This window comes from Terrapene carolina, unplaced genomic scaffold (assembly GCF_002925995.2).
Source record: "Terrapene carolina triunguis isolate 2854851 unplaced genomic scaffold, T_m_triunguis-2.0 Scaffold790, whole genome shotgun sequence".
Lineage (NCBI taxonomy): Eukaryota > Metazoa > Chordata > Testudines > Emydidae > Terrapene > Terrapene triunguis.
The window spans coordinates 1881084-2160827 of record NW_020665141.1 but is presented as its reverse complement, the minus strand read 5'-3'; the positions used below and the strand labels follow the sequence as shown (position 1 = coordinate 2160827).

The following is a 279744-nucleotide window of genomic DNA, read 5'->3' as shown; positions in this document are numbered from 1 at the left end:
TGAAAAAACAGATTGACAGAGCCAGACGAGTACCCAGAAGTCACCTCCTACAAGACAGGCCCAACAAAGAAAATAACAGAACACCACTAGCTGTCACCTTCAGCCCCCAACTAAAACCTCTCCAGCGCATCATCAGAGATCTACAACCTATCCTGAAAGATGATCCTTTACTCTCACAGATCTTGGGAGACAGACCTGTCCTCGCTTACAGACAACCCCCCAACCTAAAGCAAATACTCACCAGCAACCACACATCACTGAACAAAAACACTGACCCAGGAACCTATCCTTGTAACAAAGCCCGATGCCAACTCTGTCCACATATCTATTCAAGTGACACCATCATAGGGCCTAATCACATCAGCCATACCATCAGGGGCTCGTTCACCTGCACATCTACCAATGTGATATATGCCATCATGTGCCAGCAATGCCCCTCTGCCATGCACATTGGCCAAACCGGACAGTCTCTACGCAAAAGAATTAATGGACACAAATCTGACATCAGGAATCATAATACTCAAAAACCAGTGGGAGAACACTTTAACCTGTCTGGCCATTCTATGACAGACCTGCGGGTGGCTATCTTAAAACAGAAAAACTTCAAAAACAGACTCCAACGAGAGACTGCTGAGCTGGAATTGATATGCAAACTAGACACAATCAACTCAGGGTTAAATAGGGATTGGGAATGGCTGAGCCATTACAAACATTGAATCTATCTCCCCTTGTAAGTATTCTCACACTTGCTTCTTATCAAACTGTCTGTACTTGGCTATCTTGATTATCACTTCAAAAGTTTTTTTTCTCTTACTTAATTGGCCTCTTAGAGTTGGTAAGACAACTCCCACCTATTCATGCTCTCTGTATGTGTGTATATATATCTCCTCTATATATGTTTCACTCTATATGCATCCGAAGAAGTGGGTTGTAGCCCACGAAAGCTTATGCTCTAATAAATTTGTTAGTCTCTAAGGTGCCACAAGTACTCAATTTCACCTTGTTCCTTCTGCATCCATGTGAATTGGAATGAAAGCAGTTTTCCATGTTGAGGCAAAATCTGGTTCTCCCCTTGGTGTATGCACATTCCAATCTTATCTCTACTAGCTGGAATTCCCCAGTGGAAGCTTAGCACAAATTAACTTAAACTTCCAGGAAGTGTGTTAAGGTAGTGCTTGTGTGAGGGATAACACTGATGGCTCTGAGTCTATCTGCAAGGTGACTGTAGTAGCTTCCTTCCCAACGACTTGGGAAGATTATCTTTAGGAGGTGAGAGTATTTGTCTCCATAGTCTCAGGGCTGGTTTACACTGAAAAGTTAGGTCGACTGATTACACTGCTCAGGAGTGTGTAAAAAGCCATACCTCTGAGCGACACAGTTAACATGACTTAACTCTTGATGTACACAGCACTAGACTGACAGTTACTCTGTCAACCTAGCTGTCGCCTCTCCACTAGGTGGATTAATTATGGTGATGGGAGAACCCTTCCTGTTGCCATAATGAGTGGGTACACTGAAGCGCTATAGCGGTGCCGCTGCAGTTGTGCCCCTGTAGTGTGTTAAGTGTAGATTAGCCTTCTGTCTTTGGCCCCTCTGTTGCCAAGGGAGTCAGTCAATGCCAATAGTGCTAGAGACATACCTGCTGTGAATTGGACTAAAATTGCAAGTACATAAGAACAGCCAGACTGAGTCAGACCAAAGGTCCATCTAGCCCAGTATCCTGTCTGCCGATAGTGGCCAATGCCAGTGTTTCAGAGGGAAAGAACAATGTGGTAATGATTAAGTGATCCATCCCCTGTTGCCCATTCCCAGCTTCTGGCAAACAGAGGCTAGGGAAACCAAGTAGATCAGGGGTTGGCAACCTTTCAGAAGTGGAGTGCCGAGTCTTCATTTATTCACTCTAATTTAAGGTTTCGCGTGCCAGTAATACATTTTAACATTTTTAGAAGGTCTTTCTATAAGTCTATAATATATAACTAAACTATTGTATGTAAATTACATAAGATTTTTAAAATGTTTAAGAAGCTTCATTTAAAATTAAATTAAAATGCAGAGCCCCCGGACCAGTGGCCAGGACCCTGGCAGTGTGAGTGCCACTGAAAATCAGCTCGCGTGCCGCCTTTGGCACGTGTGCCATAGGTTGCCTACCCCTGAAATAGATGATAGTTTTGGTCACTACCAGCCTGGATAAGATTTTATCCCATTACTAATGCTGAGGTCGCCCAATGCCTGCCTCACGGATCTTAATGAAAATATCATGTTAGCAAAGCTGTTGCTACTCTAAATGATTCCAGGTATTCTCTTAATCTGTCTAGTGCTGTGCATGATCATGTGGATGGCTAGTCTTGCTTCTCAGGTTGAGGGCTGAATGTGTACTGCCCTGGGCACCAGGGAGTGTTCAGCATGCATTTTTCAGGAACACCACCACCTGCACAGGCCTCCTAGCTCAATGAAAGTCACATGATGCAAACTGAGGAAAGGGGGAAGGAACATTTAAAAGAAAAAATTTTCTACTCCAGTGCATCTGCTGAGAATATAACAGTAATGTGCTTAAGGAGCAGCACAAGGAGCCTGCAGATTTGGATTTGATTTAGTATTTTTGCTGCAGATTTTCCTTTTCAGCAAATTGTTCAGTCTCTGTGCCTATTTCTTCATCTGTAAAATGAGGCTGATTATATTTGTCTGCTTGCTTGCTTCACGTGGATTTTAAGGCTAAATTTATGTCTGAAGTGCATTGAAACCCTTGGCTGGAAGATGCTCTAGAAGTACCAAATCTTTCCTTGGGGTCAGTTATCAGCATGAGGAAGGAGAGAGAATACCTGCAGCATCCACCACTTTATGTGAATAAACATTGAGCTTAAAAGGGTAAATGTCTTGCGAAGCTCATTCTTCAAAGGATAATGTATTACGCAAAAAAATCAGGAGCAGAATTCCTGCTCAGTACAGAGTTCCTTCTGCATGTGGTGAATTTTAAAGACTGTGGCTGGAGGAAACTAACTCTTACTGGGGCCGTCCATGATGAACTGTTGTTAGCCATGTCCCTTTGTCATCTTCTAGGTGCTCTGAATGTCAGGACCCGCTCACTAACTGGTACTATGAAAAGGATGGGAAGCTCTATTGTCACAAAGACTACTGGGGGAAATTTGGGGAATCTTGCCATGGCTGCTCTTTGCTGATGACTGGACCTGTGATGGTAAGGACTCTGCTATGCCTCTTTCTGCCCAGGTACCTGGTAATTGCAGCAGACTGGGGGTTTTAGTCTTAGAATTCAACTGTTGATATGAAGTGTTAAAAGTATGCACAATCTGCATCTTTTGGGATGTAGATGACCTTAAATAGGCCAACTTGTGAAGGAGGGGTGTGAGGACCAGGAGCATTTTGGGGAAGATGGCAAGGAGCTGAAATGCATAGAACTGAACAAGATGAGGCAACACACTTCCCATCCTGCCCCCAAGCTGTGCATCAATGAAAGTGATGTTCAGGGAACTGAGACTCTGTCGCCTGATACTCAAGTTCCTCTAGAGCAGTTAGCCTCATATCCAGTGAGGGGCTGCACTTTTCCTTGCCTTACAAAAGGCTGCAATTGTCAATTTGCAGTCTTATGCTATGTCTACACTACAAATTACTTCAGTATAACTTATGTCGCTCAGGGGTGTGAATAATCCATTCCCCGAGCGACGTAAGTTATAACGACCTAACACCAGTGTGGACAGCGCTGTCGGCAGGAGAGCTTCTCCTGTCGACATAGACACTGCCGCTCATGGAGGCAGGAGTTATTAAGCCAATGGAAGAACTCTCTCCCATCAGCTGAGAGCAGCAGTCTCACCTAAGGGCCCGGGGCCCTCTGGGGAGCTGTGAGCTGATTTCAGGGAAGCCAAGCAGGGTCAGTGTTAAACTCTCTGGGGCCCAGAGCAGAAAGCTGAAGCCCCATCGTGCGGGGCTGAAGCCCAGGACCCTGAATCCCACCACCCACGGCTCAAGCCGAAGCCTGAGCAATTTAGCTTGGTGGGGCCCTGGGCAATTGCCCTGCTTGCTACCCCCTAATGCTGGCCCTGTTTTTATATGCAGAAAAACAGTTGTTGTGGCAGTGGTGGGCCATGGAGTTTTTATGGCATGTTGCGGGGGGGGGGCTCGGCAAGAAAAAAGGTTGAGAACCCCTGCCTTATAGCATCTTCACCAGAAGTGCCACAGTGCTGTAGTGTAGATGTAGGCTTAGACTGAAGCATTTCTGAAGCTACATGATAAAATAGGACCATGTCTAAAAATGGCTTTCCAAGCCCTCTAGTGGCTGGCTGCAGAGCCACAGGCCCTCAAGCATTTCTAAATGATTGAGCACCTCTCGCATGCTCGAGTGTAACAAAATATTGTCCTGCCCCAAATATCCCACCAAAAAGGAAATCCTAACCCTCTTAAATCAATCTTTGCCAAGAATGAAAAGTATCCAATATTTAGGTAGGCTAAATAAAAGCAGTATATTGTGTACCAGCTAGCTAACGCTACTCTGGAGGCAGTACCGACATCTGCTAGTGAAAATAGTGCAGATGAATTCTCACTATTAATGGAATGTTTTCCAAAATTCCATCAGTAGGGAAGGGTCTCATGTAAGAACTATTGCAAACTATGGAATATGAACAAGCCAATTTTTTTTACTCATCTCTGCTTTCTGGTAGCTGGTGGAAGTAGCTGAATCTTGTGCATTAATACTAGTCTTGCAAAATCATCTCTCAGATTTATCAATTAAGGCTTAACATCTACTCTCACCTGTATCATAACTAGTGGGAAGTCTAATATTCGCTCAAATACTACTTTGCTCCAGGCTAATAAAAATTTAGCAAGACTACCAAATATATGGGGAGGAGGGGTACCTGGGCCACATTCAGTGTCTTATGTTGATGCCCTTGTTTCAGAACAGTGTATTGTAACCAAGGCACTGAGGGAGGGGGTTTAGGAAAGGCAGGATGGATTTGCATTGCTCTATCCGGTATTTAACGTTGCTTAGTCTTGGAGTCCATGTAGACTTACTGTTAGTAGGTGCAGTTATTGCTTCCCCAAGCCCCTTTTTAACAGTGTTCCCTCCGTGATCAGAACTTCCTCTGCCTGTCTGTGTAGGTGGCTGGAGAATACAAGTACCATCCTGAATGCTTTGCTTGTATGAGTTGCAAAGTAATCATTGAAGATGGAGACACGTATGCGCTAGTACAACACTCCACACTCTACTGGTAAGATGGGGCACAACACTCCATTGCTGTCCTGCTAAAATGATCCTGTGGTACTGTGCGCTCCATTGCCTGCTGTACGTGCAAATCACTTCCCCATTCTGTCTAGTGGGTCTGTGTGGTTTAAACACAAATGGATGTTGAAAAATTGGAGAGGGTTCAGAGAAGAGCCATGAGAATGATTAAAGGATCATAAAACATGCCTTATAGTGATGGACTCAAGGATCTAAATCTCTTTATCTTAATAGAGAAAAGGTTAAGGAGTGACTTGATTAGTCTATAAGTATCTGCATGAGGATCACATTGAATAATGGACTGTTCAATCTAACAGAGAAAGGTACAATGTGATCCAATGGCTGGAAGCTGAAGCTAGACAAATTCAGACTGGAAATAAGGTGTAAATAGTGAGAGTAATTAACCATTGGAACAATTTACCAACAATCGTGGTGGATTCTTCATTCCTGACTATTTTTAAATCGAGATAAAGTTTAGAAAAACATCCTATGTGTTCTAGGAATTATTTTGGGGAAGTTCTATCATCTTGGTTTTACAGGGGATCAGATTAGATGAACACAGTGGTCACTTCTGGCCATGGAATCTATGAATCTGTAAACACCAGAATGGAATGATCAAGTGCATTTCTAGGGGTCAGGGAGCACTGCTTGAAGCCTTGATAGCTGATGATGATAGCATTGTTCCAACCTTTTAGGACAACAGGATCCGGCTACATAGGTTTGCAAGAAGGGATGGGAAATGGCCAGTGACTCTCTTCTGTTCTTTCTGTAGTGGAAAATGCCATAACCAGATTGTGCTGACGCCAATGATAGAAACTCTCTCCACGGAATCTCTGCGTGAACAGCTACCATACACACTGACCCTCATCTCTATGCCTGCAGCCACTGATGGCAAGAGAGGGATCTCTGTGGCTGTCGAAGGTGGCTGCTCCAGCTACGCCACCAGTGTCCAGGTGAAAGAGTGAGTATGAAGAGGCCGTAATAGCTGCATTAGCTGTTCACAATTCAGTAATTGTGCAGAGGTATCTGGGCAAAGGAAAGTGGGAGCTTCTGACTAACTTTTATTTCTATGAGATTCTCTCCAGTTGCTGAAATGGAATTTCTCATTCAGTGACCACATGTGGTAGGAATGAGATGCAAATGAAACCACGAGTGTTTCTTGGCTGGGCAGTCTTTTGTTCTCCTACATTGTTATGGCTAACTTAAACTGAGATTCAGGGCAGGGATTCTCCACTGCCCAGAAATCACTTATGGGATTATAGCAGTAACAAATAAAGAAACTAGTTACCTTTCCCTATGGCTTGGCTACTGTTTGTGTCCTTTTCCTGTGGGTATATGAGAAGGTCCTTTATTCGCCAAGCTTTCTGAGGTCTTGGCACCTCAGAGAATGCTTGCCATCACAGCTTAGTGTTATCTCACATTAGCAGACTGAGAACACTTCACTTATTTCTGGATCCTAAAAGTGAAGAACACTTGCTGGGAAGTAGCGATCCATTGAACTTCTGATAATCTGTGTTTAGGCGGATTCTCCAGCATGACTCTTTCCTTTCATTTAGAGTCAACAGAAGACATATTAGCCCAGATGTCCAAAATGCCATCCACTCTGGAGACCGGATCCTGGAAATCAATGGAGTCCCTATTCGCACATTACAAGTGGAGGAAGTAGGTATAGTTTTATCTTGAGTAATCCTGCAGTCTATACTCCAGACTGATTTCCCCCCTTTCTCCCCCCCCCATGTCCCTTCTACCTTGGGACTTTTTTACAATCTTCTCCCATAGCAGTGCCTATTGCGTGGGGCTGTAATGCTGTCATTGATTTGTACTACAGAACAATCCACTGGCTGTGAATGCAAGAATAAGCTTTTGCTGCCTCTTAGTTTGGAGTCAGCATCTAAGTTCCATTGGGGAGGGGAAGGTGGCAGCCGGGAGAGGGCAAATTAGGAAGCAGTTTAGAATAGGGGAGGTGTACATCAACAATTGGTAGGTGGTTAAGGAAGCCTGGAGTGCAGGTTGTCTCAAAGGGAAGGAGTTGGACCAAGTGACTGAGTTGAAGGCAGAGTACATGTATCATCAGGCAGACCTGTTTTGAGAGAGGACAGCTGCCAGGCATGGTCAAGTGAGACTGTATCTAGAAGCTGTGTACGGTGTAGCAAGCGACAGATTTGTCTGCATTTACTATATTAAATGCTTTATACAGTTAATCACATTCAAGGTAACTCGGTGCACAATATTAGGCTACCCTTTCGGTCGCTAGACAAACACTTTTTGTCTGCTGTTGGTGTTAGCTAATATCTTGAGCCTTCTCTTCTAAAGCAGAATAATTAGATCTGGGTTTAGACAACTGGGTAGCTTTACATTTCCCTTATGAAAGTGTATTGATCAGCGTTAGGCATGATCTACATACACTGAAGAAAGCAAGTCCAAGAATAATGTGGCCTCATTCCAGAAAAATAGTGATCTGGGTCTCTTGTTGCTGATCAGAGCAGAAGAGTATCTAGCTAGAATGAAGAGCTACATGTTACTAGATTGTGAGTGGTGTGGTGGATAGTTAGATTGTGTGCAGCTAAACCACAGCCACAGTGACCCGATTGAGGCACTGTAGATTCTAGCCTGAAGGACATTCAGGTGGCTTCATGTTTTTACAATGGTCCCCTTCAAAGGCTCTTACCCTGCCCTTGGATTTGTGTTCAGGTGGAGGACCTGATTCGCAGGACAAGCCAGACACTTCAGCTGCTCATAGAACATGACCCTGTCTCTCAGCGACTGGACAGACTGCGTCTGGACTCCAGGCTCCCCACCCATGTAAACACCACCACCACCTCACGCTCCATTTCCTCATTGGACATTAAGGGGAATCTGGAAGGAACACTGAACCGGCGCTCCCTCAGGTACCAAACCCTAGGAAAACTGCACTGCGGCTAGTGCTTCTACAGCAGCAGCTGCAAATCTTCTGAGAAACTACTGTTTTTTCCTAGACTATGAGAATACCACCACGGCCTGTCACCTCTCATCCAGCTGTGCGTGTTTTAGCGTGCCCTAGAGCCTCGGCTGTACAATGCACAGTCTTGCAATTGCAAATGACTGAGTCATGGCCAAGCCAAGCCTGGAATGAAGCATTGCCCAGGAGATGAAGTTGCAGATCCCTTCAGTCATTCTCTATGGACTCCCCTTCGGGCTGGCTTGTTTAATAGTGTTTAGACTGATAAATAAAGACTGAATTGTGGGCTCTAAATCTGCTAACCACTTGAAATAAATTGAAAAGTCAAAGATTTCTGCCAGACTCAGATGGCTGTAGTGAGAGCTTACCCCTCAGGGACTGACCCCTGCTAAGTGAGGCTTGGGTCTTCAGTGTTAGAAAACCTGCCCTCCCCATACTGGGGTCCTCTGTGCCCCACCAACTTCCTTCATCTTACAAAAATTGCAGATCATCCAGTATCACTTCCCTGACACCTGAATCCGTTGCTCAGAATGATCAGGAGTTCCTTGTAAGGTGGAAGTCGGAATCCAAATGGATAGAGATGTGCTGCTGTGGAGGCTGGCCAGCATTGACATTGCTGTTGGCTCACTCAGGAATTTAACACCGGAAGTGACTCTGCAGCATTGGGTACATGCTGCAGCACCTTCCACATCTGCAGAATTGTGGGAAGCTAGTGAGCTAGATGGTTACTAGCATGCACTCATTTAGGGTAATAGACCTTCCTTGCAGCTGACCTAATCTTCCAGTCACTTTCACTCTCCAGGCGAAGTAACAGTATTTCCAAGTCTCCTGGACCCAGCTCCCCAAAGGAACCGCTCATTCTGAGCCGTGACATCAGTCGCTCTGAATCTCTGCGCTCCTCCTCCAGCTATTCCCAGCAGATCTTCCGGCCCTGTGATCTGACACATGGTGAAGTACTCGGGAAAGGATTCTTTGGACAAGCTATCAAGGTGAGTGGGCAAAACCATGACCCATGAACTTACTGCCAAATTCCCAAGTTACAGGATATACCTTCTACAGAAACTTCCAAACATCACAACAAATCAAGTGACTTTTATTTCCTTCCCAGTAGCGTGCTGGGCCTGGGAGCTTGACTGTCTGTTTTATCATATTCACAGTTCTCTCTTCTCTTGTACTCACTCAGCTTGAGTGTAGCTGGTATCCTGGAGAGATGGCTTACATTCTGCTGAAGAGTTTCTTTCCTGTTTAAATTGCAGCCTGTCTAACAAGCATCTTGTGTGCTGAGGTGTTTGTATATAACCAGAGCTGCAGAGTGAATGGGTCACACCTCTGTCAAGGGGACAGGGGGAGGACTCACTGTTACATGAAATGTCTTCCTGAAGGTGCCCACTCAATCTCCCAATTCAGTATTGTGAAGTTCCCTCAGTGCAAGAGTCTGTGCTAGACAGACTGGGACTTATAAGGGATCCAGTGACAGTTACTGTGGTAAACTGTTTAACAGTCAAACTCTACTCCCCCGAGTATTGACCACATCTGTGCAGAGGTCCCTTTGAGAACAAAAAGCTCCTGCAATAGTAACTCTACTTTTCCCTGTATTAACTGTCTGATCTTAACCATAGAGTGTGGACCCTTCAGGTGCTCCCTCCCTGGCATTCTGCATCAACAGATTTCCTCCCGACCCCCATAATTGGAGTTTCTGCAGTCTGCTCAGATGTCTGGTATTACTATAGCTGACCCTTGAGTCAGTTTCCTGAACACTATCTACCTTCCAAGGACCAGTGTGAGCTCTTCAGTACCCTGATCTCCATCCCACTATGCTGTGGGAATCAGTTTCTCCTTAACCACTGTTGTATCAATCCTCCTCCTGTGCTTCCTTGGGAATATGACAGTGTGCTCTGGGATTCATAGCGCTAAGTGTTCAATCTTTGATATGGTACTATACTAATTGGCATATTTCTTTTCTCTGCTCATAGACAAATAGCATGTCCAGGTAAGAAGAACCTTTTCCTCTGCCGCATGTCTTGCCATCTGCATCCCCGTGGGGTTAACAGCACAGAGGCATTTCCTCTCGTGTTGGTGCATGCACTGGGAGATAAAATCTCCTCAGTGAGTTCCATAACGGCATTGTTCTTAAGTTTGTTTGATCTACCAGCCTAAAGAGTCCATTTATTTGTCTTCATTACTTCCCTTCACTTCCCTTGCCTTTGTCACTGTGCTTTAGACACTTACACCTCTTTGCGAGAGGTGATGGCATACTGCTCCTCAGCACTCGGCTAATGTTTGGATAGGAGCAAGAGAAGGGATGCTGTATTGCTGCCTGGTCCTGTTATCCATGCCAGGTTTTCACACTCCACCTAGATCAGAGTAGCGCTGAATTCTACTGCTCACCTTTAGTGTGCACTGGTGTCAAGGCTGAATCCGGTCTTTCCAGTAGAGCGGTTTCCCAGATTCTCCGAGCTTGTGGTCCCTTTCCAGCCTAATTTTCTTTACAACACTTGTCCCCCAAGACCTTGAACTCTAAACATGAGCAGGTGACACTTTGTAGCCACAACATACCAGAAATTATTTAGTAAGCTTCACAAACAGAGGTGCAAAAAGGACCCCATCATTGTGAGACTGAGCCTGTTTTACTGATAGTTACTTTTGATCAGCAGTCAGTTGTTATGCTTTCTTTATAATTGTAATTTAAGTGAAGCTGGACTCTACATTTCATCCTCTTATCTATGAGAACTTCCATGGCTTCTGCAACTACAGCAGAATTACTCCTTCACAAACCCCCCAAATCTGAGCTCCTGGCTAATGTAAGTTTCAGGGTCTCCCAAAAAAGGCTTGTCTTTTAATAGCCAAGTCCGCACTGCTGAGTCTGTTTTTTGCATGATGGGACTTGGTTGATCCACTGCTTTTCTCTTTGGGTCACCAGGAGAATAGTCCTGCAGATGGATCTCCTGTTCCTCAATGCTGAGTTGAGGGCCTGAGGGTTTCTGCTGGGCTCTTCAGTTCCCACAAAGTGTGAAACAGGAAAGCTCTTCCAGTTTCTTCTCTGAGATTAAGACCAGTTTCCAAATGTTCTGTTGAAAGCTTCTACCCTGTTCTCTATGGACTGAACCTTTATCTTCTCTCTTTTGAGAGAAGAGGAGATCAGCTTGTTTAGGTGCCCAGAAATTTAAGCAAGGTAGACTCTCCCACCCAAGCTGAATTACTGAAGGAGTCAGGAGGAGAAGTTCTTCCAGAAAACCTGCAGTCATGCTCTAAATCCAGAGTCAGGCTGATTTCAGTGTGAAAGGAGTTGCTGATTAAAAGGCACCCAGATCCTCGCAGAGCAATGCAAAAAAAGTCAAGAATCATTGGATAAGACTTCAACAGCTTTCATGAACGACCTGGCACCGTTTTCAGGCATTTCAGAGCATGGTGGTGTGTGTGACACAGTGAAGCCATGAGGCTTTAGGTACTGTCTCGCATGTCGTCACCTTGGTGCCACCCTTGGAGATTGCAGTACACTTTTCACACCGAATGTGGAACCTTGACTGCTAGCTGTCACAACTAAACAGTCCCCAGTTGTTCATCTCCACCCAGCATTGCAAAGGAACAAGTTTTCAATAAGCCCATCAGAAACCTAGCTCTTGCTGAAAGCTACATGACAGCAGGGATATCTGTTGACTTGGTGTGAATTGCTTAGTTGTTCTTCTTAACCCATGAAAAAGGGAACCATCCTCAGTAATTTCACTAATACAGGCTGAAGTGGTTGGTTAAGGTCTGTGTGCATGGGGACCTGCTTTTCATGTTTAATTGTGCTTGTATGGTTTAAGGTAATTCCAGGCACACACAGGTGCAGGGTTAATACAGTTAGCAGAGGCTCTAGTAGCCTGCAGCACACACTCAGATCCTGCACTGCTTAAAATTGAACCACTAATGGGGGTTCTTGGGATACAATAATATTGTGGACTCAAAGGCCCACACCACAATGGGCCTTTTGTGAGTTTATTTCAACTTAAGAATCTTATGGGAATTTTTTTTTTGTGGCAGTTTCCTGCAACTCCCTGAACCTGGTCTGTCTGAATTTTCTCTCCTCTCCCTGGTCAGCGGTGGAGGGAGATGTGACCCACAGTTTGGGAAACCCTGCTCTAAAGCATCTATAGGTTTTATAGGGCTTTCTTTCCTACTGTGACAGTGTCTGTGTCCAACAGGTAACGCACAAAGCAACAGGGAAGGTGATGGTGATGAAGGAGCTGATTCGCTGTGATGAGGAAACACAGAAGACTTTCTTGACAGAGGTAGGAGCAAGATCTCAAGTAAGGCCAGGGAGCTAGTTGTGTGGGGGTTAGAGCTCCTCTCTGCCCCTTGGTAGTAATGCATACCAGTGATCTTAGCAGGGAAGCAGCATGTTGGGGGAAGAACGGACCTGGTTGAAAATGTATGTCACAATTAAACATGACTGACTTATTCAGAAAACGAAGATGACTTATTGAAAATTAATGAATAGGAAGTCTAAGAGGCACTCTGAGCCTAAGAGGCTATTTGGTTGAACTGTGCTTAGTGAATATAAGTGTAAAACGTAGGATGCATCCTGTACAGCGAGCTTTCAGTATAAAACATTAATAGGAAACAGCTGACTCCGAGACCAACATCTGGAAGATGTTCCACTTAGTTACAACAGAGAAGGGAATTTTTAAATCAACCTATTGAATGGCTGCCTTCCTCGTTCCCCAAAGTCAGGCTTCTCTGAAAAGCAGCTTCCTAAATACCCGAATGCGTCTCTTCTGGCCCTAAGTATGTCATACAGCACACTAGCTGCAGTGTGGAAGTCTTGTCAACTAAACCATAACCAGCCTAGGGGCTCTCCAGCCTGATCACTATCTTTCAAGAATCAAATAATAATGTAAACAAAGGAGGCAACAATGATCATTGAATTGTCTTAAAGTTGGGCTTTGAATGGACTTTCTTCTGATACCTCTGGGAGGTGCAGTGGGGCTCCACGGATGGTATGTGCCCCTTCTCTCCCAGTGCGGGGACCAGTAAGTAAAGCTCCTGAGAATCTCAGGAAGGCCTATACCAATCTTTCATGGGGGTGGGGGGGTGTTTCTGCCTCCACAGGTGAAAGTGATGCGCAGTTTGGATCACCCCAATGTGCTGAAGTTCATTGGTGTACTGTACAAGGACAAGAAGCTGAACCTTCTCACGGAGTACATTGAAGGGGGGACTCTAAAGGACTTCCTCCGCAATGCGGTGAGTAAATGCCTCCTGGAGCATGTATGGGCATCCTGATGGCTCTCTGGCCAGTGTGAAACAGATGCTCTGGCTACACAACACTGTCTTTCTGCTGCTGAGTGTCCACAAGGAGCCCAAAGAGCTGGATTATCATCTCTCCTTTGAAGCTGGTTCCTCCAGGTGAAGGGAAGCGTCCCCTGCTTTTGCCCATGCTGTAGCTGGCCTGTGGATAGAGCATTGTGCTCTCCAGGACTATATCATCTTTCTCCAATTCTAGCAGGAGGTGGCTGGCTAGTGAGATGAGACCTGATCACTCAGGAGTTGTCATTGTTTTGCAGGACCCTTTTCCTTGGCAGCAGAAGGTCAGCTTTGCCAAAGGAGTTGCTTCAGGAATGGTGAGTCAATCTTCTGTTGAGACTGCTCCTCCGGGATTCTGGGTTGAAGCATGGCGGGCTGATGTAATAGTATGTTCTATAATGGCCTGCAGAAGCTACGTGGTAGTTAGGGAAATACTGAGTGCTTATCCCAATGTTTTGAGGGGGTTAACTCCAAAGGATGTATTCACGAGACTTGCTCTAACGCTGCTTTCTGTCCCTCTGTTTCAGGCCTATTTGCACTCCATGTGTATCATCCACAGAGACCTGAATTCGCATAACTGTCTGATCAAATTGGTGAGCTCTGGAATATGGTCCTTCCTTTCTTTTCTCCTCTCCTCCCTTTACTTTACTTTTCTCCATGTAATGTTAGCTTCCATGGACACACTAGGCCTTCTGGTTACTCTCCCTGGCAGCGTGGAGACGACCCCTTCTTGTAAGCCTTCTAGCATGTATCCAGTTTTCATTTCAATGTCCCCATAAATGAAAGTTCCACAGCCTAATTTTTTACTTTCACCCCATTAATCCTGGTCACATCCTTGAGTCCTCTCCCATTTTTAAACCCTTTATACTCTGTTGTAGCCTCTTCCCCACTAGTTGTTGCCGAATTGAGCTATATACTTGGCTCTCCTAACCTTTGTCCATAAATTGCACCCACTGTCCCTTTTTGTTTCTTCTCTGATCATTCATTTTGTGTCTCTCCCTCTCTCTCTCTTTTAATATGCTATGAGATCTCAGCTGTGGGCTTCATTCCCTCAGCCCTGACTCTCAATGTCCCCTTAGTCTGAATAACGCGTCTACCTCTGGGCTGCAAACCCCAAGGTCAAATCTGAGCAGAGAGTTTGCTAGGAAAGACTTCTGGGTAGAATTAGATAAGCTGGATAGAGCCAAATGCATTATAGCAACTGTAAGAAAGTAAATGGAGTTAAAACTCCTCCTTCACTGCATGAGGACTCATAGGGTGAGTAAGGAGAGAAGACAGCCCATCTGGTCTTGTCTCCCTCTACCTCTTCCCCCTACTCCCTGGGAGACTGCTGGGCTCCCATGTTCGCTGCATTCTTCTAGCTAGCTGTAGGAGGCTTCCTTATTGCCTGCCTGCACAGCTGCTGCTATTGTTACATTGAATGTGCAGTTTATAAGTGACAGGAAATATAGCCACTCTGTGCTAATGAGTTACCTCTGGGAGGAGCTGAGGGGGAATCAGTTGTTTGTGATTAAATCCCTTGGCTAGGATAACACTGTGGTGGTTGCCGATTTTGGACTGTCTCGGCTGATTGTGGAAGAGAGAAAGAAACCCACCCTGGAAAAGCCATCTGTCAAGAAGCGAACTCTACGCAAGAGCGATAGGAAGAAGCGCTATACTGTGGTCGGGAACCCGTACTGGATGGCGCCCGAGATGTTAAATGGTAAGATGCTCATAGTGTGGCAGGTGAGGAGCCACCTCAGGGCACAGATGATGGAAACTCTGGCCGTTGGCAGCAATCAAATCTATTAGCTGCCTAAGGCTTTAGACCTTCTAATACACGAGCTTCTTTCTTGTCAACAAATCTGGTGGACGTGCTTTCCCTTGCACATCACCCCTGCTAAATTTCCCTGTGGCCAGTAACGTAAGCAGCAAGAAATGGGGAGCCCATTCCCGGGAGTGGCCAAGACTCTTTGGGAGGGGTAATGGGCCTATACTTGATATCATCCAGATGTTGGAGGCAACAAAACGAGGCTTGAAACAATGCGACTGGCTTTGAAATTAACTTGATTCTTATGTCTCTAACGTCCTTAGGGATGCAGTGAATGGGCTGTGCTTCATAGAAATGAAGTACAATAGAACTGTGGGGCAAACTTGTAATGTTGAGTGTTGGACAGACTAGAGGGGAATCCGGCTGTTGCATGGTTCCCCCCACCCTCGGAGTGGGGAGGGCAGTGGCTATATGTCTTGAGGGGCAGATCTTCCCTGGCACTGGGTTAAGGGCAAACACATGTCCCCAATGGGACCTGCTGCCTGTGTTAGACCCGAGTGAGGGGAGAATGCAAACTCAACTGCTTCTGGTGAATTGGGCCTCCATGTGACCAGGGCATGGCTGCAAGGCAAACACATGAACAACTAGAACTGCCACTAAATCCTCCAGGAAGAGCAAACAGGGTCATGGTTGCAGTATAATGTATTGCCCAGCTGACTTCAACATCAGGCTGTTCTTAGGAATCTCTTGGGAAAGGGAAGACTCTGATTTTATGGTCTCCCCATCCTCACCCCTATCCTGCTGCTCTCTGCTACCACTTTCGATGCTACCTTCATCTTCCTTTGAGCTCTGTGCTGTCGGGCCCTTCGGAGTCTGGCAAAGGGTTATCCTGCTTTTCCGAGGCATTAGAGTAGTGTTGCAGGAATGTTAACGTATAGCATGCCTGGCACCTGCCAAGAGAACTGCCAGCTGTGCCCCCACGATAGTCTGCTCTGACGTCATATCCTGGGGTACCAGGGCTCTTCCCAGATCCAGCACTCACTTGGCCCTGCTACAATTCCATTCCTGGCTGTGGAGGGAGGCCTCTATCTCTGCCTAGCAAGACCAGCCCTGTGGATCCTGTCTCCTCACAGAGGCCTGCTTTCCCTGTCTCAGCCCTTCGCTGTCTGATATTGTTAGCACTTAATTTATTACCTCTGCAGTCACTGCAGCAGAAACTGGGCATCCAGCTTCCTGGGCAGCCAGCACTGGCTTAGTGTACCATGGAAATGCATTGAAAGGACTATCAGTGTGAATGGCAAAGGCTCTCTGGATTTGACATCAGCAGTCACTTGAACCCTGGGGACCCGTTTAGGACTCTGCAATAGAACCCTTTCTCCTCCCTTGAGCACCCTTTTTCTTCTCTTGAAACTGGGCTGTATTATAGGCCTTATGGAAATGGTGTGTGTGTGTGTGTGTGTGTGTGTGTGTATGTAATGGCCGTGAAAGAGAGCTGATTTTGATGATGGACATTTTTTGTCTAGCCACAGACTGAATACAGCAGTGGCAGTTTCCACCCCTGCCTCTCCACTGTGCTGCTTGTTCTCTGAACTAACCTCCTTCTAAGCAGTCCTTCAGCTCCATGGCCCATTCCCTTCTCTGCAATCTGTGGATAATGCCAGTTATGGTGGAGGCTCCTGTGATAACTGAAGCCAACAAACTGTTGTTGGATGGTGTCTACTCTAGGTCATTATCCAGCTAAGATACTATCCCCATTTCCCAGGCTCTGGCAGGAATATGGTTGGTGCACAAACTTCCTTGTGGTGGTCTGTCAAGAAAAGTTGCCCTGGAAACTTTACAGCTTTATTCTGCTGCCTGGAATCCTGTTTGTGCCTCACTCTTGCAGTAACATGCTTCCATTACTGCAGTGGGGAATACACCTGACCTTTCCAGGCTGCGTCCAGTAAGTTTGGAGCCAGCAAGTGAATTTATTCACTGCTACTTTAAGCCAGCACCACAACAGTTAGTTAATCAGAAATGCTCAACAAAGGCTGGTGGTGCGAAAACCAGAGAGCTCTGCCCTCACTGAGCAATCCCTTCAGAAACGTGGAATGCGAGAGGGCTGTTGGCTACTCCAGCCTGTACCTGCATGATAAAGAACAGCTAAGGTGGGCATTGAACATAAGACATAATTGGTTTTTATTCCACTCATTTCCTTGCAAAATAGCCATGGGGGGGAGCAGCCACCGGGCTCTGAAACTAGATGCAGCTGCTCTAGGTGTACATGCTAATTGCTACTTTGCCATGCTAGAAACCCTCTTGCTCCCCCACATCAGTGACTAACCCCAGCTCTGCCTGGGAAACAAATCTAACCTTGTAAAATGGTCATGAGTGCAGGCAGGGACACCTCTTCCCCCACCCTTACCACGATGCTGCCGAGAAAAAAGTCACATTTTACTTGGCTGAGCACGACTGTGCTTGACTCCACTTCGGAGCACTCACTGGCCCGCTAGGCTGCCTGGGCCTGGATTGTGAATCTTTCCTGGTGCTGGCTTAGAGGCTGCTGCACAATGGGATGCTATTCGGCCTGACTGCACTAGGAACACCCCTAGTTCACAAAGTCGCCTGTCTTGTATTTCCTGCAGGGCAGAGTTATGACGAGACTGTGGACATCTTCTCGTTTGGGATTGTTCTCTGTGAGGTAAGTCCAGGCCACACTGGGGTGTCTAGGGGTCTGAGCAAGAGGGCTTCCAAACATCACCGAGGTCCTGTCCTACCTCTTCCTCTCCATACACAACAGAAGGCAGCTCTGTGTAGCTGAGTCTGGAGTTCCTGACTCAAATGTACTGTGGCTAGGACTAGTCTGGAGAGTTGCACCTTGCATGCCCATCTCACTCCCCTGAGTGTGGGGGTGGGAGGGAAGAGGGCACTTACTGCTCTGTTGGTGCAGTTCCCGCCTTAAACTTAGAACTGGTGCTGGGAAAGAGACAATCTGTCTCTAGCGCAAAAATCTTGGGATTTAGGTGGCATCTTCCAGCAACATGGAAGCTTAGAGCTGAGATTCCTTCTCCCTCCTCCTGAACCCTGGGTCTTCAGCCTATAATTAGCCATGGTAATTCAGGGCCTTTGTAAGGTTGAGATTTGACACTAGAGAGGTGGTCAAAATCTGTCTGAAGGTGAAAAGTGGGGCTTAATTCGCTGATCCTGCTTCTAGAAGGAATATGTCTGATCTGGCTGCACAGCGACTTCTCTGCCCCACGCCTGCTGTGTGTAGAAAATAGGCCATCTCTTTTCTTCATGATATGAATGTCTGATACAAATCCGAGAACCAATATCCTGTGTGCCTAAAACTTCTCCCCACCTCCTTCCCTTGCATCACCAGCCAGATGTGCGTTACATACAGATTGTTCCCAAAGGAAAGCACAGCCTTTTAAAGTACCCAATGTGTATAGAAGTGAGAGCAATCGGGGGTGGCAGGGAGACCCGAATTGGAGTTTTCCTCTTAATGCCTGGATGGAGAATATGGAAAAAATGTCTCATGCATGAATGGTACGGCCTCATCTAGAATACTGTGCTGGTAACCAATGTTCCCTCTAATTTTTTCCATCCAAGTGCAGAATTAATTTTATGTGCACCAATATCGAGGTGATATGCACCACAAGTAGAAACAAAAAACCTAGGTATGATAGATATTTATTTGTTAAAAGTTACCATTGGGATAATTACTCCAGCCAGGACAGGTTAGGTATTTTAGAACTCACTACTCAATTAAATTTAAGCCTGAGAGAGAAATAAAATTATGAAATGCATAGACCAGTCAAAAAACTAAAATAACAGCACTTTGAAAGAATAAAGTTACAGAGAACTTATATGTGCATTGCAGGAAGTACCAAGAAATAACACAAGTATGTGTTGGGATGTGTCAGAGACAGTGCGGGTGTGCTGGCTGCTGGGGAAGTCTGAGACACTGTGCTCTGTCTCTTTAAGGCGCTCACCAGAAGGCTCAGACCACAGCAGCTGAGCTCTCCTGCTCCTGAGACAAGTCCCTCCTCCCCTGCTCTGCAGAGATGGGGTACATGGGCTGGAAGGAGGGGGACACCCTGACATCAGTGCTTCCCTATGCCCTCCCATCCGCTCTGCACAGCAAGCAGGAGGATCCCAAGAGCAGCTGGCCAGGGGCTTCAAGAGAGAGGGCAGGAGCAATGTGGCTGCAGAGCAATGCGGGGAGGGGCACCTGAACACACTGCTGTGTGTGCATGGCACTTGATTCGCTCCTGGGTGGCCGTGCGACTGTGCAGCTTAGAGGGAACACAGCTGGTAACCCATCTTCAAGGTTAGTGCAAATTTGCAGGTGGGGTTCAGAGAACAGTAGCAAGAATGAGTAGGGGCCTAGAAATTCTTATAAAGAGGGATTGAAAAGAGTTGGTTTGTTTACCTTACAAAGGAGACACATAAGAGGAAACATGATAGATAGAATATATATGAGAGAGAGGTTCTCTTCCTCCCATCTCATAACTAACACAAACACACACACACATACAATGAAATTGAAAGTTAGAAAACTCAGAAGTGATAAAAATAATTTTCTATAAAATGCACGATTAGACTGTGGAACTACTTGCCACATGATGTGGTTGTGGTCAACAACTTGGTAATATTCAAAGCGGGACTGTATTTATATGGGTAACAAGAACATCCAGTTAGCATAAAGTATTGTAACAGAGTATTGGAAGAGAAATAAAACCTCATATTTCAGGTCTTAAATCAATCTAGGTGTTGGGGATTAGGCTGAGACCTTTGTGGGGGGCAGATTATCACACATCTGCCTGTTCTGGGGTTTGTTGCACATTTCTCTGAACCATCTGTTGGCCACTGTCAGAGATGGGATTCTAGACCCTATTGTCCACAGGTGTGACCCAGTCAGGCAATTACAGTCCCAGGCTTTGATTGGTGGCCTTCTGTATCCAAGGTGACTGGTAGAATTCAGTGCAAAATGTGTTCAGTGTTAGAGGCAGAGAACCTAAGTAGTGTCCTGTGTATTCTACAGTCTTCTTCCCCATTTCTTTCCTCTGCTTGGGTTTCCCTTCTGAGATTTTTGATTGGTCCTCATAATAATGTGTTTGATGCACCATTTCTTTCCCTCCCTCCTTTGTCACCCTCCTGTTGCTCCTGCAATGTACTTGCCTTCCCCCAGCTCCCTGGCATGTGAGCTGTGTTGGGGGAGGAGGGTTTTGATAGCATAATGACATCATGGAGGGCTGTGTGCATGCTATAAGATGTTAATACCCTGGGAGCAGAGGAATTGCTTCCTACTTCAGTGCATGGACTGATAGTGGCTAGGACACTGCACAGTCTGCACTGAAAGCTAAGGTTGTATTGTACCCCTTGCAGCAATACCCTAGGGAGGCAGGAATTGACCTTGGGCTTGGTTTTCCTCTGCCATAGCAGGGAGAGACTTCTAGGGTCAGCCCCTGTACTGCCTGTGAGGTTTGCCTGTATTAAATGGTGTTGCCTTGATCCTCCTTCATGCAACAAGCCCTTCTGTAGCTGGGGACTGGTCCAATTCTAGCTCTGCTCCCCCTGCCCTGTAATCAGACACGAATTGTAATGTTTCCAGTGAGCCAGCCTAGCTCTAGAGACTGAGCAACCCCCACCGGCTAGCCCTCAGCTGCTGTCCCTGCTGCTACAGTTGCTGTTCCTGAGCAGTTCTTTCCCCTCTAGATCATCGGGCAGGTGTATGCTGACCCTGACTGCCTCCCTCGCACACTGGATTTTGGCCTCAATGTAAAGCTGTTCTGGGAGAAGTTTGTTCCTGCCGATTGCCCTCCAGCCTTCTTCCCTCTGGCTGCCATTTGCTGCAGGCTGGAACCAGAGAGCAGGTAAGGGGTGTGAAATGCCGGCTAACCCCTAATCTCTGGTTCTCTTCTGTGTCCAGTTTGTATCTTTGCTTCTCTCGGGCTGGAGAATGCCCTCTCCTTCTGCCCCCACTGGGAAGGTGTTGCTCTGCAGAGTGGGTCAGACTGGGATGGCAGGTATGCGCTAATATCCAGGGCACTTCGGTTGCTGTGTCCTCACTTCATGGAGGAGTTTTTTGCTGCTGTCTTCCTTTCCCCATCACTGTCCCAGGAGCTAGTCCGCTGCTGTCCTATTGACCCTGTCTTATCACTTCTTTCTAGGCCCCCATTTTCAAAGCTGGAGGATTCCTTTGAAGCCCTTTCTCTCTACCTGGGAGAACTGGGCATCCCCCTCCCTTCCGAGCTGGAGGAGCTGGACCACAATGTGAGCATTCAGTATGGGCTGAGCCGTGACAAGCTACCTGAAAACACAACCTAGGCGGCCCATCCTGTGATCTGTGCTACTTTTCATTGGATCCTATACGAGTGGTGTGGAGGGGAGATGTACTTCGGCCACCTGCAGGGCATTCAGAGGGCACCAACTGCATACTTGGTGCATCACCTCTCCCTCCCCCATGAAACTAAACCGCCATGTCTGTTTGATCTCCTGGTTTCACTGTGGATTTATGGCACATTTTGCAAGTGAAAAGGGCTATTTCCTGCCTGCTGCACCAAGGAGAGCTGCTCAACACAACACAATTCTTTGGGGCCTGTCTGGCTTTGTATCACTGTGGTGCCTTAGAACTTGACATGTGACTGTAAGCTGTGAAATAGTCCTGGCCTATCTGCCAGGAAGGGAATCACTATAGGAAGTCTCCTTTGTTAGGAACTGCTTTTCTGGAATCACTTGTCCCAGACTTTTAGTGACTGTGCTCTCCTTGGAAGACCTGGAATACACTAGAACTAGGAAAACCAGGCACCTGGCAAAGGGCTTAGTCAGGGACTCCATTGCTTTTCTACATGTCAGGGTGGGAGTTCCCGAGCTGCCTAGGGATTAGGAGAAGCTCTAGGAATTGAGGGGAGCTTGAACGAAATGGTTGTGGTATCATGTCTGTGGGTAGAATTTGTCTCAGTTAGTGTAGTTCACCCTCCAAGGCCCTGTTCAGAAACACTACAGCCAGTGAAAACTGGGCTTTGCTCACCCTCCTGATGTGAATGAGGCTGTGCTCTGAGTCCAGAGGGTAAGAAGGGGGAGACTGAGTGGTTCTCAGGTATGCTTTTAACTCTACCAACACCTTCAGCTACTGACTCCACACAACCAGTCCCCCAGGCTGGGACCTCAGAGCAGGCAAAAGGACACAAGTCTGAATGCCCAGAACTGCAGCAGCACTCTGATCCTGATGTGCTGTATAAATGGGAGACTTGTCCCCAAAGAGCTTGTGCCTGTTTCTGGGCATTTGGCCTGGTGCAGTGAGATACATGCCTCATAATGGTGGCAGAATATACCTGGTGGAGAGCTGAATAGCTCTATGCTGAGGCATTTGGCTTGGACTAGGTGAGTGTTTGACATGGATAACCCTCATGAGCAGAAGGAATTTGAGGGCATGCTGAAAAGGTTACTCAAGGACAGATGCTAGTGAATTGGAGTCTCATGTCTTCCGTCCTCTCCGTGTACTAGTTGGAGGATTCGTAATTCAGTAGCTATTACTGCCCTTCTCCAGCAAGACCTGCAGTGGAGGGGAGTCCCATAAGTGTGTCTGCCACTCAGTTATCTGTTCTGGAGCCCCTGACACAGAACTTGGTCTCATTCTCCAAACAGAATCCTTCTCCAGAGACATGCCATGCATGGAGGGAAGAGAGCCTGGGGAGGGAAGGAGGCAGCATATTCACTGAGGCTTTGAACTGGGGCATTAGAGGGAAATGTAGGAGGAAGGAAACCGCTTCCCCAGTAATATGTGGCTGGTGCTACCTAGTAAAAGGCTGGCTGCTGAGTCCACTTGAGTTCCATGCCCTCTTGGTAAAACTGGATTCAGTCTCTGCTCTCCTTTGCAACCCCATAATCTACTAGTGAGGAATGTGTGTTAATGTTTGTTCCTCTATTCCCTAAGGCGTTGGGAATATGTGAAAACCTGGCCATAGAAATTACATGGGATCAGCCCTCATGTCTGTCTTAAGTTGGTTGTGTTTAATTTGTATGGTGGTGGTTTTAGAAACAGGAAAGTCCTGTGCTGTGAGCCAGTGGGGGAGTTGTCAATTGGGTCCGGTGGATTCAGGCATTCTGATTGTTACAGGACTTTCTTCCTACTACTTAGTAGGATGGGGAAACTCAAGGGAGGGCGTCCTGGGTGATGTGTGGGTGGGGAGACTTAACTCCATGTGATTGCACAGCACAATGTTTGTTGACTAAATTAAAAGCAATAAATATACCCTAGGGACATAAGGCTGTTTGTCTGCTTTTGGAGCTTATAAAGAACATGAGGCTGCCATACAATGGGACCCCTCACTCAGCTGTTGCAGGACTGCAGCAGTGCATCACCAGGGACATCCGACTGGTAGCTGCAGACTGACTTGACTGAGCAAGGGCTTTGTAGAAGGTTAGGCTCTGATGCCTGACCTATGTGCAAATCCTCTACAGAACTGCCTTTAGCTAGGGTAATGGAACAGGTGGCAGTGACAGTAGCTACTGTCAGGCCTAGACTTAAAAATAAAAAGCATTTGTCATTGCCAGTTTTGAAATCACTGAACTCTAGCTGTGCTACCTGCTCTTAATCCATGCCAGCCAGTGTAACCTCCTGCTTGTGTTTACGCCAGCCTTTCCAAAGCAAGAGCCAGAGGACCTGAGCTGCCTCTGAGCAGGAAGTAAAACAGAATCCACTTGCATCAGAGCAGAAAAGGAATAATTAGATCCTCTCTCCACAGGCCCAGCCTGCTTAGTCACAGTAGCTTGTTCTGGGCTAGTGAATAGACAGCTGCTTTTTTAAGAATGCTCTGCTCCATTCTAATGCTGGACTTTGCCAGTCTGTCTACAGAGTCAACATCCCATGGTGTTAGCTCTAGGTGAAGGCATGTTCTTCTCTGAAGTGCGGAGGTGATTGTGGTTGTCTCTCTCTCTCTTATGCAGGCTGGGGTTGTAGCTCTCAATAGAGCAAAGGGTGAACTACAATGGCCTTAATTATTCTTTCCTCTCACTGCTTTGCAGTTTGGGGTAGGGGGCCTTGCCTGGGTTTGAATAATGCTGTTAGCCTGCTCGTGCAGCTACATGCCCTGAAGGAGCTGAAACGTGTTCAGAAAGGCATGCTGAGCTGGTCCCATTTCCTAGGTGTGAGCTGCTACTTCAATTGAAGCCCACACAGGTTTCCAGAGAACCTTTTTATTTTCCTTTTTAAGCTTTAATACAAGGTAGCATGATCTGCATCTTTATTTTATGAGGTATTTAAAATATTTACAAAGAAATGGTATTCAAAGGCTTTTAAAAAACCATTTTTCCTTTTCTGAACCATATAACCATCAACACTTAATCTCTGCTCAGTAAGTCCCCCTTAAAGTAGATGGGTAGAAAACCTTATTTGGATGGCTTGAACCCTGCTGCAGAGATGAGGATGTGCATTTCTCTGAATTAGTCCTACACAGATTATAAACCACCCCACTCTGAGAAACAAGTGCTTCTTGCTCATACATGTGCCCTAAAATCTTTATCTAAATGGGCCAGTTTGGATAAGCAGCCCCTGCAGTGTGACCTCTCCTGGAGCCTGCACAAGGGACACAGAACAGCATGCACAAGGCCTTGATGTGCCTGCAATAGGGCAGCTGTCTTGTCTTTCCAGTTGCATTCACCCTAGGACTGGCTTAAACTCTTGTTTGCTGGAAATACACCTCCCTGGGGAAAGTCTGAAAGGAATTCAGAAATGGCTACTATCCCTTTAAGCAGCAAAGAGTACTTGGCCACTCTCCCTGAAGCTGATTGAGGGGTTGTCTACCTTCCCTCCACTTTTGAAATACTTCTGCTCCTCTCCTGCCCTAGGAGACAGCCCAGGCTCCTGTTGTACCAGCCCAGGAGAGTGGGAATGTGTCCTGGGCACTGGAAGACTTTGCTTTATGAGCATCTTGAGAGAGATCTCTTAAGCAATGCATTGGCGCTAACTATCTCCCTCCCCGTTAACCAAAACCTTCTGTCTCCCAGCTGAAACCGAGCTCGGCCGTTGACTCTTCCCCTTCTCTAAAAGAAATTTGCACAGGACAGCTTTTCTCCTATTAAAGTAAAATGTAAAACTACATTCATAGTCTACATAACCCTGCTGTAAAGCTCCCACCTGTCTCTGATACTGCTGTGTCAGATTACAGGCTGAAATGCATGTAACACTCGTCAAAAGGGAAGGGAACAGAACAAGAGGATGTTGAGAGTTCCCATTCTTAAGTATGGGAGGTGGGGCCACAGTGGCACATTGCTAGCTTGGGAAACCACTCCCCCTCCCCTGCTGTAGTAATCCCTGGAGATGAAAGGGATTGCACCAGTCCCCAGGAGAAACAAGTCCTGCTAGCCCCACAATGAACAGCCCCATTTCAGTGCATCTCCAAGTCCTGTCATTTGCTGGAATTCATCAACAAAAAAATACAAATGAACCCCCCACTCCCAAAACGAGACTGGGGTCTTCGCCTCCATCATTTCACCCTGTGCCTCTCCTGCCCCTCGCTGCTCAGGCACCAGGAGTACCTGCCTGGCCCATGAGAGGTGCATTGCCATCGTGTGCCTCCTCCACGGGGGTCCGGTTGGTGTGCACCTCTATTGTGTTCTCATCCACAAGCTCACAGGCCTGGTTCGTGAAGGCAGAAAGTGGAAGGGTGATGCGCTGCATTTCCCGCTCATAAACCTTCTGCTCGTGCTGCTCCTTCAAGTCTTTGGTCCTAGAAAGAAAACCAGAACAGATGCTCTGAGTGCTGACTGCAGTAAGGTCAGTCCCTGCAAGTGGGCACTGGCCCAAAGGAGCTGCAGCAGAAGGGAAGAGGCTACTGCTCCAACAAAAGACCAGCCCCTCAACATGAATGTGAGATGCTGGGTTTTTCCCCAAACTTCCAACTACAGTGGTGAAAGCACCCAGGCAAACAGAGCCAGGTGGGGTGTTGGGGGAGGTTTGTATTCATCCAGTAATACAATATCATGGAGGAATCAGGGAGGTTAAAGCCAGTCCGCTCCCACCTGTCACTGGACTCAAGGCCCCGACAGTAGCTATGGAAACAACATGTGGCAGCTATCTGGATTTTAGTTTATGGCTCTGTCTTGAGTCCCTGTAACATGCAGGACTGCTGAGTCAAAGCAGGAGCTACCAATGTTTAGAGAAGCCATTAACTGTGAATGGTAGGAAAGGATGCAAGAGCTCTGGGTGGTGGCTGGCACTTGCACAGGTGAGGCGGGATAAACACACACTTTAGGCAACAAGTATCTTCCAGAAAGCAAACTGAGTTAATGGCTCTGCTCAGAGTAGGTGTGTAATGATCTTACGTGCCTGCTGTGTTCCAAAGAGACTTGCTTCTCCAAACTACCTGACCCCTCACATGACAGCAAGGAAGGTGACACGTCTTCAGTGTCTGGTGCCAAGAAGTGGCTTTTTTTTTAAATGAGTGACAGTTATTGAACTCTATAGCGAAGGTAATTAATGAGAAACCAACCAGTTTTGTTTTTTATTTTTAAGACAAGTGCCACATGCAAAATTTAACTTTAACTGGGAAGCCAATTCACCTGAACATGGCTAGCTGAAAAGGGAAAAAACTGAAGCATCCAGTGCTGACCCTGCCTGAAGCTTGAACTTGGGCTATTTTGAATTAAGGGAGGGGCTACTAAGAGTCAAGCCTCCCCAAAATCCAAATCTGCTCACAGCAAAGACAGTCCTGGCAGAGCCAGGCCCCAATTCAATGGAAGTCTGGTGGATCAGAAATTACATTTCAGACTATACTCTGCTTGAGCCCTGGAGTAGCCAGCTCCCACTCAAGGGGCTAGAACAGCTTCCAGGGTTTATTGCCAGACAGTTCTAGTGCAGTCTAACATTCTTTCTTCCCTCCACCCCCTGCCAGTCGTATCTATCTACCTTCACTAGAACGTGAATCATGCTCATTAGCAAGTGCTAGATTCGTGCTCTAACCTTATGTAACACTGTTGGAGTCTCTGCTGTCCAAGCTTGCTGATACATCTTATGTAAGGACTTGGCTCAGCCTGGGAGGGACTCATTCTGCTTCACTAGGAGAGGTTGGCAGCTAGCTACAAGAGTTAAGCCCTAAAGCAGGGATGTGATAATCGCTCTGTGGCTGTCTGTCTGGAATGCTATAGACAAACTGCAGGCCCGATCAGCCGGTCAGGTGCACATGTAACTCTGACTGAACTGAAGGGGAGTTGAGTATGTGCAGCTGTCAGGCTAACTGGGCCATGCAATTCAAAGGACACATTTAGGAAAGGGAAAGAATTATGATTCTACCCTGTTTTCACTCAAATAGATGAAGGCATAAACACGAAAGGGAGAGATGGCTTAGACTGCCATGAGTAGGAAGGGGAAGAGTGGGCTCAGCCCGGGGAAGACACCGAACAAAGGGCAGGTTACTGTGGTTTGGGTGTTTGTTTTTAAATACAGCTGTTATTACGGTCTCACTGTGTTAGGGCCTAATCCTATGAGGTACTTAACTCCCACTGATTTAACAGAGTAGCCAGTGCTTATGACTCGCAGATGTGCTGGCAGGTCCATATTGGGGAATCATAGGCAGATTGGCCAGTGTGTCTACATAACTGCAGCCCTGCCAAGGGCCTCTGACTTGCAATAATGGAATGAAATTCCAGAGCTTAATAAATCTTGTTTCTGAAAAGTTTCACAGAGCAAGTGGTGAAAGCTCCGTCAATCAAGACATAAAAAAACTATATGGTGCAGTATCCTGGAGGCTATACTTCAAGGGGAGTGGGCTCCTCCACTGGCCCTGGGGGAGGGAGGGTTATTATGGGACCTAATACCTCTGTGTTTAAATGAGTTCCATCGAGGCTATGACAAGACCAGATCTCACAGCAGCACCACCAATGTATAAGAGCCTACCCTTCTCAGAGTCCTGCATGAACTGGGACTTAGGTGTTATCTATAGTAGCTCAGAATTTCCTGACTTTTATAGGCCTGTATCACAGCCACAATGCAAACTCTTGATCCAGAGACTACTTACCTTTTGTAGATGTAGCCCACAACAATGCCAGCTCCAATGGCAATGATTATCACCATCATGATGAAGGCCATCACATAGCCTGTGGAGAAGAAGCAGAAGCAACAAAGTTAGGAACAATGCAGCACCTCAGCCTCTATGTACAGCAGTGGCTTTAGGGTTCAGAAAAGAAACATCCTGTTGTAGTCCCACTGAGGAATCTAGAGAGTGTTCCTGGAGGTCATACCTAATGTCCCCAAGTCCTTCTTTTCCTTGGAGTTCATCCGGACTCTCTGACTGATCCCAATGACGGGCTGCACAGCAGCTGCCTCGCTCCGGGCTGGTAAAGTATCAGCTGGTTCAAATACCTGGTCTATCCCCTGAGAAACCTCAGCCGCAACTGTAGGGACCAGAGTCTCTGTGGAGGAGGTAACACCTGTTGGGCAAAAAAAATACATTAAAATATTAAAGTGTGTCACCAAAGTTTCATAGCAACAGCTATCTTGTGAATGGGGCACAAACCCATCTCAGACCCAGAACCCTGGGACCTTCCTCATCTTAGACTGACAAATACTCCCACTCCCCCTTAGATGTTACAATGCCTCCCTACAGATGGGAGAAAACACACACACTTTTCAGTTCAACTGCTGCTAAAGGTCAAGAGCAATCTAGGCAACTGGCAGAGCAAAGTACCAAAACAGGAGTAAGAGAACAGAGGTGAGAACTGAACCCAGAGCATTAATCAAAGGGCCACCAGGTAAATCCATTTATAGCTCAATATACAGAGAAAAAAAAAATCACACTGAATCTTTTCTGTGGGTCTCAGAATCCCCATCCCACACATATGATGGCAACGTTCCTTCCTTTAGGCATTTTTCCTTGGAGCATTTTGGTTCAATACCTCCAGAGTCTGTGATCATCCAGACTGACTTCCCGTACAACACAGACCATAGGACTTCCTTGAATTAATTTCTCTTTGAACTATAGCATATCTTTTAGAAAAAAACTATTATGTGATTCGGGGGGGAGGGGGTGTTGGGTTAGTAACAGGCAGGAGACCACCAGGAAATAAGGGTCCCTCTGCAGAGGGATGTTACTTCACACAGTGTCTTTCAGAAAAGAAGAGCACAGAATCTGGCAGGGGCTATCCCTAGGGAAGAGAAAGCAATGGGACAGCTCCTTCCCCGGGCAGACATACAACAGCAGGGAAGGTGGGTTTAATCTGACAAAATGGCTGAATCCCTGGCAACTGCACCAATTGCTCAGCATATTGGCTCCCAATCCCAGGCAGTTCCCCAGTCCTAGGACTTTTAAATAAAGAGCCGTAAACAGGGAACATCTGCTCTGCTTTGTCCTTAATGAGAAGCAGTCCCAGGATAGGAGGATTGAGAAGACTGAGGGAGGCAAGAATTCTGAATCCTGCCTGGGGTGGGGGACTACATGCAAGGAGGGACATGCTCTCCTTTAGAACAAAAGGGTGGGTAGAAAGACATGCATGGGGTCTCCTGGAAATCCTCCCAGCTTGGTATTGTCTGCAAACTTTATAAGTGTAGCCTCTATGCTATTATCTAAATAATGTATGAAGATATTGAACAGGACCGGACCCAGAACTGATCCCTGCAGGACCCCATTCGTTATGCCCTTCCAGCTTGACTGTGAACCACAGATGACTACTCTCTGGGAACATTTTTTTAACCAAAACAAATTTTGAAATGAAAGATGGGGATGTCTGGGGAAGGTTTGGGGGGCACAGACTCTCAGACAGTACAGAGGAGAGCAAACAAGCAGATAGTTCAGACAGGATCAGTGCAGATGTGTTCTGTATTGTGCATGTTCTAACATTTTCCCTGGAATAGTCCTAAACAGATTATTCACCACTGGAATACCTCTATCAGGAAGATTTTCCTGGTATGCCAGTTCCTCCCTTTCTTAATTCCTTCCTGTTGACCCTAATTATTCCCCCATCAGACAACTCCTCTCCATACCTGTAGGTGGTTAGCCCGTCCCCCTATCAATCCCACTGTGTCCAGTCTGGATAGCTTTACTTGTTTAATCTTTGCCTCCAGCCCCCTGTGGTTTCACGGGTGCCCCAGCTGTTTGGGAAGCTCCCCACAAGCTGGTGCCTGAGCCTTACAGTCCCTGACATTCTGCTGCTCTTCGCTCCCTCCAGTTTGTCAACATCTGGGCTACCCACCCTGACATGGCCTTTCCCTGCAGTGACCTAGGGGGACTAGGGGCTGGTGGGGAGGGGGCTGCGCAGATTCTCTCTCCGGGGCGCGAGACACAGCCCAAGGGGCAGACCCACACGTGGGTAGGGCCGGGATGACGTCACGGAGGGGGCCCTGGAAAGGGATGGGGGACGGCGGCGCTGGGAGGGGGAGGCCGGCTCACTCCACGTGCAGGGGGCGGGGACAGCTCCGCCCTGGGGGCGGGGTCAAATTGTTTACACGCCGAGCTCTCGCCGCTGGGATGACATCATCCCCAAACGGGAGACCAATCGGAAGCCCCTAGAAGCTTGGCAACAGGGCAGCCAATCCCGCTGCAGCAGGGGTGGGGACTGGGAATTGCACCCCCTGGTTTTTCACCCGATGCGCTCCCCCTGCGCACGTGCCCGGGCCCCGCTGACCCCACGCGGGGACAGCCGCGGGCACGTGGCCCTGCCGCGGGTGGGGGTCCCCGACTGGGGGCGGGGGGCTCGCGCCAGCCCGGGGGAGCGCGCGGGGAGCCCAGCGCCGGGCGGAATCCCGCTCACCTGGGCAGGGGGCGATGTCGCAGGGGCTCCGCTCCGGGATGCCGGCCTCGCCGCTCACGTAGCACCAGGGGGCCGCAGCGCCGTCGGGGTTCCGGCAGCTGCTGTGATCCTCGGAGACTGGGGGCCGGGAAAGATGGTTAATGCGCGGCAGGGGCAGGGGCAGGGGCTGGGCTTTCACCCCCACCCAGCCCGGGAGACACACACAGGAGCGGGGAGCTGGGGGGGGGACGGACAATAACACAACGGAGGAGCCGTTTGGAGCCACCCCCCTGCACTAAAACCCACCCACCGCCGGGCAGCAGCCGGGGGAGCCGAGCGCACCCACCTTCGAGGAGAGCGGAGCTGTAGTTTCTCCCCACCGCCAGCCAGTTCAAGCACGGGTCACCGCTGGAGGTGATCTGTTGGCTGCCCCGGTAGGACACTCCATTGCCACGGACACATTCTGGAGAGAACGAGAGAGCCCCACAGGCACTGAAACGGCGCCCGCTTTGTAACCCACAGCAGCCCCCCCCGGTACCGGCCCCCCACGCTGCCCCCGTCTCCTCGCCTCTTCCTTCATCGCACCGTTCAAGCCTCAAAGCACCAAACACCCTCCCCTGACGCCATGACATTTCCGATGTAAACGGGGACAGCGAGTCTGTCAGCACAGCCAAGCAACTCTGCCGGGCTGCTGCTTCGCCTGGGTTTGACTCCTCAGACTGCCCCGCAGGGCAACCAGCTCCTCTGATCTGCAAACCGGCACATAAGATAAGCCCAGTCCCCTTGAGTGCAGGGACGGGGCCACAGGACCTCCCCGGGTCCCTACCAGGTCTATGATTCTATCACAGGGTAAAGAGGACGTGACCGATCTCCAGACGCAGGGACAGTGGGGGTGCGGAAAGTGGGAACCATGCCTTGGGTTGTTATTACCACTTCAAGCCAGGGGGAGCCGCCGCACCCCTAGTTCTAGCGCCCCTCCGAAGGGGTGGCACAGGGAAAGGGGGGGGGAATGCTTCCCTACCAATCTCAGCCCCTGGCAGAGACAGAAGGGTTTTCAGGAGGCTGAGCTTTGCCTTTGTTCCTGGTAACAAAGATGGAGCTCGGAGTCCCTCTCTCCGAAATCATACGGACTAAGACACCCCTACCCCATAGCAGGGCAATGCAGGCTCCATCGCCTGCCCCCCAGCTCGGGGAGCTCTCGGGAGCAGGGTCCGAGTGAGTGGTATGGGGGGGTTCAGCTCTCACCTTCGGTGGCAGACGCTGCTGTTAGCAGCGCGGCGCTGAGAAGCAAAGCTTGCACCCAGCCCAGCATCCTGGATCCAACCGGGCACCAGCAAAGGCTGAAGAAGTAGCCGGGGAAGTCTCAGCGATCTGGGAACGCTGCTCCCTGTCTCGCTCCGCTTTGGCCTCGGCCCCTGCTTTGCAGTTGGCAGATGTCTTGTTATTTTCTCCTTTGGTAAACAGGCTGGGCTCAAGCTCACTGCAGCGAAGGCTCCTCCTCTCCAGATTCACTCTGGGTCCTAAACATGCAGCGAGAGAAAAACAGCTGCAGCAGAGAGAGTGGCGGAGCAGGCACCCCCGGGTCTGTGTGCCCGACCCCTGGCTCTGAGAGTTTCGAGGAGTCCGTAATATAAACGGTGAAATAGAAGCTCTAGGGCAAACCCCGGCAACCGGGGCTTTCACGTCCCCTGACCTCCGAAGGTTTTGCACGATTCTGGGATCGGCGAGGGGCGCCCAGGAACCAGTTATAGCCGGAGTTAAATCACATTTAACCCCTCCGTGTCTGTTGTGTGCACACAGGGCGTAGTGGAGCCTGTTCAACTCCTTCGGCCTACTGCCTATGGGGAGGCGGTGTGCTTCTGCTCTGCGGCACCACTCTCACCCTCTGCTGCAATCTCTTCGGGGATAATAATCCCCAGGCCCACACCCACAGACACACCAAGGAATATACACACCATTCAGAGATGGAGGGAGAGAGGCAGGGCCTGAAAAAACTTGCCCCCCTTTAAGGTAGTCTCGTTTCAACCCCTCCATCCAAACTTTGTATATTATGCTAGATTCATGTTCCAACAGGGTTCTTGGGAGTCCAGCAATGCTGCTCCTTGATCTGTCTGCAAGAGACACTAGTGAGACACAACTTTCCCCTTACTACCTTCAGCAATGAATCCCTCTGTGCCACTAGTCACCCACGGAGGGAGTTAGGTAAACTTGATTTCCTGTATGACAATGCATGTTATGAAACAACGCCATTAGATGTTTTTTTGCTGGTCTAATGGATTGATTGGTAACAGTGTGATGATAGCCACAGAAGGGCCATGCTTGCTGTCCCACAGGAATAGTGCCATGGAAGTGAGGGTTTGAAGAAAAATATGATTCTAGAGTGAAGAAAGATGGATGTTATTCTATTCAGGTTCTTATACTGCAGCACTATGGTATCTGAGGGAAGGTATTTGCAAAGTAGAAATAAAAATATGTTTGCATAACAGTTGGCAGGAAACCTGGTAGGGTTCATCTATACTATTGAAACTGGGGTGCATGTGTTTGCCTGTCTCAGCTTCTTCCTACAGCCTTGAAATCAGTGACAGAACATGTCTGCACGATGTGGGAGAGATAGACCCAGGTTGGCACCTTTTAGACAAGATCCTGAGCTTAATCATGTGCAATTAATAATAGTATATTGGAAGCAAACCTGAGCTGCTGGAGTTAATGAAGGTGTTTATAGCTATAATTGCTTGTTATTACCAAAAATATTTCCCTTACTCCAACAGCTTAATAGAGGGAGAAAAAAATAATTTGTCTCACAAGTGTAGCTTCCTGATTTTCAGCTACAGGATGGGTCACAGGCCCCATTTTACATATTAATGTGTGATTCCTTCCAACCTCTACCAATCTGGATCCTTGGCCTCCATATTCATGACAGATTTGGTTTTCCCAAGGATCCTAATCCTGCCCTCTTTAGTCTGGATATGAGGAGGAATTTCTCTCTTTTAGAAATTTACACAGGGGGAGATGGCCAATGAAGGGCTCCCTATTCACCTGTAACTACCAAGGTACACCCTTATTTCCTAATTTGGGTTCCTCTGAGTTTGCCATAGTAAGCAGGAGATCCCAAACAATGTCACTAAACCTGGTGGCAATCACTAACACACAGGCTATGCTTTCACCTCAAGGACATCAATTCCTAGAGCTTCTCTGCTTTTCATCTGTTTTTCTTTATTTAATCCCACATAATTTAGAATCTGTGGCTCTGGTCCTAGCTTTCTGGAGAAATGTTCACGGCAGAGAATGAGAGGTGAAAACTCCCTGAAAAGTACTTAGTGTTGGTTCCATTGTAGGCATTCTATCAAAATAATGCAACCTTTTTGTAGCAATTCCAAACAATAGGTTTAAAATAGTTATTTCTATTTTTAAATATGTAGGAGGCACTCAGATACTGTGATGAGGGTAACCATATGAGTACCTATATTGACAGACTGTTGTTTCCTGTTTTAGACAAATTAAAAACAATCCGCTAAAATATTCAGCCCTTCTGGATGGGAGAAAGTCTCTAAAAAGGTCTAGGGAGGAAGGATGGGCTTGTGGTTAAGGCATAAGACTGTGAATACAAGGTTCTATTTCTGGCTGTGCCACAGAGCTTGTGTGTGACCTTGGGCACTCCATTCTCTCCTCTGTGCTTCATTTTCACTTTCTATAAAATAGGGGTAGTTAATCATGATTTCCTACCTTAGAGGGATGTTGAGAAGATCAGTGCTTATAAAATGCTTTGGAATCATCACATGGAAGCTGCTAAAAGAGTGAAAAGTATTTTTATACCAGAAGGCTACAAGGTCTAATGGCTAATGGATGACTGGGCATCCAGCAAGTGTATATTCTACTGGTTCTCCACATGATCTTGGTGAAGTTAAGCTTCCTGGGGCTTGTTTCACCACCTGTAAAATGGGTATATTAGTACTCACCCACCTTTAAAGGACTTTGACATCATTGGTGAAGGAAGCTGCATAAGTACTGGTTCCCACTAGCTGAAATGTCTGCTCTGTTTAAATGCTTTATGTTTTACTGTGGGGACAGACTCTTGCTAGGCCAGATTCCAAGGTCTTATTTCTGGCAGCACTTTCACTGAAGTCTGTGGAAGTTTTGACTAAGGCTGTAGGATCAGGCCCTCTGAATTCTGCCTAGATTGAAGCTGATGGAAAGTACACCTAGGCATCCAAGGGCAGAATTTAGCCTTAGCTGTTTGCAGTGTGAGAAACCATTGTTAAATCAAATTGATTTATTTTAGCTCATCCCATGAGACAAATTAAAGCTTCATAGCCATCTACACAAGAGACACCTCCTTACCCTCAAACTGATCCAGAAACTGCAGGGCTGGGGAGGATCTGTGGAAACAACACTCAAATTTTCCCAATCCTCCCTCCTGTTATATCAGGGTATGAGCTGTGCTTCTTATCCCACACAACTAAGTTCACTCAAAGCTTTATGAACTTCCAGTCGAATCAGGGAGTCTAGGAGGGACTCAAAAGCTCTCACATTACCAGGAAAGCACAACAGCCTTTTCCACCTGTCTGACTTGTACACATTTCTTTTTTTCCTTTTATCTCCAGTTTTTCTGGGGTGCCAGGGCAGATTTAGGCCCTGCAGTTTGACAGAGCAAAGTCTAATGAGATGCCATGGAACTCCAGAGAGCGGGGAACTCCAGAATTAAAGGGTGTGCCTGCTCATTAGGAATGGGTTGAATCTATTTGCTCTGTTCTTACAGCTGAGAGCTTCTGTTATTTTCTAGAGACTTTATTTGAAAAGGATCTGTTCCACTGATTATTGGATGGATACCTCTGTGCTACATCCATGGCACTTCTCAGTCAAGGATCTTAAAGCACTTCACAGAAGTACATCGGTATGCCATTTTACAGCTAGGGAAATGGAGACAGAGAGGTTATGTGATTTTCTCAAGTCTGCATTGTGAATCCCTGATCTAGGTTCTGTTCACAGCTCTGTCTTGTGCTCAGTTTGGTGCTTTAACCACTACACAATACTGCCTTCCATTGATATATCTGTATCCCCAAATGCAGACCGTGTCTGTACAGGCTGGTATTATGGCATTTACCTTATAATAGCAGACCAAACTGTCACAGATGTTTTATTCTTCCAGACTGTCCCTTTGGTTTTCTTTGTTCTACTTCTTCACCTGTGGAAAAACTTAATAAAGTTTAAAGAAATAAATATTCCAGGGTAGTTAAGCACTGGAATAAGTGGCCTAGGAAGGTTGTGGAATCTGTCATTAGAGATTTTTAAGAGCAAGTTAGACAAAGATATGTCACAGATGGTCTAGATAATACTTAGTCTTCCCTTGAGTGCAGGGGACTGGACTAGAAGACCTCTTGACGTCCCTTCCAGTCCTATAATTCTATGAAAATAACAGTGGAGCTTACCTGCCACACAGAATGCTGTGAGAATGAGGCAATGTTTGTAAAGGGGCCCGAAGAAAGAAGGCAACAAGTATACTAAGTGTTCTAAGTACTTACAACTCCAATAAAATGCAGATAATTCTGCAAACCATTCCTACTCCCAGCTCGATCATAAAACAATGTCAGGGTTTCTCACCTAACAAAGCCATCCTTACAAGATGCTTCAGGGGACAGAAACAAATTCCAACACGTTATTTCTGGCTTACAAAAATGAGGAGGAGGAGTCAGTCACAAGGACTGGGACAAAGGGACTCCGACTACACATGGAGTTTATGAAGTTGTGGGCCAACATGCAGCAGCAGAATTACAAGGCCGAGAGAGAAATCATGCATTACGGGTCAGAGGGGGGAGAGGGAGGGAAAGTTCTGACTCCATTGCTGGATCTCCCTGCTGGCATGTTAAAGAAAAGGCTCTCCCCTCCCCACTCCAATCCAAGACCAGGAGCTACTGCCAAGTAAGTGCCAGCCAGAGCCTCCAGGACGAACAAGGAAGTCACGTCAGCAGGAGCAAAACAACCTGGTCTGATATTTGAACTGGTCTGGACAGGTTCAGAGAGTTTGCTCTACTTACTCGGAGTGCTTTCGCTGATGAGTTTTCTGCATGGTATATAATGAAAGGATAGAGGCTCTAGCAGTGTAATCTGGGTCCTGTGGTTCAGAGGAGGGCAAAGTGGCCCCTGTGGGTGACTGCAGGGCTTGAAGGGAGAGTTATATTTTTCCATCACAAAGGGGTCGGTGCTGAATGCCTTCCGCTCTTGCTGGCTACATTTGGAGTCAGGACACAACCCCCAGCATGATCGAACCCTTCAGACAGCTACATCTTTCTATTGTGGCCTCTTTTGTGATAATCTGTACAGCATTTTACCATGATGGTAATCAGTACCACTCATCACCAAAGCAAGCAAGCAACCCAGAGTTATTTGTATTCATGCTGGTCTATTTTGTAACAGACTCAATTTAGATCACTGTTGTCCTTGTCAGAACTCCCCCTTCCTGGTTTCTGGGCCAGGAACACAAATAACAAAACTGCTTGGATTACATAACCTGTTGTTTTTACTTGGTATGTATCACGGCAGGATATCACCAAACCCTAGCTGTATTATTAGGCACAAGGCACAGCTGTCTGAGAGGAGGGGGTGATTTCCCAATCTGGGCTACGCCTCACACTTATCCTGTCTCTCTGCAGTTAAAGTGTGCTACTGCTGGAAAAACAGAGCCTGTCTCTTTAAGGGTGGAGGAGAAATGCCTTTGTGAGGAAGGCAGCATGGTTTTAGTTGGGAGGCACCATGATCTAAGGGGTGAACGCATGGGCCTTGAAGTCAAGAGCTCAAGATTTATGAATGTTAATTTTTTAGATCCAGTTTTCCCTACATCCCACATACACCCCAGTTAGCTCGCCACTTAGGCTTGCCACTTAGGGATCTCCAGAAAAATGAAACTGAAGGTTAGAAATGCTTTTAACATTTTTTTTTTCTTTTAAAGGAATTGTTCTCGTATTTCCTCCTCCTCGTCTGCTGTTTAGTGTCTTCTTATATCGGAGATACTTGCCTCTAGGGTGATCAGACAGCAAGTGTGAAAAATCGGGACGGGAGTGGGAGGTAATAGGAGCCTATGTAAGAAAAAGCCCCAAATATCAGGATTGTCCCTATAAAATCGGGACATCTGGTCACCCTACTTGCCTCACATTTTAAAGGCTGGTGCTGTGTGTCTGGGCCCTGGGGAGTGCTTAGGCCTCCCCTGGTGCCATCTTTCTGATTAACCAACCCAAATGTAACACTAACAGTTTCACTTCTCTAATGACACCTGGTTCATTGTGAGCCTAGTAGTCAGCCAAATTTTTTTTCCTTCAACTTCAGAGTTGGATCTCTTCTGCAGCCTTCTTTACATGCCAAGTGATTCTGCTAATTCTCAAGCAGGTACAGATACAAAATTGTAATCTGAACAATAGTTTCGCAAGGAATGTTGTAGAATTGCTAGTTGTTTGATTACTTGATGCAGGTAAAATTCTACCGCTTATAAAGTCTTCCTTGCTATGTTAACTTCAGACAATATACAATGCCACACCACTAAGCTGCACAGAAATTTGAAAGTAAGCATTTGTCCAGCAATGGATCATGCTTCTGCATGAGATTTTGGCTCCAGAGGTACCAACCAGTGTTGCATTATCAGTTACGGATAGCTATGCATCATACACTTCTCCAGCTTAGTACTTCATGGCTCTTACTGCTTCAACTGCATCTTCTTTCAGGCAGTTGTTTCATTGTAATACCCAAGTGTCCAACGTGTTTCAAAACAATATCCCATTGACAAACGGATTGAAAATAAATGAAAATAGCCTGAATGACCCCCAAAAGGTTCACTCCTTCAGTACGACAGCCAGCAGCGCTGCTCAGTACCAGGCTGATAGAATGGGTGCTACAGGACACAAAAACTGTTCAAGAGAAGCTCACGCATCTGTTTCTGCACTCCACTATTCTTTCCTTTCATGTGAGCTCCGTTGTCACAGCGTTGCCCTCTCACATCTGTAAGAGGCAGTCCCATTTTATTTAACTTCTGGAGAAGAACTTCTGTCATGCCTGCACCACTTGAATCGTCCAGTTTCACAAATACTAAGAAGCATTCCTGTATTTTCACATTTACACCTTTTTTCCAGATCTTGTGGAAATAAATCTTACAATCACAGACATGTCTACCGCTTGGCTATTATCCGGTATGCAACCATGGACGATTAAGTAATATTTTGATTCCTTCACCATGGATAAGATTTTGCCTCTGATTTTTGATGCCAAAGGTCAGTTAGCTCGTTCTAAATGTTTTTTTTCCCCAATGTAAAGAAGATGGGACTATTTGACGTTATTCTTTGTAGAAATTCTTTCATAATGCCATCGGACAGGACCATCAACTCCACAAATTTTAGGAAGTTTCCATTACTTGGTTCCTACAGCCTGTCTGAATGGCCTGGAAGAGCCAAATTCTGAACTGCAAGTGTCCAAGTAAGAGTGACAAGTCTATGCAGAACATCATGCCGGTGTTCTGTTTACACACTAAGTATATACTGATTATTTTGATCAACTATTACAGTTTAATCTCTCCTGCAGTCCATTCCACATCTGAATGATTAAATGTGATCAAGAGATTTTTCATGACTGCTGAAAGTGGCAGATACATTTTTGTAGTCTCAGATGCCATTGCTTGCCAATTTGGACTTGACATTCAAAGTAAAGATCTTGCAACAAAGGCAAAATACATTATCACTGCCACCCTACCTCAGCCCTGCACCTGGATCCTTGGCCTAATCTTGCACCACACTGCTATCCCCCACCTGGCTCCTGGCCCAGTCCCCCCCCCGCACTCACCCCTCAAAATGCACCACCCCCACCTGACCCCCCCAGCAATCCCTGCACACGCCAGTCTGCCCCTCCGACCTTTCCAGAGGAGCTCCTTGCCCACACACTGGCAGCACTGCCAGAGACATGGTGGAGTTAAAGCGATGGCTGCAGTGCGAGTCCGGGGCAGCGGCCAGAGACTGCCCAGGCAGCAGGGCTGACATGAGGAGCAGTAGGCATGGACTGGGATCAACATGGAGCTGAACGGATTGCTGCACTTGTGGTGCCTAAGCTGCAGTCGCAATCGTCCCTGGCAGCCCCTCCCCCAGGCATCCCTCCCAGCTTCATCCCCCACGGCTGTTGCCTATCTGCTGCCTTAGTCTTGTCCTTGCAGAAAGGCAAATGTCTCTGGTTTTCCTCAATTGTGCACGTCACAGACATGTGGAGACAGCACATTTTATAACTCCTACAATATGTACAACCTCTCTTCAGCTACTACAAACATGCAGAAGCCAGCCCTGCAAGAATGAGAGCACCTCCCCCTGCAATTCTGGTTTTGAGTTTCATTGAATCATAGAAATGTAGGGCTGGAAGGCACCTCAGAAAGTCATGAAGTCCAGCCCCCTGTGCTGAGACAGGACTGAGTAAACCTAGACCATCCCTGACAGGTATTTGTCTAATTTGGTCTTAAAAAACTTCAGTGATGGGAATTCCACAACCTCCCATGGAAGCCTGTTCCAACACTTAACAGCCCTTCTAGTTAGGAATTTTTTTCTAATTTCTAACCTACATTTCCCTTGCTGCAGATTAAGCTCATTTGTTTTTGTCCCAGCTCCAGTGGACATGGAGAACAGTTGCTCACCATCCCTTTTTTAAACAGCGCTTCGTATATTTATTATGGCCACCCTCAAGACTAAACATGACCAGTTTTTTTTTAAACCTTTACTCATACGTGAGGTTTTCTGAACCTTTTATCATTGTTGTTGTTCTCCTCCTTTGGACTGTCTCCAATTTATCTACATCCTTCCTAAAGTGCGGCACCCAGAATTGAACACAGTACTCCAGCTGAGGCCTCACCAGCACCGAGTAGAGCCGGACTATTACTTCCCATGTCCTACATACAACATTCCTGTTAATACACCCCAGAATATTAGACTCTTTTGCAAACGCGTCACATTGTTGACTCGTTTTCAATTTGTGTTTCACTATAACCCGCAAATGCTTTTCAGCAGCACTATCACCCAGCCAGTTATTCCCCATTTTGCAGTTGTACATTTGATTTTTAACTTGTGTTTATTGAATTTCATCTTGTTGATTTGAGACCAGTTCTCCAATTCGTCACAGGAGTGTTGAATTCTTAATCCTGTCTTCCAAAGTGCTTGCAACCCCTCCCAGCTTTGTGTCATCTGCAAATTTTGTAAGTGCACTCTCCACTCTGGTATCCAAGTTATTAATGAAAATACTGAATATTGGACCCAGGACTGATCCAAGGGACCCCATTAGATATGTCCTCCCAGTTTGATAGCTAACCATTGATAATTGCTCTCTGGGTAAGGTCTTTCAACCACTTGTGCACCCACCTTATTGTAATGTAATTTAGACCACATTTCCCTACATTGCTTATGAGAATATTGCATGGGACTGTGTCAAAAGTCTTATTAAAAATCAAGACATATCACGTCTACTGCTTCCCACCCATCCACTAGGCCAGTAACCCTGTCAAAGAGTTTGCCATCTTCAACAGCAACTCTGGTTATGAAGTGAAGGTCCCAAGCTGCTGTATGAAGACCACAAGGATCCAGAAAGGCCTTTTCTCAGTGGGACAGGCAGTGTTACCATGCCTCACCATACTATTTCTTACAAAATAAAGACACTGGGGTAGGATGCAGTGCACTTGATTAGTGAGCTAACATTGACATGGGCAGGCTGCAGGGCTGTTTCTTAAATAAAAGCATATTTATTTTAAAAGTACCCTTTCATCTTCATTTTCCTCCTGGTATTCAGTGGGGATGGCCAACGGATTGCATCTGCTCTTTCACACAGACACTTGTTGCTAGGTCATCTTCTCCTGAAGGAGTTAGAGAAATCTAATCAAGCAGGCACAGAGAAAGGATTGTGTGTGTCCAAAATAAGCCCATCCAAACATGTACACTTTGCTGCTCAGGACAGCACAGCCCTCACACAACCCTGTGGTGACGGCAAGAGAAGCCCTTGTGAGGCTGGCAGGAGCTGTCCCTGCAAAGAGGGAAATTCAGAACTAGGAAACATACAGGCCGTCTCTCCCTGCACCCTGGGCTTCTATAGTCGGGCTCCAGAAAATCAACGCAAGCACCCTGCAGGGTTAATTCTCTTTTGGTTTATTACCATTTAAAATCAGTGTGTACCCCCTTGTACAAAGGCCTCAACTTCCAACAGAACCTACAAAAACTACACACAATAGAAACAAATAGGTGAGTAAAAGTAATTGTTTGATACAAATGGGTCCCTAAGACAGCTGAGGTGGCGAGTCAGGCTCAGTTTCAATAGAGGTAGACCTATAACTAGGCAAGAAATTTAATTAAAGTAGGGAGAGAGTCATCCATCCTTATGCTTCCATTGAAGATAGTGGCGAAATTCAATGGCAGCAGGATTGGGGCTATCCAGAGCCAGTGGCAAGCTTCTCTGCTTCCTCCCTTCCAAGGCACCATCTCTTCCATATGCCACTACATCAGAAGAAACATACTGTACCAGCTTTCCTGATTTACCCTCCTCACGCCATACATCAGTCATTCACTGTTTAGGACTTCTGAGAAAAGTCTTTTCATCTTAATACACCCTGTATCAGCATTAATTCCAGCAACTTTCCCCTCTCTGCCTTACCTTTGTGGTCTGACTTAAGTATCTCCCAATCCATGCCCTTGGGTTCTAACAGTTGGCAGTGTCAGCCTGACAATTCTGGGGAGAACACATAAAAGCTGCCTGGAGAAGGTACCTGTCTGTAGATAAAGCAGCCAGAAAGCAATTAGCAAGAATGAGACACCAATTTATCATACAAAGCACATACCAGAGGTGTGTGTTTACTACATGATTGCAGGTAGCTTAGACGTTTATACATCAGCCAGTGTCTTCAGGAAAGGTACCCTCCAGCCCATTCCGTGCAAGGAAGTCACTGGAATGTCAATTAGGCACCAATTATTTCCTGCAGTGAACATCTCTCAGAGCACTTCTAGGTCTGCAAAACTGCAAAGGCCACCCAGGAAAAACTACATTCAGCTGGACCCAAAGACCACATCAGTAATGCCAGACAGCTTTTAAATACTGCACGTTTACAAAATAATGCATCCCAATTTTTGTACAACTTTTGATCCATTACACCTGAGGTCCAGGGTGCTGAACAGATGGAAGAGAGCAGAATTTGGCCCATTAACTGATCAGTCTCCACAACACACCAATGAAGTATGGTTTCCATGCCTTGTTTTATAGAAGGGGAATGAAATCCAGGAACAGGGTAAAGAGTTGATCCTCCCAGGTGCTAAGGGTGGTGTTAATGGGAGTTGAAGGTGCTCGGCATTCCACAGCTTCAGAGCGTGAATTACCACAGTGCAAATGAATGACAGAGCCAGGTTTACAATTCAGGATCTCCAGCCTCCCAGTCCCATGCTTTGAATACTGATCACATTTCTTCTCTGAGGAACATGAACTAGCACAGCAGTTCTCAAACTGGGGGTCAGGACCCGAAAGTGGGTCACAACCCCCTTTGAATGGGGTCGCCAGGGCTGGCTTAGACTTGCTGGGGCCCAGGGCTGAAGCCCAAGCCCCACTGCCCAGGACCAAAGCCAAAGCTTGAGGGCTTCAGCCCTAGGTGGCAGGACTAAGGTTGCAGGTCCCAGGCCCGGGGCTGAAGCCCTTAAGCTTGGGCTCTGGCCCCCCACCTGGGTCAGTGGGGCTTGGGCTTTGGCCCCCCACCGGGGGCAGTGGGGCTTAGGTGGGCTCAGGCTTCAGTCCCTCTCCTGGGGTCGTGAAGCAATTTTTGTTGTCAGAAGGGGGTTGTGATGCAATGAAGTTTGAGAACCCCATAACTAGCAGATTACTGTGAAAACCAAGTCCTATGGATCATTCACAGGGGCCTAGTGGGGCCTTGCTTTTGAAAAGGAGGTTTGCACAAATGGAAAAAGGCAGGGCCCAGGAGAGGATGTTCAGACAACTCTAGTTTTCATCGAAGGCCTTGGCTACACTGGCGCTGTACAGCGCTGCAACTTGCTGCACTCAGGGGTGTGAAAACGCCCCCCCCCCCAGCGCAGCGCTGTAAAGCGCCAGTGTAATCAGAGCCTGCAGCGCTGCACGCTCGCTCGCAGCACGCTACTCCCCTCAAAGAGGTGGAGTACATACAGCGCTGTGAGAGTTCTCTTGCAGCGCTGGCGGCGCGACTACACTCACGCTTCACAGCGCTGCCACGGCAGCGCTGTGAATTCCCGAGTGTAGCGAAGGTCTAAGCTTTACTATCACTTCCCCTCCCATGCCACCCCTTGCTGATTTGTTCCTCCTCCTTTCTGGGATAGAACTGAGTATACAGGTTCAGAGATTCAATATTACTTCACTCAAAATCAAAATTCAGCAGTGCCTAGGCAAAAGGTAAATGGTACAGAGCCTGCTTAACTGATGTGAAGGGATTCATCATACTGCTTAACTGATGTGAAGGGATCCATCATACTGGTAAGGCCAATACACTCCACAGTATAGTTTGGCACTTCTCTCAGATTTTGTCACCCTGAACAATTGAAAACATGTAATTTTATTTTTATGGGGTAATAAAAGGAAGCCTTTTCTGTTTCATTGTTTGGGGGAGGGAAGGGGGGGAATCTGTAACTTCCCCTATTTTGGCTTGACTCATTTTATATGTAGTGAAACCCAGAGCGTTTTACTCATCCTTTCAAGGTCAGAAATTAGTTCTTTTGAAATGTACTTTGGCATCACAAGTACTTTCTCTTTTTATATTAAAGCTGCAGATTGCATCACCCTCCAGACTAAAGACAGGCAACGGCTTAAGTTCAGATATTACATTTTAAGAACTGAAGTTTAAGGAAAAACAAGACATTAAAAAGTTACGACAGACACTACAAAATCTAGGTTAGTTTTCCTGCTATTAATCCAATCAGCTGAAGAGTTAGATCATTCAGTCACATAATTCCTCTATTTCAAGTAATTCATGATTGAGGATATTCAGTTCAGGGAGTGACAACTGTAGGAAACAATGGGGAAAAAAAACATATTTCCTAAGCCATTGGCACTGAGAAGAGAGGTCCAATATTGTCACCAGGCATTTACAATGATACCAAAGACTGGTCTGAACACCAAATTCTCACCACCTTAAAATCCTATTGCTATGCTTTAAGAAAATAAAAAGTCTGTTTTGCTCTGTTTTATCCCATGTATTTTTTTCCTGTTGTTAAGGCACTGCACGGGGACTTGGAACACTCGGGTTTAATTTCTAGTTCTGCTATAGACTTCCTGTGTGACCTTGGGCAAATCACTTAGGCATAGATTCAGCAAGACTCTTATGTGCCTTGCTGAATTAGATCCTTAATCCATGCCTGTTACCCACCTATAAAATGGTGATAATGCGCCCTCTCTTCACCCTGTGTCTATCTTTGTTATATAGATCTTTGGGGCGTGGAGCATCTACTATATTTGTATGCACTCCCAATCTGTTAGGAGGCTGGAGGCACTACTGTAATACAAATATCTCACTTTGATTACCAAGATATGTATAACTGAACTTTTTCCTTTCGTTAGCCTCCTCCTCATGCCTGAATGCCATTATGATCCAGTGTTTATGGCACGTCAGTCCCTGTCTCTCGGGAAGGAATTGTGAAATCTCAAAAACAGGATTGTAGCCTCACCACATGAGGTGGGAAGGAAAGGGAAGCTCTTTCTAAAGGAGAGTTTCTGTTTACACAAATATGGGTACTCAGTGACTGGAAGGGAAATAGAAAAAGTTGGGTAAGGTTGCCCAGAGTGCAGCTATGTTCACTGCAAGATCATGCAGAAACACTCATCAGGTGATTTTTTTGTCCAGATCTTTTCAGTTCTATTAGAAGTACATACTTCCCAAGTACAACATCACACAGAATTGTTTTAAACCAGCAATGTTACACCAAAAAACCCCACATCTCATCTGAAATTAACAATTTGCCCCAGACGACGCAAGGAACCATAAAATATTCTTGGCGAGCTGCTTGGTTTCTACATTAACAAGCCCACCCCAGCCACCACGTCAGTGCAAATCTCTCCCATGCACATTGGGACCAGTTAGAACAATCATTACAGGTTTGTTAACCTTCTACCTAATAGGTTTCATGTCCACTGGCTTGGGAAGCAAGTAGCTTTCATTTAATTTCAATCTAAGAGTCCCTTTCATAAGAAGAATGCATGGTGATGCTTTTAGAATCCTCCCTTTTTAACAGAAGCTCTACACCTTTTATCACATCAAGCCCAGTTCTGCAGCACTCAAAATGAAGTTCTGCAGCACTCAAAATGAAGTTCTGACGCAACTGGGCAAAATTCATCCCAGCCGTAACTCCAGGGAAATTTGAATGAATTTGGCCCACTGTCTGAACTTCTCCCTAGGCTTATGCCTATTGTGAACAGAGTGCCCTCTTGGAGTACTCATAGAAACAATAAATGGAGACACATATGCTATGTTCACTTTTCTTAACTGCCCTTTCTCCTCCCAGCTCAAAAGTCCAGCAGCAAGCTGATTCCCAAATTGGCAACAAAGCTCTTGCCAAACACACTACTCAGTTTACATCCTTCATCAACATTTTCCTGTCTACTTCCTCCCAAGTCCTTCAATGTGGATAATCAATAAGAGTAAGGATGACTGGAGTTGCCAATCTCTGATCCTGGCTTACCCTTCTGCTGATTGGAAAGCCTGCTATATCTTGACATGCTCCTGGTGAAACCCTTGGCAGCTCACAAGAGTTGTTTGGTCAAAGCCTGGATTAGTAAGATTTTAAGATATTTTATTACCTTGCCAAAAATCTTGCTTCTCTACTGGTCAGCAAATGTAAAAATAAGGTAAACTCTAGAGATCAATCCATCAATAATAGAAACAATTCTGTCTGAGCCACTTGGATTTTAAAACTTTTTTTTTCCCCTTTCTTTAAATGAAGTCACTGATCTAGTCCGAAAGGGTTTGTTTGTTTGTTTGTGTGGGTTTTTTTGGGAGGGCAGATGGGAGGAGAGGAGAACAATCTGCCCCCAAAATTACCAGCAATTTGTCAATTTCATATTAACAGTGTGTGACACCAGCCCACCTGTTTGGGTGGGGCTTGCATTGTACAAAATGGGCCACAGAATATCTGTCTTTTGGTTTAGAATACTCAATACTGTTCACATTACAAAAAAAATAACAACTTCCTGCGTGAGTGAAGTCATGATTTTGGGGTCTTTTTGGTGGCTGGAGGAGGGCGCTCAAAATCAAGAAGAAACCCCACCCCCACCCATGAGGTTTTATGGCAATGGCACAGGTGAAAAATAGCAAGAAAATGTCTTATTTCAGCTACATAATAGCTACAGAGTTTAAATTAGGAGCAGTCAAGCACAGCACAGACAATTTTACAAACAGCTCACGGTTGTGTTCATCTTTAACACAAAGGTGCAACCTACAGAGAGTGGAGGTCCCAGCATGCAATGCTCCATCTTGATCCAGCACCGTGCTGCATTAAAGATGGAGGGAGCTATCTTCTCCACGGTATGCAAATTTGATGTGGGTCTCAGGCTCCTTAGTTTGGCAGATCTAGTAATACTTAGCACGTACATAAGCACCTGGCATTTCCAAAGCATTGTATAATCCTTCATTAGGTTAATCCTTGCAACACTATTGTGATGTAAGGAATCTTTATTTTGCAAATGGGGAGTTAAGGCAGAAGTTCAGTGACTTGTACTATAAGATCTTGAGCATTAGTAGCAGAACCATGATTAGAACTCAGGAGATTCCTGACTCCTAATGCAGCATTGAGTTCACTAAATCGTCCGGACACTCAGTTTTTGGTATATAAAAATTTCATCGAAGTTAAATGTGGGAAGGTTACAAAGAGATATTCAGCCTCTCTACATCGGCATCTGTGTTCATCTATAACACAGTGTCCAATGCTCTAGAGCTCAACTCCGTAACATTTTATATCAGCTTTTTCTTCTGAGGCGTGCTTTGATTTGGGTCCCTCCCTTTGAGGGTGGAAACATTTCTTCTCTAGAAGAAGAAAAGAAAATAGGATCGCCGTGTGAAAACCTGATTAAAGGGGAATCAGGAGCGCTGCGTTGGAACCAAGAGGTCCAGGTCATTGAGAGTACATCACAGAGAAAGACCAGTGTCCCACTTCCTGGATCTCAGCTGCACACCTTGCAGATAGGTGGCTAAATTGCTCAAAAACCAGACAAAACGAGGGGATGTAAAGTAACATACTAACTTCTTTAATACAGTCCAATCTGATTAATTCAAAAATCACTCTGTGAACCCTGGGTTTATTCACACTAAACAAGTCAGTGGTACAGACAGTTTACCCGGATGCTGACCATGTTCATCTTCTAGGTACCCACACATCAAATGAGCACCAACCAACCAGACCACACAGGTATTTTCTTCCCTTTTTTTTTTTTTATTATTTTTTTTTGATAAAACTATTTCTTCGATAGACTTAAAACAATTAACTAGCCAAGTTATTAATTATGATACATCTAAAAAAAATTAATACTAACCCTAACGTGACTGCTGCTTTAAGAGCGCTCTGTATATCGCCTTAGTCTGGCTTTTCAGTAGCAATTCACTACAACAGGTCCTAAAATAATAATAATAGAGAATTAAAAACCTGACAGCAAGTTTAATGGTTAAAAGTAACAAAAACAACCTGTTTTGAATGGTGATTTTCCTCAGCAAGTTAGTTCCTGCTGCAGCACTCAGAGCCTCACAAATGGCAGAAGGGGTCCAAATTCTTTTGCCGTCTTAAAAATCCATTTTTAAAAGGACATCTGCACCATTACCTGCTAGGTACCACAGGGTTTTGTTTATGTTATGAGCAGTCAGTAATGGGTGTGTGTAAAAAACTTACTGTGTTTTTTTTGGGGGGTGGGAGGGAAAGAGGGCAAAGGCATAAAACCTAGTTCCCCACATGTTTGGGTCACTAGGGATGTTTACAATTCTGACCACCATTGGTGGCTTTTATTTATTCTAAAAGACCACACTGGAGCTCTGGCACGCCATGTGGTGTTTTAGGTCACATCTCTCATTCAGGGTCATGCAGATTTTCTGCAGGTCGTCAGGCAAGAAGCCTTCTTTTCCCTAAAGAAGGTTTAAGGAGGGTAGACAGGGAGGGGAGCTAAAATGAATACAAATTTTTCAACTATAGAACCAAATTTCATTATTTCTTCTCTCATTCACAGCGTCTTATAGGTATAACCAGACGGCTGCTTTGTTTTGTTAAGGTTAAACTGGTCTCATTTCCCCTCTGGCCCCATTGGTTGCTGGTCGACCTCTGGATCCACCAGGGATGATGCAAATGCTGACTGGACGATCTGAAACCCAAATGACTCCAGAAGAGACATGTTCTGTTGGGGTGAAAAGGGAGACCCTAGAGCAGGACCCAGGTCCCCCAATGGGCCCCCAAGAGCTCTGACGTGAACTTTCTGTATATGTTTGTTCAGATAAGACTTGGATCTGAAAAAGCTGCCACATTCAGGGCAGGGGTACTTCTTCTCTCCCTCCGGCTCCATTTTGTTTTTGGTGACTGACATATCGCAGGAGAAGGATCCATTGGCACTCTGTTTCTCAGGAGTCTTGAGGTCACTAGCATCAGAGAGGTCGCCGTAGGAATCAGAACTCTCAATCGGGTCCGAATGTGAGCATTTCTGGCCTTCTATGGAAAAACAACAAGACAAGTTTTCAGAACTTTATCTCCCAAGAGTGCTATTCTAAAATGCTTTTAAGTAAAATGTGTAGTCACCAGCTGATTCACTATTACCCAAAATGACAGAATGCTACAGACCTAATAGATGTACTCCTCCATGTAATGAAGCACTGTGCCCCTGTGGGTCCCTCTTCTGCATAGCCTGGACATGCTCCATCCCCCAGCACCCCAAGTTTATATTATAGATTTATAGTGATAGTGGAGGCATCCATAATATCCTCTTACATTTATATAGTGCCCTTATGGTGCCCCCTTTGAGACGTAAGACATTATATAAATGTACAGTAGAACCTCAGAGTTATGAACACCAGAGTCAACCACACACCTAATTTGGAGCCGGAAGCATGGAATCAGGCAGCAGCAGCAGACCAAAAAATAAAACAAAAAACCACCACCACACAAGTACGGTATTGTATACTTCTAAAAAAATAAAGGGAAAGTTTACAAAAAGATTTGACAAGATAAGGAAACTGTCTCTGTGCTTGTTTCATTTAAATTAAGATGGTTAAAAGCAGCATTTCTCTTCTGCATAGTAAAGTTTCAAAGCTGTATTAAGTCAATGTTCAGTTGTAAACTTTTGAAACAACTATAACGTTTTGTTACGAACATTTCAGAGTTACGAACAACCTCCATTCCCAAGATGTTCGTAACTCTGAGGTTCTACTGGAGATCTTATCATGCATGTTTAGATGCTGGAGTCACTTCACCCAGCATTGAAATGAAGCAGGCACTTCTGGGTGGAATCACAGTGCACAATAGTTTAGGGCAACAGGTGAAGAAACCTGGAACTATTCCATCACCAATATCCCAGCCTGGGAGTAGGGGTTGCTCTGCTTCTGGAGATGCAGTTCTATATAGTCTCAAGAGGCTCCTTCTCAGAATAAAGTGCATTATTCTGAGTTACTTCAACACATACCCTAGCCGTGTCACTGGTATGTTTGGGGTGTTCCCATCCTATTCTGGCAGTGTACCAAGAAGGCTTTTCTATGATCCTCTCTCATGGCATATGTATGAGCATGGCAAACCCAGACGTACTCCCCAAACAACTCTCAGAATACAAACTTCATTCTACTCCTAATCCTGAAAGGCCATGTTTCATAAAACAGACTTTCTGTGGAATCAGCATTAGCAATCAAAACAGGACATGCACGAAATCAATATCCCACTAGGGAGAAACCCTTTTTAAATCGGCACACCACCCAGGACCAAGGCGCTTCTGTAGCAACTCTGTGAGGACTTCCATAGAAAGAAAGCTACACAACTGTGACATCCCATCAGCACAAGACAGAGCACAGGGTATGCTTAACTCAGCTCTGTTCTGATCTCCAGGGCAAAAGTAACCCCAATTTTTTGGGACAGCCATGGTTTCCGATATCAGAGAGAGGTTTTCTGCTGTTCCAGCTTCGACCAAGGATACAGATGGTCCAAAACTGAGAGGCAAAAAGGAAGTTACTGTACACATATTAATAACTAATTTTACAGAGGCTATTTACAAGTTAAATAATTTTAACCACTCTGAAAAAGATAACTTACTTTAAGCAAAAGCAAAACTAAATATTAGTGACATCTAAAAAGAAGCAGTCAATATCTTTATCCTTCTTCTCAACCACAGCGTAAGAGAGGCAAAAAAAAGTTGAAGTAAAAATATCTATGTGGCGCCTCACCTATTTGAGCTGAAATAAATGGACTATCATGACTCCTATCAGACAAGCACCTTCCTGACTTTCCCTCCACGGGAATCAGAAATTGGGCTATACAGAGGTTGCAATCAGTCTTGGAGCATCTCAAGAACAACTGGGAATCTTGGCAGTACCAGATTCTAGACTGAGCTATAAGCTTATCCTTCCCAACTCACAACCCCTCAGTTAAGATTCAAGCACAATCTACTCACAGGAAGAGGAGCTGGATGACCTAACAGGTCTTTTCCTCAATAAAGTGAAGGAAGCTACCAGAAGTTGAAGTATTTCTACTACTTTCCCCAATAAGGTACCCAGAGAGATCCTTGCACAAACTATAGAAATGAGCTCTATGTAACCTCTCCACTTCTTGCTAAGCTTCTCCTTAGGACTTCCCCGTCTTTCCCTCCTCCCCTTTCCCATGCCCAGCCCAGCCCCCCACAATACAGAGTCCTGTGCAAAGAAGCAAAGTGCAGAGCAGGGAGTCGCTTGCCTTTGATGCCATAGGTCCTGACGCAGTGGAACGCTGCTCCCCCATTCGGGATGGGCTCCTGGTGCCTGGAGACCTGGGGAAGGGGAACACCGTGGTGGGTTTTAACATGGACCTTTAAGTAGGAGGCAGAGGAGAAACCTAAACAAGATAAAAGGAGATGAGATCCTGCCACCAGCAAAGACACACATCTGCCTTCCCTGTTCCTTTTATCCTTCTCTCTCTCCCCTAGTCTCCCTTAAGAGACTCACACTAAGTTAGTTTCTGGCAACCCAAAACATGCTGAAGTAGGACCCTTATGTTAGATCTAACTAAAGATCAAATGTGAAATAGCTTTCCACTCATTCTGTGAGAACAAAACTTGTGCATGCGTGTGTGTAGAAAAAGCTACTGCAAAGAAGAAGACACCCTAGAATCCTTCAGCCTTGCAAAAGCAAAGTCCTGAAACTTTCTGCTTATGCCTAGTAAATTGTAAGAGAACATATTAAGAGAAATTACAAACATAACTGTTATTTAGAACCTGCCAGTAATTCCTTGCCACGTTCCTACTGTTTTAAGAAGGGCTCATGTTTTGGGGTTCACCTGCTTCACCTTTCCCTGTAACGTGATAATTCATCTCAAATATTTTTGTAAGCACTCTTTCATTAGCTTTTAGAAGTTGTGGCAATTATTCTGAGGATCATTAGGCCCATAACTGGATGATAAAGAGGCCAGACATTTGAGGAATCTTTCAACCTTATCAATAAAGACTTATTGTGGTACTTATCAATAACTGACGTCATTGTGGTACTTTCATAATAGAAACTTTTCCCTGTAAGAATCACAAAGGGGCACAAGATCCACCGGTACAGTCACATGAGCAGACTTACTCTTTTTTTTGTTTGTTAAAAAAAAAAAAAAAAAAAAAAAAAGTACAGAAAAGAGAGAGAGAGAGAGATTTACATTTTGGCCACTAACACAGGCCTGGTCTACACTTGAAAACTGTCTATGTTGGTTTGGCGAGATTTTTTTTTTTTTTTTAAACCGATATAGTTATACCAGTACAAACTCTTGTGTGGGTGCAGTTATATTGGTATAAAGGTACCTTATACAGGTACAGCTTATTCCCCTTCCCATACAGGGATAGCTATCCTGGTATAAACCACCTTTATACGCTGATATTAATGCATCCAGAGTAGGAGGGTTGTCCCGCTTTAACTATAGTGGCACAACTTTCTAGCATAAACAAGGCCTTAAGAGGCAAAACAAAGTCAGTTACTCCAGGTATTGATTTTAAACTGAACTCTGTTTCACAGTAAAAATCCCCCTACCTTTCTTACAGAATGGCTCTTACTATGCAGAGACTTTCACTAGAACCTGAAGTTCAGAATGAATAATGCATCATAAATCCTTACGATCTCAGAGGATTTAGTTACAACCCAATTACAGAATGCTCATAGCAACCCGTTGGAGAAGAAAAAGGAAGTGGACAGGCTGCTTTTATCCCTGGGGTGGAACAAGGACTGTCTCCTGAGAGCGGCTGAGCTGCAGAGAATCAGAATATGGAGACAGCATTGTGGATCCATCAAGAAAACCACAACAGTGATTGAGCAAAAATATTCACTTTTAAAAAAACAGAGCAGTTGTGTTTTGGCCAAATCAGTTGTCAAAAGCACCGAAGGGAAGGATATATTCCTCTGAAATAAGATTTCTCCAAGGACTCAAAGTGTGATTCTGAGTACATCGCATCAACAAGGAAAATATACATCCTTCCTCTGCTAAAATTCACAGCAAATGAAGAAAGAATCAAAGTTGGGTTGTGAGTAAAATGGGCATATCATACAGATGTGATGGTTACACTTCCAACTAGGCTGGAAGCTACTTAGGGACAGAAACCTTCTTCCCTTATTTCACAATGTGTGTGCCAGAAGTATGTGGATGCTGCAATATAGCAAACTCAGAACCAAACTGTGAAATAGGATTATGAAGTAGGAACTTAATTTCAGCTTGCCAGAGATTTCTGTGTTAAGTACTGTTTTAAAGTCTGTGTTTCGTGTAATGGCAGACAACTAAAAGGAGACAAGTTTTTAAAGTGCTTATATACCAATGCTAGAAGTCTAAATAATAAAATGGGTGAACTAAAGTGCCTTGTATTAAATGAGGATATTGATATAATAGGCATCACAGGAACTTGGTGGAATGAGGATAATCGATGGGATACAGTAATACCAGGGTACAAAATATATCAGAAGGACAGAACAGGTTGTGCTGGTGGGGGAGTGGCATTATATGTGAAAGAAGGCATAGAATCAAATGAAGTAAAAATCGTTAATGAATCAAACTGTACCATCGAATCTCTATGGATACAAATTCCATGTTCTAATAATAAGAATATAGCAGTAGGGATCTATTACCGACCACCTGACCAGGATAGTGATAGTGACTGTGAAATGCTAAGGAAGATTAGAGAGGCTATTAAAATAAAAAACTCAATAATAATAATGGTGGATTTCAATTATCCACATACTGACTGGGTACATGTCACCTCAGGACGGGATGCATAGATAAAGTGGCAGATGAAATTTAATGTTGATAAATGCGAAGTAATGCACATTGGAAAGGATAATCTCAACTATACATATAAAATGATGGGGTCTAAATTAGCTGTTACCACTCAAGAAAGAGATCTTGGAGTCATTGTGGATCGTTCTCTGAAAACACCCACTCAATGTGCAGCGGCAGTCAAAAAAACGAACAGAATGCTGGGAATAATTAAGAAAGGGATAGATAATACGACAGAAAATACCATGTTGCCGCTATATAAATCCATGGTACGCCCACATCTTGAATACTGTGTGCAGATGTGGTCACCCCATCTCAAAAAAGATATATTGGAATTGGAAAAGGTTCAGAAAAGGGCAACAAAAATTATTAGGGGTATGGAAAGGCTTCCGTATGAGGAGAGATTAATAAGACTGGGACTTTTCAGCTTGGAAAAGAGACGGCTAAAGGGAAATATGATTGAGGTCTATAAAATCATGACTGGTGTAAAGAAAGTAGATAAGGAAGTGTTTACACTAGGACTGGGGGGGTCACCAAATGGATTTATTACGTTTAAAACAAATAAAAGGAAGTATTTCTTCACACAATGCACAGTCAACCTGTGGAACTCCTTGCCAGAGGATGTTGTGAAGGCCAAGACCATAATAGGGTTAAAAAAAGAACTAGCTAAATTCACAGAGGATAGATCCATCAATGGCTATTAGCCAGGATGGGCAGGAATGATGTCCCTAGCCTCTGTTTGCCAGAAATTGGGAATGAGTGACAGGGGATGGATCACTTGATGATTACCTGTTCTGTTCATTCCCTCTGTGGCACCTGGCACTGGCCACTGTCAGAAGACAGGATACTGGGTTAGATGGACCTTTGGTCTGACCCAGTAGGGCCGTTCTTATGTTTCATTGCAGTTCACAAAAAAGAAAGGATCTATATTGGGAACAATCATAACATGGTAGTCTTTGGTGAGTTCTGTGATTCCACCTGCAGAAAACACTATTTTATACAATGAAAGTTTATATAGTGAAAGTTTCCTGTAAAGTGCCTGGATTTCTTCTATGCACTTGGTAGATGAAGGGGTGAACCACCAACTTCTACCAAAGCAGTACGAATAAAAGCTACTTCATAAGCAGCTAAGATAAAGTGAGATTTTTAGCATAATCAGAGCTTGAGAAAGATCACAGTCCAAGACTTACATAAGGCCAGAATTATAAATAGGTACGTGTCTATCCTAGCAAGACAGGTGGAGGATTCCCAAGGAATAATCCATCACTTCTTAAACCCTTCTTGAAAACAAACCAGAGTCTTTAAAGAGTCTTTAAAAAAAAAAGAACCCCATCTCATCTACTGCCCTATCCACATACAGGTTTCACAGCCCCAAGGAGCAGATCCTGCTTCTTACCATTTTAAGCCTTTCAAACATGCACAGGAACAGGAAGGAAGTAGACTACCTCCTACCAAACACAAGTGTTATGTCTGTAATGAACTCTTCCCAAGAACTATTGCAGGATGTGCCTTGTTCAGTCTAAACTAGATATAGCTAGATCAGCTGGCAAATGCCTCCAGCCCCTGGCCTTTACCAAGCACTTCAAGCCCAGCAGGAAGAATGGCAAGAATTCATCCTTCTATCAAAATAATTACAGCGTATTCTCAGTCTGAACACCACACCTTACATAGAAGGTGAGTCCACCAGGAGCAGAACCTGTGGCATTAGTCGACTCATGGGATGCCTGTGGCATGGAAACTGGACATGTACTTAACAGGAAGTGTCTGTCTTATGTTGCACTTTCTAATCACTATATCTTATTTAAAAAAAGCAATGCTAAGATTGTCAAAGGAGTCTAAGGGTGTTGGATGCTTATCTCCTCTAGCTTCCTTTGAGCCTAAACCCAACCTAAACCAATACATAAAATTTCTAAGGACCTTAGAATAGAATAAGAGAAAATATGTAACAATTAGACAGGAAGCAGCAGTTGACAGTTTGATGAACTAAATAAAATTAATTTGCCTTTAGAAAGAATATTTTAATAAAAAAAAATAAGTTTATGAAAATTAAGTTAAAGTTGATGTATTAACTGTTCAGTTAAACAAACCAATATTAAAAATGAACTTACAGAACTTTCCTTACAGCAACTTTTAAATCTCAGTGTCCAATACTTCCTTTTGGCAAAACCATCTGAACCCTACTCTGCATCATCAAATGGAGCCCCTGTTGACAAGTATCAGCAAAATGGCTGCCCCCTCAGAGAGAGAGAGAAGTCCCAGTCACTAAACAGAGATACTGACAGTGATGGATTTTTGAAAATGGTTTTCTAAGTACTTAGATTTCTAAGGTATTACAGTTCCTCTATTGCACAACTCCTTTACAGAAACCCCTTTCCAGAAAGTACAGCTTCCCAGAGTAAACAAGATTAATTATGGATGTTAATAATCATTCTAACCATTAACATCCTAATTATACAAATCTCCTTGAACTGACTCGGAGGTGGTGATTTCTGAAGACCATAATTTTCCACTGTAAAAGAAAATAAAAATTTTAAACCAGGAAAGATAAAGATGCCCTAGGTGTCTGTAACAGATCTGTGACTGTTCCTTCCAAATTCCAGGAAGAATCCCCTATACCTTTAGGACAGCAAGATGAACATCACTAGCTTTCCATAGAAAACCTCTCAGTCTGTCAGAATAAAGCCCGTATTTTCCCTCCTTCTTTAACACTAAAATATATTTGTACACACAAGAACCTCTTCCTCATCCGCCCAAGAGTCCTTGCTTTCGTCCTCCTCGGCTGCCCAAGCTTGGCCAGAATCTGGCCCCAGATTCATTTATTTTATTTTTTTTTACATCTTTGTTTCTTGCTCTATAGTTATCATAGTCAGCATTACTTAAGTTACCATTCCAAGGAAGCAGTGCACCAAAACGCATTTAAAGGGGAAGATCAAAATAAACTACTCTTAGCACAATCATCACCTCCAGGGAGGAAGAAAAACTTCCACAGATTCTGTGGACATGAAACTATCATGGTTTCTTAGTATGAAATTTTCCAGTGCATTTCGTTTCTCAGTGGTCTGCAGTTTATAGGACTTCTAAACAGAACAGTTCACATTGTCTACTGATTGTCATCACACATCTTGAACTAGGGCTTTCAAACTTCTTATCCATGTCACTTTTAAGCAGTACGTATCCCACTGAGTTCTTAGCATATGATGCCATACTTGCTCAACAAGTTCAGTCTGTACTTAAGAGATTAATAAGCTTATTTCCTTGAATTTTAGCTGCAGATGGCCAGTCTTTAGCAGATTAAGTATTATTTGTAGGTGCTGGTAGAAATTTAAGTTCACAACAGCCTAATCTCTCTTTCTGACAAAGCATATGAAGATAGTGAAGTGTAGAAAAAAAAGCAGCACTTTTAAAAGCTGTCTGCTATCTTGGATGCTCATCAGACCCCTCCACCTTTCCGCGCACATGTGCGCGCGCACACACCCCACACCCCGAAGCTTACATTTGATTTAGATTTCTGCTTAAAACTGTATCGTGTAAATAGCCCTTATTAATCATTTCATTGTTTGATGGCCAAACCAATGCCTTTGTTTTCCTGGTTGGATTTTTGAGGCGCAGCGGTGACATCCAGTGGCTGCTAGGGTGAATCCCAGGTTCTCAAAAAATATTCCAGTTCCAGTTAATATGAATGAATTTTCAATGTGCTATCCACCATGTTTGACTGAGGGCATAGCTGAAGAGAACTTGGATCAGGGGCTTCTGAATCTCAGTGCAAGAGTTGTCAGGATAAGTTAAATAAAAGATTTTCAGAAGTCAGGCCCTCCTTCCTTGAAGAAGGCCTATATTCATTTTAATATCCAAATCCATGGAATTTAAGAACCCTGAGGATTTCTTAGCAAACTGGTGTTTCCATGCAAAAGCTTAACTCACTTTGGACCCAAAAGGTGTTTCCACAGTGGACAATGGCTCTTTCATAATTTAACAAGTCACTCACTACGCATCTTTACCTACTCTAACCACCCAACTGTTCCTATCCTGCACACTGTCCCCAAACTTTCAGCTATGTAACAACTATATTATCTCAATAGATATCAGCTCCCTTCAATTGGAAAATGTAACTAAAATAGACCCCTTCAACAAAACCAAAAGGTAGTCCCATAACTGACAGTGGCCACCTCCAACACACGAAAAGGTGTTCCCACACATGAAACCAACCCATTCAACAACCTAACAGGTTTTACTTTATCCAACACCAAGTTCATTCCATGCAGAAACATCCCTTATCTGTAATAATTGTTATCAGTTACTAGCAGGCACACTTCAAAAATTAGTAAAGTGTTGGTCAGGGTTCTGTGCAAGCAATAAACCAGTGTATATCTAGATATGGGGGACTGGTCCTGCTTTGAGCAGGGGGTTGGGCTAGATGATCTCCTAAGGTCCCTTCCAACCCTGATATTCTATGGTTCTATGATATGTGAAGTAGGAGACAAATGTTTCTGAAGCCCAGAAAATACAGTGCTTTTGATACAATACCTGGATCAGTCCTTTCCTTGTGTGTCAGGAGTCCCTCTATATCCTACCTCTTCATTCTGGGAATCCTTTTGCTCTCTTTTACTATCTCTGAACCCTTTCCTAATCGCTAACTTTAATGCTTCCTACACAGATGGACTATCCAAGGAAATCCTCTAGTAGGTAGCTTTTCACCCTCCCTGAAAACCAGTTGTTATTCCACTGCTGCTAACAGAAGTGTGCAAAGATGCACAAGTGTCTTTTTGTTCACCTGGCACCAGCCGCATGTCTCTCTTGCAATCTACAGCATTGTTCTGAAGTAGCGTCTTTACTTCAGTGTTTTAAGAGTCTCATGATATCGGTCAGTCTGGTCTTAAGATTCCATTACCCTTTAGCTTCTTTCTTCCAAAAACTTTGTCCTGTTTATCCATAGCCTACCGTCAGGTCCCACGCTACCTAAATCTGCAGGCCTTGCTCCCCCCCAATTTGTGGAAAGTACATATGTAATGGAGAAGCTTAGCTTTGTTTGTTTTATAAATGAAAGCCTGTTTCTGGCTCTTTTTCTTACAAAGCCAACCTTGTAAATGTAAACCAGCACAAAGCAATTGCTAGGGTTCAAACGAGAGAGCAGTGAGCTCCACTTCTCGTGCAGGAGGCTAAGAGGGGATCAGGATATCACATATAATTACGTAAAATTAAACTAAAGAATCTTCTCTCAGACCCTCCCCAGGGTAATTAGCCCAGCCCTGTGACAGTGAGCAGGTGCACCATGGCAAGCAGGAACTGGTTACTTTGGAGGGATGTGGGAGGGGAATTTGGCAAAAAATTGTAGATCCATCCAAAAATGCTAGGCTCTGCATTTAATTTAAACTTCATCAGAGAAGGAATATGAAACACCTAGTCATGTCCAAAGGCCAGGCCAATACTTCCGTCAATTTCAAGATGTTTATTGTTCAATGAGGAAAACAACAAGGGAAGCTATGGTATGATCACTTCCTGCTGCAGACAGCATTACAGAGCTTAGTGCTGTCTCTGCCTTGCACTATCCCCCTGAAATAAAGAGACAGCTCATCATTACCTCGGTTACAGATAGTGCAGAAGTTGCTTGGTCCTTCGCTATGTTTCTTCAAATGATCTGCCATGTATGCTGCCCGCAAGTACTTTCCACACACCTGGCATGGAACTTTGTCTTCATGGCATGCTAAGTGTGAGCGCAGTCGGTCACGGGTGGCAAAGGAAGCATTACAGGTCTGCAGGTAGAAGGAGAACAGTGTGAGTCACCAAATCCGCTGCAAGTGTTTATCTATCCATATCTACACTAAGTGACCCCCACCGTAAGACTCTCAGACCCTGCACATGGACACAAGCAACAATCATGAGTTAATTTTCCCCAAACAGGCAATCCAGGTTACCATCACACTGCAAAGGATGCAATGTTACTGCTCAAAAAGGAGCAGGCACCAGGATTAGGACTTGACATAAAGAAAGAAGCTTTAAAACAATACAGTCTGTAAAATGTGAGTAAAAAAAAAAAAAACAGGTCTGAAATGCCTCAGCTCCTCATTGAAATCTGCGTTACTAAAACTTCACAAATCATGTTTGGTAACGTAAATAGATTTGCCATTGTTCTTCTTGAACAGTCCATTCCAATGACATCAGAGTCTATCCTAGCTCATTTTATGGTGACATCGTAGTCACGTCAATCCCTCTATTTCCTTCCTGCATTCACTTTGTGATCTCATCAATTTGACTCTAGTCTCTATGGTTTCCCCATGATGTATAAACAAAGCATCAGAGACCAGAAAGTAAGGTTGGATTGACAGGATCACAGAGGGCACTACAGAAGGAGAGTGTTGGCATCCATAGTGCAGAGAGACCTCAGAAGGGCACTGTGTAATCTGTTTACAGTGGATAACTTGACCCTGTTATGGTGTCATACTCCAGTTACTATTATGTAACAAGATGAACTTAGGGTAAAACAATAACATATCATTATAACTATACATGTCAACCTTGCAAAATTCTACTTGCCCATTCACACCAGGAGAATAATTTGATAGATGAGTGAGACATCCATCCCAACCCCCATCATTATCATAATCGCAGAGTGTAGGCAAGCAGATTTTATGTTTGGGCTCGTATGTTTTTGACAGTTTTGCAAGGCTGATCATATCATTAGCATATACATGAAACAAGTCAAATCTTTACCAACATGTTATATAAAAAAAATGCAATCTGAACACATTGCTCACAAATAGAGGACAAAGAAAACCAGAAATATCAGAGCGACCAATCCAGTTGGATGAAAGTAACAAAATTCAAGGTTGCGCCGTGATTGGCTTGTACCACAGCACCCTTTAGGTGAAATATTGAGACACATGGTTTCTACCACAGCTCCCTAGGAGATTATATAAACCCAGTAAGTGATCTAGGGAATGGTTTTTTGTCTTTTTGTCTTTTCAGAAGTAGTGGTTTACTTTTTAGGCAGCTGTTTCACTGTAAAGTAGATTTTGTTAGGATAACAATGTAACTACTGCACTGCAATTACAACACAGTAGCTTAAAATAAATGAAACTGGCAATACAGTAGAGGTTCATCTGTAGAATTTTACATAGCTGTCACTAAGTGCCTGATCCTAAGCCCACTGAAGTTATTTGAAAGGCACCTACTGACTTCAGTAAGCTTTGGATCAGGCCCTAAAGGGTCCATATTGTGAGGTGATAAGTACCATATATACTCATTCATTAGCCCGTTTGCTTATAAGCCGACCCCCCAAGATGAATAAGTAAAAATAGCAAAAATTGTATGACCCTTTCATAAGCCGACCCTATATTTCAGGGGTTGGAAAACTTTGGCTCCCAGCCTGTCAGGGTAAGCTGCTGGCGGGTCGGGACGTTTTGTTTACCTGGAGCGTTCACAGGCACGGAGCCCCTCAGCTCCCAGTGGTCACGGTTTGCCGTTCCCAGCCACTTCCTGCAGGTCCCATTGGCTGGGAACGGCGAACCGCGGCCACAGGGAGTTGAGGGGCTCCATGTCTGTGAACACTCCAGGTAAACAAAACAACAATGTATTAGATATTCAATTCAATGATTCCATAGAGTTTAAAATCATCAAATTTTGGTGTAGACCCGTTTATAAGCCGACCCCCGCTCTTTGATGCGTCACTTTTTTACCAAAAATATTCGGCTTATGAATGAGTATATACGGTACTTTATTTCAATGGAAGTTGAGGGTACTCTGCAACAAACAGGACACTCAGTACCTTGCAGGATCAGTTCCTAATATAGTTTTAAAAACAGTGATACAAACATGGATTGCTGTGATATATGGAATTTCACGGACCTCACTAGAGAAAAACTTGTAAGTCACAAATGATGAAGGGAAAAAAAGTAATTTCTTTAACATGAAAGAGAAAGAGATTTCTCCTCATATGAACTCTCAGGACACAGCGCTGAGCAAAATAGGTGTAGCTTTCATTTAGCAAAATGCTACTGGAAACAAATAAGTCTTTAAGTAAGGATTCCAACAACAAATCAACCTGTTGGAGGTAAAGTTAACGTGTGTTCCTGAGCAGCGGAGCATGAAAGTCAAAAGCTCCATCACCAATAATTCAATATCAAGTGACAGCAAGCTTGTGTACAAATGCACTCGGAATATGTGGGCATCAGTTCTATAACATAGTTTTAATTCTAACATATGAGGATTTGTGTCTATCATCTATCCTACATTGAACATATCAAGTGGAAGGATTAGGGTGGGGGTAATACAATCATATTTCTGTTTGGTAATCAGTCTTGCTGCCAATTTTTACAGAGTCCATTCCTGGATAAGCTATGTACTGATCAGACATGCAAAAAAAAAAAAAAAAAAAAGTCTAAAGAACAAAAATAAGGGTCCAGTTGAGAAAGCACGAACCAGTTTAGCTGAATCATACAAGAGAGACAGGACCAGGTTTGGAGAAAACCTCTTACAGTTAATATTAGTTAATGTTTGTAAAAGGCTTTAAAGATGTAAAGTGCTAAATGAGTGTGATTTATTATTAATTGTTATTAATAATAAAGGAAAACTCCAATGCTTTCCTATCAAACATTGCATAGGTAGATAAATAGACCAAAAAAGAATATATAAAAAAGTTTAAAATAACATTGTTTAAGAAATACCTCTTGAAGTTTCAACTTTTCTATGGCTGTGGATGTCTCTGAGCTTATTCCAGGATGGCTGCCATTTTCCTGCTAATAGGCAGGAAGTAAGAGAAATTAGGACAGGAAGAAACTCATTCTGCATTGAAATCAAGGGGAAAAGCACTGGATTTGGAATGCCAATTTTAGGTAAATTTCAATAAATAGTTTTTATTTTTATTTTTTCAAATAAATGTAGTTTGATTTTTAACAACTTGTATTTTCTCTTGTTTATTTAAATTGCCAGATGTTACCTAGGACTGTCAGCTGTGCCTTCTTCCCTGAGAAATAATGAACCTCTGATCTCTCTCCCCCATCTTTCCCTGCTATTTCAGTCCACATTACTTTCAAACCATCATTTCTCCCACCCTGCAGCCTGACGTTAGTACCAATCCCTACAAAGTAATCAACCCAGCAGCTCAAGTGCCTCAATCCCATGTCAGGCCCCCAGGGCAGCAACCTGAACTATCCCATTGTGGCCAGCAAACTGATTTACCCCTTCTCCCATGTCAAGCACTTAACTGACAGATTTAACAAATTCCAATGTTACCAGGGAGAAAAGTATCCAGAGTTCCATTTGGTGTCTGCCTTGGACACCAAAGCAACTTATTGGATCTGATTTCTCAGATTACCTGGCTCTGTAGAGGGCTTCCTTCCCCATTCGGAGTCTGTTTTAAGAGGAAGGGAAAAAGTGGAATCAGGTGCTTGTCTGCAGAGAAAAGCTCTCTTTTTAAGTGAGGTAGGTGCAGTGTTGTGTGCTGACTAATCCTAACAGTGACCTGTATAAGTAGCATTTATCACATGGACATCTCCTCACCACAGATTCATTTCAGCTGCCCTGAGGTTATGTTTGTGTTGATGGCCCAGAATCCACAGTGCTGTGATATCACCTTGGAGCCTCGCTGGTTTGCAGAGATGCATGTAGGGACTCAGGTAAGTGACAGATTGTACAGCACAGTTCTGAAGAATATCTTTAAAATAGAGGAGCCTTGAAAACATTTTTCTCTTTGCCAAAACAATACTTCTCTTTTGTAATTAAGGTGGTTCAAGGATCCTTGTCATTTGTACATAACAGAATTCTCAAAGGAGCTCTAACTGCCACTAGGGGGAGCTAAAACAGCTTCATTGATTTTCAAGAGAAATCAAGGAAAAATGGTGGTGAGGTATGGAGAAACAACATACCAATATTGAGCTATTTTGTGCCTCAGTGCCCAAACTTGGTAACTAGAAAAGATAATTCTATGGGAGGGAAAGTTATTTCTCAGGAGATAACTAGAATGAAAGGCACATTAGTATATAGTATATATTTTAGATTTGAAACAAATTTACAGCACTGTTTTCCAGAAGGATATCCCTTCTGTGGTGTGTATCATGCACACACAGAGATGTGTGTGTATGCAGAGAAACGTTATAATTCTGACAGGGTGTTTTTTTTGCAAAGATAGATAGTAGGCGTTCAACAAATCTTCTACACCTTATTTATATTAATTATTATGGCCACATTAAGTTTGAACAATTAAGCAGTCAAAAGTCAAGCACAAGCTACTGTTGAACTCGCAATCTTAATTCTGTCACTATCCTAATAACCATTAATTATACCATTTTCTTATACAATATCTTGCGACATTTTCTACAATTCTAGAGATAGGAGATTATTCTAAGAAACTGTGCTTATGTAATCTATATATGTAAAGGGCAGGGTTAAGGTTGTGTGTTGAACCTTAACTTTTGTATTTCTTGACTTTTGAGTGCTCAATGCACCCTTAGATTTGCACAAATTTAGTTGTTTACATTTAATACTCCTAAATGAAAGAAAATGTATCTGTTTCCTAACAGGTATCAGTTAGCAAAGGACAATTAGTGCTTATCAGTGTTATTAGTCAACTGCACACTTTCTGTAAGCTTCACACCAACTGGCCAAAGAATGATGAGTTTCTGCTAGCATTGTAGGCTAAGTACACACGTCCATACCTGTGTATGAATATCTATATTATATACAGATATTTATACATCCACACACTTAAGTGTGCATTTAAAAAAAATCTTTAAGGCATCCTCACTACATACAACTAGTCACCTTGTTTTTACAAAAATTGTGGTTTGGGAATTTTTCTGATTTAACCTAATCTATAGATTTATATCATCTTAAGAAACATAAGCCAATTTAAGACTTTAGATAAGTTTAAGGTGTTTAATTGGCTTGAAGGCCCTATGGCCTGATTTTCAAAGGTGCTGAGCTCCCACAACTCCCAATGAGGTCAATAGGAGCCTTTAGGTCAGGGGAGGGCAAACTACGGCCCGCAGGTAGGATCCGGCCTATCAGAGCTTTCAATCCGGCCCATGGGATTGCCAGCCCCGTGGCGCAGTGGGGCTAAGGCAGGCTCCCTGCCTGCCCTGGCCCCACGCCGCTCCCGGAAGCGGCCGGCACCACGTCCCTGTGGCCCCTGGAGAGAAGGGAGCGGGGGGGGGAGGGGAAGAGGGCTCCATGTGCTGCCCTCGCCTGCAGGCACTGCCCCCCGCAGCTCCCATTGGCCGGGAAAGGGGAACCGCAGCCAATGGGAGCTTTGGGGATGGTACCCGCAGGTGAGGGCAGCGCGAGGTGAGCCACCTACCCCACCCCACCCCCAGGAGCCACTGCCGGACATGCTGGCCGCTTCCGGGAGCAGCGCGGGGCCAGGGCAGGCAGGGAGCCTGCCTTAGCTCCACTGCGCACCGCTGCCACTCTGGAGCCGCTCAAGGTAAGTGGCTTTGGGCCGGAGCCCAAACTCCTCCAGCACCCTGCACCCCAACCCCCTGCCCTGAGCCCCCTAACCCCCTGCCTTGATCTCCCTGCCACACCCCTCCTGCATCCCAACCCCCTGCCCTGAGCCCCATAACCCTCTGCCCTGAGCCCCCTCCCGCACTCCATGCCCCTCCTGCACCCCAACCCCCTGCCCTGAGCCCCTTCCTGCACCCTGCACCCCCACACCCCAATCCCTTGCCCTGAACCCCTTCCTGCACACTGCACCCCCACCCTTTGCCCTAAACCCCTTCCTGCACACTGCACCCCCACCCTTTGCCCTGAACCCCTTCCTGCATACCACACCCCCTCCCACACCCCTTCCCATACCCCAACCCCTTGCCCTACGTTCATGGCCCTGCATACAATTTCCCCACCCAGATGGGCCCCTCGGGCCAAAAGGTTTGCCCACCCCTGCTTTAGGTGCTCTACCTCTCTGAAAATCTGCTCATTGGATTACTTTAAACTGCAAAAACATCCCACAATCCCCCCCAATTTGGAAGAAAAACAGGGGCATGTGTCAGGAGACAGAAAAATGCAGGTTAAGAGGCAACAGTCAGACAGGATGGGGTTAGAATTTTTTAGAATGGAAAAATTTCTCCCCCACCCTCACTGACCTCAAAGAAAACTGAAGGGATTTTGCTCCAACTTTCTGTAAAATTCACCTTCCTTCAGACACCAAGCATGGACAATTTTGGCCCAAGAAGCAAATATTTCAGAAATTTACCATAAAAGTGTTTGAAGACAGGGGGTCATAATGGAAACTGTTTTGCCCAGATGCCTGTTAACTACTCTCTCACCCGCCCCGCAAATGGATTATAAAAGGTCAATCTTGATTTGGTTTTAAACCTTAATGGAAGACTTATTGTTTAACTGTAAAGAACTATGAACGTTGATATTACTCTGCATTTCAAAGGATACTGTGCTGATGTCACCCATGTCCTTGCTGAAAAAAAAGCTTCCAGTTTTGCTCAGTGCAATGTTCTGAAGGCTATGTGATACAAAGAGCTTCACGGCAAGTGAAGTTAAATTATCAACTGTATTTGAAATTATATTAAAAAATTAAAGCCAGAATTTGAGCCTCTTGTTAGTGGCCACTGAACTACAGAAGAGAAAAAGGGCATCATTTGAGACAGCTAGGGACAAAGCAGCAGGGTAAGGTTTCCAGGGTGGGGACTGGGATAGAGCAGCAAGAAAGAACATCTGGTAGAGGGGGAGGGGAGGCAGGAGGACCAGAGCAGCAGGAGATGATAACAGGGAGTGGTGGGGGGAGGGTAGAGAGAGGAATGTAAAGCAGCTGTCAGTTTGTTGAACATGATTAGTTACAAACATGATTTATCTCAGTTCACACATACACGATATTTCTATCAATGTTTGATCATTTTTTGCACACATGTACATTCATTGCCTTTTTTAAAATAAAAAGATATAAACCCTCTTTTATCCCCCTGCTCCTACCTGACACTTATGAGGTCTCTCCGACGTGTGCACCTGTTTGATGTGCCCATTCAAGTGGTCTGGCCTTAAAAAAATATAGATATATGTATTTATATATGTATATAGACACACACACATTATATATATATATATATACACTTGAAAACAAACATTAAAAATAGAAGCCACTATTGCATCCACTCCAAGAAAAGTTCTCTCTGGTGTGTCTGGGCTCCAGTTCATTCAAGCAACCCATTATATTTTACTTCTCAGAAACGGTCAGAGCTCTACTCTGATAAATATCCTGCCATCCCTCTGTAAGGAAATACTGTTTTCTGATCAGAATAATCAGGAGATCTAGGTTAAAGTTTTCATACTGGGATGCCTACAGTTGGCTTTCTAAATCCATATTTGGACACCTAAATCAAAGTGACCTCAGTGTCAGAAGTGCTGAGCATTTTAAAGTCAGGCCACTTTGATTTAGGTGTCCAAATATGGATTTAGGGATCCAACTTTAGGCACCCCAGTATGAAAATTTTGGCATTAAGTTCTACTTTTGTGTCTCAATTTCCTCCGATATAACATGGAAAAAATATTGTCCTCTCTCACAACTATGCTGTGAGGCATAATTAATGTTTGTAAAGTACTTTGAGGGCCTCAACTAGAAGTGCTGTAGAAGAGCAAATTATTATTAATCCATTCCCAGTGATTGGTAAAGCTTGTTTTGAAGGAGGGAAGCCTGAATAGCTAATGATTTTCCTAGTGGGTGTTTCTCTGGGTGAGAAGAAAGTTTTTCATTGTATGAGGCCAAAGCTGCTTGGAAACTAATTCTCCAACTCTCCTCCCCCAACTTTCAAGTCTCAGCCAGTCAGAGAGAGCTGGGTGGAATTCATTTTCTGGAGACAGAAGATGAGTTAACTCCACAGTTAAGCTGTTAAAACCTGATGCCTGGGCAGGTGGGCTGGGTCTGTTTAACTGGAAAGACTAGTCAGAGGTTTGAACTCCTAGTACATACCTATGGACTTCAGGGATGCCCCTTGAATCAATCCTTGAACTAAAGGCATACTGTAAAGTTAAACATCACACTTCTGTTTGTTTACACACTTTTGTATAACACTTAAGATTACTAAAACTAGAAGACTAGAGAAAAAATATTCTCTATTTTTCAGTTTTTTATTTTATGAAGGCCTGTCAACATTTTCACTGTTCCCCCTTTTAACATTTAGGACCTGGTTTTCTGAACTCAATGGGAGCACTGAGTTTTCAGTACCTCGGAAAATCAGTCGGTTACTTTATTTTATGCATGGAAGTCTTTCATCACAGCAACAGCAAGGTAAAAGATTTTTCTTTTATTAAAGTGTGACTGGAAAATAAAAACTGGCAGGGGATCTCAGGGGCAGGTACAGGAGGTGAAAGTACTTTTATCTCCTCATGGTGATTAGATTTCAAGTAGATGCTGTTTCTGTAACAAGTTTATTGTCTTCAAACATTCCTGCACTTGCCAGTTATTGGAGAACTCCTCTTTATCATAGATTTTGTTTGTATGTATAGCAAAGAGATCCTGTCCTTATTACCAGAGCAGATTCAGTAGAGAGAAAGATTTTTAAGTTTATATTCCTGGGGTACCTTTATCCAAAGGGGAATTCCACTGCTTACTGGTTAACATCTCAGTTCCTTCTCACCAGCCAAAGCAAGTGAAAGAGCTCAGATCCATTAACTAGGGATGTTACAGAAGTAGGAAGGCTGGTGTTGACTCTTTTCCCTTATCTACCTCTCCTCAAATTGAACACTAAACTAGTGAAAGACCCAAGTCTCAAATTCATTCCTGAACTCAAACCACAAGATACACACAAGCCATATTAAGACAGTATCAAAGATCCACTTGTTTGTGGGAGTTCACTTAAGTGACAACAAATATCAGCCACATTAAATGCACAGATCTTATGTATGCTGCAGGGTAGAAACAGGATCCCCTTCAGGATGCTGTAAACACAAAGGACACTAAGGGTATGTCTACACTACAGGATTAATCCGAATTTAGATAATTCGAATTTGGGAAACAGGTTGTATAAATTCGATTGTGCGCGGCCACACTAAGCACCTTAATTCGGTTTTTAACCACATTAATTCGGTGGTGTGCGGCCACACTACCCCATTAATTTAAACACAGTAATTCGGTGGTGTGCGGCCACACTAACCCTAATTCGAATTAACAAAATCGATTTAGGCTCTACTCCGCTCGTCGAGGTGGAGTACAGAAATCGATTTTAAGTGCCCTTTAATTCGAATTAACTGGCTCTGTAGTGTGGACGGGTGAAGGGTTAATTCGGATTAACGCAGGTAAATCCGAATTAAAGTTGTAGTGTAGACCAGGCTAAAGACCATGTATTAAAGAGATAACTGTTGCTGCAGACTTTGAAATATCAACTCTTCATTCATATCTGGGTGATTACACACTAGGACAAATGGAGTGAAGTTAAGACAATGAAAATACTCTGCACTTCAATAGCAACTTGCAGTGGAGGGCTTCAAATCACTTCACAACCCATAATTAAGCCTCTGAACACCCAATTATTTCAATACCCATTTGACAGAAGAGTAACTTGCCCACCATCACACACCAAGTCTACGACAAAACTGGGAATGTTACGCAGGACTCATCCAACTCCACATTTTGTGATTTAATTACTAGTTAACTCTTCTACAGGGCTGTAAAATAGTCTCCCAAAAAAAACGATGAAAGCCCCATCCCTTGGGGTATTTAAAACTAGCAGTGTAGGGATGATTCTACACTGGTCCTCAAGAGGTGGACTAGATAACCCTCTGGGTCTTTTCCATTCCACATCAATGTCCTCTTACCTGGAGAAGCCTTTTCCACAGCTCTGGCAGATGTAGGGCTTTCCCACAGAGCCATCGTGAGACCGAACGTGATAGGACATCCTGTCTTTCCGCTTGAACCGTAGCCCACACACTGGACAAGAATATGGCTTCTCGCCGGAGTGCGACAGCTTGTGCCGGTTCAGGTGGTACACGTCCCGAAAAATCTTGCCACAGATCTCACAGGCCACCTGCTTCCTTGTCCTGCTCCTCTTTCGGGGGGCATCAGGATCATCCTGACCAGGCACCCCGTTTTCACCAAGCCTTGGCGGTGGGATGTCTATGTAACCCAACTGTAAGCTGGTCACCCCATGCTGAGCCTCATGCTGCCGCAGACGATTGGCGTCTGTAAACACTTTCCCACAGAGGCCACAAGGAAGGATGCCAGCCTCTCGCAGACCCCCTGGGGTACCAAACATCATGGAGTCCAAGACGTTTGCTTTGCGGGGACGCCCCCTGCCCCTCTTGGTGCCCAAAGTGGGGGCACTGGTCCCCACGTTCTGGAAAGGCGACGCCAGTAGGGGTGGCGACAAGGGTCCCGCCACCATGGGCAGACGGTCGACGCCTTGCAGGACGGGCAAGGAGGACTGGGCGGCGGTGAGGGCGGCCCGCGTAGCCTCGTCTTCGGGCATGCCGGCGATGCCGTTGCCATTGGGCGCCAGGCCGGCCCCGTTGGTCATGTCGAGGGGGAAGCCCAGGTCGGCGGCGCTGGGGCGGAAGAGCATGATGTCGGGGCGGGCGGGGGGCACCAGGATCTGCACGTTGGACTGCTTGATGACCTCCTGGCAGATGTCAATGACGGAGCGCATGAGCAGGAACTTGGCGGCCGTCATGAGCTCGGGGAAGCTCTCCAGCCGCACCACGATGCGCGAGGTGTAGGCGAAGTCCAGGATGTCCCCGAAGACCTTGGAGCTGATGGTGTGCATCTCCAGCTCCCGCCCGCCCGCGGCCGCCCCGCCGCCGCCGGCCCCGGCCTCCGCGGCGCCCCCTTCCGCGCCCCCGCCGGCCCCCTCGCCCAGCTGCGCGCTGAAGACCGACTCGAAGTACTCGCTGCAGGCGGCCAGCACGGCCCGGTGCGCGGGGAAGCTCTCGTCGCCCACCCGCAGCAGCACGTCGCAGAAGCGGCCGCCGTTCTTGCGCTGCTGGTTGAGGCTGTGCAGCATGTCGGCGCTGTGGCGGCTCACCTGGTAGGTGTAGCAGCCCGACGACGGGCCGCAGGCGGCGGCCTCGCTCACCCGCTCCATGGGGGCTGCGCTGCCCCCGGCGGCCTGCAGGCGGCGCTGGCTCTCAGGCTGTCCGGCGGCGCGCGCCGCTTCCTCCCCCTCCCCGCGGCTGTCCGGGCCCGACGGCGGCGGCGCGCGCTGCCTGCAAAGCGCGAGGGGATTGAGAGCTGGGGGGGGGCGAAACAAAAGGCTGAGGCGGCGGAGGGGCGCGCGCGCAGCACGGAGCTGTAGCGGCAGCAGTTGAGGCGGCGCGAGCTCCGCCCGGGCCCGGCCGCCACGAGGCGCGGAGGCCGCAGCGGGCAGGGGCGCGCGGCGCGGCTGCGGCGGGCAGGGCGGGAGGGGGCTCCGGGCTGCCGGCTCCGTCCGTCCCTGTGTGTTTGGAGCGGAGGAAAGATGGCAGCGGCTGCACTTCCTCTTGCACTTTCACCCCTGGGGGGAGGAGAAGGAGGGGGGCGATACCACCCCCCCGACAAAAATCCAGCGGGGCCCCCCCGGCTGCTGCTCCCCGACCAAGCGCCGCCGCCGCCGGTCCCGGCCCCGGCCCCGCCTGCCTTGCTGCACCCGCACCAGGAGCGTCGGAAACTTTCCTCTCTTCTGGGGTTCTAACGCCCCCCACCCTTTTCATAGAGCCCCCCCCCCCCCCTCCCCAGGGCCCCCCCCCCCCCCGCCCCTCGGGCCCCCCCCCCCCCCCCCGCTTCCTGCCCCCTCCCTCCCTGCATCCGCCAATGCAAGAGCAGCCAGAGCCAGCAGGCCAGCCCCCACCCCGCCCGCGGGGGCTGGGGGCTGCAGTCTCCCCCCTCCCCAGCACAGATCCTCCAATGCCGAGCCAGGAGCAAGGCCCCCGCCCGAAGCATATGGGGGGGAGGGGGCTGCACTCACCCCCTCCCCCGAACAACCTGGCTGCAGCTCGACCCCCCCCCACCACCCCGCCCGCAGAGGAGAGGAGGAGGGGCGGGGGGGCCAGCAGTATCACCCCCCCGCAAGCGCAAACCGTCCAATGTAAACCCTCCCTCCTGGACTTGCTGCAGAGCGGCCCCCACCTATTCTCCCCATGCCTGAGGAAAGCTGCTTCTAAAGGGGCCAGGGGCTTCAGGAAGAGCAGCCCACCCCCCCGCACTCAGACCTTCACTGCACCGCCTTCTCCGTGTGGGCAAGAAAGCTGGACACAAGGATGGGGGGGGGGGGGGGGGGGCCAGGAGTTCGCTCCCAATCCGGGGCAAACCCCCCCCTGAGACGAACAATGGGGGGGGCGCGGCTCGGGGGGGGGGGGGAGCTGCACGAGTCAGCAGATTACACAACCCCGCGTCCCTCCATGTTGGGGAAACCCGGACTGCCCGGTTTAGCTTTGTGCTGACCATTGGGATCCTGGAGCTGAACAAGCCCCAAGATCCGTCCATGCAAGGCTCCCTCCACAGTGAGGCTGGGTTCCTCAGGCCCTGAGCGAAGCATGCCAAGCACTCTCACTACTTTGATTGAATAAGGGGCTTTCTCTGGACTGGCTTCCTTGTGCCCTCAGGGTCTCTCCATCATAAAATCCTATTTTAATGGCTTCACAATAATTCAGTTCTGGATGAAATTTTACTTGTTCGGTCTTGGTGTGGGAAGCCACAGCAGTTTGTTTTTGCACATGTTCCCCCTACTTCCACCACTAAGTTCATATTTTATTCTAAGAAAGTATTTAAAAAGTCACAGGCTTCAAGTGTACTCTTCTACACTTGTGAAATTAAATTAGATATGGTATTAAAAAAAATCCCAGATCAATTCATAAATATGGTTTCTTCACTTAAAATGTTATACTAGGGAAAATACAGAATTTTGTGCACAAAAGAACATCCCAAACTTTGAGGTTTTTTCCCCAAGAGCTCAGACCAGAGCACATGTATAAAATAGTGGTGGAGCTGAAAGAGCATTCTGGGTATTGATGTGCAAATGAGCACACCAAGCTTCCAACTTCCAAAACGGAGTTATTGTAATAACACTTAAGGCCATATAGTGCCCTCAATCTGTGTGCTGTATTTCTGTTGATGTCAGTGGGAGTTGCTTGTCTACATTGAAGTCAGAGTATTGCCAGTGTAGCTTTTTACCACTGGATCAAGGTTTGTGTATATTACATATACAAACATGCAGTTAGGTGATCTATTTGGATTGCAACTGTTACACATCCACTTTAAATACTCACAAGTTGCATAGATATTACATGCTAGTAGTATTGTTCTCCAGATCTGTTTGCCTGTCACAGAAACAAGAGTACTCAATATAGTGAGGAAAAAATATTTGTATTTAAGCATACATGTCAGGCAACAATTCACAGGCTTCACACACATAGTGCAAAGAGATCATCAGGAACCCTCTTCTCTTTTCTGGTGAGTTTTAGTCAGTTCTGTGTCTTTTCCTTTGTTGGTTTATTTTGCTTTTTGCTTTATTCAGCTCCATATTCCCTGACACAGTTCTTCTCACCCGGCTTCCTATTACGGTTCCCCCCTGCCTTTTCTTTGTCTCTCCTCCTTAAGGGGGAGGGGAGCTGAATTCCTGCTGCCGACACTCCACTTTCTTCAGAAGACCTTTCTCCAACCCCCATGGAACCTTCTGGTTCCAACATTCTATCTCTTTCGGCAAAGGGGCATCACCCAAAACATGCTTCCCGCTATTTGTACGGAAAGTTAAATATTCAACTCCAAAGTGGTGTTATTTGTGGAAAGTGAAGCCAGCCATTCTTTCCATTAAATAGTGCATTGGATTAGCATTCTTCATACTCATATTCTAATTAATGTATCGTGCCTGTTAAAGATCATCACCTGCAGACTACTGCAGTCCCAAGAGCAGCACAGCAATTTAACTGGCATCTTCACCTCTTTTACATGACAGAGGTTACTCTTGCAGTGTTAAGGCTGGGATCTAATCTATTTTATTTTCATCCTATCACTCTTAATACCTTGGCCTTCATATATTTATGGTCTCTCCAGCTGTTAAAGCACCACTCATAAATACCCTAATGTAAAATGTAAAGCAGTTTATTCTTAATGCTAATATGGATTTAAAATACATACATGTTCTATCTCTAACTGTGATCACTTAATTGCTACTCAAGTCAACTTTATCCCAAGCTTGTTCTGTCCCAAACATACACAATCACAAGCCATCAACCCTCCCCTCCCTAGCTTATAGTCCCCCCCATCTGATCAACTGCCATTTCCCAACTGTCTTGGAGCTTTCTGAATCCAATATTTGATTCCCTTTATTAAAGGTGTATCACCCACAAAGCTGCTTTCTTGCTGTTTAAACCAGAATAAGCCCAGAGACTGAAGATTCATAGGGAGAAGGGGGGGGGGGGAGAGGAATATTGCTATGTATAGATGATTGATACTTAAATCAGTTAACAAATGCCCCATATATTACTTGTTTTTGTTAGCTTTGCCCTTAATATTTATTAGAGAAATATGCTTTTACTAAAAAGGATTAGCCACTCACAGTAGAATAGATACTTGACCCATTTACATTGCTTTCTATATATGTTTAATATTTATAAGAGTTAATGTGAGACTACAGTGTCTGGAGATGACAGATTTATAGTATCAACATTGGAAGGTTAAATATATTTCAGGCTACCTCATTTAAGATGTGATATGTACTATTAGATTGCTGGGTATCAAATTAGCTGTTGAATAAGGCATGTTTGATAGAATTTAACTCAATTTATTAAAATTTATATTTAAGACAAGTTGTGCACGATTGGCCTGAGACTTGGAAGACTGAGTTCTTTATTCTTTAAGTGGTGGCTGCAATCTACCTCCCCACACCACATGGTGTAAGTACCTTATTAGAAGTATTATTACCCTGTAACTTGTTTACCCTCATCAGAACCAGCAAATTACTGGCTTGGTGATAATGTACTAACCGGAGTACAAATAACTAGTTTTATATTTAAAGGGTTCACACCCACCTTCAGTGCAGGGAGTTCACTTGCTTTTCCAGGTTGATCTCTCAGTCCATTTTCTTTCTCTGTCATGTTCTCTCTAAATATCTCTCTCTCAATTATGTTATTTATTTGTGTTCAATATCTTTTTGTCAGCAGAAAAAATTCTTCTCATCCACTTTATCCAACTTTTCTCTGTTGCTCTCTTCCTGCTCCTGTGTTGTCCCCACTCCTCACATCTTTTTTGATGATTTTTTCTCTTCAGGTGCCTGGTCCCCACTCAAGCACTATATCCTCTATTTGAATAGTAGCACAGAGGAGTTTTATTAGCTTTTTAATAATAAACATAGTCTTAGTACATGGATGTACTGTACACAGCACATGTCACAATGGCCCAGTTCCTGGTCACTTTACTCACACAGGTATACCCCTTAAAATCAATGGGACCCACTAATTTAAATAAGGTGAGTAGAATTGCGTCCTGCTGGGTAACTAAGGGCTTAATCCTCTCAAAGAGTTGAACATCCTCAACTCTCATGGCTTTTGAGGATGCTCTGCACCTTGTGGGGTTGGTTCAGTTATGATAACCTTTAAACTAGTTAGTCGGACATTGTTCCACATGGATTACAACATGTTAGCGAAGTAATCCCTCACAGACAATTGAGTAATGTATAATAATGCGTAGTCATATGACTTGTTTACTTTTTAATTCTGTTTCACAGAACTATACAGTAAATATTTAATATACTATATGGTGACATATTTTCAGTTTTAGGAACTAATAATAACTTTCCTGAGTTTTCAGTGAAATGTAACTCCTGTCAAATACCACTGTTGTAATGGGCAATGAATTCAGCATTCATTACTTATTAGTAGGGCCCTACCAAATTCAGGGCCATGAAAAACACATCACAGACTGTGAAGTCTGATCTCCCCCCGTGAAATCTGGTCTTTTGTGTGCTTTTACCCTCTACTATACAGATTGAATGGGGGAGACCAGCGTTTCTCAAATTGGGGGTCCTGACCCAAAAGGGAGATGCAAGGGGGTCGCAAGGTTATTTTAGGGGGTTTGCAGTATGGCCACCCTTACTTCTGCGCTGCTGTCAGAGCTGGGCAGCCAGAGAGCGGCGGCTGTTGGCCGGATGCCCAACTCTGAAGGCAGCGCCCCACCAGCAACACCACAGAAGTAAGTGTGGCCATACCATGCCATGCCATGCCATCCTTACTTCTGCGCTGCTGCTGGCGGTGGCTCTGCTCCAGCTCCCCAGCTCTGAAGACAGCACAGCCGTCAGCAGCAGCGCAGAAGTAAGGGTAGCAGTACTGCAACCCCACCTACAATAACTTTGCCTCCCTTCCACAACTCCTTTTTGGGTCAGGACCCCTACAATTACAACACTGTGAAATTTCGGATTTAAATAGGTGAAATCATGAAATTTACGATTTTTTAAAATCCTCTGACCATGAAATTGACCAAAATGGCCCATGAATTTGGTAGGGCCCTACTTATTAGGCTGATTGTCACTTTATTTGTATTACTGTGGCACCAGGACCCCACTGCTAGGACCTGTACAATCAGAACTAAGAGAATCCTTGGCCCCTAACAGCTTAGTTTTACAAGTTACCCTGAGTTCATTATTTTTTGACAGGGAGGCATCCCATGGGAATGCTGATCCAAAGAGCAAGGGTTCTCAAATTCTGTGGTATGTGGGGAGGGATAGGTCAGTGGTTTGAGCATTGGCCTACTAAACCCAGGGTTGTGAGTTCAATCCTTGAGGGGGCCATTTAGGGAACTGGGGTAAAAATCTGTCTGGGGATTGGTCCTGCTTTGAGCAGGGGGTTGGACTAGATGATCTCCTGAGGGCCCTTCCAACCCTGATATTCTATGGTTCTTCTATGGATCACATCTGAATGGTGGTTGGTGGTACACCAGCCCTCCTATTCACAAGCATGTGAACAGCTCTTCCCATTCAAGAGGGCATAACATTTCTGAGACAACTTTAGCAATTGCTTACATGGATTACCTGTTCTGTTCATTCCCTCTAAAGCACCTGGTATTGGCCACTGTTGGAAGATGTGATACTGGGCTAGATGGACCTTTGGTCTGACCCAGTATGGCCATTATTATGGAAAAGTAACTGGGAGTATATGTAGGTATTTTAGTTGTCTTTAATGTGGTAAAAGTTCTTTTGAAAAATGTTAATTGCTTGTCTACTTTTGCTCTTTCCCATATCTTCCATTTATCCCCTGCCCTTGCTTTCACTGCACATGTTTCTTAGCTGGCTAATTTTATTCTCCTTATTAATCTCTATACACTTCTCTGCAATTTGGTTCCTTCCTTCCCTGCTTCTTGGTTGGGTCTCTAGATGCTACTGTAATACAGAAAAATTCGTTCTAATCACTAGATATACATTATCTGGATTCCAGAGAATTTGGACTATATGGAATAAAACTAATGTTTTCCATTCTTATTTTTATCAGTCCTATTATGCTTCCTAAGGTAAAGGGAAGGAATAATTGTCTGATTAGGTCTTTCTTAAAGAAGTTTGAAAAACTTGATACTTTTGTTGAAAAGAGGGTATTTGGATGTACACGATTATTCCTAGAACTTTGTTTTACTGGAGTCCTGTATTCTTAATGGTGGGTGTCTTCTTATTGTCAATCTTAATTTTACTTATTTTGTATCCAGAAATTAATGTGAATGTGTGACAGGTAGATTGCTGGGGACATGCGTTTTAGTGATGTATAGTCATGTTGGTGCTTATAGACGTTTCTTATAGCAGTGTTTCTCAAACTGGGGTCCGCGGACCCCTGGGGGTCCCCGAGGGTACTCCAGGGGGTCCGCGGGCCCCACTGATCAACTCCTCCCCCTCTCTCCCAGCACCTTCTTCACGCTGGGGAGGCGCTGATGGGGAGGAGCCGGGACCCTGGGTCCGCGCCGCTCCCAGAAGTGGCCAGCACATCCCAGCACGGGGCTGAGGGGAGCAGGGGGGTCTCTGCGCACAGTCCCCAGCCTGAGTGCTGACTTTGCAGCTCCCATTGGCCAAGGTGCCTGCGGGCAGGGGCAGCGTGTGGAGACCCCCTGGCCCCCCACCTAGGAGCCGCTGCCAGAGGGATGTGGCAGTTGCTTTTAGGAGCCGCCCGAGGCAAGCACTGCACCCCTCACCTCCTTCCATACCCCAACCCAGAGCCCGCATCCAAACTCCTTTCCGCACCCCTCATCCCCTCCTGCACTCCACCCCTCTGCCCCAGCCCTGAGCCCCCTCTCGCACCCAAACTCCCAGCCCAGAGCTCGCACCCCACTCCCTCCTGCATCCAGACTCCCAGCCCAGAGCCCACACCCCACTCCCTCCCGCACTCAAACTCCCTCCCAGAGTCTGCACCCCCTCCTGCACCTCACCCCCCTGCCCGAGCCCTGAGCCCCCTCCCGCACCCAAACTCCCTCCCAGAGCCTGCACCCCCTCCTGCACCCAAACTCCCAGCCCAGAGCCCACACCCCCTCCTGCCCCCCAACCCCCTGCCCCAGCCTGGAGAAAGTGGATGAGGGTGGGGGGATGGAGTGAGCAGGGGGGTGGCCCTCAGGGAAGGGGGTGGGTCAGGGCGGGGCCTCAGAGAAGAGGGTGGGGCAAGGGCTATGCTGGGCGGGGTTGGGGTCCCCGAAAAATTTTAAATCAAAATGGAGGCCCTCGGGTTGCTAAAGTTTGAGAACTGCTGCGCTAGAGCATTGATTGCAAAACCTTTTTACTCTCAAATGCCCAAAAAGTTAGCCACTCATGGCCATGTTGGATCATCTTAAATACAAACCCTTTCTTTCTCCCTGTGTTCCATCCTCCTTTCTTTCCTCACTTTATCCCTCCTTGCTGTGTTTCCAAACAGTCTAGAGCGGAAAGGCTCTATTTCCAGTTACCTGTGGAAGGAACCAGTTTTTAAATCTGATCACTCCATTCAGTCCAAGAGTGACCAGATTTAAAAACAGGAAACCTGTAGCAGAGATGGGAATATAATAGGCTTGCCAACTTTCTACTCCCACAAAACCGAACACCCTCGCCCCTGCTCAATCCATCCCCACCCCCACCCCATCGCTCACTCTCCCCACCTTCACTCATTTGCTCATTTTCACTGGGATGGCTGGGGTGCAGGAGGAAGTGAGGGCTGTGGCTGGGGGTGTGGGCTCCAGGGTGGGACCAGAAATGAGGAGTTCAGAGTGTGGGAGGGGGCTTCAGGCTGAGGCAGTGGGTTGGGATGCAAGAGGGGGCGAGGGCTGTGGCTGCGGGCTTTGGGGTGGGGCCAGGGATGAGGGCTGGCAGGTGGAGCCAAGGGGTTCGGAGTATGGGAGGGGACTCCAGGAAGAGGCAGGGGGTTGAGGTGTGGGAGGAGGTACAGGCTCTGGGCTGCGGGTGTGGGTTCCGGGGTGGGGCCAGAAATGAGGGGTTCAGGTAGGGTGACCAGATAGCAAGTGTGAAAAATTGGGATGGGATGGGGGGTAATAGATGCCTATATAAGAAAGAGCCCTGAATATCGGGACTGTCCCTATAAAATTGGGACGTCTGGTCACCCTAGGTTCAGGGTGCGGGAGGGGGCTCTGGGCTGGGGCAGGGGGTTGGGGTGTGGAGGGGGTGAGGGCTCCAGTTGGGGGTACGAGCTCTGATGGGCAGGGGATGAGGGATTTGGGATGCAGGAGGGGGCTCTGGGCTGGGGCTTGGGGCATGGGGGTGTGTGAGGGCTCTGGCTGTGGGTGCAGACTGGGGTGGGGCTGGAGATGAGGGGTTTGGAGTGTAGGAGGGTGCTCCGGGCTGGGACTGAGGTGTTCGGAGGGTAGGAGGGGAATCAGGGCTGGGGCCTGCTGGGGGAGTGAAGGCTCCGGCTGGGGGTTCAGGCTCTAGGGTGGGGCTGGGGATGAGGACTTTGGGATGCAGGAGGGTGCTCCGGGCTGGGATCGAGGGGTTCGGAGGGCGGGAGGGGGCTCTGGGCTGGGGCTGAGAGGTTGGGATGCAAGCAGGGTTTGAGAGCTCCGGCTGGGGGTGCAGACTCTGGGGTGGGGCTGGGGCTGAGGGGTTCAGAGGGTGGGAGGGGGATCAGGGTTGGGTGGGGGCCCGGGAGGGGAGCAGGCTGCGGGCGGCACTTACCTCAAGCAGCTCCCGGAAGCAGCAGCATGTCCCCACTTCGGCTCCTGTGCGGCCAGGTGGCTCTGCGTGTTGCCCCCTCTGCAGGCACTGCCCATGCAGCCCCCACTGGCTGCAGTTCCTGGCCAATAGGAGCTGTGAGTGCAGCGCTTGGGGCGGGAGGTAGCGTGCGGAGCCCACTGGCTGCCCCTACGCATAGGATCCGGAGAGGGGACATGCTGGCTGCATCCTGGGAACTACGCGGCGCGGAGGCTATCAGAGAGCCTGCCAGCTCCTTTACACGGTGCCGCCAACCGGACAGTCAACGGCCTGGTCACCGGGATCCCTTTTTGACTGGGTGTTCCAGTCAAAAACAAATCCAGTGTCTAACTACTGAACACACCAAGAATTGGGCATCCCTGGGCAGCCAAGCTGCCTCTAGATAGATCTTCTCCATTTCATAAAATGTGTTAGATCGTAATTTAAGTAGGCAACAGTGCTTAATGTCTGACATTTACAGATTAACTAGTCAAGACATGAAGATTATCTGCTCTTCTGAGTAGGAAAATGTATCAATAATTAACTGAGTGTAATTGGCATGAAGGATTAGATTCAATAAGAGATGTGACAGTGTGTGTAACTACAGTGGCACACCTTCATTTCTTATGGTGCTGAGCAGGCTGACAACTTTTGGCCTTGTGCCTCAGGACTTACTTAAGTTGTTAGGTTCACTACAGAACCCTGTAACACTGCACTGTGAGCTTCCAGAGTGGTCCTTGTGTTAAAGGGAGTATTTTTCAGCCCTGTGAATAAACTACTTTTTCATTAAGCGTTTGCCTTTACGGTTATAGAAAACAGTCATATACCTGAAGAAATTAGTTAACAAAAAATGCTCCTTTAAAAATAACTTTGCATTGACTATAAATAAGGCAGAGACTACAGACATCGACATGATTATTACTTTTATAATCATACAATCGTCATTGCATTTTACACCAGTCACCCCAAATCCTAAGATCCTTACTTAATTTACTCAAAAATTTCAGTTGGCTTCTGTAAAAGTTTTACCTGAGTAATGACCTTGGGCTCTGGCCTATTAAGAATAAGATTGTTTAGAATAGGAGATTTGGTAAAACTTGTGTGCATATAATACATATCACCTATCTGTGCTATCTTAATCATTGCTGTGGTATCTGAATATCTTACATCTGAGGATCTAAAGTCCCTTACAGGCATTCATGAATTAAGTCTCAATACTGCTGTAGGGCAAGTAAGCATTATTCTTGTTGTACAGCAAGTGAAACTGAGGCACAGACAGGGGAAGTGACTTGCCCAAAAATCACACAGAGAGTGAATGGTAGAGTTGAGAAGAGAAAACAGATTCCAGCTAAATTCCAGCTCTGATTTTTTTTCTTTCATGACCCGAATGGGCTGTGGTTGTGTGCCTGATCATGTGGTTATATGTCTCACAGTTCCTTATTCTAGCAGTCATGACTGAAACCACACCGTGTAATACCTGTCAGCTGTTTGATAGAGGGACATCTGTTATTTCAGATACAAATTTGCTCCCCACCTACACCATCTTGTGATATCTTGCTTTCATTATCTTATATTATTGATAAAGTTTGATTAGATAAGTTGAAATTTTACACAACGAGAGAGACAAGGTTGGCGAGGTAATATATTTTATTGGACCAACTTCTGTGTGTGGAAGAGACATTGTTAAGCATAAGGGGTTCAATCTGTCCCACCTTGTATTTAGTTTTGAACTCTGGTTACCTCTCTATAGCTGAAGAACAACTCTGTGGAGCTCAAAAGCTTTCCCTTACACCAACTGAAGCTGGTCCAGTAAAAGTTATCCCTCATCTTGTCTCTTTCGTATCCTGGGACCAACAGCGCTACAAAAACACTGCAAACAACAGTTTTGGACAGTTTATTTACACTGTCTGATTTCTACTCATCTTAAAGATACTTGTTTATGTTTTGTCTCCCATTTTGGGTCTTCATCCCTAATTGTGTCCCATGTTTAGGCACTGGGTGAGTTGAGGTTGATCATGTTACATAATTACCTCAGTAGTGGGGATATCATCCTGAACCCATTTACATTAATCAAAACTAACTGGCTTAGGGAACAGAATTTTCTCAGTTAAAAATTTTTTTGTTTTTCTGTTTAAAAAAAAAGAGGAAGAGAGGCAGGTAAAGCAGCAACTCACATCCTCAGTGCAGGGAGATAATATGGAGCTCAGTCAGACTTTCAGGTGGATTTTTCAGTGTCTTTCTGACGCTTTCTTTCCTCATTTTCTCCCAGGTTCTATTGGTTTCTTCTCTCCCTTTTTCTTTCCTCACACCCATAATATTGTGCTCCTGATACTATATCCAGCTTTCTGTTAACATTCCACCCTGCCTGTTCCCAGTCTCTCACCTTTTCAAAAGCCCCCTTCTGTTGTCTCTGTGCTCTAATAGTATCCTCTGAATTTTTGACTGCTCTGTTCCAGTTGGCCAGTTCTAGCAATCATGCTCAAGGGCCTAATACCAACTGTGCCTCCAGTTGTCCATTCCCAACTATTTACTTCTCAAACAATCACTTTCTGAGATGTCCCATCATCTAACTGCCATTCTTACACCTGTCCATTTCCACATGTCACACAGTCTTCCAGTAACTTCTTTGGATTTAATTATTCAAATATATTTCCTGTTAGGGGGGCTTCACACTAAAGAGAAAAAATATTACTCCATGTATAACCCATTATCAGTCAGGCTTTGAATAAGCCTTGCTGCACTGTAAAAGATTAAGTTGTAGGTTGGTAGTGCTTGCCTGAAACACCATGCTCTGTTACTGTTAGGAGATGTTGATCTTGTTGGGAAAGGCTTAGGAGGGTTCTGCCAGCTCAGAGGTAGGTAGCTCCTTATTTCCCCTGGACATAAGAGAGATGAGAGACTTTCTGAGGATCTGGGCTAAGCAGTTTTGAGGTAGGAACCCTAGGAGCAACTAAGCCTGAGGAACAAGCTTAAACAGAGATCTATTAGTATCTTTGTTAATTAAACCAAAACCTAGGAAGGGGTGAGTTTTTAGCCAGATACAATATGTGCACTTCAGTTTAGAACCAACTGGACAAGCACCTACGCATGTATGTTTTACACCAATAATGGAACTAGGAATTCTTTGTTCCTGAGGGTTGGTTGTTATGTTAGTCTCAGTAATTATGTTTTCAGGATGGTTATTGACTTTTTTTTTTTAAAAACAGGACAGGAAGTATCATGTGATCAGAGTTGTGGGGAGACACCCCAAGGTTTGGATTGTGTTTTTGTGTAGCACTAAGTCCTCGTGGTATATCAGAGACCCACAGGCCTCTCCACAAGAACCACAGAACATATTTATTAGGCAAGAGGTGGGTGGGAATCCTCTTCTAGGTAGTACTTTAGATTTATTTTAAGAGCTAGTATAACCCCTCTCTGTAAAGCCCTCAGTTCCTTGGACTACTTTAGAAACTAATTTTTCAATACACAATAAATTAAACAAGTATCTATAGTTAGGAGCTTCCCCTTCAAGGGCTAGTAACTTTTCCTTCCACCAAGCAGCCACTATTTACCCAACCTGATCTGTTTTATATACATATTAGCTACAGCTGCCCTGCCCTCTTACCTTGAACTCTGAAGGGGATTTCTCAGGATCCAAGCTCCCTTTCTCCATGGAGAATTTGCTTTGCTTTATTTGGCAAACTGGGGAGGGTTATACAGCCAAGAAGGCCTTTTTTTAGGGCCCAGAGAGCCTGCACTGCTCCACCTTTTTGTTTACTGGTAAGATTTACAGATCCACCAGGTCACTCATATGGAGGGAGATGTCTTCCTTTTGTAGTTTTAAAACCATTATCTTTTTATGAAGAAAGATTTTGCTGTGTGCTTCAGTGAGACATTTAAAATCTCTCTCATCCATCCTTGAAATCTCCCTCATACAAATTGTCACAGTTTTACTGCCTTGGAATTGCAGCTGGAGGAAGAACTAAGAGTGGGGTCCCGGTCTACGACTAGGGTCCCTAGGTACTCCGGTAATACAAACAACAGCCATCATAGAAATAGGAGTATGTTTTCCCACCGACTCATAATTTTCTGGCACTTGACTCCCGATAGAATGTTGTGTAACCCACTGGGCCTGTAATCTGCAGAGGACATGAGTTGTTACAGTCCCATCAGCTAGAGTTTTAGCTCAAGCTGTAGTGGCCTATGCTTTTAGTTACACTGGGAAGTCCCTGGTGCATCAGCTGCTTTGCAATGGGCAACCACGATTCCCCAGCCTCTTTCCAGCCATGCCTAGTTGGTAGGGAAGAGGAAACCCTTGAACATGTTTTATTTTCTCTTAATATCTCTGAAGCAACTAGAGCTGCTCTTTGCCTGGCTTGTTTCCATTCCCCCCTCCCCGTGCAGGTTGCCAAGCAAAGGCACCTAGTAGGAGGTTGGGGACTGAGCCAAGGCGGGAACAGGTGGGGCATCTCCGGTGTGGCCCACTCTGACTACGCTGCAGACAGCGCAGCGTGCCAGGCTACCCACATCCTATGCCTGGAGGGTTAGGTGAGGCCTCGGGACTGGGGAGGCTGCGCGGCGCAGAGGGCGGTGCTGGCTCCTAGGGGGCGCTATGGCGCTCAGGCCGCAGATCCACTAGCTCTGTGACATCGAGGCTCGTCCTCCTCGGGTTGGAGAGGCGGAGTTTTCTGAGGGGGCGGGGTTAGGGCGCAGTTTCGTGTGCGGGCGGGGCTCTCTTCTGGAGGTGGTGGCTTTGGGGAGAGGCGGAGTTACGTGCCAGAGTGGGTGGGTCTTTGGGCGTGGCCTTGGCTCGTGAGTGGGCGGGGCTATCTTGAGGAGGTGGCCGGCTCTTCGGCCTGTAGTGGGAAGCCGGTAGAATCTCGCGAGTGCTGCCAGACTCCCGCGAAGCTTTGCGGCTGCGCAGTGCTGGGTCTGAGGAGCGGGGTCGGTGTAGCTGGTCGCCGAGCGGGCGGGGATCGTCGCCAACATGAGCGGGACATTGGCCAAGATCGCGGAGATAGAGGCTGAGGTACCGCCCCCCCCCCCCGGGAGGGCCGGGCGGGAGAGCCGAGCTGCCGGCTCGGAGAGGGGCGGCTGGAGGCTGCTGGCCAGGCCAGCTGTGGGTCCCCCGGCCTGCGGGGCGCTGCGCCCGGCCCCTGCCCCTTCCCGGCCCCAGGCGGCTGTGTGGCGGCCGTGGCGCTCCCTGCGCGGCCAGGCTCCGCGCCGGGGTGACGGCCCCGCAGGCTGCTGATGGGGGATCAGGACTCGTGGGTTCTCCGGCCTACTGGGGCGCCTGGGGGCTCCCCGGGCAGAAGGTGCCGCGCGGCCGGGCCACCCGAGCCCTTGCGTGGCTGGGTCAGTAGCGTTGCGCTGTGACTTTCTGCAGATGGCCCGGACGCAGAAGAACAAGGCAACGGCGCACCACCTGGGGCTGCTGAAGGCTCGCCTGGCCAAGCTGCGACGGGAGCTCATCACCCCGAAAGGAGGCGGCGGCGGTGGCCCCGGAGAAGGTGGGTAGCCCCTCGGGAGCACTGCACTAGCGCACCTCGCCAGAGATGTCACTTCCCGTTTCCAGGGGCAGTGTGTGGCGGTAGCTGAAGGAAAGGGGTGTCTGTTGACCTTTGGATGCCCTAACTTTCTCCTAGGGCAGGGGTAGGCATCCTATGGCACGCAAGCTGATTTTCAGTGGCACTCTCACTGCCCGGGTCCTGGCCACTGGTCCGGGGGGCTCTGCATTTTAATTTAATTTTAAATAAAGCTTCTTAAACATTTTAGAAATCTTATTCACTTTACATACAACAATAGTTTAGTTTTCTATTACAGACTTATAGAAAGAGACCTTCTAAAAACGTTAAAATGTATTACTAGCACGTGAAACCTTAACTCAGAGTGAATAAATGAAGACTCGGCACAGTACTTCTGAAAGGTTGCCGACCCCTGTCCCAGGGTACGTCTACACAGCAACTGGGGGGGCTCTCCCCATTGCTAGTGGAGAGACTCACTGGATCCACTCTAGCTAGCTACTAAAATTGTAGTGTGGTGCTGCTGCAAAGTGTGTGTGGGGAGAGGATAGTCTCAGAATACAGGTTTCAGAGTAGCAGCCGTGTTAGTCTGTATCCGCAAAAAGAACAGGAGTACTTGTTGCAATTTAGAGACTAACAAATTTATTTGAGCATAAGCTTTCGTGGGCTACAGCCCACTTCATCCGATTCATAGAATGGAACACACAGAAAGAAGATATTTATACATACAGAATAGTGGTGACAGCTACAGTGAGGAACCACGCTTTTTTTTTTCTTTGTTAGATACAGAGCCTCAGAAAGAAATTACTTTAATCTCTAGGTATTTGGTATGTAGATTTATTTAGGATTTAGTGAAATGGGTGCATTAGCAGAAACCTGAGAGTGGCTATTAATGGAGCACCTTGCAGTAGCCTTAATTTTTAAATATGAAAGTGTAGTCCGTGTTAGGTACATCTCTCATAATCAATACTCCATATTCACCTGAGTAGCCTGTAGGCTGTGCCTCCATAGTAAAGCTACATGGACTACACTTCCTCTCGTTGGAAAGTATATGTCATACTAATGGGCCTCCTCTCCAAAATCAGAGGACCTTTGAACTTTCTTGTTAATTTTTTTTGTATCGTAGGTTTTGATGTTGCAAAGACTGGTGATGCCCGAATTGGGTTTGTGGGTTTCCCCTCAGTGGGGAAATCTACTCTGCTGAGTAACCTTGCTGGTGTGTATTCTGAAGTGGCAGCATATGAGTTCACCACACTGACTACTGTGCCTGGAGTCATTAGATACAAAGGAGCAAAGATACAGGTGAGAACATTTTGCTCACAAGGAGGGATATATAGCTTGGCCCTGGCTGTAGCTGAGCCATCTAGTCTGCTGTTAATAAGTTAGAGGTAAAGTAGTATGTGGGAATGTTTTGAGAAGACATGTCTAAAAACCTTTTATTGAGTTTTAACTTTAAACCGTTGTCAATACTTCTCACTGTGCTTTGGAGGGAAAGTCCTACAGCAGGGGAGTTCTTCATTTCATATAACACAAATCACCATGTTTCATTCCACCACTACAGAAAGGGAATAAAAGTTTTGGGTGTTGTCGTGGATAATCAGCTGAATACGAGCTCCCAGTGCGATGCTGTGGCCAAAAGGGCTAATGTGATCCTTGGATGAACAAATGGGAAATCTCAAGTAGGAGTATAGAGGTTCTTTTACCTCTTTGTTTGGCCCTGGTGCGACTGCTGCTACAACATTGCATCCATTTCTGGTGTCCACAATTCAACAAAGATGTTGATAAATTGTAGAGGGCTCAGAGAAGAGCTACGAGAATGAATAAAGGATTAAAAAACATTCTGTGTAGTGATAGACTCAAGGAGCTCAATCTATGTAGTTTAGCAAAGAGAAGGTTAAGGGGTGACAGTGTATAAGTATCTACTTGGGGAACAAATTTTTGATAATGGGCTCTTTATTCTATCAGAGAAAGACGTAACACGATCCAATGGCTGGAAGTTGAAGCTAGACAAATTCAGACTGGAAATAAGGTGTAAATTTTTAACAGTGAGAGTAATTAACCATTGGAACAGTTTACCAAGGGTTGTGGTGGAGTCTCCATCACTGACAATTTTTAAATCAAGACTGGATGTTTTTTTCTAAAAGCTATGCTCTAGGGATTATTATGGGGCCTGTGTTACACAGGAGGTCAGACTAGGTGATCTCAATAGTTTCTTTTGGCCTTGGAATCTATGAAAGCTATGTGTAGTAGTCAAAGGGGAAATAATTGTCTATCATCATTTATTCAGATCGCCAATAGATTCAGTAAATATTAGAAGTGGGAGGAGGTCTTTGTTCCTTTGTGGGAAGAGAGGCATTCTGTACATAATGAATTTCCTTCCTCTCTTCTAAACACACAGCTTCTTGATCTCCCAGGAATTATTGAGGGAGCTAAAGATGGGAAAGGCAGAGGCCGGCAGGTCATTGCAGGTGAGTGTTGCAGGGCTGAAGGAAGCAGTCAATTGCCAATTTAGCCATTATCTTTCGTGCTGGTGGAAAGGCCAGGTTTCAGAGTGGTTGTTGTATGGGTCTGAGATAGCTTTCTGGACCCTGGAAATCCTGATATGTGCTGTCAGTATTTCTAATGCCGTGGAAGCATTGGTTTCTTTTATGATGGAGTTATTTAATTTGTAGACAGTGGAGGTGTAGCTATTTTCCACTTGCATGACTAGATTGCCTGAAGCTTGGGCTATTCCTAGTGCTGAGATGTTCTTTGTGTCATTATGGCTTCTGCCGTGAAGTACACTAATGTTTCAGAGGCAGACACAATTTCACATTAAACAAAGCTGTTTTTAATTTCTCTCACACACTTGTTTCCTATGTGTATTATTGTGGTATCAAAACATAGACATCAGGATTATTTCAGCCACTCAGGCTCTGACCTAAATAATCTAACATCTGCATTAGGTGACATTATTTGACCAACATTTAAACTGGTAGCGAAAAACCAAATAGATTATAGGCCGAGAAAATATAGTGATGCTTTAAAAATGTGACATGACTTATTCCTTATTGGTTCCCATGGGTTTTACTGACTTCATCAGATGACACATGCCTCATCTTAATTTCAGCCATGAAATAACTTATTGCTCACCTAACATGTAAGTTTAGTGACACTGAAGATGAAGTCCTCTGTTAAACTAGAAGTACAGCTCGGATAGTGGGAGCAAATGCTCACCACATTGCTTCCCCAACTGACTTCAATTATTACTTCTAGAGGTAAAAAGATAATTTAATTCTCCAGGGCCATTCAATCATTGGCCTCTGTCTGCTATCCAGGGTATTAACTAGGTAGGTTTAAGTTCGGACTAGATGATCTAGTGGTCCCTTTTGACCTTAACCTTATAGTTCAGAGATTTTGACATTTTATGTGATGTAAACATCAGGAAATAGACTGAGACTAGAAATTTAGCTCTTGTAGACCTCTGAACAAAATTCAGATGGTAACTAAATTGCAGTTGCTACCAACATAGGTAGGGTTCAGCCCACTGATGGTATCTCATCTTGTCACCAACTTTGATGGATTTTTTTTGTTTTTCTAGCAGTATTGTGCTTTTGAAAGCGTGTGTGAATTTACCATTTGAGGAACTTTATTTTCTGATCCTCAGTTGCTCGAACCTGTAACCTAATTCTGATTGTTCTGGATGTACTGAAACCACTGGGACACAAAAAGATAATTGAGAATGAACTGGAGGGCTTTGGAATACGGCTGAACAGCAAGCCCCCCAACATTGGTTATAAGAAGAAAGATAAAGGTGGCATCAACCTCACAGCTACTGTAAGTATGGAAATTGCAACAGGCCGTTATGATGAGGAATTCAGAAAGCTGCTTGATTCTAGGAAGATGCTTTTGCCATGAACGGAGAATCTGGAAGCACTGGTTCTGTGATTAGGAAAGGGTCTTCCTTCTGCATCTGGGGTGCTGGTTCTTGCAGCAGTGACCTGGAGGCAGTACTTGTCATAACTAAGTGGATGGAAGTGCTGCTTCTGAAAACTTCTTACTACAGCCATTAGTGGGACAAGTGGGATCAATAAGATAATGCCATGAATTGAGGTTCCTCTGCACTGTCCCCAAGCCATCTATGCCAAAAGCATCCCCTCCAGTGATGTGCAATCTATTAATTATTTCTGGTCAGAAAGCAGTTTGTGCTAGGTGCTAGCATCAGTAATTGTAATAGCTGATTGAATGTAAACTCCTCCATTCCCTATCTAACATTGTGTCTATGTATACAGTGCCCCCAGAGTGAGCTAGATGCTGAAACAGTGAAGAGCATCTTAGCAGAGTACAAAATTCACAATGCTGATGTCACACTGCGCAGCGATGCTACTGCTGATGACCTAATCGACGTTGTTGAAGGAAACAGGTACTGTGTCAGGGCATGGAAATCCTGCTGTGTGATTAGCATGCCTACATTTAAATGCTATCCTACAAAGTCTATTTCCAATATAAGCCAAGATATTGATGCAGTTTCACTAGTCCTTGTTTCATACCCACTCTCAGATGGTTTTTCTTATGAGAGTAGAAGGAAGTAATTTTGGGTGTTGCTGACATCCTCATATCACCCTGTTTTTCTCTTTGTAGAGTTTATATCCCATGTATTTATGTGCTGAATAAAATTGACCAGATATCCATTGAAGAACTGGATATCATTTACAAGGTGCCACACTGTGTACCAATTTCTGCTCACCACCGCTGGAATTTTGATGATCTGTTGGAGAGAATCTGGGACTACCTGAGGCTGGTGCGAATGTGAGTTCTAATGGCTGCTGATTTTCTGCATAGTTAAGTAGAGGATTAGCTGGGAGTCCTCATTCATCCATTCTAGATATAATGGTTTCTTGCAAGCAGGTACAAAACGTTGTCATCAAAAATCTGTTTTATTCGATATGTAAATCAGAGGCCATGCAATTTTGTCTGTTATCCCAATCGTACAGCAGACAGAGAACTGTTTCCTCAGCGTTGGGATCTGTGTTGCCTTACTTCAGACATGGGCAAACTACGGCGGCCTGCAGGACCGTCCTGCCTGGCCCCTGAGCTCCTGGCCGGGGAGCCTAGTCCCCGTCCCCTCCCCCGCTGTCCCCTGTCCCCCACAGCCATGCCGCCGGGCAGGCCACACTCTGGCCCGCCGCTCCCACTGGGCAGCGTGGGGAGCGCAGTTGGCTCTGGCCAGGTGTTGTGGCTGCGAGCTCCTGCTGCTGGTAAGGGGGTGGGGAGCAGGGGGGTCGGGTAAGGGAGTGGGGGGCCCTGAGGGGCAGTGGGTTCTGGGGGGACGGTCGGGATGGGGAATGGAGGGTTGGGATTGGGAGTCCCGGGGGGCCTGTCAGGGAGTGGGGATATGGATAGGGGTCGGGAGGGCAGTCAGGGGACAGGGAGCAGGGTTGGTTGGATGGGGGTGTGGATAGGGGTTGGGGCAGTCAGGGGACAGGGGGGTTGGATAGGGGAGGGGGGGTCCCGGGAAGGGGCAGTCGGGCCAAGGAGCAAGGGGGGGTTGGATGGGTTCGGGGTTCTGAGGGGGGCAGTCAGGAGGTGGGAAGTGAGAGGGGATGGATGGGGGCAGGGGCCAGGCTGTTTGGGGAGGCACAGCCTTCCCTACCCAGCCCTCCATCCAGTTGCACAATCCCGATGTGGCCCTCAGGCCAAAAAGTTTGCCCACCCCTGCCTTACTTCCTAGTAGGAGGATAAAAGAGTTGCTGTGAAAGGATAACTTAAAACAAAACAAAACAGGACTCTCACTACAGTCTCAAGAATAATTGTTGAAGATGTGTTTTAGGGTGGTGTGGAAACAAGATCCTGTTGTGGAGACCCTGCTGTGTTAAAAGAAAGATGGGAGGGAGGTAGTGCTTGTATTGGCTGATTGCTCATTCTGTACTGCAGCTACACCAAACCTAAAGGACAGTTACCAGACTACACTTCTCCTGTGGTGCTTCCTGACTCCAGGACCACAGTGGAGGATTTTTGTATGAAGATTCACAAAAATCTCATTAAAGAATTTAAGTAGTAAGTATTGTCTGCAAAAGACGGTTACCATATGCCAGAAACGCAGTAACCCTCTTTTCTTTCTCCCCCACCCTGCCATGCAGGCACTCAGGGAACCCACCCAGCTGGAACCTGGTGCCAAATTCCCCTCTAGCTGGGACGTGCTTGATTATTTTTCCCCTCCCATCCAGGCCCCACCCTGTATCTTCCCTGCCTCCCCCCCAGCTTCCTACATGCCACAAAACAGCTGTTCGCAGTGGGCGGGAGGGAGAGGGAAGAGTTGGTCAGTGGGGCTGCTGGCAGGTGAGAGGCACGGGGGAGGCGGAAGGAGCTTGGCTGCCAGTGGGTGCTGCTGAGCAGCACTTGCTAATTTTTCTCTGTGGGTGCCTATGGGGTGACCCTTCCCCTGACCTGGACCTGCTGTGGAGGGGGGGAAGGTGCCTATCCCGCAGCCCCACCTCCAGAGCTGCTGTGGCAGGGAGAGGCACCTCTCCCCCACAGCCAAGATGCTGCTGCGGGGGGAGAGAGAGAGAGGTGGGGGAGTTCTCTCCCCTTGCTGTAGCCCTGGAGCACTCTTCTGCACCCCAAGCCCCCAGCTGGTTCCCTCACTTCCCCAATCCTCTGCCCCAGTCCTGAGACCCCACCCCATGAATTTTGTTTGTACCAATATGAAGGTGATGCATGTCACATCACCTCCATATTGGTGCACTTAACAATTCATTCTGCACACGTGTGGGAAAAATTAGAGGGAACACTAAATCTAACCATAGAATCATAGTGTTGGAAGCAATGTTTCTTTGCTATTCTGTCTCTGGCTTGCTTGTGAAATACTCTTCTGGGACTATATATGTTTAAAAGCATGAAAATAACTGTAATCCACAGCATGATAGGTACTTTACCTATCTGTACAAGGAGCTGTTTTGCTTTGCATGCTTAATAGTAGCTGTGGCTGATTCTATTCTTCAGTTGGAGTTGAGACAAAGATCATTTGAGCAGGTACTTGTATATGGGCAAAAGGTATCTTTTTATAAAGCTACCTTCTGTATATACAGAATAGCACCTGCCTGTCACAGTAAGCAGGGTATTATGTGGCACTTGCATGCCTTGTAAGTTATTAATTTTTCTCTCTTCCCTTCAGTGCACTGGTCTGGGGTTCATCTGTTAAACACAATCCGCAGAAAGTTGGCAAAGATCACACACTTGAGGATGAGGATGTCATTCAGATTGTGAAGAAATAAAATTGTTCCTGCTAACTTGCCATGGTGGCTGACTTAGTCAATGTCACTTTCTTCCCTTAAGCTCAGCTTTGAATGCTGAAGACCAGACCTTGTTGAGGAGTTAAGTGGAGGGGGAAGATTACTTGAATGGTTGCTTACTTTATAGTGATAGAGTGCCAAGGATATAGGCATGTTTGATTCTTTACCAATGGGGAACTCATAAGCCCTCCTTTCAGAGTAGGAAGCCCTGATTCTACTAGCCTTCACAAAAGGTGTTTGTTGAAATATTTAAGGCTTTATGCCTTGCAGCTCTGGTTAATAGCTGATCCCTCAGCCTTCTGTATCACTGAGCTACAGCCAGATAGGAGGAATGTTACCCAATACTATCATCTCGTTAAATATTTAATTATGCTACGTGGTAGGGCTACTGACCTACATTTCACTTTCTGTTGTCTACTTAAGAGTTTATGTTGGTGCTCTTTAGTCATCATGTAAGTTCTGCTTGGGTAGTAACAGAATGGGCTTTATGTCTAGGGTTGCTGGGGGGCATTGAATGGATAACTTTAGATTACAGGGATACTCCTGTAATGTTTCTCCATTTAGCTAAATTCTGCTACTTGACATTACAGGAGAGAATCTTCTGAAAGTCCATTTTCCTTTCAGAGGTAAAGCATGACTAGTTTCATGTTACATTAGGGAGATCTACAACTTGCTACTAAGATTAAATGTCAGAAGAAAATCACTAGGTTATGTAGTTTAGTGTAAAAAAAGTGGTTTTAGTTAATGGGATACTTGTCTGTCCTAATGCAATAAGTTCATGGGAGTTTTCCTTCTACAAAAGTATAACTGTTTGTCTGTTTCATCATCCATTTGCAATGTAGAAATATACCACTCACCTTGTCTACTGTGCCTGCTACTGTTACCTTCCTAGAAGCAAAAGGACCCTGCAATTTACCTAATGCTAAACAAACTTAATCTGGTTGAATGACCAGTGGTGTTGCATCTCTTGGCTATAGCTTTATAACCAAGGAGCACTCAGCATTGAGTTTAGATATGTTAAATTTGTATGTTAATCAGGAGATAGATAACGAATGCTGGTGGAAGCTTTAGCCTTTCTTTTGTACCTAAAAATAAGCTAATGGTTGTGGTGAAGGTAGTAGAATCCCTCAGTGACAGCCCTCTAGATGAGTCATTTGGGATAACCACTTTCCCTAGTAATTTGCCAGAGAGTTATACAAATTCCCCTCACCATAAAGACCTATGAGATGGAAGGACAGTACAGTAGCCTCTCTTCCTGGCTAAGATAAGGACTAGTAGCATGCCATAGGCAATTTGTGAGACTTTACTAGTTTGTTTATTAGGCTCTTCAATATTCATAGTCTATAGCTGAATTACATACAACAGTAGTAAATATTCTTATACCCATCTCCAGGTATAAGTGTGCCACTGCATTTAAGTTGTGTGCAGTGAATGACCACCCCTCACAACACTAAAGCCTCCTTGAAAGTGCACAGAAAGGAAGGGGGAGAGTTCCTGATAGCCCATTTGTACAATGTAAAAAACTGTACTTGCTTGAATTAATTTACTGTACTGCTCTGGAGAAGGGTTGTAGAACCTACAATCCTTTCTTTATACTTAACACTAGGCTAAGGCTTGCAAAGCAGGACAGTGGTGAAGGTTTTATTGCCCCTGATTCTTCTCTCTCTCCCCCCCCCCCAAGAAAGTATAGGTGGCTTGGTGAAACTACCCTGTACTATAGCACCAGTTCAACCATTTAAGTCAGACTAAAGGTACTTTGCAGGATTCAGGAGCCTTGTGTGTTCTATAGTAGGAGTTCTCAACCTTTCCTTTGAGTCCCCCTCCCCCTACATGCTATACGAACTCCACACCTCACCTGTCCCACAACTGTTTTTCTGCATATAAATGCCAGGGCCAACATTAGGCAGTAGCAATCAGGGCAACTGCCAGGGGCCCTATGCTACAGGAGATGCAGTAGCTCAAACTCGCTTTTTCCTTTTATAGATAATTTGCAACAGTTCAGCTTTGGAAAAATAATATTAACGGTAAGCATCTGCTAGCACAGCCTTGGCAGATAGAAAGGCTGAAGTAGGTGGTTTTTTTTGCTGGAGCTAGTTAACCAAGGAAGACTTCCTATGGGCACTTCACTTCCTGAAGCTACCATCATAGCTTGAAGTAAGCCCACTTTTATATCTGTCCCTTTACCATTGCATTATTCAGATCAGAACAAAGAATATAATCCTATTACAAGAGGACATCGTCACAGAACTTACTTTTACAGCATAACCACAAGGCAGTCAAATTCAGGATAGAAAGGAACTAGTTACTGCAGTTGGAACTCTTAAAAGTTAGGGCACTGGTTTACAGCCATTACCTACAGAGTTACTCACTTTAGAAAATATTTTTGCTTAAATACCCATGGAATAGCATGGCAAGAAGCAAGTCACAGCAACAGGGTAGCTATCACCTGAAGGGACAGTTGTGTTTAAGAGCAGTTGAGACAGAAAGCTGGTAGAATTGACTTTATTTACAGAATGCTATTGGGAAGTGTCAAGTTAAAAATTTATGAGAAGTTTTACAAAGATGGGCTGTGATTGTATGTTTTATATCACTGACCTTAAGTGAGTATGAGTAACAACCAGTGAGACTTTATACTAAATATTGGTGATCTCAATGGATTCCACATTAAAGATGCCCACCTGTTCTTTCTGCACAAAAGTCTCTACTTATCTGAAACTTCCTACAGCTTGCTGGCTGTTTATAGTACAATCAAGTGATTTTCTGCTGCTGGTTTTACACAGTCAGAGAAGAGCAAATCCTGGTGATTATTTTAAAGATGAAAGCAAACGCCAAATTAAGGGTACAACATCTGATAAGCAGGTAAGACAATAGTACTAGACTCCAAGTGAGAAAGTGAATGCAGGAACCATCCAGTAGAAGGAAGGAATACACACACTAGCTGTTCAGAAAAAATGAAGCACAAGCTTTAAAAAACCCTTTTTAAAACAAATATACACAATAGGCTCACAGAACAGCCTCACCCCTCAAAACACAAGAAAAAAAAAAAAAAGCAAAGCCAGATTTCACAGTAACTGCATCAATAGATACATACTAGATTGGGACAGGGTGCTGGGACCCCCCTCTACAAGTAGAACTGGAGACAGCTACAGTAACTTGTTCTATGCTATGGTTAATGTAAATAATTGGGTTTGAGGAAGGGTAAGAATGTTAAAGGCTCAAGTTGTTGACCTTTAACTTTGGAAGATCCATATTAAAAATAATGCAGCTAAACAAGAGGACCAGAGCCAACCCTGCTGTGAGCACTATGACAACCAATACAGGATGCATTTACCTTGACTAAATATGGAACTGTGTGCAAAGTCTTGGACTGACCCTTTTGGATCACTGCACCAGGTCTCATCTTTGAAGCAGTTTCAAGAAACTAAACTATTCCTGCCTTTGATGGAAAAACCACAAGGAATCAGACATTTGTTGACAAGAAGCAAGTTGTGGGCTTTTACTTTAACTACACTGAATCTGCACATTACATAAGACAAGGAGAAATGTGCTCGGAGAGGGAGATGTGAGAAACAGCGAGAAGAGAGAAATCAGCTTTATCTTGTTCACTCACACACTTGGCATTTGCAACTTTAATCTTAAACAAATAAGTTCCACATGTACAATGGAGCGATCCAAACCATAGGCACAACTAAAGCTCAACTTATCAGCTACTCTTATGTACAGCTGTATAGGTTCAAAAAAGCTATCCTAGGTATTTATACAAAAGATGGTTTATACACAAGTTTGTACACAAGGGTCTATACATTTAATTTTCTGCAGGAGGAACCCTTAGCTGCTCCCTCTACACCAGAGGATATCAGCACTTCATTCACATATTTTACAAAAACAAAAAATAGACATTTCCAGGATTAAACTGGCTTTGTATTGCATCTAAATGTCTTCAGGCTTCATGGTTCAAGCCATATGGATCCTTCAGTCTTGACCCAGACATGGAGACCAGGACAGGTGCCATGTGCTTTAGTCTCTTGAAAAGAAGTTCTGCACAGAGTGCTAAAAATAAAAGCCCCAAAACAAACTGGTGAAGCACACTGTATACTATCAGGACTCTTTTTCCAGTCTAAAGAAACAGCTACCCATCCTCGTAGAGGTCACTGCTCACTGCCGATATTCCAGTTCATCTACACTGATGACTTTGGATGGCATGGAAGGGAGGGGCTGCTGCAAAACATCTGAACCAAACCATTTTGCAAGGCCAATAGGAGAACCACTCCTCTGGCTGGTGCGATGGTCAAGCTGTGAGTGTACATGAGGCAGTCCAGTCCGAGATGGCACATTCTGAGGGGTGGTTTGCACACCAACAGCAGATCCCTGTGCTCCAGAGGCTGGAGAATGGAGAACTATTAGAGGTAGGAAAAGAGCAGAGTTAAGGCCAGGAAACCCTTTTTTGGTCTTAAGAGGAATTGTGAATGAACAGCTAATATGGAAACTGGACAGGGCAAATGTGAGCTACTATGGCAGGGGTCGGCAACCTTTCAGAAGTGGTGTGCCGAGTCTTCATTTATTCACTCTAATTTAAGGTTTTGCGTGCCAGTAATACATTAATGTTTTTCGAAGGTTTTTCTATAAGTCTATAATATATAACTAAACTATTGTTGTATGTAAAGTAAATAAGGTTTTTAAAATGTTTAAGACGCTTCATTTAAAATTAAAATGCAGAGCCCCCCTGGACCTGGTGGCCAGGATCTGGGCAGCGTGAGTGCCACTGAAAATCAGCTCGTGCGCTGCCTTCGGCACGCGTGCCATAGATTGCCTACCCCTGTACTATGGGGTTCAGTATTTTCCTAGGCTAATAACTGCATGTTGATCATATTGATGCTACTGTGCAGTAGCATTTGTCAACTCCAATTAGTACATTGTTGACTAGAGAGAACCACATCCAGATCTCAGCTGAAAGACTATCAACATGAGTGTTAATCTCAAAGATTAAAGGAGTAATAAGAGTTGGGTTATTTGAGGCCCCCAAAATAAGGGGGAAAAAAGGTAGAGAAGAGGCTGCTCAGCCTCTGTAGGTGGTAGAAGCACTAATTGTGCCACAGGAGGCTAAAAACTCACTCCATCAGCTGAAGGCAAAAAGAGTCACCCCATGATCCAGAGAGAGTGTAGTCATGCTACAGTTAAGTGGAAAGGAAGTTTCAGACTGTCAAAGCTATCTTGGGAATTTACATTCTCCCCTGAAGCCTAGTTCTCATGGAGGACAGTTTCCTAAATAGCTTTGAAAGTTTTAACTGTAGCATACAGACACCAGGTACCTTCAGTTAGCTAAGTTCATTAATTGAACATGGGACAGTACAAAAGTTCCTAGGGTGCAGATTAGTCAGGTCTAGAAGGCCATAATTATCTTGGTTCTCTTGTTTAACCTACCTGATCGCTGTAGTTGCTGTTGCATCATTGCCAGCTGCAGAGGTGTCCCAGAGCGTGGGTTTAAGAGGTGATGGCCAGCTGTTGGTAATGGATAAAAAGGCTGGCCCAGGATGGGAGTAGATATTCCCTGTATGTGAGACAAGTCCACCCCTGGAGGAATCATACCTATTGATTAGACAAGGTTGGGGGGAGGCCCATTACTTTATTAAAATGTCAGAAATATAAACAAAGGAGCTTCATTTGAAAGGCACACTTGTTTAGCAATTGCTGGTTTGTGAGAGTACTGTCAGTCTTATGAAAGGAGTTTGTTGTAATAGGGAAGATAGCCTATTTGTGGCAATCACCACACATCTTAGTCTAGCATTATGTAAGGGTGTCAGTGCTTCTTAAGAGGCCAAGAACAAGTTTATATTGAAGTTTCACCCTAGCAATTAAGTGGTACAAGTAAGAGGATTACCTGCTTGCAGCAGAGGAAGATGTTGTGGATGCATCCCCTGTGCCAGCATCCTCTGGACCAATCCTGGATGCAGTTGATGAGTAGGTCGTACAATTGGTACATGGGGAACAAGGGGTACCTGGTGAACAGGACGAAGGAAGGGAGACCCTGGTACAGGGGAGGCTGTTGTAGGAGTCTTTCTGCCAGTTGATTTAGGCTTGTAGTCTTGTTCTTTGGTGCAACGGTTTGGCTGAGAAAGCGTTGTAGAACATGCAGAGCGTTGCAATGCAGCTAGTTTGGAACTTATAGCAGGTGAAGTATCTTGCTCTGCATTCTCCACCAAGCTAGCTGATAGTAAGTTATCTGTAGTCAAATTAAAATATGACTTTAAATCTGATTTCTAGTTGTGCAAGTACAAAAGGCAGAAATGTCTTAAAGCTAGGTATGGTATTTGCTAGACTATCAATTACAAGTCTGGAAGATATACAAGAGTCTGAGCTTAGTCAGATGTCTTCCTACCACTTCCCTCATTTTTCTTGGATTCCTTCAGAAGTCAAAGGAAAGTTGAGGAGGCAATGATGAGAAAGGAGTCAGTATTTGGGTTTAAAAAAAAACCCGACTCTTGTCCGTGTCTCAGCTTTATTAAGTTCATGCTGAAACACTGACAAGCTAGGTCTAAAAACCTAGTTCGGTACAGTGATCTCTCTCAAACCCAGGTTCTTCAGATTAGCTATATGAGCGTACTAACAATGCCCTTATAGCTCCAGGATTGGATGCAGTCTTTACTGCTAGAGGAGCATGTCTGGAATTTTTTTTTAAATTGAATATCAGGGTTGGAAGGGACCTCAGGAGGTCATCTAGTCCAACCCCCTGCTCAAAGCAGGATCAATCCCCAGACAGGTCTTTGCCCCTGATCCCTAAATGGCTCCCTCAAGGATTGAACTCACAACCCTGGGTTTAGCAGGCCAATGCTCAAACCACTGAGCTATCCCGGACATCCTTTAAGCAAGGTGACAAGAATCTGCACAATAAAGTCTCAACTGGCAGAGCAGTCATTTAAGGGCAGTCTTAAGAGTTCTAGATTGCACCTGATCCCCAAGAACTCTTCTCAAATAAGGAAGAGATGGAAGTGTGTCTAACATGGTAAAATACACAATTCCTACTGAACCAACGTACCCTTTTCTAATAGGTAGAGGCCAAAAAACCCTGTTTGCAAGTCTAAGCCATCAGCATTTACATTTTCAGGTCATCCTTTTAGACACCACTGTGCAACTGTATCCAAGAGGATCTGACCTTAAGGAAGAGTTTATCAAAGCCCACAGTGGTGGAATTTTGCTCAGGGAGAGGCAATCTAGCTTCCTAGTAAGAGGTACAGGAAGTTTGAAGTACACCTTCATAAACACACTGTCCTGAGGTTGGGAATGTCTTAACACTACTTTAGAGGACCAGACTTAAATTTAAGGAGCAGGAATTCACAGCTTCGATTCTAGCCTTGTGTATTGGTGAATCTGCCTTCAAGAACAAAGCCATTACAGTACCTTCGTGTGTCCTTTGACCTTCATCTTTACTATCATTGGCTTTCATTTTCCCAGAAACTGGCTCCTCCTTATTTTTTTCTTTGCTTTCATACATCTTACGAATCACTGAGGTAGGTGTGAAGGAAGGAGAGAGCTGTGAAAAGAATAACTGATTGTGAGCAAATGATACCTTATACTAAATGTTCTGGGTATTAGGCATTATATCTGTTAAGTGTGCAAATGCAGAATCTTTTTTTTGCAACCATGCACAAGGTCACATGTATCCCAGTAATCATATTTTCCCTTAAAATAAACATGCCCCACCTAAAGTCAAAGTTTCCTGTCATGTCTAATGTAGTTGAGCCTCCAACCCCAAGATTTTTTGCTTGTCTTCATTATTCCGGGTTTATTTTCCACTCTTATAAATCTCATTTTACCCAAGGTTTGCAGAAGTGCATGAGTTTACTTTGTACCAGAAGAGCCCAGAGATTATTAGAACAAAGGTTCTCATTGTTTATACTTAAGGATTGGTCTGCACTTGAAAGGCAATTCAGATTAAGAGAGGATATGAATTTAAAGCACAGTAGCTATTACTGAATAACTCTATGTGGTGACAAGAGGGCTTTATTCTGGTTTAGCTCTAATCCACCTTCAGTGACTAACTCCCAGTGTAGACAGGCCCTTAGATTCTCATGAAAGGCACTTCGCCTTCCAAATTACACATCTTTGTGGAAACTATAACAATTGCTTACATGGAACCAGTTATTAGGAAGGTGTATTTTTAGCTGTTTGATGCAGCAGCTTGAAAGAACCAGAATGTGGTGGCCAGAGTTCTTGCCATGGTTCTCTGCAGACCAGCTGGGGAACTACTGTCCTTGTATCAAGGACGGGGACTTTTCTATACTGTAGTGCATATTTTACTTAAATTCTTAAATGTCAAAATCTTTATTGTTCAATTGTGGATTAACTGATCACAAAACTACTTTCATAGACTCAAGTCCTACATAAATTCAGTTGAATTAATTGCCACTAATTGTTTCTACTGAAGGCCCAAATTCAAGAGTAGTTACAATTCTAGGTTCTTAACTCATGATCTGATAGACCGTGGTGGGCAAACATTTTGACCTGAGGGCCACATCAGAGTTCTGAAACTATATGGAGGGCTGGGTAGGGAAGGCTGTGCCTCCCCAGACAGCCTGGCCTCTGCCCCCTCTCCGCTCACTCCCACTTCCCACCCCAACTGCCCCCCTCAGAATCCCTGACCCCCAATCTCCTTGTCCCAACTTCCCCCTCCCAGGACTCCCCTGCCCCTAACTGTCCCCCCTGGGGCCCCACCCCCTATCTAACCCCCCCTGCTCCCTGTCCCCTGACTGCCCCTTATCCAAACCCTCCTGCTCCCCACCCCCTTACCATGCTGCTCAGAGCCCCAGGACTGGCAGCTGTGCTGCCCAGCCGGAGCCAGCCATGCCGTCATGCTGCCCGGCAGGAACTTGCAGCCCCACTGCCCAGAGTGCTGGCAGTACGGTGAGCTGAGGCTGTAGGGGAGGGGCCAAGGGCTAGCCTCCCAGGCCAGAAGCTCAAGAACTGGGCAGGACAGTCCCATGGACCAGATGTGGCCCACGGGCTGTAGTTTGCCCACCTCTGTGATACAGCGCAAGTGCTTAGTATTTTCTTCGGGGAGAGAGAAGGGGGTCACACCCCCAAGTTGGGACCTCAAACATTAAGGCACCTAAAGTCACTAGTCATGAAAATTCAGGCACTCATGTTAATCCTTGAAATTATGTTTGCATATTAAGTCAATATGAGAAGCTGAGGACATTGTTCCAAATCTAAGTGGTAATCCAAATGAGGTTAAGGAAGTAGAATGACTAACCCTTGAATAACTATATTGTATATGGCCATCTGACATGCCAATAGAGATTAACTCATCCCAGCCACAAATAGTTATTCTCAAACTTCATTAATCCAACCGTAAGTTATTTACAACTACAAGGTATTTCAAGAATGGCTATTAGTATGCGGCTTTAACCCTCTTCCTCTCCATATTAAGGAAAAATTAACATTGATGCAAGTACTGACCATGCTAGTGATGGATGCAGCAGGGGCTGGAGAAGATGCATTCCCTCTGTGGCCTGGTGCCGGAGACTTAGTCACTCGCTGTTGCCTATGAACAGACATGAATGTTAAGAGGCCAAGGCAGCATTATAGTGTCTTGGTAATCCTGCTTTTCACCTTTTTGATGCTAAAAATAGGTACAATTTAGGATATACCAAAGTTAGTGACTGCCCAAGTATCAATGCAGTATTTCCAAAGTTCACCCTTTATAGATCACACTGCCATTTAAATGCCAGTAATCGTTTCCTGCGTCAAAACAATGACTTAACTAGTCATTGTGCTGTTCAAGAAAAGCAAAGCCTGTACAGCTGATTTTTCCTATCACTATTTTCACTTGTGGGTAAAGGAGGACTGTAGATTCAGTTTAAAATAAGATTCACGCAGTCTTCACTATAGTTCTGGTCTTTAAGTTTATTCAGAAGCTAATGGCTATAAAATGTCATGCATCTTCTGGCAGTTCTAGTTTTTTTGGCTTCTTATTCTACAAGTTCTAATTACATTAAAAGTAGGCTCTCAAGATGTGTGCTTTGCTGTAAAGGGTGTTTAACAATATACCTCTGTCCATGAAAGCCAGCCAAGATGCTAGACAATCAGCCTTCAAGGTGGACATTGCTATGACTACATAAGTCACCTGCTAAGAGGTTATATAGTAAAGTGGATGGCCTGTTTACCCACAAAGATACATAGTTCATGCTATGCCTGAGCTCTATTGCTTAGAAAGCAAATTCCAAGATCAGCTTTATTTAGAACAAGGAGTAATGGTCTCAAGTTGCAGGGGGGAGGTTTAGGTTGGATATTAGGAAAAACTTTCACTAGGAGGGTGGTGAAGCACTGCAATGGGTTACTTAGGGAGGTGGTGGAATCTCCTTCCTTAGAGGTTTTTAAGATCAGGCTTGACAAAGCCCTGGCTGGGATGATTTAGTTGGGAATTGGTCCTGCCTTGAGCAAAGGGTTGTACTAGATGACCTCCTGAGGTCCCTTCCAACCCTGATAGTCTATGATTCTATTACTTTGGCCTATGGCAGTGCATACACTTGCCCAGCCACTGAGCCACATCAGCTGCAATTACAAGTTCAGGTTTTTCATATGATGTTTAGTAGGACTGTTTCTTTATCTTCCACGACATAAATTCTGAAATCCTATTTTCTAGTCCAGCACATTAATCCCCTTTACATCACACCATAAGCCAATATAACTTCCTGGCAATAAGGCTAGAATAGGTGCCTTGAAACCAAAGTACCAAGTGCATCCATTATAGAGGAAGGGTAATGAGCTATTGGCTCCACTGAAAAGGAACGGGGCACAGAAAAGGTGAAAGGCACACACTATCATAATTAAGCGTTTTCTAAAAACTTGCTTGACTGGAATCTCACCTGTTCCTGAAGCCATCTCTGCTTTTGTCCATTTGTGGTTTGCCAAAACCTGGTTGGTAGAAATTTGCTGCCTGCATGGCTAAATCATGTGGTAGAGCTAGTCCCTCTAAGGCAGCTTGCTGCATCTCCAGTGGACTCATCTGAAGTCAAGGAGGAGGAGGAGGCATTAGAATCTCAGTGAAGCCTATTTATTTTTTATCCCAGATCTTGCACTATTCCATAAAGGGAAATACAAAGGTTTGAAATAGTTGTGAATACTCAACTACACAGTCAACAGGAGTGGCAGACATTTTAATAAGTTCCTCTGAGAGTTAAACTTGCACCACTGAGTTACTGTCTCCAATTCATCTCAATACACTATTGCAAAACTTTAAAAAAACTACACATAGTTTTAAAGGCATTTTAGAATGGACCCACTGGGCACATCGGTGTTTGTGTTATCAGACTGGAAATGATGGCAAGTGCATTCTCAGGATCCAAGGCTGAAGCACATCTCCCCCAGGAGTGTAAGAGTGAAGTGCTGAATATCATGTTTCATCAAAGCTAAGGATTGATTCAACTAAAGTAGCATCTTCATGTAACTGCCAATATGAAAGAATTAGCATTCCATCATTCAAACCCCCTACGTTCCCACTAGGTCCTGCAAGAAATGGGTAAAAAGGTGCTTAATAAATATTTAAGTTTCAGAAATCACTGAATCTAACCTGTGCAGCAACTGGGCTCATTGACTTCCGCATCCCCTGAAATGGATCACTGAGCAATTGCTGAGAACTTGGTCCAAAACCTACAGAATGACAGCAATTTTATCTACAAGTTTTAGAACAGACATTTATCTTCTGTTGACTCCAGCCCCCCTCCCCAGTTACCTTCCTTGATTTAAAAGGTGGCTAGATGGGATTGCTTTTGAAGCACCTCAATACCACTCCAGCTTACTTACAGATCTGTACAAAGCATCAAGGCATTTGCCTCAGCTGCCCTGGGAAGCAAACTATGCTTTTTGCACTACAGAGTGCCAGCCAGTGCCTGAAAAAGTATTTTCTTGTTCATAGCACTGTGGTCTCCAGTATAAAGTAAAATTAGTCTTTAAATTTGCAGTACTATCAAGGTCCAACCCAGTCTGTTTGATTTTTCAGAATTTTGCATCAGCAGCAGATGGAATTCTTTAAAGAGGCAATTCTTCAGATGGCCCTGAAGGTGGTCACCCATTAAGTGTTAGATGCTGTCCAAAGTGATTCTCTGAATTCAGCTTTAAAAATTGAAATGTCAAAAGAAATCTGTCTCCTCTTCCCTATAAGAAGTTCTGCGTGCTAGAAGCAGTCTTGCTTACCAATTGGTGAGGGGATCCTATGACGGAGGTAGTCTGCAGAAGCAGCCCGAGTTGGAAACACCTGTGAAATTGGAGGGGAAGGTGCTCTTTGGCTCAGCAAAGATGCTGCAGGTTCCAAGCCACCTATCAAGCCACTAAGAACATTGGATGAAGCAGGTCTGGCAATGGGTGGACCAAGAAGCTCCTTGGAGGAAAAGTAATGAATAGCTGTCAAATATTGACTATAGTCTTCATACAATCTGCAGACAGTAGTACTTGTGCCACAGACAGCTATACACATACTAAATAGCTTGACAGAGACTCACTGTACACACTTAAGTTTGATGGCCCATCTAGCCTCTCTTTCCTCATGTTTGTTCTATTAAAAAGATCTGAGAGTTCTGTTGCATGGAAAGGGTGAAGTTTTGTTCCAATACTCTAGACAATTGTCTGCAGCTATTTTTGAATGGCTAGTTCAGTCTTGTCAGTGATTTAGCACGTCGTCTCTCCTATACATTCCCCCCTCCCCCCCCACTTCTGTCTGGTGGGAATTAATCTGACTATTGAATATCCCCATTGCAATCCACAAAACAGGTGTAAAAATCCAATTTTGGAATGATCTTCTGCTTCTCATACAGAAAAGAGAAAAGGAGCATTTCAAGGTGACAGTCTCAAAAAGAAATACCTGCAAAATGTTCTTTGGGAGAGGTTGGCCTGGGATCTCAGGAGGAGACAGCAAGTGGCTTTCAAGGCTTTGCTAAGAATTAAAAAAACAAAACAAAACAGTTGCTCACATCTGCAGGTAGTTTGTAAAGATTTGATTACTACAATAGAGGCTCAGAACCCACACCATTCCATAACCTAGGAGACATCCACCACAAGCTGTAGTGATAGAGATCCTAGTACATACTTCATTAAGAGTCAAACCACCTTATCCCACTGATAATTATAATTTCATAATGTAAGTCTTCTGATAAGCACTGCTAGCTAACCAGCTCAGATGGGTCCAAGTTAAAATTGCTGATTGTAAGTCTGACTGAGGTCCAACAGATTTTCTAAACAGTGTCATTGAGTGCTCTCAGTGCAGGCTTTACTAGCCTCTATCTGCTAAATTGATTGAGATACTATAGCTAAATTTGTGAAATACTTCCTTGAACTTTGTAAGTTAATGCTATAGTTGCCATAAGGAGGCTAGGAAATTGTGGGTGACAGGGGAGTCAGTCCACCATATGAAAAGAGGCAAGATCTGATCTAGAACACGGAGTCCATTTCTGATGCACAAAATTGATTATTTTGATGCTTGCATGGTAATCTATAGGGATGTAAAATTAACCAAGTGATGAAATAAATTAAGATGCCTGACATTCCTTGCTATAAATCTTCCTACTTATCCAGTTTGCTTCTGATCACATACAATGTTGAAACTTGAATGAGTAGTCCAGCAAAACAAAAATACAAAATAACCTTGCCCTCTCATCCCTCTTTCCAATATGTGGGAGTGACAATTATGTTGAAAGAGTTTAATTTTGGTACAACATTAGTTTAACAGATAAGCAATTTTCATTTAAGATATAGGTTACAAAGTTTGTAACTATACAAGACTATATTCCTTGATAATTGTCAACATTTGGGAAATCAAAGGGTTTAATACTGGGACATGGAAAAGCCCTCCTTTTTCCTACAACTATCATGCACACACTCAAGTTCTTAATTTGTGCAATCCATTATCTCAGAGAAACTTCCAATTCCAGCAGAGAGACCATTACTGAATGAGGGCATTTATAGTGTAGGAAAACCTCTATTGCACTTGCATGGAAAGTTTCTTGTTCTAAGAGTCTTTAGAGACCTACAAGTCACAAACCCCAAACCTTCCAGGTACACCAGTTTATGCATGTTTGCAGATTGGAGAGAGACTGCACTGGACTAGATGAGACAGATGAATTTTGTTAAAGCACAATAATGTGGTTCTTTTGAGAAGTGTCTAAAGACCGTAACCGTGAGTTGTATGTGTGTCTCGGTGCCTTCAGGATTAACTATGCTCAGTTTCCACCACATGTTTTGCCATTTTAGCAAAATAAACCTGACTATAAAAAACTAGTCTCACAGCAATAATTCTACAGGCCAAATTCATACCTCAAGTTACACTTCTGAAACCCCACTTTCTTAATTTTGCCTTCATATATGCTTCTGCATTGAAAGTTAGAAGTTGGACAAGTATAGTGAAGGGCATAAGTTAATCACTAGTAAGACTTCACAGGCTAAGAAAAATAATGAAGTTGACTTTCAAATTCCAGGTTGTTTGCAAGGCTGGAAATTAAAAAAAAAGCCACCTGTCAACTGACACTTGATCTGAAGTTAAATAGAAATACATAAAACTCCATATTAAACTTTGCCACCATTTTTACAATAACTAAAGATCCATTGGTTTAAAGTGCATTTCTAGTCTGAAGTCACAATAATGCATCAATACTTCCTACTGGATACAGAGATCACATTTGTTTTCTGAAAGATTAAGTTTCTAGTACAATTCTCAGGCTACCTCATGTTGGAGATGGTCATGATTTACTCCATTAAAGTAAAAGATGTATGTTAAATTTTAAACTAGCACAAGTCTTAGTCTTGTAGACTGTATCTGTATTATCACAATTGCACAAATACTCATTAAAGCCAAGAGGTTTCAGAGCACCTGACTATTACAAGAATTACTGCTGTCATCTGAAGTATTGCAGAAAGCCAAATTGATCTCAGTTTTTCTACTGGGGAAACTGCCCCAAACACTTCCACTAATACAAAAAGAGGAAACAAAGCAGTATTAGCTAGAGTTCTCTATGAAGAGATTAACATGTGCTTTGTGCAATGTGCAACAGAAATAAATCTTCAACAGAAAGATGTAAGTTGCCCCAAAAGTTATAACTTGAAGGGTTAAGACTAAGTGCAGAGATAAACCTTCTCCCCTAACCAAAATGGCCAATTCTTTTGTAGCATGAGATGTGAACTTTTATCAAGCAAGATCTAGAACTCTGCCTGTTAGCTTGTGGGTCAGACTGAGTAGTCTTCGTAAATCTTCAATAGAGGTCCACTTGTGTCTAATCAGGTGCTAGACTTCACGACTATTAAATTTTAACTACCAGACGCTCTTAGGAGGTGTTTGGCTATGGACTAAACTGGAAAACATGCACATACCTCTTCTGGTCAGTGATCCCCTAAATGGAAGTGGTCCAGTTGCCAACATCTCCCAAGAAATAATCTCACTTCTTACCAATTGCATTCTCAAAACCAGTATATTTACCATCACCCCATCGTATCCAACCAATGGTTAATATGAAATCAGGAGAAAGTCATGCTGAGGCGCTTCCAGTTCATTTCCTGTATCTTGTCACGAATCCATTTATATTTTAGTAACGTCAGGAATTTGTTACTTACATGGACCTTGGGCTGTGATGGTAGAGTCCCACTTGCCTTCATGCTGCTGACTAGTTTATTAAATGCAGACATATCTCCATCTTTCTTGAGCTGTCTGGAGCCAGCCACATTCAGTGCTTCCTCCATCTGCTGTGCCATGAATGGAGTAGCAATTTTCCCCTCCTGGTCCATTTTCAGGCCTTTTAGCCCAGCTTCTACTTCTTCCACTGAAAGTACAACTCCTGAATGTGCTGAGAAATGGAAGGGGAAGACAGTTAAACTAGGTGCTCACTTTACAAGCATATGCACCAGTGCATAGAAGGGGTGGGGGGTGGGGGGTGGGGGGAAGGAGATCTGGTGATGTGCCATGAATATGTGAAGCTAGTTCTGGCTGTCACTTTTGTTTCAAACCACTGTTTGAGCTACATTACAATATTCTCATTCAAATTAAAAATAACCTGAGCCGTGAACAATTATAAGCACAAAAGTCTTTACAAGCATCTTTAATTTTAGCTGAAGTTTTTAGCTCTCCTTTCTCTTGGGACTTGGAAGTCTAGGAAGGGAAGACATTTCATTCTGCAGTTTTGACAGTGGATTCTTAGCAGGAAGTACAGTCAGCAAATGTATTAGTGAGAATTTTTTTTTTTAAATATAGATTCTTGTAGATTTAAATAAAGTCATTTGCTATTGTGTTACAAGTATGCATAGATTATAATTTGTCTTATACTTCAGGAAACCAGACTTTTACAGCCATATAAGTGATGGCTATTGTTTGAAGAGAAAATACATACCTGGAAATCTACATACTTTAGACAATCACATGATTAGAATTTGAGCTGCATACATTTTCAACTGGGCTTAAGTTTCCCAAAGAAAACTAAAGCCATTATGGATCATGGGAAAGATTTCTAGAAACACCAACAAAATAAGGAACAAGCATCAGTAAGTACTGCTTATTTTCTCCGTATACCAGTGCCTGACATCCTTTGGTTATGCACTGATGTGAACAGATGGCAACATATGGGTACCTTGAAGAATAAGGAAGGAAAAGATAGGAATGTCCAATGGGTTTCTGTAAGAGATGCTGATCTGGAAACAAGTAGACTTACTGGAAATATGGCCATGAGGCAGGAGAAGGACAGCACAGCACATCACACTATTCTGACATGCACTACAGGGCATGAGGAAAAGAGCTGAATGCTGGAGGACAGACTAACCAATAGAGAGAAAACACCAATAATTTCTCAAGTGCTTGATTAGTATTTTATCATTGGGGACCCCCCATGTCAGGTACTTTGACATGAGTGAACAGAAGTCTACTCCGTAATTTGTATGTCTTTATCCTTGTTCTGTGATGAATACGTAACAATTAGAAGGCTGTTGTGGTAAAGGTAGAAGTCTGAGCAGAATTCAATGTTCAGACTTAGCTCAATATTTGTAAGCCAAATTGGGGAGAGCTTTCCTCCAATGTTCACCAGGCACTTCTTGCTCCCCAAACTGGGATGCTGGTCAGAAGTGTTTGCAATACTTTTGTTGGATGAATTCCTGTTCCTCCATATTTCCATCACTCAAATCAGGCAGCCTTTCAAGCTTTGCTCAGCACAGCAATTTAAAGTTTACATGGCAATACATGCTGCTTGCCAATAAGACTGAAAGATTTGGAAATTAAACCTCAAGTTCCACAACAGTATGTGCACTTATGTTCAGTTTGCATATGCACATGCAACAGGCCCAATGAGCATGCAAATTGGCAATGTGTGCATGCACTTAAACCTGTGCCTAGTTAAAACTGGCACTGAATCTATTTACTAGAATTAACATTGAAAAGGTTACATCTGACTTCAGTAGAATAGAAGCACTATGGAAGGAATCAATTCCCTTCTTAATTAGAGATTGGTTTAACATCTGATACAGAAATTAATAAAAGTCAGTTCCAATCCTGTGTTGCATTCCTACACTACTGGAGTTACTTTTCACTAGTAAAGCTGCTACTGAAAACATGTTTATGAGCCACAATTCTTTGAAGAGTTAAGTGAACTTTTAGACTATTGTGCCAGAAGTGTTGGGTACAGTTTCCTGAAATGGTTTATGGGAAATTTTACCAGATATACCTGAAAAAGCTGCTCTGGGCCCTCATACACCTTAAAGCATGCAAACCTTTCATTGATCCCATTTTAGATACTGAGACTTCCAGGATCACTTTGTGATCCAGCATACAGGTAGTTGGCAAAAATAACTCACGGTGCAAGTTTTAGGAAGAGCTGCATAATAGGAATTTAAGTGTCAAGTAAATTTAGGACTGCTGACATTTTACCACTGTCTCTAATGTGAAGACCAGTCTAGATGCCAGGAACAGTAAAGCTGGAAACTCATTTACACACCAAGATTTGCACAATCTTGATGTATTAAAGTAGCACAGGCTTATGAGCATGTTCATGATGAAAATCCTGCCGATGTCATCCTATGATTAGGATGGAAAGAGTCAGTGATGGTATCAACGAAACAGATTTGTGGGCCAGAGGGTTTTCTGAAGTGTAAGTAAACTTGTAGTACTTCCTACTTCTGAACCTCAGTTATCAAGGCTTGCCAGATCAAGGCAAAAGGTTTTCCAGAATGCCACCACAGGAACTCCACAATATCTGAAGAGGCACTTACTGCTCTCTCTAAGCTTTTCCTTGTTGGCTGAAAGACTTGAGAGGAGAGGTTTTAAGTCCACTTTGGCTTTCTGTAGCATCTCAAGGATGTCCACTTTGTTTTCAGAATGGTCTTCCAGTGGAATGGGAGCAAAGTAGTTTCCAGGGTTCTGGCCAGGGGAGAGAATGGCTTGCTCTAGACCTGAAACAGCAAAACCAGGAGCACTGCCACATCAGTTTACCAACTAAATGTCTCAAGATGACTACATACTGGCTACTAAGCTTAATACTTCACTGAAAACCATGACTCACACCCCCTGCCTGAGATCAGCTGGAAAATAGAGAGAAGTGATGAGACCTTTTGCAGACAAGACTAAGAAGCTGTATACTCCAGCTACTTCCAAAAGGACTTTTTTGAATGATTAAACTGTGGAAAAGTTAATTACCTTATATCCTTATCTACCATGTTCTCACTGAAAGAATGGACAGGGAAAAATGTGAAGACATGAGTACAGAGATTAAAGGACATTACAAAAGTTAGACAATTTTACCTGCTAGCCTCTCCAGTTCTTCATGTGGTGTGGATCTCAGGCTGCTAGAGTGACTTCCAGAACGACTAGGATTAGAGAACCACCTACTGAACCTGCTAGAAGACATCGAACCTTCCCCCAGCACATCCTCTATCATCTATATTGTGGGGAAAAAAAGAAAGTTTTAGACAACACAGTCTTAACAGGAGAAAGAATGGGAGGGTTTGATATACAAAAGAGACACTTACTGTATAACATGTAAAATTCCTTTGCTGCTGCTGACCTGAAGTTACAGTCCCAGAATATTGGATTTGGAGTAGGTTTTAAGCTACCATTTGTTTCCCCTTTCCCCCCCCACGAAGTTGCACCATATTTCTGTGTAACCAGTGTGTTGGTATAATCAATCATGCATTTTCTATCTGTACAAAATGAAGTCTGTTCCATATTTTATATTCTGCAACTGTCTGATTAAGCTATTACAAATTCCACTGCACCAGAACAGCTGACAGATGAATATTCAATTGCCAGAATCTTCAGTCATTGGTCCAAAAATTAGCCCACGTGAGAGTAGTTAACACTTGACTCCATGGTTCAATGACCTATGAGCAGCACTCAGGTTATAGGAGTTCATGTGAAGAGGGGCCCACATAAAAATACTGTATCTTCTGCAGAAACAGAGGAGGTAAGCCCAAGTGAAGAAAGATACTCTAACACTTAGAAGTGGTTCTTTGGGAGAGGGAAAGGCATATTGACAAGACCCTCTATGGAAGCCTATACTACCACCTGTGCTATACCATGTTGGTTATCCAATCACCTTCAGTTCTTTCAAATATTGTTTGCAGAAGTAGCAAACAGGAACTATCTTAATCTAATGAATAGAGAACAGTAGAGAGTTCATTCATTCTTGGAGATTAGTGACTGTCAGTTTAACAACTGAAGCTTTTTAAAACCTGAACAGCTAAATACAATTCTAACACTATTGTCAGCGTAAGCCACCTTGTCAGTTCTACACTGGTCGCTACAAGTAGTTCAGAAGCAGTGATATGTGGCAAGAAACCATTTAAAATGATTTAAGCTAAAGCACTTGCATTTTGCAAGCTGGTTTTCACTAATGCATGTTTTGTGATGTATAAATTAATTTTCCAAGAAATCTCTGCCAGAGTCAAGTTTATCCCAAGCAACCTTAACTGTCCCACAGTGTGGGACCTCATTCACTGTGTAGACAATGCTTCGTTTATTTAGTTTCCTTGGTGTTTCATTCAGTCCAAGATGAGAAGAAACTCAATTCTTTGTCAGATGAGCCAAGCATGAAACCATTTACTTGTGGTTGGCATCTTGATGCCATTTGATCATACATGTAAAGTTGATAAAAATTGAGCTGGAAGAACCTGAACAGTCTAACCGTTCTATATCTTTATCCATTTCATATACATATATATGGTACAACTGGGAAAATAATCTTCACAAAAATGCCTATGGACAGGACAGCTGCTAATAGTTGGAATAGCTTTTAGAGCACAACATTGCGCATGAGACTTTAAATTTTTAGGCAGTTGGAAAACTGGAATACTAGTTTTCCTACTACGTAGTCACTGAAGTTTCTGCTTTTGAACAAAAACAGGCATCATCCTGAAAGCTCACAGACCAGACAGTCTGGTTTGTCACCACCTCTAGAGACTTAAGATTCCTGCCCTCTGTTAAGTTTGATGCACCATTTAAGAACATTTATTTGAAGGCCTTCCCCTAAATTATACTAGAAAGTTACCTTTATTATAAAGTAGGTAAGTATATTCTGCAGGTATCTTGAATTATAGCAATAAAGTTGGCTCCTATCACACAACATTAAGCCAGGACTCAATTTTCAAGCCCCCGTGCTTGCATTTTGCAGCCTAATCACCCCCTTCCTTATTATTTAGGATAATTTGTTTCAATACTTCCACTTCCAAGGATACAAAATTTCAACACCACCTGTGAAAACCACCATCATCTCACTATCCCTTTCAAATCCTTCTGCAACATTACCTGATCTAATTCTGACCAGTGAATTGGGATATAAAAAAAAAAAAAAAAGATTGTTCCTCATCCCTAGCAGTTTAGTTGGCTCAATTCTGGGAGGGGCAGAGATAAATATGGATGTGTAATTTCTACTATTGCTAGCCTCTTATGAAGTAGCATTTCAGCCTATTACTTATTTTGTTCTTAAGTCACAAGAACTAGTTGGTTTACGGTGACATGAGGGAAAGGCAACTCATAACAAAATGGGCCAGTTGCAGTTTATGACCTTTTAGAGAGACAGTTATGGAAGAGAATTTTCCCAGTCTAGTGACAAGATATTGGTCCATGATTTGCAGGCCAAGACTACTTGTCACTGCAGCCTCTGTCAAAAGCCAAAATAAAATGTATCTGTACACAAGAACTAGGGGGCCACCAAATGAAATTCATAGGCAGCAGGATTAAAACAAACAAACAAAAGGAAGTATTTCTTCAGACAATGCAGTCAACCTGTGGAACCCTTTGCCAGAGGATGGTGAAGGCCAAGACTAACAGGATTAAAAAAAACTAGATACGTTCATGGAGGATAGGTCCACCAATGGCTATTAGCCAGGATGGGCAGGGATGGTGTCCCTAGCCTGTCTGCCAGAAACTGGGAATGAGCAACAGGGAATGGATCACTTGATGATTACCTGTTCTGTTCTTGCATTGGCCACTGTCAGAAGACCGGATACTGGGCTAGATGGACCTTTGATCTGACCCAGTATGGCCATTCTTATGTTCTAAGTGATTCAGTATTGAAAGTGTTAACAGTTGATTTCCATTTGCACCACAAGTTTTGTCTTCCAAAATTAACTTACTTAGTGACCAACTATAGTTTATGGACCTCAGCAACATAGCATCTATATGTGAATAGCACATTTAATCAAACATTTCTGTACTTGTGTTGTCAGTCCATTATCAAGACACAGTAACTACTCCAGATTTTCTTATTGAAAGGAATCTAGTTCTAGTTAAGTGAAGATTTTCTAGAACCACAGGGCAGGCTAATGCTATTGGTACAGCTTCATACTCCTTCAACCTATAATCTGACACTTATTACTTTTGGTATCCATCCTTCTACCTCCCATAGGGGCTTGGTTAGTTGCATTTTATATGCAACAGTGCCTCTGGACATTCCTTCAAGGTGAAGTCATGTTGGCCCATAAGCCCTGTCAATTAAGTAGGAGACATACTCCCATGTCAGTTTATCCATAATACTACTACAGCATCTGCTATATAATCCATTAACTGGATTCAACTTGAATCAATTATGTTAAAAATCAGTCTTTGAAGAACAGGCTCTTCTACTGTACAAGTTTTCAGAGGTTGTCTGCCTCTTATTCTGAAGTGTTTGAGAATCCATGACTAAGACAGATATTCCAATAGACTAGAAAAACAAGACAGTGAAATTATATTTTGAACCTAAGTACAGTGTCTGAAGGAAATCCAACCAAAAAGTTGATCGGAAATCTTTAACTCCACCATAACCATTCCCTGCAAATACGGTGTTCTGGAACTCCTAGAAAAGAGATCCATAATATTAACTCGTGCAACCTTTACCAAAAGAGTGAGAAAAAAAGTAAGGAATTAAGTTGTGCCACATATTAAGTGCTTCTTTTAAACCCAGAGATTGAAATAGTAATCCAAGAAGGAAAACTGATTTTAGAAGCAACATCTTTTACTAAATGGGCTATAATATGTAGTTCATTTGACAAATCAGGATGAGAAAGTTTCCCCAAATCTTGAGTATTCACATTAAAAAAAAAGAGTCCAAGAAACTTTTCCATAACAAAAAGTAATTTTAGTTCAGAAAAAAGACAGTAGTAGCTAAAGATGGTGCTTCTGCCACACGTACATACCTGACCTAAAACGTCACTCACCGAAGCCAAACCAGGAACACTCTTATCCAGGTTAAAGAATTCATTGAAGTCAAACTCTCCTGGAGCTGGTTCTTGTAGAACAGATTCCCTGGGAACTTCTTGATCTGCTGCAGTTTCATGGGCAAGGACAGACCGCACTTCATCCTCTTCTGCCACTCCACCATTGCATTCTAGTCCTTTGAGGATAAAAGAAATGTAGTTCATTGCTCCTGATTAGGAGACCAGTGTCACTTCCAGAGGAGAATTATTTACTGGTTAATCCATAGGATTGGGGTTCAGACATGGCTTTTGTTCCAGACTTTGATCTGGCTAACTACATGAATTTAACCCAATTTATGTTGCAAGCAGCATGCAAAGAGCACAAATAGGAATTGGGACTCATTGTGCTAAGTAAGCTCTGTACAGGTAAAAGAATCCCTGGCATTAAGATCTTAGACTGTTTCACCTACTTCAATCACTATACAAATGAGGTACAAATCCTATTTTTAAACAGCTTTACTGAATTACCGCAAGCGGTCTTCTCAGGTGTCCCCACAAGCCTGCTGCATCATTGCTGCTCCAGTATCTACTGCTTCACCCTGCCCACCCCACAAAAATGGACAAAAGCCAAAAAAAACAGCCAGACATTTGTTAATGAAAGCGTCCACAAGTTGCCTATGCTGGCAACTGCCACTCTCTTGTCTGAGGTGGGGTGTTTGTGGGGGAAGATAGGCTCCTGCTACTTTCCTCCCTCTGGGGAGGACCATTCCTGTAAGGGCAAGCGTCATCTGAACTGGCATCTGCCATGGATTATAAATATTCTATTTAGGTACTTATGGTCCCATCATTGTTGTAGCAACCAAGAACCTCTCAAATATTGTGTTTTTATTTGTGATCTCTCAGACAGTCCACCACCAAACAAAAAAGTTATTGGTTTATAGTCTATTGTACAACATCTGAGACTTATCTTCCTTACAGGAGTGCTCTGAAGAAGCAGTAAAGTGACTGCAGTGCTGTCAAATGCATGAGTATTGTATAGTTTATAGTAATTAGAAAATCTCTTCTGGATCATTAAAGTTGACTGTGTCCCTTACAGAGAAGCAATAATCCTACTCTATCGAAGGTTAGAAGACATGATTTCCTCCCCACCCTTCAGTCATGTCTACAGTTTAGTTCTCCTAGTAGTGAATTATGGCTATGTGATTTGCTAGAGAAGTTAGCACAGAGTCATAGGGAGTTTATTATTCACTTCAGGCATGTTTAGGAAGTCCTCAGGTCTCTACAAGGCCACCGCTGCGGGCCTGGCATTTTGCTATGAAGTACACTTTATTAAAGCAGCATGCCCAGTGCTCCTGCTAGGAAAGGATAATGAATACTGCTGTTCCAATCCCACAACCATTGCAGCCTTCTCAGAGTCGTGTGAAACTTCCAAGGTTGCTTCTTCAACCAAAGCAATATCTAATGACTAGATGGCAAAGACAGATGTAGTCCAGGTGGTAGCTTGCATGCTATCCCAAAGGATCAGGCAAAGGTATTACTGTAAGAATCTTACAATCTTCTCCCCCTTGAGAGGTTGTACATGGTTTACCTCATGACCACCCCATATTATGACACTTCCAGATTTGCCAGAGGATACTGTTATTTTCACAGCAAAAAGATTGTTAAAACTTGCCTTAAGTTCCGTGCTCCAGAATGATCAGAAGCCAAGTCATAGGATGCACATTTTCCAACCCAATATAGTTTATCATTACTCAATGGAGGACTGAGGTTTTTGGGAAAGCATGATACAATTGCAGCCCTCAATGCTGTTAAGTTAAAAATCCAAGATTGCCACATTTGATCTAGTTTCCCCGCCATCTATATACCCATTAGCAAGGCTACAATTATGTCATGGAATCTGACTTCGAGACCTGTCCATGACTTACTAAAAATAGTCATGACAAAATTGTAGCCTTTCATATTAGTATTACCACACAAAGTTTGCCTTCCAACTTTAAGTCCAAGAGAACCGCTCTTGCCATTCCAATTTGGCTGTTACATACCTTCCTTCAGAGAGGTTGTGCGTCGTCTTGTTCGTTTTCGTCCTTTATGATCTTCCTCTAATATTTTATCATCAAAGCCAGTGAGCTCAATGGTTTCAGACTGACTTGTGGGTCCAGCAGAGAACCACTCTGGCTCTTCCTCAGTGTAGGAATCATTTCTTCTACGTTCCCCAAAGACACGTTTACTATCCCCAAATTCCCTCTGAATTTGGTAGTTATAGCATGGAGAAGGAAGTTAGAAAAAAAAAAAGTTAGTGTGAATGTTTCTCAAGAGTTTCAGTTTTCTTCCTATTGGTTCACAAGCAATAGTTCTATTTTAAATGTTTTCAGACCAGAGAAATTGTAGATAGGTTCATTCTATTATGTCTTAATGCATCTCCCTGCCAATGGGCTCAATATGCTTTTTAGCATTCTATCTAATTTTAAATAGATCAGGGACCTTCTGCTACTTAAAAGCAAGATCAATTGTAAACAGTTGACAAACTAATAGAACTTTTAAGTCTCACTTACTCTTATTTAGGTTGTTAGAGTTCTAAGTAGTTTTCTCCTCCCCCCACCCGTACCCCATGGTATTTATACAGATGTTCAAAGAATATACAGTAGCATTCCCCTAGTATGTTTTGACAAGTTATACATTTAGTTCTTATTCTCCATCCCCTAATCATTTGTTGCTCTTTTGTCAATATACTTCTGGTAAGGAGGTACTTAGATGAGCTATAGTCACACTACTAGGGCCAGACAAACTATTCACTCTACACTAATATACTTTTGTACTCCTTAAAATTGTGTGGCTTTTTTGCTAGATTTGAATCAAAAAGTGATTTAAGTCAACAATTTAAATCAGCAAGCAGGAAACGTGGATTTAAATCAATTTTAAAGTACAAACAGAAAACATGATTAGTTTCTTTATGAAAGAGATTGATTCTCATTGGTTGGTAACTATTAAAAAATGCTGATTTGCAACTAAATTTGGTATCTATATACACATCTAAACAATTATATAACTTACATTTATTACATTAGAAAAGGGAACATTAACATTTGTTAGATAAAGTATTTTACTGGTTATATGTATTAAGCTGTATTTGGATGGAAATTAAAATGTTGGTTTTATGCTTAATTTAATTTATTAAATAAACTTCTTATGTATCAGCACACTTGAGCTTTATCAAAATGTGTTTTGCATTTAAAATGGATTTATTAGACAATGGAAATGTGATCTTTAGTTAGCAAATTTCTTTTCCATCACCATCGGTTCAATCTCCTTCAACATTTTCTAACTAGGAAATCTCATCCTCTGACACCCAGTTTTTATTCATAGATTGGAAGAGGAAAAACAAACTTTCCTGCTTTTTCAACTCATAACTTGGAATCAACTAGTCATTCAACTGAACTACCTGAATGAACTCAAAGTGTTCACTGAATCTTCATAAGCTCCTGCTGTCAAAAGCTGGTTTGGCACTTCAACAAACTCTGGTTCCAAATGTTTACCCAGCAAGTTTCACCAGTCCAGCATTTTGACTGTCTTTAAAGCTTGGCAGCAACCATGCTTATTTTGTGTTTAACTTAAATGATTGTAATATATAGGCAATTTAACTTAAGGTTTAAATTTACCATTTTCAATTAACTAGATTTAAAAATGACACCTAATGATTTAGTTTGGTTTTTTTAATCCACGCTGTTTGTTGCCATATTACAATGCAAACTTGTTCCCCAGATATGTTAGTTTGTATTCCCCACCTTCAAGGAGAATTTTTTCTGCCCATTTTTCCATGACTCTGGGCCTTTGCATTACTTTTGTCAGCTGTATTTGCAATGCTACCCAATTTAGTATTGCAGAATCATTAATGACTTGAGAGAATGTGTTTAATGTTAACACTAGACCTAGAGTCCTGTGATACTTAACTATATGGAATTGTAATCTTTTATCCTACTTAAGAGAATACAGTCTATCAAACACACAAGGACATTTAATGAAGCTGAAAGGCAGCAAATTTAACAGCTAAAAGAATATGCTTTTTCACACAATGAACAGTTAGCCTATGGAACTCATGGTCATAAGATACCATGGAGGTAAAGATCTTAACAGGACTGGACACCTATATTAATATTCACAGTTGCTCTAAGGATTAAAACCAAGTTTTGGAAGATATATACATATGCTCATATTTCAGGGCACAAGTCACTTCCTAATGGTGGGTAAGAAACAGTTTCCAGTTAAGTTATGAAATGGATTTCTTAAAGAACTGTGGCACGAGAGCACGTCACCTTCTACAGAAGACTAAAGATTATGTTCAAGCCACATAACACTATATACTAGGCAGGGTTCTACTCTGATGGAGCAAGAACTATCAAACTTTTGGGGTACCAAAACCACCAAAAATTCCTTAGTCATCTGTTTCACTCACAGGTTATTGCCATAACGTTACCACCATCTGACATCTGTAACAAGGAAGTTTAAAATCTCAAACTCATCTAGTAGATAGATAATCCAAACACCAGAAGCCACCACAGTTGATATCATTTGAAAGACCAGGAATTGAATAGGCAGAGACCCCACCACCCAATCAAATTTACTATGAAAACACGGTCATGAGAACAAACCCTGAAACGCTTGTCTTTGTAGTCCCTCTCACGATCTCTGTCCCTTGCATCTCTAGAATCCCGCATGTCCTTTTCACCACCCCGGTGGTCTTTATCAAAGTTGCGGGCAGAGATGATTCTCCCACTTCCAATCCTACGTCCACCAATAACACGAACACCATCATTCTCCTTTTCCAAAGGGCTCCCTGCTCGACGTGAGCTGACAGCTGCAGTCACATGGCAGCCTCCTCCAAAGCTCCGCCTTTGGGGACTTAGGACTACATCCAAATCATCTTCTTTCACCCGCTCCCTAGGATCTGCAGATTGGAAGAGTAGTGTTCTAGAGAAGCTATCTGTGTTACTTTGAGAACAGATTAACTTGAAAGTTTGACAAGTAGCCAGTGGAATTACAAAGCCCATTTGTAAAACACTGGAATATACTCAAATTTTAGCTACAAGTACTTGAAAACAGATGTTTCCCCATACAAATATAAACTATTTTAACTTAAATGCTTGTATCTAATAAATGTCTATAAAGCCATAATTATTTCCAAGTAATTCCTTGCTTGAATCTTCTAACCTCAAAGTACTGCCACAAAAAGTGTGATGAGAAGTGAAGCATTACAATTTATCATATTGATGGAATGATATCCAAAAAGATCAACACAAAACTAGAACATGGAGGGGTTTTATTTATTTACAGATAGACATTGAGGAATTATTGCCTTTAATGCCCTAGCCAAGTGTCTCATGGAGAACAAACAAGTTTGAGGCCTTAACTTCAAACAGTTACAGGGAAAATCCAATAGTGTATTTCCACTAGTAAGAGCACTAGGATAGACTAAAGCTGGTGCTTTTTTTGGGGTGGGGGAGGAAGGGGAGAACAGAACAAGGTAGTCTGAACCTCCTTTGAAGGTGATTACACAGTGGTAAGACGACTAGTGGCTAGTCTGCACTAGCACTCCCACTGTTGCTAAAGCAACTGAGATTTTGCTAAAGTTGTAGTTGTAGACCTCTTTCCTTCAGATTATATCTAACACTTCCCTCACTCAGTTTTATACCACCACTGTAAACCATGAGGGAATAATTTTGCCACTACCCTAGGTTCTTATTGAGCACCTCATATTGTAAAAATGGTGCACTCACCAACTATCCTGCGCATGAGAGAAGTCCGGTCTGAATCCAAGTCTTTTTTGAACCCTTCCACTGGTGAGGTTCGCCCTGAACTTGGGTACAGAGATGCATGCCATTTCTCAGGGTCCCAAACTCCATCACTATGCAAATAAAATTACAAAACCCTTTAAAAGTGTTCACTTTATTAAAGACAAGATGTACTTTAAGCCACTAATCCATTATAATAATACTTAAGCTAGAAGGGCTGCACTGAGTAGTGATCTGTGCTTCCGACTTTTCAACTCAAGGCTGCATCCAGTTTCCTACCTCAAACTGGCCCATTTACATGGTATTCCAGATATCTTTATGAAGATAAGAAAATGTGGAAGAGTTGTGTCAAATATCAGTATAAAGATAGCACAGGGATTCATGCTAAATGTGCAAAGTAGTATGAAACCAAGTTCACACTTGAAGGTTCCATCCCCAATTTATCTTCCAAGAATAAGATTTGTTCTCTTCCAATGTTATGTGTTAACAGGGCTTCCTTTCACACCAATTACAACTCTGTCATTTGCCTAGGAGACAGGTTAAGACACTAATCTTACCACTATACAGATCCCTCTTGAGCAAATCATTCATAGTACAAGCCAGAAATGCATGTGCCTTCAACCTTAAAGTGAATGAAATGAGAAATCAAAGTTGCCATAACTTATCATTGCTATATGTTGCCAAGAAAAGTCAGTAAAAAGTGTTGTTGGTTCAAACTGCAAACAATTTCAAAGCCCAATAATTCTCCTTTTTGATGCACCACTATCTTATCTTCAAATTTATCTACTCTTAAATTAGGAGTTCACAGCTTCAGTTTGCCTTGTTCTTTCTAAGTTTAATCTAATTCTATTTTACATCTTAGATGTTGCAATAAGTGAAAGTACTAACTAAGCCTTTTTGAGGAGTATCGAACAATAGAAGGTCAGTATGAGGAATTTATACAAAGGAGTCTTTGCAGCTGAGGAAAGGCAATATTGAATAATGTCCACCAATGATTGTAGTGACAAGTGCATCAAACCAACCATCAACAGCTGGATTTAAATATATCTCATTCTACCTAGATGCTTATCTGGCTCACAGAAGTACCACAATATGGCACAGAAGTAGTTTGACAAAAACCTTGTGGCAAGTAGTGCTATGTTTCAGGTTTCAACCCAGATGTATTAGGACAGCTATATTAAACTTGGGTACATGCAACTTTGCCTCTAGACAGTTCTCAATTCTTAGAGAAGTCCTTTTGCAGGTACTGAGGGACCAGGGAGACAGGCAATATTAAGTGAAAGAAAAAGGTTTCCCTGCCTAAAGTCTAGTTTTTGTAAGCTTGTAATATCTATACTATGTACAGTTATCCTCTGGTGCATTTCTCTCATGCTACAATTTATACACCATGTAAACATACACAGGAGTAGTATAGATACCAGCTATAGAGCTAAAGATACTTTGCTCAGACTACCCCACCTTATGTCTATTTTCTGAAAGGCATTAGCTTAAAACAAGCCTTGGTGGGGGACTTAAATGCATTAAGATAAACATAAAGTACTTTTGAAGCTAAAGGTTTTTCTTGTGGAATTTTAAAAAAGATCTATTATCCAGTTAAAAACAAACAGTCAAGTTTATTTTAAGACCAGAAAATACCTGTCATATTTTTCAGAAAGACATGAAGGCCTCTGTTTAGAGTGGGGACGCTCTTTAATATCCAAGAGTTCTTCCTGGAAAGGAAAAGATTTAAGTTAGTTCTGACTCCCACCTGGGTAGGATATAAACAGAAAGCAGAACTTGTTCCAGAGCATACAGGTTTGTTTAAATATCATAGATGACATTAACTAATCTGAATGTTTTCCCAAAATATTGATCTGATTTTTTTGTTCAAAGTACAATTCAACTACCATTACTGCAATACTTGAAAGATTCTACCAAGAGGTCCATTTTTTATTTCAGCTGCAACAGTGCTGTCATCCTTCCAACACAAACTATATCTAGATGGGCTTTTGCACAGCCATAAAATCCTTTCAACTATAGAGGGATTAATTTAAGATTAGATCTTAACTCCTTATATAGAAATAAAATTTTTAGTAACATTTAAAAAAGTTTGACTGATGCAATTTTGAGTTTTGAACCAAGAAGAGTTAGACTTCAGTTCAATGAAAGCCCCCCAACTGAAGCAATACAGTGCACGTAGAAACCATGTATTCCTTCATTCTTTTGCTGGATTGCCAATAGATTAGAATTTTGATAAAAGGTTAAGATACTAACTATTTTGGGTATTTGTAGGATTCACTATTAATGTCAATTTGAGGGAAGACAAAGTAGAAACATAGCAATTGCTGTGTTCTTCACATAAACCTTTATTTAAGTTACACTTTATGTATAAAGAATCAATGCATATCTGTATTAGGAGTTTCAGTGGAATTTAAGGGTTCTCTGCCTATTGACACAAGTGACAGCTTAGTATTCCGGAAAAGCAACATGAGACCGATATCTAACAGACAGCATTCCCAAACAAAGGATAACATCAGGTTTGGTGACAGATTCAGTTTGGTCAAGAGCAACAACAAGCTGCTTTGTCTAGATGCTGGGGAGGGCTTGAGTGAAATGAGATTGTTGAAAGTGATTGTCAGGAAAGCATTAGGTGGTACAATGTTGCCACAAGCCAATCCAATGGGAACTCTTTCAAATTGTTTATCCTTTGAGGGACCATGCCTTTCTGACCATTATGATTCTGACTGAACAATTTGTTCAGAGAACTGATTTTAACATGAGTTGAAGCAGAGGATTCAGAGCTATTTTAAAACAGATTATGTGCTATTGATGCTAGGAGCAAATAATTCACATCCCATGATAAAGCAACAAAATTAGAGTTTGGGACATATGGATTCAAAGTTAATGAAGACAGAAGCAGTGGTGTTGAAACTTCATTAATTGCAGGAAATGCTAAAACATTTAATTTTAAGTGGACTAGAAACATATTTGGGAGATACAAATCCTTGAATAACTTGAGGCTAGTTATATCCCTCTGCTGAAGCACATTAAAAGGATTTTTTAAAATGGTACAAATATCCTGGACTGATAGAAAAAACAAATTTGAGACAGTTCTAAATTCTTAGCAGAGATCAAAAATACTGGAAGAGTTTCAGTGTTCTGTATTTTTGGGGAGGGGAGAAAGAGGGACAAAACATTCTTGTTCAGGGTGGATAAAAATCAATGATTTTTTTCAATAAAAATAAAAAAATTGGATTTTTTTTTATTTAAAGCAAATTTTTTTGATAAAATGCTTGAGGAAAAAGCCTCACTATAGCTCAAAGATCTCTCATCATGGAATACAGATTATAAATTCTAATTCTATAGTATGAAACAATATATTCATGCAATGTTTAAGAAAAGTTTTGTAAATGAGTTCCAATAGTTCATGGATTAGGGACCCAATCTTATGGAGTTCCAGGGGCTCCTGTATAGATTATTTAGGTTAATCTTTCTATCTACCCAATGGGACTCCGTGCTCAGTCTAGAAGATACCATCAGAGATGCTTAGTTTTGCAGTTCTCAAACTGTGGATTTGTGTCTCCAGAGATAACGTACTTGTGAACAGCGAAAAATGTTTTTAAATAAATATATAGAGGTGAGAAACAACAGACCTCAACCCTATTGTCCCTCTGCAAAATTGTGTACACAGAGTCAATCCCTTACTTCTCTCTAAAAGTGCAAAGTTTCAAGAAGTTCAACGAATAGAAGATTGTTGGGGGCGGAATAGATCTGGACAAGGAAAAGAAGTCTGGAGATAATGTGAGAAGGGAGGGACAGGCAGTAGAAACAAGAGCAAAACTGTTTGAGCAGCATATTCCAGAAGTCTTGAGGTCTTTCTGAGTGTAGCCTTCATTGATTGGAGATCTACCATACCATTCTCTCACTAGAGGGGGAAACCTATAATGACAGCAGGCCGTAAAAGAGACCCAGTTTGGGAATATTTTAATGAAGTTCCTCTACCTGTGGGTAAGACAGGCATGTGTGCAAAATGCAAACAGTGCAACAAAGAAATGCAAGGCCTGGTTGCCCAAATGAAACATCATGAGAAATGTTCCTTCTCAGGAAGAAGCTGCGTTGAAGATAAAAGGAACATGTCTGAACATGCAGGATCTTCAGGTTGGTAACAACCAACAAGAATGCGCTTTTATATAGAAATCCATGATTAAATGGAATCTTCCTGATTAGTGATTTAAATCAAATCCACCCTGTTCTTGTTGTTAGCAAGGATACCTTTAACATACTAGCTAAGGCGGCTTGATAGCTCCTAACTGCATTAGTTACTCTTGGGCAGCTCATCGGTGTTTGATGGGATTGGGGGTTTTTTTAGGTTTACTTAGATATTCGGGTTTTAGCTTACACAAATACTTATGCATGTCAGTTCGTGCCCCCCCAAATTGTACTGAATCTACTTTAATTGATTTTAGTCTGCATTTTGCAAGTAAATCCTCCAAAATTAATTTTTACAGCCCAGATTACACAAGAACGCTAGAAGCAAGAGACAGAGCAAATTTTAAAGTTTGTACTAAAGGTTTAAGTCCATTATCTACTAGGAGTATTCCAAAAATTCCCTTTAGCGGAGATAGAACAACTAATTATAATCAAAAGATAAGCAGAGGGAGAAGAGGACAGAAATCTGAATTTACTCTGTGGACCAAGTTAATTGAAAAATAGGTACTAGCAAAACAGGCCACTGAAGTTGCACAGAATTTGCATAAAACTAACCCATTCATGAATGCATATGATCACACCTCCCATTGTCTTGATCAACCCAATATTTGGGCCAGAACAAGGATACTAGGTCAACTGAATGGCCAGAATGGTCACAGGATTTCATCTATTTAAAGTATGTTTCTGGTACTCCACAGAAAAATCAAATAGACTTTTCAAATAAGTATGAACAGACTGTTTGATCAAGGACTTTAATATCTTAAGTCTACATTAAAAATAAAGTAATGCACAAGACTGGCCTTTTTCTTGACATAGGCTCTGAGGCTAGGTCTAGACTTTCTGTTGTGCTGGTATAAGTTATGTCAAATGTGTGGGAAAACACCCATACCCATGAGCAGCACACCTACGCTGGCAAAACCCCCAGCATAGATGAAGCTAATTGACAGAAGAGTGCTTCTAAACCCAGGGTTGTGAGTTCAATCCTTGAGGGGGCCCACTTAGGGATCTGGGGCAAAAATCAGTACTTGGTCCTGCTAGTGAAGGCAGGGGGCTGGACTCGATGACCTTTTGAGGTCCCTTCAAGTTCTATGAGATAGGTATATCTCTATATCTATATTTTTTAGTATCATCAGTGATTGTAAAAAGGCAAGAAAGTAATTTTCATGCTAGGTTTACAGTTATAATTTTATGTTCAAAGTGCTGTGATAAGATTTACTAAACAATTACTCTTGTGAAGCAGACAAGAGTTATCCCAATTTTAATGATTAAATGGAAGCAGAGCTGGGATTAAAATTGGAAGATCTTAACTCTAAACCTGGTCATTCCTCTAAACAGCACCGAGTCCTCTCTAGATATATTGTTTATATTATAAGTGAATATTATACAGTAGTTATTCATAATTCAGCATTGGGTAGAATGAATATATGCCACACATTTAAGTCTTCCCCCTTTACTATTAGGCTTCAAATAAAAAATAAATAAAAAACCCACCACCACACACCACAGTCTACTACAGCATACTTTCTGAAGTTACCTTTAAGATAAACTAGAAGACCAGCCATCATCTCTTTCTGATTTGCTCCATTTAAAGCACAAAGGAGCAGCATCAGTTCTTTGGACAGCAATTTACATCACTGAGGCACTGAGGGTGTTGGTTTCTGATTAACCCTACTCCTTCCCAAGTTGTTTTAGTTCAGGAATCAGGGAGACAAACTGATAGTGCCGAGCAGGAAGGAGCCAGAAGAATAAAGGGATCCTAGCAGTAGCCAGGACATGCAGCACCAAGCTAGCCTGAAAAGGCAACTTCTCCCTAGAATCTAATGATTCAGTGCTTCTTCACACAATCTAGTCAGTCAACCTAGGGAACTTGTTGCAGGAGATTTTGTTAAGGCCACAAGTGTAACTAGGTTCAAAAAAATAAATTTGACAAGATCATGTAGCATAGCTCCATAAATAGCTATTAGCCAAGACGGTTAGGGATGCAACTGCACACCCTGGTGTCCCTAAACCTCTGACTGCCAGAAGCTGGGCTTGGACAACAGGAGATGGATCACTTGATAATTGACCTATTCGGTTCATTCCCTATGAAACATGTGCCACTGGCCACTGACGGAAGACTGGATACTAGACAGACCACTGGTCTGACCCAATATGGCCATTCTTATGTTTTCATATGCTTGAGGCTTGTGATGAGTGGATTAAAAAAAAAAAAGATTTGCAGTCTGCGTGGACAATGAAGCATTGAGCCATCTGACAGCAAATATTAAGTTTAAGCAAATTAGAAATACCAAAAAACACCTGAGGCTGAAAAGCCAGCACCTTATTTCACCTAAAAAGGAAGATTTGAGCGCAGCAAGATCATCCAAAATATACAACTTGATATCTAAAGCAGACATCAACCAAAGACTGTCTAGCCTACTGGGTAACATCCATAGCAATGTACAACTATATAGAACCACAGCTATGCTAGCATAATCCTGTAATGTAGATGCAGCCTACACCAATAGAAGGGGTTTTTCCATGAGTGCAGGAACACCACTTCCCCAAGCAACAGTAGCTAGGTCAATGGAAGCATTCTTCAGTCAACTTCGCTGCCTAACCTCTAGGTCAACATAGTTATGTTGCTCAGGGGTGCAAAAAAATCCACAATTCAATTTTAAGTGTAAACCAGGCCTGAACAGTACAAGTTTGCCAAGTTCTCTATGAAAGCAAAGGTCAAAAGCAGCTACTTAGTTTACTGGTTTAGACAAAGCATGAGATACCATAAGCTATAATAATGAGCTTTGGGTTGATAGTCAGGAGCCTGTGTGTTCTAGACCAGGCTCTTTCAGTGACTGACTATGCAGCCTTTGAGATGCAATTTCATCTCTGCCTCAGTTCCCTTATTTATAAAGTGGGAATAATACTTATACTTCTGTTAGTGATGGTGTGGATTAGTATCTGCACAGCACTTGGAACACAAATTTTAAGTATTGCTAAAAAAAAAACTACATTTTAGTTATAAAAAACTTACACTGGTCACCTTTTGAAAAAAATTAGATCAAAGGGTTTGCAAGCTTTCATGATGTGTGGACCAACTGCCCTCCCACTCGTCACCATGTGGCCCTTCCATTTGTAATTATGTAATGGGCCTGCAGTGACTGTTTACATGGCAGATATTAAAATCACATTAAACTATGCTCCTAGCAGCTAGAAACAAGGAGAATAAATAGCCATTCTCCACAAACCACCACTAAGTGTTCTGGACCATCAGTGGTTCAGACTAGTTTGGAATCTGGTGACTTTAATCATTATGCTTTTCACATGGATTTAAGGTGCTCTGGCAATTAGCTAAGCCATAGAATAAATCCTTTTACTTAGGAGAACAGATAACTTAAGATTTTTAAAAGGGTTAACATCTCTTGTAATTTACCATGTTTCCTCACTTTGCGAGGACAGAAGTCAATTGCCACTAAAACTGCAATATCAATTGAATGAGACTAGAAGTATCCTGCCATTAGTTTAACAACTGCATCCTGATCAAAATGAGGGACACAGAAATGCCAGAGAAATTAATATTGCATTGTTACTATTTTTGGTGCTGGGAACACAGAAGCAATGGCAGCACACTCCTGGGGCAGAGGAGTAAAACTCCAGGGCATTAGCAGTCTAGGTCCCACACATCAGGATTCGAGACCAAGCTTGGATCTTTGTTTCCTATGCCAGTAGGAACTGGGAGCAAGGCAGAGGCACCCGTTTAGCTGTTGGACAAGATGTACCTTGTTTACTATCAGCCACCTCAGGCCCAACAAATGATATGCATCTACCAGAATCTGAAGGAAGCTACATACAGTACTCAGTTTTAGAGAAAACTGCTATACTTTGCACTCCCCCTCCCCATACAGGCCATCTCAAACTACTGAGAAAGGGAACAGCAAAGGGGACTGGGCACACTGGCAGAATTAAAGATGGAGGGGAAGACATGCACAAGATTTAAGCAGCTTAATTGCACCTCCCTGCTCAAAAAAAATTGTTTTGGCAGTTGATGAGTCATTACTGATGCAAAACCACCAATAACCCTGCCTGATCCCAACATTTCAGTCCCTCACTTGAAGTTCTTTCCCATTACAAAGAAATGACAGCATTTTATACATAACTGAGCATAGTGCTCTGCAGACAAGTAAAACCAATGGAGTTAGAGGGTAAAAGGAGCCCAGGTCTAACAAAAAGCAAGGATCTTTGTACACATCTTGCTCTTTTTTTTTTTTAAATATATGTATCTATAAAAATATGTTTGAGTCAGTGGCATGCTGAAAGAAGCTAGTCTTTCACTTAACAGAGATAAGTAAACTTAGCAAAAACCTTGAAGAGCTTAATAAAAGTCTGTCTTAAAACTGAGACATACTTTCAAGAGAGAGTAATGGAATCAACTCACATCATATACTACCTAGCCTATTTAGCTGCATTCTTATCTGTTACCCTTGACCTTTCTCCTGTAACTGCATCCTTTTATTTATTAAACCCACTTGTTGGGATTTGTTTTATATTCAGATTGTAAGCTCTCCAGGGCAGGAAACATCTTTTTAATTTGTTTGCACAACACCCAACATAGTTAAATCCTAATCACCATAGCAAACAAAATAGTTTTCTCATGTCTTCCCACAGCAAAACAAACAGTTTCAGCAGTGCTGCCAATGCAGAATACCAACATTAACAGAAGTGGGCTACCAGTTTCTCTCTAATATACAAGAATTGGATAGTTTGCAAGTGCATGAACCAATAAGAGTATGGTGAGAACTATAAAGCTTAAGCCATCATAACTATAAGACAATGTCAATACTTAAAAGTTTCGTCCAACTTTAAATATCTGTTAGTGTCTTATGTATGGCCTCAGCTTTCCCCTGCTTCACAGCTGAACTTACTTCATAAGTTCTGAAACTGTATTCACTGCACAAGGCATCTGAGTATAGTTTGTATTTACAAGCCATATTTGATACAGCTATACACATGAGAACTAAACATTCCAAGGAGACACTATCCTTCCTCCATGTTTGGTATGATGTCCATTTGGACCTTGACCAGACTAGAATTTAAGACCTTATCTATCACATGTGTTAGCCATCACATGTTTGCCAACACATTTTAAAGCTTAGTGGAGGGCAAGCATAGGCTTCAACTTGATCAGTTTAGCACATGTTGTGAGGCACATGGACACCATCACCTCACTGTAGTATCTATTTAAGACAGCATTCCTTTTTTACACTAGACCTTTAAAAGATGCTAGCTAATATATAGCTGTATCACACCTTCAAATCCTACTCTAGACAAGGCCTAGGAGGAACGTAGGACTTTTTTTCCCCCCCTAAAATTTATCAGTTTCAATCTAAGTGTTTCATAAACACTGAATTCATACAATTTTTAAAGAAAAAAGTTAGCTTACTTTTGTGTAACGATGAGATTTTACTGTTATTCTGTTCAAGTCAAGGAAAGTGTCACCATTTTCAATTTCTGCTATAGCCCCTCTCTTATCCATGGCTACTCGAAAGCCTTTGACTATGTACCTGATTTAAAAAAAAAAAAAAAAGAATTATGTTAATAAAATAGACAACATAGCTGAAGGCTTTATGGTGTACACCTTCCTTACTGCCCATGGAACTGTCATCAACTTACATTTAACATAAGAAAGTACATTTCACAAAATATATTTTTACTGTTTGATGTGTTGGCTGTTTTGTGCACCCAAACTACAACTGGCAGTAAAATATCTTAATTAACAGCTCTAGAACAAATATTTTAATTAATCATAGGAGCCTAGACACCTTTGTAGTTCAGAGACCCAGCTCTTAAGCAGCTTTAGCACAACAGAGATTATCACAGGGACAGAAACAGAATACAGAAGGGAAGTTCATGAAATGAAAGAGACTGGATAGAAAGCCCCCTCCCTCAGGCTGGGAAGTCCTAGATGCCTATGCAACCTAGTTGCCATGACAGCCACTTGCACCCCATTTTGGGGCATGCAGGACAGTGGACCCACATGAATACCATGGAGGGGCCTGGGCCTCCAAGCCATGGCTTGCAGAGCAAACAGCGTCCTACACAGCGAGCCAGTGCCACTGTTTCTGTATGGTTGCCAACACTATTTCAAAAATAAGGAACTTTTCTTAGCATCCCTGCCCCACCGCTCTTCCTGATATTATCATAATCAATATCGTTGTTAACAACAGCACTTATATTCACCGGGGGTATTTCTTGCTGCTTTTTGCAGCACTCTTTGTATAGAGAGGAAAAATAGGGGCTGTCCCTCATAGTAAGGGACTGCTGGCAAGCCTAGACAGCTGACAAGGCAGAGGCGCCCCCAGCCTCATGGCTGGCAAGAGCCGACAGAACAGCCCCCAGCGCAGGTGCCACCCCCCACCTGCCCCATTGGTGACCTGACGCGCACAGCGATAGGTTTGCGACTTGTGTGGAGGCCCTCGTCCGGGATGGGGACGGGGAAAAGATAACCCCAGGGCCGCCCTATCTTACTGGGCCCAGACACCAACACACCGGTGGCGAGCGGGGACGCCGAGGCACCGGCGCAGGTAACGTCTCACCTGGCAGTGCGGGTCCCCGGCCCCGGGTAAAGCGGATACTCACTGTGCGGAAGACGCGGTCCCCTCCAGAGCGCTCAGCTCCTCGCAAGGCCTTGCCGCCGCCCGCGGCGTTACTTAGCCCTAGTGACCGGCTTCTCTCCCCGCCTCCCAGCAGCGCCCCGCGCCGCGCTCTCCACACACACAGCTCCCTCCCCACCCGGCCGCTTGCCCGCGCCGCCGCTACTCCCCCACCCCTCCGTTCCCTTCTCCAGCTCGCTCGCGCGCCCTCTCCCGATTTGCCCGACTCTCGCACTCTGTCTCCTCGCAGCCGCCGTAACCGGGGCTTTCTAGAGCCCACCCCTTACCCCTTTAATAGCCACCGCGCAGGCGCGGCCTGCTTGCCGGGCCCGGGGGCTCTCGCCTGTAATGCCTGACTGAAAAGCACAGCCTCCCGCTGTATGGCGACTTCTCGCCTCCGTATATCGAACTTCAAAAGTGAATCACAGCCTAGTACCGATTTTTTTTATAGACATACCCATAGGAGACGGATGGTTTGACGAATTGCGAGGACCTCTCAGGCACTATCACCAGCCAGCCCTGCGATGGAAGCTGGTGCCCATGTAGCCCATGCTGCGGGGGAGGGGGTATGGTTTAAGGGCCATGTGCACACAAGCTGATAGAGACTTATTAGGCCGGGCGAGTGCTTAGTTCTCGCACAGCGTTATTTTTGTTGTTTGTATGTGGGGTGTTTTTTTTTGTGGGGGGGAGGGGAAAGAGGGTCATGTGCACTATACTCACCTGCCAGGGACCCATATACACACTGCAAAATCATTCTTCATCAAAGACATGTTTTAAATCAACCCTTTAAATCAATCCAAAATGAGGCATTTCCCTTCTCAAATCAGTTAAACTTGATATGTCTACATAATAACAGGAGAAAAATAAGAACAGGGAATTGTATTACTTAATCTTTCTTATTCTCAGTCTCCTGCTACACCTATGCTATTAGCAAGAAATAGAGAATATATTTCCAACACCTGTTTATAGAACTTTTTAAGACTATATTCAATTAACAGCATCTGAGGCCTTGATCTTGCATTGAGGTCCAGGTAAGTGGACCCCCTATGTTCACAGAACTTCATTTAGGGTCCCAGTTGTGAAAATTTCAGAACAGGAGCCCTGTTGAGTCAACTCTACATAAGTACAGGGATCTGACTATGTGGAGCAACTTGGAGGATTGGGGCAAAAGTCACTATCTTCAACTATTTTCCAATTAAACAGAAGTTCTATATTAGATAATACATTCACATCAACCTTTGTTGTAGAATGAAACAATATTATATGAAGATTTCTTGCATTACAAGTCAGTGATATCTTTAAACAAACATTTAAAAATGGCCTCACTTGATACCTTCCAGGTACAGCAAGTTTGTCAGGCTGATCCACTCTTTGTCCACCTTAATTAGTTTATTGCAGGATGAAGACCTCTTCAGCACTGCTCCAACTGTCATACTTGAGGGTTAAGCAAGAGCTCTACAGGGTATAGTGTTTTGAAGGGTCCACTATAAGGCCTTTTTGAGACACTATGTAGGTAGACCCTGTGTCTGCACAGAGACCCATTGTCTTTCGTGGGATTCCACTCAGTTGTCAGGGTCCACCTGCTGTGCAGTTCTCAGTTCAGGATCAGAGCCTAATACATGTGAGGTTTGAGGCAGATATCTGGAACCACATAGCACTTGTAGGGTTAGGAAAGTTTGAAACTGAGTCGATCAGGGATATTTGTTAGAAGGGAGACATGGTAGATTTTACAAATTAGGGCAGGATAATCAGGGTACTTGCCATTATTGCTACTATAGCTGTTTGCATCAGGTATATTATGTCTGATACAATTCTCCAGGGCTGTCAAATAAACTGGCACCTTTTGTGAACTCTAAAGTAACTAAGCATTTAATCTAAAAAGAACAGTTTAACTAGGATTTTCTTTAATGACTGTCTATGTACAAAGATTTATTTATTATTATGCATATAGATTTTTTTAAATAATGGTGAATGTACAATGTATTCAGGAACTGGAGTCCTGCTGAATTTCTTAGCAGAAATTCTATTCAAGTCAGCTTTCTGTAAGAAAAAATGTGTAATGGAGGAAGAAGGACTGGAACAAATACACTATTAGAATAGCTAACTAACAGGTATCCATGGATTTTTTTTTTACTTTGTATTTGTAAAATATTTTAGATACACACTTTGAAATGATTGCAAACTTGATTAGTTTAACTGTAGCTTTTGTAAATACCCCTGTATCCTAAGCTAAAATGCTATTTTGTAACTTCTTATAACACCTTAGAAAACAGGAGATAGCCACACACTTCATAAAGCAGCAATATATAAGAAGGACTATATTTTCCTCTTTCTACAGCTATGGCAAAAGATGACTAATCCAATGCAATACTGTGTCAAGATACACTACTCCCTTTTAGGCTGATTTTAGACTTGATTTTGCAGTTCTCATGCAGATACATTTATTTCAATGGGAATTTTGTCTACATAAGGACTGCATTCTTTAATATGCCTTGTGCTTAAAAAGCAAGTTTCAAAGCAATGTCATGAAGATGGCTATAGAAGGTGAGCCCAGATTAACCAAAGGCACTCAGTGCACTTGCACAGGGCCCCCACCTCAGGAGGGCCTGTGATCACTGGCAGAAAACCAAAACAAACCACACACATGCACTTTCTCTCTCTCACACACACAGTGAGCCAGGAAGGGGATGAGGGGGCAGGGGAGGGCCCTACCTACGTACTGTGGAGAGAGCCAAAAAAACAGGAGTGGGGAGCTGCGCCAGCACTAAAGGACAGAAGTCACTGCAGGGTGAGTGTGGGGAGGCTTGCTCTCCAACACCCTCCCGGGTCCTCCCATCCACCTGGTGGCAGGGAAGGTTGGGTTCCCTCAATTGCCATTGTGCACAGGGCCACAAAATTCTTTATTTGGACACTGACAGATGGCTTCTCTCTTGGCAGAAACCCTGGGGAATTTTGCCTGTATTGAAGTACAGGAGATCTCTGGGTTCATGAACGAGCTTGACATTTTGGGGATCAAGCTTAGCAAATGGTCTGAGAGGGACATTGTCAAGCTTAGAAGAATAAACACTGGTCACAAGAAGTAGATTATTAGCAAGGAAAGCCATTCAAAATTACCTGTCCCCTCAAAACCAATAATAACTAATAACTAAATAATAATATAACTTACTTACATTAGTATAGCAGTTTTCATCCCCAAAGTCCCTAGAGCATCTTAGTCACGTGTGCTCTCTTCCCAACTCTGCCATTGGCTGATTGTATGATCTTGTCTCTCTGTACCTGAGGTAAAGAGGGATAATGGTTAGGTCTGCAGATGTGTTGTAAGGATCAGTTCATCTAGTGCTGAAGGTGAAGAGTTCTAAGTGCTATTAGCTGGCTACATATAGCACCCCGAACCTGCTGCTGGAGTGGGGACATGCTCTGAGTGGTGCTCCCAGAGAATGTGCCATGGGATTGTTTGAGGTTACTCAGAGCAGGACGTGGGTGTTTAAGATCATGGCCTTCGCCCCGTGGCTGCTGGGCCTTATCATTCACAATACCAAATAGCCATGTGGGAGCTGGCATGCACTGAGGAGGCAAAGAGGACATGATGGGCCTTGGCTGCGTTTCCTTCTCCCCCATTCCCCTCCCAGGCGCTAGAGGCCGCTGCAGGACCGTATCGCTCAGAGATACGGGCTGGGGTCCTGGTGCTGCTCGTCTCCATGGTGATAGAGGCCATATTGGTTGACCGGGAAGCGGGCGGGCCTGGAGGCTGCGCTGGGGACTCCGCGGGAGGAGCCGCTAGGACACGGGTTGGTCCCGGTTCCGCACGGCGTCTGCTGTGAGAGATATGAGTTGTCCCACTGGTGGGGGGTGGGGTTCGGCCGTGAATTGTCCCCTGGTTACAGAGCGGGGGGGGGGGCTCTAGGGCAGTGCTTTGACCCCCTCCCAGTCCCATAGTTTTTTGAGGGGGGGGCTCTAGGGCAGTGAGTTGCCCCCCGCCCCAGGTCCTACAGCTGTGTGGGTGTGTGGATCTAGGGCAGTGAGTTGCCCCCCAGGTCCTACAACTGTGTGTGTGTGTGTGTGTGGGGTGGCTCTAGGGCAGTGAGTTGCCCCCCTCAGGTCCTACAGTTGTGTGTGGGGTGTGTGTGTGTGGCTCTAGGTCAGTGAGTTGACCCCCCAGGTCCTACAGCTGTGTGTGGTTCTAGGGCAGTGAGTCGTCCCCCCCCCCCCGGTCCCATTGTCCCACAGTTGTGAGGGGTGGGTCTAGGACAGTGAGTCAACCTCAGTCTCCTGCTGGAAGACTGATGGATTGAGCAGTGAGTTGGTTCCCTGTCAAGGTAATCTTGGTCCTGCTGCTGGAGGAGTGGGTCATGGGACTGTGAGTTGTACTCTGCCTCCCTGTTCCTGCCATGTGACTGGGGAGTCTAGCCATCCTGTGAACTGCTGAGTCTGCACACGGCCTCCTGTAAAATGTAGGGGTCCCACAAGTAATCCTGGTTACTCATAAAAGCAGCTGAGGGAATACAGTAAGGCTGAGCTTGGGCTGTGAAGCCACAACCTTCCCTTCTCCCACCTTTCAGATCCTTTTCTGGGTATGAAAAGAGAAAGGCACATGAGAGTGAGGGGGTTCTGATGCTGGACTCTGGGCCAGAGGAACCCGGACTCCCAGGGACTGTCTGCCATATTAACAGGATTGTTCTGAATCTATGACACTTCCCTGTAGTGCCAGGGGAAATAGAGATTCCAGGGGATTTGTGAACTCTCACAAATGGAATGGGATTGGAATTCAAAGTGAGAAGTTGCCCTTCCCAAGAACTGTCTGGTCAATATAAAGCATTAGACTAGTTGTGTTATTAATGTTTTACAGCCCTTTAAATAGGGAAAGTACAAACACCACAGAGACCAGCACAATACAAATATCTTTGTAGTAGATAGGTTACTATTATTACGTTACAGCCAGGACCCCAGACATAACATCTTCATTGTGTTTATTGCAAGGGTTTGGAGCATCACTGTGTAGTTCTGTAGTATGTGTGTGTTTTTATATATATATATATATATATACATATATATATATATATATAATATGAAAGTTTGATTGAAAATGAATATATTTGGATTCTTCAGCCCTGATCCCACAAGGAGTTCACTGTGGGCAGAGCCCCATTGACTTCAGTGACTTTCTCCATTGGCACAGGAGTCCAACTTCACTCATATCACTTTGCAGAATTGAGGCCTTAATGTCCCTTTCATTCCAATCTTTCATGCCTTGCTCAGAGAAACTTTTCTTTTAGACCCTAATCCTACAGTATGTTCTATGGAGACAGACCCCTGCATCTTCAGAGCCAAATTAATTTTAGTCAGACTCTGTGCTGGGGTCCACTTGCACAGAATTCATTACAGGATCAGGGGTTGTATTTGGTATTCCATTTTCTTCATTTGTGTTTGAGGCAGTTTCACCTGTTATCTGTTTTCTCGTATCTTGGCTCATAACTAGTATGTCTAGATACTGGGACCTAGGTTCATATAAATACCAGGATTTGGTTATACAGCAGCAGTTCTATTTAGACATCCCTTGTTGTCTCAAGAGTTAAGTAATCTTGACTGATGTTATCATTAGGGTGTCTCAGTGTTTCATCATAACTGTTGATTGCCATGGGGTTTATAAACTTAGCATGCACTATTCCTTGTGAGTTAAAATTTTAAATAAAAGGTCACAATCTGGGAGGTATTTTTCTGTTAAAACTGGACAAAATTAGCCTTGAAATTTGTATTGCAAAAAAGCAACAGCAAACAAAGAGCCCATTCTAAGGATGCAAAAAAAAAAAAAAAAAAAAAGCTAAATTTTCCAAGCTAATAGTCTACAACAAAGATAATTTGCTCAGCTTTAAGAAAGTTGTTTTTTTAAAGTGCAATAAGTCACAGTAAGTATGATGTGTCTGGCATGATTTGATGGTTCTTTAAACCACAAATCCAAAGGCTCCTTGACTTTAATAACCTGAGAAACAGAGTAATCCTCTGTAAATTCACTGTCTTAAGAAATGCAGCTTATTATTATAAGGAAAACAAATTAGACTTGTGTTCTTATTGAGCATTATCAATATGGTGTGACATCCCTGTCAGCCAATCAGATTGCCCTGTTTATATCCCGCTGTCAAGTTCTTTCATGCTTCATATTTTTCAGTTCCTTTGTATATGGGGCAATCAACAAAAAACATCAGATTGTTTGTGATATTGATACATATGGACCAGGTGTCACTAAAAATTCTAAGCAGTCCAATTGCATTATTTGACTAAACCAGTCTGTTGAGCACATAGATGTCCTGGAGATGGGCACATTAGAAATGCATATATAGGACCTCATCATGATATTTGGACATTTATTCACTGAATAGACCCACTGAGATCAACTTTATAAAATCAGAGGGTTGTGAATGTCCAGCAGTCCATCATTCTGACTGACTGAACATCTAGAAGTTTTGTTTACTATTTTATTCAGGTGAGTTTGCGTGAGAAGTGGTTGGAGTGCACCTGAGAGATTATACAAAATGTATGTGTCATATGAGCACCACTGATTCACCAAAAATAACTCAAAATAATTCTTATATATTGTCCAAAGGTGTTTGACTGCTAACACATGAGATTCCAGTGCAGAAAGATTAGTGGATTTGATTATAGAGGACCCAAGATTGGAGGAAAGATGGAGAAAAAATCCAAGGGCAGGTGAGGAACGGTGGATAGGCACTCCCATGTTAAAGGATGCAGTTATATTATTTTGTTTTTCTATCAATCCAACTCCGTTGGATCTAAATAAAGTTGTTACCTGTGTATTTCACTCAGAAGATGCTATTAACAGTGTTTTATAGACATCTGTTCAAAAGTTGTTCCACTTTATTTGTATAGATGAAGCCTCTGTTGCCTATTGGGGAGCTCAGGAATGTGTTTATGGTTCTAATCTGGAGGGTGGTGGCGGTGTTTGCTTCTGGGAAGGAAAATTGGATGCAACTGGTTCAACAAGTTGTACCTGGTCTTAAATTGTGGTTGTTACCATAAAGTCAATCAGGAATATTAAACATGGAATCCCATAACACCATTTTTAAAGTCACTTTTCAGAATGGATCTGCACTTTGACTAAGACAGACTGTTTAAAGATGACCCACAAAGGGGAAAAATGTTTTGCCTAGTTTGGCTTCTTTATGATGAATAAAGGTCTGAAATTTTTTTTCCCAGAAAAGTTCATTTTTTTTCCTGCTTGTTTTTCAATTCAGAAATTCAGGTCTCATCTGCCCCATCTTTCCTGTAAGACTATATGGAACACTAGAGAATTAATAGGACTGTGACATCACAAGTACTAAGAGACAGGAAGGGATTTTTAGTCAGATTTCTTAAAACTATTAGTAGTAGTAGAAGTATTTATTTAAGAAAAACGTATTTAGCTCACTTGTCTGCGCACAGCTAGGAGAAAGGATCTTTATGTGAAAGATTAAATGCTTATTGCCCTTTAACTGAAGGTTGAGAAAGCTCCCACTGCAGTACTCTAGTAGGAATCTTTCACCAAAAATAGGTAAGAAAGTACTAGGTGGTAATATTATTTTATTCAGAAGGTAAAAAATAAGCAGAACAAGAAGTTCAAACCCACCTGCACAAAAGTTTCAGGTCTTTATAAATATTAACGAAGTGAAAGAGAACACAAACCAACGTTCTTTCTTTTCCATGTCACCTTTAAAACAAAGAGGAAATATTAATGGGATGATTGCACTTGGACCACTGTGCTCCCATCACCATGTTTTACGGTAACTTTTGGGGAATGACTGAGAAATTTCAGGAGACAGTTTACTGAGCATGAAAATTAATCAAATGAAACTTTTAAAAATACTGTCTGCAGGTGTTAACTTAATGTGTGATTTTAGTGTGATACTTTTGTATGGATGAGGTCACATAGACACCAACATCTGCTAACTGTGAATCTGACCTTACAAGTGATATTTCTTTTTCTCTTTCCTTTTAAGTTTAAGATCTTTCAAGACAGATGCAGCCCAGAAATTACATACTCCAAAAGTCCGTGCATTTGGACGATCTGTTACTCCCCGGCCTGGTGGGAATCAGTGTTGGAATGGGAGTAATCTGGTTCCGTATCGGGTCACATACACCTGGAACCGAGGTGGGAGGTTAAAAGAACTCCGTATCAGGTGATAGTGAAAGCTGTGCTCTGTATGTTTTGTTTTTTTAATCCTACTAAGGAAGGCAGCATTTTCTAGTGGTTAGAACGGGACTGGAAGTCATGAGACCTGGGTTTTACTCTCATATTTGCCATTGATTTGCTAAGTGACCTTGAGAAAGTCATTTATCCTTTTTGTGGCTCAGTTTCTCCATCTGTTAAATAGGACTAATAATACCCACTGTTTTTGATTTCCAGGGGAAAGGTGCTCGCTAAATACAAAGTAGTACTATGAGTGTCCTTCTCACTGTGGCTGATTCTGTATTTTGAATGGTTTGCTTTATGAGGAGTTTGAGATCTTTTGCTTTTCCTCCTGTAGGAAAATGTAAATAACTAGTAGTGAACAAGATGCATATGAATAGAATATAATTATAGGAATCTAGCCAGGCATTTTAGCTCTTAGTTCTGTGATCTAAGACCCACTCTACAAATTGTTTAGAAAAAGCCATTCTGTTATGGGATCAGATAGTCACCATGCAAATGAAACACAGAAGGGCCTAAGCTCCATTAAATCACCTGACAGCATCCCAATTAAGCAACCATCATTGTTATTTAGTATCATTAGGTATAAATAGGTTCCAGAGGAGACATCTTGTCTACATGGATTTCCCAGCTAAGTGTGTCCTGATTAGGCCACTGGTCTTGCAATGGTACACATGCCTAAGTTAATGGGACAACTCAGATGGTTAAAGTTAAATGTGTGTTTAAGTCTGTGCAGGATTGGGACCTTAGTGTTGTGTATTGTAGTTATTATGTATCAAGCTTCTGAGTCTCAAAAAACATTGCTGGGAATTGAGAGATTGAGTACAAAAATGCAGAAAGGCAACTAACCTGTGTTTGTCTTCCAGGCATCTGGCCAGGAAGTTCCTTTATTTGTGGGTGAAAAAGACATTTGGACAAGTTCTTCCTTCCAAAGCCAGGTAATTGAAGCTCCAAGTAGTAAGATTCTACTTTGACGTGGCTGAGCATTTGTATAGCTAAGCAAAGGGATACCTGCTTTGCAGGAAAATATTTGCAGATGCCTTTTGAAATTATTTGAGATCTGTCTCTGAATATTATTCTTAAATAATTGTGGCCAAATTTTACTTTAACTGTAAATCCAGAGAAATTGCACTGGTTTCAGTGCAGATTTGCGGGATTTACACCAGTGAAACTGAGAGTAGAATTTGGCCTTTCATTTTCATTGTATACGTTTTTTTAAATTAGAATATTATAGACAGTAAAGGTGGGAAAGACCCAATAGATCATTTAGTTCACTTCATCCTGCAGTATACAAGGCTATTCTTAATGTGTATTCACAAATGCTTTGCATATTTGATCTTTGAACTGTTACAGCAATAGAGCTTCTACAATTTGGGTTTAAATCACTACTGAAAAAGCAACACTCTCTTTGGAATTTCTTCCTATTTTGCTTTAATTTGTGTGTCCACTCTTGCTTGTCCTTGCTCTACGGGCATAATCCAGTTCCTGTTGAAGATAGTGTAAGACCTGCATTGACTTCAGTACGAGTTAGATCAGGCCCTAAGTCATCCCATTTCATTCCACTATGAGGAATATAAATTCTTACCAAGACTGTATTAGCTGGTGAACATGAATTGTCCTGAGAGCCATAATAGAACTCTTCCCCTCTTCCTCCCACATATTGGGTGTGCATTACTTGCTTTGGCAATGTGCAAATCCAGTATAAGAAGTCTGGTGAATGAGTGAAAATGCCCTTTTTGAAATCTAGAGCTCAGCCAGCTAAATTAAACTAAATTAACTTTATTTTAAATTTAAAAATATTGTTCCCAGATCCAAGACCAGATCTAGGGTCACATTATTGGGGGAGGCAAGTGGGTATTTTTGGGCCTTTGAATGTTATTTTAAAAGTGCACAACCTTCCAAGGAGGTAGTTAGATCCCTGGAAAGTCTTGGATTTTAAGAGTTTAAAAAAGTGAAATTTGGCTACTGTGTCAGTATTTTGCTATGATTTATAATTTAAATAAAGGATGAAGGCTGTACATATTGTACATATTTTGGCCTTTCTGACAATAATTTGGGGCCCCTTGAAGATCATTTGGGGAAACAAAATGTCCCTTTTGCCCCACTGATAGTGCCAGGTCTGCCCAAATCCCACATCGCCCTGGTTCACCACCCTCCTGTTGTTTTAACAATTCAGTCAATCTGAAAGAATAACCTATGCCTCTTTCATTTTTTCCTGCTTGAGTGCTTGGAATGGCTTAGCAGCTTGGTTTGATAGGGTAGGTAGCTTTGAATTGTAATATATGGTTTTTTGGTGGGTTTTTTGGGGGGCGGGGCAGGGGGAGTGGTCATTTTGAGCCTGATCCTGCAGACCTTACACATTTGAACAGCCCCATTAACTCGGTGAGATTCTTCCCGTGAACAAGGGCTGCAAGACTGGGCCCATTGTTTGCTTATCTCTCTCTGTTTGTTGCCTATTCTTTGGTTGATCCTTCCGTTTTCCTAATCTCTATGAAAAATATACGTAGATGAGAAACATGAGGAAATTATTCACATCTGCACCTAGTGTGACTTTAAATTTTTCAGAATATTAGCGATGTCATTTTGGCCAATGATCATTTCCTCAGAGTAATGTTTAAGTGAAATCAGAATTGAGGTTTCTCAGATAGGAACAATAGATATACTGGTCATTGTTATTTCTAATGATAGAGAATCTTATTCTTTGAAATCCCTCATCTGAGTCCCAGTTCCTTAGTTCAAAACCTCATCCCATCTGAGTTTTTATTAGTTTAACATTAACGTGAATGTTCATGTAACACCATCCGCTGGCCTGGTCACCTGTGGGAATTGAACCCAGGATCTCTGGATCTAAAAGCAAAGACCTTTATGGCTTGTGCTAAAGGACTAGGTTAATAAACTTAGAGGCAGTAGCTCATTCATAAACCTTTATACATGGCAACTAAAGGCGGACAAGCAGCCATACTGATAGCACATGATGCATGTAGAAAGAATGTTATCTAAGGTTTTTAATCATCCCTTTTTGGAATTTTAAATTCAGAATAATTTGTTTCACGGAGCACAGTGGGTATATTTCAGAGAAATATAAACCTGTAATCCAAATTAGTTACAAATATACTTTTAAAAATTAAAACAAAAGTTAGCTTTTGGAAAAAACATTCACACAAACCAATACCAAACAAGACTGACTAGAGATGTAAATGTAGCAGAGTGTTGTCTAATGGTTCGAGGCTCAAGCATAGCTCAAGAGAGGAGTTCTATTCCCAGATCTGCCACCAACTGACTGTGATCTTGGGCAAGTCACTTAACCTCTCTGTATTTTGTTTCTCAATTTTAAAAGAGGGGTAATTATTTACAAGGGTTGTGTGAGGCTCAATTAATTGTATCTTAAAGCACTTTTAGGCCTGGTCCACACTAACCCCCCACTTCGAACTAAGGTACGCAACTTCAGCTACGTTAATAACGTAGCTGAAGTCGAAGTACCTTAGTTCGAACTTACTGCGGGTCCAGACGCGGCAGGGAGGCTCCCCCGTCGATGCCGCGTACTCCTCTCGCCGAGCTGGAGTACTGGCGTCGACGGCGAGCACTTCCGGGATCGATCCGGGATCGATTTATTGTGTCTAGACAAGACGCGATAAATCGATCCCAGAAGATCGATTGCTTACCACCGGACCCGGAGGTAAGTATAGACCTACTCTTAGATTCTCAGATTAAATGTGGTATAGAAGGGCAAAGTTTTGTTATGTAGTTAGATACGGTTGGGTTAAGCAGCTAATACTGGAAAAAGGAGAGGTCCAGTCTCCTTTAAAATGTATTTGCTATTGACTAAGATATTTTTACAAATCTTCCCATCCTCAAAATCTTTCAACTGTATAGATGTCATTATGATCGGAAGATTCTGCAAAAAACCTTTGGCGAGTGGAAGGAGGAATGGTGGATTGTCTGCAGAGAGTGGAAGCTTAGCGTCAGAGCTGACTGCCATTACAGGTCTGTGAAATGACCTTGTATTGTTGTGTTCACAGGTGTGTGAGACATCCTCCCTGGGTCTTGGAGGATGGTGTGTATGTCAGTAAACAAACTACCCCAGCAGCACTGTTAGGTGAGGAAAGGCCAATATTAATGCTTTCCTCACTTATTATGTACAACTTTTTCTTCCTTCCTTATGGCCCCCCTTCATCCAACAAACAGTACATTCATCTTTCTTTGTCCTAAGATGAAATCAGATGTCACAGCTCAGGTGTCTTCGGAGTACTGTTCACCTTGTATGAATCAAATTTCCTGATTTCCATGAGTCAATAATTAATTTAGATCACTCTGAACATGTTCATATTGATATTCCTCTTGTCTTCTAAGTGGCCAAGTTCTCTTGAGGTTTGCTGTTATTTGACTTGAAGGAAGGAGCAAATGAGCAGCTGGACACTTGTCTTTTGTATTCTTTTTTTATTGTGTCAAAATGCAGAGTAGTTGCCATGCCGCTTGTCTACTGCTCACATGTTGACTAAGATTTGGGAACTTGATTTCTGTCTTGCTCCCAGATTATCTTCCATGTTGGCACAAACTCTGAGCCCATTAGCAGTGAAACAGGCATTCTAGATCCTCTTCTGCTTATATTGCTGTATGATGGGACAAATTAAGTTTCCTTTTCAAGAGGCTTTTATATATCTTGAGTAACCTCATAATCCCTTTATACCTTCCCCTCAACCTCTTACTGTAACATCAAAGCCTCTTGTACTCTTCTCTCTTTCTCACAAGGCTTTTTTGGCTATTATTCATAGGAACAAAGGGGTTTCTTCTTTCTTCACCTTGTCTCAGAGAGTGAAGAGTTAATGGATACCCTAAGAGTTCTGTCCCCTTTTTTACATGCTCTCTCTCTGCAGTCCTTTTCAGTTTGAGAAAGCTTTCAGAATCCTCTCGTTAATGTCTCAGTATGGGGCAGTGTAATTATTTAGAGGTAGACTGAAACATAGATGGATGAGTGATTGAGAGGCTAGGCCATACACACTCACTAAAAATATCTCTGTGAAGATGTTGCCTTTGCAGAATGGGTTATCCAAAGGGCAATCAAAGTTGATCCAAAACTTTTTCCCCTTGGATGTTAGGAAGCCTCACTTTCCTTGTGCCACCATGACTTTTCCATTGAATGGCAGAAGAAAAAGTCCAGATTTTGTGCTGCAAGACACTTCGCTTTCAGAATCTGACTATAAAGTCTCACTAGAAGCTGCTCTGTGTGATAGGAATTTCTCCTGCCCATTCCAGAGCAACTGAGACCAGGTCTGCTGTACAGGAACTGGCTAGATTGGATCAAGACTTATGATGCATTTTTTTGTTTTGTTTTTAACATGTGAACAAAAGAATGGCCATAGTGGGTCAGCTCAATGGTCCATCTAGCTCAGTATCCTGTCTTCTGACAGTGCCAGCGCCAGATGCTTCAGAGGGAATGAATGGAACAGGGCAACTTATCAAGTGATCCATTCTCTGTCATCCAGTCCAGTCAGAGTTTAGGGACACCCAGGTTGCAACCTGGCCATCTTGGCTAATACCCTTGATGGACCTATCCTCCATGAATTTATCTAATTCTTTTTTTAATCTAGTTATTCTTTTGACCTTCACAACATCTCCTGGCAATGAGTTCCCAAGGTTGACTGTGTATTGTGTGAAGAAGTACTTCCTTATGTTTGTTTTAAACATAATGTCTATTAATTTCATTGTGTGAGCCCTGGTTCTTGTCTTCTGTGAAGGGGTAAATAACACTTTCTTATTCACTTTCTCCACACCATTCATGATTTTATAGACTATCATATCCTCCCTTAGTCTCTTTTCTAAAATGAACACTGGCAGCCTTTTTAATCTCTCCTTAATTTCTTTGAATCATTTTTGTTGCCCTTCTCTGTATCTTATCCAATTCTAATATCTTTTCTGTTGTTCAGATATTTCCTATACAACCTGATATTCCAAGCCTGGAAGACTTTTATATGCCAGCAGCGAGAAAAGAGGAGCAAGTATCGTGTCGCAGAGGCTCATGGTGAGAGGGGAAGGGGGAGCAGCTTTCTTAAATATTGATGTCAGTTTTTCAAGGGATGTGTGTGGACAAATCTCTATTCCCTGCATGTGTTTGTGTATTTACCTCCCCAACTCCTGTGTGCAAGTGTAATTTACCAAGGCTTGTGATGTGTTCTCCATCACTGGTAATTTTTAAATCAAACTTGGGTGTTACACTCTGGGAATTATTTGGGGAAGTTCTGTGGCCTGTGTAATACAAGAGATCAGACTAGATGATCACAATGGCCTTGGAATCTCTGAAACTTATGTGCAGATGGTTGTCTACCTAAGGCTAGCAGGGGAGATTGCTCTTGATGCATTGTACTGTGCAGCTATACAGATAGTTAGGGATGCCAGTGAAAAAGCTTAAGGGACTCTCTATCTGCTCTTCAGACTCTCTACCTGCACTTCAGTGTTGGTCTGATCATTGGTATGGTATGTATTTGAATGGGTATTTTCACTAGAACAAATTATTGGTGGAGTTCCCCAGCCCCTCAGCTGATGTAGGAGTCAGCGTTGGCTTCCTCTCTGTGCATATGTTGGTTTTTACCCACCTTATCCTGAGTCCCCTCTCTTTTCAGAACACATGTTACGAGTGAATTGAAGCGCATAACATTTTCACAGTGAAATAGAGTTCTGACTTGAGCTATGTTGAGTCCGAGATTCTGTAGCTCCTAAGTGCACCCTGGTTAGTGCACATGTTCTCTGGTCTACTGTGGCTATGAAACCCAGCTGGGGAATCGCACATGCAAAGGGGATACATATTCTAGATGCACTGGAGAAGAAAGAAAGTTTTCTTTGCAAATGCCTGCCCCACTGACTCACTTGCCTGTAATGGTCTCAACTTCCAGTGACTACAGACAAAGATAGAGTGATTCCTTTGAGATCAAGTGGTAAATGACTGTAATTTTAAAGCTGAAGTCAAGATTTTTGTCCCATACTGCATGTCCAGTGTGAGGTTAGCTGACAACTGTGGTGTTTGTTTATGTGTGCAACCCTGGAAATTTACAGACTGGCACCTAATGTCGGGTATAGTAAACTCAAAAGAGACTCATCCACCTTCTTGTGGAGGGAGGTCCCAGCAGTTGTGGAAGTAAATGTGTCCCTTAGGCCAAGTGGCAACTGTAAAGTGAGGCCAGGGGTGAGGAAGGATTCTGTCCTCCCCGACTGCTGCAGATGCCCCTACCCCAAGCCAGTTTATTTGGTCAGGTACAGGGACTAGGACCTGGCTGTAGTTTGAAAAGCACTTGGGGATATTTCAGGATGGAGGGAAATAATATACCTGTAAAATATTTATTGTTTTCCCGTCTCCAAGTAAGGAGGCCAGGCATTAACATGCAGCCCTACTCCCATTTTCACAAGGAGTCAAATTGCATCTCGAGGTGTTGATTATAAAACCTTAGAATTTACAACATTGAAGAGGAGAAAATACTCATGCCAGTAGCTCTGAGCAATGCTTTTAAATGTTAATACCACATATCAAATTAACGCAAATTATTTGGCTTACAAAGAAAAATAATAAACCTCCCATTAATTAGTAAAAAAGTGAAAAAGAAGTAATCCCTTTTAAGATGTGTTAGATCTTGGCTCACTAGATTTTGGAGGACGTTGCCATAGAAAGATATACGTTTTCTATTTGATTTTAAATATTAAATAGCATAAAATTAACCAGCTTGTGTTTGGGGAAAGATACACTTTGGGTCAGTCCAAATCAACACCATCAGTCTTGGGCTATGGGTTTGTTCTAAGAGATTGAGAGGGAGGCAGTTTGTCCTAATGGATAGATCACCAGACTGTGATTTAGGAAACCTATGTTGTGTTCCTGGATATGCTGCTGAACTTGGGCAAGTTCTTATCCTCACCTCTCTGTGCTTCAATGTCCCCATTAAAATGGGGCTAATACTCCCTTGTAAAGTGCTTTGAGAACTACTGATGAAGCGCTATATAAAGAACTAGATATTATATTTTAATCTTGTCCAATAAGCCAGGTATGCTGAGTATTTCATACCCTTAGGAGATCTGGAAGATTTAAAAAGATGCCAAGCCCAGGTTTGTGCTATGTTTGTACAGAGTCCAGCACAATGGGTCAGTGATGGGCAGCTAGGCAGCTACTGCTATACAAATACTGAGAATGCTGAGGAAATATTAACTGTATCTGAAGCTGTAGTATGTGCCCACAGGAATCGTGCAGCCTGAACAAAGTCATTCAACAGTGTTTTATTTATACCTTGCGGGTTATGTGAAGCTATTGATATTTCAGATCTTATCTTAAACCCATCTCCATTGCTCTGCCAGCCTCTAAGGGGCTTGTCTACATAAATTATTCTGGAATTAAGTGGTGTATGAATTTAAAGTGCAATAGCTATTTCGCAGTAAGTCTTCATGTGGACACTCTTGTTCCTGAATAAGAGTGTCCATGCAGGGAGCTATTGAGGAGTAGCTATTCTGGACAATTTCCTTGTGCAGACAAGGCTTATCTGTGCCTCTCTCTCTCTCTAACCCCAGCTCTTGGAATGGCTGCAGTTTTAGCCTTTCCCGGTAGGTGGCAATGTAAGGCTGATAATGATTTTTAAAATACCAAATCCTTGTATGTCATTTAAAAAAAATGTTATAACCATTGCTGTGCACAGCGGAGAAGCAGAAGCTGCGCTGGACATGGCAGCATTGGCTGATCTACATTGATGTTCGCAGGACCAAGCATAGGATGCGATCCGAGGCATTGGCGTTCAGGGAAACAAGCACTCTGCGGTGAGAAACCACAAACACCTTCTCTATCCCATGATCTGCTCCCACACTAAATCTTCCTGGTTCATAGTTATGATTTTGTCTCAACTGTCTTCTCCTCTACCCCTCAAAGGACCACATGACTCCATCTAGAAGGCAGTGCATCAGTAACATGTGTATGTAGAGCCCTGCCTTTCCTGATGAGAGGAGGTTAGTTCCTCATCCCAGACTGCAGAATTAATGTGTCTTAAATGCTTTTGGCAGCATGTCATGGAGAGTGTGGACAAGACGACTGCGCCAGAAGTGTACTGGATGTGAGATGAATACTCTGGCCCTGCAGCACTGGGCCCAGAGCCTGCAGTTTCGGGTAAGTCCTTCAAACCCCAACCCTTCATACCTGAGATCACACATGGCTGTGAGTAATAGCTAGCAAATGAATAAAGAATTCTCCACCCTCAATAATCCCTTTGTACACTGAGGTACCTCTGATGAAAGGATGTACAGAGTGGGTGATGCGAGGTATAGGTTTGGCCTTACCCCTCCAGATGTGCATGCAGGTGTGAGTTCCCCAGGCAAGATCTTACCTGTGAACTGCTTCTCAGTGGTGCAAGTAAAATAGAACTATCCCTGGGTTCTCTCCACATGGGGTCCTCAAACACCCTTCTTCTCTACAATGCAGGTATAAAAGCAAAATCCAGGCTTTTCTAGATTTCAGTGTATTTCTAAGGAGCTGTGTGGCCAAAGGGAATTATTATGATTCTTTACACCATGCCCAGGAAAATAGCAGATGCTTTATAGAGTAATTTAAAAAGACAAGACGTGGTCTCTGCCCCAAAGAGCTCCCCACTTTAAAACAAATCGATAAATAAGAGGTGGAGGAAAATGATTTTTATTATGTTTCAAATGGCCAAAAGGAGTCAATCATCTTATCTTCCTCGCTGGGTCATTTACACTCACGACCCAGCAGATGTGAAGTGACTGTAGGACACTCACTGTTCAATGAACAGTTAATCTTTTGTGAAATCCAAAGTGAAAATAATTTGTCAAGACGATATATTTTATTTCCTGCGTCCTGGAACTGTTCAGCCTTTCCCTGGAAGGGTGGCGGTTGCTGTCATGGGTTTAGAACAAGGCACTTGCTCTCTTCCCACTTGGGTAGGGTGTGGTCTTTGCTTCTAGCCTGACTGACAGATGGCAACTCTGCATGGGATCAGCACTTTGCCAGGGAGGCTGGTCCCATGACTTGGGAAACACTGTTAGGACTTTAGATACCAGCCTCCTTCATCTCCTTTATATGAAAAGATTGTACTTGGGAGCCCATTATTAATTCCCAGAAAGTAGCATTCTGCCCTTTAAAAGGAAGAAATGGTTGTGTAACTTAAAATTTCTCAGGCTGTTGTAAGACTGGCCCTGGAATTCCCTGTTTCTTCTCACCTTCCACTCTGCAGTATGATTTGGGTATAGAAACAGCTCAGTATTGTTGACAAGGTGAGAGGAGTTTGGTTGTACATGTAGGGAAAGCCAGGGTGGGAATGAGCGGGAAGGAGGAGGAGGTTAATGAAAGTCCAGGCCTAAATAGATTGGAAATGACCAGCAGAATTGAACATACATTATTGCTTCATGAAAATCTCATTCCTCATAGCTCCTTTATTTCTGTCTCCTGGTCTCTATTTGATATGCTCTCCCTCTCCATTGCCTTTGTGCTTCCTTTTCCCCTTCTTCTGCCCTTGCCCATTCCCTCAATGTTCCCTTGCTCTCCTCTGCTTATTCTTGGCTGACCCTCCTCCTCATTTTTTCTAATTTGTATTGTCAGGCCTGGCTACAGTGGATGGAGCTGTATTTGCACATCCAGCATGACAAGCAGAAGGAGGCCCGGGCAGTGAATCATCATCAGCACTGGGAGCTGAGGAGATGCATGAAGGCCTGGCTGGGGCACCTGCAGCTTCAAAGAGAAAAGAAGCATCAGGACAGTGAGTGAGAATCATAGAAATATAGGACTGGAAGGGACCTAGATAGGTTATCTAGTCCAGTCTGCTGCACTGAAGCAGGACTAAATATTATCTAGACCAGCCCTGACAGATGTTTGTCTAACCTGTTCTTAAAAACCTCCAATGACGGAGATTCCACAACATCCCTAGGTAATTTGTTTCAGTGCTTAACCTTACGGTTAGGAAGTTTTTCCTAATGTCTAACCTAAATCTTCCTTGTTGCAATTTAAACCCATTACTTCTTTTCCGGCCCTCGATGGTTAAGGAGAACAGTTTATCACCCTCCTTCTTGTAACAACCTTTTATGTACTCGAAGGCTGTTATCGTGTCCCCTGCCAAGTCTTCTCTTCTCCAGACTAAACAAGCCCAGTTTTTTCAATCTTTCCTCGTAGGCAGTCTTTTCTAGACCTTTAATCATTTGTTGCTCTCCTCTGGACTTTCTCCAGTTTGTCCACACCTTTCCTGAATTGTGGTGCCCAGAACTGGACACAGTACTCTAGCTGAGGCCTTATCAGTGCTGAATAGAGTGGAAGAATTACTTCTTGTGTCTTGCTTACAACAGTCCTGCTGTACATCCCAGAATGATGTTCACTTTTTTTGAAACAGTATTACATTGTTAACCCATATTTAGTTTGTGAGCCATTATCACCCCCAGATCCTTTTCTGCAGTTCTCTTTCCTAGGCAGTCATTTCCCATTTTGTATTTGTACAATTATTCCTCAGTAAGGGGAGTACTTTGCATTTGTCCTTATTGAATTTCATTCTATTTAATTCAGACCATTTCTCAAGTTTGTCAAGATCATTTTGAATTTTAATCCTGTCCTCCAAAGTGCTTGCAACCCTCCTAGCTTGGTATCGTCTGCAAACTTTACAAGTGTATTCTCTATTCCATAGTCCAAATCATTTATGAAGATACACCTCTACCCCGATATAACGCGACCCGATAGAACACGAATTCGGATATAACGCGGTAGAGCAGTGCTCCGGGGGGGCGGGGCTGCACACTCCGGTGGATCAAAGCAAGTTCGATATAACGCGGTTTCACCTATAATGCGGTAAGATTTTTTGGCTCCCGAGGGCAGCATTATATCGAGGTAGAGGTGTATTTGAATAGAACCAGACCCACGACAGATCCCTTCAGGACCCCACTCAATATGCCCTTCCAGCTCAATTGTGAGCCATTGATAACTACTCTGAGTATGGTTTATGAGCCAGTTGTCCACCCACCCTGTATTAGATTCATCTAGCCTATATTTCCCTAGTTTGTTTATGAGAAGGTCATGTGAGACAGTATCAAAAGCCTTACTAAAGTCGAAATATATGACATCTACTGCTTCCCTGTGATCCACAAAGCTTGTTACCCTGTCAAAGAAGGATAGTAGCTTGGTGATTTGTTCTTGACAAATCCAGGTTGACTGTTACTTATTACCTTATTTTCTTCTAGGAGCTTACAATTTGATTGTTTGATTATTTGCTCCATTATCATTCTGGGTACTAAAGTTAAGATGACTGGTCTATAATTCCCTGGCTTGTCCTTATTCCACTTTTTATAGATAGATACTATATTTGAATGGAGAGATGGGACAGAATAGGGCTTCACTATCTAAACAACTCATTGCCACCGATAGGAGAAGTTGATATATTTTCCCTTTTAGGAGACACAACAGATGCTTCTGTTTGGTGGTTCAGCAGCTGAAGAGCTGTGGCCTGGGGTAGCAAGGATTGTGTGGTTTGTCTACAGATGCATCCAGAATGCTGTTGCCTTATTGTGGATGGATGGATAAGAGGATGGATATGGTCTTAGAAAGGAAATTGCTGTATTGACCAAAGCTTACACATTGTAGCGTGTACTCTGATTGGGGTACCTGACAGGAAGAAGTATGAAGCCAACTTCAGAACTAGTATCAGTTCCTGCAAGGGTATCCTGAATAACCAGAACAATGTCAGCTAATAGGTGGTGGTAAAATTCTTGGTAAAATTCCCATCATCCCTTGCTGGTACTGGAGATTCTGTCACTTGAGAGCCTAGAGTTTGCATGTCATTGCCTTGTCCTGACACAAATGATGCAGGAGCAGAGAAAGCTGGTCATGTGTAATTCGTGTCTGTTTTTCTAGAGCTGGCTCAGCAACATCACCAAGTCTATGTGCTCCAACAGTGTTTCTCTGGCTGGCGGCAGGCCTGGGAGCACAGGAGAAGCATGCAAATCCACCAGGAGTGCATTGGTGAGCTAGCAGCAAGGGTTACCTTACGGAGAGTCTTCACACACTGGAAGCATTGTATCCTTTGTGTATGCTGCCATAGAGGTGCCAGGTTCAAGATATTCCTGCAGGTGGACGGGGCAGATGAGCAATAATGTAAGAAGCAGCATTTGGGTCAGGCATGGTTGGACTGAGAAGCACTTGTTCATTAGAAAGGTGCAGGATAGTCCATAGTGAATGGGCATTGGAAGGGAGCAAGACTAGCACTTGGAACACATTAAGTAAAAACCTGTAGGGACTAGGATATGGCAGCAGGGAATCGCTGACAGTAGACAAGAGATGCGTCATTTTAAACCAGTGAAGCCTCTAACAGCTTTGCTGCAACCAAAATGTCTCTGTGTGCATACCAGTGCAGAAAACCCAAAGCTAAAGCAATTGTGGACTGGAATTTAGTGCCTGTCCCTGAAGAAGAGGGTGTGTTGTGTGTGTCTATAAAAGATACTTTGTTTTTAACTTGATGACAGATGTTGTACTGTGCATGGAAGAGACCTGGAAGCACAAGCTTGCAGAAAAGCATCACCGGCACCATCTGTTGGTAAGAGCTTTATAATATCTCAGGTGAGAGGGAATCTAGGCTATTTGGAATGATTTCCCAGAGCCGCACCTAGCCACATGTGTTCATGTCAATGGTGAGTGTGTCATGCTTTAGGTGCTATGTATAGCATTTCCTTCCATGAAATGTTCAGCTCAGATACTAGGTGCACAGATTCAAACTGTCATGGAATCCACCAAACTCTCTGTACCTCAGGGTGTTGTGTGTAGAGAAGATAGATTCATAGACTTTAAGGCCAGAAAGGGACCATCATGATCATCTAGTCTGACCTCCTGCACATCACAGGCCACAGGACCTCACCACCCATTCCTGTAATAGACCCATAACCTCTGGCTGACTTACTGAAGTCCTCAGATCATAATTTAAAGACTTCAAGTAACAGAGAATCCACCACTTACATTAGTTTACACCTGAAAATGACCCATGTCCCTTGCTGCAGAGGGTGGCGAAACCCCCCAGGGTCCCTGCCAGTCTGATCCAGGGGAAAATTCCTTCCCGACCCCAAATATGGTGATCAGTGAGACCCTGAGCTTATGGGCAAGGCCCACCAGCCAGACACCTGGGAAAGAATTCTCTGTAGTAACTCTGAACCCTCCCCATCTAGTGTCCCATCACTTCCCATTGGAGATATTTTGCTAGCAGTTGCAGATTGGCTACATACCATTGTAGGCAGTCTCATCATACCATGCCTTCTATAAACATATCAAGCTCAGTCTTGAAGGCAGTTAGGTTTTTTGCCACTACTGCTTCCCTTGAAAGGCTTTTCCAGAACATCTCTCCTCTGATGGTTAGAAACCTTCATCTAATTTCAAACCTAAACTTGATGGCCAGTAATATCCATTTGTTCTTGTGTCCACATTGGCGCTTAACTTTAATAAGATAGAGGACTGACACTCATACCTTGATAGGAAATCTCATCTGAGACATATCTTTCCAATCAAGAGCAAATCAAGTTATTGTTCCAATCAAGAAGCAAATTAACTCAGACCAGTTGGTCCCTCATGCGCACCCTGGCCTCTTCACTCTGGAATAGCATCTTCCCCTTTTTATTCTAGTGATTTTTCTCACCTTTGCTACTTATGCAGGAGGATTACTGCCCCAGTGCCATGAGGATAAATGGCTTTGTTCCTGTTTACACTGCTGTGCTACAGGAGTCAATGTCTGTACTTCCTGTACTCCCCTCTTGAAGATTGAAAATCTTCCCTCTGTGATAATGCCATCATGTACCGGCCACCTGTGTGAGAGCCTATAAATGTCTCTTCTGCTTGGGGAGGGATAGGAGTTAGTCTTTTTTTTCCCTTTATCCTTAAAAGCACCCCCACTTCCCAACATAAATAAATTCCTTATCTCTGGTATTCACAGGGCCTCTGGCTTGTTGGAGCAGATATTATTCTGTAGTGTGAGGCAGTTTTGATCATCAAAAAAATGACCCTAAAGCCAGTGAGATTATATTTTGGAAATAGCAGTAGTAGTGTAACAGAAAGTGCTGGCCTTTTAAGGCAGGGTACATTCTCGGCACATAATTCTTCCCAGTTCAGCCCAGTATTGAGGCATTCTGGGATTTGTAGTTCAGTGAGACCATAAGAGTTAGAGGTCAGTAAAGAGCTGGGAGAGGGGAGAGCAGTATTTAAGATCCCCTTTCCCAGTACAGAGAGATCTTGGGAAGGGATAGGTTGTGAGTCTCCCCTGCTTCAGGGTAGGAGCAAGTTGTGGGTCTCCAGTCAGACAGGGAAAGGGCAGGACCTGTTGAACTCTCCATTGAGAGAGGGTGTGGGAAGGGGCCTGGGCAGTGATTGCTGACAGAGCAAGGGAGAGAGCTGGATGACTCGAGAAGAAACCCGAGGAAGGGAGAGGTTTTTAATTTAGCTGGAGAGCTAAACTCTCCAACCAGGGGGAGGGAGCCTGAGGCTCGGCTATGTATCCATGACACGTCAGTAGGACTGACCATTACAAGTAGCAACAAAGTTGGATTCTACATGCCCAGCTTTGGCTATCTGTAAGGAGCAGTTGGTCCCAAGGGAAATTGGCTCTTGGCTGCTTGGTTATTCAGGCTACACAGTGAATGGTAAGTAAAATTCTGCTGATTGTTTTCTCAGCACTTTGGGTTTAATGCCTTGCGGAAGAACATTATAAATGCTCGTCTCCAGCAAATGAGAAGAAATTTGGCTCATCGGCAGCATCAAGTAATGGTGGGTTTAATTTGTGTTATGCTGTGTTTATATGAAACCTTTCCCTGAACCTTCCCACCTTCTCACACCTGTTCCTACAAAGTGTTCTCTAGTCAGTTGCATTGGTCCCTTGCTACCAGCAGTTTCAGAAAATATCTCCTGTGTAAGTCTATGGTCAGTCACAGACATGTTGGCCTAGTTATGTGTTGTCATACAGCCCCATTGTGAACCTCTTTGTAGCCAAGAAGATTTATAGCCTCTCTCTGTATGCAGGGAACAATTGACTGTAACCCTGTGACAAGAAGTGGTTCAACTAAGCTCAGCAGAGTTCGCATTATAGCAGCATCTGGATGTACAACATTTCTATTTTCAATTGTTTGAGGACTCCAGGTCTGCATTGAAGACATTCAGAGCAGCTGGAAGAAAACAGAATTGTATCAGGCTTTTTAGACTGCTTTGTTTTGTATAGCAGCACAGTGTTCTTTAACGAACTCTCCCTCCAGAATGCTGTATTAGCAGAACATCTGCATCGTCATTCTTTTGGATTCTCCCGCTCTTGTTACCTGAGTTTTTCTATCTCTGCTGTTTTGCTCCAGTTGTTGCAGAGCTTCTGGAATCGCTGGAAGTGTCGGTTAGAACAGGAGGAGGAAGAGCATCAGCGGTCCCTGACACTAGCAGCTCGCAACCACTACAGGTACTTCAGGGAAATATATTTTCAGATGCAACTAAAGAGCTGGAACTCATCAGCTCTTGGTTCTGATTTTAAATCTGGTAATACTTTGATGCGTGAGATCATCCTGGCACATTATGAAGAGTGGTCTAGTTCTGAACCATACCTCATTTGAGAAACATGGGAGGGAAATTGACATTGGTAAGCCATAAGCCTTGTCTAGGTTCACTTATTTAAAAAAAAAAATCTCCCATCAGTGTGTGGAGTACTAGTGTAGACACGGCATAGGCGGTTTTGCCACCAGGTTGCATAGACCTGCACTGAGCAGGATTAGAAAACAGGGTGGTAAAACATCTTCCCTGTCTACATGAGTGCTGTCACCATAGGAACCTAGAGAGGGAGAGATCATTTTTTGGGTAGGTGTTGTTAACTACCATAGAGGCTAAATTCCTCTTTCATCCCAGTGAAGATACTTATTCCAGGGTTGAGTGCATAATTATGAAGCAGTAGAAGAAACTTTTGCAACTGCTTTACCTAGGGAGGTGGTGGAATCTCCTTCCTTGGAGGTTTTTAAGGCCCGGTTTGACAAAGCCCTGGCTGGGATGATTTAGTTGGGAATTGGTCCTGCTTTGAGCAGGGGGTTGGACTAGATGACCTCTTGAGGTCCCTTCCAACCCTGATATTCTATGATTCTATGAACTGTACCTGCCTAGATTGTGTTTTTAAATAAATATGTAACTTCTGCTTTTGTTGCCTTTCTTTTGGTGGGGTGGGACGAATCTATATGGCGTACTTAAAGCACTTTAAGGTAACACAATTATTTCCTGATTGAGACTGACTTTTCAGGACACTTAAGGTATATGGAGCTGTCCAGGTCCCGAGCTGCTCTTTCAAATAGAGGGAGGCTGTTTGCTGAATAGTTGGGTTTTGTTTTTTTATTTCAGGGTAACGCTTCTGCACAAGTCTGTCAGGTTGTGGTTAAGGAATGCCAAGTGGAGGAAACACAGGCAGGTATGGAGTATTTGTCATGTTTAAGTAGCTCTTACACGAGATTCAACCCAAATGATTCTAAAAGCGGGAGGATGAAGGATGGGTGAATGTGCCAGTCATTTCTGTGGTGCAGCAGGTTCATAGGATAAAATGATGTCCTCTCTGATCAATAGTTTGTTGAAAGAATTGTACATCATCCAGTCAGAGCACTTCTCTGGGAACCAAAGCATGCTAATGTTGGTTGCTGGAGTTTCTAGGAAGAACAGAAAGCCTTGATTTATGACAGGAAGTTGATTTATGATCATTATTACTATTAGTTTCCAGTAGTGCCCACACTGCAAGCCTGGTTTTGAAATATTACTTTGTTCTGAGTGCAGCCTCCAGAATCAGCTGGAACTGTTGAGCTAGTTGGGTGGAATTGCTTTTCCACCTCCTTCCCTGTGAGAAGTGTGGAGTAGAGTTTTATAAAGACTAGAAACAAACCCCAAAAGCTAGGTACACGTAACACTTATATGTTAAGTAGGATGGTTTAGTTCAGATGGCCTTGTTGTGGTAGTCCCTTGGGAAGGGAGCACTGTTCTGAAATGAAACCAAGCCTGTCATTTGCTTTTTAGATGCAACATGCCAAAGCTGACAGTCACTATGGAAGAGTGATCTTGCCTGTCACCTTCCAGGCCTGGAAGAGGTTTAAGAACTATCAACGCTGGTGGAGAGAGATGAAGGAAACGGCATCATGCTTTCATAGGTAGAGTGGATTGTTCTTATGGACTGACTTTAAAGAGTATGTGCATTGGGCTGCAGCAACCAGTGACATGTGTAACTAAGACTAAAATGTGTTGTACAATCCACTTAGGTCACCCCATGAAAAGAAAAGGTGACTTACTGGAACCTGTCGTTCTTCAGTAGTTGCCCCTGCGCCTTCCCACGTGTTGTTCCCTTACATCTTGACACCAAGGGTTACAGAATCTCACAGGTGTGAATGCTCAGAGGGTTTGAAGAAATAGTAATGTTACTTTGGAGAACAGAAAGAATCGGGCTGTTGAGAGGCAGTGTGGTCTAGTGAATTGAGATGAGACCGAGGCAGGAACCCGTGATGTCTCATTTTGGCTCTGACACTGACTTGGAGCTTGTCTGCACATAAACTGGAACCGCTGCAACTGGAATCACATTGTTTGCAATTCACACCTTTGTTTACTTTGATGTAACTTTGTGCATGGGCACTCTGCATTGGTTTAAAGCTAGTTTACATCATTTCAGTTGGCTCCTGTTATTTACCAGGGACAATATTTACCATGAGCAAGCTAAACTGCTATAAGCCAAGTTTAAACTAGTGCAGTGTCCATGCAAATTTGTAGTCATTTTAACCAAATCACAACATCACAGCTTTAGTTAAACCGGAGCAACTTCTGTGTATAGACAAGCCCCAAATGTATAACTTAAGTGAGTAAAAATCAATGTTGGTCACAGTGAAATAAGTATCCAGCTGCAGACTTGCACTAAAATAACTAACCTCCAACCAATGTAGTTATTCTGCTTCCAGTTTCTGTATAGATAAGTCCTTGCATTGTTGCCTTGGCACGTCACTAATGGCTTTCCTTCTCCAGAGGAGCTCAGCACCCCCCTCCTCCACTGAAATAAACAGACCCCGGGGGTGCTCATCACCTCTGAAAGTTAGGCCACTAACCTGTCCCTCAGTTTCCCCACCTGTAAAGTAGGGATAATGAAATTACTAGCCTACTTCACTGGGATGTTGTGGTGGTTGGTTAATGGTTTGTACAGTGGGTTGAGGATATAAAATGCTATATTTATTCAGTACATTGTTATCTTCTTTTCACTTCTGTAATGATAGGGGGGAAAAAATGAGAAAAATACTACTCTTTAGAGATTTTAAAAGAACTTTTGTGGGCTCTTATTGTTTGCATGAATTCAGTCCTGACTCTGAGCTGGCAGGGGTGTGATGCAACTAAACTTAAGCATCGCTTCAGTTTTCTGATTAGAAAGCACATGACGAAGCACAGCTTCTCTAAAGAGGGGCTGTGTCCAGACCTAGATTCCTACAATGGACTCCCTCCTGGGAAGCATTTTTCCTTTTAAGTCAGAAGAAAAACATTTTTTTTAACACTGACTCCTTCTCAGCATGCCTGGGCCCTGTACCCAGATGACTTTTAAGTTATTTTTATGGGCTAGAAATGTTTACGTCCTGATGAATTTCTGCCATCAAAAGCCAGGCTGCACAGCTTAAAAACAAGCCACAGAGCGCCTTGGTACTGTTTTAGAAGATACCTTGCTTTCTAGGAGACACACATGTAGATTTGGAGGGTGGCTTGAGTAATGAGGACAGCTGCTCTTCTGAAAGCAATTAGAGGAGTTTGTTTTGGCTAAGTCGGAGTGCAGCTGTGGCACACTGGAGATCAGAATAAAGAGCAGGCCCAAAGCCCATATTTTTCTAGCTCAGGAGGCTCAATGAGGTGATTAAAGGAAAATTGGCTGCTGCTATGTAGCTTGTGTCTCCTCAGCCAGAAAAGGGGTTGAACATATGAGGGAATGGGGAAAGATTTTTAAAGGCACAAATGACTGTTAGGTGAATGTTGCCTCTTAACCTGAATGGTTAGCCAATATTTGGGGCCTTGCCTGATTTGTTTGAGTTAGGAGGAGAAAATTATTGAGTCAGGTATTTGTTTGATGCAGTTATGTTTATTTACAAAGAAAATACACACAGTCTCATTGCCCTGAACGCAGGGAACAAGGAACAAACAAGAGGCAGTTTCCGTATCCAAAAATCCAAGCCTGCTTTTCAAACAGTTCTGTGTGCAGAAGAAGTTCTCTCTTTTGGCTTCCTCCTAGGGCCACACTCACCAGTACTTATCTCGCTTTCTGATCCTGTCTCCTTCTGACACACATAGCTCCACCACTCAGTGCCCCAGCCCCTGCATTTGCAATCAGTCTATGGATACCGTCTTATTCTCCCTGAGTTAGTTATTGCTGTGGCGTTCCCGTGCTGTCCAGGGCCTTGGGTGGCACCTTCTGTTGTTGTTTACTCCTTAAAGATCTTAATTACTACTTTCATTTAGTCTGAATGAAAGATGGGTAGCATGACCATCAGCTTCAACAAGGTCTGTGATTGCCCCTAAATATATCCAGGTTAAAGAGTTTTGGAAACAGCTCTTCCTTGGAGCTGCTGCTGCAGTTTGAGATTGGTGCTGTTCCAGTTGGGCTGCGGCCTACGCTTCTGGGCTGGTAAATTTTCACAGCAGTTGGGCAACGTGTGTGTGTAATGTATAGTGTTATTACCCCTTCCCTAGATCTCTCCTCCATATATATATATTGTGCTTTACGTCAGTGGTTCCCAAACTTTTTAGTAAGGGGATCCACCAATTGCATTTTGTCGTTTCTGGGTACCCACCATTACGAATGGTGTGTGTGTGTGTGTCTGTGTGCCTGTGCGTGTGTGTTACTGTTTACTATTTTTAAATCTTTTACTAATTGAAACACAAAAGAAAAACAAAATCCCCTCCCCAGCCCCTTGCTCTTTCTTTCCCAGCCCTGTCCCCTCTTGTGGCTAGAGAACTCTAATAGGGCTTCTGGTACACCCCATTACTCCTGCAAGTAAGAGTGGAAGACAGGCTACAATAGAAAACACAAAAGAGCCTTCCAGGCTGTCTCTGTGCTGGGTAGCAATTAGCCTCTCCAAGATCCTCTCATATCTGGGGGCTTTACTGAAACAGACTCCAAAAAACCAGATTCCTCTCCCAGCAAGGGGGCCACGCAATCCCAGTCTTCCCTTGTATCAAGGTGAGGAGAGCATCCCTGCTCCCCCATCCCTGGCCTGGCCTGGCCAGGTCCCATCCTGCCCCCAAGTCCCCTGCTCAGCTCATCCTGCTCCCGCAACCCCAGCTGGCCCCTCTCTCCCTGCAGCCAGGCCACAATTGTTACCATGCTGATGACTTTCTACTTGCTTAGTCCAGCCACTTCCTCTGCGCTGCTGCTGCTGCCCATATTCCGCTCTCTACATTGCTGCCTGCTGTCCAGGGGAAGTGAGAGCAGGGTCTGGATGGCAGCAGCAGAGTGGAGGAAGAGACTGGAGCCAGCAAGTGGACAGTCCTCAGCCAGTCCTCAACCCGTGTGTGCCCTGGGATGCTTTCTCTATGCTGCTGCCTAGACCCCATTCTCAAGGCTGCTGCCTATGTTAAGTGAGAGTGGGGGTCAGGTGTAAGCACTTCCAGGGCACGTGCGGAGCTGGGACAGGCTGCTGACTGTCCGCTTGCTGGCTCTGTTGACTTCCTCTGCATTGCTGCTGCTGTCCGGATCCTAATCCCCACACTGCTGCCTGCTGCCCAGGGGAAGTGAGAGTGCTGGGGTGGGGGCACATCTCTAGGGTACAGATAACCCAATCCTCTAGTGGGTCAGGACCCACTATTTGGAAATCACTGCTTTACGTTTTGAAACACTTTACAAACATCTCCCCATATACCCTTGCGAGGGAAGTAGGAAGGCAGGCAGGCAGGCAAGTCTATTATCCCATTTTATAGAGGAGGAAACTGAGGCTGCAAGATTAAATGATTTGCCTAAGGTTACACAGTGAGGCATTGGCAGAGAAGTGAATAGAACACAGGAGGCCATTTGGTCCAGTGCTTAGACCACTCTGCCTCCTATACGTTTTTGTCTTGAAAGTCCATTTTACAACATTTGCTAAATTTGTAACTCAAACCACTGTCACTTAAAGAAAAAAAAAGAAAAGAAAAAGAAGTTGTTGTGCCTGTCTTTAAACATGACAAATCATAGATTAAGGTCTGTCAGTGTGTGGAGGTAGCAGGGCTGCGTTTATAGCTTTTGAAGAAGAAGCACAAGGTTATATTATATCATTTGCTTTCAGATATATTGTCAATGAGGGAACTGGAAATTAGAATAATCTGGGTGGAAATAGGAAATTCTAGCAAATTCAGCAGAAAAATAAATGTTTTCTTAACATTCAGTAGTCTAAGTGGGATTTCAAGGAGCAGTGGAATGGACTGTATACTTGTGTGTGCATGTAATTATTTTTTAAAAATCCATGGAATAAAGAGGTGTAATTGACTTCTAAAACAGTCTTGCCTGATGCTATAAAATCAAAGCAACTGCATAACAAATGGTTTCAATTTGGACAGACTGGCATTGTCATCAGAGCCCATAAGGCCAGACCCTTAGATGTTAGACAGGATTCATTGGTTCCACTGACATTCTTCATTCTTGCTTGCAGGGAATTGTTGATGAGACAGGTATTTGACACGTGGTGGCTGAGTGCATGTCAGCATCGAGAGAACCATACGAGAGAGAGAATGGTAAATGCAGCACTTTCCCTTGGACTTCACCAAGGGGATAGATGGAACAGTTTCCTGATCACCTCCTGTGAACATGAGCAGCACAAGATGGGCTTGCACCCATTGCTATTCCACATGAGACGATTTCCTGTGTCCATCACCACCTCTGAGGAAGCTTGCCCTGCTGCTCATTACAGCCTATATCATGAGTTCACCAATTTTCTCCTGTCTGTTGCAGGCCATTCTTCACTCTAAGCAGCAGGTGTTGGTTCGTTTCTGGTGCTCCTGGCGCAGGAGAACAGCGGTGTGTTTGGAGGAGCGAGAGAGCACGGCTCTTGCCCATGATCATTACTGCCACCTGTTGCTGCGGAAGACTTTCCATTTCTGGAAGAAGAACGTTCAGGAGATCAAATCAGAGTAAGAGGCAGCTTGAAAGGGAGACTGATCCTGATTCAGTCTCAAAATTGGCCCCTTTCACAAAGGAGTTTGATTCACACCAACACTGACCCCTCACATGTTTTAGAAGCTGTTAGCACATCCTAAATGTTTACATATTTAATAAATGTACTTTCCCAGCACAATAGCAAATGTGGATTCAGGCTTGGTGCTAGAGAAGCACAATAGGTCTCTCAGTAAGAGAACTGTCTGGTCTGTTTTTCCTTTAGGAGGATCAAGGAGGTGAAAGCTATTAGGTTTCACTATTCAAAGTGCCTGCAGTGGTCTTGGAGCAAGTGGAGAAAGGTGAGAATTCGAGCAGGTAGAGAGTTCTGAATCCTTCTCTATTTATAGATTACCTGTGCTCATCATTTAGCTGCTTAACAGACACCATATCAAAGGCATTGTATGGGCATAATACTAGTTAATCTTGGGCTACCCTAACCAAAGGCTGCTCTCTCCAAGGAGGGGTAAAATACTGCAATAAGGGAGGAGTAGGAATAGTGTGGGAAGATGAGAGGGCGTTCTTTGTTTGTCCTACATTGCTCCCCTGCTCGCAGAGGTGGGGAGGGCAGGACTGTGGCTCAGTGGTGTTACCCAGACAGTGGTTTTGGGACTATTATATGAATGTGCGTGTGAAGGCTTCCCCGACCATTAGCACTCTCTGTGCTTCCCAGAGCATCACTTAAGTGCTCCAGTCCCTGAGGGGAACTCCTGGGAAATACCACACAGTGCTTTCTGTTCTCAGGAAGGTTTTTATTAAATAACCCTTTTTAGAAAGATGATAGTTAAATATTACACCAATCTCTAGCTCTGTGATGATTGGTACCTGCATGAAACATTATCTCCAGTTCACAGAACCTTGTGGCAACCTTCTGATTTGTAACAGTTCTTCCCGTCTCTTGTGAATGGGATATTAGCAAAAAGCATGTCCGCTGCTGTTTCAACCAGCCTGACTTCAATAAAGACTGTTACTCCAAGGGCACCCTGGTGCACCCTTTACGGGAGCCTAGTGCTCTTTCTCTGCTACAACCATTCTAGGACAATACACACTGCTGGCTGGAAGTGGCAGCCCAGCTAGCATGCTCCAGATACTTTGAGTGGGAGAAGGGTCATATCATCATCCCAATGGCAAATCCCAAAGGCTCATGGCCTCCTTGCAAATTGAGTGCCACCTGGATCAATCTCTGATCAGGTGCTTAAGGTGGTCTGATTGCGTATTCAATTTATGTCCGTCACTAGCAATCATGTAGTGCCACCAAAGCTTTTGGCGCCACATGATTGTCGGCGTTGTAGTGGCATTCCTTGGTGTACACACTACAAAATTTGTTGCTTTTTCATTCCTATAATATGTGCAAAGCAAGAAAGCCACCAAAACCAAACCAGTGCTGATGAAGATGGCTGCTGGGTTCGGCACTGAATATCCTAGTTTCTGATCTTGTCCTGCCACTTGATATGGAGCGGCTGACAGAGACAGCAAGAATTGAAAATTTCAGTCTCTTTGGTTCTTCAGTCTTTCTTGGGGCCCACGTTTCACAAGGAGGATCATATGCTGTTTGGCATATCAGTCTCAGGGATGATAGCCTTTTCCCAGAATATAAAGGTTTGCTGATCTAGTGGTTGGAGAAGCAGGGCTGTCAGACCTGTGTTGCTGGGGGTCATAGGCGGGAGTGGGGTTTCTGTTGTCTTGTTAACTGGCACCAAAGTAAGCCATAAGGAAATCTGAGATCTGTGTCCTCTTCATGTGAGGGGAACAAAGTCAGCACTGCACTTCCCTTTTTTTGAACAATCTGATTGCAGGGTCCCTTTTCCCTAAATTACCCTTATATTATTAAATAAATCCTGGCATCTGAGTATTCTCCAGCTCCATTGTTACTGCTAGTGAGGTGTATCTCATGAGCCATGGGGGGAGGGCTGAACCTTTAATTTATTTGGGCTCTGCCCTTCATATGACTTGTCATCAGATCCCAGGTATTAGATTTAGGCTTGGTTTGGTGGTTGGGTGATGAGACCAGGAATCATGTGACAGTAGCCTGCGGCTTCCTATGAGAGAGAGCCTTCTCCGTCAGAGAGAGGAAGGTCGGGGCTAGGAAAGGCCATGGGGAAGTTTCTCCATAGATGAGCGGAGTCTGGAGTAGGCCTGGAAGAGCTCTCCTGCTCAGAGAGAGCTGAGAGTTAACTGGGGCCTGAAGCCACAATACAAGGGTACCTGGGAGACAGACCATCAGGGAAGTGCTCTCAGCGGATCTAGAGGGGACCAGGGTCAAAGAGGAGCAGGGGAAGGACTTTCCATACCAGCCATAGGGAAAGGCCTGACTGAAGTGACCTGCAGTGGCAGGTGGGAGCAGAAGCTGTAAGGGGAACAACAGCCTTGAGAAGAAGACACTTGAGGCTATACCATGCAGCAGAACCTGGGTTTTGGAATGAGCAGTTGAGCCCAGCAAAGGGCTGAAGAAACTGTGGAATGGGGGACGGAGTGGTTCTGGTTTAAGGTGACATTGGAACTGTTTTAATAGATGAGCCCCCAAGAAGGGGGGCTGTTTAACTTGCACAAGAGCCTAGGGGGCAGTTTGAGAACCTGAAGGGGGAAACTGAGGCAGCAGCAAGGTCTGGTGCCAGTTCAGGTAAGACCCTGTTACGCTGCTGTATGGGAGTGATGCTTCCTTGGAGGTTGGGGATCATAGGCGGGTAACTCCTCTTCTCTTTCTCTTCCCACACAGTCTGATTTTCTTTTTTGCTTGTAGTATGTGGGACATCGGTCTAAGAAGTGGAAGACGTTGTTGCGAGCAGACATGTATTATCATCACTCACTGCTGGCCAGGGTTTTGGCTGCCTGGAAGGTAGGAGGATTATGTTTGTTTCATTGCTGAAGCTTGCTGTGTCTGCACCTGCCACTCTGAGGAGGGAATGCCTGATCTGCGTATGTGTTTGACTTTAGGATCCACACAAAGAATATGAGGCCTAATGCTGCTACCGCTACCGGAGAGTCTCCCTTGAGCTCCATTGGTGGAGCCCTGTGTTTTTGGAGTACAGAGCTCTGACGTCTCTCCTGGCTTGTGTGGCTGTATATATGTGATATGTAGATAGCTGCCAGTCACTCAGGATGGCAAATCCCATGTTGCTAATGTATAATTGCTATTGAGAGTAACAAGAGGAGTGCTAAACTCTGGTGGCTGCAGCTTCTGCATCTGCTCCTGGACAACTGCTGCTGAGAGTTCCCCAGAGAACTCCTCACCATAGTGTTCCTAACGGCTAGGGGAAGTCTCACTTCAACACTGCTTTCCTTGCAGAGTTACCAGCAGAACATACAGTGCATTCTACGCCAAGTCGATGAAAAGGATGAGGAGCGTAATAGGGTGCTGTTGCGGTAAGCCTGCCCCTCCCCATGCAACTCTCGAAAGAAGCAGCTTGCCCTAGACCTCCTTGACTGGCACATTCACTAATGCCTGAGCTTTTGACACTGAGAACTAACTCTCCCCTGCTTCACTGTTTTTCTGCATCTCAGCCAAACTAAAAGGAATGGTAACGTTCTCATGGGACTCGATGCTGGCTGTGACCTTCTTGTGGATACGTAGGGTTGTGAGGCACCTCGCTACCACCTGCTTTTAGCATGCGTAAGCCTTGCCTGTGCCTCTCAAGGGTCAGCTCCCCAGCTCCACGGGCAACATGAGCACTCACTCCTAGGCCTCACCAGCCCCTCTGTCTCTCTACAGGCTAGCAATGGGCACACGCCAACCCTCGAGCCCTCCAAGTATCTCCCTGGTGTGTCCAGCCCCTGGTGCACTGGACACTCACAGTATTCACAGATTTGCTGCTTCCAACGAAACAGTAAACCTCAGTTTATCAGTTCCACCTCAGATCACCGCTCCTCTGAACACACTAGCACTTAGATATGTTTATAGTAAAATCAAGTATACATTTATTTAACAAAGCATAGAGATTGAAATAATAGAAGTAGAATTATTGGAAACATTTGGTTATGTATGAAATAAAATCATAACATATTCTAGATCTTAGAGTTAATTAACTAGATGCTCTCAAGTCTTGTAGAGGAACGGTCATCCTTGCAGTGCTTCACAGCCAGATTGGCAGTGACCCTCCGTTCATGACACACACTGTCAACTTGCCTCCTAGGGAAGGCCCCAGTATATTCCCCCCACCCCCAAACACATACCAGTCCCATCCTTTGTCTTTATTCATAAACAGGGCCCCCTCTTCCCCCCACTGTTTGTTTCATCTTGTAGATTTCCTTTCTTGTAGATTTCATAATCTCTTCTTTTGCCTGTGGCTCAGTATGCAAGTAGGCATAGAGTGTGAGGCATACAGTATACAAATGACCAGACAGAGAGATAAGTGTCTGCTGCCTCCTGCCTGAAAGGAACATCTCTGACGTATGTCACTTCCTGGTGACCTGCCTTAACTCCAAGACCTTAAGAACATAATTTTCAGTAGAGATACATAACTCCTTAAATATTATCCTTACATGCATTTTGCAATGATGACGACCAGAGCGCTATTGGCTCTCAGGAGAGACTTCACATGCTACCATTTGGTGAGCTATTGTGCATATATCCCAGCAGATCCCTCTTTGTGCCAGTTGGCATCAAGAAATCCCTGGGTGACTTTGCTCATTACGCACCAGTCTCTTAAAGCATCTTTTGTCCCGTTTCAAAGCCTTCTCCTTGTGGCATAACTCTTCTTGTGGTGCCTGCTGGAGCCACAACTCAGAACAAATGTAGGATCAGACCCCGATAAACATATTGGCTAGTAAACTACATCCTGTCCTTGCAGTGGATGGACTCTGCTATGATCTTAGTGATGGTGCCCTTGGAGCAGATATAGTTTGTCTTGTTTCTTACAGGTGGCAGGACCAGGAAGGGCATTGGTCACCCTGCATTATCTGCAGTCACTTTAGTTTTTTTTTATCAACTGGGAACTGTGTTTTGCTGCTGTTTTTTCAGTGCCTGGCTGCACTTGCGGGCATGATGTCAGGTGCTTGGCTATGTTTAAGACACTAGAAATAAAGGTGGGTTTGTGGATACAGCAATTTTTTGGGTTCCTCTTCATGAATGGAAAGGTGCCAAAGGTCGAGCCAGCTTCCAAGAGGAGGGGAAAAGTATGTGATGAAAATCACTGTTGATCTCTAGGTTTCTGTTTCCCACTTTGTCCTTAGACAGGTGCTGAGTATCTGGAGAGAAAATACTGTTGCCCTTGTGGGTGAAGCTAAGAAAGTTGTACAGGCAGAACTGCACTACAGGAGATCAACTCTCTCAAAGGTGGGATCTGCGTAGGGAGCTTGGAGGCCATTTTAGCCTGGAAGTAGAGCTAGTCCAACAGGAGTCACTTCAGGGAATAGTACAGTAGTACTTAGTCGGGGGAAGCTTACAGCTTCACATAGGAGCCACTACAAAGAAGGATGCAGAAGCTGGGGAACTTGCTGCTCTGAGTCCCAGCCTATCTCAGCAGGAGTCTTTGCCGGCACTGGCTGTGAGGGAGTCCACAGCTTTTCACTATCCCATTTCCTGGAAGGGAATAGCATGGCAGCTTTGGCTGTGTGGAGGAAAACCCCTTCAAGAAATGCAAAGGGGATATGGGTCGAATGGCTGCTCTTAGGAACCCTGCTCTGGGGGCATAGAATTTCCATTAGTGGAGGGTTTTCCCACACCTGCTGCAGTTCACTTGAGTGATGGGGTGACAGGGTGTGTTTGTGGTACAGGTGATGTGGGGCACTTGACTTCAATTCTAACCTCCAAAGAGTACTGCGGTATTAGTTTGTATCCTGTCCCTCTGCTCTAACTCCCTAGGTGCTACTCCAGTGGAGGGACACTACCTGTCTGCGGGTGTACTGCCGCCAGCAGGAGGCAGCAGCTCTGAGGCAGGCCAGGAGGTGTTTGGATATGGGTGAGCCTCGGGGACGAGGAATGTAAAGCACTCTCCAAAGGACCTGGTCACTGTGTTAGAGCAGCGTGTGGCTTTGTTGCATGAATTCTGACACTCATTTGTTGGTGTGTGAATCCGAGAAGCACACATCTCTGTAAGGCAACCATGTATTTGCTCTGCATAGATGAGATGAACTGGGTCTGTCATGATGACTGTGTGGTAGTGACATTGTTCTACAGGGTTTCCTGCAATGTAATGGGTGTTCATGGGTTGACTAGCTGTGTACAAATTAAGAGATCGTTCCTAGGGTACGAGGGATGGTCTACTGGATAGGACATTGGCCCAGGATTCAAGCAATTTGCCACAGGCTTCTTGTGTGACCTTGGGCCAGTCGCTAAATCTACCCTGAGCCTCAGTTCCTCATCTATAAAATAGGAATAACACTTCCTCCTCGCAGGGGTGTTGTCAAGATAAAATCCATTAATGGTTGTGAGAAGCTCAAATAGTACAGTGATGAGGGCCAAACAAATACCAAGAGGTTCAGGCAAACCTTGTATAAGGTGAATTGAAAAACACTGTTTCTTTTGTTTTTTATAGCACAAATATTTGAAATAAAAATAATAATATAAAGTGAGCACTGTACACTTCGTATTCTGTGTTGTAATTGAAATCAATATATTTGAAAATGAAGAAAACATCCAAAAATATGTAAATAAATGGTATTCTATTATTGTTTAACAGTGCGATTAAACGCGCGACAGCCCTAATTAAAAGTAACTAGGATTAATAATGCTTTCCATCCAAGACTCACAAAATACTTCATACATTTTTGACTTAATGTTACCGCCCCCCCACTTACAGGTAGGAGGTGGTATTATCCCCATTTTCCAGGTGAGGAAACTGAGGCACGAAAGTCAAGTTACTTGTCTAAGGTCACAACTAAAGTTGTTGGCAGAGCTGGAAAGACATTGCAGGTCTCCTGACTCCCTATCCTATGCCTTAACCACAAGACCATCCTTCCTTCCAGGTGAAATACTATCGTAGGAACTGAGAAATATTGTCAAACAAAACTGGAGATTAAAGAACAGGTTTCTTGGGTGCTCCTGACTGAGATAGAAATGGGCATCCTGCTGATTCCTTGATTCATGTGTTCTTCTTGTAACAGTGCATTTAAGGGCCACGTTTCTTCACTGGAAGGAATTCACCACGAGGTCCTTGGTGCTGAGAGTCCAGCTAGACACTGCAGCTCAGCACCACCAGAGGCAACTGCTGCGAGAGTGCCTGGCAAAGTGGAAGCAGTATCATCTGCAGTGCATAGGGAAGATGGTAAGAAGGAGCAGGGATCGTGGGAGGTGAAAGCTCTAGTCTGAGGGAGAAAGCCCTTCCACAGCACATGCCCCTTTAATGGGGCACTTTTACAGACAGAGTTCATTTCCACAGTCTAAGCTGGAGAGCAGTGGGAGCCTTGTGCAACATGGAGGAGTTGGCATCACCTGTCACAGCATAAAGCCCTCAGGAGAAGGGGGTGGAGAGCATTCTCATTTGGGAGGGGAGATTGGGAAGGGCTGGGATTGCCCTGTGTGGGCTGTTGGTGAGGGAAACCCATGCTGGGCTCAGGCATATTTGCCAAAGGATGGACTGTCGAGCGCTGTCATACTGATGTTCTCTGGCTGTCATTAATGCTAATGAAAAGTTACTATGGGTGGGTCCCTGTTCTGCTTTCCTGCCAGCTGGCCCAGATACGTGGTGTGTGTCTGTCAGTATGACTTATTGTGCTGATTCCCTGACAGCTCCTGCAGAGACGGGGAGACCAGCTGATGGCTCAGAGACTCTGCTCTACCTGCTTTTCCTGCTGGAAGAGACAGGTGAGGAGCTATCCCACAGAGACAGGCACTGAGCCTCCTGCTGGTCCTGTCCAACTTTCTCCTTCAGACTCCATCTGCGGCACTGAAATACAGAGATATGGGGGGAGTGTAAGGAAGCTTGTGTCCAAATATCATCTGGGCTGGTGGCTCCATTAGCATGAGGTACACCCAGCCCTGTGGCCTTAGGGTAACCCTCTCAGTCTAAAGAAAAGAGATGGAGTTCAATGAAATCCCCATCACCCACTTGCACTGGGTGTCGGTGTCAGGCTGCAGTGTGCAAGGGTTGGCAGTGTTTAAAGAAAAAGCCACCCCAATGAATGATATTCAGCAGCTCTTTCTTGTGGCCAGTGGAAATGTCCCATGGGTGACGGGAGGCAGCCCTGCAGGCTAAAGAGTTAATCCTTTTGCTTTCAAAACTGAAAGGTTAATGCCTTTCAGCCGCTCCATAGGCGGGGCCTTTCCCTGAGCTTATATGCAGTGTGTGTGACCCTTACGAAGGAGTTGAAGGCACAGGGAGCTGATGCATTCTCCCACTGCAATCTCCATCACCTCTGTAAATCACATCACTTCATCTTCTGCTGGGATCTCTGGGGTATAGCACATACATGCCTAACCACTGAACCAGGTGCTGTGTGATTTGTTTTGCTAACAGCTGGCGCAGAAGCAATGGGAACGGCAGGAGACAGTGCGGGCACTGTGGCATTGGTCACTCTCGCTGCAGGGGAAGGTAAGGTGTGCATATGGTGCACTTTGGGGTCTGCACTGTGTATGCATGTGGGGTCAGCTCCCTTGGGCAGATGGGCCAGGGAGCACCTTCTCCTCTTTGTTTCATCTTCAGAGCTCCCTGTGCTGCTCTGAGGTGCTGGGTATCTTTGGTCCCTGACTCTCCTCTGATAAAAACCATTGGCCTGGGACTCCTCTGTCTAACTCCAGCTGATTTCCTCACCCTGTCCCCCACCCCTTTAGGACAGAAACTAGCCATGATACATCTCTGGATGTTACTGTCCTGTGGAGGGACTTATGGTCTGCAGGGGGAGTTTTTGGTGCCTAGGTCTGTCTCCTCTGAGAGGCAGTAACTCTTGTAGCAATGCTCTTGCAGCTTGCTGCTCCTTCTTTTTACTGCAGGTGTTTGATGCCTGGCTGGGGTTTGCCCTGGAGCGGCAGCGGAAGAAAGGCCGCATTGAAAAAGCTGTAGCGGTTTACCGTGCTGCCCTGTTGAAGGAGGGTGTGACCCAGATCCTGACGTATATGGCTGGCATGAAACAGTTCCGGGGGCAGCTTCAAGCCCAGCACCAGCTGAAGGTAAACAAGACTCACATCACTGTTCTGTCCTGGGCACTACACCTGCCCTGAAGCGAGGTGGGATTTCAGGTTTTATGTTAATCGCTTCTCTGATATGGAGATACCACTCTGTCCTCATCTCCCAGCAGACCTCATTGTCCCTTTGCTCAGCGGGGTCTGTAACACTTCAGACAGGTGCTGCTAGGTAGGAGATTGAAGTCCAGGGCCTCCATGGTAGCATTCTCTGAAATGCTTCCAGTTCCACGCACAGGGTCCCTTAGACAGGCAGAACTACTGGGTCTCAATGCGTGGATGAGACAATGGTGTAGGGAGGAGGGATTTAGATTTATTAGGAACTGGGGAAACTTTTGGGAAAGGGGGAGCACATACAGAAAGGATGGGCTCCACCTACACCAAAATGGAACCAGATTGCTGGCCCTTAAAATTAAAAAGGTCATAGAGCAGTTTTTAAACTAAGGGCTGGGGGAAAGCTGGCAGGTGCGTAGGAGCATGTGGTTTGGACAGAGACATTCCTTGCAGGAGGATCTATCAATGGAGATTCTCTATGTCCTATAAGGAGGAGAGGATTGAAGATGATAAAATACGGGTAGGATCTGATGAGAAACAGTCAAACAAAAGAGAGTTCCATTCAATTACAGCTAAAAAGTGACTAGTTATTAAAGTGCTTATACACAAATACTAAAGTCTAAATAAGAAGATGAGTGAACTAGAGTGCCTCATATTAAATGAGGATATTGATATAATAGGCATCACAGAAACTTGGTGGAATGAGGATAATCAGTGGGACTCAGTAATACCAGGATACAAAATATATTGGAAGGACAGAACAGGTCGTGTTGGCAGGGGAGTGGCACTATATGTGAAAGAAAGCGTAGAATCAAATGAAGTAAAAATCTTAAATGAACCAAACTGTACCATAGAATCTCTATGGATAGTAATTCCATGCTCTAATAATAAGAATATAGCAGTAGAGCTATATTACCGACCACCCGACCGGGATGGTGATAGTGACTGTGAAATGCTCAGGGAGATTAGAGAGGCTATAAAAATAAAAATAAAATCAATAATAATGGGGGATTTCAACTATCCCCATATTGACTGGGTACATGTCACCTCAGGACGGGATGCAGAGAGAAAGTTTCTTGACACCTTAAATGACTACTTCGTGGAGCAGCTAGTCTTGGAATCCACAAGAGGAGAGGCAATTCTTAATTTAGTCCTAAGTGGAGCACAGGATCTGGTCCAAGAGGTGAATATAGCTGGACCACTTGGTAATAGCAACTATAATATAATTAAATTTATCATCCCTGTGTTGGGGAAAACACCACAGCAGCCCAACACTGTAGCATTTAATTTCAGAAAGGGGGACTATACAAAAATGAGGAAATTAGTTAAGCAGAAATTAAAAGGTACAACGCCAAAAGTGAAATCCTTGCAAATTGCATGGAAACTTTTTAAAGACACCATAATAGAGGCTCAACTTAAATGCATACCCCAAATTAAAAAACATAGAGAACCAAAAAAGTGCCACTTTGGCTAACGAACAAAGTAAAAGAAGCAGTGAGAGACAAAAAGGTATCCTTTAAAAAGTGGAAGTTAAATCCTATTGAGGAAAATAGAAAGGAGCATAAACTCTGGCAAACAAAGTGAAAAATATAATTAGGAAGGTCAAAAAAGAATTTGAAGAACAGCTAGCCAAAGACTCAAAGTAATAGCAACATGTTTTTTAAGTACATCAGAAGCAGGAAGCCTGCTAACCAACCTGTGGGGCTACTGGACAATCGAGATGCTAAAGGAGCACTCAAGGACGAAAAGGCCATTGCAGAGAAACTAAATGAATTACACTTCTACCCTGATATAACGCTGCCCTCGGGAGCCAAAAAATCTTACCGTGTTATAGGTGAAACTGCGTTATATCGAACTTGCTTTGATCCGCCGGAGCGCACAGCTCCACCCCCTGGAGCACTGCTTTACCGTGTTATATCCAAATTCGTGTTATATCGGGTCGCGTTATATCGAGGTAGAGATGTATTTGCATCCGTCTTCATGGCTGAGGATGTGCGAGAGATTCCCAGACCTGAGCCATTCTTTTTAGGTGACAAATCTGAGGAACTGTCCCAGATTGAGGTGTCATTAGAGGAGGTTTTGGAACAAACTGATAAATTAAGCAGTAATAAGTTACCAGGACCAGATGGTATTCACCCAAGAGTTCTGAAGGAACTCAAATGTGAAATTGCAGAACTACTAACTGTAGCTTGTAACCTATCATTTACATCAGCTTCTGTACCAGATGACTGGAGGATAGCTAATGTGATGCCAATTTTTAAAAAAGGACTCCAGAGGTGATCCCTGCAATTACAGGACGGTAAGCCTGATTTCAATACCAGGCAAACTGGTTGAAACTATAGTAAACAACAAAATTATCAGACACATAGATGAACATAATTTGTTGGGAAATAGTCAACATGGTTTTTGTAAAGGAAAATCATGCCTCACCAATCTACTAAAATTCTTTGAGGGGCTCAACAAGCATGTGGACAAAGGATATCCAGTGGATATAGTGTACTTAGATTTTCAGAAAGCCTTTGACAAGGTCCCTCACCAAAGGCTCTTAAGCAAAGTAAGCTGTCATGGGATAAGAGGGAAAGTCCTCTCATGGATTGGGAACTGGTTAAAAGATAGGAAACAAAGGGTAGGAATAAATGGTCAGTTTTCAGAATAGAGAGAGGTAAATGGTGGTGTCTCCCAGTGGCCTGTACTGGGACTAGTCCTATTCAACATATTCATAAATGATCTGGGAAAAGGGCTAAACAGTGAGGTGGCAAAATTTGCAGATGATACAAAATTACTGAAGATAGTTAAGTCCCAGGCAGACTGCGAAGAACTACACAAGGATTTCACAAAACTGGGTGACTGGGCAACAAAATGGCAGATGAAAGTCAATGCTAATAAATGCAAAGTAGTACACACTGGAAAACGTAATCCCAACTATACATATAAAATGATGGGGTATAAACTAGCTGTTACCACTCAAGAAAGAGATCTTAGAGTCATTGTGGATAGTTCTTTGAAAACATCCACTCTGTGTGCAGCAGCAGTCAAAAAAGCAAACAGAATGTTGGGCATCATTAAGAAAGGGATAGATAATAAGACAGAAAATATCTTATTGCTTCTATATAAATCCGTGGTACGCCCACATCTTGAATACTGCATGCAGAGGTGGTTGCCCCATCTCAAAAAAGAGATATTGGAATTGGAAAAGATTCAGAAAAGGGCAACAAAAATGATTAGGGGTATGGAACAGCTTCCGTATGAGGAGAGATTAATAAGATGGGGACTTTTCAGCTTGGAAAAGAGACGACTAAGGAGGGATATGATAGATAAAATCATAACTGGTGTGGAGAAAGTAAATAAGGAAGTGCTAGCTACATAGGGAACAAATATTTAATAATGAGCTCTTCAGTGTAGCAGAGACAGATATAACACGATCCAAGGCTGGAAGTACAACCTAGACAAATTCAGACTGGAAATAAGGTGTAAATTTTTGACAGTGAGGATAATCAACCCTTAGAATAATTTACAAAGGGTCATGATGAATTCTCCATCACTGACAATTTTGAACTCAAGATTAGGTGGTGGTGTGGTTGGTTTTTTTGGTTTTTGTTTTGTTTTGTTTGTTTTTCCTGGAAAAAAAACAAAACACTCTAGGAATTATTTTGAGGAAGTTCTATGGCCAGTGTTATACAGGAGGTCAGACTAGATGATCACAGTGGTCCCTTCTGACCTTGGAATCTATGAATCTATTTACTTCTTCTCATAACACAAGAACTAAGGGTCACCAAATGAAATTAATAGGCAGCAGGTTTAAAACAAACAAAAGGTTGTATTTTTTCACACAACGTGCAGTCAACCTGTGGAACTCCTTGCCAGAGGATGTGAAGGCCAAGACTATAACAGGGTTCAAAAAAGAACTACATAAGTTCATGTAGGATAGGTCCATCAATGGCTATTAGTCAGGATGGGCAGGGATGGTGTCCTTAGCCTCTGTTTGCCAGAAGCTGGGACTGGGCGGCGGGATGGATCATTTGATGATTACCTGTTCTGTTCATTCCCTCTGGGGCACCTGGCATTAGCCACTGTCAGAAGACAGGATACTAGGCTAGATGGACCTTTGGTCTGACCCAGTATGGCCAGAAGATCTCCTCATGATCATCTAGTCCAGGGGTGGCCAAATCTTGGCTCGCGAGCCGCATGCAGCTCTTTTACAGTTAAAGTGTGGCTCTTGGAGCCCCCCCCCCCCATTCTCCACCTACCAGACTTTGGGGGGAAGCTCAGGATCTCTGCCTTGCAGCGGGATGGTTGGGTAGGGGCTTCTGCCCAGTGGGAAGGGGGGTTTAGGGGCTTCAGCCCTGCAGGGCACACCTGCCCGGGCTTGGGGCTTCAGCAGGAGTGGGGCAGAAGCCCCGAACCCTGGTAGGTGCCTCCCGTGGGGCAGAAGCTCTGAGCCTCAGCAGATGCGTGTCAGCTCTCGAACTTCTGAAGATTGTCATATGTGGCATGGAGGGTCAGTAAGCTTGGCCATCCCTGATCTAGTCTGACCTCTTGCACATTGCAGGCCACAGACCCTCACCCACCCACTCTGGTATTAGATCCATAACCTCTTGCTGAGTTTCTCAAGTCCTCAAATCATGATTTAAAGACTTCAAGTTACAGAGAATCCACCATGGGCACTAGTTTAAACCTGCAAGTGACCCATGTCCCATACTGCAGAGGAAGGTGAAAACCCCCCAGAGTCTCTGCCAATCTGACCTGGGGGGAAATTCCTTCCTGACCCCAAATATGGCGATCAGTTAGACCCAGAGCTTGTGGGCAAACCCAGCAGCCAGACACCATCCTGTTATCCATTGCTACTTCCCAAGGACATCCCTTCCTGGGTGGCATGCTGCTGCTTCCCCCTACTCTCCTCCATCAAACGACCTGCTGCTCTTTCTGCTTGGCAGGCAGCCTACAGCCTTCACCAGACAGTGTATCGTTGTGCCATGCTGTGGAAACGAAAGGCTCTCTGCAGGAACCTGGACAAGCCTCACTCCTCTCTGCCTTCTCTGAAGAAGAGGGTGACATTTAAGATGCCCATGCCTGATGTCAACCCTGGGGCAGGAGGAGACGCAGCAAAGGCAGTGACTCTGTGCTCTGTGCCGCAGCCCATGAAGAGCGACGATTTGCCGTTCCTCCTTGCTGCTGGGGATTCGGTTCTTAGTGAGCTGTGAGTGTAAAGTTTCAGCACATCCTGCATTACGCTCGCATTGCATTTCTGAGTTCTTTTCTTAAATCCCTGCTGTGACTTTCCACACAACTTCCCCTTCCCTCCTGCTGCTGCACGGTATGTCTGTTAATGTTGAGTTATAATAGAACTGCTGCATAATGTATACAGCTGCCCATGAATAATGGAAGGACTCGTGACTCTTCCTTGGCAGCCCATTACTAGCCCAGCCAAGCTTAATGACTTCCCAATGGAACTTCCTCACTGTATGGCAATGGATTACTGGGGTCCTGGTGATCTCTAAGTGGGAGCTCACACAGGAATGCCTGCAAAGTGGTGCAGGGATAGAAATATTACCATCACGAAACTCATCTGACCACAGTGAGGTCCCAGAGCTGCCACTAAGCCACACAGTGCTAGGTCTTAGCTGTGCTGAAATCGGTCAGTCCTCTCCCCGGCTTTATGGGAAAGGGGAACTATGTGCTTTCTGAAAGCTGTTTCCTAAAAATCTCTTGCCAGCCTTGCTGGTGATCTCATGCTGAGTGTGCATTTTGTGTGGGCAGGGGGATGACTGGGGAGGCTGCCTCAGTCAAGGACAGGAGTCCCTGGGATCTTAGCAATTGCCTGATTTTTTTTTTTTTGTTGTTTTCCCAGAAACGCAGTCCGCCAGGCAAGACTACAGCCCCGTAGACCTGACTTCCTGCTGCAGTCTCTGGAGAGAGAGGGCTTGTTGGGGATACCTTTCAATGAGTAAGAACACTTGATCTTTAAAAGTAGGGGAGGAGAATCTAATTGGAGTGGTGATTGCGATGACCCTCTTGCTGTGCTCCTGCCACGCTAACTGAATGTACCACCTTGTGAGCTGTGAAATTTATTAAGTTCTGTTGAGAGTTTACTTTGCATAGACCTCTCTTCTGTGCAATATGAAGGGCAGCACAGTGACACGAAGAGCTTCAGATTGCTTACACAATGGAAAAGAATAACAGAGCAGTCAGAGGGGTTAACCTACCATGCGCTAAGAGCTTAGTTTCACCAGTACATAAATTTGAGGGAAAGACTGAATTAATCTAAAACATAGTGTGCCCCCAAAAAGAGGCGCAAGTTCTTCTCTGCAAAGAGTCTGTGCAAAAAGGCTTTGGAGCTGTCTGTATTTAGAGCCTCAATGATTTCCAGAATTTGTGGGCTCAATTTACAAGCAAAAGGTGTTTTTTCTAACTGCCTGCCCTGCAGCTTAACATGGAATCTGAGTGTCACACTGGCGACTTTCTGGCTCATGGATCCTAAGCCCTGCCCTCATTTGCCCCGAGATACCAGACAATCTGGAACTGAATTTTGGCCTTGCCATTGGAACCTCATTATTAATTTTGTTAATGAGGTGTGAGCTAGAATAGACTCCTGCTCCCCGGTCTTGGCTGAATTTGCTCTGCGGGGCTAAGAGGAGTAAGAAGTATTTGCTAGTCAATAAACAAACCAGAGCTGACCCTGCGTCCCCACAGGGTGCAGAGCTGCTGAGCAAGGAGTTACCATTTTTGCAGTCCCTCTTCTGCGTGTGATTTACAGTGCTGAGGATGCTCAAAGAGCCACCTGTTATGCTATCCGTGCTAGTTCCAGCTATGATATCACTTCTCTCAGAAATGAATGGGTTGAAGCTGCACCGGCTGTAGAAGCAAACGTTTTTCAACAGGAAAACCTTATTGAAAGTATTTAGTAGGCTCTTTTCCACGCTCTCTTTAGAAACCCCACTTTTATAGCTAGTAGTACAGCTTCAGAGAGAGGGAAGATACTGCAGTTCAGAGAAGTCTCTCTCTCCATTCTCTGTGTTGTCTACACCTGGATCAGGTCCCCACTGCAGGGACCAAAATGATGTAGCTTACCGTTTTTACCACTTACCCTTTTTTTTTTTTTTTTAAAGATGCTGTCAATAGGTTCAGGTTAAAATGCTCCAGGAGGGGAGATACCAGGCACCTAAGATCCCTCTAAGCTGCACGGCCATGCAGCTTCCAGTATTAAGCCCCACTCAGGGCTGTGGCGGGGAGAGATGCCTCTCCCCCAGCATGGACCTGCCGCAGCGGGAAGAGGTGGCCCTCCCCGCCAGCCCCAGCATGGACCTGCCCCGGACTTGCCGCGGCCAGGGAGAGGAACCCCTTCCTCGGCCCAGCCCAGCCCAGCCCCACCGGAGCTGCTGCAGCCAGGGAGGAGGCACCTCTCCTCTGGCCCCGAGCTCCTGCAGCGAGAGCGGGCTGGAGGGAGTCCTCTCTCCCCACTGCAGTCCTGGGACAGCCCGCACCCAAAACCCCTCATCCCCGGCCCCCCCACAGAGCCCTTCCCCACATACCCCAGCCCTGAGCCCCCGCCCCCACCCCAGAGCCTTCACCCCTAGCCGGAGCTCTCACCCTCTGCACCCAACCCTCTGCCCCAGTCCTGAGTCCCCTCCTGCACCCTGAACCCCTCGGCCCCACCCCCCCACATGACTTTTGTTATTTGCACCAATATGAAGGTAATGTGTCACACATCACCTCCATATTGGTGCACATAACAAAATTCATTCCACACACAGATGTAAAAAATTAGAGGAAACACTGCCAGGCATCATCTCTTATCTGAGGCTTTTTTGATCTTTAATGATTGTGTTGGTTCTTCCAGGCTTGTTGCCTGTTAAAGAACTTAACATGGGTCCTAACCAGGTTGCTATTGTCCCTTAGCAACAGTGCTTTTCATAGCAGGAGCAGCACAGTTTCTTATGATCCTTTGCCACAGATTGAAGACAATGTTGCTAAGCAACGTATACGGTATTTTTCAGTGGCTTACCGGGCTGTCTGACTCTTTACAGTGGATTAACCTCCACTAGGGTGAATGGTTATAACTGTGTGTTCCCCTTCTGGCTATTCTGGATTGAATATAAAGAAGAATATGGGGCTGGCTGGAAAGTAACAAACCCTTCTCCCTTTCCTTCCCCTTCTAGACTGGAGGGACCAGAGGTGCCTTTGCCGCAAACATCCATGAACAAACATCCTGCTCAGGCTGGGGCCTTACTTGCCTCAAGTCAAACAGAGCAAAGCGGCTGTAATCAGCTGTTCCAGATGGATAGCACTAGTTACTCCTCATGCCCCCTTACTGTGCCTACCCCTCTAACCTGTGTACCATCTTGGACGCAAGGCACATGCCATCCTGCTCAGACTAGTCCAAAGCCAGTGCTGTTGCCTCCCTCGTCCTTCATGTCACGTTTGAGATGTGAATCAGAAAAGGTGAGTTTCATGCAGAAGTAACTAGAATACCGGACAACTGGAGTTGGCGGATGCAGCTTTACTATCCGATTTTCTTCCAGGGCTCCCACCCCTTCTTGCCTGAGCTGGCCTGTGCCTCCCCTTACACCTGGTCCTGCCTTTTTAATAGATCAAGTTAGATAGGATTGATGTGCATTTGGAGCCTTTCTCCTCCACTTGCCCAGTCACTACAGTGACAATCTGAAGCAACAATTTGCTTTTTGGCTAATTCATGTGTGTGGTATTGCACTAGAATTCACGTCTTTCCTGGTCCTGTCCCCTTCTCAGCAAGGTGTCATTACTAGCTGCTGACATCTGAGAGTGCTGCTCTATCCAAGGGTTGAGAGTAGCTACAGCCAGATGAAATCTAGTTGAGACTGACTAAATTCAGCAGCAGCTCTTATGCCTGCAGGTTTCTTTAGCAAACAAAGGGAGGGGAAGGGAGGAATGGGAATCTGCAAACATTTGAACAGCATTTAAATTCCTCTGCTCTATTGCAGAGGGGAGGAGTTGTTTACCCTTCCAGAAGAGATGGGAAAGCTCTGACTTCATGAAATATCATGTAAGGAGCAAGGCTGACTGCAGGCACCTGTGGACACCAAGTAACTGCAGGGTCCCCCTCAGTGGAAGGAGGGCTTAGTATGTTAGGCCATGTACAGAGTTCTGTTTTAAAGCCCTTTGTGGCCCTGCTCACCCGAATCCTATTTAAGAGGTGAGATGGCTGTATTTGTATCACCTTATTGTACACCTGGCTTTGTAGAATGAAGGTCAGCCCCTGAAGGGTCACCTGGAAACTTTTCTCCAAGACCCTCAACAGGCCACTGTGGGGAAGGAGAGGAAGCAGCCAAACTCGCAGGCACATCTGCTGCTGCCCGAAGTTGTCACAGGAAAAGAGAGCAGGCCAAAAACTGCAGGTATGTTCTCAGCTCTAAATTACAGCAGCCATCCCTGACCTGGCAGCACTGAAAGCCTCCCCCAATGTGAGAAAGATTGGGTTGGGGAAGAGGCAAAGCTACCTGCTCATTGAGCCGGTGTTGGAGGAAGAAGTCAGCCATTTGTTTTTTGAAAGGGATGATACAAGTGATACAATTTTCTATGCTTCAGGGTGTTCAGAGGATTAATTGAGAGACAGGTTCTCCAGAAGTGAAGGGTGGGAACCTCTAGGGCCCAGCCTGGCCAGAGAGACAAAGAGCAGAGCTTATTTTAATGCCGGGGAGTTCATACAGCATAACCCAAATACATACTCCTCCCTGCCTCATAGAATGGTAGAACTTGCTAGAGAAGATGTCCCATAACGCAAGGAACAATTTCACTGATACAAGCAGTTTCTGGAGTACTGCTTACCAGCAAAGGCATTAAGAACACTGAGGGCTCCAAAAAGGGTAAGGCTAGGGAAAAGAGGTCAAGTGTGCAGCTAAAACCACAGCTTTGGGTTTTAAGGAGAGAACCCAATGGAGGGAGAGGGATAGTCAAGGGAGCAAGTGACACATTCTAGCACTCATCACAGCAGTGCTTTGATTGAATGCCAAATTTTACGTGAACCATAGCGAGCAGGTAGGATCTGAACACAGCAGCCTGCAGTTCAAAGTGGTTGTCTGCACTACGGCCAGGGCCTACCTTTAATTAGAAGCATGCAGTGCAGGTTCTAAATGTTCCATAGGATTGGGATGAGGTGCTTCCTCCTAATGTAAATTGTACAATGTGTATTTGCTGCTTGTTCTTCCTGGTCTAAAGCATAACAGGTCCAAAACCACAGATCCTTAGTGTTGCTAAGCCAGACGCTGAAGGACCCCACAACTCATGCATACGCAAGCTGAATTTGGAGGGAGTCAAATCAACAGTAACTAGTACAGGCTCTGTAGGGTACTGTATGTTGGAAATCTTGGCCCATGCTCCTTTAACCTCTTGTGGGTCATGTTCCAGCTCCGCTGTTAGCCCGGGAAGAGAGGCTAGAGGTGGTGGGGTGTCTATTTTGATAGAATAAATAGGCTCAGAGAGTCAAAGGCATTTACTTGACCCTGTCACTGTGCAACACTAAACAGTCAAACTAGGCTCAGCATTTTTAATACAGAGACCTCAACCTGCCTAGTACCAGGCCAAATACACCATTAAAAATCTTTTTAACCTTTTATTAAAGATACAGAAAAAGTCAAAACAGTTAAAGCATTTGAAATGTATGTAATATATTAAGCCTTTCATTTTAACAATATCCCTTGTTCTCTTTCCCTTTGGCTGTAGAGTGTTTGTATAAGGACTCTGCCCACCCCCATTTTTGACTGTCTTTTAGATGATTTTAAAGATGGTAATAACTTGTCCTTTTGGGGGGAATAGAGAAAATTAGTTGAGAAGGGCTGGAGCTACAGTTAGTTTTAAAGTCTGATTCTGTTTCCTTGCAAACAAGACAGATACACACTAAAAGGGAGAGAAAAGAACAGTACAGAGAGAAAATGCAGCTTCTGTCTCTAGTGCTGAATTTTACTTACAGCCCTGCTGCTGGAGAAACACAGGCCCAGTACGTGGCACACCACTCCAAGGCCTGGCAAACTTGTACCAGCATCAGGCTTTGCTTTTAGCTGCCTCTCTGATGGCAGGCTCACAGCACTGTTGCAAAAGTGGCAGTCTTGGCAGGCTAAGAAAGACTCTTAGCAAAAGGAAATGTCATCTGTGTACATCTCAAAATCAGGACATTGAAGGGCCAGTGGTGTCCCGAAGGATCCTGAGGTCCCAGGAGATGATGTGAGTGGAAGCCATGATATGAAGCTTGCTCCCTTTAGTTCACCCATCTCAATCCTCCCCCAAAGTCTTTTTTTTTTTAAGGCCCTCAAAAGTCAAGTAATGAGCGAACTAGCCCATCTTCTCATTGGGCCTAATTTCTGACACAAGTTTGTCTGTTTGATTTCCAGTCCTACACTTTTTTGTTTACCAGACATATCAACATCGTCCAAACAAAAAGGCCTTCTGCTATAAATCAGCGACTAATTCATCTGTCTTAATTTTTGCTGACTCTTTTAAGCAATTTTATGTAACAGGCTGAGTTGGACTTTCATTATCTTTTCCTGTCAACACTTACTGTTAGAGGTGATTGGATCATTTTATAAACTTTTAAGCACACAAGTGGGGTAGGTCTTTCAGGCCTCAGTTATTACAACAGAGGCAGCACATCACATGATAGCAGTGAGGACCCACAGGCACGGCACAGTGGTAAGTTTTTGCCTACAAGCCGGTCTGTTTCCCAGAGAGGAAGCAGCAGGAAATAGACAGAACCTCAACCGCATCATCATGTGTGTGCTTGGTGTTTGGTTTCAGTTGAAAGGAGGCAAGGCTATTCCACGGAGGGAACAGAGCTGCAGAAACAGCTGGAAGCAGAGCTCCAACACATCCGACAGCAAATGCAGCATTACCACGATAGCAAGCAGGAGCTCAAGTACGTAGTGAAGTCCCCTTTAGCCAGCCTCATTGAGTGCTCTTAATCCAGCGTTGCATTTCTATATGGAAGTGCAGTTCTGCTCTGAAAAGTAACATCCTTATTCAGTAGATCTGTCTCCTAGGAGTTACATCTGCTGACCTAAGAGAATAAGAGTTGTGGGTTTTTTGTTTACTCCTATTAGACCTGTACTGCCAATACAGCTTGGAGGGAGTTACCTTTTTGTGCATCCTTGGCAATTGTTTACTGTTATCTGTGGCAACCACTGAAGGAAGTGTAGCCATACCGGTGTCACTGAGGGCATAATCTGAAATCAGTGAGTTGAACTGGTATAACCGAGTCAGAATGTCGTCTTCAGACTCTCCTCCTCCTAAATTCAGACTCATAGTAAAGACCCCAGCTTGGCTCTCAGATCCCAGCCTGATTTTGTAGAATAGGCAGTTAGAAAAACGTTGATGTGAGTAGTTAGACACAAACCTGTAACCCTAAGTGGGATTGTAGTCACATTTCAGAGTGGAACAGGACTTTAAGGGGGAACCTACTGGCATGGAAAGCAGCAGCAGTGGACCAAAAGTAGGAGAGGAACACCCAACCTTTCTTGTTTTCTCCAGGGACCCTTTCTCACCATTTTCCTGCTAACATCCAGAGCCCAAAGACTGGAAAATGGGTCCCTTATATGGCAGGGGTGAAGCCAGTTTTTCCTATGGTGGGTCTGATGGTGCCTAATGTTAAAATAAGTTTCAGGACTATTCTAAAACTGGCTCTTACAACCCAGCTTCCCGCTAATATGCTGTGGCTTGGGTTTCATCCCTAGGTACTTATATCTCCCACCTGGCAGCCAGGCATTGCATGTTTACTGCTAAACGGCACTGTAAACGCAGTCTCCTTTAGAAAAATCTAGAAAGATCAGACACACTGAACTCCTTCCCATCAATGTTTGCTGGTAGTGAGTGTCCTGGACATCTACAACTATTGATGCAAATGAGTTAAATGCACAATAAGCCTTCCGTGTCTCACCCTAGCTTGCTGTGATCCCATTCAGAACAGGCACCATTTAACCTGTTCCCTCAGGTCATGCCGGCGGCAGGCACGCATTCTGCACAAGTGGCTAGAAATGAGTACCGTGGGCACTGGGGCAGTGGAGCAAGATGTTGCGCAGCAAGTTCAAGAAGAGCTGGATCAGGTATGTGGACAAGTAGTGGTGTGAAGGCCAGTCCCACACAGTTACTGAGTAAAAATTATGACATATGGTACCGCAAAAACACATGGAACCTGTCCTGAACGCATTTAGTCTAATTTGGATGATTGTGAAACAAAGGCTGAAGGCACGAGGAGGCATTAGTGGGAGATTAGTAACACCAGGATGGGTAAACTGTTCCAAGCAAAGGTGCTAGTGAGAAACAGGGCACAAAGAGTAGAATTAGCTACTAAAGGGGATAATGAACAAAGTCGATTAAACTATTCACATTTTTCTCACCACACCACAGCTGCTCAAGGAGTAACCCAGTCCTGTCCCTTGATACTTTCCTATTTAAGTGGGGTAGTGTGAAAGCTGTTCAACCAAACAGCGTCAGAACGCTTACAGACTCAACTTGCTGGAATGAATCATTCCTGACTTTACTAATCATTTAGCCCGTTCCTCTTCCCTTCATTTTCTCTTGTAGTTGGAGGTGCAGATCAACGCTCTCACCAAAGTGCTGCTAGAAGGGAGACATTGTCTGCAGAGCTACATCACCCGTGTGGAGGACATTCGCACTGCTTTGGAGATGTAACAAGTCTAAAACCTCTGAATGGTTGTTCATGCTCAGTGGTAGAATGGGGTGGCTGGCTGGTCAATCTTTGATTATGTGCTTTTGATGTCAGAGAGGACATACACCTAACGTACGCAATCTCTAAATTTGTGAAGGGAAGTAAACCAAACTGCTCTACCAATTAAATGGGTATTTCCTTTTGCTGCATGCATATGGGAGACATTGCCTCATTTATTTACCATAGTTGTGATAAGAAACAGGACACACTGCTGTGCAGCTCAAAGCTGCACTCATCACAGTCCTTAGCTAAGTATTCATAGAGCCCATCACTATAGTATCTATTTAAACTCCCCTGCTTATTAAGAAGCTAAACAATGCCGATAAGACTTTTATTTTAAAATGTTTGAAATTAAGAGTTAATGTTCATAAATCATACAGTGTGACATACAGAAATACTGTTAGTGTTCCAGTTGAAAAATTAAATGGATTCTCTCTGCAGGAGAAAGTTACAGCATTGCCAGTATTCTCCAGAAACCCTGCTTCTACTTCCTCTGATCAGTGGGTAAAACATTCCTGCTAGCCAGCCAAGTTTCCACAGTGCTAAGACCATTACAAAAAGAGCTGACCTGGTGCAGAATGATCTGTCTCTGATACATTCATATTAAAGAGAACAGTAGCAACTTCTCTCATCCCGTTAGGCGAACTGGGTGCTCAGATACTGTGACTGCTGAGGAGTGAGGAATTTAAAGCTTAAAGTTGTTTTGGCCACAACTAAGACAAAAGGCCTCAGTGGAGGAAGAGATTTAGTCTTCCTTCCTCTAACCCATTGCAACAGGCTGTTCTGTTTACAGAGCCTCTAGCACCTGCAGGGTAATTAGTCATAGCTTTAACCCTAAGGGCTGATGATGTCTGCATGCATTTCGCATCAAGTTTTTTAGAAATTCATGCCTAGCTGGAATAAGAACATTGTGATGCACAATACACAAGTTCTGAACTTCCTAGCACTAAGGGGCTGAACAAAGTGTGTGTGGGGGGGGGGAGAGGGGAAAGAGTTAAGAGCCATTTTAAGCAGCCCCCATTTAATATGAGGAAATGCTGACTCTTGGAGCCAAAGGATTAGTTCTCTCCTATTTGGCCCTGTCTAGGTCAATGTAATCAAGCTCATACTATGAACCTTTGGCAGGCTATATTACCAGACACTGAGCATGTCTTTTCTTCCTTCCTGACAAGTTAAGCTGGCTTGGCCAGCTGTACACACTTGATTCTGTTTTCTCCAGCACATCCAGGGGAGACAGACTTTCCTTTACAGGATCAAAGGTAGACCATGCTCAGTCTCATTTTTAATTCATTCTAAAAGTTTGTTTCAGAAGATCCCCTTGGAACTGCAGGCAGATCTTTAAAGAAAACACCAGCTCCCCTGATGAAGATCCACACACAAGGCTCAAGCTGGGAAAGAGTAGATGATCTCACAGGAAGATGGGAGGGCCAGGTTTGGTGATAAGCTAGTCCATTCCTTCAAGCTCAGGGTGTCCCATTCACTTACAGGCAATAGACTTCCTTGGCTCAAAATAGAATTTATTCAGTAAGAACAAACAATACATTGCAGAAGTGAGTTGCTCTCAACCCTTTTGGCACCAGTTGCTGTTAATCCCATTATTGGTAATGCGAAGCTTAAAACTCCTATTCTTAGTGTCATGTTCCATACATTAATGAAGGAGGTTGTTACTATTTCCATCTAACCCTTCTTGGCATGAATTAACAGAGACTAAAATTGCTGCAGGATGAAGCTAGAGCACTCAGCCCCAGCTTCTCTCTACCAGCTATGAGTGCAAAAGAAAAATGGAAGTTTGGCTTTTTTTTTTTTGTAAGTTAAACAAATATTTGCAAGTCCACTGAAGGATAGAAAAGCAAGTTAGTGCACATGGGGAGCAAGCTTGGATTGCCCCAAAGGTCCATAATGGTTTTTAATACACAGTCAGTGCCCATGGCATTTCACTCCGTGCACTAAATTGTTTTGTACAGGGAGAAATTCCCACATCAAGACCTCAATGTCAGCCGCTGAAGGTTATGACACAACACAATAAGCAGCAGCATCTGTACAGCAGAAGGGGAAACATACTTTGGCTGCATCCCCACTGCAATGGAGAAGGAGTTCTGTATTGATGGAAACTCCCCTATGCAATGAGAAGGGAGCAGACTCCTTAACCACTTGTTACTGTTATGTCACAAGATTAATCTCTCAGTAGTTTTTGGGTGACTGAGGAGAGTAATTACCACTCAGACAAAAAATCCTTAAGGCCTGGAATGGCAAAAATAAAACTATGGATTGGGAGAAGAATATGCAACAGTTTGACTGCTGCAAGCTAAAAAAATACACTTTTTTCAAAAAGATGACAAGTTCAACCACATGGAATGTAGACACAGTGTTTTCAGGTTTAAAATACAGTGCAAAGTCCAGTTTTAAAGGGACAATAACAGGTTAAAAGGCATTTAAAAATTAGTTTCCATACCTGTTACCAGTATGTTATTAAACAGAATTTGAGTCTAATTTACTGGTTTCAGCACTGATGTCATTAATTTACATTGTGCATTTCACCTAGGTTGGACAATGAAAGTAAGACTAGGCAATTTGGCTTCTATACTTTGATGTCATGTTTGCATTAGACACTTCTGAGGACTGCAAGTTTGAAAACCACATTTTACAGAACTGAAACCTTGGGTCTAGGTCAACCTATCAGTGTCCCTTTAAAGGTAGCTAATCTCTCTGCCTTCACCCCTCCCCGATAGGGACCTACCGGCTCTGTATGAATGTAACTAGTTTGCAACACATTGAAGGGGAGAGTGCGAAAGACTGTAGGCACAGGATAGGATAGAAACCACCCTGGTCAACATTCTTAAAGGCATCTGTACCTGATATGTATATGGATCATCTGATTATTTTACTGCTCTCAGCATGGGTATGTGATATAGGGCACATACTCCTACCCCAGTTTTACACAGTAGTGTTGTTGAATATTTTCCTCACCCAGGTCCTGCTGAGTGATATTTTCCATTACTGAACCATTTTTCTTGGAAGTTTGAGTTCCTTTGTATATAAAATCCTCTTGTAGTTTCTAAAGGGACCCCAGAGCCTCTCCAAAGCGGATTTTCTGTCCAGGTTTGAGATGGAAGTTGAAGTCCTTGGGTGCCTCGAAGATCAGAACAATGGTCGAGCCCAGGTTAAACTCCCCTAAATGTTCTCCTTTCCTCATGGGGATGCCCTCCTTGTTATTGTTGGTTATGAAGCTGAAGTCATTGTAAGAGCCTTTGGAGTAACAGGGGCTGTTAGTACGCAAATCCTGCAGAGAGACGAGAGAAAGGAATATGATTTGTGAATTTTAGTATGCGCTGGGCTACAGTTTCAAATAGTAACATGCAACAGTGCTAAATACAAGGTGGAAGAAAAGATCTGTACAGCAGACACCCCCTTCACATCCTGGTCCTAGACTACATTAATCTAATGAACAGTAGTGCCAACTGAGTAATACTTGGTAGAAATCTTCTCTGTTTTAACTTTAGCTTGCTATTAGTTATGAGGAAATCAAATAATTAACCAGCTATGCCTTGTTTCCTCACATGAGTTATATAGTACCACTGACTCATTAGCAAAGTGAGACTTCAAAGGCAGGATTCCTACTCACCCGGTCGAAGTAGATGCGGATGGAGCCAACATTTGTAGCTCCTACCGCTGTTAGGGAGAAAAAGCCATGTTTCCAATCACCACTAAGTACAACCCGCTCATTATGGCAGAAGAGTTCCTTGATCCAGCGGGCAACACCAGGATTCACAGACATCAGGGAGCCTGTAGTAAACAGGAAGAGCAAGATGAAGTATTCTTTGTTCTTGAAGCAGTATTTTGATAGATTTAAGGCACAATAGTTTAGAGACCAACAAAAAAGGCCAGATTAAAGCTCATTTCTAAGAAGTGAGACAAATACTAAGTATTACCAAGAATATGAAGGATCAGAAGATGCACAGAGGTTCTATTGCACTGTGCACAGCAAGTAAAGCCTTCAGCTGGGCAGTAGCAAAAATAGAACTGTCACTAAGGGTATGTCTACACTGCAGCTGGGAGTGGGCTTTCTAGCCCAGCTTCAGGCTCCACTGTAGATATACTAGGTGGGGAGCAGATAACACATGAGTGTTCTTTAGCTCATAGAGCTGCTCTATCATCCAGCATGTCCGAGGTCCTGCCACATCCCCTAGAAACAACAGGAGCTGAATGAAGGGAAAATATTTATGCCAGAAACTAAGGCATATTAACACCCCTCCACAAATGATGTATCAACCTAGTTAATTTTTGCCCTGGGCTCAGACCACAGCATTTCACCCTAATGCCATCTCTCAGAGTTCACAGCATCACCATTACATGCCCTGAAAACATTGCTATCACCAAACAGGCAAGGAGGAGGAACCCAGCTACCTAATGAACTCAAAACAGAATAAGCCTCTTTCTGAGCGCTCCACAGGAGCTGACTAAAATCTGACTACACATAACGGCTCTACCTCTAAAGTCTAAGGACACAGACAAAAGTCTTTATATCTAAGGGATGAGCTCATTGGGCTGCCTTGCCAAAGCTATAGGGAAAAAAACCCCAAAACCACCCCAGCCAACCCCGCCAGTCTCTCAAATGCCCTTTGCAATGTGTGAAGAAGTGGTTCTGTAGCACTGCAGATCTGAGTCACCATAGCTGGCCAGATGTGAACATGAAGGATTAATAAATGGATCTAGGATCCCGAAAGAAAATGAATCACAATAGGAACCTTAAAGGTTTCCACCCTGTCACACAATATAGGGGAGCACACAGTGCATTGGAATGTTTCATTAGAGCCTGTACTCCTATGCACATTGCTCTATTACAATGGATCTCCTGGCAGCATTTCCCTAAGAAACCCCTGGCTTAAAGGGTTTACTCAGCCACAAACCTTAGCTTCACGCTGAAGCTTGGCAGATCAACTTTCTTGCCATGTCTTGTCTCTCTCTCACACATAGCATCTGAAACCGAAACCAAGTCCAACTCCTCTCTTTGTTCCTAGGTAATTAAAAAAATGAATTTCCATCTGCTGGACTAAGGAGCATGACTGTCTGCGAAGGAGAGGGCAAAACTCCATAACCCCAATTCAAATCAAGTGATTGTGCTTAGTGTCATCCTCTGCGTCTCTGATGTGCAGGGTTATCCACAACAATCAGATGCCCCTCTAGGGCATCCTCTCTTTTACCAGCAACAGGGCAGGTTACTGTGGTGGGTGGGGAATGCCCTTGTTCCCTCTCAAGATGCTGACTGGCATTCTTCAAGCTCTTAACAGCCATTTCAGTAAAGTCTGCTGGAAACAGATCTGGGTCTCCCTACACCTCTGTGTTTAGTTGGGAGACCAAGTTATTCATCTTCAACATTGATTATTTGAGTTAAATTGGTAGACTACTAAGCCCTGAAATTCATTAGCACAGTATTCAGGATTTTGGGGAAGCATGATCCTCGGTGTGTTTTTTATGACAAACTGCTGCCCTCTGATTCTCTAGCACATCACAATTCAAGTGCTCTGACTGAGGCATCTCTCAGTAACCCTCCTGCTTTGACACCTGCTCTGTTTCCCCTTCTTATTTATGGAAGTAGAATCTACCTGGGAAGTGGCGTCTGTGCGACACTCTCCAGTCGGTGGGTGAGTGGAAGCAGTGATAGTCCCCAGGCGCCAGGTAGATGACACAGTGATAGAGCTCGTTCCCCTCCTTTGTGACTAGCTGGTTCTGCAATGAGCTGCAGGATGAGGCTGCAGTGGAACAGCAGAAGACAAAAGGGGTTAAAAGGAACAAACAGAATCTGTGAGAGAACGTGTTGTGTGACAAGTCTTCAACGGGAAACGTGCTACTGTGATGCTCAGAAAACCAATGTTAACAGCAGGTCACTAAATACAGCCCACACAGTGACTCCGGGGGCAGTCACTGGCAAGAGAGCTTACATGGATGAATCCGCAACAGAATTCCAAACATGTAATCACCCTCAGTGAACACATTGGTGGGGACCATGCAAATCCCTTTCAGGGTACGTGGTAAGGAGAGGAGTCAGCCTTAGAATTAATTCCTTGAGTGTCCAGTGCTGAGCATGCTCTCAGGCCGCACCTTCTGCCACTATAAACCAACCATCCTCTCACTTGTGTTATTAACAACCCTTAGGTTATTAAAACAGGGAGAATGACAGAAATCCAATGTACTTCTCACTACTGATGCTGTTCACTTTTCCACTTCCCTCGGCTTGGACAGTGAAATCAGACTTGTCAGTGTTTGGGTTGTATAAATGCTGCAGGAGAAGGCTTCTGGCAAATGTTGTAAATTTGATTTTATAAAAAAAAAAAAAAAAATCTACATTTTACGCCAAGCTGAGTTGACAGGTTCCTTAACCCCTAAGATTTCATGTAAACTGGAGGCCGATACTTGGATCATAGAGGGGGATACAGAGCATGCAGTGGGAGGGATTTGCCTGGTCAATTTGTCCTTTGCCTGCTCCCTAGTACTTCGGGGACAATTCAAGCTGACGGCATGTCCCTCTTCAAAGGCCCACTGTGGCTACAGGAAGCTTTGAAAGGTAGTGCTTCAAGGCCAGGAATCAGCATTTTAAAAAGCTTGTGTCCCTTTAACACACAGCTAGGTTTTAAACATCTTTGAAGTCCAAGCCCAGAAGAATCCAAAGAACTTTAAAGAGCCCCAGCTTCCCCAGACAAAGCAGCAGGGGCTTGAGACGGAGTCTCATAGAACACAAATAATTTGTCTGAAAAGACACCTCAGAACTATTGGGGTGCTGACCGAAGCTGCGGTAATGTCCCAGCTTACAAAATGCTTTCGTTGCATTTGCATATACATTACAAAAACAACCCTGCAGCTTTCAAAAAGCGCTTCTTTCTGTGGCGTATTGCCCATACACAGGTTTAACAAAAGATCTTGACACCCAAACCAAGAGCCTTGAAGACAGAGCTCTATCTTCACAGAGCAGGCACAGCAAAGGCAGTGACAATACAAACTTCCTCACAGTGCCTCAGCCCTGACCTGAAAGGCAGACCTCTAGGCATGAGAGCAGAGATCAGTCTCCAGGCGGGAGTGTGGGGGGCTGCTGCTGCTGCATAAATTGGGTCTAATAGAGTAGTTCCTACAGCTTCAGTTTTTGCTAGCCAAACATCTGGGCATGTTTCAGCCTCCAGCAGGAGCAGCCTCATTATGGTCACAGACCTTGACATTACCCAGAATCCACCCAAGATAACCATACACTTGAGGGAACTAAAAAGTTCAAATGTAGAGGAAAGGGCTGAATCAGAGGCTGAGGCTGCAAGAGAGGGACAGGCTACTAAGGAGATTGGGGAATCCAACATTACACCCCACATGTTATTCCTCAGTTTGAGCTATAATGAAGCAGAGTTGCCTGTGCTGATGGCAAAGATTTGAGAGCAGATAACTATGATTCACCCCCTCCCTGCAATTACTGGGAACAGTGAAATGACAGAAACAGGCTAGGAGGCAACTTACTTTGGCTAAACTGCATGTCTTCTGTGCTGGTGCACGGCCCCAGGAAGGACTCCAGCGAGTAGGTGACACCCTTCACCTGTTCCACTTCGCAGTTTTTCACTTGTCCAAAGTTCAGAATCTTTCCATCTGAGGGACTGATCTACAGGGAACAAAAAAAGTAAAATGCAGTGAAAAATCCATGCATCCCTCACGCTTAGCCATCAGAAACACAAGTCCACTGATCATTTGAACCCCAAAATTTCACATCTCTTCCCCTTTATATAACCTCTCCCCCCCACACAGGGATAAGCCTAGCCTCTTTTTGTTTCGTACCTTTGATATTTTCATAGACCAGAAAGGCAAATAGGAAGGCCCATAAGTGAGATCCAGAAAGACCATCATTTGTTCACAGTGAATGCCAATGCTGTGACCACTAAAGGGACTTACAAGTTTCTCTTTCAATGAGAGTGCCTGGTCTAGTCCTGTGCCTCGAATAAGTCAGGCTGGACTTTTACCCACTCCAACCAAGTAGTTCAGTTAGGGCCATGATCTGTTGCCATACAGCCAGGCTGGATATGGGTGTAACCAAGAGCAACAACCCAGACAGAAAAGGGGTGAGTGATAGACCCACAACTCCACCCAGGCCAGCCCAATATTCGGAGTTTTGGCCTACAGACATAGCACACATTCCAAGGTGAGGGATGGGGACATTTACACATCAATGTGTAGCTCCACTAGAACAGAATAAACATTGCAAACCCCTCGTTCCCTCCTCACCACACTGTGATAGCAGCAGACTGGCCGGGACTGGGGCTTCAGCTTCCTGCGGAAGAACTCGCTGAGGTTTCTATAGTGATGAAGATCTTCGACAGCTGCTTCCTTCATGTTCACTCCAAATGTCCAGATATACAGGCTGTAGACAGGCTTCCGGAGCCAGGTGGGCAGCTCGACCTGGTTCAATCGACCCCAGGCTCGTGAAAGCAGTCGTGTTGGTACCGATTTGTACAGAGAAACCTAGAGAGAAAGGAATTACACCATGCTATTTCTGTTCTTTCCACTGCTCAGCCCTTCTTCCCTTCGCTCCCAAAATGGAAGAATCCAATTCATTCCTACTGTGACTCCCTTCACTTCAGTGGAGTTACACCAAGGTTCTGGTCTTGTCAATAAAACAAGACCAGAACCTTACCCTCCATGCCCCCATGCTGATGTGTAGGGATGGGGGACCAGATGGAGCTCAATGTAAACCCTTACAACAAAAGTAAAGCCAATTAATTTGGATGATTCATCTTTTCTGAGAAAGATAAAAAATCCATTTTGTCAGTATAATTTCTGTTGTTGTTTTTGTTGCCTTAAGGCAAATAATAAAAGCACAAACCCATTCTTCCAATCGCAGCACAGAAGCCCTGCCAGCCAGGTACAGTGGAGGGCAGCTACAATGCATGCACCCTCTTCCCCTTGTATGCTGAAGCTTCATATGAGAGTTAGTGGAAACTGCTCCCAGGAGGCTCACAGAGAAGCAGTGCATTTGGGACATTCTATTATAGCACTAATTGGAGGCACTGAAATATTACTAATATATTTATTTTTTTGAACAACCCAAAGAAAACTGACTTAGAAATACATTTCTGTCTGCATTTCAATGCCTAGTGTGTTGCTTCTCCCAAGCCCATCTATTTCTGGAATTATAAAGTGCCTTCTCTACACATAAAAGGTGCACTGCTTTTAACTATACTGGTATAATTAAAGCAATACAACTCCTCTGGTGTGGACACAGTTACACTGTGCTTATACCTGTGTCGCTTACCATAAAGACGAATAAACTATATCCATATATTGCACCTTTCTACTGGCATAACTGTGCCCGCACGAGGGCTTATACCAGTGTAACTATAGTGGTCAAAGAAACAAAAAAATCACACCGCAAATGATAGTTTTATCAGTACAAGAACTGCGTGTACACCAAGCCTTAGTGTTTGGGCAATTCCAAAAAATTCACTCACCTGTTGTTTGTGGTACTTGGTATCACCCACACAGCTCATGAGAGCATGTTGTAATCCCAAAGATATTTCAGAGGGCTCCAGCCTTCCTCTAAGTTTTACACAGGAAGCTGTTTTCTGCAAACCTCTGGTAAAAGTTTGCAGAACAGGGTGGCTGGCTAAATCCAACTCTGTGAGTAAAAGGGTTCTCTCATTCCTTTCATTAGAGAAAGAGGCACTATTTATTCTCTACTCTATGGGTATCCCTCAATGTTAAGACCTGGAGAATGTAGCAATAAATACGAATAGATTCCTCTGGAGAGCTAGTCCTAGCCTGTTTGTTCTATTAAGCAAATTTATTTCACCTGCTAATGGATGATACTCCACTCAACTCACCTTCACTCAGACCAGTCCAGGATTCTGAGTTTTGACTGTGCTATGGATGATGCTTACAAATAAAATCCAACCATTTGAGAGAGAGAAAAAGAGAGAGAGAGAGATTGCCAGCTTAATCTTACTTCAGACTGAAACGTTTTAAACCAACTATTGTTACAGGTAACACTTTAGACCATGACAATAGAAGGATGAGAGAGAAATATTGCTCTGTTTTTTCTCATGTTTACACTTTACACATTTGACAGGCCTTGGACAGAGTCAGTTTCATGGTATCCCTGTAGAAACAGTTTCACCTATTTGTGTGGTTTTCCCACAGTTACAGAAGAGATTAAAATATATATATATATGAAAATGTGATTGCAAAACCGCAAAAATTGGCAAGACATCGCCTGAAAATACATACTTCAATTTTGCAAGTGATGGGGTTTCAAGTTGATAGTCTCTGTTTAATGCAATAGCTGTTGAAATGGCATCCTCTCAAGAGCGGGCACATTTGTATAAGTTTGCAGTAACAATGTCTAGATGATGTTCGCACACTGTAATCAGATGCGTGCAGGTCCATGTACTAAAACTAAATTTCATAGTTTGAGTCAGGGATGCCTGCATTAGTACATCCTCTGGGCAGTCAGGATTCCAGGCACCCAAGAAGGAATTGAACAGCCAACCATTCTCACACAAAAATTGCAGCAAAGGAGAGACTACATGAATGTGTCCGTGAAAAGGGATGGAGAAGAGGCTTGGTCTGCCTTAGCCCTAGTCCTGATATTTGTGGGTTTTACTGTCTGAATGAATGCAGCGGTTTCCATTGATTCCCCTTGTTTGTTAGGGGATCATACACAAATTCTATGCTCCTAAAAAATCATCATCTGTCTCTGAAAGGAGAATTACATAATCCCTAAAGCTTCACCACGAAGAAAAAAAACAGACAGTTGTGGTAGAGGAAGGTATGAACTGCAGTTCTGCTTTAATATCAGCCATCAGCACCATGCTGTCTGTCCCTCCCCCTGCTGCCAGCCTCCCTCCATTATAATAGAACATTTGCTCACAGGGTTGTTACAAAGTAGAGACCTGCTCACACTTACCCTGCTCATAGGCCTCCATCCCACTCTGGTCAAGGGTTTAAGAGCACCGAAAGGCAGAAGATAATAGAGAATAGTCAGAGGCCAAGAACGGAGTTTCAGAGCAGGCCTAGACATACAGCTCAGCTGGCCCAACCTCCGCCTCAGGGCCAGCTGGGGGAATTGCAACCTGTAGGATCACACACACACACAAGAGGGTCAGCCAACTCAGCCTCAGAAACACCAGCTCCTGACAGAGTTTGTTCAATGCTTGTCAGTGATTCTGCAACTCCCTGCTCCGTGACTTTGGTTCAAACCTGCTCCTTTCCCAAAATACAGGACCAGGCCACTTCAAAAATGAATATGAGCTGCCCAGGGCCTGGGGTTCATGGGCACAGGACAACTTCCATTACTCATGCCTACTGGCAAATTAATTAATGGCAAAACTTTTTGCATTAAACAAAGTCTGAGATAAGGTGAAAACAAGGCTGCAACTGGTCCAGCCAGCTAACGCTAGAACATACACAATATGTTATGGAACACCAAAAGGGGGAAAACCCAGGAATTTATTCTTCTGGTGTTTGAAAGAAGTAGCTACTTGAGAGGAAACATTTGCCTGTACCCTCTCCTGCTCTTGGAGAGTTAGAGTGATCAGCACAGTAAAGCACTTTGAAAGCTAGAATTCTAGGAATAAAATCCCTATTTAGGGCAAAAGTGTTAGGCAAGTGCTAAGGAAAGAACAGATGATATTCCAGTGAAACAAACAGCCACAAACCCAGGGCAATGTCGTCTCTGGCTCCAGGATTTCAACAAGGTCTGGCATTATGGGAATCCTGCATTTCAGAAGTTCCATCTACAGTGCTGTTCCTACATGCAACAGTAGGATGAAACTGACCTAATCCTAGGCTCTCATTCTGTTGGGGGAGAGACAGCTGCAGTACCATAAGCACAATGTGCTGCTGCTAAGGGAAAGGGAAGGGTATATATTTGCTTCTCTCTCCTGCCTGTCTTTAGCAGCAGCAGCAAGAGGGAATCACGCCTGTACCTCCTGGTCTCTTCAGGTGAGCCCCAGAAACAGGCAGCAGCAGAAGCGGTCAACATCAGATAGTACCCAGCTGGCCGAACCCTGACTGTATTGTGTCTGTCCTACAAAGGATCACAAAAGCCATTGGGGACAAACTGAAGTACTCCTGCAGCGGGCCTGCTAGCAGTTGGTTCCATCTGGCCAGCTATTTAACACTTCAGAGACAAACAGAAGTGGGATTTGTGAGTTAGCTATTTGGGCAGTGTGCACTGAGGTCAAAAGGCACCTTTCAGGGTTTACATTCCTTATTGGGCACCTCAATCTTAGACAGACGATACAAGAACTAAAACACACATACTGCTAGGGTAGCAGGGTAGTTACTATCTATGGCCCATTCAAACTTTGGCCTCTTAAGCAACTGTGTTTAGGTGGGGTTTTTTGTGAAGTAGATGCCTGAATTGAGAACAAACTCATTTCACATAAAGAGCCATCAGGTGGCTGACAGACTATGACTTGTGGTCATTACCAGCCTGAACCAGAACTGAACCAGTGACTCAGCATGGAAAAGCTCCACACCCCATTCCTGTTTCCATGAGACATCTCATTGCTCCAGTTTATGCTGTTTGAGTCTTCCCTGGGCAAACTCTCTTATTCCTTTCTTCCCTTGGGGTCTCCCCAGGGTACCTCATGCTTAGCCTCATTCTCAATACTTCCTGTGTCTCATCATTAGGTTAATATCCACCCGACTCAGGACAAAACATCCAGGCCTGTTTGGCACTGTGCTAACTGCTGGGGAACAATTCTTCTCCCTGCATCTTTGGAGGGGACATAGTGTGCTGAGCAGGATTGTATGTGCATGCTGATTGGAAGGGGAAGGCTCCTGCTACAAGTTATTTTGAAGATCATTCCCATCCCTTGCAGGATGAAAAGATCTGAAGAGTGAGCTGTAGTAACACACTCTACAGTTCTCTCCAAGAGAGAAAGGAGCTGGGAGACTAGAAAGGGCCAACTTGCCCTTTTCAGGACTTGGGTCAAAAATTAAAACATCACCTGAGAAGCTGCTACTGTCACCATGTGGGCTGAAGATGGTGCCTTTGGCTCACCGATTTACTCTGTAGGCTAACGTTACTTCCGCCAAGGCCAGAGAATGACTGTGTGCTGGAGTGCAAGAAAGACCTGAGTAGCTGAAGTATTGTCTCAGCAGCGCTACAGCAGGCCTCAACAGCTTGAGGCAAGACCAGCGCACAGCACAGGAATAAGAGACAACTCACCTGCAGCTCCTCCTCCCTCTCATCCGCCAGGGCCCAAGAGCCTGACAGAGAGATGGCCTCTCCAAGAGTTTCGGAGGACAAGGTACTGCTCTTCCCTCCCATCTCCTTCTCCCTCCCTTCACTGCAGACGATCATGAACCAATCCCTGCAGAGCTGCATCCTGGCAGCTTGCTCTAAAACCCCCTTCCTTCCCACCGTCTTGGCCTGGTTTTAGAGGATTCCCTCTCTAGATTTTTTGCTCTCCCATTGATTAAAAGGGGACCAGAAGAGAAAGGAAACCTCATCATTTCTCTTGTTGTACAGCAGCAACCCCTCCCTTGCCAATTCAGCGCATTCGGAGATTTATAGTAATTAGGCCAAACAAAGGCTTTGCAGATGGTGGTCACTCCTTCTGCCCATCTACCCTCCCTTCAGTCGCCATCCTGCAAAGCAGAAAGCACCAAACAGTACCTGAAACGGGCTCTCCTATTTGGTGTGCCCCCGGCAGAGCCAGCTGGGCCTGGACTCTCCAGTTGCGGGTGCTGCTCCCCGGCACAGCTGCCGCTGTTCCCTGAACGTAGCCGTCGGACATGAATTTTAACTTTGCGGAGGTTGTAGCAAGAGGGAGGAGGGTTAGATAAAGCTTTACAGCATCTCACCATTTCCCTGTGTGCAGATCTGGTCCCTGCAGGGTGTTTGACTGACACATCATCAGGATGGCGGTCGGTCGTAAGTCTCAGTCTCTCTCTTTTTTCCTCTACCTCCCCTTCCCTTGCTCGCTTCGGCACAGGAGGGAGGACACGACGTCACAGCTCCTAATTCCCCCGCTGGTTTGTCTCCGGCTTCCCTCTCTGTCTTTCCCACTTGCAACTCGGCTACGAGGTTCCCAGCTATTGCAAACAAACAGGCATTGTGTCACACTTCAGCAACCCTCTGCAAAAGCAGCTTTGTGCGAGACAAAAGCAACCTCTGCCTACAAGCAGCCCCTGCTCCTCTCTAGCCAAGGTTGCCATCGAAGCTCAACTCCCAAACGAACACCCTGCAGTCTCAGGCTGCTAGGAACTAATGCACTATTATCAGAATTGCAGCCGGCTGGCCATGCACAGTTATCCCAAGAGCCAGCCTGAATGCGAGGCTGGGAGGAGGAGGAGGGATGGCGGAGAAGAGGAGGAGGGAGATAACTCATAGCTTCAATTCTGCACTGCAGTAACTGCAGCTAGATCAGTTCTGGGCTACTGAGCAAGCAGATGTATATGCAAACACTCACTCTGCCAGAAAACCCTTTCCTTCTCACGCCGTCCAGCCTGGGAACAGAGGAGAGGAAAGGGAGGGAACATCTTTTCTATCTCATACAGTCCAGTTAGAGACCAACACCCATCTCAGGAACACCCTTTCCATCCCACACTGTCCAGCGAGGGAGCAGGCAAAGACAGAAAAAGGGAAAGAACGTTCCTTTATAGATATACATCCCTGCAATGAAACAACAGTTCCAGCGCCAGCTTGAGAAACAGGCTCTGCAGAAGTTCAATAGATGCTTTATACAGTGCGCAGTACTTCAACAATTTTTACATCCAGCAGAACTCAGAAGCCAAACCACCAGTACCATGGGGGCAAGAGGGATTTTTGCAGTCTTGAAGACTGCATGCCCATTTTGTCTGGCACAGCTTTCGGAATATTCATAGGGTGAGAAGTCCTCTTCCATATTGCAAATTATATCTGAAAGCTGTTGACTAAAAACTGGCATTCTTGTGTTTCTTGGCTGCACCTGGATTGCTAATGAGGGAAACTGGCAGCAACAGGAACCCAGAGCCAGAGATCAGAACTGAGCTTACACCTGACTTCTGTGTCAAGTCCAACACCAGAAATATTTTATGGTTCAATATTTAAGCAAAATGGTTAAACACTAATGTTTTAAGTCAAAACTAAGGTAGACAGCAGTTTAGTATCTCCAAAGCATGCCCACCCTACTAGTGCCACAAGTGATGTGGAGTGAGTCAGTAAGGACTTTGCTGCATTAACCCAAGGTTGGATAGGAGGTTATATATTATGCTGAGAGGGAAAAGAGAAAATGGGAGGGAGGGACAACATTTGGAACCACATTTAGTGCCAGCCTGAGAGAATCTTTCAGGAGGAAATTCATTTAATAGAAACGTATTGGAGACAAATTCTTTATCACAGATCTGTTACAAGATTCAGGTATAGATTGATTTTTTGCAACTGTATATTAAAGGGACACTAGTAAATTACAATCTTATTAGTTTTAAAAAGAGTTAAAAGTAATTCCAGGCACTACACCTACCCCTTTTCCCCTCCTGTGATCCCCTGCCAGTTTTTGTGGTTTTATAATCATGCTGTCCTATGTTTTACAATGCTTCTCTCTCTCTTCTGTTGCTATGTGAAATACCCAGACGAAAAGGGGAAATTGACTATATACAGGGAAAGTGTCAAAATTCACAAAGAAAAATCTGGAAAAATAGCCGAAACCTTTCCTCTCTGTCACAGACAGGAATATTAGGAGTTGCTAGCAATAACAACAGGTGCAAATTTTCAACAGAAGTGTGATTTAAATCAACAGTGTCCCTTTAAAAACACTTAATCAGACCAAAGTGGAAATCATTTTCACCACCAAGATCACAAGAAATGCTCAGCATGCATGCAAGTTCCAGAATCTGTGACAAGGGAAAAAATACAGCACTGGTACAGAAAGGCCAGGAGACGAACAGTGCTGTCTAACAAACTTTTTCTCCTCCTCCTCACATTCCAAACATGCAGGGGCTCCTACACACAAGGAGCCTGCACAGGGTTTTCCTCTTTGCTGTGATTTTCATCTTGTTCTCCAAAGGACCCCACCCCCACTTCACATTTACCATGGATGAGGGAAAGGCCAGAGCAAACAAGTTTTATCTGCACTCACCATTTATTCCACTCTTCCTTCAAAAGTATGTGAGGTAAATACACATTTCAGCACAGTCTATTTCAATGGAAACAGCCCAATTAGCTCTCTCCTTTCAAAGAACTTACCACAACCTAGATCAAGGCGGCAGGGGTTTATTTCCCCAAGATTTTACAAAGGAGTGGAGTGAATTGAACAGCCAACCTGCACCCCAGAAGTGAATGAACATTGAAAATATAATTCCATTGTTTAATGTTGATACTACTGTAAATTCAGATAAAGTTCATGGAAAGGGAACATGTGGTGAGGGCTACCCCCTTTGGGGCAAAAACCATGTCACGATAGACTCACCTTCCTAGGTGAAGTTCCCAGGGAGAGAGATGGATTTCAGTGCTATATAAGCCATACTTCTCCATGGCTACACAAAACTCACCTCCTCTAAGTAAGAAGCCTTACATTTCTCTTATCTTCTGTCCTACTGACCCCATTACACTCACCAAGACGCAAATACCGGACTATTACCCATGGATGAGAGCCTGCCCCTCCTCTTGGCTGAGACCTGCTTAAATACTGACATACAAACATACATGGCGAGTTGCCATGGCAGCAGCTACTGCACAGGAGGGATTAAGGATACAGTAGGGTTTGGCTGCTCAGAATTTAAAGATGCCTGCAATGGAAGAAAGGGGAAATGACTGGATCCTGGATCATGCCAACCCTACCCTCAGCCCAAGTGTTCTGAGGAAGGGCGAAGGAAGGGACTGGCCCAACTGAGACTGGGCATCAATTACTGAATCCCCCTCTCTCTGCTGAGGGATGAATGTCACGGATTTACACCTGGACTTCTTCTCAAATCTCAGGACAGTGCTGCAAAGCCCCTCTTACTAGCTTCACTGATGGGCCTCAGAGTTCTCTAACTCTTCTCTATGGGGAGTCTGGGGCGTCAGCCCCAAACCACTCCTACCTCCTTGAACTCATCCAGAATGCATATTAAGTGAATAAAGGAAGTAATGACCATCTGCACTATAAATCCCCTGAGGAGAATTATCTAATAACAGCTAATCTGTCAAACAATGCAACTCCTCTCTGCTCCATCAGTTCATATACGCATCATATCCAGTGACCCCGTTTAATTACTTGCCTTCTTATTATTTCTCCAAGCCCTTCCCTCAGGACTCCAAAAACACTAAGCCTGGGGATTTACAGGAATCAGAGACTGGATTAAACCCACAACTGTACATTAAACTGAAACGACATGAGCCCGCGGGGCTGGGTTTAGAATCATCCAGTCTGGATGCTAGAAGCCTCTCCCTCCCCACTTTCTTCACGTTAACAGTATTGCCATTTAAAATAGATGGTATAACTTAACACATACTGCTGGGCAAAGCTGTATGGTTAAGCATAAGCCATAAAAGTGGAACAAAAGAAAGTATCAAGCAGCAAAGATAGGGGTATTCTGAGACCCACATCACACTATTATACAGAGGAGATCTGCTGATAGTGACAGTATTAGTTTATCATCAATAGTTTAATTCCTTTCCCCTGGCCATAGTCAATATCTTCTGTTTAAACTTATATGTACAAAAAAGTATCATCTCTCTTCCTTCCTCACCAACTTATTATTCTGCAGAAATCCAGCAGGAGAAACAATAGCTTCCTCAACAGCCAATCAATCAGGAGATCCTGCTATTCTAAGAGCATAACAAAAAAGTGCTTCTGGACATTAGGGAAACAACCGTGGATTGGCTATTGTAGAAGTCACATGATTTTTAATGCTGTATATTTCACTCCCCAGATTCCTGCTAGCACCTATGTAAACCTTAACTCTCTTTGTGAGTGTCTAGGCACTGACTGAGAAATGTACCAGATGCCCTGATACAGCAGGTCTTTTTTCCATCTCTAGTTTCAAGGATTCTCTTGCCCATTTTTTATCTCAAGCAGGCTTCCTGTAATTCCCCCTACTAAGAGAAAGGTTTGTGTAATTAGCTTCCTTTAAATGGATAGTTGTACTTCTCAACAAATGGAAATAAATCAGCTTTTTAGAATGGCCATTAAAACATTTGTTTATTCAGCTCTAAAGACTGCACAAAGTTTTTGGTAAACAATACTTGATCTCTTCTCTGGGGCAAGGAAACATGTCTTATCTACTTTCATAAAGCAACATGTACATGTACTCTAAGTATTTTATAATATAGTCATATCTATGGTTCTATACACATATTTAATTTCATATGCTATCTGATAAAACGCCTTTCACACAAGATGTTCATAAAGCCAATTCCCTTCTAGGATACAGACATCTAAAATGGAAGCATATGGAGGGTTGGGAGGAATGGTTGCTTTAGACCTTCCTACTAAAAAGGAAAGCTCTGTTAAGCGCTCTAAAATCCTGAGTTGGAAACTGAACAAAGAAGCTGTGAGGCCTCACATTTGATTCAGAAACCTACATACAAACCTAACTGAACAAATACTTCAGACTGGGGGCTGGGGCTATTTTTAAAAAGGGACTATTAACTCTGTAAGTGTTGGTTCCTCAGATCAGCAGAACTCAGATTTCTAATACACCAATTCCTTTTTCATTTGGCCTGAAAACCCAAGAAAACAGTGACTAAGAATTGGTGGTCTTTGGAAGTCTAAAAGTGCTTACCTTAGCTGTACAGCACTCCTGGCAGCTGCAGAGGCTGGCTCTGAATGAAGCTTGTTTCAGTTCCTTCACAGACTTCTTGTTTTTAATCTACTGAAATGTGACACTGACCTGGCTTTTTTGTTTGGGTTTTCTAAGACAAGTGAACAAAACAATGGAATGTAACCCACATAAGTGTTCCTGACAAATGCACAGAAGACTAGTGCACCAAGAGGGAGAAGAAAACCCTAATCCATGCCCTGCAGAAATCATATGCACTGATGTGTCCACGCCCATCCTATTAGCCCCAAACCATGGTCCTGTTTCCAAGATCAGCTGATTGTGACCTTCCGGTTCTAAACTACTTCTTCCGTTTCCTTGCCGTGAAGTTGGATGTACCCACTACATTTAAGTAGGAGTCTGCTGTACTGTGGAGAGCTACATGCTGTGGAGTTTAGTATTACTCTCTTCAACAGAACAAGCTCAGCAAGAATGTGAAACTTAAGATAGTTTTGTTTTCAGCTGGATAGCTTTCTGTGGAGAGCAGAATGATTCTGTGAGACCACCACTAAACCCAACAGGCCACCAGACCCCAATCACGATCACCCTGCACCCAGCAGTCACTACGTACTTGAATAATACTAAATCCCAGCCCTCTGGCCTGACACTGAATCCGACCAACCCAGCACCCTGCTAGACAAAGGAAGCTGTGTCTATGCATGCTGAAAGGCACAGAAAGAAGAGAGGGGGTTAAATTTAAAATGATCTGTGTTCGTTACCCACACACCCGCCCTGAATAGAAAGTATTAACCCAGCTGCCTATGCATCTTTCTATCCCCTTAAAACTACCCACTGATATTGCAAAAAACGTTCAGTTAGTTCATCAGGATTTCTGAGCTGTAATCTTCTTCTCATGTCAAACAAGTCACAAAACAATCATCTCTCACATTTATACAGTTTCTAACAGTTTATGCCCTAAATTCGGTAAATGTGGTGAACACCCCTCAGCAGAAAAAATACATTTTACTATAATATAGCAACAAATTATTTCCCTTCCACACAGTAGGTATATGTATTTCACCTGCAGCTGTTGCTGTTGGCCAAAATAAGCCTCTAAAACACTCCAGGAGAATAACTTCTCAGATCCCCAATGGCTGGCTGGCTCACAGTCTGTCTACTAGATCTGATCTGAGCTGCTCTTTGCTTTAAGAAAGCAGCACGATGCAGCTGGTCCTCCTGTCCAGCTCATGTTTCAGCCATTCAGACTCCAGGGTGGGAACTGTTAAGGACGTCTCAATATCATCAAAAGCATCTGCATTCCCACAAAGCCCTGGCTCTCTTTTTCCCCTTTAAGAGGAGGAGACAAGGCAGAAAAAACTGAAAGGAAACTAAAAAGGGGGGGGATAAGATTGCATGACAACATAGTCTCTCAGTTCCCCAGATGGCTTCCCAGCAGTGCATTTACAAAACAGGAGACTCATATCAGGGGCTTGGGAGATCGTATCCAGGCCTCCGTTAACAAATCACCAACTGAAAACATATTAAGACAGTTTAGGGTGAATACCAGGGAAAGTTTCTGACAGTAATGTCTGTTGATCATGGAACAGTCTCCCAAACAACCATATTACTTGGGAAATTTAAAAATTATACTGGACAAAGCACCAGTTCACTACAGAGCAATTCTCCAGACCAGGGATAACATTTGATACCAGCTGGATAGCAGAGAGCATGTATGTAAAATGATCCAGTTTGGATTTTCTGTTGCTGCTTCTTGACATGTCACCAGAAATGTTGATGTACATGTTCCCAGCCAAAGAGTACATACAGTTTTATAAAACCCTTCAGAACATTCAGATAGATTGCTCAATAGTCCCAGTTACACACATTTCAACAGAAGGTGTCTTGTGTAATGGAAGAGACACTGTAGCAAAAACTATCCATCTGAAAACACAGTTTGAACGCGACACTGAACTCTACATCATCTTAGGCTAGCTGAAAAATGTAGGGGAAATTGCAGGCAAAACTTTTGCCACCCCACCCCACTGTTCCCGCTCTCCCCCGTTGAAATTTGAACCTTTTTGAAATTTTCTGATCAATGCTACATGAAATCAAATTTCTTTTGTATAATTAGACATATGTCCATACAGCACTCAGGCATCAGAAAAAACAGAGGAGAAAGTATGACACATAACAGGCCATCTGGTCTAGGGATAGGATTTCACTCTTCACAGGCAGAAGAGCCAGGCTATGGAGTTGCACAGGTGGAGGATTTTTCATGGATTCTTTCTTGGGATATCCTGGTCTATGATTCAGGATCTCCCATCACAGAACATACTATTACTACTACACCACGTGCTGCCTTACTAAAATGGTACTGAGTAACGCTGCCTCACTTGTCCACAAGCAGCACTATAGAACTATCCCTGTGCTACCCATCCACCTCAGTAGGAAACATTGATTTGCAAAAGTGGCGAGCACCAAACAGATCCCTAAACGTGAATTTAGGGACCTAACTTTAGGCTTCTATTTTTTAAAGTCTTGGCCTGTGATATTAAGCTTCCCCCCTAGAAGAGATGGTTTTCACCTTGTTATTTGTCACATACAATATCAGATGTCACTATAAACAAGTGCCACCTCCTAAGGTTCACTGGGTTCTCTCTAAAGCTGTATCTTTACTTGGTTTTTGCCACTCATACTATGACAGCCACCATTACACAAAAAATAGTATTGCAAAACAAATTAGATAAGAACTGTGGAAGCAAATAAAGGACAGCAGTAAGGAACTGCCCTCTATTTAAACTCTACTCATCTTGTCACACTGTTTATCCAAACTCACTCTTTGGCCAAGGTTTCCCTGTGTAAATTATGCTATCTGTATATCAACAATGCCACAGTATCAACAGAGAAGGAAGTGGGTGGAATTGCTCCTGGATACTATATATCCAGGATACTAGGCACACAGAGGCCTTGGCCAGGAAATGTTCCCAGATAGATTTGCGCTTACTGCCTCAAATTCCTTCTTCTACCTATATGATAAATATCTACCTCTTTCATTCAGAGCTCTCTGCTTTGCCTCATCTAATTAAATGAAAGCTAATCCCTTTTAGTAATCACAGCAAGAGACATACTAATAAATTAATCAGTTCAAGCTATAAGCCACATAATGTCTCCAGGAAAGTTATAAAGAAAGGTCCATGCCAGAAACCGAGTGTTCCCTGTTCTCCTGTAATAATATTTTCATGATTTTTAAAATTCACTGAAAAATAGCATATTTAAATAAAATTCACTGAAAAATAGCGTTAACTTTACTGCAGTGATATCCTCAAACAAACCAGTACTGTGCCAGTGCATGAGAACCAGTTACTGAAAATGACTGTCTTAGTTTCAATGATGTGCAGCATCAGTGGTGAAAAAAAAAATGATACATGTAACATTTCAGCTTTAAAGAAACTACATGTGGCATACAGCTCTTCCACTCAGGACTGATTTAATGCTTTGATGAAGGAAAATCATGAGAAGACAACAAACCCTTGAAAACAATATTTAAGCCTTTGTTTAGTGACAAATATTACTCATACATCCTGTATGAAAGTTTTCAAAATATACTTGAGGCAGAGAGAAGAAATTGCTTCTATCCAGTTTCATTCTTCGATATTCCAACTCTACTTTTTTGTTGATCAAGATGAATCAATATTGATATATTATATATAGTTACATACTAAAAGAATTCAAGTAGGAATCATTATTGAGGCACAAAGTTATTGCTTCAAATTTATTTCTGATTGTGCATGAATCTACACACTTTGCTAAACAGAATTAAAAACCAAGCTCTTTCACAAGGGACCATATCTACCTGTCTGTTTTCACCAAACCTAGCACAAATAATAAGCGTTTTGCCAGTTATCACCCAAAGCACTTCACTTCAGGAGAAGATTTAAGTCTTTAGGTACAAGAATTTAAACAACCAGATGTAGAATTCAAAATGTGACACCCTAGCAAATGCTAGGATTTTAGGAAGGTATTTATTTTTTACCTTGATCAATGGATTCATCTTATACAAAGCAAAAAAACTAATAATGTTAAATCATCAGATGAATCTTCCTCAGTGGAAACCCATATATTGAAGGAGGATAAAAATAATTGTATTTAAAGTAACTATTGTAATACTTGAAATTAGACAATTGTTTGAATCTATTTTTATTATTTATATCATGACTATCACAATATTGTGACTAGAATTGGGTGTCAACACATACTGGTGTCAGTGTTTAGCACTAAGCTACATATTTATTCTCCTGTATGTTTATATCTATAGTCAGGACCACAAAGCATTTAAACATATGCTGTTGTATTTGTGATAAAAATAATTGGGACTTGCTTTTGTGCCAGTTATATATATATATATTTTTTTTTTATTGAAAAAAATATACGTCCAGCATTTTAAATAGGAGTTTTATTCTTCATGGTGCCCCTTTTATGAGCTGCTTTTGTTAGTCCTTGGACCACACTACAAACAGGAACTATTTTTAGATACTTGGGAGGGGCAGACATTATGGTGATGGGGGCCATATATGTACAGAGAGATTAGATTTTATCCCTACACTCACTGGCCCTGGACAGCTGACCCTGTGTCAAAATAGTGTATGTGTCACCTCGGAGACCACAGACACCACAATAAGTTGACCTAGAATAGGGAGAGACTCCCTGAATATATTACGTCTCTAGCTGCCTTTCCTGCAGAAGTGAATCTCTTTCTATATGGAATTGTCAGGTCGAAGAACACAACGTAAGATAGTCTGACTTAATGTCTCTTCAAACACACACACACACACACACAACCCAGGACCTGTGGAATCAGGAACTTGCAGCAGCAGACCAACACTGTTCAGAAGTTAGGGGTATGCACAGCAGCTTCTTCCCCAGTCCAGTACTGCAGCATTTCAGATGCCGCTCATATCCATGTTTTCTCTCTCTATAAGCTGTCTGCAGGTTCATCCCCTGGTCTTATAAACAAGGAGATAACCCTCTTCTCTCCCTTGCCAAGTTTGCTTCCAGGGATGCCAAAAATGCAGAAGGGAAATAATGCAAAACCACAAGTCAGCAAAAATAGATGCTCCAGTTTCCAGTGAAAGGCACAATACAGCTATTATTTTGTTTAAACCCTCCATTGTTTGTAACACCCTCTTTGAAGTCTGAAAATTCTCTTTTTTTTTTTCCAGGTATTTCCCATTTGGCAGCCTTCCCCTCTCCACTCCATGAAAACATACAATGGAGTGTAAGCCAACAAAGTAGGTACCAGAAAGGCAGTGGGAAAACCTGTCAGTGTGCTGTGTGTGTACCTGCTCACCTGGAATCCTGCGTAAACGTTTGAAATTCTTTATGCGATTCCCCCCTACACAAATAAATCCTTCAGTACTAGTCTTGTCTAAAGCTAAATCTATGCTTGCAGCTCAGAACTTAACAGCAATCCCAAAAAACCCAAACCAGGGTATTAACACAATGGAATAAAAACAGTTGGGTAAGGAAATATTCCAATTTCACACTTCCAATGGGTTTCTCAACAATGAAAAAAAAATGTTAACTACGAAAAATACTTTAGGGTCCTTTTAAATACGACTACTCCCCAGAAACTTACAAGTCCCATTTATGGTACATAAAGCCACAAAATATTTTACTAACCCTATTTTAAATAAGCTGAAGCAGGTTGGGAAAGGGAAGCATGGAGGATAGATCGCAGATAAATTCCTCACAAACTGTTACAGTCCAAACTGTTCACATCTGGACTCTTCGGATCAAATCCAATTTGGGTCCCAAGTAAAAGTCAGTTTCGGGATTTCAGTCTAGTCCCTAATATACATATGCCCAAAACACAACTGACCAAGCACTCAGAAATGGAAGAGGAACAGAAGGATGCTACAGGTCAGATTGAGGCAGAGGAGCATGTCCTGCACTAGCATCAGTCCCTCATTTTCAGAAATGGCAAATTTACTCAAAACAGAAAACGGGGTGGGGTGAATAAAGTAGTTTGTAATTAGCTGCCTGTATGTTTTGCAACAAAAGAAACCTAACATATATATTATAAACTGTTTGGTCAATGTGGAACTGTATAATGTATTTAATGTTCTGTACATGATATGGGGTCGTGTAATTTTTCTGTTTTTTTTTTTTTAAATGGGTCATATAGGGTACTACAGAACACGTCCATGCACCTGATATTCATACTTCAGTTTCACGACAACTTAAAGACAAAGTGACAACACTAAAGAGCTACAATCACTAGAGTAGAGAAGGAACCACCTTTGAAGGGACAAGCTCTCCTTAACGGTGTGGATGAGCTAGAATCATTAGAGATTAAGATAATATTGTTCTGCGGGAAATAGTTCTCAGCAGGTGTTCACAAGGGATTAGATAAGAATTGCCTTCATACTAATTCTGAATAGTAGTCACATTTGCATGGTACATTCCCTATCCAAGGATCTCAAAGCTTTTCACAAATATTAATTCAGCCTCAACTTTCTTGTGAGACAAACAAGAATTACCCACACTTTCACAGAGGAAGAAATGAACGCATAGAGAGATTATGTGACTTGCCAAAGATCATGCTGCAACTCAGTGGCAGCAGTGAGAACACAACCAGTAATTCCTGATTCCCACTCCTATGTTTAGGGGTTAGACAGAGCAATCTCCTTCACATGCTGTAGACACACTTGTTATCAACTAGGATAATAAACTCATCCCAAAATGTTTTTCAATGCTCATATATGTAACTGCAGAATGCCACTACTGTAACATATATACTGACTGTATTTCCTGCTTTAATAAAAGATGAGCAGGGGATGGCTTTGTGTGGCTTTTATGCTAGATTCCATTTCAATACTCAACAGTTAGCAAATTTTGAAAGTGCATCAAATCTTCAGATATGCTACCAACTCTCTAGCATTGTAAGAGTACTCCAAAGCTGGGACATGAGAACATTTCTTCTACTGAGCACAAGAACTGAAGTTCCTTTAGAATCGCTGCAAACCCCACGCCTTATGCTTTATGCCAGTCAATCATCTTCAAATTCTATCACTAAAATACAAGTAAAAAAGAAACTGACTTAAACTGTCCAAGCTGCATCTGTTACAGCAATTGGTAGAAGAAATGTGTTGGCTGTACTAAGAGGTGAGAGACACCTACAGTTCTTAACATGTCATTACATTGGCTTTAGCAAGCAGGACTGGGAGGTGAAGAAAAGCGCTTTATGTCTTCTGTCGGTTCGGGTTACAGAACACAATCCAGTTTTCCCCTTGTTGAAAGGAAGCAGAAAAGCATGTAGCAAAATGGGGCATGTGGTACAAACCCATCACAAATATCTTACCTCCCATTCGCTTGCAAGCTTGATTGGTATCTCAATGCCCATTTTCTCCAGCTGCTCCTCCTTGTACTTTTCATATTGTCTGTATCCTGCATATCCCCCACCTGTGGCCAACAGAAAGTGGAAGGGGCGCAGTCGGAATGTTCGCACTACCAGTGCGGCGTGAAGCTTTCTCCTGTCTAACAAGAAGAGGCAGATCTTTAGGAAACAGGACAGCTACAGAGTAAAGATGAAGTTATAAGGGAGGAAGGTCAGATCAGATACTGAGAAAGTTATAGATGCATGCAGTCATGTCCCACTGACACACAAGATGCATACAAGGTCCTGTTACTGAAGATGCACATATATAAAGATAGGTCACTGCTGACCTGCGCCACCAGGAGCCACTTCCTGAAAGCATGACTTGTGATTTAAAAGTATCGCTGATCCCCAACCTCCATATCAGAAGACACTCTGGAAATCATGAAAATCTTGTTTTCTCAGATTGTTTGGCTGGGGCCTGATGAAAACAGCACCTATTATTGACGCATGAGGAAAGGAGCTGACAATATTTCCAGTACAAACTTTAAACAGACAAATCACGAGAAGTTAGCTGAAAGCTGACGCTGGCACGATACTGACCAAAACCAAAAGATCACATTCAGAATTCCTCCCTGGATTTTAAATATCCACTGGAGTGGTAAATGTCACCTGACCCCATTTCCAGCAAATATCTTAGATGGGAAGTACACTTGAATTCTAGCAGAAATGTAAAGATGAAGGCTCTTTCCACACCAGAAGCTTAACTGTTCTAACTACAAAAATATTTAAATATGGTTACTGCTTACACAATTTCCCTCTCCAAAGCAGACAGGGATGGTATCAAACTGTATGATACCCCTCCCACTAGGAAGTGGGGATCTATACTACTATTTGGTTAGCACAGTTCTCAGCGATACAATCCTGTCAACACTGCTCAGGGAAGCTGCACTGGCACCTTGTAGCTAGCATCAAACACATTTAAGTAAGGCTGTAATTTCATAGACATTAGAACAAAGGGGACCCTTAGATAATCTAGTCTGACCTCCAAGGGCAGCCTCCCCATTGGTGAATTGAACCCCAATCTCCCTTGTGACGGACAGGGATACTCACCACGAATAAGGAACCGAGTTGTTCAACGTGCTGCTCCCAGTGTGTGCAGGACGGAAGCGTTTAACAAACTGCAGTGGTTATGGAGGGTTTGTGTTTCTTTGGTTTTTTAAATGTGCTCTGATGTTACTCCACATTGAAATGCTCTTTCCAATCTTTCTCCTCTATTTCTCCCTCCATTTGATATATGCATTACTGTAATTACTCCTGAGGGCAGTCTGTGCGAAAAATTTAAAAATTCTGCACACAGTATTTTAAAAGTCTGCAAATTTTATTTGTCAAATAAATGTGGAGACTCCAGCATGGCATTGGGGAGCACGGGCCACTAGCTGCACAAAGGTGGGAGATCACTGTGCAGCACCCCCCACCCGGGACACGGACTCAGCAGGCGAGGCTGCACCCAACCCTGACATAGCACAAGGACTGGGCCTGCCCCAGAAACACCTCAGGGCCCTGCCCCTCCATGCCAGGTGCACCAGGTATGGACAGGCAGGCTCAGCAAGGCAGGATCAAAGTGTGGAGTGGCTTAGCGTGGGGGAATCCAGGTGTGGGTTAAGAGGGCTCTGTGTGGGGCAATCTGGGTGCACGTGGCTCAGTGGGGGACCTGGGTGCAGGGGGACTGGATGCACAGGGACTTGTTAGGGGATTCTGGGTGCAATGGTAATGGAACTGTGCAGCGGGGTCCAGGTGAAGGTGGGTGGGGCTCAGCAGGGGGGAGAGGTCTGGGTGTGTCTGGGGATAGAGCTCAGCAGGGGGGTCTGGGTATGGGGGCCTCAGTGGGGGGATTCCAGATGCTGGGGGAGTGGGGCTCAGTGGGGTGGGGATCCAGGTGGTTAGTCAGGGTAGTCCAATGGTGCAAGGGGAGTGGGGCTTGTCGGGGGAGTTCTGGGTGCAGGAGGTGAGGCTTGGTGGGATAGGTTGGGTATAAGGGGGTCTGGATGCACAGGGGTTGGGTGGATGGGGGGGCAGCTCCCTGTACAGTGATCCCCAACCTCCGCAGCTGAGGAGAGATAGGTGCAGGAAGTGTGGTGGTGGGAGTTTGCAGAGCTACAACTGGGGGAGAAATATGGGGGTGGGTCTGACATGGCCCCAGATGCCGTGCAGGGGAAGAGGAAGTTCCATCCTTCCCAGCCCAGCCAGGACTAGCAGCTGAGCCTGGCGGAGGGTAGGAGCCACCAGCCGGGTCTTCCCCAGTCCTGCCCCCGCTCCACAGTGATTTACCTCTCTGCTGGCTGCCCCAGGCACCTGAAACATACTGCTGGGGAGGGTCGTATGACCACTCTTGTGGCTTCCCTTTGCTTCCCCATCAGAAAGCCATTTTTTCTGTGGGAAAGCAAATAAATCTGCGGGGAACATAAATTCTGTGCATGCACAGTGGCGCAGAATTCCCCCAGGAGTAATTACTCCTCCTGCTGCCCCCCCGTCTCCCTGCAACACAGTTTGCCTATGCTTCATTTGCTTTTCTGATTCCCTATTTCCTCTACTTTACCTTTCCTGCAATTTGTCTGCTCTTCACATCATCTATTTTTCATAGCTTCCATTTATATAGCCCCCTGGGTTTCTTTTATGGTTTACAACTATCTTTTTTCTACATTTGCCTTCCCTTCTTCAAATAGTCTGTATCTTTATTCTCCCTTGTCAGCTGGGCACATGGTCTGATATATACTTGTGTAATGGGACCTGGGACTAAAGGAGCCTGCCTTGAGGAAATCAGCACCATTAGTCCTAGAGATCAATTACTACGAAGTAAGAAAGCATAGCCTCATACATGAGGATCAATCACTGATCTAGGCTGGATCATCAGGACTCTCATTAACATGGTACATTGCCCAATCTTGGGCAAGGAACGAACAGCTCCACATCACAGTATTTTAGATTTATTTTCTATCTTTATATATGGGGTCCCTCAAAGAGGTGCTACTTTACCATGGTTAAATATTAGAAGTTTTTACAGTGAATAATCGGCTGCTGGAAACAGAAACAAGGCATTATATAGAATTACAGTATAATATAACTTTGTGGTTCTCACCATAGAGGTCCCAACCACCATAGCTTTCATTATGGCTAGATGGTAAGGGGGATCCTGAAACCCTATGGTTAGATGCAGGCAGGGGAGGAGGGGTGTCCCTGAAACTTTTTTCGGTTGTAGCACTGGGTCATGGTATGGAAAACGTTGAGAACCACTAATGTCACTAATAATAATTGTTAACTGGCAAGCTCCTCTTGAGAAACAAGAAACAAGCCTTACACATTGCAATGTTTCCATTTTCTGGCAAGGAGGATACTTCTATGCTGCATTGTTACAGAGTAACAATGAGAGAGCAATAATAACGAATGCTAATACCAATACATTACAATAGCAGCACAAAACAAATGAGGGAAAGTGACAGCAGAAAGTGTTCTCCCAAAATCTTTATAACAAAAACGTTTAAAAACCCAGGCCTAATAGGCTAATTGGGTATTTTAAAATGTGTTGATAATTCTGATATTCATACTGCAGCCAATCTGAGATTTCTCAAATAATGTACCACATCAAAGAGGCAGCACTAATGAATAAGAATCACTTGGTTTTGGAAAGAACTACGAAAGGAAAAAATCTGTCTGGGTGTGGATGATCTAGACTCAGTGGGGAGTAAGGAAGCACTGCCCAAGGAACAAGGTCTCAGAATCAACTTGCCAAAGAACTGGGTATCATGTCCATAACATTCCTCTGAAGAATGGATGAACCAGAATCAAACACAAAGGGCCTGCTCCTGCTCCCACTGAAGTCAACAAGTAGCACTGGGCCCTGAGGTTAGGGATCACTTACAAACTAGCACATTATGTAAGAAACAATTATATTGACTCGTTAGGCATCTAAAAAGGACCAAATCCCTTTCTAGTAATGTGGGAACACAATGGTCAGATGGTTTATCAAAATCTGTGAAGTTTTAACCATGAGCAAAAAACAACTAGCCTAGTATGCATCATTTTTAGTGCCTGGATGCTCTACTAGCCTTCAGTGCTTACACTAAAAAAGGAAACTTGATAAAAGGACCCACCTAGCAAGTTTTTGCCTCAGTGAAGTCTTGTTTACTTTACTTAATTTCATTTTTATGCATATAAACTTTAAAAAGAGTACTCTGATCAATGTGCCTTAAAATCTGTCTTTACGTATAATTAAGGCTATGACTCTGTCACGAAGGTCACGGAATCTGTGACTTCCAAAGACCTCCGTGATTTCAGCCTGCTGAGGCTGGGAGCTGCAGGGCCCTGCCGCTGCCTGCGGTGGCCGGGAGCTACGGCCCCCAAGCTCCTGGCCACTGCTGGCGAGGGGTACTCCATTGCTCCCAGCTCTGGGAAAAAATAAAGAATGTGGCAAAAAGGTTATGAAGCTCCAGGAAAAAAGTTTACCTCAAGAGGAAGATATTCAGTAAAGGATGGGGAAAATTTAGAATTGTTAGATGTCTGGGGGGAAAAATCTCATTTATCTCTTTAAATTTATAAAAATATCTATAGCCACCCATCCTATGCTCATGGCACCTGCCTTAGTAAATAAACATGAACAACGTCCGATACATAAGAAGATATCCAAAGCCATCTAACACTCAGCTGCCCACCTCCCCTAAAACCAAAGGGGGAAAAAAAAAATAAGAGGCTTTGCAGTGTGCCCAGAAGTTAACAAATCTAGGCTCCGGTGAAATAAAAGGGTAGCGAGTTCCAAAGTCAAAGCACCTCTCAGAGAAAAGCTCCCTCCTATTTATATCCAGGAGACTCCAGTTCAAGAGTCTCTACTGATTTCAGCTGTGATAGTATGGCATGAGGAGGAAATTCTCTCAGGTAACCAGATCCCAAACCATTTAGAGCTTCATGGGTAAAAATTTAGTACCTTGAATTCAACTCTAGAGTGACTGGAAGTTTTATCTTCTCCACACTCCCCAGCACAAGTGCCACAGTACTTCTAATTCAGGGAATGTGGGATCCAACCTTTGATCTTTGGAATGGCAGTGCAACATGCTGTGCCTAAGTCAAGTTATTTTTTCTGGATGAACCTCCATCTCCTTGTAAAGGACAAAATAGGTTTTCAAACTCCAATGTGACAAGATTGCAGAAATTAGTTACTTATTTTGGCAACGGTGCCATGTTCAGTGCAGCCGATACTGCCCGGTGACTTCAACTGAACATCCCGTTCCCTAAAGCTATTAAGAGTGACGGGAGTTCAGCAGTGAGCTGAGCAAGGAGCTAAGGAAAGCTTTTGTCTAGGCAGATTTAAACAAGAGGAAACAGCATCTGAATAAGTTTAGGTCTTCAGATTAATGTTAGGACTTTGTACAGACAAGATCAAACTCACAGGTTGTTTCAGACCCCTTCTAACCTCTTAATTGGGGTCAGCAAACAAGGAAAAGTGGAATTTTTCTTCTCTGGACACAGGGCAGGACATAAGACCCTGCTGCAACACTTCCTCATCCTCCACCACCACCACCCACCCACCCACCCAAAACAAAAGTGAACTGTACAGAGCAATAGTGGATTGGGGATGCTCGAATCCCACCAAACACTGTGACTTTATTGAACAAGAAAATTGTAGCTGTGTAAATATTAATAGGTTACTATGGATTAATTTAAAAGAATCGCACCATTCAGAAATGTATACACATCCTTTAGCAAAGGCTATCCTACGGGTTTGGGACAGAACTAGAGATAAAATAAATTCTTTTCCCTTGCCAGTGACACCCACTGCAAATAATCCACATTTTAACTCAACCCATGAACCGGAGAATTTTAAAAATTGGGAAAGACATCAAAGACATACATGGTTGAGCAGCTGTTCAAAGCATTTTTTAAACTTATTTAGAAATCAAAATTAACTTTAACTGGTCCACTCTCCCATGGTACCAGTACCTTCAAATTAGGTATTATGTTTCTCGACTGTCTAGAAAAGTTGTTTTATATAGAAAGCTAATTTTAATAGAAGCAATGGCTTCTGGATGATTAGGAAGCCCTCCTCAAAAATCTAATTTATATCAATCTTTGCAGACAGCTTTCCTAACAAAAAAAGTCCATATATGACATCCTGGGAAAAGGACCTGGATAGACAAGCTATCCTAGAGGAAAGGGGTTTGATCTGGAAAAGAGGACCTGCAACCTCAGTCTGTAGCACACTAAAACAAAATTTCTTTAAGATACTGTTTCAGAGGTACTTGAGGTGCCAGTCAGGTTAAAAATATATGTATAGACTAAACGAGGATAATGTTGGAGAAATTCAGGTAGAAAGATTTTATGTATATATGGTGGACAAGTCCAATTGTTAGAGGGCATTGGAATTGTAATATTGGAAAAAACAAAAAGCGTCCAAAACTAGAGGAATGTTCCAAAAAATGTGGTAGTTATGGGGAAATTAATGCAGCAATTACATACCCAACACAGTAGACAGAAGACAAATAGATATTTAGATATCTGGTTGCTATTTATTCAATCCTTGGACAAACAAACAAACAAAAGTACTTCTTCACATAACACACACTCTGCCTGTGGAATTCATTGTCAGGGGATGCTGTGAAGGCCAAAACTATAACTAGGTTAAAAAAAGAATTTAAGTTCACAGAGGATGGGTCCATCAATGGCTATTGGCCAAGATGGTCAGGGACACAACCCTCATGCTCCGGTTGTCCCTAAGCCTCTGACTGCCAGATGCTGGGACTGGACGACAGGGGATGGATCACTTAATAAATTGCCCTGTTCTGTTCATTCCCTCTGAAGCATTTGGCACTGGCCTGTCAGAAGATAGGACAATGGGCTAGATCAGTGCTCTTCACTATTTTTGAAGTGTGGACCACTTTGGCAAAAAAAACTTCAATGTGAGAGCCACATGGGGTGGGGCCGAGGGGTTTGGAGTGTGAGAGGTGGCCCAGGGTAAGGCAGAGGGTGGGGTGTGGGGGTGAGGGCTCTGGGGTGGGGCTGATGAGGAGTTTGGGGTGCAGGCAGGCTGAGAACAATCCCCAGCCCTCTCCCTGCTGGCAGCAGCTAGCTCTGGAGAAGGGGCCCTCTCTTCCCCCTGCCAGCAGGCAGCACGGGAGCTCCGGGGCCAGGGGAGAGGCCCACAGCAGCCCTGCAAGGCCCAACTTGCTCCCCTCCCCAGTTCTCCTCCCCTGGTCCCTGCTGCATAGCCCTTTAGAGCTGCTGCGCAACTGCGCAGCTTAGAGGGAACCTAGGGAGCCGCACTTAGGGACGATGGGAGCCGCCACCGGCTCGCGGGCCTTGCAATGAAGAACATTGGGCTAGATGAACTATTGGTCTGACCCAGTATGGCCATTCTTATGTTTTTCTCATGTACATTTGCCTGCAGAAAAAACAGCACACCTGTCCAATATTTTTAAATATTAATGTTTGATACTTGCCTGTTTTGATAAATAGGAGTAGAGTCAGTAGTCTCACTGAATTTAATAAAATCACCAGAAACAACACATCTTGGATGGTGCTAAGAGGCTCACTCTGTAATATGGTGACACCTTATTAATGAGAGATTTGATTATTATATTACTGCATAATGTTTCTCTAAACACAATTAAAAAAGCTCACAGTTGTAATGATCATCATTTAGTTTCTGATATTTATATGGCAAGGATTTATCAAACTTCCTAAATAAACAGTTATATGAAAATGAACTGTAATATTTGCCCTCAAAGTGAGAGGGCCATGCCCAGATGGGCAGAATAACTATGAGGGCAAATATTATTCTGTACATGCCACCGCGTCTTAAGCCTTGCTCCAGCTACATGGAAAATTATGCTGGATTTCAACTCTATGCTGGAAAGGCAACGGTCCCTCCCTTAGCCCTGCCCTGATTCCCAAGTTCAGAGTCGTTAAGGCTACAAATAACTTGGAGTTCTAATCAACCTTAAGTTGTATTTAATCCTTCCACTTGTTACATAGCTATCACATGGCTGAAATTGGACTTCAAGGTCACAATTTATGTCCTGTTTTGAGGGAGGTATGTTTTTAAAAAAACAATAAATAAAAATCAAACAGGTTTCAGCCTGCTAATCTAACTGCTAAGCTCTGTTGCTTTTCTTCATATTATTCATGATTGGTTAAGCCTGATGTCCCCATACTAAATCATTCACTTCACAGCGTAAAACTCAAAACTATCGTCTCAGAAGGTTTCATATTAGTTAAAATGGTGTGGTTTATCGTCAGATTTATTATCTATGATTATGCTATTACACAGAGCTCAGTATGCATCCATACAAACTCCTTCATCTTCACAATTTCTGTCCAGCAAGACCTGCAAGATAGACAGACCTGGCTGGGTTCTTGGGCCACAGCCTTTTTGCTACAGGTACTCTCAAGCAATTAACTATCAAAGGAGGTCAGAACAAATCATGAAACCAGTCTATAGAAAGATGAGACTTACTCATTAATGACCCAACCTCATTCCAAGTCTCTTACAAAACGCTGACTCAATTACTTTGACTGGTTCTAAAATAGGTATCAAAAGAATAGCAGTTTTGAGCTTCAGTATTTGCGGAAATAGGACATTGCCAATACCAGCCCTTTAAAAATTCCCTAGAGTACACTTAATGGCCCAGTATTAGTAATTTAAAAGGAAATGTGTTCTAGAGCAAAGGCTTAGGAGCTAGGAAGGTACTGTGTAATAAGAATGATTCGGACACTAGCTTGTTGTTTGATTTGCGTATCTTAATTTCCTTGTGCTTCAATCAACCCAACTAGAAAAAGAGGTAAATCTGGAACACCTGGTTCCTATGGCTTGGTGGTTAGTGCTCCATCCTGCTATGCAGATGTACGTTTGAGACCCACCCTCCCACTCACCAAGATGAAAAAAAACTGCAGTGAACCACACAGCTCCTGGGAAAGACAGGGAGTGCCTTGCATTAAACAACAGTATCATCTCTGGTAGATTAAAAAGTAACATCAGTGAGTTCCAGAGGAAGCGCAATTGATACTTGAGATGATTTTGAAATTGCCTGTGATAAGTTATGAATATTATGTGTTGACCTGATTATTGTGATGTCTACTGTATGGTTATAAGTTAATTCAATAACAGTATTGTTAGGGAGAGTGCAGATCCTGAGATGCGTTTCCCAGCAAACATTTAAGAGACAATGCAAGAGCCGTTTACTTTGATGCTCTGGCTTGACACCTTCCAGAGCTCATCAACCTGGTTTTGGGGCAGCCGGTCAAAGCCTGTGAGCAGACACAACAAAGAAGTTTGTCTGGATTTAAAGAGGCAACCCCTCAAAGGACAGAGGAAGAGCTAAGGTGAACTCAGTTTCCAGAGGTTCAGAGTCTGGGGTAAAATAAGCCTGCCTAGGACTCTAGCTAACATGGACATGGGTGTAGATCTTTTGTTGTTTTAAAATCCTCTCTCTCATGTGATGCTTTGTCCCTCCTGTTAATATTAAACAATACTTCAGTTTAAGAAGTCTGGTTGGTCACTATTCACCACCGGTACAAGCTCCCAAAGAAAAGAATTGCAGGTACTGAACCCAGTCAGAGCTGCTTGGGTAAGCATGGCTGATGCACAATATTGTACCCTAGGACCTGGTTTAAGACTGGGAGAATCACAGATTCCACTCAGAGAGAGGTAAGGGCTAGCGAACCAAGACCTGAGTTGGCTGCACTCACAGGCCAGAGAGGGGATAAGAAGAGCAGCTAGCTCTGTAACCATGACTATTGTCCTCAGATTGAAAGGAAGGCAGCTATGATGCAAAGCTTTGAGGATCTTAGGGACTAAAGAGTGTGAAAAACAACTCAAAAGAAAAACCATGTGCTGCAGTCAAGATTTCCAGGTAACTAAAATGCCCTCAATTCCACCCCAACAAAAGTATTTCTAGTTTCTGGGGAAACATCCCCCTGCATGGTTGAAAGTGAGATCAGTTCTGCTTTTCCTGCTTTAGCAGAGGTCGAGCAGTGTTCTGGAGAAACCTCTCTTGAATAGCTATTGAATAGTGCTATTGTAGCCGTGTTGATCCTAGGATATTAGAATTGCTGTCATTTCAATCTACTCCTCCACAGGTAATGGCAGATCAGGGACAAGAGAAAGGAAGCTGTTTGCCATGATTGGGGAAGCTTACAATAGAGGTCCAGACTATTTGTCTGAAACACTCTTGCTGCTTAAGTTAAAAATTCTCCTTCCCTAGTATTAGCCAATATGAGGTCAATCAAAGTTTTATCTATCTTCTGCATGGACAGTTTCTACAGTGAGAAGTGGAGATTTGCCAGTTTTATGGGAGGAAATACGCTGGAAACACAGGCACTGATTCCAAGAGCAATATACACACAATATTTCAAGTATGTATATACCAATTACATCCCTATTTAATGTAACGGGGGGAAAAGAGATGCTATTACTACCAATTTGCCTTCATTAAATATTTCTTCCTTTCACATACTAATGTAATACTTTGTGTTGCTATATTACCTTCTATCCAAAGATTTCAAAGAACTTGACAAAGAATTAAGCCTTATCAAAACTCTTATGAGATGGGTAAATATTCTCATTTTACAGATAGGAAAACAGAAGCACATATAAAAGTTAAGTGATTTTTGCAAGGTTACACAGTAAGTTCATGGTACAGCCAGAAACTGATTGCAGTCTCTTGACTCAGTCTTTTGCTTTAATCACTAGGCCATCGTACCCCCAACAAGACTTACCTATTTGTAATCACCTGTTACTTCAGCTTTGAACTGCTGTATTTGGACAGAGCACCAGCAACCCTGCAACTGAAAATATATAGGAGAAAAAGATCCGTCACATACCAGTGAAAAGGGTTCTGAAAGATGGCTGTTTCCAGATGACCAGATTCCTCCTCAGAGAGAGGTTCTTGTGCCAGGAGAAACTACAGTCAGTCAGCACACTATATACAACACAAAAGAGACAGGTGTCTAAATATGGACATATTTTACCATGTAAGTGTATATAATTAAACAAATACATCTAGATAAGCTGTATATTCAGAAGCAGACTCACAAATAAGAAATAATCTCAAAGATTATCACAAAATTCCTATTGAACCCATTACATCCTAGCCTACTCTAACAGTTCTTCCACCATCTCTAGGAGATTGTGTCAACGTCTCTCACAAGAGTTGGGTTATTTAAATGTTTAATCCAGTTTATCTTGATTTTTTTTTCTTTCAAAATATCTATCCATGTTCAAGTTACATTAATGCTGTTACAGAGATTCGCCCTTTGAAGGAGGTATTGTGTGTGGATCTCTGGTACATCCTTCCCAGTACAATTTATTAATGGCTTCACCACATATATATTTTGTTCTATTTCCACCATGTTCGTGACTGTGAATACAATTTGCTTCATACCATGTTCTTATTTGCAATGCTGTTTGGGGTAAGATTTATTCCAGTTAAGATTTTAAAATATTCTGTTACAGTTAGATCACTTTTTAAATTCTAATGTCATCTTCTGTTTTATATACTGCCTGGGCCCAGATTTTCTACAGCCTGTTTGCAAAGTTCTGTCTCTCTCTCTTTTTTTTAAACAGCAAATTAGTGCTGGTAAGAGGAGTTGAATGAGTGCCCTGGAGCCCAATTCTTCCCCTACCAGACACCAATAACTCCTTCTGAAGTTAATAAGAGTTTATTTGTATCCTGCCAGAGAGAGAACACGGGCTCTGGAGACTTGCCAACATGCATCAACTTCGATCTGGAGGGAATGTTTACAATGGAGAAAGGAGTTCAGTCACCATGGTCAATTCAAATGGCCTCTTGCCAACTCTGTTGGTAGATTCTGTAGTGTGATCATTTGGCCCCAGAAACATTTAATCTCAAATAGGTCAGTAAACAGCTGTCACATGGGAACTTCTTTCAGTGACAACTCATTTCATGCAGACTCAAACATAAAGGTTAGAGGGTCCATGTCTATTATGGGTCTTGTGAAACATCTTGTCCCTTTATTTTTAGAATCACTCTATGGACTATCGAGAGCTTAGATTCTTTATCTCTTTCCCTGTTACTCTGTGTATTCTTGAACCATGATGCCAAATGGCTCTGCCGCTCTGAACACACATAGTGAAGCTCTTAACAAGCCAGCACAGTGAGGAGCTTCTCTCAAGAATTACACATTTAAAATTTACAGTTTAAGCTTTTCCACAACTGTGCATCTGAAGAGGAGACATCAGAGGGGGAACAGGAGAAATATGCCTGTTCAAAGTCTGTGAATAAACATGTTCTTGAGGCTTGGTCCCACCATATGCTGCCACTGGATGGGACTACAGGCCCAAGTTATTAGAAAATGAGAGCCAAGTGTTCTAGTGCTAATGAGCGTATCCTCCTGAGAAGAACGGAGCTCTTGCAGAAGCTAGTACAACCTACTCATCTCGTGAATGTGGGTGCCATGAGTGATATGTCTCAGTAGCTCTCTCTCTCAAATCTCTGTGTTCTTTTGGTTTGACACCACACTGAACTCAAAAGTGTCTTACTACGCTACAAGGCATTGCACCAACTAGAGTCTTTGGATTACATAAGTTGTCATTTCCTTATGTGCATGTCACAGTCTGATCAATGGAGGGCTCATAACTGTTTGACTTTAGGACAGAGTCCTACACATCTACAGACTTTACACTTAGGACACATCTCCTTTATTAAAATTCTCCAAAGGGCACCCAAGATAGGCTCTCTCTTGTCCCACACTGATTGTGCGTAAACTGAGGCCATGTCTATACAACAGGTGCTACAGCAGCACAGCTATGATGCTGTAGTGCCATAGACCATGTCTACACTACAACGCCACAGCTATTGTGTTGAAGCTGTGCCGTGATAGTTGAGCAGTGTAGACTCCTACATCAATGGAAGGCGGTTTTCCGTCAATGCAGTCAATCCACCTCTCTAAAAGGTGGTACCTAGGTTGACACAACCATTCTTCCATTCATCTAGCCGCGTCTACCCTGGGGCTTAGGTCAACCTCAGTTCAGTGCTCAGGGTGCAAAATTTTCACACCTGAGCAACATAGATAGGTCAATCAAAATTTAAAGTGTAGATTTGGCCATAGTGTAGCCACTTTGTTGGAAAATATTTTCCTTATAAGTTTAAGGTTTTCTATGACTTAGTTGTCACATAAGCATTCCTTTATTAGTCCCAAAGGCCACTTGGTGTTGGTTACATCCAAAGTACAGATATAAGCATATACAGCTATATTCTATAACCCTCAACAATACAGTTATAAATACTGGCCAAAACACTTACAACAGATTCAGGCCCAGGAGACACCTTCTTACCATCATGTGACCCAGAGGGGTAATGAAAAGCTCTGACAGCCCCTAAAAACCTTGCTTTTTATACACTAAGTGACCCTGTTAGCATCTACAAACTCAAACATTTAAATGTATGACTATTTATCCTCATTCCACTATAACAAAACATACAGGGGACGGGGGGGCATTTAAGAATCACATAGCAACCGTGTGACCCAGTCAAAAGAACTGTGGACTGCGACTCAGAAATCCTGGGCTCTATTCCTGGCTCTGCTATTGGCCTGCTGGATGACCTTAGCCAGGTCACTTTACCCTCTCTCTGTCTCAGTTTCCCCATCTGTAAAATGGGGATAACAACATTTCCCTCCTCAAAGTTCTTTGAATATGCTGATGAAAATTATGAGTTAAGAGCTTGGTATTATCACCATTACCTGGCCATAGCAGCACCTCAATGGCAAATCTACATGATAACAGCTTTAAGGACCACTAACTCCTACTAACAACATTTTTTGGTTAAAAAAAAAAAAAAAAACCACTAGAAAATTCACTGACAAAAAGCTTCATTAACTCAGAGTTACGGTTGCCCTTTGGTATCTCATACCTGTCCAGAACACAGAATTCAGCAAAACTCAACCCTCTGAAAACCAGGAAATGAAGAGTTAAGGTATACATTCACACAGCCACAACTCTGCCATCTTTGAGTAATGCTCCAATACAGCCATAGCACATACTTGCATTCAGCTCCTGTTCAGTATAGTGCAAAAGCAACCTATAGCTGTTCCACACTCAAACTAGCCTACTCCACAAGAAGCATACCACATGCCTTATGCACATGCTATCTAACGCTGTGCTTTCACTTGTCCGCCATTAAACCCACAGTCATCTCCCATCCAACTGCTAACACCAGATGGCAAGAACATTCCTGTGCCCCGCCAATTACACAAGCTACTCAAGGGAGCGCAGTGCTGAATCTCCCAAGGTACACGGGAACCTCTTTCCCTGGATCACACACACTGGGCTCAGGGAAAGGGGTTCACACACACCCTTGAGGGGTACAGCCCCCCAAGTGGCCTCATATAATAAATCAGATCTCTGCCAAGATGCTCCACATAATCCTGCCACCATTCATACAGGGAATGCAGCTGGAGTCCATGTAAGGGCTAATGCTAGATCCTGGGAAGCAGAGTTGGGGTTGTACTTAACTCTGAATTGCCTGATTTTCCCAAGTTTGAGTTTTGCTGAACTCTGTCTTCTGGTCCGGAAAGGCACAATGGGGCAAACTTAACTGTAGGTTAAAGGAGGTTTTTTTGTCGGTAAATCAGTCTTGTCACTTTGCCCTCAGTAACTAGAACCTATGAACCTGTCTGTCCTCGATAACCTGAAGCGTAGCAATGAACACACATATTCAGACTCTCACTCCCAATGTATCTGAGCTGAGAGGGATTGTCTGTATGGAAGGAGATGAACGAGGGAGGCTGAGTTCAGATCCCCTCTGCCCTCACTGACCCTAGCTGAGGGATGTGGGGGAGCGGTGCCAAGCCCCAGCCCCTCTGCCCTCACTGACACTAGCTGAGGGATGTGGGGAGGGGGTGCAAAGCCCCAGCCCCTCTGCCCTCACTGACCCTAGCTAAAGGATGTGGGGGGAGGGGTGCCAAGCCCCAGCTCCTCTGCCCTCACTGACCCTAGTTGAGGGGTGTGTATGTGTGGGGGGGTGCCCAGCCCCAACCCCTCTGCCCTCACTGACCCTAGCTAAAGGATGTGAGGAGGAGGAGGTGCCAAGCCCCAGCCCCTGCCCTCACTGACCCTAGTTGAGGGGTGTGTATGTGTGGGGACGTGCCCAGCCCCAACCCCTCTGCCCTCACTGACCCTAGCTCAGGGATGTGGGGGAGCGGTGGCAAGCCCCAACCCTCTGCCCTCACTGACACTAGCTGAGGGATGTGTGTGTGTGGGGGGGGGGGTCCAGCCCTCACTGACCCTAGCTCAGGGATGTGGGGGAGCGGTGCCAAGCCCCAACCCTCTGTCCTCACTGACACTAGCTGAGGGATGTGTGTGTGTGTGTGGGGGGGGGGGCCCGCCCCCCCCGGCCCCTGCCCCGGGGGGGGGGGGGGGGGGGGGGGGGGGGGGGGGGGGGTGCCAAGCCCCTGTGCCCTCAGCAGCTTTGGGGGCGGGCGGGTTCAGAGCCCGTCTCCACTCTCCCCACAGCGACACGTGCCGGGGTCTCCCAGGTGACAGCGGGGGGACGCCAGGGCAGCGAGGGCAAGGACACGCCTCCGGCTGCCAGCGGACAGGCTGGGACGGTTCCCCACCCTGTGCCCGCAGTGACCTGCCCTGCCGAGGGAGGCAGGGGCCCACCAGCCTCTCTCCTCCCCGGCCCCCCAGAGCCGTCCGCCTCGGCGGGCCCCTCCCCCCCTACCTGCTCCTCCGCAGCGCAGCCCCGCACATTCGCTCCATGGCCGTCGCCATCTTGCAGCGAACTGCCGCACGCTCCGCTCGGCGGGGGTGCAGGAGGCAGGCAGGGGGCGGGGGCCAAGGAGGCCGCAAGCGGCCGTGTTCGCACCGCCCCCTGGCGGCCGCCTGTGGGAGCGCAGCCACAGCCGCCATCGGGCAGGCCGGAAGGGGGCGAGGCTGTGGGGTCCTGGTCCTACCTAGGAGGGGGCAGCGCTGTCTCTGCGTGAGGGCACAGTCACATCTTGCCTTTCCCTGACCGCTCTCCTCTCTGTCCTACAGTCGCAGGCCATTCTGCAAACTCGTATTAGGGCTCAGAACCACCCTGCACCCTTCCTCCTGGAGCGGGGTAAGGGTTAGCCCCATTGTACAAAAAATGGGGCAGAAAGGGGCTAGAATTGACATGAAATCATGTAGCAAGTGAGTGATGGAGCTGGGACGAGAGCCCAAAGTCCAGCTGCCACATCACCTTAGCCTAAGCTCTAAAGGATGTTGGCTCCTGTGAAACGAAATGTTATCCTACATTTGTGAGGAGTATTTTTTCCTTGGCCAAGCTGAAACAGCAATGAGCATATTTTCATTTCCAGTCTCTATTTTTTTCACATCACAACAAAGAGCTGCAGAACTAAACATTTGTAAAGCAGCCCAAAGGAAGATGCATTTCCCCCCCAGCTCCCTGCATTTTCACTATTACAGAACTAATATCTGCATTGAAAATACCTCTTATCTCTGTCTTCTTTAAACATGGGGAGCCAAATGCAGCCCTACCCTCAGAGGTATGACTTTACTAGGAACAGCAACCATTAGCACCACAGCTGAATTAGGCCCAGGGTGTCATAAGGGTGCAAGAATATTTTAAATTGTCTGTAAAAGTACCATGCAATATGGGCTCAGTTGATCCAGTCCCTTAAAGTGGGCAGTTGTGTCAGGAATCAATTTGGCTTAGGGTGGCTAGATAGCAAGTGTGAAAAATTGGGATGGGGGACAGAGGGGTGATAGGTGCCTATATAAGAAAAAGCCCCAAATATTGGGACTGTCCCTATAAAATCGGAATATCTGGTCACCCTAATTTGGCCTAATGTGTATCTCCCATCTGTTATTTCTCTAAAGTACAGACTAACTGTTATATTGAATCTTTCTTAAAAGGGCTCCTTTCGCCAGCACCTATTACTAGCGCTATTATTGTTAGTATAGTTACTGTATGTCCTATAACTCCCTCCACCTTACAGAGCTGGGGGGAAAATCCGATCCCTTCATGGAGAGCTGGTCTGACGAGGCCAGGGAAGCAAAGACTCAAGTAGGTGAGTAATGCGAAGATTAGAGTTAGCCATCACATGGGCCTTTTTTTAAAAAAAAAAACAAAACAAAACAAAAAACAACCTGCATGTGAAAACTTGATTCATGCTTGTGTGGAGGCAGCTGAAATAAGGATAATACAAGATGTATGTCAGAGAGGTGGGCGTGAGGGAGTTGGAATTGCCTGTAATGATGAATGACTATTATGTGTTGACTTGATAATTGTGATACCTAATGTTTGTATATATTGAGTTGATGCAATAGCAGGATTGGGTCAGGAAGGGTACCCAGGAAAGGCATAGTGGTGAATATATCTCAGAGCAAATACTTGAGATACAATCCAAAAGCCATTAATTTTGATGTCACAATTCATCGCCTGTTGGACCTGCCACACAGGTTGCCGCAGGAGTGACTCAGGCCCTGTGAAGAAAGATGGGAATCAAAAGATCCAGGAAGATTAGGAGACACGCACTTACTCAAGGAGTGGACAGGTTTTTGAGACTGACACCCAGCCTCCAGCAGTTATGATTCTCGGTAAAATAGATGTGTGTGTAGACCTCCTGTTTTAAAATCCTTTTTCTCTTGTGATATTTTCTTCTCATTGTTAAGATTAAACAACACTTTGGGTTAGGAGGGCTACCTGGTCCCTGTATTCACTGCTGGGTATGAGCTTCTAATGAGCAGATCCACACGTGAGCCTAGGCAGACCTGTTTTGGTAGGGACAGTCAATACATGGGACACTGCAGGCCAGGGCCCCACTCTCAGAGTGGTAAAAACCACGTAATTCTACCTTAGGAGGGATAAAGATGGTAGATCTGAGACTGGGCAGAGACCCGAGAGAGTTCAGAGGTGGAGCTAGTCTTGTAACCATGACCATGGGAAAGGTTACAAGGCAACAAATGCATTACAGTATGTGTCTTGGAAGCGTCTAAGAATAGAGAAAGGAGCAGTGTAGTCCCAATGCAGAAGTGCAAAAGGAGTAAGTGGGGAACATGGAAGAGGAGGAGCACTGGGAAAATGAATGAGTATAAGAGGGAGTGTATTAGGTGGGAGGGGTGGGAAGGAATACTGGGGAAAATGAATTAGTGGGGAGGGAAGAAAGTGTGCTGGGAAAGTCCATGGGTGGGGGTTGGGTCACTGCAGGGAAAAAAACAAACCAACCCTAGGGATTTAGCCTTCTTTCTCCAGAACACAGGAACTGGAGTATATGTGCCATACCCTGCCAGTGAATAGGAAAGGGTACTGAAGAAATCCCTATTAGCAATAGTTTATGCACTAGCTCAGTTCTGTGACAATGAGTGATATACACCTCTGCTTAAACTCTGTTTTTAATGTAGGCATGATGGCCTAGTGTGCAAATAATAGGACTAATCATATCCCCTTCTAGGATGACTAACAGGTAACCCTTCATTCTAAGTGCTCAGAGAAGGGAGAATACATAATACAGAGAAACTTAGATTCAGATGACATTCATGCTAGAACATGAAACAGCAAGAGACAGGAAAGTAAGTAAAAGCAACTGCTCTGGCCTGAATGCCCAGGTAGGCACAAGGAAATCACCTTTGCCCAGATCTCAAAGGTATGCAGACTCTTAATTTCAAAGTAAATTAGGAGCCTAATCACACTTAACAATTAGATTGACTAGCTACATCAGTCAAGGCTGTAAAAAATTTCATGCCCTGAATGTCATAGTTATGTTGACCTAACCCCTGTGAAGACAGCTAAGTTGATGGAAGAATTTTTCCATCAACGTAGCTATTGCCTCTCAGAGAGATGGATTAACTACCTTGATGGAAGGGTTTTTCCATCAGTGCAGGAAGTATCTACACTATAGGGCTATGGTGGTACAGGTACAGTGCCACTGCTGAGGTTATGTAGCAGCTGTCATGTAGATGTACCCTAAATATCTTTGAGAATCTGAGCCTTTTGGATTAGAGTTATTTGTAACTATATAGCAGGTATAAACTTTTTTAAAAACATGATTTTTGGCAGTGGCCCTCAGAGATGTGTGGTCCAGTGGTCTGAACAAGTCTCTTAACCTCAATTTCCCCATCTGTGAGATTGAGATAATTCTTACCTACCTCAGAGGCATAGATGTCCAGTGAAAAGGGAAAGACCTATTCATTTTAAAAGCAAAAAAAGTTAGCGTTGTCCCTGTGTCTCACAAAAATGTATTTACTTCAATGCTTTTTACTAAAGATCTGTTTTTTTTGTGACTACAGTATTTCTCTTACCAATGGCACAGATTTCATTTATTTCTCATGGTACACAGTGTGTGCAGTTCTCATTAACAGTCTTCAACCACTGGCACACTTATGCAGGGAAATTGTGAGGATTAATCACACAGGGGCTGATTTTCAAAGAGTAAAAGCCCCAGATATGCAGATATTTTTACACAATTATCTTTCTTCACGTGTTTAATTACTCTGCATACCCAAATATCCAATTTGCCTATGCAATCAAAATAACTGCACAGGAAAAGACAGGCACAAAAGTCGGGTTCTTACTATTTGTAAAGTACTTTACAGATGAAAAGCACCATCCTGAATTAATAACTCCTCATGCTGCTATACTAGAATGGAAACCACAAAGTGAGACAATGCCAGGTAGGTGTAGGACAGAGATTTAAATTTAACCACCACAACTTCTTCCTGGAGCACTGTGACATTATCCAGGGTACTGTCTGGACCAATGGACAGCTATGTCCCCTCAATTCTCCAACCTGGGATGACTTTTACACTGCTTCGCTGTGAGACTAACCACTCCTGGTCTGCTCTCTCTCAGTCTCCAGCATGTAAATCACTCCCAGCTATACTGTATGAGTGCTCTAGCCAGCCACTCCTGAATTATATTACAGATGGAAACCAGCAAATTCCCAGTCCCAGACTTGTCCCCAGAAATGTGAGTCTTATACTGCCCGGTACCCTCCTGGACAATACAGGCTAATAGAAAGTCCATCATTTCATTAATAGAAAATGATGTGCACAAATCTTGTTATCCCAAATGGTGTTTCCCAAACACTTCAATCCAAACACACCGGCTTAGATAAAACAATAAAACGAGTTTATTAACGACCGAAAGATTAAGTGATTACAAGTAATGAGGCATAAAAGTCAGTATTTGGCTATAAGAAAATAAAAGGTAAGATGAACTAATATCTCACTTAACAAGCTAAGTGAATTCAAAGCAAAATGTCTCTCTCATCACATGGTTTTGCAGTCTTATCGGATGCCTTTCAGCCAGAACCCCTCCCCCAGTCCAGTGCTCCTTTCCTTGTCTTTCAGACGTTGTGGATGTTCGGGGCAGAGAGAAAGGGAGGAGAGAGAATCTGGGGAATTTGCTCCCATTTCTTATAGCAATTCTCGTATTTGAGACTCATCTCCAGCTGGGGTTCAGGCAACAGAAAGTCTGTTTGCAAGGGAACCACCAGCTGTTCCATTACCAAGGTGATAGTCCATTTGATTATGTTGACACCTAGCTTAGGTGTTGGCTAGCCTTTTGTATCTGGGGAACTGGTTTCCCCAGACTTGGAACATGTCTTAAACAATAGAACTTTATTACTTCACATACAATGTTGCCACACACATTTTACCAGGACAGTAGAGTTCAGCAGATGAGTTTTCAAATGATACGGCACAAGGTGTACTTTGTACAAAATCTAGTTTGTAAAAAGGGTGAACATTAAGGTACAGACTCACAAGCACAGACAAGGCAACTAATGAGTTCTGTTCAAGGTCCAGGTGGTGTTTTGTGAGCCTGAAGTTACTGCTGGAAGCCTACAGCAAAAAATTAGGCACCAGGATATTGCATGCTCCCACATTGTGTCTGCCTGAATGTTGTCAGGACTGTACCTCCAAGAGAGGCCTGCGCATGGTAGAGCATAAAATACACTAATGCTTTCCATCGATGCCTAGGAATTGGGCCTCTTGCGCCTCCTTAATCCTCCTCTCACCTCATGGCTGGCTGCCATTCCTTCTGCCTACTCAGACACACCATCCATTTTTCAGTCTTCTCTGTTGTTTCTATTGGTTTCTTGTGCTGATGCCTAACCCCTCTTGTTTTCTGTCAGCAGCTCCAGTCATTGCATTGGAATCCCTGGTATGAGACAAGAGGAGGCTTCGGGTATAGTGGGATTACTGCTGCATTGTTGTCATCATGAAGGCAGCCACAGCCACCTTACTTGTCCTGGCTACCTTCACCCTGTTCTCTTCAGGTAAGACTGGTGCAGAGAGGGAGGGAGAAGGGCAACAGTCATCAGAACATGAACTCTCAGGCACTTTATGCTTGGTTTTTTTTTTGCTTCTTATGGTACAAAATGGTTGCTGTTAGGTCTGTGTCTATTCTGATTACTTCAGTTCTCATCTGGTATTAGTCTCCCTGTTTGATCTGTGGCAGATGTTGACTTCGTTAGTGATCCTTGCAAAAGCTTAATGCAGCTGTTCCTTGGCACTTATGTTGCAACATTGTTTGCTTTGAATAGTTGATGGGACCTGTTTGTTCTCTAGCCCTAACACAGTGAAACAATTTAGGCCTAGCCTACCTCTAAAATTTAGATCAACCTACCTACACAGTTTAGGACTGTGAAAAATTTCTTGCCCTAAGCACTGCAGTTATATCAACCTAACTTCCAGCATAAATGCAGCTAGGTGGATGGAAGTATTCTTCCACCAATCTAGTTACCGCCTCTCGGAGAGATGGATTACCTACATCGACAGAAAAAACTCCTTTCGTCAATGTAGAAAGCATCTATGCTTCTGTGCTACAGTGGAACAGCTACAATCCCACTGCTGTGCTGCTGTAGTGTAGACATAACCTTTTTATATTTGGAATGGAGCATCTTAGAAACTAAGGTTCTCTCTTAAATCCAGCTGAACTATGATTAAAGCATGGGGCTTGGCAGCTCCTGACAGTATTGGCAGCTTACGTAATTAAACTTATACATTTTAAAATAAAATGCTAATTTCTGCAAAAAACAAAACCCAAACCCAACCCTATATTAAGAAAACAATGTTACACAGCTAAGCACTTAAAAATCAGGGAGCTACAATGGTAAAGTTGAATATACAACTCTTTAAATGCATTTGATCTGGTCTTTAATTACATGATTATTTTGTTTACACAGGGTCCTCTCTTCAGTTACATGATCACTTATTATTTTGCATACAACATCTTTTTTTTACCACTTTAAACACACAGCATTTCTTTGTACCATGTACGACAATGTATTCTGGACAAATGTCCACGAAAGTCATTTAAATTAAGAGTGCACAGTAAACTGTACTTGTACAGTATCAGAGGGGTAGCCGTGTTAGTCTGGATCTGTAAAAAGCAACAGAGAATCCTGTGGCACCTTTAAGACTAACAGAAGTATTGGAGCATAAGCTTTCGTGGGTGAATGCCCACTTCATCAGACGCAAGACTGTACTTGTACAGTGCACCACAGATTAATTCTAGAGCTTAAGATAAAAGTGAAAATTTACTAGCATCTATAGGCCAATTTAGGTCCCAATCCTGCAAACATTTATGCATGTTCTTAACTTCATGCATAAAACTAATCTCATTGACTTCAAGGGGGTTACTCACATACACAAAGTTAAGCTTGTGCATACGTGTTTGCAGGATTGGGGACCAAATCTGTAACTAAATTAGCTTCATAGCTAATTGCCTTCTCCGCTGAATATCACCAAGGAAGGCAGTGCTGATGGCTGAAAAGAATGTATAGGACATGGATGCGAACTATGAAACACATTCCTGTGATAATGTACTATATTAAAAAACCTACATCAGTAAAGAGAGAGACCATTATCACAGCGAAATTAGAATTGTCCAAGAATGAAAAATATTACCAAAAACTATGCCTATGCATCTGAGGTTATAGAAAAAGTTGTATTATATACTGTATTATTTCAGAAACAATAATACTTTGCACTTATTATCAAGACTGAACACATGGAAATAATCAGAGATCAGACTTCATCAGTTTCTTTCTAGATGTGCCCTCGGGACATATGATACTCACAGAATGTTTTCAAGCATTAGTTAACCTGTATGTCACCCCTGGCAAGGTAGGCAGGGATGTTCATTTTACAGATGGGGAAATTAGCACAAATAAGAAATCTGTCTCTGCTCCACAGTCAGAGAGAGAGCTGGGAAAGGAACTCAGAATTTGTGATTCACAGTTTTATACTGTAACCTCTAAAACAGAGTTCCCTCCCACAAACCCACTGCAGGAGCTATGGAAATGTGTAGTCAGTTCTATGTAGAACTCTAGCCTGAATGGATGCGGTCAATTTAGTAGCTAGGTCTTCATCTTGTCTCTGCTTTTTAGTATCAATTCAAGGCTACTACTGATCTGGGACACACAAACAATAGTCATCATCCTTTTTATTGACAGTGTCATTTCTGCCCCCTAAGGTGAGTCTGGGGTTAATGACGACCAGCTAACAAACACAACTTGACACGTCTACACTAGCCGCAAAATCCTACTTAAAGTCATTTTAGTGAAAACATGGCAGCTAACCCAGTTTAAAACATAACCTATTTTCCTTGTAAAGAATGGCCTTCATGATGCTCCATTCAGATCTATGGGCTGCTTTCATGGGAGAGAGCCAAGAACTGAGTTCCAATTCCAGCTCTGTTACTGCTTTTCAGTGTCATCTTGGGAAAGGCACGTAACCTCTCTGCACATCATCTATAAAACGAGGATAATATTTCCTGCCTACTTCATGGCAGAGTGATGGGGTGGCAAGGATTAATGTTTGTCAAGTGCTCTGAGAACTTAAAATGTTCTAGAAACATTGAGTATTTACAAGCTACCCCAGTTCCTGTTCCTCCTTGGCAGATTTTAGCAAGTGAAGCAAACTTCTCTAACCAAAGGAAACAGTTTTTCATTGTCCCCTGGATAACTTAGGCAGCTACATTGTTTAGAAACAGGCCCAAGCCGTAAAATTCCCATCATGATCTCAAAAGCCCAAAGTTCGGTAGTGTTCGGATCTAGGGTTTTGGTTCAGCATATTATATATAGTATCTGATTTTTGCAAATGGCTGCTGATTGGGGTATAGATTTCAAACTCACCCCTAGATCAGGTGGTTTTTTTGTTTTGTTTTTGGATCTGGTGCTTTAATGTGGGCCTCTCACTATTGAAAACAGAATCCTAGCACTGAAGGGGTAGTCGTAGGGAAAAGAGTCAGGAAATGCTGTTCCAGTTAAATAGGAGACTTTCCTCCCTTGGGCACTTTGACCCTAGAAAACAGTCTACTTTTTCCTGTTAAAGAACGAAAACTAAAATCAGCTTTGGTCAGTTTCCTCCCTCCATGTCCCTTCTTCTGAATCTCCCTCTCTCCATTTAAAGAGCACGTGTCTTGCCTTCTGATCCTGCAGGGAAGAAGTTCAGATGGTGCACCCTGTCTGACCTGGAGCAGAGGAAGTGTGCTGAGTTATCTAAAGCACTCCTGGCTGTCCTACCTCTGGCTACAATCAACTCCTTTGCTAAGGTTTCCTGCATCAGAGCTCAAAATACTCATGACTGTATCGACAAGATCAGGGTGAGTCTGTAGAGAATCGCAGAGTTTATCTTAACCCCAAGTCTAGTTCTTCTGTAGTGTGGGAAGTGGAGGGGGTGTAACAACTACTAGTAAATAGAATCCATAGGGAAGTGAAATCTAGGCAATCATGGTGATGGTATTTCATCTGTGACAAAGTACACAGTATCTGGGCAGGCAAGAAGAATCCAGGTGATAAAAATCACTTATTAGTGATACAGCCAATGATGAGCCAAAACAGAGATTCTGTTACATCTTTGTAATCCCAATGAAATAAATAAGAGCTGTGTGGGAGCAAATGAGCAAAATCTGTCTCCTCCCTACAGCTGTTAAATCATGAAGACATACCAAAAGTCCCCTTGGCTTTTAGGTTTCAATTCTAGTTCAACTATATTTAACAATTTTTCTGCCCCTCCCCATTTTTAACCTCTAGTTAATCTTTCCTGAACCAAAGATCTGTCCTTTTTCCAAATAAAAATATCTTTGAATTATAATTTATATGAGATGAGGCAGTGAAGTGACTGGAGGTTTAAGACAACTTTCACTGATGGGATGGTGCTTCTCGTAGGGCTATGTGCATTTAAGGACAAATTCCTCTGGGGAGAAAGGAAAATATAGCCCTGGCCTTCCTAGCAGTACAGTTTCACTAATGCATCCGAAACCTGACTGGGAAAAGGGAATTCAGTCTTCATGTTCATTCAGCACTGGCTTCCTCCAGTGGATCCCAGCTCTGACTTGGAAAAAAAGAACTGCTCCTGAGGTCAGAGAAGAACCTGGTCTCCCACCTCTTCATTCAGTTCTGAGCTCCTTGTTAACAGATGATAAAGCTATACTTAGTAGGAGCTGCAGATAGTATGATTAAGGACGGAACCCAGCCTAGAAGTGTCTGAAAGGTTCTTGGGGATGCATGGTGAAGAGAATACTCAGCCAGTATTTGTGGATTGTGGGGGGTGGGGTGGGGGGGAGAGATCTGGAGTAAAATCCAGACCTCACTGAAGTCAATGGGAATTTTCACCATTGACTTCAGCAGAACCAGGATTTCATCCTTGGGGTGGAAGGATCAAAGGAAAGGTGGAGAAGGGATGTCATCTTGCCAAATTAGGCTTGTGAAGAATACTCAGGCTTCATGCAAGATGAGTACTGACACAGACATGTTACATATTTGACAATCAGTTCAAGTTGACATTCCACCATGCTGAGAAACAGGGATCCAACCAAAACTGAGAAAGCGTTGTGAAAAGTCTGTGGTGAGAGCTCTAGTCTTCAAGTCGCTCATTGTTCCCATGGACAGAAGGACTCTCTTAAATGGATTTTTTCTTTTTTAAAAAAGGTGAATAAAGCAGATGCTGTCTCCTTGGATGCTGGAGATGTTTATTCTGCTGTGAAGTTGTACGGCCTAACTGCGGTGGCAAAGGAGATCTATGAGGAAGGTAGGTTAGCCGACAAACGCCTGTTTCTAAAATACCTTCACTGTAACCTAATGTTATCACTAAGAGAAAGAGTAACAGAGAAAGCACCACAATGGATAACTCTAAGATGACCTCAGCCCAGCGCAGTATAGGAGAGTCAATCCTATCCTCGGTGAGAGAAAGTATCTGTAGTGGTTAGAGCAGAGGATCAGATTCTATTCCTGCTTTGGACAGTAGCTCACTACGTAACATTAAGTAATTTGTCCCATCTCTGTGCCTCAGTAGCTCTAACTGAGGAGCGCTCACCTATTTCAGAGGGGGTTTGAGAGGCTTAATAGAAGTCTGTAAAGCACTTCGAGATAAATGTCAATAATATCCTGCACTTAAAGAACATTTTCCATCCTCCAATCCTGTCCCCAGTACCTATAACCCACCCCTTCCTCTGGAGATCCATTTCCCACTGCATACTGGAGTTCCAAGCCTTGCAGAGAGACTGAAGATACATCCCTACCTTTCCCCCTTATCACAAAGCCCTCACCAAAGACATTGACAAATGGGAGGGAGAAGAGCAACAGGACTGAGCAGTGGGTGGGAGGGCGTTGACTTACAAGGAAGGAGTAAGAACTAAAGCCTGGCCCAGCCAAAACTAAAATTATACGATTGAAAAGATCTGAAGGGAGTAAACCCAAAGGAGAGAGTTGTATTAGAGTGATATCTGGGGGAATAACTGGAAGAAATGGGATGAAATTAAGGAAGGGAAAAATATTTGGCTGAATATCAGAATCATCACGGAATTAAGAGGTATTAGACTGTGAAAGATTCAGAAGGTAAGTAAGTGCCAGAAGCCCCACTGGTTGCAGAATCTGAAACTAGAGGGCACAAATGTTCAGTGCAATGTTTCATGGAAATAAGGCCACATTGGCCTTGGACAGATGGACTGGATTTTCTAATAGACCTTTTCCCTCTCTAAGTTCTATATTCCTTGCTTTGCATGTTGGTAGCTCTTGGCTAGGCGGTAGTGTCAAACTGAGCAGTGATGTAACCAACAGAATGTTCCTTTTGGACCAATTCTCCTTTCCTGGCTTATGCTGGTAACTGCATTTCTTACATTTTATTTGAGACTTTTTCCTTAGCCCTGGCACAGAGATCCTCGCATCGCTGTGCACTGCAGCAGTTGTCCTAAGTTTATTAAAGGGATAGTTATTCTTCCTGTATCTCCCCTTTCCCATCATTAGGAAACTGCGTGTTTGCTGTGGCCATTGCCAGACGAGGAACTTTGGACATCCAGAGGTTAAGGGGGGTGCGTAGCTGCCACAATGGAGCCAGGTGGACATCAGGCTGGAACATCCCACTGGGCTTCCTCCTGGCTAGGAATGAGCTCCTCTGGGATGAGGATCAGCCTCTGAGCCAAGGTGGGTGAGTGGACGGTGACAGACACCTCGGGGCCAAGCTCTTGCCTATGTAAAGGAGAGTAAAGTGGTGGCAGGTGTGACACCTACTGAACTATATGGAACACACCAAGACCAGAGCTTTTGGGTTGGTGGACCAGTTATCCACTTGGGAAGCTTAACCATGTGCTGCTAGCCCTCTTCTGCCAGTGTCTTTTCAGTGATCCCTCACACAACAGAAAAGCTATCTTAGCAAGAGCAACAGGAAACACCTGTGTTCTGTATTCAATGGGAGGTTGGGGGAAGGGAAGCATTGTACAGTAGCTTCTACAGCATATCGTCTTACCTTTCTATCGTGCCTTTAATTCCAAAAGGATCCCAAAGCCTTTGACAAATGATGGTCCTGATTCCTCACTCAAATCTCAACAAATGGAGGATTGGATCCTGCGGCTGCCCGGCACCAGAGAAGTGCAGCCACCTGTGGGGTGGAGAGTAGCAATCATCTGTGGTATAGCAAGTACACAACAGTGAGCGGAGGCTGGTCAAAGACTCCAGGTTCTAACAGAAAGTGCCACAGATTCTTTAATGAACACACAGAGCAGACAGGGCCCTGGATTTTAAGGGTAGGGGGCCCCCATGCAGTAAGTGCACAAAACTGAATTTAACTCCCTCAGAAGGAAGAAAGATGGACTTGACCCAACTAAGATTTGACCCTGTAGTTTCAGGAAGTATTTCATACCTGAAGCTTAGACAACCAAGCTAGCCCTACTGGAGACTAATAACTTTTTACAAGTAGCACGTAAGGAAATCTACTGTTATCTCTTCCAGGCTTTGCCACTTGACTGTTTTTCTTATGTCTATAGTGATCAGTCAGTATTTCAATGCCAGCTGCATCCCAGGTGTTGGCGTCACCTCCCCTCAGCTCTGTGCTCTCTGTCAAGGACCGAAATCCTACGTTAGGAACAAGAACCACTTCTGTGAGACCAGCAGCAGTGAGCCCTTCTACGACTCTGAGGGAGCCTTCAGGTGACCTCACCCCCACTCTGCTTGCATTAGAAGTGGCTTTGGGGGGGAAGAAGGGATTGCAGGAGAAGAAAAGCAGGTTTAAGTGCTAATGGATTGTGTTAATCTCTCTGCAGGTGCTTGAAGAACGGAGTAGCAGATGTTGCTTTCCTAGATCACTTAACAATAATGAATGGCACAGGTAAACCCAAGTACTCCGATTTCTGTTGGCCTGAAACTTGTATTCTTTTCTACATGGATGCTTTGGGGGGAAGATGCCTAATGCATTATCGATTACAGTTTGAGTTTAATCTAGGCAAGCAATTGTTGAGGGTATGCCTCAGATCTCCAAGAGGCAGAGGGAAATGGAGAGTGGAAGGTTAGGTGGGGAATGGTGGCTCACAGAAGATGTTCCTTGTCAGAACCACCAAAGCTTTCCATTTTAGATTACTGCCTTAGCTCTCAGCTGGCTGAAGAAGTCACTATTTATACAGCATGGCTGATAGTATATAATGAGGAACCCTTTAAAATTCCATGGGTTGCTCTGCTAGAGGAGCAGTTTTCATTGGCCAGGCTTTTTACCTGACCAAAAATTTGCATCACATACCCAAGGTCAGTCGTTTGAAGGGGTCTAGCAGCTTCTTTTTCTTTGAAGAACATTTAAATTATTGCTTCTCAGAAAGCATCTCAAATTCCCCAGCCAACGTCCTTGTGCTTTAACCTCTCTCTTTGGTAAGGGGAGCAGCACAGAGAGAAACCTTCCCGGCTGACAGTTGGCATTTACTGTCCTGCTTGGGCACTGAGACTTGGAGCAGGCTCCCTTGAAAAATGCTGTCTCTCCTCTGCCAGGCCGGGTTTCACTTCACAGCTTTGATAGCTGCCCCGTTGTTTTAGATTCAGACCAAGAGGAATATGAGCTCTTGTGTCCTGATGGATCCACAGCGAAGCTGAGTGCCTATGGCACCTGTAACCTGGGTCGTGGGCCTGGGCGTGCCATCATCAACCGCCACAACTTCCAGAAGATCACCAAGAAATTCCTCACCCTGATCCAGGTAATTTGGAACTGCTAATCAGGTTCCAAGCCCTCTCTGGGTGTAGATGGAATGAGCTAGACTGCAGGTGTTGAGGCTGCTCTGGGACATCCAGCGTTGTCATCTGCTAGGACAGGTACCCTGGTGAGAGTTCCAAAGGCTATTGGAGAGAGAGGGCGAGTGCGCACAGCCTTTAAAGTTAGATCAGAGTATCAAAGTAATACAGTCTAGGAGAGAGAGGGCAGGAGTGGAGGTCTCTCTCTGCTCTCCAGAATACTAACAGCTGCTCAGTGTAGTGTAAATTTGGAGAGATCTTTGCTCTCGCTACATCCCTCCATTTGCTATTAATGTGTGGAGGGTGGAGATCTTTAAATAGTAAGGTCCAGATCCTCAAACATATTTAGGTATCTAACTCCCACTGAAGTCAACGGGAGTTAGGTACCTAAATATCTATGGGCCTAAAGGCTTGGGGAAGGGACCACTTTTGTACAGCATGTATTAAAATCAGTGCTTGATCCTGATTGGGGCCTCTGGGCATTATCAATATATATATATTTAACAATAGTGTCCAGCAATTACCAAGGAAGCCTGACTCCGGCATCTGCCTCTACCCTCTTTCTCTGGAGAAAGGAGTTTCATTCCCAGTTCCAAGCCTGGACTCAAATCCGAGGGAAAAATAATCAAACATATTTAAGAGGCAAGTGCTCGGAAAGCAGTAATGCCATATATTAGGGGGAGGTAATTTAATAGTATGGGCTTGGACCACCCTTATGGGCACAGGAGGTGCAGTTTGCCACTTCTTTGCTCACAGGGGCAGCTGCACTCAGAGGGGAGATTCACCCATGGGGGAGCTTTAAACTTCAGCCAACTTCTGGCAGCGTCTTCCTGGGATACACACATAATTAGTGCGTCTCCTAGGTCTTTTGCCCAGCCACAGCCATTTTGCGGGCTATGCCCACTAGTTCCCAGGTATCTCTTCCTCGTCTCTCTTCCCATCCCCCCCCAAATAGAACAGGTTTGCAATGGGGTTATGGTGCTACAGTCCCAAGCTCTATCCCCTCCAGGTCAGGTTTCTCCCACCACAGACCTGTGCTCTGCTAATGCACTGAAGCAGGCGCTGGGTGTATAGCTTGACTAGGAGATGAGGAAATGGGGGACAGTGTAACAACATCTGAGTACTCAAGACTGCAAATACTCAGGTGGGAGGAGTTACACAAGAGGGAGTAACAAGGAATCTTGGCTAACAATTACGCAAGGGAAAATATAGGACGAATATCAGGAAAAGCTTCCTGACAGCAACATCTATTTGACTCTGGAATAGTCTCCTAAGCAAAGTGGCCAAAGCGCCATCCCTTGGAGATATTTAAAATTACAAGGGACAAAGCACTGACTGGGGAACCATCCTGCTGTGGCCCTGGGGAGATAGCTAGGTCTCCTCTAGCTCTAATCTGATTCACTCCTAGAAGCTGAGGTAGGAGTGAGCAGTGGACGAGGAGAGGCCACGCCACTGAAATTAAGAACATAAGAATGGCCATAGTGGGTCAGACCAAAAGGTCCATCCAGCCCAGTATCCTGTCTACCAACAGTGGCCAATGCCAGGTGCCTCACAGGGAGTGAGCCTAATAGGTAATGATCAAGTGATCTCTCTCCTGCCATCCATCTCCACCCTCTGACAAACAGAGGCTAGGGACACCATTCCTTACCCATCCTGGCTAATAGCCATTAATGGACTTAACCTCCATGAATTTATCTAGTTCTCTTTTGAACCCCTTTATAATCCTAGCCTTCACAACCTCCTCAGGCAAGGAGTTCCACAGGTTGACTGTGCGCTGTGTGAAGAGGAACTTCCTTTTATTTGTTTTAAACCTGCTGCCCATTAATTTCATTTGGTGACCCCTAGTTCTTATATTATGTGAACCAGTAAATAACTTTTCCTTATTCACTTTCTCCACACCACTCATGATTTTATATACCTCTATCATATCTTCCCTTAGTCTCCTCTTTTCCAAGCTGAAAAGTCCTAGCCTCTTTAATCTCTCCTCAAATGGGACCCATTCCAAACCCCTAATCATTTTAGTTGCCCTTTTCTGAACTTTTTCTAATGCCAATATATCTTTTTTGAGATGAGGAGATCACATCTGTACGCAGTATTCAAGATGTGGGCGCACCATGGATTTATATAAGGGCAATAAGATATTCTCTGTCTTATTCTCTATCCCTTTTTGAATGATTCCTAACCTGTTTGCTTTTTTGACTGCTGCTGCACACTGCATGGACGTCTTCAAAGAACTATCCATGATGACTCCAAGTTCTCTTTCCTGATTAGTTGTAGCTAAATTAGCCCCCATCATATTGTATGTATAGTTGGGGTTATTTTTTCCAATGTGCATTACTTTACATTTATCCACATTAAATTTCATTTGCCATTTTGTTGCCCAATCACTTAGTTTTGTGAGATCTTTTTGAAGTTCTTCACAGTCTGCTTTGGTCTTAACTATCTTGAGCAGTTTAGTATCATCTGCAAACTTTGCCACCTCACTGTTTATCCCTTTCTCCAGATCATTTATGAATAAGTTGAATAGGATTGGTCCTAGGACTGACCCTTGGGGAACACCACTAGTTACCCCTCTCCATTCTGAAAATCCACCATTTATTCCTACTCTTTGTTCCCTGTCTTTTAACCAGTTCTCAATCCATGAAAGGATCTTTCCTCTTATCCAATGACAACTTAATTTACGTAAGAGCCTTTGGTGAGGGATCTTGTCAAAGGCTTTCTGGAAATCTAAGTACACTATGTCCACTGGATCCCCCTTGTCCACGTTTGTTGACCCCTTCAGAGAACTCCAATAGATTAGTAAGACATGATTTCTTTACAGAAACCATGTTGACTTTTGCCCAACAAGTTATGTTCTTCTAGGTGTCTGACAATTTTATTCTTTACTATCTTTTCAACTAATTTGCCCGCTACTGATGTTAGACTTACCGGTCTTTAATTGCCGGGATCACCTCGGAGAAAGGAGAAACAAACAAAGTCTCCTTCCCTTTAACCTCCAAGTGCCCACCAATGTGAATTATTATGCAGTTTGTCATATGGTTCAGGGACTTCTGGGTGCAAGCCCTTGATTACGTCTCCATCCCCATATTTACATTCCCTAGTGGATAAATAGTGCTTGTTGCCTCCGCTTCCAGGCATCTCGTATTCAATCAAAACTGAACACCGACTACATAAGATTTAAGAAAGTTCTTACAAACCTCCATATCCTGCCCCTGAAATAGCCCAGGGTAAGTGAATAATTTAACCAAAACAGATACATATTATGCTGTAGTCTGGAGCTCTTGCCTGGACAATTGCAGACAGCAGGCTCCCCTGCGGGAGCAGAAAATGAGCATCAAAGCAAATCATGATCATCCGGATGGGACAGGAGAAGCAGCAGTTCCTCAAATAACTGGGTCCCAGACCATGTAGGGATGGAAACCAACACCTAAGATAGATGCACGGAGGGTTTGCCCTAATCCCAGGGAGTGTTAGAGTTCTGAGTACTACATTATGATCACCCCATACTTGCCATGACTCTAGACAGAGGAGGTGTAGCAACAAGGCGGCTAGTCACAGAGGAGACGAGCAGCATCTCTACAGCTAAAGCCATTGTACTTTTCCTAGCATCTCTTTGGGAAGAATGGAAAAGAAAGGGCCAAGTTTGAGCTCTTCACTTCAGTGCCATTCAGGGGGAAGAACCTGCTGTTCCACGATGCCACTCAGCACCTGCAGCTGCTCCAGGACAAAGCAGAGATCTCCCACATCCTTGGCCTGGACTACGTAGCCCTCTTGAAGGGACTAGGCCATGAAGGTGAGAGCTCTCCCAAGGGAATGGGACAAAGAGGCCCCCACCTCGTCGCAAGGGGGAGACATGCACAGACCCAAAGAAGCCAATTGGTAAAGACAGCTCAGTACATGGGTGATGCTAACCCCATTGCACTCTCTTTCCTGCTGCTGCAGGGAGCTCACTGGACAACAGTGTGATACGCTGGTGCTGCGTCAGCAATGCTGAGCTCCGCAAGTGTGAAGAGTGGGCCCTGAACATCAAATCTGACCCCCTGGTCTGTGTCCAAGCCGCTTCAATGACCAACTGCATTGAGTTGATCAAGGTAAGAACCTATATGGAGTAAACAGGAATGGGAGGCACAGGCATGTCTGTTCTTGTCCCAAACACTTGGGGGCAATGGAGATAAAACCAACCAACAGAGGCACTGAAGAGAATGAGACTGAAGGGTCCTCAGCCCCCCCAGCCACTGGGGTATGGGAGAGATTGGCACTCAGTTACATAAGTTATACAGGTTCTAAATTGTCACTGTCACAATTTCAGGGTTAACTACACCTTTGACACCACCTGTCCTGCTCTTCAAGGGCAGCTACTTAAGGTCTCAGGCTCTCAACCATCACCTCTTTGCATCTCTCTCCCTCCAGACAGAGGGTTTACACTTGCAGTCCCTCTGCACCTCACTGTGATTCCTCCAGCAGGTCTGACTTGGGGTCCAGTATCTGTTGTTAACCTTTCTCCATAGGCTACACAACAGCGTATAGCAGTTATCAACTAGCCTTCACACAGCAAAATACATTCATTTTTAGGCAAAAGTACTAGAGGAAAATGTATAAAAACCAACACACATTCCTATATGTATGCTAACAGCTTATTAGAGGTCACCCATCGGTCCTAGTAGGCCAACGTTTTTTCCAACCCTTCCACAAGGTCCTGCACTTTTATGAATTAAAAGAAGGCTGAAAGTTAGTTCACACTTGGCCTTCTGACACCAAAAGCCTTTTTTTGTTTGAATCTATGAAAAACCAGATTGAATTAGTCTACACAGGCCTCCCCGGGGGATGGTACCTCTCTAGAGTTGTTTCATCTTAGTGACTCACCTTAATCACCCCCTACAGTTTTTAGTTTCTAAAGGAGGAACTAAAGTAGCCCTCCTTCATGGAGTAGAACACAATCATGCATAAATATAAGACTGTGGTCCCCAAATACTGCATGGGGTTGCAATATCGGTCACAGTCCCATGTGTTACTCTCTGATATTGTTGGCAGAGTAATGAGGCCGATGCAGCCACGCTGGATGCCACGCATGCCTACATTGCAGGGATATGTGGGCTGGTCTCAGTAGCTGCAGAATGCTATGGTGAGTTTTCTGTTCCACAATAATCCCTGAGGGGCAGGCAGTGGAAAGACCAAAAAAATAAAAATAAAAAGCTACCATTAAAAACCTGGTGAAATTGCCACGCAGCTGTGTGCCTAGCTGCAAAGGCAGGGGAATGGGAGCCAAGAGAGCTGAATAGTCTTCTCAGTTCTTCCACTGACTGGCTGTGCGCTCTTGGGCAAGTTACTTAATCCATGCCTCAGTTTCCCCACCTATAAAAGGAAACCGTTATACTGACCTGCCTCAAGAGAGATGCTGCAAGTCTCTAATAAAGTGTGTGAAGTGCTTCACAAGTCTTGGATAAAATGCTATAAATGCAAAGGATTATAGAAATTAATGGATGGGGTGCAAGATTCTTAGCCTTGAGAAACCAAAATCTAGAGGAAGCTGCATCTCCCCAAGAACTCCTAAGGTAAGTTTACAATGCAATGAAAGACCTGTGGCTGGCCCATGCCAGCTGACTCGATCTGCAGGGCTATTTTCAGAGTAGACATTCAGGCTCTGGCTAGAACCTGGCCTCTGGGACCCTCTTCCTGAAACCAAATATCTACACTGCAATTTTATAGCCCCAAATCCCAAGTCAGCTGAACCAGCCACAGCTGTGCCACAGGTCTTTTATCACAGTGTAGACATACCTTCAGTGGTGGGTGGAGGGAGGAGACAAAAAAACCTTTTTTCTGCACCTGTGATGTCCATGACACCACATCCATTTTGGGAACAGGGAATGTGGCAGACCTTAAACCCTCTTCTGATCCAGCACAGCTGGGAAAGGGAGAAGACCATGATCTGATACTTGGGTATGAGGAAGGAAACATTCCCGTATTCCAATTCTTCATCTAGCTGAGCAGGGTCCCTCTGTCTCAGTAACAGTCGATGTCATTAGATCCCCTGCACTGAGTAAGTGCTCACTGCCTGACCCACAAGCCACGTGCACTTCATGAGTGCATTTTTCTATGGTGGGAATGCTGGCAATGTGAGCCCTGGAATAGGCCTTCCCCCCGCCCCGATTAGACTCTCCAGATGCATCTTTCCTATAAACGTGTGGCGTTCTTTAGTGATTATGTTGGTATCTAGTACATGCTCAGCGCACAGTGAGCAGCCAGTCACCAGTTCTTGTGTATGTGTATATGGTTTTGGGTTTTCAAACATCACTCTGTTCTTGCTCGTCTCTCCTGCCCAGGAGAGGGGTGTGCCCCAGCTGCTGGGAGAACAAAGAAGCTGACCCACCTTGCAGATAAAGGTAATGGAGGATCTTTGAGGTATGGGTTTCTACTTTAATTAAGTGAAGTGGCTCCACCAGGATGCTCAGGGCATGTCTACACTTACCTCCGGAACGATCGATTCAACAGGGGTCGATTTATTGCATCTAGTGAAGATGTGATAAATTGACCGACGAGCGCTCTCCCGTCGATTCCGGTACTCCACCGGAGCGAGAGGTGCAGGCGGAGTCGATGGGGGGGGTGTCAGCCATCAACTTACCACAGTGAAGTAGATCTAAGTATGTCAACTTCACATACAATATTCACATAGCTGAAGTTTTGTAACTTAGATCGATCCCCTGCCCTAGTGTAGACCAGGCCTCAGGCAACTCTGCTGGGATAAGACAGGATTCCTAAGAGTTGTGAAAGTGGGGTGACTCCCAACTACTCAGCAGAGCAGCTAACAGCAATTGCAGGGCTCTGCTGGTTCATACTTTACCCCCACTGAGCTGTGATGATGTCATGCAGCAGATGCTCAAACTTCAGCCAAAAAAACCCAAACCCGTTCAAACAAGGCTCCATTAGGGATAGAGGAAGGTTAGGAGACAGGAAGAGGAGTTCTCGCTGTACGTAGAGGTAGTGATGGTACCTTGCCCTGAGCTACAGCTGTTGGGACTTACGCTAGCATAAGGGGTGTGCGCGCACTAGTTCTGGAAGAAGGAGAAACCTTCTGTCTGGGGGCTAGAGGGTTCACTGTCCCAGGCAGCAGTGCCAGGGCTGGATTTTTGTGGCTCAGAAGACAATACAGCTCTCAGTTCCCTGCAACTGAAAGCGTTCAGTACAGAGGACAAGGGAAGGGGAGGCAGGAGTGTCATTTTAGGGAGGATACAACTGGTTCTAAAACTTACTTTTAACATGGAGACTGTTCCCATCCAAGATGTCTTGCTGGCTCGGTCTAACTGGTTGTTGTCATTGTCACACAGCACTGCCACCTGTCTACGCTGTAGCCCTGGCAAAGAAGAATGACAGGCATGTAAATATCCATAACCTGAGGGGACGGCGTTCCTGCCACAGTCACCTGTACAGTCCTGGGGGGTGGCTGCTCCTCTCCAGGTACACAGTGGGGGCTCTGGAGAACAACACTGTGAACTGTGATATCGGCTCTGGTAAGGACTGCACCAGAATATCTACCAAGTGGACAAATGATGGTGCCAAGGGGGTCTGGGAAAGAAGGAGGGAGGGAGGGAGAGTGGAAGACTTCAGTCATTCGTACACATCACTTATGACATTCACCATTGCTCCACTATGTCCCTCCAGAATACTCTCTTGGTCTAATGGATTTCTAGTGGGAGCACTGCTAGTAACCTCGACATCTGAAATTATTTATAATGTGCTTGTCACCACAGTATGTTTAAAAACATTAAATACTGCTCATAAGAGACAGATACCCATCCTCCCCAACAACTGCCCTCCATACCCAGCTTTAAAACCCATAATCTAATATCTGATCAAAGTGTCTTGCACCATGCTCTGAAGGTTGGCGGATTCGGATCAGAGAGGTCAAGTGTTAAGAACTGAGCTGCCCTCAGTGTGGCTAATGAAAACTTCCAGCTATCGGCAAGTGAGCAGCATCCCTGTCTGTAGGTAATGTGATGCAGTCAGTATTCCCCCACATACACAGACTCACCTGCAAAGTGTAGTTTTACTTATTTGCTGTCTGCCATTCTCCCTCACCCAAGCAGGAGTTAATTTGTGAACTCTTTTATGGTAGGTCTTAGAGCATACCTACTCAGTGGATAAAGTGTCTGGTCCTCTAATGTTAGTAGCTGGGTGAGACAAGGAGACAGGCTCAGGAAATGCAAACTATCTTACAATGGAGAAATACAGTAGCAGTCCCTGTCCTGTATTAGGAAAGAACATATTTTGAAATGCCCCACATTGACTAACCTCATCTTTTCCTTCTCTTAGCTTACCAGAGTTACTTTTGGAAGGGTTGTATGCCAGGAGCAGACAGGAACCTATGCAAAGTCTGTATTGGAGGTGATGAGATGGAAGGGGCGAAAGTGTCCAGCAGGTGTGCTGCGAATCATAATGAACGCTACTATGGGAACATGGGTGCGCTCAGGTAAGTCCCTCTGTTTGAGGCAAGGATGCAGCTTAAAAGCATGACCCAGAAATGGCTCATTTCTTTTGCCTGCAGGTTTCCTAGGCAGGACTCTTATTTAAAAGCTGGTGACCATAAAAATTGCCTTTGGGTCAGTGTATTTTATTTCAACTGCGATTGCTATGGGACTGCTCAGCTGGCTGGTGATTTAAAAGTTATATTGCCATTTCTAATGGAAAACTAGACAAGATAGTGATTCTTAACTCAGAATCCTCTAATGATACTTGGTGCCCAAACCCAAGCCTACTTGGAGACCAACTGAAGGGGTAATAGTTGGAATTTGAACAAGTAGTAGTGCAGGATATGAAAGGCAATTATGTAGGGAGGAAATCATTCCCACCACCTAATGGAAAGAGAATATAAAATAACTGGAGACAGAGAAGCATAAATAGAATGTTCCAATCTCTGTATTTACAATGAATGTAGTTGAACAGTATTAGTTTGGCAGCCCTAGAGACAGAAATCCAGATGCAATATGGTATTGCGAGCTTCTTTATACTGCCCTGCCAATATGCCTCAACTCCAATTTGGGAGTCAACTTTAGGAATGAGGAGGTTATTCAGTCTCCATGCCCACTGAGACTTTGGTCTGTTTGCTGAGATTGCCAGCAAGGAGGCAAATAGTTATTTGTAAGAGACACTCGTTCCCCAAGACCAGCACTGAGACCACTAACTCATTTCACACATAGATTATCCAGTTGCTTCAGCATATGGTGGTACCTTTTGGCAACCAGTGACCTAGACTAGACTCAACTTAGTATCCAAACCCTACAGTCATCTACTGCTCCCAGAAGTTCTAGTCTCTCAATCTGATATTGTGATAAACTATTGCTTTCCCTTGCACTAGGTGTCTAGTCGGCAGTCCCAGTGGAAGGAGCTTTGGGGACGTGGCTTTCCTGGAACATCATAACCTGCTCAAGAATATTGAGAGTGAGATTCAGTTTGTCCCATGCTTTGAGAATTTCATCTGGTACCAAAGTTTCTTCCCACACAATGATCATGATTCCGAAACATCCACATACAAAGGTCTAATCTGAGCATGCAGCTGTTTCGTCTGGGTTTAAAGTCTGCATTTGAATGCTCCAATAAAGCACAAGATTCAGTTACAATTTAGTTTGAGGGGGAAGAGGGAAATAATCAGCGACAGCAGGAAGATAGAGAGAAACAAAACTTGGAAAGTGCCCATTTGGGAAAAAGGCCCCTTAATAGCTTCAGAAGACCCATTGACTCTCCCTGCCATCACAGCCTTGTCCAGAGGCTAGTATAGTTGTAGTAGTAGTTGTATACCCTTATGCTTGACCAGAGAGTGAAGAAAATCGGGGTAGTAAGGTAAGAGATACCACAATATATGCTGAAGTGTAAAACCCTTGTTTGTGCTAGGAAATGCTCTGAGGCTCCTACAGACTCTACATGACGAGAACTGATCTGACTTTATCATAATGTGTTATTTTGGACACAAGAACAGTGCATATAAATGGCTACAAAATCTCACTACTGTCCATGTGAAATTAGCTACTTGTCAAAGTTCTCAACTAAGTTACTTTAGAAATGGCAAAAAGCAGAGCAGTACAACGGACAGAAGGGCTGCCAACTGGCATGTTTTAAAATGAAAGTCAATTTTGGTTAGAGCAGCTTAAAACAGAAAAGCATTGAAACCCCCAAACACTCCTTTTGCCAATCTTAATAGCAGATAAAACAGATCACAGCCTTCAGGGAAAGAAGAAGAAAAGGAAACTCCATTTTCATTTGGCCTTGCAAACCACTAAGTAGAGTCTTCCCAAAAGCACATTGAAATTTCTGCAGTCTAAATTCCAGAGAAAGGTGTTTGTAAGACACTGTGTAGTCTTTCAGAAAAGATACATGTACCCATAAGGAATTGGACCTCCATTAGAACAGACACATCGATTAGCAGTTTCTGCAGAGCAGTTAATGGCTGAATGGTCATGGAGACTGAATTACCTTTTCTCTAAGAGGTCTTTCCAGCTGCAGGTTAAGATGGATTGATGGGCTGATATGGCATTGATATACATTGCAGTTGTCGCAGCCTACAGTCACTGAAATACAAAGCCTCCCTACAGAAACTCCTATGTACTGTGACAGATCCAGACCAGTGGGGTACAGGAGTCTGGTAGAGGGCAAATATACTGGTCACTGGATGAGTAGTTTTCTGTTCCCTGAGTGATCAGAGAAGGGGCTGCACTAGAGTAATCAGGAACCTGCTAGAACCAGTTAAGGCAGGCAGGCTTATTAGGACACCTGGAGCCAAGTAAGAAGAAGCTGCTAGAATCAATTAAGGCAGGCTAATCAGGGCACCTGGGTTTTAAAAGGAGCTCACTTCAGTTTGTGGTGCGAGTGTGAGGAGCTGGGAGCAAGAGGCGCAAGGAGCTGAGAGTGAGAGGGTGTGCTGCTGGAGGACTGAGGAGCACAAGCGTCATCAGACACCAGGAGGAAGGTCCTGTGGTGAGAATAAGGAAGGTGTTTGGAGGAGGCCATGGGGAAGTAGCCCAGGGAGTGGTAGCTGTCATGCAGCTGTTACAGGAGGCACTACAGACAGCTGCAGTCCACAGGGCCCTGGGCTGGAACCCGGAGTAGAGGGCGGGCCCGGGTTCCCCCCAAAACCTCCCAATTGACCTGGACTGTGGGTTCTTCCAGAGGGGAAGGTCTCTGGGCTGTTCCCCAACGCACATGGTGAATCTCTGAGGCAAGAAAATCCGCCAATAAGCGCAGGACCCACCAAGATAGAGGAGGAACTTTGTCACAGTACCTACTATACATGCTCTGTAGATGACTCTGGCAAGTTGTACGTTTTGGACCCAGTGCACTGAGAGTTTTTTCTTTCCAATGCTAATACTCTGCATGGGATTTCACCATGTCTCAACTGAGATCTAGCTGATGGTGTGGAACACAGGATTTACTGAGCTCAACGCTACTGCCTCTCCATCTCCTTTGCAGGTCTGCAAAGCTCAGGTTGGGCTATGGGTTATACCCTAAACGACTTTGAGCTGCTGTGTCTGGATGGAAGGCGTGTCGCAGTCACAGACTGGGCAGACTGTAACCTCGGTCCTGTTCCTCCTAACATAGTCATGACTCGACCAGTGACTACCACCAAGATCTATGACTTCCTGATGAAATCCCAGGTAAGGCAGAAGATGGGAAAGGATTGTTATCCTGTTCTGGTTACACACTATTGAAAACCCCATCAAGGTCCAGAGTCCAAAACCTTCCAAACAAAATAAGAAATAAAGTATCTCCACAGCCAGCACTAAAGGTTTAAGACTACACAGGAGACTAATGAAAAGACCATTCAGATTCACTAAAGGAGAGTTTCAGCACCAGTAGCTCCTACATCATGATCATATTCTTGCTGAGAAACAAGCCTCTGTGGTGTTGCAACAGACAATGAGTTAACATGTGGGAGGAGACTGCAAGAGCCCCAAATAAGGCTAGCACTAGCTGAATCCTGTACATCTCTCTCTACGTGAGGTTGCTACATGGCTGAAAATTCACGTGCTTCATCTATTTTGTTTTCTGCTTTCTGAGTTTTTTCTTTTCTTTTCTGTTAAGGAAACTCTGGAAACAAATCTGGATTCTAAGTTCCATCTATTTCACTCACAGAAGTATGGAGAAAGTGATCTGCTCTTTAAAGATGCTACTCAGTATCTTGTTCACACAAGTCACCTGGGCTATCAGTCAATTCTTGGAGAGCCCTTCTTTCAGCTGGCAGAATCTGTGTTTAACTGCACACATGCAGGTAATGTGACGTAGTTCATGTTGTGCTAGAACACACAACCTTAGAAGCATGCCTGGACAGTAGCTGTCAGCTCCCTACTGACAAACTCATTTTTGCTACTTCAACTGCTGCTAGGGAGTTCCCCCAAAGCCAAAATTCCTTACAGCAACTTCTGCCCATGGGCACTGGTATGTGAATGTTCTATGGAGCTTCCCCACAGACAACATTGTTAAAATAACTGTTGCTCCCAGTAGACACAGTACTTCTGCAGTAACACCCATTGACTGCACGGTTTAAAAAGATTCTCAAACTATGGAGAGACAGTGAATACAGTACAGTGAATAGCTAAGCAGGTTATAGTTTAATCACAGGTTTATTGAAGACAGGTCCATTTATACCAGTTGTGATTTTGCCCCTTGATCTCCATAAACCAGCTCTGTGATAGGGGGGTGGGTGGGAAAGAGTCACTCATTTCTTACTTGGAGATGCCAAGGTTGGGGGGGAGAGGTCGGTTTTTTACAGTTAAAATTTTAATTTTGCCTTTAAAAGGGACACTGTCACACTGAATTATTAAAAAACAAATTCTTTTCAATAGTATGGCTGGAGAATTTTAAATTACTATAAAAGTCTTGTATAAAGCTACTGAGAGCAATATCAAGGCATGCAACTGGCCATCAACAAAACCATGAAGCCAACTATATATAAGGTGCTGTTAAAGGCAGAGTAAACAAACTGAAAATAAAAAGATTCATACTAGCATTTCAGTTTTACTGACCTTAGGTGCAGTATGTATGAACTGTTCAGACAGAACTGTAATTTTATAGTTGAAAGTTTTAATTAAAACACTATATTTTGATTTATAGACATCTTAGAATTCTGCAAACAGGATATCTGCACATCTTAGATATGCAGACATATCTACAGACGCAACACACAGAAGTTCCGCAAGTCATCCACCACCGCCACCCAAGTTGAAATCAAGAGATGCCAAGAGGATTTTCACTGCTTGAGACTGGCTATTTTCTGTTTCATAAAAGCAAGAGAGACCTCATTTAAATAGTGAAAAAAACTGAACCTTGCAGTTACCTTGCACCTACTAATATATATGCTGATAATGCTGCTCAAATGTCACTCCCATTTCCTATCCAGAAGCGCTGCCTGTTACCTACGTTCACTCCACTTGGTGTGGAGTATGGCATCATGCAGCGCAGTACAGATCAGACAGCAAACCTTGAGACTGGGCCAGTGGCATCAGAAAAGCAGCACCAGCAATTAAGACCAAAACTCCTTAGTATTTCCAGTTTAAAACCCACTCCCCACCCCCACAATTCAGCATCTTTATAAGGACAGAGGCCACGCTGTAGGCTACATTGGACCTAGGAATTATTCCTCCCTTTACAGACCATGTACATAACGCAGGTTATTGCCTCGTTCCCCTAACATGTTTTATTTATACTACATTTCCATTTAAAACAACTTGTTATCTGAGGTAACTGCAACATTTCTTTTATATGCATAGATCTTGCTATAGTTAGCCACTACACACTACCTATATATTTACATGTAGCATAGACAAGCAATAAGTGTATTCATTTCTGCTATGAATAGGGAAGGGTTTATTTCTCTTCTGTTTGTATGACCAACCAAGAACGTGTACCAAATGAATCAATACATTTTGCACTTATCCCTTAGCAAATTAAGAATCTAGAATGAGTAAGTTTCTACCATCAGAACCAGGTTCCTATATTTTTAATAGGAGGTGGGGATGGTGGGAAGGGAACAACAATGGAGTTCCCATTCTTGTCCAAAACAGCAGTACTTAACAGGGTATTTCTCATGACTGAGAATAATCTAATTTGTGTTCATCCAAACCTTAGGGAACCTTCTCACAATGTATATGGTTAAACTGTATGCTTTTTACAAGAGGAGGTGCTGGGACACAGTGCAAGATCTCTGAAAAAGAGTGTTGTCTTGTGGCACATTATAGTTCACATTAACTTTTAAGAACTCAGTTGCAACCTTGTGGAACCATTGTACATTATCAGGCAAGAGGCTGATTCCTAGACCCATTCTCTTCATTAGTTAGAATGGGCTGGGAGTGCTGCACAGGCAGCCTCCTTAGCCCAGGGTGCAGAGAACACCACCATTCAGCAGGATATTAAGAGTGGCAAAACAAATCCAAGCCAGTCCTCTTCAGACAGATGATGGGAAATTTAAGTAGGGATTGTGAGAGAAAGTTAGTTTTATCACTTGTAATTTTTGTTTCCCATAACAGAGGACATCCCCTGGTCTGGACATTACTCCTGGACAGGGATCTGTGTTCTCTGCAACATCATTTCATCAAATTCTGCAGCAAGAACTCCTAGATCAGATAACAAGATGAACATATTCTGTTGCTATGAAATATTCTTCATTTCCATCCCCTCCCATTTCCACTGGGTTTAGATTACCCTAAACTACCCAAGGGAAGAGGAGTAAGAAGTGAAGGCTAGCCTGCTGCATTATCTGGAGAACAGCACAGGATGTGAGGTCATGGGAGCCATGCCACTTAGCATAGCAAAAAAAACCACACAAAACTTGAAAATAATCATTGCTGAAAATATCTCACCATTTTTTGGTCACCGAATATTTGACTATGAAGCATTAGTCAAAAATACTGATGGATATAAAATTTGTTGATGAGAATTTCAACATTTTTGCTGTATTCTCCAGATGGCTTGCTTCCATTTCCAGGCCTCTTTTCCTGTGATGTTCTCCAGGTTGTCTCATACATTCTAGGGAAGAGAGAAGCTTGTAGCCATCTTTATCAGCTTGTGTCCCCCCTTAGCTTTCTAGGCCCTGGCTGCTGTGCGGTTCTCAAGCAGTTTCTCTACTTCTGGCTCCCCTGTTCCCTGGCTCCATTCTGCCTGAGTGGATGAAACCGTGCAGGGAGCATGCACTGTAATCCAACTCACTCGCCCTCCTGGGGAAAGCTAACTATAGCTGAGTCCCAACATGACAAGGAAACCAACGTGCACCTTGCTGCAGCAAAAATGATGATGTCTGGGGCATCTCGGAAAGGTGTCAAATACTGCAGCCATTGAATTGCAGAGTACACAGGGTCCTGCTTCTGGGCTGGATCTGTTCATTTCACCATAATTAATGCAAGTTTAGGCTTCCTCATGCTCCCTTCCTTTGAGTTCACACACCATCTACTGGACTGATGCAGCACTGAACTTTGAACCCAGGAGGGGACTTCCACAGCTGAGAATACATAAACTAGTAGAAAACATTAATAAGACAACTGTAGAATGTAAGATTAATACAATTAAAAAGCTTAACAACTTCAACTACAAGTTTTGTTTTACCAGCAACATTTTTATATGTAGTTAGGGTCTGTCCAGAATGCTGGATGGCCTTTGTTATGAGAAATACAAATCACAGAGGAAAAAAAAAAATCAGTTTTCTGCAGGAATGACTGGACACAAAACTTTAGAGTAATAAATCTCTTATATCAAAGTGATTAAATCTTAGTTTGAAGTCATCAGCCTGGTTTCTTCCACAGATTGTAGTATATGAAGAGAAGGCTTAGTTAATTGTTTCAAATCTTTCGTGAGTTATGAATTCTGTGTGACTGTTCAGTGTCTCATAGGCAGGAATTTACAATACCTTACTACACCTCTACCCCGATAGAACGCGACCCGATATAACACGAATTCGGATACAACGCGGTAAAGCAGTGCTCCGGGGGGATGGGGCGTGGAAGAGCTGTGCACTCCGGCGGATCAAAGCAAGTTCGATATAACACGGTTTCACCGATAACACGGTAAGATTTTTTTGGCTCCCGAGGACAGCGTTATATCAGGGTAGAGGTGTACTTTGCAGAGATCAACCATGTCTCCCAACACTAACTGCTATGTATAGTGTAGAAGGCCTGTGTTTAATTCCCCAGTTCTCTCCCCACTGTCTTTGGGGTAGCAAAGCTATATAGAAGCAGTGGTATTCAGGAGGCGCAGTGCAAGACTCAGCAGCTACCTCAGCTAATCAGTGACTTTTTTGGCATGCTGGTGCTTGCAACATGGAACCTCTGGTTTGGACAGGAGACAGCAAAGGAAAAATAAGAATGAATCAGACAGGGAAAGAATACAGAATTCATGCAGACCATCCTGCACTTGCCAGTGTTGTTGGGTAGTCTATAAACAGGAAAACATTAGGACCAAGAAACCATCACACTCCCTTACCTGAGCGCCAAGGTGGTGTTTGAAGATTCATTTGTCTGCACTGTACGCAAGCCTGCATGCAGTTTCTTCATCTCATGTGTGTGCAAAATGTTACACAGTAGCCTAAACAGCTACTGGCTAAAGAGAAGCAATATTTGCACTTCTATTCAAGGATTTCAAAACACTACTGACAATGAATTCATTCTCACAGCTCCACTAAGAGACAGATATTATCCCCCTTTCACAGATGAGAAACCTGAACTAACTTAAGACACAAAATTAGAGTGGTATTTGAGGAATAAAAACCCAAAGTCTTTAGTAAACAATTGAAAGGTTCTCAAAACAATTTATTTCCATAAATTAAAAACACACACACACACAAAAGAAAAAAAAATCAGTGGAATTTTAGATTCACAAACTATTGAACAGAAACTAATCTGCTGAGGCATAACAGAGGCCAATGTTACAAAAAGAGTACAAATTTCCATTGAGCTATTTATTAACATGATAATATCAGACACACATCTCATTCAGGCAGTTAGCATCCACTCTCCAGCAGAGTGACTGACATCTACCACATCACAGAACCCAACTCTGAATAGGATACGGTAAATGAGAATGGCCTGCCAAAAACCACATCCGGAAAGCATCAGAACTCAAGTGTACATAATCCTGGGGATACAGGGTCATGAGAGCCCCCTCAATATGCATCAAGTACCTTTTGCTGCTTGGTTTGCAGCTGGATGAGAACATTAAGCTTTGATTTCAGTAAAATAAAAACCCCGTCCATCCCCAGCCAGCTACGTTTCTCAGGAAAGAGCCCAGCAATGCAAGCTGAACATCTGACAGAGTACGTGCGGACAGCTCTGCAAATTCGCCTTTTAAATGCACTCACAGTAATTCACAGAGCCATATGTACACGGTCTTTTCCATACGACAAAAAAAATCCTCACTTGGGTGGCTCCATTTTAGGAAAAGGCAAGTGTACACTTCCTTATGCTAGAGAAGCATGTCAATATCCCAAAGTTTGCATCCTCCACATTTCTCTCATAAAAAGACTATATGGGACAGAAGCAGCTCAGATTGGAGTTTAAGACACCCAATCATTGCACTATTGTCCCTCACAGTATAAACTGCTGCCACAACCAAAAGTCAGAGCAAGGCTGCTGCTCCAGGAGCACTGCAAACAGGAACAGAAGTTGTGGAGAACCACAAAAGCATGATTAAGGTTAGACCACCTGAAAAGGGGGGGGTAATCTAGATTAGTTTATACCTTCATTACACAGCTATAAAAAAACCTTTGATCATGATAATGCTGAAGTGTTAGAGTTTTCAAAAATCCTGGGGAATGTGGTACATTGGGGAATCACAGACCTGAACAGTTCCAGCGATTGTAAGTGAAATGGAGCTGAATATTTTCATTGTGCCTCTCTGCTGTAGCAACAAAAAGAGCTTTCTGTGACATGTTATTTCAAAGTGACAATAAACAAGGCCAAGAGGAAAGAAGCAAAGAACAAAAGGTAAAAACAAATTAAATGTTTCAAAGCACACGCTAAGCGGGCAGAACCCTGCTTGGACCTGAGTTTTCTCCCCACCCACCCACCCACTTCACAAACCCCCACAGAGGTTACATCCCAACTCCACCATAGAGCCAGAAGATCCCTCATTAGCATTAATTCCACATCAGTATTAATTCATTTTGTAATAGTGTGTCATGAAATCCCACATTGTGGCATAAAAATGAAAGCAAAGTCCCCTACTGCAGCTTCCAGTCAGTCAATATCTGTGCTGATGTCATGAATTGTATGGGGAGTTTAAAAAACATTTTAGAAGGCAATATCCACAGTAGTGTGATTAGTTATTTTCAGGGATCCCTTTCATAATATGAGGAGGACTGACTAAGGTATCACTTAGTAACCTCAATGGATCAAATGGACCTGTACAGCAGTAGCCAAAACGGTATGTCAATAGGCCCAAATTTTGCCTCAACCAGCATAAAACAACCAAAGCAGTAGTTTGCATTTCTATTTCAGTTTTCCTCACTGGGTAAAGATGATCAACCCCCAAAACAAGGGTGTAAACAGTGCAAGAATCCCAGCAAATGAGCTGGGAACAAAACAAACCCAGAACATTATTCACTGAAGTCACACAGTGCGATCATCCAACATTTCCTGCCTGTTCAAAGTTCTTGAATTTAAACAGATGGCTTGTCAGTTTAAGTTCTCTGTCAGGTCAACAACAAAGCTGGCAGAGCAGCAAAAAAGATCGCAGGGTATCCTCAACCCATGTTTGGGCTGGGTGAGAAAGCTCATTCACTACATGTCTGACGTACACACTGATTTTGGAGGTAAATAGAAAGTTGCTGTAGGGGCACATTGGTAAAAAAAGTGCAAGTGGCAGGGAAAAGAAACAATGGAACTGTTAAACTTTGAGAATGTCACCAATGACAGCATCCCATTAAGCTTTGCCTGAATAACTCCTGTAGGCACTGAAGAACAGAAATTACCTGAATTGCAGCTTCAAGTAAGGATCCCAGAGGGGAGCACTGGTCCTCAAAAGTATGGCTGAGAGAGTACCCAGTGCTACTTCAAATTACGAATGGCCTTAAGTATTAACAAAAAACAAAAAACACACATTCTATACATTAGGAGGCTTGAGTGAATCTCTTTGTACAACACTAGCCATTAAGTACAGCACTGCTGTATACTGAACCTCTAATTATATAAGCTATGTGAAGCTCTATCCCAAACTAGAATTCTAAGTTAAAATGGTAGAAAGATGAGATGGAGAAAAATCTGCTTGGCTTGTTGAGATCAAATTAGTATTCTTGTCAGAATTAAAACCGCTAAAAAGAGTATAAACTTCACACTGAAGTTCCTGGTGCCACATCTCTGAGCATAGTCCCACTAACTGAACATTAGTAATAGCCTTCTGCTACTCCCTACCTTCCCCCCTCCCTCCAAAGGCAAAGCATCAGCAAACCAGGTTAACAAATCCACTCTATAATTTGTTAGAATTTAGCATTTAGCGCCATTTTTCTTAATGTGTGATTAAAAAAAAAAACAAGGTAAGTAACAGTAAAAGGCGCCTTTCATGCAGCAAATAAAGGAAAAACACATACAAAGTGCAACTTATTTAAGACCTGGTCATGTATGGCTGCTGCTGACTGAGTGCAGGAAGGGCAACTGAATCACAGAAGAAAACTTCTGGGCACAGACATGGAAGTAATTAAAAGCAAATAAACTATTTTTCTTTAATTTTTGAAGTTTGTGGTATCTCAAGAACCCACCTCCCTAAATTCATCTCTCTGAATTCATCTCACCTGCCTCTGTCAAGTTGTCTGGACAAGCCACTACAGTAAACAGCAGACTCAAATGAATATGCAAAAGTTCAGGAGTATTTCGAATCCTAGTGTCATTGAAGGTGTACTATTTCCTCCTTCACTCTCCTTATCCCACCTGCAGGAGGAGTTTAAATATTAGCCACAATTTCTAAAGTGGTTGGGGAGGAATAGCATGCCTCCTGGCTGTGCTACACTCATGCAGGGGAATTAAAGGACTCTCTCCTGCATTATATGTGTGTGTACATATATATATATATATATATATACACACACATACATTATATATATATACACACACACTAGCACCTCAAAGAGGGTGACAGCCAACAAATGATCATCAGGTATTAGAACTGAGTGGTTGGCAAGGTCTGGAGAAATAGGCAGATCCCTCCCAAGCGGATCAAAGCATTAAAGGAACTGAGCCATTTCCCACTAGATGCTTCCCTCAGCTTCCAGATGCTTGCTCCCGTTCCTCCTCCTCTGCAAAAAAGGCTTCAAGGTCCATTAGTTTCTGAATCAGGAGGGCATCTAGCTCTCTGCCCTGTAGTGCAGCCTTTTTTGCCCGGGTGAAACTACCCGCCACTTTAACTCTGCTTCGTGCCTTCCTCTTCCGGGGAATAGTGAAGTCCTGGAACTCCAGAATCCGCTTCCTCTTCTGCTGGCTGATAGAGATCAAGGATCCATTTTTCTCCTTGGGCTCCTCAAAGATGGTTTCCAGACACCTGGGAAGGGCAAAGGGTATAAGTTAGAATATCAGAGTAATATACTACTTTGTTCACAGAAGTGAAAGGAACCATCCTGCAGTGTCAGGGAAATGGACTATATGACTCAGGCCTTTAACATCTCTAACTTCTAGGATTCTACAATTCAATGATCCTTCCGGGGCCTCTCGCATGCAAACTTATCTGGAGCTCATGCTTCTAACCAATGACCACTTCTCTTTAGAAATAGTTTCACATCACCCAACTGTTAGTATATTTCCTGGATAGTTTCTTGTTGGTGCAAAGATATGCAGGTGGAATCTCCCTCTGCCCATTTTAGTCCAAAAGCGCAGACCAAGGAACAGAGGCATCTTTATCCTAAGGAACAGAGGCATTTAGACCTAGACAACGGATTTTAAAAAAAAAAAGGGGGGTGGGGGGAGAGATGTAAAATTGTCTGTAAAGCAGTATTCTTGGTATTTTGCACTGAGGGGGTCTGTCCAGACCCTATATTCCATGTCAGTATAAATTTGGAATATCTTGTTTGCTTTTGAATTTTGGAAACAATGGGTACTGTACATTGGCTGCACAATTAAATGAATGCAAATAAAAGGCAAATACAAAAAAGTGAAATTTAAACCTTCAACATCTATAAGTTCTCAATTTCTGCTACTGTAAACTTCCTGTCCTCAATCACTCACAGATATTAAGGACAGATTTTCAACCTGCTTTCTGAATTACCTTTCTTCAGCAGTTCAAATCAGAGCCATCATTTCAACTCTGTTTTGAAGGGTGCTTATTTTTCTCTTTTTATTTCCCAAAGCCCTGTAGTTTCATATCTCCAACCAGTTCAATTACATATGCCTCACCCCACCTGTTGGTGAATGTAACCAACCTGGTCGCTGGAGGGGACTTGTAGTTCTTGTTTGTGTAAATTTCTTCTAAACTAAATTCTTTCTTCTTCAGCCTGGAAAAACAAGTAGTGAATGAAGCCATGAAGCCAGGAGAATTTCAGAATCATCTTCCCCTACACAGGCAACCTGACATGGGGAAAATGTGGTTTTCCTCTCCCTCCTCAAACTCCATTAATTAATTTATAATGAGTTTTAGAAAGAGATCTGAGAAACTAGTTTTGATGAACCTTTCAAATGGTGCTTCAGGGAGTTGTGGGTTGTGACCTGGCATTTCTGCAAGGATGAATGCTCCTCCTAGCATGAAGTGACATTTCTAAACAATGATACTCAAAGGCAAAATAGAAAAATACCCTCACAGGTCACTGCCTTCTGGGTTATGAATAGGGGTCTACCAAATTCGTGGCTGTGTAAATCATGTCCATGAAATCTGGTCTCTGGCTGCCCAGCTCTGAAGACAGAGCAGAGAGCGACAGCTGCTGCCCAAGCACCCAGCTCTGAAGGCAGCACAACAGCCAGCAGCATTGGAGAAGTAAGGGTGGCAATACTGCAACCCCCTAATAGATTTGCAATTCTCTTTTGGGTTGGGGCCTCCAGTTTGAGAAACTCTGCAGAGAAATCACACATTTTTTGTGGGTTGGTCATGGCATAAATACACATCCATGAAATTTGCTATCTATGCCATGACCAACCCATGAAAAATGTGTGATTTCTCCACAATTTAAGTAGATCCCTAGTTATGAAAAATGGAGAGGAGGAAAAAACATTTCAATGGCACAAAAGATTAATTAATGGATTTCATCTCTTGAGACTTGGTTTAAAATTTGACTATAGACAATGGTAATTCTTTTGATGCAGTTTCAAATGTAATCTCTGAAGAAACATGTTATCCTCAACCATCCACCAACTTGCCACTTCTGCTCTTCAACAGTGGCCCTGGACTAGAACAGGTCAGACTCAAGTACATTGGAAAAGTTGTGTATGTCGTTGACATAGAGACTGCCCAAATTAATATTCAGCTTTGGTTTTCCTACATCCTGTTGGACAGTCAGGTAAATTGAGATTGCAGACAAAAAAAAATAATCTCAGAATTTGAGTTGGTAGGGGATTCTAGAAGGTCATCAGTTTTCTCTCCCTGAATTGTAGCAGGACTGATTTATTTCTAACATATCTGTGTCTACTTGAGTTATTCATGGCTAGACTGTAAGGGGAATTCCATCTCCTACCTTGGCAATTCATTCCATTGCTGCTTCTAAAGTTTTTCATATTTATCCTAAATATTACTTGGAGTAGTTCAAATCCATTACTCCTAGTTCTTTCTTTTCTGATTTATGAAAATTGATCTTTGTCCTCTGTAACATCCTATTTGTTTGGAGACAGCCATGTACCTCCTCATTCTTCTATCCAGACAACATACCCAGCTCTTAACCTTGGCTTATGGAGAAACTGAGTACCAAGACCACCTAACTAGGAAAAGACTAACTGGGCAAGTAGAGAGAATGGACAGAAGAGGAAAGCCATTTATTGGAATGGTGATGCTACAGTGCTGGACAGATGCCTTAGAAGTAGCAGATCCCAGTATCACTGTCCATTTAAGAGAGACATCTCACCTTTTTGGTCTGGGGAGTCCCATGGGGGTGAGGTTAGGATCTGGCTTGGGAACAGTTTTCCGGATCCGGATCTGAGAAACTCTCTTTGGCCTCTTCTCTGGCTCAGCCTTTTGGACAAAGAGTAAGAAATATAAAATAAAGGCGCAATTGCTTACCTATCAGCAGTGTTCTCTTCCACTTGGGGTCTCCATTTTAAGTGTGTGTAAGTAAAACATTGTTTGTACGAAGCTAAGGCAGGCTACATATCAGGGAAATTTTGTAGTATAACACTTTTTTGGCAACAAAATTTACATGCTCCAGGCAATACAAATGTATATCTATTTTTACTATAATGTATGAAACATCAAGCCATTCAGCAAGGAGAGTGACAGAGTGATGCAGCTTCACCACTGAGTTTCTTTAAATCAAAACTGGATGTTTTTCTTGAAGAAATGCTCTATTTCCACCATGGGATATTGGGCTTGATGCAGGAATCACGGGGACAAATTCTATGACTTAGGACATCAGACTAGATGGTTACAGAGGTCCCACTTGGCTTTAAAAAAAAAAATCAAATCAATGAATCTTGCTAGTGTTTGTCAGTGCAATATATCAAGGACTTTCTGGGAAAGGTAAGGAGGAAAGCAGTCTTCCAGAATTCTCTTCTCCTCATAGGCCCTCTCTATCCCTTTATGTTTTGCTTACCTCTTTCTGCTTCAGCAGCAGCTACTCCCAATTAACGCAGGAGTAGCACAGACCAGAGGAATGCAAGGAGCTATAGTGATCCAGGTCTTGTGTGCCTGGGGAACGAAGGTCCAAGCTCAGACCTAAACCCTAATCCTTGTCTAGTTGCAGTGCAACACTAGATTTCTAGGTTAACAAAGCCACCATTTTACTGTATGCACAAACACTGGCTGCCTGCCTACTTCCACTAATGAAGACAAGAAGCCACTCACTTTTTTCAGTTTGGTGGCGCTCTGGGATGTGGGACACAATGGGAGAGAAGCATCGAGTTCATCAAAGGGATGGACCTGTAATTCAGGTACTGAAAGCCTGAGTGGAGAGATTGCCGATTCCGGAAACATGCGAGACTTTGGTAGCAAATCACAGAGTGAACGTTCCAGCCTATAAATTTGAGGAGGGGAAAAAGAAAAAAAAAAAGGGGGGCGGGGGGATGAAGAAGAAAGAATATTTAGATTAATGCCGGATTTTTATTGTGACGGCATTCTAGAATCTAGGACATATTATAAATTAGAACCTTGACTGGATTGCTGTAACTGTTTCCTTTGTTCACTAGATGTATTTAAAAGGAGATTGGTCTCCCACATAAGCACCAAAGATACAGGAGAGTAAATACCAGTGTTTGAAGTCCAGCTCTTGAACAAGATAAAGTATCTGGGGTGAAAAAATGGACCACAATAATGTCATGTATCTTCATGACAAGCAGCACAGAAGGGCTTAAAGATTATCTACATTTGCTACATCCAGTCATCTACTGTTGTGTGTATATATGAAAACACACCCATTCAGAATCGGTGTTACACTGAGGTTTTGGCAGACAAACCCTTAAATGGATCTACCAAAACCTGAAAAGCCAGACTGCCAGAATGTGGAAAAACTCACATCCCCACCATATGTAACAAATATTACACGGTAAGACTCTTACCTTATCTCAGCACTCGTGGTCCTTGCAGCTTCTGTTCCGTGGACAGTCATGTGTGGTAACATGGCATAACTAGTTCAAAAAGAACAAAAAACAAACAAAAAGACAGCTAAATTAGGATTACACCAAAGAAGGGGACGAAAGACTTCATCAGTATAATCTAGCCTCCAAGGAAGCAAAGAAATGTCAGACATGTCAAATGACCCTCTCTCTACCCCACCCCATCCCCCAAAAAACCCGACATGACAGCAACCTACATTTGTCATTAGCGTCTAAGATTCATTGACAAATTATCCAGGAGGGAAATACTTCTATTTTCACTTCTTAACCAAAAAGTATGATGAAGAAAGTCAGAAAATTTCAGAAGGGGAGGAAGCTTGTTTTAAGTACGAAAGCTGGAGCTGTTTTCAAGAGAGCCTGGGTTCTCCATTCCAAGCTGGTTTTGTTTGTTTGTTTGTTTGTTTGAAAGGTAAATTTAAAGTAACAAAAAAAATAAGCCCCGACAGACTTGCCTGCCAAACAAAAGGAGCATGGAAGCCAAACAAGTATGATCAAGGACTTCCACAAGATTAACTCCACATCCCCTCTAACACCTGTTGGAGTGCTCTTAATTGATGGGAATATCCAAGTCTTGTCTATAAAGACTACTGGCTACACAGATCTATAGGAAGAAGACCTACACAGCAGTTTGGGATCTTCTAACACTAAGCTTCTATTTTTTGTATGTGCACTATTAGCATCACACACACAAGAAAAATTAAATAACTCAGTAATCTGGAACTGCCTTGACTTCATTTGTTAAGATTAAGGTCATGTCTACACTACAAAATTAAGTCAACCTAACCTAAGTTGGCATACAGCCGCCACAGTAATTACATCACTTCTGCATGTCTACACTTTGCTCCTTGTGTCGGTGGTGTGTGTCCTCACCAGGGGTGCCTGTATTAATTGTATTGTTAGTGTGGGGCACTGTGGGACAGCTCCTGAAAGCCAAAGTAAGCTACGCAGTGTCAGTGTAGACACACACTGACACTGCATCGACCTAAGTACATTAACTGTGACTCTACACTGCTAGTGGAGGTGGAGTTATTAAGTCAGCAAGCAGAGCAGTTACGTTGGCAGGAGCAAAATTTAATTGTAGACACTTCCATAGTTAGGTTGACATGACTTCCATCAAATTAACTCTGTAGTGTACACCAGACCCAAGTCCCTTATCTGTTCTCTCCATTTGCCTATAGCTAAATATATTCAACCCTACTAAACTTAGAAAGCTTGAAACTTTGTTTTCCATGTATCCCAATCTGTCTGTTAAGGAGCGTATATACTTTTGCCGTAGATTGCAGACAGCATGGCAGCAGTAGGCATGAACGACACTTACATAGATACCCAATGAATTTATTTACCACATTTATTATTAAGTGCCACACGTACAGTGCTTCCTCTCCACCAGTATTCTAGTTGCTACTAGTCTGTCAGTGCTAGAATTTGAACTGGTATGTGCATGGAAGTCTCACCTGTTGGTAACAAAATATTCTGCTTTATGCAGTAAAAATGCAGGTAAGACTGATGAAAACATTCCACTCCTCTAAAAAGTTTAGTCTCAGAAAGGCAGTAATGTGGAAAAAGGTTTTGCTTATAGTAAAAATTCTGATCACTATCTGGTAGCAACAGCTTTACAGGAAGGAAAAACTATTCCAGTGGTTCACTGCCTTTTCAGTTATGAAAAAGCCAAAGCTAAGTGAAAGAATCCAACTGGAAGGGAACTTTCTCATCACAAGAAAAGGTCCATGTGAAGCTTAGGACTGCTATGATTGATAGTGTCAAACTCTGCTGACACTCGTACATGTCAAATCCTTTCCTGATATTCACCCATCCTCATCAGAATAGCTTAATGAATTTTTTTATCCTATTAAGTGTGGGCAAGGAGATGGTTACTTGACCTTGGCATATATTGCAGCAAATATATTTCTCCACAAAGCAGCAGCAATTCCTTTATGAAAGATTGTTTGAGTACAAGAATCAGTCCCCCTCGCACTTCTGCCTAATTTAGAAATTACACCCCTTTTTTTTAAAAAAAATGAACAGCTTACTAGTTTACCCAAATATTTATAACATGTTTTGCATTTTTAAATTTTTTAAATTATATTTCACAGTTTCTGTTTTAAACATTTCAGCTGGCTTTTCCTCCCACATTGTCTTATGACCAAATCCTTCAAAATGTCACTTTTGTTGTCTATTTTAGAAGCAGAATTTGCTCAGTGCTCTACTTGAGAGTTCATTGAGTATCACCCTTTCCAGCTATTATAGCATGCTCCAATAACTTCTCTTTAAAGAAGCTGTGAGTGGGACAGAAGAGTCAACCACAATTTCTTCTCACTTTAAGAGTGTAACATTTCTTGAACTGAATTTTAGGGACAGCATACTGCATTTCAGTCTCTTGTTATCTGTCCAGAGAAGTACTTAGATTTTACTTGGCTTCTCTCCATTAGTAATAAAGAACATTTCACAGTGATTTTTTAAAATTGGCCTTTAGATGCAGGGATTAAATTTTCACTTATGTTAACTGACTGATAGTCTGCAATTACAGCACAGCCTGTTAGACAGTCTGACTTGGGTGGGAAAAAGAGTGGGAAGAAAGACTGATGCCCATAAAACTAGCTTATCAAGTGCTGCATTCAGCATTAGCTTCCCATGCCAAGTGCTACATCTCTCAACACAAGAGACTAAAAACTCACCCGATACACAGATGTAAATTTTTCAAAAGGGTTTACATTTTTCTTACGATTAGTGGTGGTGATTAAGAATTACCAACTCTGTTCAGTTCTCAAACTGTAGCTGGACCTGGTCACTCCAACACAGTTAAGAATCTATATTATAGAAAGCTGTACATGAAATATTGCTTCACAAAGTCTGGCAGAGAGATCACAGCTCCACAGGATGATTGATTATAAAGCTGGTTCCGTAGGACACTATTTAGCTCCATTCTTTTATTCCCTAGGAGTTTTATTTAAAAAGTTCCAAAGCTTATGCTTTACACTTGAACTAGTATAGAAGGTTTTGTCAAGACCTTGGTAGACTAAGAGAATTTACATCAGTAGATTGAATACTTAATTAGCTCTGGCCAGCAAGGGCCGCTTTAAACCTCAGGGGTCTCAGATCACAGATAGTGAAATGTATGTAATTAGTTATCTGGTAAAATTTTTGCCTACACCAAAGAGGGACACAGAGAAGCCAGGTTCAACGTTTCTTTAGAGATCACAGTGGTAGGCAAGAGAATTCATCAGCTTATCTATTTTAATTTATAGGCTTTTCTATAGTTCTCATAATTGTAGTATTTGAGTACCTCTCAAACAGCCCACCCCTGTGAAGTTAGGCAGCAGAATTATCCTATATTATAGATGGGACAACTAAGGCACAGAAAGGTCACGCAGGAAGCTTGCAGCATCTGCAGAGCCAGTGGTCCCATCTCTCTTCATTCCCCATGTAATGCCTTAACAAGTCCACCCTTCCTCTCATGCAATTAGCAGCAAAAAACAAACAAACAGTCTTTATTCCTCTCTCACTCCTATTTAGTTTGATAAAAAGGCCAAAATTCATCAGTGATCTCAATGGAGCTGCACTTATTTATGCTAAGAGTGCATCTTGCAGAACGGTCAACAGGAATAGTTATACAGAACAAGTTACAATTAAAATCAATGTAGAACAGTTCATTAGAATGCAATTAAAAGTTTAACTGAGTGCACCACAATTATTCCTTTCTGTTCAGATTTGGAATTTGCACAGCCACGTAAGCCCATCTTGTCACGGCTCGAGCTAGACTGGTAGCTCAGGTGTCTGAAAAACGTTCCTACCTCAAAAATCCAGTGGCTCTGCAGTCATTTAGAACAGAGTTAGTGAAGTAGCTCATCTTTCTGCAATATATATTCTGGTGCATGGTGTGTATGTATTGCAGGGAGGGAGAAGAAGAGTTAGCGGTTCTGCCAGAAGAGGAGATTATTAAAGAAACCAATGAAAACGTACTCAAATTCAGATAACAGAGACGGTTCTGTATGGAAGTGTCTTCTATTGAGCCATTTCCTGAGTGGAGTGTGCAAGGTTAAACAGGAAGTACCGGAAACTGACCCTCTACTCCAAGCTTTAATACCCCTCTCCCTCCCCAAAAGCTGCAACTATATACACTATGTATTTATTCTCAGAAAGAAGTTGATGGATTTTACCTGTTCTCGATGCCCAGACTTGGCTGCCACTTGCAGTGATTGGGATGGAGAGGAGTGAATTCGGAGGGACAGGCAGAAGGACCATGCTGGCTCCATATGGAAAGTACCCTGCCCAGTGAGTAGGGCAATGAAGAGAAGAGGTCATCGGATACGGAAGTTGGAGACCTTAACCCTTTCAAGCCCTGTGTGAATTGTGACATAAACAGTCTCTGGACAGTAGGAATTCGACTGGTTACATTTCTTCTTCTTGTCCAGATCCTGTAACATCCAGGGGAAGAAAGTGCTAACACTGTGTGAAGGCCAAGCATGGAGCACCCTGTTCTTCTTTTAGCTATGGGATTTCTCCTAATGTCATGACTAGGGATTACGGCCTCTGTGGTTGCTCGAGATAGAGCAGAAGACTGCAGCTCCTTACTGAGATTAGTGTCTTCCCCGAAAGCTGCTGTACCTGAGCAGCTTGGGGACAGGAGGAAAGAGAAGGTCCATTTTGAAGGCTGTGACGGATGTAACGGTGCCTCTCCTAAAGCTGGTACATCAGGGACACACTGTTGGGATGCAATCCCCCTGAGGTTTATCAAAGAATCCGAGTCCAATTTTATGTGAAAAGAAATTGGGGAAATGGGGGTATTGAAGACGGATGATGGAATGTTACTACTACTACAGTCTAAAATGTGTATTTTGGTGGAGTCTACAGGATAAAGTGCCAACGGCTGAAGGTTGAACATCTTGGTGCACAAGCCATCAGCCTGGTGAGAATTTAACTTCATGTTAATGCATGAAAAAACTTCCAGTAGCTTTTTAGATCTAAGTTGGCTGAACCTTTCAACCACTGGATGGTCAGAGGAACATTGCAGAGTCTTTAACGTGTGGATGCTTTTGGGTGGGGCCAGCAGTTTACTGGCCATAGTAGACAGCCTGCTTAACAGTGTTGGTTCTTTGGTACATTTACTAAGTTTCAAGCTGTTCAACAAACTGCACCTATTGGCTCTCTGCTTTGACATGTGGTCCAGTCTCTTGGCTATTTCTGGTTCCATTACTGATGGGTTACATGCAAAATATACAGCGCTGAGGAGTTTGTGTTCTTGCGTAGGAACAGTTTCAGGGGAATTCCTTATAAAAGCTGAGCTTTTAACTTTAATTTTTCTTACAGTATTGAGCTCATCTGATGTGGGAACCTTCCTTCGTGGCTGCTTCTTTAATGAAAAAAGTCCTCTTAGTTTGTGTGTACTTCCAAAGGCACCATGGATTTCATCATCCCCAGCAAAGCTTTTAGCTTGTGGTTCAGAGAGAGAAACAGGAATGAAAGGGGTATTATCTGCTGACAATTCAATGTGGGTCCCTAAATGAAAGCTCAGGCTTTCCACTTCAGAGTCCATAGTCTTTAAATGCTCTGCATTATCATCATCATCCTTGGAAATCTTTGGCCTTTTGGCTTCTTGTAAAGTGCTATATATTTGTTTATTGTCACTATCATTTATACTGCTCATGACAGCGAAGAGCTGCTCTCTAGGACCTTCAGTCTTCATGACTCTTGAAGATGTCACCAGTTCATTTGAAGAATTATCTAAAGGCTCACTATCAAACACCACGCTCTCCTGCAATGGGATTTTTGCTTTCTGTTGGTCTTTTGACTCCTTTATTTGCTGTGCCTGCCCCACACGGAGTAGGATGTTTTGAGCTGGATGTACTTCAGTCTCCTCACACATCTTTCGCTTAAGAGTTTGACATTCACCTACTTTGTCCAATCTCTCTGCATCAGACACCTCATTTTCTGCACTGATTGAGTCATGTGGCGTCTTTATTTGGTCTCCTATAACCTCCTTCCTGTTGTCTTTGCTCTGTGAACTTAATTCATAAGGCAGACACACTTCACTGCAATCGAGACATTTTAAAGGTGTTTCTGTGTCGTTTTTTGACGGCTTATTGCTACATATTGTGTTATAATGGACTTCTGACGTTTCTTTGTTAACTAAGTCTTTAGATTGCAAATAACTGTCTACGATTTCTGAAAGCAACTTGACATCTCCTAATTCTGAGTGATCTTTAACGCAAGTTTTTCCTTTATCTGAAACGTTATTCAAACTACATTCTGGGATCTGTTCATTAGAGTAGGCTTGTGAAGGCTTTTCATAAGGCTCAGCCTTCAGAGGCACACAGCTTCTAACTTTGTCACCAGAAAATTTCAAGTCTTCTAGCAAAACTCCTAAATAATTTTTATGGTCAAAAATGGAATGCATTGGCATCTTTATTTTTTCTGCAGTTACTGCACTTTGCCTCTGGTCTTTTACAGATGGTCTTTTAAACTTCTGTACACAATCAATACTGTCTGATGAAATTACATCCATCTCTTTTACAATTGGCTCACTATCCCCTGCACTTACAGACCTCTCCTTGCTGTGAGCATGAGAAGCCGTACACACTTCTAATTTAACTGCATCGTTTAGGGAGCTAATTGCTTTTTCTCTCTCTTCAGATGCGCTGTAGTTGCCATCAGCTCTTCTTTCAAATGACTCTATCAGCTCAAGAGGTTCTATAGCAGAATAGTCATTACAGAGAGCATTTGCTGAAGATGAATCCTGGTCAACTATCTGTGCATTCTCTGATGATGCAGGCAGCTCATCTTTTTGAGGCAGGCAGATTTCTGAGTTCTGAGCCAAAGGTGTTTTTGAAGTTACACCTTTCAAACTGGAAAGCTCTTGGTTTGCACAGAACTCTTCAGATTGCACTGGATTCACTCTCTCTGGACCATCAGCAACCGTAAAAGTCACAAGTTCTGGCTGAGGACAAGCTTTATTTCTTTCTATGATTCTATGATTTACTGAAGAATCCAACAGTAAGCATGTTTCATTTGTGATCTCTGGAACGAGAGTCATATCTTCTGGTGCACATGAAAGACTCTTGCAGGCTGATTGTGAGACAGAAAAGGATTCAACAATGGTCTTAATTTTATTTTCCGGGCCCATAACCAAGCTGCCCATGTTCAATAATGCAGAAAGTTTGGTATTTTCTGCCAATATTGTAAGTTCTTTTTGATCTTCCTTTGCACTACTGATAGAGTCTGTGTATTCTGAATGGTCCGCATTTACCAGACTTTTAGAAGAACTATAACCCACCATACTTCCTTTGAAAGTTCCTTGATCTTCCCTTGTACTGCTACCTACATTATAATATTCTTTTAATTCTACTTTCTCCCCTTCCGATAGATCACTGATGGAATCTGTGTATTCTGAACAGTCTGTATCTACCATACTATTGGAAGAGTTATCCACCATTACGTCTTTGAAAGTTCCTTGAAAACTCTTTTCTCTTAAAGACTCATGAACCAATGGAGTTGTGTCTTCATCTTTCTTTAGAGTTAATGGTTCATTTTCCTTGAAGCGGATAGATCTTTTAGGTTCATCCACTGAACTTGTCATAGTTTGTACACCAGTGTTCGATATTTGCTTATTTGAGATGTCTAAGTCATACTGTTGGAACTCTAGAACTTCATCGGCTACTCGGGTTTCATTTTGCTTGTATGAAACTGGCCCATTAAGCTCACTTTGACATGCAAGATATTGATTTTCCACCTGACAAATGGTCTCATTTGGTTGCTTTGAATGTTTAAAACCCGACAATTCTAAGTCAAAGGATTCGTCCAAATGTTTTTCATGACTTGGGATGCCAGAGTCTGTGTCACTCTTTGAAGTAGTGCCTTTGGAAAGATTGTATTCACAAGGTAACACAATCTTCTTGTACATCTTTAGTTCTCCCTCTCCCAGGACTACTGTTGTGTTGCCAAGTTCAAGATGGATACCAAATATGTTTTTTTTCAAATCTCTGTTGACTGACTGTTCACTAGTCTCATTTTGGTGACTGCCTTTATGAGCCTTTACACTATCCACAGTTTCTATTCTATCAATTTCATCTTTCTGTAATTCATAAGAGTTAATTTGTTCTTGTCCCTTATCTGTATCAGAAGTTCTCTCTCTGGTGCCAGAATCTAGCCTTTCCTCTGTTATTTCACTATGGTCATCATAGAGTTTCGAGCTTTCTACTTCAACATTTGTATTTGAAATCTCCACTTCTGATAATCTAGTAGTGGACTCATCTGGAGTGCAAGCTGAATGCAATAGCTTTTCTACTGTGGAAGTACGACTTGCCATATAATGAAACATATTGCTGCAATTCCAACTATCTTCACAAGGAACAGATTCACATGCTACATGAGTGTTCTCCTCGGAAGGGTTGACTGCCTTTTTATCATTATGTATAAGTAAGTCTCCTGTTTCCAAGCCACTGACTTCTTCAGTCTTCAATTTAGCCTGCGCTTTAAAGGAATCCTTGTTCAGTGTAGCATTATCCAAGCTGGTACTATCTGATAAGATGAAGCAGGTCTTGACAGCTGAACAGTGGTCTTTTATACACTGGTCATTATGAGTACATATGTCACTTTCTTCATTTTCCATATCCGTGACCATCTTCTCTGTATCCCCCAGTGCAGAGTGCATGCTCTTCTGGGAACCTTTACTTGCTACATTAGAAGTATTGAAACTCCTGTGATTTAGTAAAGACAATTCTTCCTTTTTATGAAGCAGAAGGCCCGCATGTTGTGCCTCCACTTTTGCAGAAGAAATGATGGATTCTTTCTTAGACAGCCTGTCCAGGTACACATCTCTGTTTGAAACTGCATCAGCATTACAAGAAGAAAGTTCACTTATAACCCCGAGAGACACTCTTGATTTTTCTGCATCACAACTAAGAGCTTCATCTAGTGTGTAAGCAAAGTTAGTTTCTTTGCATGTAGGCAGGTTGACATTAACACTATTTGCTTCTGGAGCTTTACCAAAACTGTTGTTCAGATCTTCTACCACTGAACTGCTGTTGGTTTCCTTTTCAAACAGTTGTGCCTCAAGGGAAACTTCATCTGCCTTGGAGCCATAGTCCAGAAAATCATGAACAGTGGGAGGAGAATTTGCATATTTATTGTAGATATTTTTAGAGCATGTATGCACGGCTCCAGTCTGAATACTGACAAGGTTTTTTGTGTCCACCAACAGAGTTCTATTTTCTTTTGTATGTTGTTTTACTACATCACCCCAGCATACATCATTAATACATATTTGCCACTGGTCCCCATCCTTTTTTAAGTTATTAATTTCTGAAGGGATTCTTAAATCTCCTTTTGGAAACTCCTCAGTTGATGAAGCAACAGAACTAGGAACTGGCGAATTAGAGCTCTCTGAATGAACATTTTCTTGAATATCATACCCACTATCCATGCCACAACTGTTCTTCATAGCAGTTTCTCTCTGGATTTCAGCAACTTTCCCATAACCATAATTGTATGAATGGTCAGTGCAACTATCCATTTCCAATTGTTCAGCCTCATCACTGGACATTTCTTCACTCTGCACTGGAGAGAGCTGTTCTTCTATCACAGGTTTGGAGATCCAGTTCTCTAGAAACTCAGTTCTTTGACTATCACCATCACAGCTTGGGCTTTCTATCTCTTCAGGAAGACACTCCTCCTGTTTTTCACAGATCTCAGTAGTGTTGTCTTCCAGTGGCATATTTCCAGATTCCAGACTACACAAACTTCTTAATGAACCACATAATGCTTCAGAGCTTTCTTTTATGAGAAGCATATCAACTTCAACACTACTTTTAGATACAGGAACAGCACTGTTGTTATGAAGGCTGTTTTCTTCATCTTGCTGGTAAGTCTGGTAACTGGCAGGTGCTGCATTAGTTTCATTAACATGGCTTGATCTAGACAACTCTACTTCTCCAGTCTCTGAATCAAAAATAGCACAACCCATTGCGGTCAATGACATTGTAGTACAGGCTGTTAATCCTTTATATTCTCGCTTTTCTTGTGGATGTTCTTCTGTTGATCCAGTCTCCACAACTGTTAAAGGCTCTAAGGGAACTAAGGTGTTGGTTTCTGAAACCTCACCACTGGCCGTGATAGTGTCTATATCTGGGCATTCATTGTTCTCAGATGGAAGACCTTTACTCACTCTGTCATTCCTGTATCCTGCTTTACTAAATATCCTAGTCCCATCAGCCTTCATACCTTGTACTTCTTCAGTGGGCTTTGGCAGAATTTCAGGTGTCACCTGTACATTTGTTTGGTTTTCTTCTGCACAAGGAAAAATAAATAAATAAATAAATAAATAAAAATCAGTACTGCACACTAAATTAAAAAAACCTTCCATTTGACTTTCTTCTCTACTTAATATACAATTACGAACAGCACACTTTTGCTAATTGATCATTAATCACTTTGACAAACCCCAACACTAGTTTACTTTAAAACAAATCAAAATTCTATTTTAATCCTAACTGTAACCTATTTGCATGGATATTAAACATAACTGGTATGGATCCAATATTATCAATTTCCAGATCACTGTAATTCAGGAGTTCAGAGCCAGAGATCATATGAGTTCTATCAAACTAGTGCTTATTTTCAGTAGCAGTTTTCTATGATGAATAGCAAATTACAATATGTACAGATTCAGAAGAGTGGGAAGTAGACAAGATGTGTATTTAAATTATCTGGTGGGACAGAGTCAGCGGTTTCAAAACTGAATGAATTTATACTCTCTTAATTGTATTACAGGAGAGAAGATTAAAAAGTCTCCTCTTACTATAACTTTTGTACTGCCAACTACTGTTCTCATGCAGACAAGGAACTAGAGGAAAATATGTATGCACAGTTGAAATGAAATTTTGCAATGGAGCAACTGTTTCAAGAGCATTTTGTATTTTTATTCCCTTTCTCTCTTCCAATCTATCCAAATGTTACCAAGGTTAAAAGTAAGAAGCTTGAGGTGGAAGAGACCCATTAGATTGTCCAAGTCCATTTCAATACCGAAACAGTCTGATTACATCTTCTTTTTCTTAAATCTCTTTACTAATGCCTCTTCTTTCTCTACAACAAAAGGAGTGCCTCAGTTTCACCTTCGAATATTTTAATAAATCTGTTTCCATGTGTATCTTCTTTTCTAACCACTTCCTTTAGAGCGTTCTCCCACTCTTGGGTAAAAAGGATTTTCCTTTTAGTAGCCTCTACTTCTGTGCCAACTAGCTTCCTTCAATTCATTTCATTTGTAAATGTTTCCTAGTTTGATATTTCTGGATTGGGAATCCATGCTCCTTTTATATAGGTGTTCAGCACGTTATCACTAAGATCACCAAAGATGTCTATGTGTATGGCTCCATGAACACACTTAGCATTCTATTTATTCTCTATCACTGCCTAATCCCTGAAGTGCCACCGCGTGCAGAACTCTTCCGCCAAAGGAAGCGTCCAATTAAGCTTGCAGGTCTATCTTATCCAACTGGTAAACATATTGATAGAGGTTCAAGTGTGCCTTACAAATTCCATCAGACTGCACTGAGATGAACTGTATATTTTGAGTGCCCTTCTGACATCTACAGAGTATTGAACACAAGTGCTGTATTCCATACACATGTAGACGGTTACTTAGCCAAGGTGTCCTGGGGAACCTTCCGGTGTCAGGATAGAGTCAAGTCTATTTTCTGTTGAATGCAGTGTGCTATTATGCTGCAATGTGGGATTTTAAAGTCCGATATTTTAGATGTATTGTCAAGCCCTGATTTAGGGACTTCAGAACATATCTTTGGCCTTGACTTGTACAGTACTGCATGATTGCACCTCCATTGGTACTTGAACCCATGACCAGGCTCTAGAATACAGGCTGTTGGGCAACTTCATGTGATGTATGTAAGGTGGTGTAGAAGGCCAGCCTTCCCTTTTCAATTACTCCCTTTCAAGTGTCATGCAGCTAAACTTCACTTTTCTGGCTCATGTTCAGAACTGGACCCCCAACTGCATAATCTCTCCTGCAGGGAAAGAAGATGGGCAGATAGACCAATAGACTGATCAGGTCAGAAGACCAAGGCTCTTTGGACACTAAGGAACAATCAGAATCACCTTGGCTTTGTATCATTTTGCAGAGTATGAATACAGGTGGCAAGACATACAGAAAGGATTTCAGCCATCTCTTGGACAGGATGTCAATTGCTGTACCCTTGTGGTTCCTTCTCCTGGAGGTGCCTTGTTGCTCAATCTTGACATGATTAGATCCAGCGAGAGTGCACCCAAAAACCTGACTTGCAATTAAAAAAATAATCTTGAGATGGAGGTTCCACTTGCTTGAGTATATTAACTGTCTGCTGAGCCAGCTTACCAGGACAGTAGATTTTCATTTTATGAGCGCCTGTCATGGATCCTTCCTCCTTTTGTACTGATTTCCTTTGTGTGTGTGCACCCCAGCTGTTCAGGTGGCATCTACAGTTATCAAAATGCTGCTCTGGTTCAGTAATCCTGTGAGCAGCTAGATACATATTGTTCTTTAGTCATTAGCCCAGAGACTTAGCCATCTTTCCTGGAACGTAGGTGCCACAGGTTGATAAATTGGTAAAATATGCCAGGGCAATTAGAGAAGAAAACTGACAATTTCACATGTAGCGTCTTGCCCAACAGCATGACACTTAGAAACAACAGTCCTTGGCTTTTTTGTAGTTAGGGACCTCTTTGGCTGTGTGTTTAGCATCCAAGCTCTTTCCTCTGCAGAGAGCTCTTTGTGGCTCTTGCTATCAATTCACACTCTACAGTGAAAGATCAACTTTTCCGGCATCTACTGATTCTTGTGCTGACTTATGACAATACTGTTCTTATCTAAATATTGAGCTGCATACTGGCTAGCCATTTCCACTTATTCTCTGTGAGGGCACTCTTAGGCCTGGTCTACACTAGGACTTTAATTCGGATTTAGCTGCCTTAATCCGAATTAACCCTTCACCCGTCCACACTACAGAGCCAGTTAATT

At 43.7% G+C, this 279744-nt stretch overlaps 9 protein-coding genes across 33 annotated transcripts in view; 4 read left to right on the top strand and 5 right to left on the bottom strand.

Annotated features, from left to right (window-relative positions):
* The window catches only part of LIMK2 (LIM domain kinase 2), a 45376-nt gene extending 21959 nt beyond the window's left edge, over positions 1–23417 (top strand). For both annotated transcript variants that reach the window (XM_024198011.1, XM_024198012.1), the window contains 14 exons: positions 3058–3193; positions 5110–5219; positions 6003–6191; positions 6787–6892; positions 7922–8118; positions 8971–9157; positions 12353–12439; positions 13260–13391; positions 13712–13768; positions 13979–14044; positions 14979–15153; positions 17826–17881; positions 20902–21059; positions 21357–23417. In XM_024198011.1, the coding sequence (XP_024053779.1) occupies positions 3058–3193; positions 5110–5219; positions 6003–6191; positions 6787–6892; positions 7922–8118; positions 8971–9157; positions 12353–12439; positions 13260–13391; positions 13712–13768; positions 13979–14044; positions 14979–15153; positions 17826–17881; positions 20902–21059; positions 21357–21513 (1813 nt within the window). In that variant the 3' untranslated portion in view covers positions 21514–23417. The remainder of the gene's footprint in view (positions 1–3057; positions 3194–5109; positions 5220–6002; positions 6192–6786; positions 6893–7921; positions 8119–8970; positions 9158–12352; positions 12440–13259; positions 13392–13711; positions 13769–13978; positions 14045–14978; positions 15154–17825; positions 17882–20901; positions 21060–21356) is intronic.
* A 958-nt stretch (positions 23418–24375) lies between these two features.
* Positions 24376–41734, bottom strand: PIK3IP1 (phosphoinositide-3-kinase interacting protein 1). 2 transcript variants are annotated; one of them, XM_029913690.1, is made up of 9 exons: positions 41669–41734; positions 36011–36091; positions 34633–34695; positions 32155–32429; positions 31256–31372; positions 30931–31047; positions 28426–28614; positions 28203–28281; positions 24376–25916 (listed from the first exon to the last, which is right to left on the bottom strand). In XM_029913690.1, the coding sequence occupies exons 4-9, from the start codon at positions 32219–32221 to the stop codon at positions 25709–25711; spliced, it is 777 nt and encodes a 258-aa protein (XP_029769550.1). In that variant the 5' UTR covers positions 32222–32429; positions 34633–34695; positions 36011–36091; positions 41669–41734; the 3' UTR covers positions 24376–25708. The 2 variants fall into 2 exon arrangements, with proteins under 2 accessions (XP_029769550.1, XP_024053778.1); XM_024198010.2 differs by lacking the exon at positions 41669–41734 and having other exon boundaries at positions 36011–36102.
* Positions 41735–42584: 850 nt separating this feature from the next.
* Positions 42585–71580, bottom strand: PATZ1 (POZ/BTB and AT hook containing zinc finger 1). Of its 11 annotated transcripts, none has more exons than XR_003899940.1 (8): positions 70098–71571; positions 67260–67323; positions 63655–63690; positions 63005–63076; positions 59923–60094; positions 51807–51944; positions 48433–49586; positions 42585–42671 (listed from the first exon to the last, which is right to left on the bottom strand). XR_003899940.1 is itself a non-coding variant. In XM_024198004.2 (8 exons), the coding sequence occupies exons 1-8, from the start codon at positions 71357–71359 to the stop codon at positions 49553–49555; spliced, it is 1836 nt and encodes a 611-aa protein (XP_024053772.1). In that variant the 5' UTR covers positions 71360–71580; the 3' UTR covers positions 49467–49552. The 11 variants fall into 11 exon arrangements, 8 of the variants coding, with proteins under 8 accessions (XP_024053765.1, XP_024053770.1, XP_024053767.1 ...); XR_003899941.1 differs by lacking the exon at positions 42585–42671 and adding an exon at positions 42774–42844; XM_024198004.2 differs by lacking the exon at positions 42585–42671 and adding an exon at positions 50945–51067 and having other exon boundaries at positions 49467–49586; positions 51807–51879; positions 70098–71580.
* Positions 71581–74801: 3221 nt separating this feature from the next.
* Positions 74802–93170, top strand: DRG1 (developmentally regulated GTP binding protein 1). 2 transcript variants are annotated; one of them, XM_024198009.2, is made up of 9 exons: positions 74802–75143; positions 85755–85878; positions 87017–87192; positions 88289–88358; positions 89537–89706; positions 90162–90292; positions 90511–90678; positions 91804–91926; positions 93044–93170. In XM_024198009.2, the coding sequence occupies exons 2-9, from the start codon at positions 85755–85757 to the stop codon at positions 93141–93143; spliced, it is 1062 nt and encodes a 353-aa protein (XP_024053777.1). In that variant the 5' UTR covers positions 74802–75143; the 3' UTR covers positions 93144–93170. The 2 variants fall into 2 exon arrangements, with proteins under 2 accessions (XP_024053777.1, XP_024053775.1); XM_024198007.2 differs by lacking the exon at positions 74802–75143 and adding an exon at positions 85185–85397.
* A 3567-nt stretch (positions 93171–96737) lies between these two features.
* EIF4ENIF1 (eukaryotic translation initiation factor 4E nuclear import factor 1) lies at positions 96738–132464 on the bottom strand. 3 transcript variants are annotated; one of them, XM_026660548.1, is made up of 19 exons: positions 132377–132464; positions 131181–131301; positions 123209–123282; positions 121559–121686; positions 120434–120729; positions 117830–118031; positions 115809–115984; positions 111916–112051; positions 111387–111566; positions 108753–108982; positions 106015–106086; positions 105351–105534; positions 104728–104807; positions 104024–104163; positions 102615–102699; positions 100557–100689; positions 99040–99381; positions 98583–98747; positions 96738–97558 (listed from the first exon to the last, which is right to left on the bottom strand). In XM_026660548.1, the coding sequence occupies exons 2-19, from the start codon at positions 131271–131273 to the stop codon at positions 97317–97319; spliced, it is 2958 nt and encodes a 985-aa protein (XP_026516333.1). In that variant the 5' UTR covers positions 131274–131301; positions 132377–132464; the 3' UTR covers positions 96738–97316. The 3 variants fall into 3 exon arrangements, with proteins under 3 accessions (XP_026516333.1, XP_026516334.1, XP_026516335.1); XM_026660549.1 differs by having other exon boundaries at positions 98583–98732; XM_026660550.1 differs by lacking the exon at positions 111387–111566.
* Positions 132465–136125: 3661 nt separating this feature from the next.
* On the top strand, positions 136126–186734 carry SFI1 (SFI1 centrin binding protein). Of its 4 annotated transcripts, none has more exons than XM_024197988.3 (33): positions 136126–136178; positions 138989–139092; positions 140379–140558; positions 141436–141507; positions 144443–144553; positions 146494–146588; positions 149236–149353; positions 149594–149696; positions 151143–151299; positions 153432–153593; positions 154040–154110; positions 156225–156317; positions 156893–156990; positions 157911–157977; positions 158571–158701; positions 163193–163274; positions 163492–163670; positions 163919–163994; positions 166433–166528; positions 166979–167055; positions 168862–168964; positions 169493–169589; positions 170734–170894; positions 171359–171433; positions 172086–172160; positions 172559–172735; positions 177736–177998; positions 178650–178745; positions 180958–181240; positions 182019–182172; positions 184565–184682; positions 185754–185865; positions 186347–186734. In XM_024197988.3, exons 2-33 carry the CDS (start codon positions 139007–139009, stop codon positions 186452–186454), a joined length of 3876 nt encoding a protein of 1291 aa, XP_024053756.1. In that variant the 5' UTR covers positions 136126–136178; positions 138989–139006; the 3' UTR covers positions 186455–186734. The 4 variants fall into 4 exon arrangements, 3 of the variants coding, with proteins under 3 accessions (XP_024053756.1, XP_024053755.1, XP_024053757.1); XM_024197987.3 differs by having other exon boundaries at positions 136126–136207; XM_024197989.3 differs by lacking the exon at positions 136126–136178 and adding an exon at positions 138800–138868.
* Positions 186735–188285: 1551 nt separating this feature from the next.
* Positions 188286–228340, bottom strand: PISD (phosphatidylserine decarboxylase). Of its 7 annotated transcripts, none has more exons than XM_024197991.1 (9): positions 228291–228340; positions 223429–223526; positions 220047–220157; positions 212545–212720; positions 194742–194978; positions 193986–194124; positions 192095–192241; positions 190114–190274; positions 188286–189771 (listed from the first exon to the last, which is right to left on the bottom strand). In XM_024197991.1, exons 1-9 carry the CDS (start codon positions 228338–228340, stop codon positions 189547–189549), a joined length of 1344 nt encoding a protein of 447 aa, XP_024053759.1. In that variant the 3' UTR covers positions 188286–189546. The 7 variants fall into 7 exon arrangements, with proteins under 7 accessions (XP_024053759.1, XP_029769542.1, XP_024053760.1 ...); XM_029913682.1 differs by lacking the exon at positions 228291–228340 and adding an exon at positions 225870–226164; XM_024197992.1 differs by lacking the exon at positions 220047–220157 and having other exon boundaries at positions 228291–228339.
* A 5424-nt stretch (positions 228341–233764) lies between these two features.
* On the top strand, positions 233765–255313 carry LOC112105272 (melanotransferrin-like). The gene is made up of 17 exons (XM_024197990.1): positions 233765–233832; positions 237001–237164; positions 238492–238591; positions 239806–239982; positions 240822–240984; positions 241098–241162; positions 241855–242012; positions 245653–245839; positions 245989–246137; positions 247078–247168; positions 248367–248426; positions 249369–249551; positions 250354–250510; positions 251396–251478; positions 253501–253685; positions 254113–254299; positions 255142–255313. Exons 1-17 carry the CDS (start codon positions 233775–233777, stop codon positions 255180–255182), a joined length of 2208 nt encoding a protein of 735 aa, XP_024053758.1. The 5' UTR covers positions 233765–233774; the 3' UTR covers positions 255183–255313.
* A 6801-nt stretch (positions 255314–262114) lies between these two features.
* The window catches only part of PRR14L (proline rich 14 like), a 27489-nt gene continuing 9859 nt past the window's right edge, over positions 262115–279744 (bottom strand). The window contains exons 3-8 of the mRNA XM_026660543.2: positions 270902–277025; positions 266688–266756; positions 265978–266146; positions 265043–265149; positions 263417–263488; positions 262115–262542 (exon numbers count right to left, since the gene is read on the bottom strand). Of these exons, the coding sequence (XP_026516328.1) occupies positions 262266–262542; positions 263417–263488; positions 265043–265149; positions 265978–266146; positions 266688–266756; positions 270902–277025 (6818 nt within the window). The 3' untranslated portion in view covers positions 262115–262265. The remainder of the gene's footprint in view (positions 262543–263416; positions 263489–265042; positions 265150–265977; positions 266147–266687; positions 266757–270901; positions 277026–279744) is intronic.

What these genes read in the sequence shown, in the direction of transcription:
- LOC112105272 (XM_024197990.1), top strand. Translation starts at nt 233,775, where the DNA reads ATGAAGGCAGCCACAGCCACCTTACTTGTCCTGGCTACCTTCACCCTG. An exon ending in CTTCACCCTGTTCTCTTCAG is followed by an intron (nt 233,833 to 237,000) that starts GTAAGACTGGTG and finishes CTGATCCTGCAG; the next exon opens with GGAAGAAGTTCAGATGGTGC. An exon ending in GAACTGTGATATCGGCTCTG is followed by an intron (nt 249,552 to 250,353) that starts GTAAGGACTGCA and finishes TCCTTCTCTTAG; the next exon opens with CTTACCAGAGTTACTTTTGG.
- DRG1 (XM_024198007.2), top strand. Translation starts at nt 85,356, where the DNA reads ATGAGCGGGACATTGGCCAAGATCGCGGAGATAGAGGCTGAG. An exon ending in ACAAAGGAGCAAAGATACAG is followed by an intron (nt 87,193 to 88,288) that starts GTGAGAACATTT and finishes CTAAACACACAG; the next exon opens with CTTCTTGATCTCCCAGGAAT. An exon ending in TACCTGAGGCTGGTGCGAAT is followed by an intron (nt 90,679 to 91,803) that starts GTGAGTTCTAAT and finishes TCTGTACTGCAG; the next exon opens with CTACACCAAACCTAAAGGAC.
- SFI1 (XM_024197988.3), top strand. Translation starts at nt 139,007, where the DNA reads ATGAGATTCCAGTGCAGAAAGATTAGTGGATTTGATTATAGAGGACCC. An exon ending in CCCAGAGCCTGCAGTTTCGG is followed by an intron (nt 149,697 to 151,142) that starts GTAAGTCCTTCA and finishes TTGTATTGTCAG; the next exon opens with GCCTGGCTACAGTGGATGGA. An exon ending in GAGCAGGCCAAAAACTGCAG is followed by an intron (nt 182,173 to 184,564) that starts GTATGTTCTCAG and finishes GTTTGGTTTCAG; the next exon opens with TTGAAAGGAGGCAAGGCTAT.
- PIK3IP1 (XM_029913690.1), bottom strand. Translation starts at nt 32,221, where the DNA reads ATGCTGGGCTGGGTGCAAGCTTTGCTTCTCAGCGCCGCGCTGCTAACA. An exon ending in CAGCTCCGCTCTCCTCGAAG is followed by an intron (nt 31,048 to 31,255) that starts GTGGGTGCGCTC and finishes CCCGGCCCCCAG; the next exon opens with TCTCCGAGGATCACAGCAGC. An exon ending in GAAGGACTTGGGGACATTAG is followed by an intron (nt 28,282 to 28,425) that starts GTATGACCTCCA and finishes TCTTCTCCACAG; the next exon opens with GCTATGTGATGGCCTTCATC.
- PISD (XM_024197991.1), bottom strand. Translation starts at nt 228,340, where the DNA reads ATGGCGACGGCCATGGAGCGAATGTGCGGGGCTGCGCTGCGGAGGAGC. An exon ending in AGCTTGCAAGCGAATGGGAG is followed by an intron (nt 194,979 to 212,544) that starts GTAAGATATTTG and finishes CTTTCTCTCTAG; the next exon opens with GTTTCTCTGTACAAATCGGT. An exon ending in TCTGCTGCTATCACAGTGTG is followed by an intron (nt 194,125 to 194,741) that starts GTGAGGAGGGAA and finishes TGTTCCCTGTAG; the next exon opens with ATCAGTCCCTCAGATGGAAA.
- EIF4ENIF1 (XM_026660548.1), bottom strand. Translation starts at nt 131,273, where the DNA reads ATGGATAAGAGAGGGGCTATAGCAGAAATTGAAAATGGTGACACTTTC. An exon ending in TAGGATCCCCTCACCAATTG is followed by an intron (nt 104,808 to 105,350) that starts GTAAGCAAGACT and finishes GTCATTCTGTAG; the next exon opens with GTTTTGGACCAAGTTCTCAG. An exon ending in TCTTCCTCTGCTGCAAGCAG is followed by an intron (nt 98,748 to 99,039) that starts GTAATCCTCTTA and finishes TCTAATCAATAG; the next exon opens with GTATGATTCCTCCAGGGGTG.
- PATZ1 (XM_024197997.3), bottom strand. Translation starts at nt 71,359, where the DNA reads ATGGAGCGGGTGAGCGAGGCCGCCGCCTGCGGCCCGTCGTCGGGCTGC. An exon ending in AGAGACCTCATAAGTGTCAG is followed by an intron (nt 63,691 to 67,259) that starts GTAGGAGCAGGG and finishes CTCTTAAAACAG; the next exon opens with ACTCCGAATGGGGAAGGAAG. An exon ending in CTGCACTATCTGTAACCGAG is followed by an intron (nt 51,945 to 59,922) that starts GTAATGATGAGC and finishes TATCTTGTTTAG; the next exon opens with GTTTCTCCTCTGCCTCCTAC.